This window comes from Carcharhinus amblyrhynchos, chromosome 16 (genome assembly GCF_965287045.1).
Source record: "Carcharhinus amblyrhynchos chromosome 16, sCarAmb.v2.hapA, whole genome shotgun sequence".
NCBI lineage: Eukaryota > Metazoa > Chordata > Chondrichthyes > Carcharhiniformes > Carcharhinidae > Carcharhinus > Carcharhinus amblyrhynchos.
The window spans coordinates 43,141,405-43,429,762 of record NC_137339.1 but is presented as its reverse complement, the minus strand read 5'-3'; the positions used below and the strand labels follow the sequence as shown (position 1 = coordinate 43,429,762).

Below are 288,358 nucleotides of genomic sequence, written 5' to 3'. Positions count from 1 at the left end.
ATTTTGTTCTGAAAGTACAGCCTTCTTTGATTGCATCTCTTTCTGCTCCCTTCACTCTGCCCCCTCTTTCTGCCCCTGGCTCCTGGCCCCCCTCTCTCTGCTCCTCTTTCTGCCCCCTTCTCTCTGTCCCCTTCTCTCTGCCCCCCCTCTCTCTGCCCCCCCTCTCTCTTGGCCCCCTTCTCTCTGCCCCCCTATCTCTGCCACGCCTTCTCTCTGCCCTCTCTGCCCCTTCTCCCTGCTTTCCTCTCTCTCTCCCTCTCTCTCTTTGCCCCCTTTCTCTCTACACCCTCCCTCTGCTCCCTTCTCTTGCTCCCCTCTCTGTCCATCTCTCTTTGTCCTCTCTCTTTCTCTCTGCACCCTCTCTCTGCCCCCTCTCTGCTCCTCTCCCTCTGCCCCCTCTCTCTGCCGCCTCTCTCTCTGCCCCTCTCCCTCTTTCTACCCCCTCTCTTTCCCCCCCTCCCTGCCCCTCTCTCTGCCCCCTCTGTCTGCCTGACTGTCTGCTTCCCTCTCTGCCCCCCATCTGACCCCTCTCTCTGCCCCCCTCTTTCTGCTCCCCTCTCAGTGCTCCCCCTCTCTCTGCCTCCCTCTCTCTACGCCCTCTCTCAGCCCCCCTCTCTCTGTTCCCTCTCTCTGCTCCCCTCTCTCCTCCACCCCCAACCCCCTTCTCCCTGCTGCTCCACCTTTACAGCTTCTTTCTTTACAGGACTCCTCCCAAATGTTCTCCAGTCTGCAATTCCTCGTAGCTTCTTTCTTTGCTGCTCCTCTCTTTCCTGCTTCCCTCTCTAATGCTCCCTAGCAGTCTTCACTTTATAGCTCATCTCTCTGCTCCATCCCTTTCTTGAGATTCTCTCTCTCTGCTGCTGTTCTCTCTACTGTCTTGTTATAGATCCCTTAACTGGAGGTTGATTCTGGTGCTGGTCATTGCTATGATTGGGAAAGTGTGGCCTCTTTCAGGGGGCGATCCTTTGAGGGCTGTGTGTTTGGGCCAGACCCAATGGAGAGGTCGTGCTGGAGGTTGAACCAATCGGGAACAATGGCGTGCATCCTGGGATGGGGAGGAACCTCAGCTGGAGCCAGGAAAGAGAAGAGAGCAGAATTGTACAGCAGTTCTTTCAAATCTTTATCGTGTGTGTGTGTGTGTGTGTGTGTGTGAATATATAATGTATATATGTGTGCGTATATATATTTTGTTGTTGATTAATCAATTGCTACTTGAAGCCCCAATGAATCACCTTCAAACTTGATACACTAGTGATGAGATGTTGTCAGGAGATCGCAGTGCACAGTTAACAGAGGGGCGGGGGACAATATGTCAAAAACTTGCATTATTTCTTTGTAACTAATGGGATGACAGCAGAGGAAAAATAAAAGATGATATTATTCACAGGCTGTGACCCACAAACTTACAGCCTCGTGAGGTGTCTGACATTGTCTGATTTTTCCAGACAGAAGTCTTTTGACAAGATAGTTAAAATGGTCAAAGATCATTTTAATTCCTTCAATCATCAATTTGAGGTGTTAATTTCATTCTGCAGTCCAGGAAGCAGGAGGGACTATCTCTGGGTTTTGTGGCCAGATAGAAAATGTTAGTGGAGCACTACGAATTCAGCACAGCTTTAGAGAAAATGTTAAGAAACCGTTTGGTCTGTGGGATCAACAGCCTCACAAGACAGAAGAGGCTGCTGGTTGAGACTAAATTCTCCTTAGCAAAAGCTGTGGAGATGGCCCAGATGACTGAATGCACTGGGCACGGTGTAAGTGAACCACAAGGCATAGCCAATGAGGTGAATTGTCAGTGAAGGGTAACAGATGCCTTGAAGAACAACCCAAGAAGGGTAGAGCTTAGGAAGAATAGTACAGCACTGGGGCTGGAAGCTTGTTTTTGATGTAAGGGAGGGCACTCCCAAGAAATTTGCCAGTGCAACAGAAACCAAATAGCACAATTACCTGTTCTAGTAAAGGTTACAGACCTTGTCTCATGGGTCAAGAATGGTTGAAGCAGATAAAATTAGACTGGTTGGGGATATTAAATATTCTGGTTGGAAGTTTTCAAGAGCTACTGTGATTTTTACTGAGATTTTTCCGAAAGGAACCAGGGAGAATAAAAGGAGTTAAAGCCAAAACCTATTTGAATACCATGGCAACAGTTGAATTTTTTTCCAGCCTACTCCATAATGTATAATGTGCGCTCCATAATGTAGAAATAGAGTTCAGAAAGTTGGAAGACTTAGGTATTACAAAACCTGTACAGTTTACTCAATAGTTCCTATTCTAAAACCAGACCACTTTATAAGACAATGTGGGGATTATAAATTAACTATAAATCATGGAGCTCAAAGAGATAGCTGCCCCATTCTGAGACATCCATGCCAAATTAGCAGACTGTGGGGCTAGTGGGAAGGGTTGGGGATGCTGGGGGTGGTTGGGGGGAATTGTGGATACAGTGCGCCTCCAGTATTCAGACAGGGACAAGGATGACATCCAACTCACCCTGCAGTACCATACCTTTTGTCTGTCATCAGGAAGCTGACCCCACCATTTGCAGGAACGTGGAGCCAACTTTAAAATCCCTTTTGGCCTCCTTTAATTGATCTAAGTGGCCTTTAAGGAGCCATGTTGGTGCCCACCCCATGCAGATGGATTACCCTGATGCACCTCCTCCTCAATCCATAATAGGGACCTAATAGTGGGATGGAGTTGGGGAACAGGCCCATCAAGTAATGGGGTTGATTGTATCTATTATCTGTCGCCATTTCCAGCCTCCGAAACCTACTATATTGACCTTAATAGATATATCTACTGGTTAAACTTTCTGTCCAGGTCCAGTGTGATTTAATTATAAGTTCACTGTGGGGAGTTAACAGCTCGTTGTTCAATTACTTTTGGTGCTATTGGTGCACAGATTCTTTCTATATCCAATTCCTAGTTCAACAAATCATAGTTCCTTTCCCTCACGTTTTATGGTTTTAGTTCTTACTTAGGCATTAATGGATGCATTATCTGGCAGCATACTTTAAGGCCTGAATTTTTGGCTGCAGGATGCCCACACGTGGCAGACCCAGAAAAGAGCATTCTTTTTTTTAAATTCATTCATGTGACATGGGTGTCGCTAACGGACCAGCAGTTATCGTCTATCCCTCATTGCCCTTGGAGGGCTGTTGAGAGTCAATTGCATTAAGAACATAAGAACATAAGAAATAGGAGCAGGAGTAGGCCATCTAGCCCTTCGAGCCTGCCCTGCCATTCAATAAGATCATGGCTGATCTGTCGCTGCTCAGTTCCACTTTCCCGCCCTCTCCCCATAACCCTTAATCCCCTCTCTTATCAAGAACCCATCAACCCGCTTCTTAAAAATATTTAGCGAGGCAGCCTCCACCACTTCAACGGGCAGAGAATTCCAGAGATTCACCACCCTTTGAGTGAAGAAGTTCCTCCTCAACTCCGTTCTAAACTGCCCCCCCTTTATCTTGAGGCTGTGCCCCCTAGTCCTACTGTCTTTTTTGAGCGGGAAGAGTCTCTCCACCTCTATCCTATCCATCCCATTCATCATCTTATACGTCTCAATGAGATCTCCCCTCATTCTTCTAAACTCTAACGAGTACAAGCCTAGTTTATTCAGCCTCTCCTCATAGCTCAATCCCCTCAACTCCGGTATCAGCCTAGTAAACCTCCTCTGCACTCCCTCCAGGGCCAAAATATCCTTGCGCAGGTGCGGCGCCCAAAACTGCACACAGTACTCCAGCTGCGGCCTCACCAATGCCCTATACAGCTGCAGCAAGACCTCCCTACTTTTATATTCAATCCCCCTCGCTATGAAGGCCAGCATCCCATTTGCCTTCCTGACCACCTGCTGCACCTGCAAGCTGCATTGCTGCATTGCTGAGACTCTGAAGTCACACGTAGGCCAGACTGGGTAAGGACGGCGGATTTCCTTCCCTGAAGGACATTAGTGAACCAGATGGGTTTTTCTGACAATCGACAATGATTTCATGGTCATCAGCACGTTCTTAATTCCAGATCTTTTTTTTTATTGAATTCAAATTCCACCATCTGCCACAGCGTGATTCGAACCTATGCCCCTAGAACATTAGCTGAGTTTCTGGGTTAATAGTCGAGCAATAATATCACTAGGCCACCAACTCCCCTGAAACGCCTTCCTGGCTGTCGGTTAGCCCCTGCGCACAGTTTCACACTGGCTGGTCAATTATCAGCCATTCAGCATGAAGTACTCTGTGAAAGACTGAGCGATGTCAGGGAGGGTGGGTGCTGAGAAAAGGGAGAGAGCGGGTCGCTGCTTCCATTGTGCCAACTCATGAGTAAAGCCTCAGGGACCTGCTGCCCAGTGAAAAATAAATAATGATGGAAAAACTTTGCAAAGAGTCTCTGAGCAGCATATTCAAACATAAATCTCAGTCCCAGACACGTTTTGTAATTCTATTTCAGCCTGGAAGTTCATTCCACCCTGAAGCAATGTTGAAGCTAAAATATAAAGGCAGCCTAGCCATCTGACAACCTCAAACGGGCCACAGAAAATTGTATTCCATTGGTCCCTTAATGGGCTAAATTGCCTGCTTGATTGTCAGCAACATACTCCCAACTTCAGTGCATACCCATCAACTAAAATGTTGCTTGAATGCACGACGACGTCAAGACACACGTCCAACATCTTCTCACATAATTTTATGGGTTTCCAGGTCAGGTGCGCACACACCTGAGCAACATAAAATTCTGGCCCAAGTGTCTACTTTGTAATGACCAGATGTCAAGGGTTGAAATGTCTCCCCTCTATTCAGCCTAGTCACAACAAAGGATTAAGTTTCTTTTTCATGCAAATATATGCCTTTTCCAAATCAGAATGTATTCAACGATTTATGTAATGAACAATAAGGAGCCAATCAAACAAGGTTTTCTTGAGTCAAAGAAAGACCAAATTTATTAACCACTAAATCGTAGGGAAACATAATGAGAACATGATGTCATACATTGAGGTATCAAAAGCAAAGGAAGTTAGAGTCCAATAAAAAAAGCTACAAGAACATACAATTAAGTGAACTTCGATTGTCCTTGAGACATAGATTTTTTAAAAGTGCCAGTATTTTTGGGTTAATTGATCTTTTGAATGCAATCAGATGTAAATGTAGAAATTATTGAAAGATTTTGGTTTGTTGGTAGATCCAGCAACATTAGCTTCCAAACCAGGTAATCTACCTAACCAACACATCCTTGGACACTAAGGGGCATATTAGCATGGCTAATCCGCCTAACCTACAAATCTTTGGACTGTGGGAGGAAACCCAAACAGACACAAGAAGTGTGCATATACCACATAGTGACCCAAGCCAGAATTGAACCCAGGTCCCTGGCGCTCTGAGGCAGCACTGTTAACCATTGTGCCACTGTGCTGCTCTTGTTCTAAAAGAGAAGGAAAGAGCCCAACCATCAGTGCCCTCTGCTGAAAACTGTCTTGTAATCTCTCTGCAGTGGCTGCAGTCTAGCAGGCTAGCCTGTTATATTTCACCCATTGTATACGTTTTAGAGATTTTAGGTGGGTCTGTCTGCAGCAGCCACTGTTTCAACATCCAACATTTTGCATTTTAATGTCTCCTCCTCAGATGATGATGAGTTTCGATGGATCTCTGATCTTCCCCCTGAGGGTGACTTGCTTTTTTCAGCTTCACCTTGAAAGGTGCCCTTGCATTTTAAAGTAGTTTGTTCTGCCTTATTTCAAATTGCAAAATTTCCAGTCAGCCAAAAATTGCAAAATCATATTTTGAAAAACAAAGGGGCTTAGCTCGCAACAGTCTGTAAGTAGTCTCTCTAAGCAGGCATTTTTATAAATATCAAGCATGCCTCTGAGAGGATCTGGAAAATTTAGGTCCTCTCTTTAGTAAGAACAATAACTGAGTGCTACAGATTTACATAAAAGAGGCTTGTGCAATGTGAAAGTTGACAGAATGATATCTATGAAAGTAGAGCCACAGCCAGCAAACCTATGTTCGCTCTTAAATTAGAATTTTTTATAGCTTATGTTAATTTTCTTGCTCCCTGCAGGGGATATGAGGATTAGTCCAGCATCCATTTCCCAGTGTGCGGCACAAGGAACATATGTTTTGATGAAGAAAACAAGTTAACATCTGTTTTTCAAGGACCCCACAGCATCAACATGAAATTAAACATGATTTTTTTTGCTGGATAGAAGACTTTCCATATGTCTGTAAGGCAATCAGTTGTATGTATGCAGTTCACAACATGCACAAGATGTGGGTCAAATGGCTTTTTGTTCATTAATTATGCAGTGAATAGGTTGCATTATTGACTGCATAATTATCATTATGATCTGAACTTCTAATGGTGATAGCACATTTCTGAATTTTAACCAGCTTCACTTTAGAATGCAGGTTTACCACAGATGTGATAGTTGGATAGATTTACAACAATTACAATCGTGGCACAGTAGCACAGTAATGGTTAGCACTGCTGAATCACAGCACCAGGGACCTGGGTTCAATTCCCAGCTTGGGTCTGTGTGGAATCTGCATGTTCTCCCCATGGGTTTCCTGTGGGTGCTCTGGTTTCCTCCTACATTCTGAAAGACGTGCCGGTTAGGTGCATTGACCCAAACAGGTGCCGGACAGTGGTGACTAGGGGAATTTAACAGTAACTTCATTGCAGTGTTAATGTAAGCTTATTTGTGACTAATAAATAAAACATTTTAACTTGTGTTGACATAATACCTTTAATGTAGTAAAATTTTACTTCTCAGGTGCGCAAATAAATTGAATTTAACCCCTGGGGCTAAATTTTACGAGGAGGCAATGACCAACAGAAAAGTCAAAGTGAGTCCACGATGCTGGCTTGAAAAGCCACAATATCATTTTATGTAGTTCAAGCAGTTAATTGCCTGATGCTGTGGCTTATGTAAACCCTCCGTCCCAGCTATCGTACCTGATTTTATAACAAACCTCACCTGGCCTGACAGCCTGCTTTTAAAGGGAGAAGCATAAAATCCCAGCCAAAGTCACATCGTGGGGTTGAGTTTACAATCCAAACAGTCATAATCTTATAGAATGGTGGAGCAAGCTCGAGAGACCGAGTGGCCTACTCCTGCTACTAATGTGTATGTTCCTATATAAGGCAACAGCATGTTATGCATTTTCATTAAAACACTATTCCGTCAGATTAGGTGGTACCTTATCAATTAACTCTTCAGCAAACGAGTATCATATGCTATCAAGGGCACAATTATTAGGCACTCTTGACAAACCATCAACTTCACGCACCAGCAATGATGCCATGTGATTTTGTTTGTTAATTTATCAGGGGCCTTGCAACATGGATATATCAGCAAACACACAAACATAATATAAGGTTCCTTCAGTAACAAACAAAATCTGAGCAGACTGCTTTTGCAATTCAGGACTTTTCTCCAGAATGGATCTATGAAAGAAATTTACAAAATCATTCCCTAGCGTGCAATGGAAAAGTCACAGTGAATATTGATTGAATTAAGCTCTTATATTTTACTTGAAACTAAGTGGAATATGCTTATAGATTCAGTTTTTGAAGCCCTTTTATATTTGTGTTAGAGCTATTAACTCTCATCGTGCAGATCCTCTAGGCCAGTGGCTGCAGAGGACTGCAAAAGCAGTTTAAACAAAGCAACTGCCATCCTCCTAAATAAAACCCAACTACTGCCGGCTGCGGGAAAATTGGTCTATTTCCCGGGGCAGCACCATGGCACAGTGATTAGCACTGCTGTCTCACGGCACCAGAGACCTGGGTTCAATTCCAGCCTTGGGTAACTCTCTGGGTGGACTTTGCATGTTCTCCCCCATCTGTCTGTGTAGGTTTTTGTTGAGTGCTCTGGTGTCCTTCCAAACACATGCAGGTTAGGCAGATTGGCCACATTACATCGTCCCATTGAGAAAGAGAGAGAGTGTGTGTGTGTGTGTGTGTGTGTGAGAGAGAACGAGAGGTCTGGCTAGCTTAAACTTGAGTGAGAATACTTACCAGAGAAATACTTCCAATCAGGAATAGCCCCTTGTGGAGTTAAGATTATAAGCCACTTCAGCAGCACATATATCAGAGAATAAATGTAACCAGATGCTGAAGATGAAAGTTATAATTTGGCAAGGATCTTCCTGTCATCATTTGGTGAAGTGATTGCTGAATCCTAAAGCAGAAAAAATAGGATGCACAATTGAAAAAGGGGTCAAAGCATGGGTGGTTTCTCTCCATAGTCCTGCAAGGTATTCATTCACACAGCCAGACTGATACTGCCGGATTGTAGAGAAGGAGTGCCCATTCAGATGCCCTTTAAATATGACACCCAGATCTTTGACCTCATTAGGTAATACTGGAGTTGATTACTTCCTATCTGGTCCCACTGCATAATTGACTGCATGATTCCACGTGGCGTTCTGTCCTGCCCATGAGTGGAGGTCCCATACATTTCCACTCTCACTGACAGGACACTTGACGCTACATCAAGATTCCAGCCATAGTAGTCTCTTTCCTATTTTCTTTTGAAGAGACCATTGGGCAGATCTCTGACTTTGATGACAATGGAAATAAAGATTTGGAGAGATGTCTAACTTGTGTTCCAATGCCATAAAGAGTCTAGATACACTTCAATGAGTGGAGATCAATTGCACACAAGGCCCAATTTCCAATTCTCGCTCTTGCAAAGAAGAGTTAAAATACTATCCTGGGTGAATTGTCATGAAAATATCTGTATTTTTTGAAATGCACCCTTGATGCATACCAGCATATAGAAGTCCCCTACAACATAGCCTTGAGAAAATATATGATATGAGTAACCTGTTGGAGTTTGAAAAATTAAGCTACTCCTCTATGAGATATAAAACAAATTTCTGTCCAGCCACTTATTCAAACAGCTCAGAGGGAACACTGATTTGCACTAAATATATTTGTTCAATCTTTTGGTTTTCAGCCTCTATCGCATGTTTACCTAAAATATTTTTTTCTTGCATTTTCATTGATCATGGATTTGCACTGCTGCCTCAGAGTGCCAGGGACCCAGGTTTCATTCCTGCCTTGTGTAACTGCCTGCATGGGGTTGGCACATTCTCCCAAGTTCCTTTCAAGTGCTCTGGTTTCCTCCTACAGTCAAAAAATGTGCAAGCTAGGTGAATTGGCCATGCTAAATAGTCCCTTAGGATGAATTTTACTGGCACGTCCGCCTGAGGTTCATACAATCCCGCCCGAGGCCAATGAAGAATGTTCTTCTCCGAGCCTCGCCCGCCCCCAGAATCCGGGTGAGCGTGCTGGTAAAATTCCAGCCTTAATATCCCAAGGTTTGTAGTTTGGGAATTAGACCCTATTATTGGTCACCCTATTATAGAAACCTTATTATTAAACTAGAAAGAGTGCAGAAAAGATTTACTAAGATGCTACCAGGACCTGATGGATTGAGTTATAAGGAGAGGCTGAATATTTGGGACCTTTTTCTCTGGAGCATAGGAGGCTGAGGGGTGACCTTACAGAAGTCAATAAAATAATGAGGGGCATAGACAAGGTAGATAGTCGATATCTTTTACCAAAGGTAGTCTAAAACTTGAGGGCATAAGTTTAAGATGAGAGAGAAGAGATGCTAAAGTGTCCAGAGGGGCATTTTTTGTCACAGAGGGGGTGGTGAGTGTCTGGAACAAGCTGCCAGAGGTAGTAATAGAGGCAGGTACAATTTTATCTTTTAAAAAGCATTTAGATAGTTACATGGGTGCAATGGGTATAGAGGGCTATGGGCCAAATACAGGCAATTGGGATTAGCTTAGGGGTTTTTAAAAAAAAGGGCAGTTTGGACAAGTTGGGCCGAAGGGCCTGCTTCCATGCAGTAAACCGCTATGACTCTATGAGAGGGGTAAATACATGGGGTTGCATGGATAGGTCCTGGATGGGATGCTCTATCAGATCCTTTATTTGGCCCATCAAGTCTGTACCGGCTACAATCCCACCCAAGCCCTATTCCCATAACCTCACCCATTTATCCTGCTAATCCCCCTGACACTAGGGTCAATTTAGCATGCCCAATCAACCCAGCCCACACATCTTTGCCTTGCTGTCAAACATTTACAAACCTTTGATCATATCGATGACTTTTAAAGAAAGCTCAATAAATGTATCTTTACCTTCTTAGTATTCACGCATTAACGAGTATGATTGTCCACCTAAGGAACTCTGTGTCACTGGTCATGGGTTCCATGGGTCCCTGCATGACTGATGACCTCAATCCTAGAGTCATATCTCTCCGCACACTTGGCAGATTTTTTCGGGAGATGGATTGGTCCTTGATATCTAGATCACTGGAATGCTTTTCTCAGGTTCCTTTCCAGGCCTCCTTTTGCAATTGTGTTTGCTTAAAAAAAGTGTCCCTTCAATCAGAAGGCTCCTCCAGGTAGGACTCTTCAGAGCTAAGGTCTCCCAAGTGTTGCATTTCTTAAAGTAAGCCTTCAGGGTGTCTTTGAAGCACTTCCTTGTTCAGGGGCTTTCATAGAATCATGGAATCCTACAATCCCTACAGTACAGAAGGGGGCCATTCAGCCCATTGAGTCTGCACAGGCCACAATTCCACCCAAGCCCTATTCTCATAATCCTACATATTTACCATGCTAATCCCCCTGATTAGGGTCAATTTAGCATGGTCAATTAACCTAATCAGTACATCTTTGGACTGTGGAAGGAATCCAGAGCACCCAGAGGAACTCCATGCATACACAGTAAGAATATACAAACTCCACAGAGACAGTGACCCGAGGCCAGAATTGAACCCAGGTTCCTGGCGCTGTGAGGCAGCAATGCTAACCACCATGCCACTGTACCGCTTCTTGAGATGGGCAAAGAAGATTTGCTTTTGCAGTCAGGAATGTGACATCTTAAGCACGTGGCCAGCCCAGCAGAGTTGGTTTGGGATGATCATGGCATTGATGTTGGTGCTCTTGGTTCCTTCAAGGGTGCTAATGTTAGTACACCTGTGATCCCAGTTGATGTGGAGAATCTATCTCAGATAATGTTGATGGCAGCTCTCCAGGGCTTGATATGTGCCTGTACGTAGTCCAGGTTTTGAGTCAGAAATAAGAGTTGGGAGGATGACTGCCTTGTATATAAGGGTCTTGGTATCAGCATAGATTGGCATGGTCATCGAAGACTCTCATACTTAGGTGTTCAAAGGTAGCACTTGAAGATTGGGTATGATTTTGGATCCCCATGTCGGTCTTAGGCGAGAGGTGGCACCCCAGGTAGGGAAATACTCTATATGTGAGAAGGTTTCTCCCTTCATCATGATGGAGGGACAGACCAGATCCTGCCCTGGAGCAAGTTCATAAGGGACTTGAGTCTTCATGAGATTGAGGCTGAGACCAAATCTTGAGTATGCTTCCGCGAAGATCTCAAGCAGGTCTTTGAGATTCTCTTCTGAGATCATAGAGATAGTGAGATCACCCGCATACTGAAGTTCTATGAGCGATGTCAGAGTTGTTTTCTTCTTGAATTTCAAGCAGTTGAGGTGGAAAGATTTTCTACCCAGCTTGTAGACGATTCCATTCCATTGGGAAGCTTGTTTCTGACAAGGTAAAGGATGATGGCGATGAAGATGGAGAAAAGGATGGGGTCAATGCCTCATCCCTGCGTGACTCCAGTCTTGATCTCAACAGTTTCTGTCTTATTTTCATTGGTGAAAACTGTCACCTACGTCTTGTTATAGAGGAGTCAGAGGATGATGATAAATTTCTCTGGACAACTGACCTTTGACAGGTTCTTCAATAGCACTTCCCTTTTGATTGAGACAAAAGCCTTAGTTAGAACGATAAAAAGCCATGTAGGGAGGTTGATGTATTTCCTGGCATTTCTCTTCATGTTTTCAAACAGTGAACATCATGTCCATTGCTCCACAGTTTAATCAGATGCCACATTGGCTTTCCAGAAGGATTTCTTCAGAGACTGGGAGAAAGGGAAGATTCAAGTGATAATCTTCATAGCGATGGAGAGTAGGGAGATTCCTTGGTAGTTCCCTCTGTCCACTTTGTCTCCTTTCTTGAAGATAAAAGCAATGACGGCATCCCTGAGGAATTTATTCTCTGTCCCAGATTCTCAGGAACATCTAATGATGGGTTATCAGTTTTCCTTCAAGTTTAAAAATCTCCACTGGAATCCCAACCATTCCTGCGATTTTTCCATTCTTCACATTTAATGGCAGCTTCAAATTTCTCCACGCTTGGTGGGGGCCCAAGGTAATGTTTGATGGGGAGTTGGGGGAAATTCCTCGAACACATCCTCATCTACAAATGTATCATGATTTAGGAGTTCTTCTCTCCATTGAATGCTGACGTTTTCTCTGTCTTGAGAGAGTTCCATCATTAATCTGCATCAATTTGATGCCTAGCATGTTGGGTACATGTATTGCCTTGGTGGCACTAAAGATGCCTCAATGTCATCCTTATCTTTGGCTTTCTCAGTCCACCATTGGTTCTTGATTTCCCTAGTTCTTCTCTGCAGCTCCACCTTTGTTGATTGATGAGTTCTCTTCTTTGCTTCTGTGGTTATGTTTCTTTGCAAAGTACACAGAACTTTCGTCTTCTAGTTGATGAGGTCTTGGATGATTGTGGTCATTCTCATCAAATTCTCATCAGTCTTAGTGTTTCCTGGTCTTGAGGCTAATGGTTGAGATGATGAATGTTTTCAGCTCTTTCCAGTTTTACTTCACTCCATTAGCAAGAACTCTTTGGAGATTTTGAAGAAGACAAGAATGGAAGTTCACTAGCATGTTTGGCTTTTGAAGCCTTTCAATGTTGACTTTTTCTCTGAGCTGTTTCTTCATCTTCCTCTGCTTCTGGTGGAGATTGATGGATATAGAGGAGCAGTGGCCTGTCCAGCAGTCATCTGTACTGGTACTCGCTTTGGAGATGAGGGTATCCTTTCGATCTCAGGATCGAATGATGACAAAGTGAATCATGTGCCAAATCGTGGCACATGATTTGATCATGGATGTCACCAGGAAGTCTTGAAGTTGTCTTTTTGGTGGAACAGTGCATTAGCAATGACAAACTGGTGTTCTGTGCGTTTAGTGAGCAGGAGTACCCTGTTGGAGTTGCAATTCCCAACTCCTTCCTCTCTGATGGTTCCTTTCCAGAGTTGGGAGTCCTTTCTGACTGTGGTATTGAAGTCCCCAAGGAAGATAATCTTATTTTCTTTAGGAACATGAGAGAATGTGCAGAGTTGAATAGAAGCTTTCTTTTGCTCATCATTAGTACCAAGGGTTGGGGCATAGGCACTCATAACCATTGTATGCTGGTTCTTGGCAAGTTGTAGACTTAGGGTTATGAGGCATTTATTGATGTGGAAAATGAGCTCCAATAGTCGGTTGATGAGTTCCAGCCAGGGGACAGACGGAACAGACTATTTTTAGGGCACCTTTTCTAATCCCTTCTCCCAATGGAGTGAGCAGACTAGAGCCTGAAGTGGGCTGCTCAGTCATGAAGAAAGCTGCCAAAATGCTCTCTGGTTCCTATTCCAAGAGCGAAATCAAACTCCACTGCTTGCAGGCTGGTCTGAAGCTAGGGACTTCCAGATCTCACGGTCCTGTCAAGGTCACTTCTAACATGGGTATGCTGATGCACATCAGCAGACACATGGTCCTTGACAGAGGGTGGGTCTAGTTCCAGTGGCAAGGCTCAAGCCTTAGCACCATGATAAGGTGGCAATCCAGGGAAAGGACAGGAAATAGAGAGTGAGAAATGAATAGAAGAATATGCTGATAGGATTAGATGAAGTGGAGTGAGGGCAATCTGTAGACCATAAAGAGCAGCATAGACCTGAGGGTCAAATTTTATGTAATTCTGTGTAAAACAGGACTTAGATAACTAGAGTGATAAGTCACCGAAGCTGCATTGAGTTTAAACAGATGAGCCTGGAGGAGCTAATTTATCTGAAGAAACCTGTATTGAATGAGGCAAAGATGAATGTTGGATTAGACTTGAAGATTGCCCCAAAGGCATACCTGAAAACAACATCCCTTTGTTTTTAGCCACTACCATTGTCAGAATGTAACCGTTGTAAACAGGATTCCCTCCTTGCAATAGGAAAATATTTATGTAAATAGTGCTGCTTTATTAAAAATAATGCAACATTGAAATGAGTTAATAAAAAACCATTCTGGAGTTTAAATGAAAAGCCTTTTGAGCGCAAGTTTATTTGCACCATCACATCTGACCTCCTTGTGGAGGAGAAAGAACCAACCTCATTCTAAACACTGCAGCCATGGATTTATTTGTCAATAACACTGATTTATTCTTGCTGACAGTGAGTGCAGATTTAAACTTGCACTCAATGACAATAGCTCAGATCTATAAGGCTCTGTGTGGTGTTTCAGTCTGAATGTTTCCTTCAACTGTGATCAGCCAGCTGTGACTCTTGGGATATGCCTAACCATGACATTTCTGATCACTTAAAAGGATATCTCAAAAATCTATGTTCAACTGAGTGATTTTGTTTATATTCATTAAGATAAGAGAAGCAGATAAGAGAAGAAATACTGAAAATGCACAAATAATCAGCTGCAGACAGAAGAAATGGATGGGATCAGTTTCTGGAGTTATATCATGGGGTGACTCTGCTCAGGAAGGAGGGCAATTCAGGGCAGTCAAGGATCTATACTTTCATCGTGGGGACTTAAGAAGCATTTTCTTCTCCTCCAGGCCCCACAAAGGAAAGAACATCTGTAATGATGCACTTTCAGAGGCTTCATTACTGAACAACAAGGGATTTATTTACAAGGACCTACAAGAGCAACAGTATGTCTGCTGCTAATTCTGGAATGCCTCCTGCCAAAGAGAACTCTTCCCTATTCTGAGTCCCAATTGGTCACCTAGGCCAGTTGACACTCTGCTGTGTTGCCCTTAATGGGACAATCACCACAATGATGCTTAACGTTTATGGCATCTATTCAGCCTGATCGTGCTGTATCCCAGGTTTGCCTGGCAAAGAAGTTGCATAGGCCAGGATTTTACAGTCTCGCTCTTCCCAAAACCATAAAATCCCGCCGAGGATAATGGACCTTTCCATGGTCCACCCCTCACCTGCTCTGATTCCCATGGTGAGCGGGATGGTAAAATTCTGGCCAATGTTTTTCCCACTCAGCTCTCAGAGTTGAAATTGCAGACAATTGCAGCATGTAAGTGCAAGGAAAGATCCTTGTACTTTGGTCGGGTGCCCTTGCTATCTATCCAAACGATTAGATTAAAATCATGGACCATGGGATCCTTGTAGGCAATTAAGTAGCTCAGTTCATTTTCCCTGCTGACCAATTGGGTTCCCATCAGGCAGGTAGGGCTAAGATCACCCTCTCTAAGTAAGTCATAGCTTGACTTAGATACAGAGTCAAATCTTTCACCAAATTACAAGTGTAAGCCAGTGAAGCGACATAATATTGGCTCAGATCTTCCACGAAACAATGATCATCATTGGATTGCCACTCTGTTCAAATATTTCCATGTCTAGACATGGATCCTCATTTCTTGCCATGTCTTCTAAGCTCAGAATCTCCAGAAATGTGGAATGCAGTGTCCATCAAAGGACTCCATCGCAATGCTGTAGCATTGGGGAAGACAGGACAACCCCTTTCTCATGGCTGCCATATGGTAAGTTTAAAGGTCCTGTGTGAACATTAGTAAATAGGTAAATGACTGAGTTAATGGGTAGGATGAAAGGGTGAGTAAATTGGTGAGGATGTGAGTAGGTAGGTTGGCAGGTGTGTAAGGTGGAAGTGGGCCAGGTAGCAGGTGGGTGAGGTGTTAGGTTGGAAGGGTCAGTTTAGAGGGATAGTCAGGTGGTGCAGGTGGAGGAGGGGGCAGGTAGTCAGGTATGATTGGAGAAGGTACTGGGGTCAGGTTGACTATGGAGATAGTCAAGAGAATAGTTGAAGGGTAGTTGGGAGTGGGGGGAGTGGGGGGGTGACAGTCAGTGAGAGTGATTGGGGTGAGGGGTTGGGTTCTGCATCTCCAGGAATTTGAATGGAAGCATTCTGTCTAACATTTAAATGGGTAACTATCCAGGTAAGAGCTATCCAGGTAAGTTCCACAGAACTGTTCAAAGTTTCCGTCTCCAGCTCAGGGTCACAAAGAGTCCCAAAGAGTAAAAGAATTTCTTGTCAGAAATTGAAATTTCCCAGGCAATTCCAACTGTGGTCAAGAATTAGGGATACCTGCGGGGGGGGGGGGGGGGGGGGGGGGGTGGTGTGTGTGTGTGTGTGTGTGTGTGTGTGTGTGTGTGTGTGTGTGTGTGTGTTTGTGTGGGGGCGGGGGGGAGGCGGTGAGTTGTGTAATTGGTCTCTGAAAATTTGGGGACAAGAAGATCTGGACCAAAGGTTCCATCCCTTTCAATGGCCATCCTTAAAGTCTGCACAAGTGAGATTAGCGACTTGGTGCTGAACTTGAACAGTTTGGTGCTTTGGAATCGCACATACCAGGCACTTCATTAAGACTGCCCAAACTCATTTCAATGAGATCCCTATGCTATTAGTCACAGCTGACATCTGACTCAATCAAAAAATCTGCAGAACAGTTTGGATTTGGGGGTTTAATGAGGATGAATTGGTAAAAGCAAACAGCCAAACTAGAAGTCAACAGGTAAGGAAAAGAGTTGTCACAAATTAAGTTGTTGGGAATGTAATATCAAGCTGAATACAGAGCAGGCAACAAAAGAATATGGCCAAAATAAGTCTCCAAAAACTAATGAAGCATAATATTTAAGGATGGCAATTTGTGTTCTTTGGCAGCCCCTCCCAAACACATAACCTCCACCAGCTAAAAGGACAAGAGCAGCAGGTCCCTTGGGAATACTAGCCCCTCAAAGGTTCCCCTCCAAGTCACACATTTCCTTGACTTGGAAATATATCACTGTTCTTTCCATGCCGCTGGGTCAAAACTATGGAGATGCCTAGGTAACACCATTATGGTACTACCATCACCATCAGCACTATCTTTAATAGAAATGCACAGCAAATCATAGAATCATAAAATCCTACAGTGCAGAAGGAGGCCATTCGACTGATGATCTTAAATGTTGATCTCACAAGTTATGTCCATATACTCAGATTGAGTAAATATACTAAACAAGCTCATGGCAAATTTCCTTCTGCTATTTTAACAAAGATAGTAACTCATTTCAACAAAGATAGTAACTAATTTTAAAAAGACTGATTATCACTTCCATCAAAATAGCGGAGCAAGAAATTTGATATGGGCATATGGTAGCACCACCAAAATAAATTTTTACACTTCCATGTTCTGATGAGCAATTAAGAATTGATATAAGTAGTGTTTTTTGCAGTTGAAAAACATATTAGACATGTAAATGAACTGCAGAAATGTTGTGGAAATATTCATTACAGGAAACAACGTTCTACAGAATGGAAATATTTACTAATAGTGAAAATCAAACAAGGACTTCCAAAACAAATCAATCAAAGAAAACAGTCAAAAGTATGTGAGAAAACCAGTCTATGGAGAATTTTTTAAAAAGTTTCTGTGAGGGGAAGCCAATAATAAAGATTATTGCTCCTTTAATTAATGAATTAACTCAGCTTAAATTGTGTCTGCTATATTGATTTTTGTTAAGTTATATGTATGTATGTTGACTGTTTTGTGCAATTATATAGAGAATTTTTAGTCCATTTAGCCCATCCTCCAACAGTTTTCTTGGTGCATTTCCAAAAACCTGAATCTTTCTCTTTGACAAGGATCTATCTCGTTCCATCTTCAAGCTCAACAACCTTTGCACTCCACCTCCAGTGTTGATTATCCAGTTTACCTATCTACCATCTTTTTAGGGTAAAGATTTCTCATGTATTCCTTATTTTCTTGTACTGTCTTGAATTTTAAAAATATCACCCTCATGCTTAAATTTTGCACACAGCAGAAAAGCACGCTTGGATCTAATTTGTCCAAAACTTTGAGAATTTTCTTTCATATCTCTTCCTTAGACCCCTTTCTTCAAAATGTGAAAACCCAGATTATTCCATCTTAGTTCATGTTAAGAAACCCAAAGCTAGATTTAAGGGATTTATGGGTAAAACATGAAGGTTTAGTTTTAGGAGGTTTAATTTAATATTTTTGTGCCTGGAGGGGAGTTGTGGATAGATTTCATGTTGAAAAATGCCTTTGGCTATTTAGAGGGTTAACTTCATTCGCTGCTGAAATCCGAAGTGATCTGCCCCCAGCAACAAGTTTAGGAATCAGAGAGAAAGGGCTGAAGTTTCCCATCCCACCCGCCACGGGTATTGTAGCCAGCAGGGGCAAACCATGCAAAGGTCTGTTGAGCTCAGGCAGGAATTTCCACATCTGGGGTAAGTGCGGCCAGAAAATCTTCCCCAAAGCATGGAGCTGGAGCACTCTGTGTTCTTAAACACAGAAAAGGTGTGGCAGCTGTATGCTGAGGACTGTGAGGGAACTGGGGCTGAGGTCTCTTAGCTCTGCTCAAGGTTAAGAAAGGCCGTCATAATGCAGTAAACACAAGCCAGCTCAACAGGCCCAGACAGAGAAACAAAATATACTTCAGAATATAAAAACTAAATGAGTATAGAATAAGATATGTTCCAGAAGAAATCAAGGAAAAGAGAAACAAGAGCCTCGAGTTAAAGAAGCCATTCTATTTAACTAGATTTATAGTTCAGAGGCAACTGGAAGTTTTGAAATAATTCTATTAAGAAGTTAGGATTTGAAAGTTAAAGCAATTGACAGTGAGAGGAAACTGAGCTCGTCAAGCTAGAGGAATCTGAAAGGGGTTGGTTCAAAATCCTGCCAGGAATTACTGTTGAAAGTGAAGTGAAAACTCACCTCCGAGAATTATCTGGGGAAATTCTGAAGAAGAATTCACAAAGCACAAACTTGTGTGCTAATGAGGCCATTGTAACTTCAAATGTACTTTGCCATCCGTGTTCATTTTAAAACCTGTGTATATTTGTTAAACTATGAAGAGAGTAAAGGAGTATTGTATTATAGTCTATTTGCAGCTGGAGTACTGTGTGCAGTTTTGGGCACCGCACCTGCGCAAAGATATTTTGGCCTTGGAGGGAGTGCAGAGGAGGTTTACTAGGCTGATACCGGAGTTGAGGGGGTTGAGCTATGAGGAGAGGCTGAATAAACTGGGCTTGTACTCGTTAGAGTTCAGAAGAATGAGGGGAGATCTCATTGAGACGTATAAGATGATGAATGGGATGGACAGGATAGAGGTGGAGAGACTCTTCCCGCTCAAAAAAGACAGTAGGACTAGGGGGCACAGCCTCAAGATAAAAGGGGGGCGGTTTAGAACGGAGTTGAGGAGGAACTTCTTCACTCAAAGGGTGGTGAATCTCTGGAATTCTCTGCCCGTTGAAGTGGTGGAGGCTGCCTCGCCAAATATTTTTAAGACGCGGGTTGATGGGTTTTTGATAAGAGAGGGGATTAAGGGTTATGGGGAGAAAGCGGGAAAGTGGAACTGAGCAGCGACAGATCAGCCATGATCTTATTGAATGGCGGGGCAGGCTCGAAGGGCTAGATGGCCTACTCCTGCTCCTATTTCTTATGTTCTTATGTTCTTACATGTTTAATAAATGTTTTCTTTTGTTGGTAATAGCAAATCAGTGATTGTGCGATTCCTTTTCTTCCATGTTTGATTTTAAAAAAACTAAATAAACATTATGGTCTTTGAGCCAGGATTCTATTCTGGGATCTTGCCATCCACTTATGACACCAACTGGGATTATAACATTCATCCATTATCCCCTCAAGTTCTAGGATAGCTGTTTAGACCTTTTGTACTTCCCCCCTCCCATAACTGAATATCCTCTTTGAAAGAGAGTGACGCAAGGTACATACAATCTCCTAGATATGGTTATCAACAAGTTCTAATATCACATTTTGTATCATCTCTTGAATATATGTCATAGATTTTGCAATGCATTCCAACATTCCCTTTGCTCTTTCAACCACCTAAGAGCATTGTGCTGATGACTTTACTGACCTGTCCACTTAGAACCCAATAATTATCTCTTTCTCTGAAAACTGAATTCCATTCCTATGCAGCGCATAATTCACACAAAGCTTCCTTCTGCCCTATCCTTTGATATACATAGGGATGGGTAATAAATGCTGGTTGAGCAACATCCACATCCCCTGAACGAATGTACTAAAAAAATCCAGGATGATTTTTTTGATGATTAGTGCAAACACTGGAGAAGCACGTAGACAGGTGATTTTTTTTAAAATTTATTCGCAGGATGTCAGCATTGCTTGCGAGGCCAGCGTTTATTGTCCATCCTTAATTTTGCTTAACTGAGCGACTTGCTGGACTGTTTCATATGTTTGTTAAGAGTCAAAACATTACTGTGGATTTGGAGTCATATATAGGCTAAACCAATTAAGGACAGCAGATTTCCTTCCTAAATGGAATTAGTGAACCAGATGGGTTTTCAACAACATTCCAGCAGTTCCATGGTCACTGTTAGCTTTTCCTTTAACTTATGCCATTTCTTTGCGGCTTCCACTAAGTGGGTAATCAATGTGAGCTATATTGAAATTGCACCCTCATGTTTGCTGCGCAGGTTATTCTGTTAAACTTCATGAGATTCAAGTCAGTGGACAATCTGTGCCAGACAAAAAAAAACTAAAATTAATTAATGATTTCATTGCCCCACTACTTGTTCTTATGGTTCAGTCATATAAATAGGCTGTAAATGTGTAATGTAAATGTTGTGTGGAACTGTTGATCTCACGGATTTGTATACTAATAAAGCAGGTGTATGTCACATCCAGTGCAGTACTTTTCCAAGTAGAATTGCTAACAACATAACAAATGTTTGTATGAAAAAAAAACTTAACCACAAAACAAATTGCTGGAGAGGCTGTTGAATGCTAGTTGACTGTTGGAAATGTGCCAACTGAGAATATTGTACCTGCATTTCCCTGTCCATTCCCACCCAGAAGCCGACATCCATTTTTCATGATTGTGTACTGTACAGGGACTGATGTGATATCCTCATTGTTATCCCTGTTACGGCACTTAACCCAGAGTCGGGTTGATGGTGTATTCCTAACCAATATACTATAAATTGTTCAAAATAATCTTTTGCCTAATGAGGAGGAATACAATCCATAGGAAGAATGCAATTATTTTATATATCTTGCAAAATGAATAGAAACATGAAGGCATTTTTGTGCTTCTGTTGTCTAAATAACTCTCTAAGCTTTCCCTGGCACAACAAATGTGTGATAAATGAGTACAACACTAAAATGACAGATATTTATTACAGGGAAGAGATTATTTCACAACTTCACCTTTTTGTTCCACCCAGGGATCCAACCTCTTTTAGTTGACATCCAGTGACAGACATTAGTATCTCTGCTCCCAGTAAAGCAAAGGTCAGCATGTGCTATCATCAGATATCTATATCACCAGCCCCGCATTCCAAGCTCAGAGTGATGTTCTACACAAGAAAATTATCAGATTCTTCAAAATTGCCAAGTGTAATCTAAGATGATGACATTTGTTTGTCAATTAGAGACCCGTCCAATGACACCATTTCATTCTGAGCACAATATCTCTCAAAGTAAAGCATAAAGACAAAGCTTTTGGGGCAATTTTGACTTTGGAGACTCATGTTAAACAGGGAGACAGTGAATCCAATTTTTAAGTCAATGAGAGATGTTTATACTCTCATAGCTCAAGGTCAAAATGATCCTTTGTCTTTTCTTGGTTTCATCCTTCAACCTACATCTTCACAACAATTTTACAGATTACTTTGGCACAATAGTCACCCAATATCTCATTACCTTCTAATCTTCCGAACTGTCTACTAACATTGACTCCCAGAGAAAAAAGCTAATTTACCAAAATATATCTATTGGTGTTACCAGAATAAATGCAAGGGTTATAGAATGTCCATATGGAATGGTTGTTCACCTCAAAGGTGTTAGCATATTTAGTCTGGCTGTTTCATGTATTTCAGCTTAATATCTTTACCATAGTTGATTTTTTTTTAATCTTCAAATTAAAACAGTAAATTGTTCCACTGAATTGCTACATTATACTAAATACATAAATAAGAACATTGCGATACTCATTGGCCTCTCTTACTTCACTTGGTTTTGCTAGTTAAACATGGGTCTAGGAGCAGAAATTATGGGGGATTCTCCCAAAAGTGCTGAATTGGTGGGAAAATTGTTCTAAATCCCGACTATTTTGCCAGTTCAACTTTACACTCGAATCTCATTCTGTGCACGGCAGAGGGCCCAGTCGTGAATCTTATTAAAAACCGAGGGGAACAGGGCCTATTTGCACCAGAGTCTGACAGTTCCAGAACTCTGCGCATGACCAGCTCGATTGCTGGCCAGCCTGGGATCTCCACAGTGCTACTCCTCTAACCCCCCCACTGCCCGATTGCAGCCCCTACAGCAATCCTGGACCAATCCTGACACCCATGCACCAGAATGGTCCGATGTCCAGCCCCCTGCATCCAGCAGCAGCGATTCCTCCCACCTCAGCAGTTCCCCCCGCCCACCCCACCACTTAGCAGACCAATCCCTCCCATCCCCTCCAGCCCACCCTGATTGCTGGCCTCCCTCCAACCCAGACAGATCCCCAAACTAAGTGGCAGCAGGAACCCCCACCCCCACCACTTGTCCCTAGGCCCTGCCCCCTTGGCACTGCCTGATGCCCTGGGCATGGGTACTTTGCCTCTTGGACAGTGCCAGGGCATAGGCTGGCACTGCCAAGGTGACCATGGCCAAGGGGCACCACCTCCCTGCAGCCTGACCCCCCCCCCCCCCCCCCCCCCCCCGGGGGCCCTGATTGCCCCCTTCATTCTGGTGGGAACAAAGAACTAAGAACAACACAGCATGGGAAACAGGCCCTTCAGCCCAACAAGCCCGCACCGCCATTTTAACATAATGAGTGCCCTCCTCTACCCATGACCTTTGCCTAAGCCTATTGGGGAAGATTGAGGGAAGACTAATTTAGGGATTTCCCACTAGTTCCCTGAATATGGGGAGCTACTCTAAACCATGCTGGAATAAAGTAATCCTGGCAGAGTGGGAGATTCAATCGAGACTGGCAAGATCCTGATAATGACATTAAAAACATATTTAATCTGCATTAAAAAAAAATTCACATGACTTATCTGTCTTCCCGCTGGTTTCCACCATGGTCTGGTCTCAGGCTCTGGGAGATGTGCGTGCATTCCTGGTGTAGGCACAAATCCCAGAACAAGATCAATGACGCACATCTCCCAGCCCAACCCACCTGAAAAGTTGTGGGTCACAATGGGAGAATCATCCCCTATGTTTCCCTTTCTGAAACATCACAAAGTTCCTTCTAATGGCATCCTGGCCAGGAATTTCTACTACAGCTTAACCAATTTGTATTGCCCAACCCTAGTTGCCCTTCCAAAGGTGGTAGTGAGCTGTCTTCTTGAAGCCCTGCTGTCCAACTACTGTGGGTTGACCCACAATGTCGTTATGGAGGGAATTCCAGGATTTTGATTCAGTGACTGCGAAGGAATGGTGATATATTTTCAAGTCATGATGGTGAGTGGCTTGGAGGGGAACCTGCAGGTGCTAGTGTTCCCAGGTATCTGCTGTCCTTGATCTTTCTAGATGGAAGTGGTCTTGGGTTTGGAAAGTGCTGTCTAAGAATCTTTGCTGAATTTCTGCAGTGCATCTTGTAGATAGTACACACTGCTGCTACTGAGAGTTATTGGTAGACGGAGTGGATGTTTGTGGATGTGGTGCCAATCAAGCGGGATGATGTCAAGCTGCTTGAGCGTTGCTGCAGCTGCACCCATCCAGGCAAGTGGGGAGTACTCCTTCACACTCTTGACATGTGCCTTGTAGATAGCAGACAGACTTGGGGAGGGGGTGGTGTTGAAGATGGGTTACTTGGCGCAGTATTCCTAGCCCCTAGCCTCTGATCTGCTTTTGTATCCATTGTGTTTATGTGGCAAGTCCAGTTGCATTTCTGATCAATGGTAACCCCAAGGATGTTGACAGTCGGGACTCAGTAATGGTAACATGATTGAATGTCAAGGGACAGCGGATAGATTGTTATGGTGATGATCGTTGCCTGGCACTGAGGCTTTTTTTTGGGAAAATTGTGCCCAGCTTCTTCAAACTGACATGTTTCAGGAATGTAGTTAACTTCACATCGGTGACATTCCTCTTTAGTTTTACTTTCTGACTGTCTCTGCTGTAGCTTTCGACTCTGTTAGAGGCTGCAAGTGTTTCCTACTTTGCGGCTGCTTCAGTGGTTTTGGCACTATGGCTGACTGCAGGTTCCCACCCAAACTGGTGGACGGTGCCATTTTTGTGTGCTCTGCAACTCCTGTGCACATTTTTCAGCACTTTCCATGGCCAGCATCATCTCCATTGCTCATTTAAAATTTATGTTGACTCTGCAAGCAATCTGCATTAAATTGTGCTTCTGTTCAAGCCACAGATTAAACTATCCCGTAACATGTCATTTAGATCAAGCGTGTTTTCAGAAGGGGGGGAGGTCACAAAAGATATGTCAGGTGGCTAACCCACTGCTTTCTCACCCAATCCAATCCTTTACTCATAATACTAATAACTCACACACCTTAAGCCTATTGAGGCCCTTAGTTGCTAATTGTTGCCCACTTAATAACTTCACTGCAGCTCCATTGCCATAACACAACATGCAATGGAAGGCAAGCAAAAGTGGGAAGGTCATTTTCTCACCCAAGGTGGTGTAAAGGCAGGAAGAAAGGGGAGTGTGCATTCTTTGGCCAGATGGTGTCCTGTGAGCATATGGGACACTTTGTGCCTTATACCTGGCCTCCAAAACCTGCTCCCAACACCCTTCCCTCTAGGTCTCTTGGTCCCTCCCATCCAAAAGAGCCCAGGAATAATCTGTCTCCAGGGTCCATTACTTTTTCTGGGGTGCCTTGTAGTCCCAACAGCGCCCAATACTGAGGTCTGGCACTGCTGGCTAGCAGCTTTTGAGGGTGAGGCTTCCTTCTACAAAGAAGTGGAAGTTCAACCCTCAGTTTGTTAAGGCCACCCACAGTGCATTATTGCTACAGGGCAACCTTGTTTACAGTCTGTTAGGTTCAGGTATTTGAGACATCTGGCCACGAAAGGCATTAAACTAACAAAGGTCTTTTTTTCCTGTTTTGCAGCCAGCCAGTTCCCCGGCCTGCGAGTCTTCTGATTTAGCATGCTACGAGTTCATCCACTTTACTAAGTAACCTGTTATGTGACCCCTTGTCCAGTGTCGTTTGGAAATCTAGAAATGAATACAATTACTTATTCACTGTCCCTACTATTTTCTCATTCACCAATGCTTGATTTAGTCACTCTCCCTTTTATAAATTTGTAAAATCTCTCCCAACCTGTTTTTACATTACTAATTTGTTTGCTTCGATTTCTAATTTTCTCTATTTTATCAACTTTTTGGTTGTCCTTTGCTGGTTTCTAAAACACTTCCAATCCTCAGGTTTACTATTATTCTTTACCACATTATAAACCTCTTCTTCTAACTTAATATTTTCTTCAGATTCTGCATAAGGCACAAACGGATCCTTCTTGCTCAGTTTTTGGTTTGTAATGGAATGTATTTTTGTTGAACATCTTGAATTGTTTCTTTAAATGTTATCCACTGTTTATTAACCACCGTGAAATGTCTTAGAATTATAGTCTCCCTGATATAGCCATCTGAGGGGAGTTACCTCAGCTATAGAAAAATAAGACTTTAAATTCTTTACTGTGTGTTACAGAGCAAAATAAGAGCAGACATGGAGGGTGAATGAGGATCTAAATTTTCAAACTAACCCCAGGGGAATTTAATTTTTTTTCTGGCAAGAATTGTAGATTTTGTTATTAGGCTCAGCCTGGTTTCATTAATCATTCATCTATCTGCCATTAGTTATAACCATTACAATCCATCTCTCATGCCATGGTGGCTGCACTGTAGTCTGCCCTTATTCTCTCCTGATTGCAGAAGGGGCAGCATTTGCTGGAAGAAGTGTCACTCTCTTTCTATTAAGTAATTCCATGAAAAAGGTCCTGCTTTATTGCTGGTGTCACCTTGTCTTTGGTTTGTACACATGAAGGTTGACTTAAAAAGGCAATGTGCTGTGACTGCCGCAAGATTTTAGTTTTATTCTGCTACCCTTGAATTATTAACATTAAAAGGTCCTTTACAAATTTTTCTGTACAAGATGCATTTCACACTTCAACAACTGCATATTATTTATCATTAAGTTAGTTGCAAATGTTGATTAAAATTCAGCAGTAGGCTTCACCAGATACATAACTGTAGTTTAAAGTGTCATTGTTGTAGCAGCCTCAAGGCAAAGAACTTTACTGAGCAATTACAGAACAACAGCCAAGTAGATAAACCAGGTACAGCATTTTAGGGAAATGCAGGAGTCATGCACAACAACAGGTAAAAGGGATAAAATCAAGTCTCTCTTTAAGTCATGAGGAGGCAGGAGGCATTCAGACAATTGAGACTCAGCAGAGCCAATGTATTATGGTCAAGAGCTATCTTGGTTCATCTTAAGGAAATAATATACTATATACGTGCATAACTGATGTGCTTCATTTATACTTTTTTACACTTTTTTTTATTCAACAGTGCTCCACACCACCACTCCCACAAAGACTATAAGCTTTCCAGTCGGACAAAACTATCCAGGTGATTAGCACCTTGCCTAAATGTTTATTCCTGTGTGAGTTTTGTGGACTCAGGTTCAGCTATTGTGATACACATTGCAACTCGCCTGTTTCTACTCTCACCTGATCACCGCACAAATGCTTCTATCTGAAAACCCTGGGTGATTTTTTTTCCCTTCCTAATGTGGTTGATTGTAGAATCCCTACTGCTCTCACAGCTGAGTTCAACCAGCTCAATTCAGAGCAAACATAGAATATAGGACCCCCTTGGTTTGTCTGGCTCAGGGATAAAAGAGAATCATGCATCACACTCTGTATTATTGATTTGTGGAACTGTGCATGTAAATTCTGGATAGTATCAGGGAATTATGCCTAGAAATAAGAACATAGGAATTAGGAGTGGAAGTAGGCAAATTCAGCGCTTTGAAACTGCTCCACCATTCAATCAGATCATGGCTGAGCTCTTCCTGGTCTCAAATCTACCTCCCCACCCGCTCCACTTATCCCCTTATCCCTTTTTTTTATTACACATATAGATATCTCCTTCTTAAAACCATTCAATGATTCAGACTCCACCACGCTATGGGACAACAAGTTCCATAGGTTCACCACCCTCTGCGGGAAGTAGTTCCTTCTCATATCAGTTTTAAATGTACCATGTTGCAACCTATACTTGTGACCTCTTGTTTTAGATTGCCCCAAAAGAGGAAATATTTGGTCTACATTTACTTTATCAATCCCTTTTAAAATTTTATATACCTCGATCAGATGCCCTCTTATCCTTCTAAACTCCAATAAGTGTAAGTTCAATCTGTTTAATGTCTCCTCAAAAGCCAACCCTTTCATCCCCAGAATCAATCCGGTGAACCTCCTCTGAACTGTCTCCAATGCTACCACATCCTTCCTCAAATAAGGAGACCAAAACCGGACACAAAACTAAGAAGGATGGCGGGAACATTTCCCACATGACTTGAGTATAACACTGGAATTAAAAAGAGAAAAATAGGTTCAATTTTCCAGCACTGGCATTTTTCAATTTGAGGAGGTTGATGTTCACAGGAACACAGAACTTAGGATTACACCATTCGGCCTTTAGTGCCAATCTGCTGTTCATTAAGATAATGGCTAGTTTGCCCCCATAATCTCACACTGCCTTGTCTATCAAAAATATGTCTAACTCAGCCTTGAATGAGTTCAATGATGCAGCCAGCCTCTGCTGCTTTCTGGAAAAGTGATTTCAACATCCTTTCTCATAGTCATTCACGGCAGGTGTTGGTGGGCAAGACCAGTATTTGTTGCCCATTCCTAATCTTATTTGACTAATAAGGGGATCAGGCATCATGGGGATGAGAAAAATATTAGCCACGATTGAATGGCAGAGCATGGGCCAAGTGACAGTGAAGAAAGTTATCTTCAATTGCAACGGGATCTTGATCAATTGGGCCAATGGGATGACAAATGGCAGATGGAATTTAATTTAGATAAATGCGAGGTGATGCATTTTGGTAGACTGAACCAGGGCAGGACTTACTCAGGTTAGAGTAGAGCACTGGGGAGAGTTATAGAACAAAGAGATCCAGGGGTGCAGCTTCATTATTCCTTGAAAATGAAGTCACAGGTGGACAGAGTGGTGAAGAAGGCATTCGGCATGCTTGGTTTCATCAGTCAGAACATTGAATACAGGAGTTGGGACACCTTGTTGAAGTTGCACAAGACAGTGGTAAGGCCACACTTGGAAAACTGTGTGCAATCCTGGTCACCCTATTATAGAAAGGATATTATTAAACTAGAAAGAGTGCAGAAAAGATTTACTAGGTTGCTACCGGGACTTGATGGATTGAGTTATAAGGAAAGGCTGAATAGACTCGTACTTTTTTCTCTGGTGCATAGGAGGCTGAGGGGTCACCTTATAGACGTCTATAAAATAATGAGGGGAATAGACATGGTAGATTGTCAATATCTTTTCCCAAGAGCAGGTGAATCTAAAACTGGAGGGCATAGGTTTAAGGTGAGAGGGGAGAGATACAAACACGTCCAGAGGGACTATTTTTTTCACACAGAGGCGGTGAGTGTCTGGAACAAGCTGCCAGAGGTAGTAGTAGAGGCGGGTACAATTTTATCTTTTAAAAAGCATTTAGGTAGTTACATGGGTACAATGGGTATGAGGTATATGGGTCAAATGCAGGCAACTAGGATTAGCTTAGGGGTTTAAAAAAAAGGTGTCATGGATAAGTTGGGCCAAAGGGCCTGTTTCCATGCTGTAGACCTCTATGACTATGACTCTAATTCTGCTCCTATGTATTTTGGTCTTGTGGTCTAATTACTCTTGAGAAGGTGGTCCTGCCTTTGTGAACCATTGCAGTCCTTGTAGTGTTGGATCACCCACAATGCTATTAGGAAAGGAGCACCAGGGTTTGAACTAATGACAGTGAAGGAGTGGCATTATACTTCCAAGTCAGGATTGTGTAAGATTTGGAGGGGAACTTGCAAGTGATGATTTTCCGATGCATCTGTTGCTATGTCCTACTAGGTAGTAAAATTTGTGGGTTTAGAAGCTGCTGTCAAAGAAGTCTTGATGAGTTGTCTCAATGCATCTTGTAGATAGTACATATTGCTGCCGCTGCTGCATAAATAATGGAGGGAGTTAATATTTATTATGGTGGATTTGGTACCAATTATGCAGGCTGCTTTGTCTTGGATGGAGTGAGCAACTTGAGTGCTGTTGGAGCTGCACCTAGCCAAGCAAGTGAAGAGTACTCCATCAGACTCCTGACTTATGTCTTGTAGATGGTGGACAGGCTTTAGAGAGTCAAGAAGTGAGTTACACTCCACAGAATTCTCAGACTCTTATAAGCACAGCATTTAAACCGCCATAGCATTTTTACTGTCCCATCAGTCTAATCTTGATTGTCAGTTAAGTGGTGGAAAGTGACATTTGCAGTACTAGCAAGCAACACATACTCAGCAATAACCTTCTCACCACTGCTCAATCTGAGTTCCTCCAGGGACCTCAGCTCCTGGTTTCATTATAGCCTTGGTCACTCCTACTAATACGATCATGGATAGAAATATCCTCAACAGGCAGATTGGCGAGGACAAGGTCAAGCAGGTTTTTTCCACTTTTGATTGTTCCCTAGCCACCAGCTAAAGACCCACTCTAGAAATTATGTCCTTCAGGACCCAGCCTTCTGAGAGACAAAAATTCTCTTCACCTCAATTCTAAAAGGAAGCCCACTTATTCTTAAAATGCATTCTCTAGTTCTGGTCTCCCACACAAGAAGAAACATTCTCCTGTATTCCACCCTTTTTAGAGAGCCATATATGATGCTGGCTTTATATGGGAGATTACTCTTTATTAATACAGCTCAGCAAATAAAAGAACTCAAGGAGACAGTAAATTCTGGTTGAAGATGTACTTTATTGACCCAGGTCTGGTTCCACCACATGAGGAACAGCAATTTAAGACAATGACTCGAATGAACTTATCAAGATATTCTGTAATTATACTTCTTCAGAAATCATCTGCCCATCTACTCTGTCCATCTTAATAGGTTGGACCAATCATGTTAATATGGATTATTTATCTTGGCCAATTACATCCTACTCTGTGGCAGCATGAGAATTCATTGGTCCACCAAATCTGGACATTCCATTTGCCTTCCTAATCACTTGCTCTATTTGCAAAGTAACTATTTTGGGATTCATGTACTAGGACGCCCAGATCCCTCTGCACACAAAGTTTTGAAATCTCTCTCCTTTTAAATAGTATACTGTTTTTCAATTTTATACAGAATGGCTGCAGATTTTCCAAACATTGACTTGCATCTGTTAGGAATTCTTTTAATATCCATCTAACCAAACCATCAAAATCTGCAAACATCTATTATGGTTATCAGCTGGGGGAGATGGTGGCATAGTGGCTTGATGTTGGATTAGTAATCCAGAGGCCCAATTTAATGCTCTGGGGATATGGGTTCAAATCCCATTATAGTAACTGGTGGAATTTACAATTTATTTAGTAAATCATGAATTAAAAAAGCTTGTGTTGGTAATGGTGATGGAACCATCATTGATTGATGTAAAATCCCACGGGTTCACTAATGTCCTTTAAGGAAGAAAGATTGGCCTACACCTGACTCCAGACCCACAGCAATGTGGTTGACTCTTAACTGCCCTCTGAAACGGCCCCTCTGTTGAGGGTCAATTAGGGACGGGTAATCAATTCTGGCCTTGCCAGTGATGCTCAAATCCCATGAAATATTGTTTTAAATTCAAGGAACATTGCGTTTTGCGTTCTTTTTTCAGGCATGGTTGAAAAGTTTCATTGTTCTTTTTGGAGCCATACTGAAACTGTATGAACATTTGAACTTAATTTTGAATGGATGTAATAGCTTATCCCTCAGTACGCCTTTGAAATTGAGGCAAAGAAACAACTTTAAAAAAAGGCAGGAAATTAGTTTCAAATTTGTGATTCATGTACCAGGACATCCAGATCCCTCTGCACACAAAGTTTTGAAATCTCTCTCCATTTAAATAGTATGCTGTTTTCTATTTCATACTGAATTGCTGCAGATTTTCCAAACCTTGCAGTTTCTGATACTTGCCATTGATTTACAAGAACACAATCAAGTAGCTATGACATTTACATGTCTCCGCAACAATTTTCTTCAAGTGGAAAAATAGTCAATTCTCTCATAGTCCTTGAAGAAACAAGAACAGTAAATAGTTGAATTTCCAAGATGATTTGAAACAATAGTACAAACCACTTGAACACATGCAGGAACTTGTGTTGAGAGTATGCATTCAGGAAAGGTCACACGTCAATCGCTTTGACAACTTGGGCACTAATTGAGCAATCTGGTTTTTACAGATCACAAGAAATTTTGCTAGTGAGAAATGGAAAATATCACAATAATTAGGGTTGTTTTGAGGGAACATTGTTCTCATCTGGGCCAAATTGCACCAAATTAACTGAATCTAATCAGTAACAGAGCTTTTGTATATATTGTGTATCAGGCAGCCAGTGGATAACGCAGGCTCCTTATGCTTCTCTGACAACTACAGACAGATTGTTGTGAGTCTACTACCCTCATTTTGAAGGGTAAGGATATCTACATCTCCCCCCACTTGGTCACCCTCCAGCTACAGATCTGTTCCTTTTCACCTCTTATTTCTCCTCCTTGTCCTTTTGCCAGAGTGGAATTATCAGAAAGATGGTTCCACAAATCTATGTTATCTCTTAAGAATTTTATCCATTCTCCAGTCACTACTGATACTTTAAAATCATCTGAGGAACTAGAATCACAGAATCCCTCCATGCAGAAGGAGGCCATTTGGCCCATCGAGTCTGCACTGACCACAATTTCAACCAGGCCCTATCCCCATAACCCCACATATTTATCCTGCTAACCCCTCTGACAATAAGTTCAATTTAGCATGGCCAATCCACCTAATCTGTACATCATTGGATTGTGGGAGGAAACCAGAGCACCCAGAGGAAACACATGCAGATGTGGTGAGAATGTGCAAACTCCACATAGTGACCCAAGGCTGGATTTGAACCCACGTCTCTTGCGCTGTGAGTCAGCAGTGTTAATCACTACATCACCGTGTCATCCAGCTAAATCCACTGTTTAATCCAAGCAACTATCTCCTAAACATTCAAAGCATGTATTATGTGTAAACCTTTGAATATCACTGAAAATGTTCATTTCCTAACTGGTACTGATTAAATAACATTTGTGTCATTTGAAACTCCCATAAACACCTTAACAAGGCTTTCACCTATTTCTGCAAGGTGTCCCATAAAATCCACTCAGAAATTGGAACTAGTGAATCTCCAGTGGTTAGTTGCCAATTTATTTTATTCTGCAATTTTGGTCTCATTAATTCCCTATTTTTAGATTCAGACAGGATGGTAGGGAGAAATGAATCAACTCAAATGGTCCAATGTTATTAGGAAGGCACCTTCCAATCATGGGCGTCAAATTTCATGAAGGAACTTGGGAGTAGGTTATTATTGCCAATTACAATTGAATTGCACCAATTAATCTTGATTTCAGCCTTCACATCTCCAAGATTTTCATTTTACGTATTAGTTCATGGAAAGTAAGCATGGCTCTCTAGGAAAGCATTTATTTCCCATTCTTAATTGCCCTTGAAAGATGGTAAGCTTCTTTCTTGAATCACTGCAATCCACAGTACGATTTTGACCCAGCCACAGTGAAGGAACAATGATTTAGTCCCAAGTCAAGCCTTTATTCAAGGTGCTTCAATTATAAATGACAGACATTATTAGGCTAACTCAAATTAAGAGATGTGGCTTAAGAGAGGTCATTGTTTTAAGATTAAGACAATGGTGGAATTTTCTCAAAAAAATTTGAAGTGTTAAACAGGTGAGACAAATGTAGGTTTTTTTAGCGAGGTAAGTAATGGGAATTTATGACATCTATGTAATGTAGAAGCCAAAATGTCAATGTCACCGGTAGTGTGGGGGAGGGGTGGGGGTGGAGCCTCAGCTTGCCTGAGAAGCTGGCAGCTGAGCTTTAGGGGCACCATTGCACAGGTGTCCTGATCTCAGAGTAAACTGTGGACACAGGCTCTACCCCTATCAGGCCCAATCCCCTCAGGCCCCACCCTCAGGCCTCGTCTCCTCAGGCCCCATCCCCATAGACACTGCACAGCCCTGTCTCTGACCACATGGGTGTTTCAGCGGCCTCCGGCTCCATTGACAAGGCCATCATGTCTGTTCCCCGTTGGTAGAGACCATCTGTAACCTCGCCAGTGAGAACCATGACCAGTGAGGGGACTAAGGTAAGTGAGCCCAGACAATTGTGTCTGGGGGTCTGTAATGACATGAAAAACACGTAATTAATATTAAAATTAGCCTTGCTCCCTTCCTGAACGTGAGGCTGGTTTTGCTGGCAAAATGGGGCCGGCAAGAACATGAGAGACGAGAAACTGGGTGCAAACCCAATTTTTTGCCTCTTGCCCTCTGTTACTGGCTTGCTATGTTGGTCAATCAGCATGGCAAGCCAGTACATTTGCGTCTAATGTGCGTATTTAGCTAAAACCAATGGGCTATCCATTATTTCATTATTGACAAATCATAGACTAATTGGCTATTTTCCAATAATTGACTTAGGTGGGCTTTCAACATAATTAAAGTATAAGCATCTTGAGAAGTCATCTTGGATTGACATGGTATCCAATTTTTTGAAGCCTCCACTTTATGTCTTGGCCTGAAAAGGGAGGTAAGAAGTCTGTTCAATTGTTGTCAATTACTGTTAATTACTATTAATTTACACTTTGCTTTTTATCTTACTGACTATTACCTTTTTAATGGTTGATAAACTTTTTGAATTCTCCATTTAAAATGATCTTTCTCTCAGCCTGATTAACATTGTACAGCCTAGTGTGATTTACAATTGGGGATTTATTGCATTCAAATGAACCCCATAAATCACAGTTCAACATAACTCACTAACGCTTATATGACAGCACCTTTCATCACCTAGAAGTTCCCTTCAAAGCACACACCATCCTGACTTGGAAATATATCTCTCACTGTTCCTTCACCAATACTGGATCAAAATCCCGGAACTCCCACCCTAATAACACTGTAGCAATACCTATACCACCTTACTGGGGAGGTAAATGCCTGGTGATATTATCGCTAGACTATTAATCCAGAAACTCAACTAATGTTCCTGGGTTCGAATCCCACCATGACAGATGGTGGAATTTGAATTCAATAAAAAATACCTGGAATTAAGAATCTACTGATGGCCATGAAATCATTGTCAATTGTCTGAAAAACCCATCGGGTTCACTAATATCCTTTAGGGAAGGAAATCTGCCGCCCTTACCTGGTCTGGCCTACATATGACTCCAGAGCCACGGCAATGTGGTTGATTCTCAATTACCCGCCAAGGATAACTAGGGATAGGCAATAAATGTTGGCAAGCCAGTGACGCCCATGTCCCATAAATGAATAAAATACCACATGAATTGCAGTGGTTGAAGAAGGCACTAACCTGCACTTTTAAAATTCATTCATTGGATGTGGGCATCATTGGCTCACCTGAGGAGAGTTGAGAGACAACCACATTTCTGTGGTTCTGGAGTCACATGTGGGCCAGACCAGGTAAGGACAGCAGATTTCCTTCCCTAAAAGACATTACTGAACTCGACAGGTTTTTACAACAATAGTTTCACAGTCATCAGTAGACTTCTTAATTCCAAATTATTACTGAATTCAGATATCACCATCTACCCTGGTGGGATTTGAACCCAAGTCTTCAGAGCTTTACCCTGGGTCTTTGGATTACTAGTTCAGTGACAATATCACTACACTACCACCTCCTTTAAAGAAAGTCCACCAATGCCTCTGCATTCTCAGGAGGCTGAGGAAATCTGGCATTTCCACTATGAATCTCACCAATTCTTATAGATGCACCACGGAAAGCTTTCTTTCTGGTTGTATCACAGCTCGGTATGGCTCCTGCTCTGTCCAAGACCGCAAGAAACTACAAAAGGTCGTGAGCGAAACCCAGTCCATCAAGCAAACCAGCCACCCATCCAGTGACTCTGTCTACACTTCCTGTTGCCTCACAAAAGCATAATCAGGGACTCCATGCACTCCAGACATTCTCTCTTTCACCTTCTTCCATCAGGAAAAATATACAAAAATCTGAGATCACATACCAACCAACTCAAGAACAGCTTCTTCTCTGCTGTCATCAGACTTTTGGATGCACCTACCTCATGTTAAGTTGACTTTTCTCAACATCCTAGCTATGACTGTGACACTACATTCTGCTCTCTCTCCTTTCCTTCTCTATGAACGGTAAGTTTTGTCTGTGTAGCACTCAAGGAACAATACTTTTCACTGTATATTAATTCATGTGACAATAATAAATCAAATCAAAAGAATCAGGAATATGAGCTCGCCATTTGACCTCTCGAGCCTGCTCTACCATTTTACATAAAATGGCTCATCTTCTACCTCAGCTCCACCTCTCTACACTATCCCCATACTTGTGTGTTATACTGTGTGAGAAAAAGAAGTGAGGGTGCCCACCCACGCATAAACAAAGAACAGTCTCGGTGGACTTGATATTGCATCTCTTGGTACTTGCCAAATGAGCACACAGAAAAATATATCTGGCCTTTAGTAGCACATTGGAGTTTTTCTCCGGATTAGAACCCTGAAACAAACTGATAAGGTCAGCAAGGTGACAACAATTTGGAGTCTCAATTCAAGTTTGAAATGGTAGTGTGCTGTGAGAAATGGACTTGAGGAAAATCCTTCAGATTGATTTGAGTCAGTGCTGTGGTGCATTGCCTTGATAAATTCTGACCAGTGGTGCAAGAAAAAAGAATTGTTCGGCCAAGATTGTAAAATAGTCAAAGAAGAGAAAGCTAAGAAGCTGAAGAAAGGCACAATCCACTTTCAATAGAGAATTGATTGCGTATGTGCTAACATTTTTTAAAAATCCGCTAAAGCTGACCACAAGTTTTATAAATGGTGACACAGCTCTAGAAAAGTTGACAGTCCAAAAACAGCCATAAATATTTGTGTCACTACAAGTTTTGATAGTGTAAACATGGAGAAATTGTTTGCAAAGGGAGGAAGGCCAATAATTAGAGGGCACAGATAGCATAATAAATCTTTGGTGGAAGAAGTCTCTTCACCTAAATCCCTTTATTTACAATTCCAACAGCAGTACACAGAGTGCAATCAATTCAGGAGTGCTAGGGGAACTGACATTCCTGGTTAAATACAAGGAAAAGACCTGATTGGCCCATCAATTGACTCCTTAATCAGGGAGTTCATATTCCAATAGGCCAACTTGAATGGCCTGATTGAAGTCATTACAGATTGATAAAGCCAAAAGAACCAAAGGGTTTATGAGGAGTTTTTTTTTAATGCAGCAAGTTGTTACAATCCAGAATCCAACCCCTGAAAATGTGCTTGAAGCAAATTCAGTAGCAATTTTCAACATACAGTTGGATCAATACATGAAGAGGAGAGATTTATTGGGCTATGTGGAAAGAGCGGGGGAGTGGAACTAACTGACATGTGCAAGATGGGCTGACTGGCCTCACTGCTGTGTAATTCTATATTCACAATGATGCTGAGCGCCGGAGTGTGGCCAGCTAATTCTTTCATTGGGAGGTTTGAAACAATTTGAGGGCAGGGTCTCATTACTACGTCGCAAATGAGCTTTAGGCACAAACGAGACATCCTGTTGCTATTCAATAACAGCCTATTTGGAGATTGCCCAGCCATCGAGAAGATTCATCCAGGGAGGCAGGAGCTACGTTCATGACATCAGTGGCTCATGTTATTCTTGTTTCTCTGTTCCTCTTTGCCCGTAATTTTAAGACGTAGAGCCCAATTTTTACCATTGCGTCGCATCCATTTTCAGGTGCAAAAACTAGGTAAAGTAGGGCATGAGGTGATTAGCGTGAGCCACGCCCACATTCACGCAGATGCTCACTTTACCAAGGCCCAAAAATGGCCACGATCTGAATCGCGCCTGAAACGAGCGCAACAGCAATTTAATGCATTTAAATTGAATTAATAGGCTGCCCACCCAACTTTACCTGCATTTCCCCTTGACCATCGTGTTCCTGTGTCCAGAATGGGTATGGAACAGACAAAGGTCCAGCTTCTGAAGAGGTGAGTTCAGAGCTTCCAGTAGCTCTAATAGGTGGTTGGGGGTGGAGAGAGAGAGGCGGTCCAGATCATTCTCTGGGCAGAGAGGGGGGGTGTAGGGAGGAGGAAGGCCAGATGGTTCTCTGGTTGGGAGGGGGGGGAGGGGGGGGAGGAGGGAGGAGGGAGGTGGGTCAGATGTATCTCTGCTGGGGAGGAGGCCGGATAGCTCTCTGGTGGGGGAGAAGGGGCAAGGGGGAATGCTGCCACTTTGAGGGCGATCGGTGTGGGGGGGGAAGGGAAGGGGGGGGGGGGCCGCTGCCATTCTGAGGATGATCGTGGGGGGGAAGGGGGGACCGCTGCCATTCTGCGATGATCGGTGGGGGGAAGGGGGGCAGAGGGTCGCGATCGGTCTGGGTAGCAGGAGGACTAGGTGGGTAAGGGGGATGGTTAAGTTGTGGGGTGGGTCAATGTCTATGGGGAAGGGGCAATGTCTGTGGGGGCCATCGTTCCTGCTTTTTGCTCCCAGGCCACTTTGTCCGTTTTTTGCAGCCAGGGAGCAATGTGACAGGGGCGTGTTTTTTCAATTATTTTTCTCACTGTGCATGCACAGTTCAAAGCTCCGATCGGACCTGCAGCATTTCGGGCATGATAAGTCCCATCCAAATGCAATTCTGACCCATGATTTCTATTGGGGGTGGGGGGGGGGGGTTGCCTGAGAACAGTTTTCCAAGTTAGATCTGAATTGCGCCCAGATTCAGCACTTAGAATCAAAATGGTAAAGTCAGGCCCATAGTTTTAACACATTTCTTCTTGGCCTTCTCATGCTTTATTGAGGCTTACTAAGAGAAGTCTTCATTTCAGAAGATACCAGTTTGTGCAAACCCAATCAAGACAATGACGTCTAACGCTGAAAGGGAAGTAGTATTGCTACAACTCCTGGCCCCACGTTTGAGTAAATTAGTGTAAAACAACAATAAGGAATTGAGGGAAGCACACAATTGGTCAGTAAGTATCCAAAAGAGAAAAATAGATTCACGTTTCGGAAGTTTAATATATTCTGTAGTTTCTGAATTTAATTGTGAATTAATTAATGGCCGGCTTCATTCACCCTTTCGTTCAGTTGAGCTTTTCAAGTGTATACAATGGCAGCAAGTAATTTGAAATCCCATATTGCAGTCATGTGCATCGTGGCTGTAATGGACAGGAGAGAACAAAGTGATGTGTTTCAGTCTTGTGGAATGCAGTGTCTCAACCTTCTCAGTAACATAGAACTGTCACCGTACTACCTAAATCTTCCTGGCTGTCATTCAATGTGCAGTAGAAAGAGCAGAACTAGACAGTGGGCTTGAATAAGAATGCAATAAGATCAATATTGCATACATCATGCATTTTTTACATCTCTTACCAAATAAATTGAGATTGTGGCAATATATTCATGAGCTGTCAACATATATTCAAATTGAAGGCACTTTCCCGTCTCTTTGGTGTATGGTGGCATGCATTTTTAAGTATTTTATTGCATATAAGATGAATGTACCATGAAAATATAAACCTGCTGGTAAATTTACTTTGCAATCTAAATGAAACTAGTTACATTGCAAGAAATTCACTTCCTTTGAAATCACAAGTTATACAACATATAGGAGAAAAAAATCCCACAGCATTAAGAAAGTTATCGCCCATAAATTCCATTATGCTGAAGGGAAAATATATTTTGCATGAAAATTTTAACATCTAGTAGATATTTAATGTAACATCATAGGCTGTGGGATAGGCTTCTGGAAGCTGCTTAAAACACAGTGGGATAAAAATTTGTCTTGGGCAGAAGCATTTTCCACTCTGCCCAATATTCTTCACTGTGAGAACTATGGTATAGTGTAAATCACTGTCTATTCACTCTTGCTTTTTTTATGCTACCGTAAAATTAATTTATAAATCTGCACATCCTAGAATTCTGCTTCTAATGTAGCAAGATTGTTTGCTGAAAGTCTCCCCTCTTAACGTTCAATCTGGCTCTTAGCAAGGAAAATTGTCGATCATTCATCATGGATTAGCAATAAATTTCCAATTGCATGAGAGACAAAGGGAGATGCATGCTAGAGAAAGTTAATGATGCAGGAAGGCTTGTTCTCAGAATGGGTCTAAAACACACTGCAAGAGCAAAGGGAGGTTTTCTTTGCATTAGGCTTGAGGCAATCTAATAAGGGGGTTTTGTGATTCAGTGCAGAAAATGTAAAGTGCTCCATTTGACAGAACTAACATCCCTCATCTTAATAAGCAAGATATTCATCAAAATAAAACATTAAAAATGTTAAGGCTGAAATTTTCAAACTTCCTCACTGTGGGTTTTCCGGCAGTGGACGTGGTTCACCACTGTGGGATTATTCTGGTTCCATCAAAGTCACTGGCAATTTCCATACCTCACCCACAGGCAACTTCAGCAGGGCTGGAAGATCTCATCGACAGGATGGGCTGGAAAATCATGTGCTATCTACATTTAATACAGTGTGATGAAAGTGTGTAAGTAACTGGCATTTATATGTTTTATGTTTCATCTTTTATGTTTCAAAAGAATATTTTGAAGTTCAGTTTTTTTCTACAGGTAGTAGCATGTCTGGTAGAAATACAGCTCAGATGATGGAAGAGCAGAATAATTGCTTACTTCAATCTTGCAAGTGGTTATGTTAAATAGAGTTAATGGACTTTTATTTATTTAAGTTCCCCTGGGATTTCTGAGTAGAATGATTGACACAGTGATTTTGTGGTTTATGTGCAGTCCTGAATCTACAACAGAAAGAAATAAGCTTGTGCAGAAAGGAATGGGAGTTTGGCTGTTCTGGTTGAAGTTACAGAGTTTTGCAGGCTTCTGAAAACTTCAAGGCTGTCTACACTTATTATAGCAAGTTTATTTGTGATTGCTAACTAAAAGTAAAATTTTAAGTCTGTGAGAAGAATGTTGCTTATTTGGAACTAAAATAGTGAAAAGTTGGAAATTAGAGCTATTTCTTTTCACATTTAAAGATTGTTCAACTGTTAAGAGTAAAGCTGCTTCATTTTGTTAGAATTATACTTACTATGTTATGAATAAAGCTTGTTTTGAGAATCATACCTAACACAAAGGAAGATTGTTGTGGTTGTTGGAGGTCAATCATCTCAATTCTAAGACAGGAGTGCCTGCAGGATAGTGTCCTGGTCCAAACCATCTGAAGTTGCTTCATCAATAACTTTCTTCCAATGTGAGATCAGAAGTGGCTGTGTTTGCTAATGATTATGCAATGTTTAACACCATTTGTGAGTCCTCAAATATTGAAGCGGTCCCTGTGCAAATACAGCAAGACCTGGACAATAGCCAAGCTTGGGCTGACAAGTTGCAAATAATATTCATGCTATACAAGGCTCTCCAACAGAAAATCAAACCATTAATATCACTGAATCCCTCACTATCAACATCCCTGAGGATACCATTGACCAGAAACTGAACTGGACTAACCATGTAAATACTCTGGCTACAAGAGCAAGTTAGGAGCTAGGAATCATGCGGTGATTAACACAACTCCTGACTCCCAAAGCCTGTCCACCATCTATGAGGCATGCATTTGAAGTTTGATGGAACACTCTCCAATTCCCTGGATGAGTGCAGCTCCAACAACATTCAAGAAACTGGACACCATCCAAGACAAAGCAGTTCGCTTGATTGACACTCTATTCACAAGCATTCACTACCTCCGTCACTGACACAGTGGCAGCAGTGTGTACTACTTACAAGATGCATTGCAAGAACGCACCAAGATTCCTGAGATAGCAACTTTGCATAGTGGCGTGGTAGCACTGCGGCCTCATAGCACCAGGAATCTGGGTTCAATTCCCAGTTTGGAGCACTGTCTGTGTGGAGTCTGCACATTCTCCCTGTGTCTGACTGAGTTTCCACTGGATGCTCCAGTTTTCTCCCACAGTCCGAAAGATGTGCTAGTTAGATGCATTGGCCATGCTAAATTCTCCCTCAGCATACACAAACAGGCACTGGAGTGTGGCGACTAGGGGATTTTCACAGTAACTTCATTGCAGCATTAATGTAAACCTACTCGTGACACTAATAAATTAACTTTTCAAACCCATGACCAATACCATATAGAAGGACAGATAGGTAGCAGATACCTGGGAACATCACCACCTGGAAGTTCCCCTCAAAGCCACTTACCATCCTGATTTGAAAATATATCACCATTCCTTCACTGTCGCTGGGTTAAAATCCTGCAGCTCCCTCCCTAACAGCACTGTGGATGGACCAACATGATATAACCTGCAGCAGTTCAAGAAGGCAGCTCACCCCCGCCTTCTCAAGGGCAACTAGCAATGGCAATAAATGATGGCCTAGCTAACAATGCCCACAAGTGAATTTTTAAAAATGCACCATGTTGAGTTTTAATCCTTTTTGCATGATGAGCAATCATTCATGTGTTTTATTTCCCACAGGTCCTTCAAAGAAGGCAGGGAAGCAGTCACAGAAAAAGGAATTGTTAAAGGTGAATGAGCATGCTGAGAATGCAACATCACATAACACATGCATAATTTTCACCAATGTAGACACACATACCTCAATTATGTGCTGCAATAGAATTAGCTAGTCTGACAAATGATGAGGTGCATATCACAAGTGAGTAGGAGCAACTTCTCCTGGTGTGTACTGAAGGGTGCCACACATTGTCACATTGTCCAGGCACCTGAATCACATTGTTAGAAACCCAATGATTTGCTCAATAATTGTCCTGCAGTCATGTAGGTCTCGTCGTACCTTTTTTCTAGATCAGTGCTCAGGCTCCTTACAGGAGTCCTCAGCCAAGTTTTAGGAAGGTAGCCCTTGTCCCTAAGGAGCTATCCCTTCATTCTGTGTAGAGATGCAAAATGAGACCGAATGAGCTGTGAAATGGGACTGCTGAAGAATGAAGGAATAATGACAGCTTATATTTTGCACAGATATTCTTGATAACCTTTTTGTAGTAATGTAGCTGAACGTTGATGGAATGGAATTGTTTCCAATTAATAAATACACCAGGCTGATCTGAGCCACATGTACACTCCTGTACCTGTGGAAATCCAGCCACTGCAACAAATGCGAGAGCCCTCTGTGTATGACTGACCTCCCCGGTGTCAAAATGGATATAAGTAGCAGTGCTGGTAAACATAGTATCGGTCACCTGGGGGATACAGTTGTGGACAACAGTTTGTGAAATCCTGCAAATGCCATCAGCAGATCCCTGGGATGAGCCAGATATGAGGAAATTGAACACTTTGGTGATCTTGTTGGTCATGAGTACTGCCTGCTAACCTGGTCCTCTTAAATGGATGTCTTCTCAAGGAGGTTGCAGATGTCAGCAATATCTGGAATTGAAATCTCAGCCTCCTGAGATGCTATTGCACTGTTATGACAAAGCTGATCGTCTGTTTATTATACCTTGTGCTAAGTGTTTTGCCTCTTTTGAGCTGGAGGTTTGTGTCCCTTTCTCTATCCTTTGCAGTGCTGAGTAGCTGCAGAGAAGGCAGCTGATGTTGTTGTTCTTGCTGTCAGTGTGGTTCCTGCTGCTGTTGGTGTAGCTGCTCCTCTTGTTCCTCCAGAGCAGTCCTTGCTATAACTGTGTCACTTCTCCCATGCTGCAGTGAAGTGAAACCCAATCATTCCTAAAATATTGAAAATTATCTGTGAAGCAGTGAAAAAAAGTCTCAGAATAAATGCCTTTCTCATAGGCAGGTCAATAGCAATTCAGTTTCACTGCTTAAAGACTTTCCAGCCTCTCTATTCCAATGACCAAAGATTTGCCGCTGTGCCCTTGCCTTGTTGAACCTGGTGAGTTCCACACAGCTTTGGAAGCCCATAGACTGGCTGCTAAAGCCAGAACTGTCTATAAAAGCCACAATTAATTCCTTGCTTGTACTTTCAAATTATGCTCATGACAACTCCGTTGCAGAGGAGGGAGGCTCATTGAACATCCTCCAGTAAACCAGGATTTGGGTGGGATCATGCTGAGTTTCCAATTCACCAACAGTTTTCAAGGATTTAATCCTGTGCCTGCATCAAAACCCATACCTCAAAACTCTTGGCAGTTAAAATGCAGTCCTTGAATGATGAACATGTCACCTCATTTAGATTCTAGACTGCATCCAGAATGCAATCAAGTGCAGTGCAACAGTACTATTGACAAGGTACAATCTCTACACTGACAGAAAAGCTAATTTATCAAATGGAATACAATATTTGAATGATAATCACGCCCTCTTGAATAAGCTACATTTATATGATAAATGATTTCACCACCACTGAAGAGTACAGTTTATCAGAAAGAATGCATATTAGTAGTTATCTTCATGATGACTGTCACAGCAGTGTTCGATTCACAGAAGGAGTTAATTAGAATAAGAAAAACTCTCAGGCCTGACTCATATCTACAGTTTTAAATGGTTTATCAGCTTCTGTTTACATCTATTATGTGGCCAGTTTTTATTAGGGCCCTGGTCCCTTGATTCATTCAGATACAAACAACAAAAGAATGAATTGAGAACATTAAAATAATTTTTCATGCAAATTGAGAATATCATAGAAAAGGGTAACTTTTCATTTTGTTAACAAGGTCAAAACTTTGCTCATGTTTATCAAATGAAAAACTGCAGTAATGAATCTCCTATATCCAAGTTGCTGAAAAAAGAGACATGCAATGCCAAAATCACTATTTCCAAGCTCATTGATTTTGTTTGATTTTGTCAAGTCGCCTGCTTAATGTGGTATTTCTTTCAGGTGGTGTTCACTGAGCTCCAGATTCAAGAACAGTTAAATTAGGGAGCTTAAGAGAAGTATACCTGAAGTAAACAACTAAAACCATTTATATATGTACGCTGTTTTCAAATGATCTAGGAACAGATACATTATAAGGACTTAATTACAAATTGCACATCTATGTAGACAAAATATTGTGTATAAAGAAGCATGGTTTTCAACAGCTCTTTGAGGTGCTAATATGAATATATAAAAGAAGAGCAGAAGTAGGCCATTCTGCCCCTTGAGTCTATTGCATTCAGTAAGTTCATAGCTGATCAGTCTGTGTTCCAAATTCTACCCCAATAACCTTTTGACTTCCTTGCCTGACAAGAATCTATTTAGCTCCATCTTAAAAATATTCAATGACCATGCCTTCTGAGGCAGTGAGCTTGAAAGTCACACAACCCTCTGAGAGAAAAAGAATATCTTAATCTCTGTCCTAATTTTAAAGCAGTGCCCGCTAGTACTGGACTCACCCAAAAGAGGAAATATCCTTTCCATGTCCACCTCATCAAGACCATTCAGGGTCTTATAAATTTCAATCAAGTCACCCCTCATTCTTTTAAGCTCCTGTGGAAAAAACCTGCTTTGTGCAACTGTTTCTTAACCGACAACCCATTCGTTCCAGGCATTAATCCAGCAAACCTCCTCTGACCTGCCTCCAATGCACTCACATCTTTTCTTAAATAAAGAGAACTACGTGTTGAAGATGTGGCTCACCAATGGCCTGTATAACTGAAGCTAAACATCCCTAATTTTTTTTCACTCCTTTCATTATAATGCATTGCATTCCATTAGCCATTTTTAATTATTTGCCATATTTGCATACTAACTTTATTGTGACTCATGTATTAGAACACCAAGATCCCTCTGCACCTTGGAATTCTGCAGTCGTTCTCCCTTTAAGTGCTACTCTGCCTTTGTTTCTGCTGCTAAAGTGAAAAACTTCTCATGTTCTGTAATTATACTATTCTATTATTTTTGCCCACTCACTCAACTCAAATATATTCAGCTGCAACCTCCTTATGCACTCTTCACAACATATTTTTGTACCTATCTTTGTGTCATCTGAAAATTTAGCTATCAAGCCTTTACTCCCCAAATCTAAGCCATTGATATAAATCATAACAAGTTGACACCCCAGAACAGACTATGCAGGATTCCACTCAGCACATCCTGCCAATCAGAAAAAGATTATTTACGCATACACTCTGTTTTCTGCTAGACAGCTAATCTTCTATCAATGTTAACATGTTACCTCGTAGAATATGAGTTTTTATTTTTCACGATAAACTTTGATGTGCCACTTTATCAAATGCGTTCTGGAAATCCAAGTTCAATACGTCTACAGGTTCCCCTCTAACCACAGCACATGTTATTACTTTAAAGAACTCCAATAAAATACTTAAATATGATTTCCTTTTCCAAAACCTGACTCCTCCCTATTACCTTGATTTTTTTTCTAAGTGCCAAGCTATAACCTCCATAAAGATTGATTCTAACAGTTCCCCAACTGGCCCAAAGTTTTCTGTTTTCTGCTTCCCTCGCTTATTGAATAGAATGTACTTTTTTACAGTTTGATGTTCTTGCATCCACAGGGATGAATCCTCTGTCTGTGATCTGCCTCCCACAGAGATGCCCGTACCCCAACCATACCCACAGAGACTCAGAGTGTCAATATGCATGAGCAAGAGGCCCTTCAACCCTCATGGTAGACTACCAGGCCTAACCATCTTCAGCTGCTTCATCAATGACCTTCCCTCCATCATAAGGTCAGAAGTGGGGCTATTCACTGATGATTGCACAGTGTTCAGCCCTAATTGTGAGTCCTCAGATACTGAAGCAGTCCATGTTCAGATGCAACAAGGCTTGGGCTGACAAGGGGCAGTAAAATTTGTGCCACACAAATGCCAGGCAATGACCAAAACCAATAAGAAACAATCTAACCACCACTCTTGATGTTCAATGGTATTACCATCACTGAATCCCCACAGTGAACATCCTTGGGGTTACCAGAAATTCAACTGGACTCGCCATATAAGCACAAGAATAGGTCACTAGTTAGGAGTGCTACAGTGAGGAACTCCTGACTTCCCAAAGCCTTTCCATCATCTACAAGACACCGCTCAGCAGTGTGACGGAATTCTCCTCTCTTGCCTGGATGGTTTCATCTGCAACAACATTCAAGAAGCTTGACAACATTCAGGACAAAGTAGCCTGCTTAATTGGCACCACATCCACAAACATCCACTCCCTCCATCACCGACAGTCAGTAGCAGCAGTGTATACTATCTACAAGATGCACTGCAAAAATTCACTAAAAAGCCTCAGGCAGCATGGCCCAAATACAAGACCACTAGAAAGACAAGGGCAGCAGATACATGGGAACATCACCTGCTGCAAACTGCCCTCCAAGCCACTCATCATGCTGACTTAGAAATATATTGCCATTCCTTCACAGTTACTGGGTCAAAATCCTGGAATTCCCTCCCAAATGGCATTGTGGGTCAATCCACAGTATATGCTCTGTAGCGGTTCAAGCAGCTCACCACCAGCTTCTCAAGGGCAACAAAGGATGGACAATAAATGCTGGCCAGCCAGTGATGCCCATGTCCCACAAATGACTAAAAGAAAAATCTGTCATTCCCAGTTCACAGCACCTGTGTCAGACCACTGACTGGTGAGCTATCCAAGTGCTTATCTAAAAATGCCATTCGGGCCACAAGTCACTGCCCCCCACTGTAGACAGGGGTCTGACCAGCATGAGCTCCTCGGTTCCAGTTCCTACCTGCACTGGCGCCCCCAACAGCTGAGCAGTTCCAGCAGTGGGAGCACTGTAAGGCCACAGTGACAGCCTTGGGATGGCATCCTCCACACCAGCAGATCCTATGACCAGACCCCATACACCATCCAGGGGCATTGAGCCACACACTGGTACCCCAGGCCACAGGACCTGTCCAGCAGACAGACAGCAAGGCAACCAGAGCAACAGTCGTGGGGTTGGTAGTTGACCTCATGTGAAACCCCTGGGGGGTTGGTCTGCAGCCAAGGGGAATGCACGAGCCCCAGACCAGCACGAGCCTCCTCAATGCTAAGCATGCATGCAGGTTATTCAGTGGTACTCACCTCCTCGCTCTCCTTTGCTACTACTGTGCCGGGCTCAGACTTTTATAGACCATCTATGTTTTGCGTCAGTGTGACGTCACGCTGGAGAGGTGGTAAAGGTACGGGGGGGGGGGGGGGGGGGACCGGCTGTGCTGATCTCACTAATGATTTTGAAATTCATTCAAATGCATGCAAATTGAAGTTTCACCCATTTTGGGCACAAAGCTGTTCGTGCCAGCAAAAAGGAGCTGGGAAGATACCAAACTGCTTGATGGGAGCGTATCTGATTTTTTTGGCTCTTGCCCTATTTTCCAGCCTCGCCATGCTAATCGACCAACTCAGCAGGGAGGAAGGATCACATCCACTGGCTCCTTTATTTTAACAAGTTATAGCCTTTCTAATTTAGCAATTGAATTATTAATATGACTACACCCCAAAACACATTGCAGTTATGAATTTTAGAAGTGATCCAGAAATTGATTTTCTTTTGTATAATATACAAATTTCCACTAATGTCCTCTATAAGTATTAACTGCAATGGTTAGAATTTAGGCAACTCCATCCCACGGTTTTGAACTGATGAGTTACTAATATGGTCAGGCACATGTTGTGATTGGTGTCACTTTATGTTTTCAAACTTTTCAAATAGAAAGCTTCAATTGAATTTAAAACAAAACATCAATATTTCAACAGTTTTCTTTATTTGCACAGGTTTCTGTAATAATTTATTTTATTGATTTAAAGACAATATCATGGTAGTGTTTATTTATAGCATGTAACAGTTCGAACAAATTTCTGATTGGTCCCCGTTGAGCACAAGACGCACCTTATAATTCTGGAATGATAATTTGGTTAGTCTGCTCTGGACCATATGAAGGGCTGGGATTTTCCAGAACAGCCCACCAGCCAGAAACTTAGGGACAAACACTCCTTGGTTGCTTGTTCAGGACCCGGATCCAATTTTACATGCAGCAGCAATTAACTTCCCACAGTCAGGGTTCCTATCCCTTTCAGGATGAGATCTTCCAGGAAACCCCTGACAGGAAATCGAAGGATTGATAGTCCTTCAGACCCAGCACTGCCACCTGCTGCAGTTCTTCCACAAACCCCAAGAGGCCAACAGCGAACACAATGAGACAGCCAATGAACCGGAACAGCCGACAGAGAGATCCGCAGTGCAGCAACCAAAGAGGAAAGAGTTGAATTGGACTCCTCCGGAAGGCCGCTGCCCTCGATTTGATATGTATGCTCAAGCCATCAGGAGGTGCGTCAACACCAGATTCATCAGCCGCAATCACAAGACAGCCCCGAACATCACCCAAGCACAACGCAATGCCATCCACGCTGTCAAGACCAACTGCAACATTGCCATCAAACCAGCATTCAAAGGAGGGGCCATCATCATAATTGAACAGAATGGATTACTGCAAAGAAGTGTCCCGACAACTGAACAACGGGGAACACTACAGGCAGATCCAACCAAAGAACACACCCATCAACTCAACAGACTGATCAAGGTCTTTGGTCCCACATACTCCCTGTTGGAGATCTCTACTTCCTCCCAAAGAAACACAAGGCAAACACACCCGGCCATCCCATCGTATCGGGCAATGGGACCCTGTGTGAGAACCTCTCCGGCTATGTCGAGGGCATCCTGAAACCCATGGTAAAAGGAACCCCCAGCTTTTGTCGCGATACTACAGACTTCCTACAGAAACTCAGCGCACATGGAGCAGTTGAACCAGGAGTACTCCTCGTCACAAGGGACGTCTCGGCACTCTACATTAGCATCCCCCATGATGATGGCATTGCTGCAACTGCCTCAGTACTCAACGCCGACAGCTGCCAGTTTCCAGATGTAATTTTACAACTCATCCGCTTCATTCTGAACCACAATGTCTTCACCTTCAACAACCATTTTCAACCAGACACAGAACAGCCATGAGGACCAAATTCACATCTCAATATGCCAACATCTTTATGCATAGGTTTGAACAAGACTTCTTCAACCGTTGCTATACACTTCCTTTGGACTCATGGTGAACAATCACTGAAACAACTATATGATGACATTAACAAGTTCCATCCCACCATCAGACTCACCATGAACTACTCTCCAGAATCGGTTGCACTGTACCGCAAGCCCACAGATAACGTCACAATGCTCCACTTCTCCAGCTTCCACCCTAAACACATTAAAGAAGCCATCCCCCACGGACAAGCCCTCCGTATACACAGGATCTGCTCAGATGAGGAGGATCGCAACAGACACCTCCAGACACTGAAAGATGCCCTCATAAGAACAGGATGTGGCGCTCGACTCATCAATCGACAGTTCCAACGTGCCACAGTGAAAAACTTAACTGACCTCCTCAGAAGATAAACACGGGACACGGTGAACAGAGTATCCTTCATCGTCCAGTACTTCCCCGGAGCGGAGAAGCTATGACATCTCCTCCGGAGCCTTCAACATGTCATTGATGAATATGAACATCTCTCCAAGGCCATCCCCACACCCCCACTTCTTGCCTTCAAACAACCACCGCACAACCTCAAACAAACCAATGTCCACAGCAAACTACCCAGCCTTCAGGAGAACAGTGACCACGACACTACACAACCCTGCCACAGCAACCTTGGCAAGACATGCCGGACCATCGATACAGATTCCATCATTTCACATGAGAGCATCATCCACCAGGTACATGGTATATATTCTTGCAACTCGGCCAATGTTGGCTACGCGGCAGGAAAGGATGTTCTGAGACATGGTACATTGGGGAGACCATGTCGACGCTATGTAGCAGATGAATGAACACTGCTCGACAATCGCCAGGCAAGAATCTTCTCTTCCTGTTGGCAAACACTTCAACGGTCACGGGCATTCAGCCTCTGATCTTCGGTAAGCATTCACCGAGGCAGCCTTCACAACACACGACAACACAGAGCCGCTGAGCAGAGACCGATAGCCAAGTTCCACACACGTGAGGACAGCGTCAACCAGGATCTTGGGTTCATGTCACACTATCTGTAACCCCCACGATTTGCCTGGGCTTGCAAAGTGTCACTAACAGTCCTGTCTGGAGAAAATACATATCTCTTTAACCTGTGCTTAATGCTCTCTCCACTCACATTGTCTGTACTTTTTAAGACTTGATTGCCCGTAAAGACTCACATTCCAACCATTAGTTTGTAAATTGAGTTTGTGTCTTTATATGTCCTGTTGTGAATAGAACTCCCACTCACTGACGAAGGGACAGCGCTCCAAAAGCTAGTGTCTTTTGCTACCAAATAAACCTGTTGGACTTTAACCTGGTGTTGTGAGACTTCTTATTGTACCTACTGCAGTGGCCACTGCTGGGATTGCAACGAGTCAGCAGCAGCTTTGACCTGGGGTTCCAGTAAGTGGTGTCGAGCTCGCCAAGGCAATTTAGTTAGGTCCTGGCAAGGCTATAGGAGGTTGTTCAGTGGGGACGGGATAGAGCCTCTAGAGGATGGTTTTTACTGTCAGGAATCTTGTGTGCACCTCAGCATACCCAATCAGGAAAGACAACCCTTGTGTCCAGAGGGAGGCTGCCAGGGCACCTAAGGGACTTAATTGGCCTAAGGGCACCTTGCTACTGGTAAAATGTCATCAATGGTGGAATAGTGATGGACATGCCTTGCCCACCATCCCACCCAATTTTCCACTTCACCTTTCAACATTCCCCCTGGAGTCCTGTAAATTTCCTGTCAATTGCATAATTTGATCTAATGTCAGGCAGGCAGCCAATTGAGTTTAGACTGACACTGTGACTCCACCGTATGGCTGAGGAAGGCACAAATTATATAGGAACTGTGATATGGTGGAACGTAGTTAGCTTTGTGAAGGTCTTCTTATCTACTGTTCTGCAATTATAATTGGAGCTGTCCTTGGCCGGTGAAAGAAAAGATTCTATAAATAGTGAGTAAGCTGCTTCTTTGTAGCTTTTTTTCCTGCTGGAAGAGATTCATTTGTTCAGAATGAAGAGGCCAAGTTCAATGTTACAACTTTAAGACATAAATCTTAATTCAAATTCAACAACCTGTTGCAGCATTGACACAGCCAAGGAGGAAAATAGCCCTTGTAGTATGGCGGATGCAGCAAATCTTACACAGCAAATTTTCAGAAAGCCTGGCAAGCCTGGCACCTGGTGAAGCGAGAGTGACAGCTCTTGACATCAAGGCAGCATTCAACCAAGTGTGGCGTCAGGAGTCCCAGCAAAACTGGAATCAATGGGTATCAGGCAGCAAACTCTCCGCTGGTTGGAGTCATACCTGGTACATAGGAAGACAATTGTGGTTGTGGATAGTCAGGACATCACTGAAGGTATTCCTTGGGGTAGAGTCCTGGACCCAACCATCTTCAGCTGCATCATCAATGACCTTCCCTCTGTCATAAGGTTAGAAACGGGGATGTTCATTGATGATTGCACAACATTCAGTACTATTTGCGTGACTCCTCAAACACTGAAGCAGTCCATGTTCAAATGCCACAAGATCTGAACAATAGCCAAGCTTCAGCTGACAAGTGGCAAATAACATTTGCACCACTCAAATGCCAGTGGCCATCACCAATAAGGATCACTCTAACCATCGCCCCTTGACATTCACTGGTCTTACCATCACTGAATCCCCCATTGTCAACATCTGTGGGGTTACCATTGACCAGAAATGCAACTGGACTTGTTATATAAGCACAGTGGCCATAAGAGCATGCATTCCCTCCACCACTGGCGCTCAGTAGCAGTAATGTGTACTATCTACAAGATGCACTGCAGCAATTCACCAAAGATCTTTAGACAGCACCTTCTAAACCCACGACCACTTCCATTTCGAAGAACAAGAGCAGCAGATACATGGGAACACCACCACCTGAAAGTTCCCCTCCAATCCACTCACTGTCCTGACTTGGAAATATATTGCCACTTCTTTGCAGTTGCTGGGTCAAAATCCTGGTTTCCCTCCCTAACGGCATTGTAGGTCAACCTACAGCACATGGATTGCAACGATCCAAGAAGGCAGCTCACCACCATCTTCTCAAGGGCAGCAAGGGATGGGCAATAAATGCTAGCCAGCTAGTGATGCCCATGTCCCACAAATGAATTTTAAAAAAGCATTCTGCAAAAACATAGCAAATGTTTCCCACTTATTAGGAACATTCTTTTCTTGAAGGGATGGTTAATAGTCTCTGGTCAACAACTAGGAATACACCTCTGCTGCCTACCTGCTAAAATCCACTGAAAAAATACCATTTTGCATTGGAGGTATTTTCTCTATCAGACTTGCCCTTTACGTACACTTACAACAGCAATTAAACAGATAAATTTTCTATACATTGCAATTCTGTACTCTTCTTAACAGACAAAAAATAAAAACATATTCAATTCTCCCAACTTCAAATAATTTCACCCAGCGGCAACCTGTTTGTTATCATGAGTGGATAACAAAAGCTCCTAACAACCTCTCTTCACAGCAATCAATGGCATACCCACCAACCAATTTGAAACTTGTTTTTAGTGTATCAGTGGAGTGATAAAAATTAATCAGTGATCCTATTAGATACTGGAAGAGTTTTATGTTTAAATAAAAATTGTATTATGCTCAGAATTTCTCTTTAATATATTCCTTTATTTTAGTCTGATCTGACATGGCAAACATCACATCACTGGATTACATGTCAAGGGTCACAGCTGCTTGCTTTCCATTAAAACAGAGCCAAGGCCAAATACTCAGATATTTTTTGATAGGATTGAGTTGTCATGCAAGGACTAATCATTTGGGTAATTAAATAAATTGCTGCTGCAATCAATTCTTCTTCTTCCGCCGTCTTTCTCTTTCCCTTCCTTCTTTGGTTTCATGAATGTTCTTAATTTCCTATTTCTTTCTTGTGTGCAATTTTGTTACGTCTATGGCACAAAAGAAATATTTTCCTTGTGATCTCAGTATTGAAGAATGGTACATTTTTATACTCTTCACCTTTGTTGAGACTACCCTAGTAACTCAGGATGCTTACATTTTTCAAGGCCTCAGTTTGATAATCCCAAAACACTCGATAATCAATGAAGGGCTTGTGAAAATGTAATCATTCTTGCAATGCAAGGAAATACATCATCCAGTTCATGAACAGTAGGATTCCAGAAGCAACAATGAAGCAAATGAGTAGCTAATAACTCACATAATCTCTACAGTGTTGGAGGAGGCCATTCTGCACATCGAATCTGCACCGAATCTCCAACAGAACATCTCACCCATGACCATCCCCAATGCTATTGCTGTAACCCCACATATTTACCCTGCTAATTCCCTTATCTACACATCTTTGAACTATGGGAGGAAACCAGCACACCCAGAGGAAACTCATGCAAACATGGGGAGGACATGGAAACGTCACACAGACTGTCATCCAAGGCTAGAATTGAACCAGATCTCCCTGGTGTTGTGAAAAAGCTCTGTGATACCGTGCCCCCCGCCCCCACCCACAATTATTGATTGAGGGAAAAATATTGGCCACTTCACTAAGAGAGCTCCCCAGGTCTTTATGCCATCATAGAATTAAAGAATATTATGGCACCGAAGGAGGCCATTCAGCCCATCATGCATGGATTAATTCTTTGAAAGAGCTAATCAATTGATCTTAGTCCTCTACAAATTTCTTTTGTTCAATTATTTATTCAATTTCTTTTTGGAAAGTACTATCGAATCTGCTTTCACCACACTTTCAGGAACATCATATTTACGCATTGCCTAAAATAATTTCCCCGCATCTTCCCTTAACTCCTCTACTCTAAGGAGAACCAACTCATCTCCTCTAAACTTTCTCTGCTCTAAGAACTAACGCAGCTTCTCTAGCTTCTCTGCAAAACTGAAGTCTCTCAAGCTTGGTACTATTATAGTAAATAATCTCTCCAAATGTGTAGTGTCCAGAATTTTTTACAAGCGTTTATCTTTTCCAAATCCAAATATCTTTAAGTATTTAAGCTGTGGGTAAGAAGGAGCCAATCAAACAAGGTTTTCTTGATTTAAACAAAAGGAAAACGAATTAATCACTAAATCCGATACACTCCACTCCAAACACACATATCCCCATTCACACACACATATCAGAGATAAGGGGAATTAAAGTTCAATAAAAAACAGATAAAAGATTTCCTTTAATTGTTCTTTAATTAAAGTGTCCTTTAATTGTCTTTGTGATGTAGATTTTTAAACACTGTAGCCAATTTTGAATTAGCTGGTTTTGTGGATGTGGTCAGATACAGAAAATGCTGCAATTATTATGCAATCTCAATATGCTGATTGACTTCTTGTGTTGGCTTCCAAACCTGGAAGAAGAAGCTGCAGAAGAGAGAGGCCCCAGTTCTCAGCCTGTTTCTGTGTTGAAAATGTTCTTGCAATAACTGTTCCTACAGTGCACGGCAGTGTGAAATACTTTATCCACAGTGTGATTCCAAGGGATTCTGGGTGAGCCTGTCTGCGGCAGCCATTGTTTCAATGTCTAGCACTTTGCATTTTAATGCTTCTCCCTTTGACAGTGATGTGTTTTGATCGGTCTCTAAATGATTGGAAATGCCTCTCTTTTCACATTCCTCTGAGGGTGATTTGTTTGTTTTTCACTTTCATCTTGGAAGGTGCCTTAAATTTCTAAGTAATTTTTTTCTTTCTCATTTCAATTTGCAAAATTTCCAGTCAGTTGAAATATCTTATTTTTCTAAATAAAGTGATGAGTCTTGTGGCAAATTGAAGCAAGACAAATTTACTCTCATACTTAAATCCTCTTGCAATGAAGGTCAGCATCCCACTGCCTTCCTAAATTCATCCTGCACCTGCATTTGGCTTTCAGTGACTTATGAACAAGGACACCCAGATCCCTTTGGACATCAATTCTTCCCAATCTTTCAGCATTTAAAAAAAGCTCTGTACTTTTATTCCTCCCACAACAATGGATAACCTCACACTTACCCACATTACATTTCACCAGCCATGTTCTTAGCCACTCACTAAGCTTGTTTAAATCCTCTTGAAGCTTCTTTACATCACCTTCACAGTGCACATTCCCACCTAGTTTTGTGCACTCAGAAAACTTGAAAATATTACATTTGGTCCCCACATCCAAATCATTTAATGAGGTTGTGGACAGCTGGGACTCATGTACTGACCCTTGCATTGCTCCACTAGTCACGCCTGCCAATGCAAGAATGAACCACTTATTCTTATACTCTGTTTTCCGTCCATTAACCAATCCTCAACCCATATCAGGATATTACCCCAAACTATGTGTTCTAATATATAATCAAAAAAGGTCAGCACTGTGTACTTCCCTCCAGCCTGAAAAGAAACAATTTGCCATTACTCATTATATGCTGCCCTTTTCCAATTTTGTATCTAAGTTGCAACTACCTCTTTAATCCCATGAATCTTTTGGTAACAAGCCTGTGGTACTTTACCAAATAATTTTGAAAGTCCTTATTCATAACACAACCACACTATTAATAGTATGATAGTTTAACAGATGGAATATGCTAATACATGATGTAGATGATGGTATATGACAATTTGTCTCACTTCCTGCTATCTAAAGATTTAGCAGGGCAAACAACCATTTCATTTGGGTGGAAGCTCTATGCTAGAGAGCTGCTGGTCAAACTGATTGGCTAGCAGCTCTCCAGTCTATGCAGCAACAATGCTGCTGTGGACAGAATATATGCAGGAGGGCTTTGGAACCTAACTATGTTCAGGTATGGAGACCCAGATAGCTTGAAGGAGTCCCAAGACAGGAAGAGTAGATTAGTCCTCAGATAGAGGGGTATCTGAAGGGGAAAGAGGACATGGGGGGCAGGGCAAAGGGGGATGGGAAATTGTCCACAGGCTACTGGACCCCAAAAGAAGTTCAATCCTCCTACCAGCCTAGAAATTGAGGGAAGTGGCCCTGAAATGGCACATATTTGGCCCCTACTGGGGTAAAGGTGCACTTCCTATCCAAAATCTTGCCTGCCCAGAAGGGTCTATTCCCTCTCAGGTGGGAATAGGCCCCATCCCTTATTTTCCAGAGTGAATCCCGCTGAGGCATAATTCAGTGCCCAGAGTATTGGAGATTTGCTCTGGTAACTACACTAAAAAAAAACTGGCAAGAATGATTCCCATTTTCCCACACGTTGGGAACTTCAAATATTTATGGGAGAATCCCAACCCTGCTTACCCAAATGTTCTTCTGATTCTTATCTGCTCTGAGGCTGCAAAATGATCAGCTTTCTCAATAATCTGACTTCAGACTTCGACTATGATCCAAACATCTATGTTTTAATACTGGCTAAAATGATTCCACACTGATCCTTTCTCAGAAATGTAGTAAGCATTCTTCTTCCTCTTTCAATTACATATGCCAACTGAGGTTAGGCAGACAAGCCCAGATTAGATACCAGGCCTAGCTAAGGAATTAGATTGGAACCACCTGGTTTAAGAACTCCCAAATCTGAGTCCTGACCCTCAACCTCAAAAGTCTTGTAAGGGCTGAGGCTTTTTAGCTGAGTCTACAAGGCCATTCGAATGCATCAGGATAATTCTAGAAGACTTATGGTGCAAGTTTATCAGGCTAACCATGGATTTTTGAAACCTTAGCCTTAAGAACACAAATCTATATTCTAATGTGTGCCTCAGCAGGATAGTATGTTGTGAGATTTCTGTATCATTTTGGGATTACATATCCCAGAAAAGGATTTTTATTTTTATTCATATTCAACTTTAAAGATTATGTACAGCTTATAAAGTGTTAACTTCTGGGTGTTTGCAAACCATTTAGAATGTTGATTAGGATGGTTCCCATGTGGTGATGCCAGATTGCCATCATAGATTGTTTATTTTTGCATATTGCATTTGCTTTTAGATAATGAGTTTTATTAAGGTCTGTTCTCCAGTATTTCTTGCCATTCTGAGCTTTACATTACATCTGACAGGCGGAATTTGATAATTGAACAAGGCATAATAGAGAATGCCCCCAAATAGAGGAGGGTAGAAGCATTTTGTGTTAGTATTAACTTTGACTTGGTGGTCAGCAAACCATGGCAGTTGAGGGACATTACAGTCTTTAAGTAATTTTGTCCTTCCCTCATCAAGACATTCTGAACACTAACATCCACATTTTCCTCCTTGCAGAAGAGAACACACACAATTTAGCAAAAAGCCAAGACCCTGTGTGGGGGCAGGTCTTCCAGTGATGTTACCATGCACATCCGCCTGTTCCACTTAGAAGGAGAGCTTGTTCCAGGAGGCTGCAGGTGTCAGCAGCGATCTCTCACGAGAGTCTGAATCTCCTGAGGCACAGATACTCAGCTTGTTGCAAGGCCTGATCCTCAGACTGGCTGGCTGATAGAAAGCAGAGGATCAGAATAAACTAATCTTTCTCTGGATTGCAGCTGTAGCTAGCAGGGTGTTGCAGGATTTATTTCTCGGACCTTGGTTATTTACATTCTATATACAAAGAACAAAGAGCAATACAGCACAGGAACAGGCCCTTCGGCCCTCCAAGCCTGCGCCGATCATGTGTTCCTAACTAGACCATCCATTTGTATCCCTCTATTCCCAGCCTGTTCATATGACTATCTAGATAAGTCTTAAATGATCCTCAGCCACCTTGCTTGGTAGTGGATTTCAGGCCTCCACCATCCTCTGTGTAAAATACGACCCCCGCATATCTGTATTGAACCTTGCCCCTTACCTTGAACTTGCGACCCCTTGTGTTTGTCATTTCTGACCTGGGAAAAAGCTTCCAATTGTTCACTCTATCTATGCCCTTCATAATTTTATTAACTTCTATTAGGTCACCCCTCAGTCTCCATCTTTCCAGGGAGAACAACCCTGGTTTACTCAATCTCAGCTCATAGCTAAAACCCTCCATACCAGGCAACATCCTGGTAAATCTTTCCTGCACTCTCTTCAAAACCTCCACATCCTTCTGGTAGTGTGGCAACCAGAACGGGATGCAGTATTCCAAATGTGGCCTAACCAACTTTCTATATAACTGCAATGTCATATGTCAACTTTTATACTCTATGCCCCATCCAATAAAGGCAAGCACACCATATGCCTTCTTCACCACCTTTTCCACATGTGTTGCCACCTTTAAGCATCTGTGGATTTGCACTCCCAGATCCCTCTGTGTGTCTGTACTCCAGATGGTTCTGCCATTTATTGTATAGTTCCCCTCTGCATTAGATCTACCAAAATGCATCACTTTGCATTAATCTGGATTAAATTCCATCTGCCATTTCTCTGCCCAATTTTCCAGCCTATCTATCCCCTGCTGTATTCTTTGACAACGTTCATCATTATCTGCAAGCCCAACAATCTTCGTGTCGTCCGCAAACTTACTAATCGGACCAGCTACATTTTCTTCCGAATCATTTATATATATCACAAACAGAAGAGGTCCCAGTACAGAGCCCTGCAGAACACCACGAGTCACAGACTTCCAATCAGAAAAAGACTCTGCCACTGCTACCCTCTGTCTTCTATGGCCAAGCCAGTTCTGAATCCATCTAGCTAGTTCATCCTTGATCCTGTGTGATTTAACCTTTTGCACCAGCCTGCCATGAGGGACTTTATCAAATGCTTTGATAAAATCCATGTAGACGACATCCACGGCCTTTCCCTCATCAATCATTTTTGTCACCTCCTCAAAAAACTCAACCAAATTTGTGAGGCATGAACTCCCTCATACAAAACCATGTTGTCTATCACTAATGAGACTATTCTATTCTAAACGCATATAGATCCTATCTCTAAGAATCTTCTCCAACAATTTCGCTACCATGGACGTCAAGCTCACTGGTCTATAATTACCTGGGTTATCCTTGCTACCCTTCTTAAATAACGGGACCACATTTGCTCTCCTCCAATCATCTGGGACCTCCCCTATATCAAATGAAGAAGCAAAGATTTCTGTTCGAGGCCCAGAAATTTCATCTCTTGTCTCCCTCAGTAATCTAGGGCAGAAGCCATCTGGCCCTAGGGATTTGTCTACCTTAATGCTTCCTGAAACACCTTACACTGTCTCCCTTGTGATTGTGATTTGTTCCAACCGGTCTACACATCCCTCTGAGGCACTACCAATCAATGTGTCCCTCTCCTTTGTGAATTTGGGCGGCACGGTAGCACAGTGGTTAGCACTGCTGCTTCACAGCTTTAGGGACCTGGGTTCAATTCCTGGCTTGGGTCACTGTCTGTGTGGAGTTTGCACATTCTCCTCGTGTCTGCGTGGGTTTCCTCTGGGTCCTCTGGTTTCTTCCCACAGTAGTCATGATGTGGATGTGCCGGCGTTGGACTGGGGTAAACACAGTAAAAAGTCTGACAACACCAGGTTTTAGTCCAACCGATTTATTTGATAGTAAACGCACAAGCTTTCGAGGTTTCCCCCTTCGTCAGGTGAATGGAGAGTTCTGGCCTCAGACAGAGCATATAAAGCACAGACAGTTTAGAGATTACTGATTAGAATGCGAATCTTTACACCTAACCTGCTGTTCAAGTCCTAAAGTGGCTGACAATGTGTGTGGAAGGAGCACTGATCACAGGTTAAAGAGATGTGTATTGTCTCCAGACAGCACAGTGAGTGAGGTTTTGCAAACCCAGGCGAGTCACGACATCTTCTCTGGAGTCTTCAACATATCATTGATAAAGACGAACATCTCGCCAGGGCCATCCCCACACCCCCACTTCTTGCCTTCAGACAACCACACAACCTCAAACAGACCATTGTTCGCAGCAAACTACCCAGCCTTCAGGAGAACAGTGACCACAACACCACACAACCTTGCCACAGCAACCTCTGCAAGACATGCCGGATCATCGACATGGATACCATCATCACACGTGAGAATACCATCCACCAGGTACACGGTAAATACTCTTGCAACTCGGCCAACATTGTCTACCTGATATGTTGCAAGAAAGGATGTCCCGAAGCATGGTACATTGGGGAGAACATGCAGACGCTACGACAACGGATGAATGAACATCGCTCAACAATCACCAGGCAAGACTGTTCCCTTCCTGTTGGCGAACACTTCAGTGGTCACGGGCATTCAGCCTCTGACCTTCGGGTAAGCATTCTCCAAGGCGGCCTTCACGACACACGACAGCGCAGAGTTGCTGAGCAGAGACTGATAGCCAAGTTCCACACACATGAGGATGGTCTCAACAGGGATCTTGGGTTCATGCCACACTATCTGTCACCCCCGTGACTTGCCTGGGTTTGCAAAACCTCACTTACTGTGCTGTCTGGAGACAATACACATCTCTTTAACCTGTGATCAGTGCTCCTTCCACACACATTGTCAGCCACTTTAGGACTCGAACAGCAGGTTAGGTGTAAAGATTCGCATGCTAATCAGTAATCTCTAAACTGTCTGTGCTTTATATGCTCTGTCCGAGGCCAGAACTCTCCATTCACCTGACGAAGAGGGAAACCTCAAAAGCTTGTGCATTTACTATCAAATAAATCGGTTGGACTAAAACCTGGTGTTGTCAGACTTTTTACTGTGTTCCTCCCACAGTCCAAAGATGTGCAGATTAGTTTCATTGGCCATGCTAAAAATTGGTTTTTAGAGTCCTGAGATGCGTAAATTAGAGGGATTAGCAGGTAAATATGTAGGAATATGGGGGTAGGACCTGGGTGGGGTTGTGGTCAGTGCAGACTCGATGGGCTGAATGGCCTCCATCTGCACTGTAGGATTTCTATGATTCCCTGAATACTGATGTAAAGTATTCATTTTGGATCTTACCTACTTCCTTGGGTTCTAAGCATAATTCCCCTTCTTTGTTCATGAGAGGTCCAACCCTTTCTCTGACAACCCTCTTTTTCCTAACATATGTATAAAATGCCTTGGGATTCTTCTTAATCCTACCTGCCAAGGACATTTCATAACCACTTTTTGCCCTCTAACTCCCTTTTGAGTTCTTTTCTACTTTCTCTGTATTCCTTCAGTGTTTCCTCTGTTTTTAGCTGCCTGGACCTTATGTATGCCTCTTCTTTCTTTTTGATTAGACCCACAATTTCTCTGGTTATCCACGGCTCTCAAATCTTACCTTTCCTGTCCTTCCTTTTTTAAAGGCACATGCCTGTCCTGCACTCCTATCAACTGCTCCTTAAAAGACTCCCACATGCCAGATGTGGATTTACCCTTGAACAGCCTCTCCTAATCAACAGCCACCAAATCCTGCCTAATCCGGCTGTAGTTTACCTTCCCCCAATTCAGCACTTTAATATACATGATCTGCAAGCAGAGGCAGAGTGTAATGTAGCAAATTTTACCGATGATACTAAAATAGGTGGGAAAGCAGGCTGTGGTGAGGAGATAAAGTGTTTTTAGATATCAATAGGGTGGGAGAATGGGCCAGAATCTCGCATATGGAGTTTAATGTCGATAAGAGCATTGTTATCCATTTTGGTTGGAAAAACAAAAGGGCAAATTATTATTTAAATAGAAAGCAGATTTAAAATGCATCAGTGCAGAGAAATCTGGGTGTCCTTGTGCACGAATCGCAGAAAGTGGTTACACAGATTCAGCATATAATAAGAAAAGCAAATGGAACCTTGCCGTTTATTGCAAAAAAACTATATTTTAAAAATGTAGCGTTGTTACAATTGTTTAAGGTGTTGCTGAAACCACACCTGGAGTATTGTGTCCAGTTTTGGTCTCCCTACTTGAGGAAGGATGTCGTGGCACTGGAGGTAGTTCAAAGGAGATTCATCAGATTGGTTCCAGGGAGGAGCAGTTGAATAGCTTGGGTTTGTATTCACCGGAGTTCAGAAGAATGAGGAGGGATCTGATTGTGGTATATAAAATGCTAAAGGGGATCTATAAGGTGGACGTTGAGCAGATGTTCCCCCCTTGTGGGACAGTCTAGAACAAGAGCTCATGGATGTAAAATGAGAGGAGGTAGGTTCAAAACTGAGATGAGGAAAAACCACCTCTCTCAGAGTGTTGTAAATCTGTGGAACTCACTGCCCAAAGTGCAGTGGAGGCAGAATCAGTCAACAAATTCAAAAAAGAGATCAATATGTTTATGATGAAAAGCGTGGATAAAGGGCTATGGGGAGGAGGCAGGGAAGTGGAGTTGAGACCAGGATAAGATCCACCCTGATCATGTAAAATGGTGGAGCAAGCTCGAAGGGCTGAACTGGCTACTCCTGCTTCTAATTCCTATGTCTATAGACTCTGTGTTCAAGGATTCCCTGCTTTCCAGTTGGATCTCCCCACTGCTCAATGGATGGGCATTTGACTGAGGAGAAAGCAACTGGTGCTGTTGCTGCTGTTGTTGGTGCTGGTGTGTTCTTTGCTCCTGACCCTCAGCAGAAGTGGAGGGTGGAGCTACAGAAGCTGCTCCCATGCCCTGGTAAAGACTAACAGCAGGAAAATGCAATTGAGGGTGGATGAAGTGAGGGACTGGTGAAATGCCTTCCAATAAGTTGAGAATCAGTTGTCAAGAAGTAAAAGCACACTCTGAGAGAGGAAGTGCTTTGAACAACAGCCTCTCAATGACCATGGGATGGCTCTTCAGTTGCACTGAACAAAGCTTTCCCAGCTTGGCAGCTTCATTGAACAAACTCTTCCTGCCGTGCATTCAGTTTGATGACTCTGGCAATTTGCAGATACATTGTGGAAAATGTGCACTGTTGGGGGTAAAGGATTCTATGGCTTTAAAGGCCTTTAATTGCTTCCCTATCAGACCAATGGGGATTCACTGAAAGGCTTGGAAGCTGCTCAAGGAAAAGCCGTAAAAGAATGAATAGACCTTGGATTTGTGACCAGACATCAATTTTGAGGCTTTTTCCACCATGCATGGTTGTCCATCTGATTGGGAAAACTTTGCTCAAAGTGTGAAAATGGTGCAAGAGTTGTGTACTAAGGGCTGGAACTAACTTCTTGAAAAGAGCAGTGGTAGACACTGACAATTGGTAGGAATGATTAGTGGAAAAGGAGAACCAGCGATTAAATAAAAACATTGTAAACTGACTTAAAGGTATCATCTTGGGAGACATAATTTATAAAATGGAAGATCTGTTTGATTCAGGGACTTAAAGGTAAACATAGTAAACATGTAAACGTAGTGTACATGGACTTCAGCAAGGCGTTTGATAAGGTCCCCCATGCAAGACTTCTTGAGAAGGTGAGAGGGCATGGGATCCAAGGGCCTTTGGCCTTGTGGATCCAGAACTGGCTTGCCTGCAGAAGGCAGAGAGTGGTTGTGGATGGGGCTTTTTCTGAATGGAGGTCAGTCACCAGCGGAGTGCCTCAAGGATCTGTTCTGGGACCCTTGTTGTTTGTCATTTTCATAAATGACCTGGATGAGGAAGTGGAGGGATGGGTAAGTAAGTTCGCTGATGACACGAAGGTCGGTGGTGTTGTGGATGATCTGGAAGGATGGCAAAAGTTGCAGCAGGACATAGATAGGATGCAGGACTGGGCAGAGAAGTGGCAGATGGACTTCAACGCGGATAAATGTGTAGTCGTCCATTTTGACAGAACCAACGGGATGAACGAGTACACTATCAAGGGCAGAAGTCTGAGTAGTGTTGAGGAGCAGAAGGATCTTGGGGTCCGGGTCCACAGGACTCTTAAATCGGCCTCGCAGGTGGAGGAGGTGGTCAAGAAGGCGTATGGTGTACTGGCCTTCATTAATCGAGGGATTGAGTTTAGGAGTCGGGAGGTAATGCTGGAACTTTATAAGACCCTTGTCAGGCCTCATTTGGAGTATTGTGCGCAGTTCTGGTCGCCTCACTATAGGAAAGATGTAGAAGCTATTGAAAGGGTGCAGAGGAGATTTACAAGGATGTTGCCTGGACTGGGAGGCATGCCTTATGAAGTTAGGTTGAGGGAGCTGGGACTCTTTTCCCTGGAGAGACGAAGGTTGAGAGGCGACCTGATAGAAGTTTACAAAATGTTGAGAGGAATAGATAGGGTGGACTCTCAGAGGCTATTTCCCCGGTTTGAAATGGTCGCTACGAGAGGACACAGATTTAAGGTGCGGGGAGGGAGGTTCAGAAGTGATGTTAGGGGTAAGTTTTTCACTCAGAGGGTGGTGAGTGAATGGAATCGGCTGCCGTCAGTGGTGGTGGAGGCGAACTCGCTGGGGTCTTTTAAAAGACTTCTGGATGAGTATATGGGGTTTAATGAGATTGAGGGTTATAGATAGGTCTGTAGGTTGGTAGGTGATGTGATCGGCGCAACTTGTGGGCCGAAGGGCCTGTTTGTGCTGTAGTGTTCTATGTTCTATGTTCTATGTTCTATAATGATAAGTGAACGTAGCAATGTATAACAAAGTTCCAGCAGGTGTACCGCAAGATACAAGCATGAAAAGCAGGATGTTTTTATTTCTTGTGCAATGTGAGTATGATGGATGTTGCGAAGTTGAGTTTATAAAGATGTAAAGAATGTAAAGAGAATGCTAGAAGGACAAAATATTGTGTGGTCCTTTTAAAAGCTGGTTTTGTTTCAGTATTTAAAGGTTTGAAATGCAAAGTACACACAAAATCCCAGGCTGAAATGTTTGTATCCAGAGAAAGGCAGCAGGACTGCCTTGGTAGCAGGCTTTAGGTATTTGAATGTTTGAATTTTGCCCAATCAATTTAAATCAAGCACTCAGCTACTAAGAACCTATAAGATTTGAATTTGACGTTGTTGACAACAGCAGACCAATAATATTGGAGGAAAATTGATAGGTCAACACAGGTACAAAACAGAGTGAAAGGGGAGAGGGGAGCAACAGTTGGTTAGTAACTGCCACCTCTCAAGTTGAGAGGGAGAGAGCAGATCTCCACCCTACCAGTTATATATATCTCTTAAAGGAATACTCCATCTAACCAGGGAAAGGTACCAAATCAAGAAGAACTCACCAACAGAGGGAATCCATTGAAGAACTCCAAAAGTTTCTGAAAGCCACAAAACCTGGTTGTATTTTCTGAGAGTGATGGAATTCTAGTATATTTTTGGTTAATGAATGAGTGTTGTATTTTTTTGAACAGCGTTCCAATAGAATCCTATTTTATTTGGTATGTTACTTGTTTTGTTAAAATTCCTGTTAATTAAATAAATAAGTTGTTAAATATTCATTTAAAAACAAGTGTTAGGTATATGATTGTTAACCACTAAACATTACTTAAGGATAGTTCACTTCCTAAAAACTTTTAACTGATTACAAGGTGAGGTATTCCTCTTTGGGGGATTTGGCATTACATCTTAAAGGGGAACAACCTTTGCATTGTAACAGCAGGAAAGCTCATTCAATTCTGCGATTCCCAGTATTTGGTGGATCTTCTTTCTGAAATGTGTAGTGAGTAGCTTGCTGGGCTACACAGTCAAGGCATGAATGGTAAGTCCCATCCTTTCCCTGGAAGACATTAGTAAATCAATGCATTTTTATGATGTGTAAACAAAGAGGGGTAAATAAACTCAACAGATCTGGCAGTATCTTTGGAGTGAGAAACAGTTACCTGCTGGGTTTTCTTGCCCTGTCCTTGGTGGGACCAGAAATTTCTGGCGAAAGTTAATGGACATCTGCTGGGTTGCCAAGTTTTGTTCTCCTAACCATGATGGGTCACCTTGGGAGCAGGATCAGAAATTCCCAGCCAAGTTTCAGTCCAATATGATTCTTCTACAGAACTGAAGGCAGATAAGAATGTGATGAGTTTCATGCTGTTGAAAAAGAGAGGTGGGGTAGGTGGAGCAAAACAGGAATAGGTTAGAGAGAGGAGATATAAAATGAGAAAGATATCATGGAGTATAGGCAAAGGCAGTGGTAATGATATTAAAGACACAAAACTTGGGCAAGCATAGGTGCTGATAGCATAATAAAGATGAGCACTGTATGAAATGAAAATAGCAGAATGTGTGGTGTAACTGGGCTAAGACCTCTCCCTCTGTATTTTCATCAAATATATAGATAACACCAAGGTTAATGTCTAAAATTTTCAAAATGGACAAAGACTGTAAAATGACTGAAACCATGACTGGCTATGATTTTCAGATGAAAGGAACTTTCTCAGAGAAGCTGGCACCTCATTTTCTCTGAAGATACGCTAATGGCCAGTGGGCTGCAGAAACCAAATTCAAAGGGAATTTATACAAAAGCCATTGAAATTTCATAAGCCAGTCTTGGCCATTAGAGCATGTCATCTGCCAGAACAAAGGGTAATCCTCCTGCCAAATTCTGAATGGTTGGAATCCAGATAAAGGAATACACACCCTTTGTTAAAGCCAAAGTGGAGGGATAAGGGTTCTGTGATTTGACACCACCCTCTTCCCTGGGAGAGTAATTGAGGTTGATGAAAGGGTCTGTTGTGCAAGGGAGGACTCCTGTCAAAAGAAGTGAGCGTGGATGTGGAGGCAAGAGAAAAAGAATCCAACATCATGCCAAGCTCCATGCTCAGAGGTTATAATGAATATATGCCAGGAACTAGGATTTGAAGAAAATTTTGGAATCAAAGGGAAGGGAAAAGGAGGAAGGATCCATAGAAGTGTCAGTACCAACTAGTTGTTAAAGCTTGTGTTCAGTCACAGTTTGAAATAAATAATTTATTGTTAAAGCATTGGATCAGACGGAGAATGAAATGGCGCTGTGAATAAAGACAGCTTTCAGATGTCAGTCAGTGCTGCTGGCAAGAGAGGTCAAGGACATACATATGACAATGCACGTCATCGAGTGTGAATCTCAGAATGTGACAAGAAAAGCAATTTGAGGAACATTGTATGTCTGGGAGGTGCTTGTAATCCTGGGTAGATTCAAAACATGAAGGAAGGAACTTCAGCTGGATTCCAGGTGGGGTAAGTTGGTGTTGGTGACAGTGACTGAGGAAGGAAATACGGCTATGAAAGTGAGTTTTGGGAAACAACATTAACATATTTGACTATTTTGCTTTCAGACAGTGCTCACCTTTTTTTTTCATTCAAGGGATGTGGGCTTCGCTGGCTGGGCCAGCAATTGTTGCCCATCTCTAACTGCTTGATTTTGATAAAGACAAAGAAGGGTAGGACAAGAAGGGGGCGGAGAATTTAAATTTTCATGCAAAGAAGTGTGATAAAAAAAAGTGAAAGGCTCTTTATTTGAAGCACAAAGCATTTGTAGTAAGATAGATGAACTAGTGACACAAATAGAGATAAATGAGTTTGATCTAATCACAATTACAGAGACATGAATGTAAGGCGACCAAAGGTTGGGAAATAAATATTCCAGAGTGCTTATTGCTTTAAAAAGATAGACAGAATGGAAGGAGAAGAATCTTAGTGATAAATAGTAGCAGAAGAGCAGTCGTGAGAATGAATCTCAGTTGAGAGGATCAGGAAGTAGAATTAATATGGTGATTAATAACAATGAATCAACAAACGCTGCTGGGAGTCATTTATGGCAGCCTTCCTCCCTATAAGAGTTGGTATGTGTTCGTACTTTGTAGTCAAGGATGAGAATGATATCAGTAGAATTCATTGAGTTAATTTTCAGGTGTAATATGTTCAAAAATGACTGATGAGTTCAACCTGAGCAAAAAATGATCTGTTGTTGGACACAAATGCATTGTTGGTGCAGAAGATGCGCTTGTGGCTTTGGACTTGCAAAGTTCATCTTTCCTAGTTGCCAGTGCAACTCTGTTCTGTTCGAAGGAGGTGGAGACTTTGCTGATGAGACTGCACCACAGAGTGATCCTGTGCAAAGTGGTGTTGAAACTCCTCATGAGACCTTCAGGATATCCTTCACGTGCTTTTTCTGTCTCCATGTGAACACCTTCCTTCATTTAGACATTCTGGCAACATTCTGGGTGTGTACTCGATGAGGGAGGATCTCATTGAAACTTACAGAATGAAAGGCCTGGATAGAGTGGGTGTGGGAAAGATGTTTCCATTAGTAGGTGAGAACAGGATCCGAGGGCACAGCCTCAGAATACAACCCTTTAGAACCAAGATGAAGAGGAATTTCTTCAGTCAGGGGGTAGGTGACCCAATGGAATTAATTGCCACAGAAGACTGTGGAAGCCAGATCATCCAGTATATTTAAAATAAAGATAGATAGGTTCTTGCTTGGTAAGGTAATCAAAATTTACAGAAAAAAGTCAGGAGAATGAGAAACTTATCAGCCATGATTGAATGGTGGAGCAGGCTAGCTGGGGCAAAAGGCCTAATTCTGCTCCTGTATGTTATGGTCTTATGTCCTGCCCATTCTATCTGAGCTAATTTTCAGCAGAATGTGAATGCTATATATGTCAGTCAGGAAGAGGAAATCTTGTTTTGTCATCTAATCAGTCTTCACAAAAAGGGTTGGATTTTTAAGTGCCCTTATTAGGCATTTTTTGGAGGGTAGGAGTAGGGAAAATAGGGCAGGTGGGTGACCACCATCCACCCCGCCCCCCTAACATGGCAGGTAGGGTAGTATCAAAATCAGCAGCCCAATCATTACATTTAAATAAATAATCAGGGATCAACTGAGCTTGATAAAAAGCCAATTGACCCCAGTATCCATGGTATAATACAGTTGGTGTGGGCAGTGAGTTGCAGTGGGTTGGCTGTCTTTTTTTGGTGTGGGAAGGAAGTGGGGTACTTTCTTTGTGGCTTGCCTTTGAGCATTGGGGGGATACCCCCTGAGATACTGCCCTGTCTTTCTTCTCAACCAACTGCTCTCTAAAATCAACTAACCCATCCTTCACCCCCTTTCCACCAAATCCTTCCCACCAATACCCTAGACTTACCTTGCTCCAGGATTTTTGGGCCTTCTTCTTGAGACTGGGCGGCACAGTGGTTAGCACTGCTGCCTCACAGCTCCAGGGACCTGGGTTTGATTCCCAGCTTGGGTCACTATCTGTGTGAAGTTTACACGTTCTCCCCATGTCTGCGTGGGTTTCCTCCAGGTGCTCCAGTTTCCTCCCACAGTCCAAAGGTGTGCGGGTTAGGTTGATTGGCCATGCTAAATTAACCTTTAGTATCCCAGGATGTGTAGGTTAGATGGGTTTGCAGGGTAAATATGTGGGATTACGGGGATAGGGCCTGTGTGGGATTGTTGTCGGTGCAGACTCAATGGGCCAAATGTCCTCCTTCTTCACTGTAGGGATTCAATGATTCTATGACTTGTTTCAGCTGCAGCAGCGCTCACTATTGCACTCTTGCTGTTGCTGGAGGTGCCAGCCAGTCCAATTGGCCAACAGCTCCTAAGGGTGGAGCTTCCTTCCCAGTGAGGAATGGAAGTCCCACAAGCCTGCCCATGGAGCAAGTTGACTCCACACCAACATGAGGCAACTCTGACATTTAGGGAAGAAGGTGGAATTTCTGCATACATTTTATCCAGAATATAGTCACACCCCAGTGGAAGCGCACATGAAACTTTATAAGACCCTTGTCAGGCCTCATTTGGAGTGCTGTGCGCAGTTCTGGTCGCCTCACTATAGGAAAGACGTAGAAGCTATTGAAAGGGTACAGAGGAGATTTACAAGGATGTTGCCTGGACTGGGAGGCATGCCTTATGAAGTTAGGTTGAGGGAGCTGGGACTCTTTTCCCTGGAGAGACGAAGGTTGAGAGGTGACCTGATAGGAGTTTATAAAATGTTGAGAGGAATAGATAGGGTGGATTCTCAGAGGCTATTTCCCCGGGTTGAAATGGTCGCTACGAGAGGACACAGATTTAAGGTGCGGGGAGGAAAGTACAGAAGTGATGTTAGGGGTAAGTTTTTCACTCAGAGGGTGGTGAGTGAATGGAATCGGCTGCCGTCAGTGGTGGTGGAGGCGAACTCGCTGGGGTCTTTTAAAAGACTTCTGGATGAGTATATGGGGTTTAATGGGATTGGGGGTTATAGATAGGTCTATAGATTGGTAGGTGTTGATGTGATCGGCGCAACTCGTGGGTCGAAGGGCCTGTTTGTGCTGTAGTGTTCTATGTTCTACGTTCTATGAAAGGAAGTATGTGAATGAGAGGGAGTTGGGTAGTGGAGATTTAGGAGAGATTGAAATAGTAACCCCGGATAAGCAGGACTGTCCAAAAGATACTTGCTACCGGTGAGGACAAAGATAAAGACTGCGGGCAAGATAGCTACTTTGGCTGTCTGGGGGCAAAGGGTGAGCAGAACAGAAATGTAATAGGTAATAATAGGGGACATTACAATGAGGGGATAGATAGTATCCACTGCAGACATAAATAAGAATATTGAAGGATGTGTTGTCTACCCAGTGCTGGAGTAATGGACATCCCATAATAGCTGGAGAGAAACTTTGAAAAAGAATGAATAAATTCAGTTCTGGTGGTCTATGTTGGAAGATATGACATAGGTAGGAACAAAGAGGTCATGTGCTGAAAGAGTATCAAGAGGCTCTTAGGACAACCCCAAGAGTAATAATTTCCACTTTATTGCACGAGTCACATGGAAATTGGAGTAGGAGCAGACAGATCAGAAAAATAACATGTGGTTAAAAGACTGGTGTAGAGAAGAAAGGTTCCTTTTCATGGAACGCTGGCACCAGTTCTGGGCGTTGAAGGAAACCAATCAGATGGGTTTCAAGGGTAGAGAGCGAGTTTGCAGAAGCTTTAAATTAGTAGTTGGGGAAGAGATCTACAAGAAATATATGCAGCCTAAATGTAAACAAGCAGGGCAGAGTGCATGGCAAACAGCAAGGCAATGGAAGGCATTGATGGCAAGGGAATAAAAATGGGTACAGGAGTCTAGAATAGACCAGGCTCTACTAGAGGTAGAGTAGTTGTATTTATTCAGGATATTATAATGCCAGTAGAAAGAAGGGGCACAGCTATCAGCAAGACAAAAGTAGAATCCACATGGATAGAGTTTAAAGATTATAAAGGGTCAGTCACATGAATTGTTGGGAGTCTATAGATTGAGAAGGGAGATGGAGGACAAAAGATACAGATAAATTAACAAACTGAATAAAACAAGCACAAGAATAATAATCAAGGGGGATTTCAGTTGCCGTGATATTAATTTTGCAGGGAATAATCTAACAATATTTAAGGACCACTTTCGAGCCTAATATGTAAAGTACCCAACAAGGAAAGATTTGCATCTAATAACGGGGAATGAACCACAGCAGATAAGAGACGTAGAAGTAAGGGAACATCTAGGCAAGAGTGACCATAATATAATATGCTTTGAAAGAATAGACAGATGACAAATGCTCAGGTTAATAGATTGGAGAATAGACAACTTAGCAAGGCTGAGAATAGAACTTGGGAAAGTTAAATGGAGAACCACGTTGGCAAACAACCCTATAAAACAATAATGGGAAACATTTAAATGTGTTCAACAGAACACAGAAAATATATTCCACTAAAAGGAAAAAAATTAAACTAAAAAATTGTGGGTCTTTTTGGATGAATAAGGGAACAACTGGAAGTCAGGAAAGAAACATACATAAGGTACATAGACAGCAGAAGAGTGTGAAATAAGAGCGAATATGGACAGATTAAACGAGAAGTTAAAAAACAATTAGGAATGCAAAAAGGAACTATGAAATTAAATTATCAAGGGACATAAAAGAAAATAGTAAAATATTTTACAGGCAGATCAATAAAAATGGAAGGCTATGAAGGGAATATAAGACTATTAAGGGATAGATAGGAAAATTTCACTGGTAAAAACGATAAGAGATGGCAGATATATTAAATAATTATTTTGTTTGGGAATTTGCCAGAGAGATAAACATAAACGACGAGGCAAGCAAAGAGATATGTGCATGTAGAAACAAAACAGGAGATGTATTGAATAAAGTAATCAAACTCAAAGAAGAAAAAGCACCTGAGGCGCTTGCATCCAAACATTTTGAAATAATCTAGGGAAATATAACAGCAGCATTACTCCATATATTTCATAATTTGCTGGGGGACTGACTGATAGACCATAAAATCTGTGGATTTTAGAATGGGGATAGAACATGTCCGGGGAATTATAGACTGGTAAGCTAGCATCAATGGTAGGTATGGAATTCCTACCAAAGAAGAGGGTAGAGGGACATAGAGCAATGAGAAATTGAATCTTTCTTGTGCAAGTTTATTGAATTTTTTGAGGAGGTAACAAGGAGAGTAGTGGACAATGGTAATGCTCCATAATAGAATGTGGGGTGAGGGGACAAGTAATTAGGGGACAAGTGACAGAATAGATTGCTAGCTGGCTTTAAGATGAAAAGGAAAATGTGTAAAGTGTAATTATTTAGACTGGTGGAAAGTGGGAAATATTGTTCAACAAATATTTGTGCTGGAACAATTTGAACTAACAACTTGGACTTGAGTAAAGAATGCAATTTGCAGGTGACACTAAATTATAGAGGAAAGTTAACATTGAAGAATTTCCAACCAATTACAGGAGGATTCTGACAGAATGGGCAAATAATTCAAGGATGAGTGTAAACAATGTTATTTAATATATAAAGATTAATAATATCATTTTTATATGGTTGTTCCACTATATTAATTGAAATGACAAGCAATTAACACAATGGCTGTGATCTTACCATTTCACCCCACCCATCGACCAGCTGGTGAGCCAGTAAGATCACGCAAGAGCCTGATTTCTTGTCTCTTGCGATCTTATTGGCATTGGGTATCCAGCAAGATCAGCGAGGCTGATTGTAATATTCAATGTTATGTTAATATGGATTTAAATATTACAAGTGAGCCCAGGATGGAAATTCTGGGCTCATGTGTCTATGCTGTCTTGCTGGTGAAGGTCCTCACTGCTGAGGATCACATGTGATTCCCATCAATGTGTACCTGTTGCAATGGCCTCACCAGTCAGACTGGAGACTATTGAGGTCCCCCAGCTGGTCAGGGCTGAAGGTTCCCCTTGGGCAGTGCCAGCCTGTACTCCCTGCCACCACTCACCAGGCATCCTGGCAGTGCCAGCCTGTTCTCCCTGCCACTGGGCACCAGGCAGTGCAAAAGGGGCACAGCCAGAAGGGTATGGGGCCAACGGGGAGGGACATGGCCTGAAAAAGGTGGACAGATCTGGGCGGGGGGAGGGCAGACACATGCTGCATGCTCTGCAATAGCAATTGGGTGGGAGATCCTGCACACGATCCTACAGTCCACGCACGAGAGTTTCACCCATTGTGACCCGTGATGGCAGGTGGAGGTGGGGGGGTGGTTGGGAGGGGGAGCAATCAGCTCGTGTGAAGGTGGGCAGATTGGATGGCCCATGCAGGGGCACAATCGGTCCGTGAGAGGCAGGGTCAGAGGGGGAATCGGCAGCAGAAGCTGCAGTAACTGAGGGGAAGAATTGGCCGCAGAGGTCATGTATGGATGAGGAAGGCAGTAAACGAATGAGCACACACAATGGCATCCTCTGCTGCCATCTGCCTGCTTTTGGTGAGCTTAGACCCTCTCCCTTGCTGGCTTCATTTCTAACAGTTTGAGGTAAGATTCCATTTTGGTGTGGCCATATCCATAATACTGTGTGCAGTTTTGGTCTCCTTTTCTGAAGAAGGATGTTCTTGTTCAATTGGGCCAGTGAGCTGATGAATGGCAGATGGAATTCAATTTAGACAAATGCGAAGTAATGTATTTTGGTAGATTGAACCAGGACAGGACTTATTCAGTTAATAGTAGGGCGTTGGGGAGAGTTACAGAACAAAGAGTTCTCAGGGTACAGGTTCATAGCTCCTCGAACTATGAGTCACAGGGGGACGGAGTGGTGAAGAAAGCTTTCGGCATGCTTGGTTTCATCGGTCAGAACATTGAACGTAGGAGTTGGGACGTCTTGTTGAAGTCGTACAAGGCATTGGTAAGGCCACACTTGGAAAACTGTGTGCAATTTTGGTCACCCTTTTATAGAAAGCATATTACTCAACTAGAAAGAGTACAGAAAAGATTTAGTAGCATGTTACCAGGACTTGATGGATTGAGTTATAAGGAGAGGCTGAATAGACTGAAATTTTTTTCTCTGGAGCATAGGAGGCTAAGAGGTGACCTTATAGAAGTCTATAAAATAATGAGGGACATAAACAAGGTAGATAGTCAACATCTTTTCCCAAAGTAAGGGGAGTCTAAAACTAGAGGGCACCGGTTTATGGTGAGAGGGGAGAGATACAAAGTGTCCAGAGGGGCAATTTGTTTACACAGAGGGTGATGAGTGTCTGGAACAAGCTGCCAGAGGTAACAGTGGAGGCGGGTACAATTTTAATTTTCAAAAAGCATTTAGATAGCTACATGAGTATGATGGGTAGAGAGGAATATGGGCCAAATGCAGGCAATTGGGATTAGCTTAGGGGTTTTAAAAAAAAGAACCAGATGGACAAGTTGGGGCGAAGGGCCTGTTTCCATGCTGTAAACCTCCAAGACTCTATGCCTAGACAGGGTAGATGCAGGGAGCATTTTCCCAAGGTGGGAGAGTCATAGTCTGAGGATTCAGGATAGAGCATTTAGAACAGAGATGAGGAAACATTTCTTCACCCAAAGAGTGTGAGTCTGTAGATTTCATCACCCAGTAGTTGATGCCAAAATATTAAATATATTCAGGATGTGGCTCGATATAGCACTTGGCGCAAATGGGATCAAAGGTTATGGGCAGAAAGCAGGATTAAGCTATTGAATTGGACAATTAGCCATGATCATGATGAATGGTGGAGCATTCTCAAAACGGCAAATCACCTTCTCCTGCTCCTATCTTCTATGTTTCTATATTTTAACTCACCCAAACAAATAGTTTTTTCCACCAGCAGAGGAAGGGGCCTAAGCTTGCCAAAATCTAGCAGATAGCAGCAGAGGATGCCATTGCGCATGCTCATTAGGCACTTAGATTTCTTTTGGCAAAAGATCACCTCTAATCTCTCCACAAATTCCCGTTGAAGCTTTTCAGATGTGATTTCTTCCACGCATTATCTTTACAACAAATGGCCTTCCAATGCTCCGATTTTTTGAGGTAAGTCGCATTTCCACACTATTCAATGACCTTGGCTGCACACACATAAAACAGCAAGAATAATGATGATTTTTTATCAGAACACTCCTTGCAGAGGAAATGGATTGTATTAATTGCTTGCCCTTTAAAATCACACCATTGAACAAGTGTATAAAAATACTGTTCTGTGAAACATCATCAACTTGAAAAATTGGACTGAATTTTACAGCTTACTGGATACGTTTGTGGTGGAAGGAAGGGCACATATGTCAAATATGACAGTTGACACCGACTACTTGTCCTCCACTCCACATTCTATTATGGAGCATTAACACTGTCCACTACTCCCCTTGCCATCTCCTCAAAAAATTCAAGAAATTTGTTCAAGAGAGATGCAATTTCTCATTGCTCTATGTCACTCTATCCTCTTCTTTGGTAGCCCACCCACACCCTGCCTGCCCCTCCTGGATCCATTTACCATAAAAACAATAAGCAGGTGGGCATCAAAATCAGCAGTCCGTTCTCCATTTTTTAAAAAATGCAATTAACACACAATTTAGTTTGTTAACAAACCAGTTGAATTGAATGTTATGCTATTACACAGCTGGTGTGGGCAGGCAGGTGGCAGGTCTCACTTTTTTAGCCAAATCTGAAAGGTAAGAAGAGGGTTCCCTTCTTGCAGGGTTTGCGAGGGAGAGAAGAGGTTAGGGTTGCACATCAAGGCACCATTCCCCAAGATGTTACTCCATCTTTGTCATTTTCATAGAATCATAGAACCCCCACTGTGTAGAAGGAGGCCATTCGGCCCATCGAGTCTGCACCGACTGTCTGAGGGAGCATCTTACCCAGGCCCTATGCCCACAAGCCAACATCTTTACCCTGATAATCCCCCTAGCCTACACACCTTTGGACACTAAGGGACAATTTAGCATGGCCATTCCACCTAACCTGCACATCTTTGGACTGTGAGAGGAAACCGGAGTACCCAGAGGAAATTCACAGACACAGGGAGAACGTGCAAACTCCACACAGATAGTTACCCAAGGCCAGAATTGAGTCTCAGTCCCTGGTGTTGTGAGGCAAACCACTGTACCACCCTTTCTGCCTGGCCACCAAGTCCCTCGCCACTCTTCTTCAGCTTCCTGATGTTTCCCCTTCCAATATCCCCAACTCACCTTTCTTGGATCCATGTTATCTTAAGTGACCATTACCAATCTGTTTGGTGGCTCTCAAGGGTGAAGGAAAGAAGTCCTGGTCTCAGGTACTTTAAGGCTGTTTGGAGCACACTATCAATGCATGGCGACCTTGTTCAACATCAGTTGGCTTGGGACTGATTTTTTTCCAGGAGTTCAGGCAGTAAAATTCAACACATTTAACTTTATTTCTCTCTCCACAGATGTGCATGGCTTGCTGAGTATTTCAGCATTTGCTTTTATTATTTTCAACAGGAGACCTGCAAAAATATAGTGCAATTAGTATGTTTACTACAACACTAATTGCTTCAATCTCCATTTTTCTTACACCAATCATCTCATCCTATATCTACTCTATTTCTTTCATTTCTCTCATATCATCCCATCCCATGCCTTCCAATGCCTTTTCCAACCCATTCCTTTCAAGCCAATCCCAATTCAATTAATCTTATGTCCCCCACCCAATACTGCTCCCCCACTCCATGCTGACCCCCCCACTCTTTTGTCCCCTCATCCTTGTGGAGGGCTTTATGTTTAGCGAGATCTGTCTGTAACCTAAGGGAAGCATTGGTTAACTAGATACTTTAAAACTGAAGATCCTATCACTGCTATTGTGAAGGATCCTGCTCAGGACACAAGGAAGCAGCATTCTGTCTTATATTTGTTCACAGCATATCCTTATTAACAACGTTTAACTATATACGTATTTACTGTAGAGAGTAAACGTATGGAAAGGCCTCTCTGGATTGACCCTAGCTGTGGGTCATGTGCCTTCGCACATCACTTTATGGGTGGTATTGTACTTGGTTCCCTGTTGACCCTTTAGGTATCAGACCCTACTACTGCAAACACCTTTTTGCAACATTCAGTGCTGAATGAACCCAGGCACTGTCCACCAAATAAACTTACCAATAGACACAACCCTTAAGCTGACTAATCAGCCTGGACAAATTAAAAACTATATTATTATACATTCCAACATTTTACAAGGCAAAATGGGTTGACAATGAACCATGCTAGGGTCCACTTTATCTTCACCTCCCACCCACCATCACCAACATTCCGTGATCCTCCTCTGCTATCTCCAATGTGACGCCACCACTAAATACACCTTCTCCCTTTCAGTGTTTTGAAAGGACTTTCCCTCATTCTGGTGCACTCCTCCATCTCACCCAACAGGACTTTTCCATTCAAGGGTATGAAATGCCACCCATTTTATTTCTGCCTTCTCACAATAAAGGACCAAAAAATGTCTTCCAACTGAAACAATACTTGTACTTTTTATCGATTTTATATACTGGCCAGAATTTTCCCCCATGCCCACAAGGAAATTGGAGTGGACGAGGAGAGGATAATGGGAAGGTCCATTGACCTTGGGCAGGATTTTACAGTTTCAGGACCTGCGAGACCGTAAAATCCCACCAACTGTGTGATGCGGCCTTTCTCTACTTTGCAAAAACCAATGTCGATTGGTTGATCAATTTGCTGAACACCACCAATCCCCCTCTAGCCATGACTCCTCTGCCATTAGCCTGCTGCACCGCTCCAAAATAAAATCAAAGAACAAAGAACATTACATCATAGGAACAGGCCCTTCAACCATGCACTGACCATGCTGCCCAACTGAACTAAATCAGCCTACCCTTCTGGAGACCATGTCCCTCTATTCCCATCCTGTTCATGTATTTGTCAAGACGGTCTTTAAAAGTCACTATCGTATCTGTTTTCACTACCATCCCCGGAAATGAGTTCAAGGCACCCGCCACCCTCTGAGTAAAAACTTGCCTTGTAATCTCCTTTAAACCTTGTCCCTTCACCTTAAAGCTATATATCCTGGTAATTGACTCTTCCACCCTGTTAAAAAGCTCCTGACTATCCAACATTGTCCATGCCCCTCATAATTTTGTAGACTTTTATTGGGTCGCCCCTCAACCTCTGTTGTTCCAGTGAGTACAAACCAAGTTTCTCCAACCTCTCCTTATAGCTAATGCCCTCCATACCAGGCAACACCCTGGTAAATCTTTTCTGTACCCTCTCCAAAGCCTCCACATTCTTCTGGTACTGTGACGATGAGATTTGAACACAGTACTCCAAGTGCGGCGTAACTAAGGTTCTATAAAGCTGCCACATGACTTGAGGATTTTTAAACTCAATGCCTGGGCCGATGAAGGCAAGCATGCCATATGTCTTCTTGACTACCTATCTTCTCCACCAACGCTGCCACTTTCAGTGACCTGTGTACATACACACCCAGATCCCTCTGCCTATCAATACTGGGAGTATTGCCATTTACTGTATATTTACCATTAGGTCTTCCAAAATCATTACCTCACATTTGTCTGGATTAAATTCCATCTGCTATCTTTCCTCCCAAGTCTCCAACCGATCTATATCCTGCTGTCTCCTCTGATGGTCCTCATGGCCATCCGCAATTCCACCAACCTTTGTGTCATCTGCAAACTTACTAATCAAACCAGTGACATTTTCCTCCAAATTATTTATATATACATATAACAAAGGTCCCAGCACTGATCCCTAAGAGCTGCTACTATCACAGCCTTCCATTCAGGAACGCATCCTTCCACTGTTACCCTGTCTTCTATGGACCAAGTCAGCTCACCTCTGATCCCATGCAACTTCACCTTCTGTACTAGTCTGCCATGAGAGACCTTGTCAAAGGCCTCGAAGAACAGCCCTCAACTTTCCAATAGTCACTTTATATCTTTTCAACAGCATAGGCTTCTCCTAAATAAACTTTTATTCTGCTGTTCCTTTATACATCCCTTTTAGGCCCTTTTGTTTCTAGGACAGCACGGTTGTACAGTGGTTAGCACTACCAGGGACCCGTTTTTGATTCCCAGCTTGGGTCACTGCCTACGTGAAGTCTGCACATTCTCTCCGTGTCTACAGGGTTTCCTCCGGGGGCTCTGGTTTCCTCCCACAGTCCAAAAATGTGCAAGTTTGGCAGAGTTGGCCGTGCTAAATTCTCCCTCAGTGTACCCGAACAGGTGCTGGAGTGTGATGGCTTGAGGATTTTCACAGTAACTTCACTGTAGTTTTAATATAAGCCAACTTGTGATACTAATAAATGAACATTAACAGTTTTTGTTTGTCTCCACAGTTAGTGTCTGACTTACTGAGCAGTTATTCCAAAGGTTTTCTATTTTGTTTTTCATTATGGACTGTTATTTGTCTGAAGAGACCTGCCTTTCCAATGTCATCACAGTAAGAAGTCTCACAACACCAACCAGGTGAAAGTCCAACAGGTTTATTTGTAGCAAACGCTGAAAACACTGGTGGAATTGCAGGTAGCCAAATCTGAGTATTATTCCAGAGACGGCGTTTGCTACAAATAAACCTGTTGGACTTTAACCTGGTGTTGTGAGACTTCTTACTGCGCTTAACTCAGTCCAACGCCGACATTTCCACATCATTTCCAAGGTGATATCAATGGACTTTCATCATTGAAGAAGCTCCCCTTTCTCACTGATGATGACCCCACTGCACTTCAGGCTTGTGCGACCTCTGGGGGAGGTCAGCCTTTACGGCAGTTCCGCACATACGGCAGTGTGGCTGGGACTGTCCCTGCTTTACGGCAGTGTGGACGCCATCTCGGACCGAGCTGAGAGCTGCTGCTTCTCTTGGTAAAGGCGGTGATATGGATGTGGGAGAGTTACTCAGTTATCAGGTGAGGCGCCGGCGGCTCCTCCTCTGGGTTTCCGTCTCGGGTGGCCTGCTTTCTCCTCGGTCCCTGAGTTGGGGTGGGGGAGACGGTAGTCTGAGCTAGGCCGCAGAGCCTGGGCCTCGAGTGGAAGCTGCGTTGCTAACAGAACAAGAGGCGGACCCTCCTTCGGGTTCACGACTGAATATTATTCCAGAGATGGTCACTCTGAATAAACCGGCTCCCACAACAATATCCTATCCGTCAGTCGCAGTTTAGGACTTTCCATAACTAAAGTGTTTTAAACTCTGCAGGTGCTTTTAATCTCATTTGAGAATGTGAACTCCTCTGAAACAACTCGCTCTCCACAACGTGTCAAGGTGCTTTTCACGACCGGACAGGGATTAGACGAGTAGAGGAAGGCGACGGGGAAATGTTAGAGACTTTTTGAAGTAGGGGTGAGATGGGATGAAGCAAAGTGGGAGTTTAAGAGAATTTCAGAAAGCCGGCAGTTGGCAGTCACCAAAAGATTTGACGCTGTTGGTTGAACGGAGGGAGGAGAGAACGCATCCTGACGTGAGCAGGATGTAGGCTGGAGGAAAATCATGGAGGGGTTTGTAAGAAGAACACAGAAGGATTGCTGCGACAGAAGAGGAATGGACATGGCTTAAAATGGGTTGGCTTGTGGGCAGTTTTGGACAAGTTAGCTTTTTTTGTAGGTTGGCAAACTTGCAAGGAGGGTATTTGAGACGTTAAGTGTAGAGGATTTAGGTATTGATGAGGATTTTTAGAAGGATGAGTTAGGAACCCAGGTGGCTGATGATTTGGAAGGAGAGTAAGGTGTGATCTTGTTAAACTCTGTGTGGGTTTGAACCTCTGCTCAGAGTTGTGGAAGATATTGAATTTGCACACTGGGCTCATCTTACGGAAGCAAGAATAGGCTGGGATTAATCAGTGTGTGCAACACCATGGTGAGAACTGACTGGAACGGCTTTTAAACTTAGTGTTGTGAGGGAGCTGTAGCTCAACTTTGACTTGATGATGCGCAGAGGGTAAGAGAGCATTGTAACTGTCCAGTCCTGGGCACCACATTTTGGGAAGGGTGTGGAAGTTTTGGATTGAACACACAAAATGACCACCTAATGGTTCCAGAGATGCGTGACAACAAGTATGTGGTCAGAGTGCTGAAGTTGAGCTTGTTTTCCTTGGAGTGGAGGCAGTTAAGAGAAGATTTGATAGACACTTAAAATTGTGAAAGGTTCTGAAGAAAGTTGTTAGGGAATGATCACAGATTTAAGGTGATTAGTTTTAAAAACTTGCAAAAGATGTGTATGTCACTGGTTCAACCACCATCTGTTGTCCGTTCCTAAATGCCTTTCAGAATGCCAGAAGAGCCATAGATGGCATAAGGAGCAATGATTTTTCACAATGAGTGTTTAGGATTTGCGTTGTATTGTTGAATAGTTCTCTATGGATGCCTAGTTTTAGTTGCCCAATTGATGGCTTTACTGTCAGATGCCTTCGTCTCTGGAATTTTTCAAAACCTCTCTGTCTGCCCTCGCTGTCCTCCTTTTAGCTGCTCCTTAAAACATTTTTCTGACTACGTTTTGAATATCTGGCAAAACTTTTGAATATCTGGCAAATCTTATAAAAGATTGCATGTTCTCCCCACATCTGTGGGGTTTTCTCTGGGTACTCCGGTTTCTTCCCATAGTCCAAAGATGGGCAGGTTAGGTTCATAGAATCTCTACAGTGCAGAAGGAGACCATTCGGCCCATTGAGTCTTCACTGGCACCAATCCTTCCCAGACTCTATCCCTTAGTTACCCCGCTATTCCCTCTAACCTATCATGTCCTGAGACACTAAGGATTGATTTAATATGTCCATTCAACCTAACCCACACATCTTTAGCATGTGGGAGGAAACCGGAGCACCCGGAGGAAACCCAGGCAGATTCGGGGGAGAATGTGCAGACAGTGACCCAAGCCGGGTTCCTGGTGTTGAGGCAGCAGTGCTAACCACTGTGCCACAAGTAGGCTTACTAAATGGTATATGCTGCTGCACTGTGCTTTAGTGGTAGAGGCAATGGATGTTTGTGGATAAGGTGCTAACCAAGCAGGAATGCTTTTTCCTGGATGGTGTTGAGCTTTTTGAGTATTGATGAAGCTGCACTCACCCAGGCAAGTGAAAAGTATGCCAACACACTCCCGACTTGTGCATTGTTATAGAATCATCCAGTGCAGAACGAGGCCATTTTGCCCATCGAGTCTGCACCGATTACATTCTCACCGAGACCCATTCCTCATAACCTCATGTATTTACCCTAGCTGCTACTCCTGATACTACGGGCAATTTTAGCATGGCCAATCAACCTAACTCTCACGTCTTTAGCATGTGGGAAGAACCGGAGCATCTGGAGGAAACCCAAGTAGCACAGTGGTTAGCACTGCTGCTTCACAGCTTCAGGGTCCTGGGTTCGATTCTCGGCTTGGGTCACTCTGTGTGGAGTTTGCACATTCTCCTCGTGTCTGCGTGGGTTTTCTCCGGGTGCTCTGGTTTCCTCCCACAGTCTAAAGATGTGTGGGTTAGGTTGATTGGCCATGCTAAAATTGCTCCTTAGTGTTCTGGGTTGTGTTGGTTAGAGGGATTAGTGGTTAAATGTATGGGGATAGGGCCTGGGTGGGATTGTGGTCAGTGAAGACTTGATGGGCCGAAGGGCCTGTTTCTGCACTGTAGTGTTCTATGTTCAAGCAGACATGGGAAGAATGTGCAAACTTCACACAGACAGTGACTTGAGGCTGAAATTGAACCTGGGTCCTGGCGCTGTGAGGCAACAGTACTAACCACTGTGCCACCCATTGGTTGATTGGCCATACTAAATTGCACCTCAGTGTGAGGGGGATCAGCAAAGTAAATATGTCAGGTTACAGGGATAGAGCCTTGGTGGGGTTGCTGTCAGTGCAGGCTCATTGGGCCGAATAGCCACCTGCTGCACTGTAGGGATTCTGTAAATGCAAAAGTCAAGACTCGAGCATTTGCACTCATCCTTATCGAGAAGCACCAAGTGGATAACCCATCTTGGCCTTCTCTTGTGGTCGTCAGCATTACAGGTGCCAGTCTTCAGCCAAATCAATACACACCACGTGTTATCAAGAAAAGGCTGATGCTATTGAACTTATGAGCTGTGACAATACACAGCTGTAGTGCTACAGACTTGTGCTCCAGAACTAGCTGCCCCCGAGCCAAGCTATTAATGTATAGCCACAACACTGGCACCTACCCGACAATATAAAAATTGCCCAGGTATGTACTGTTTACAAAAAGCAGGACAAATTCAACCTAACCAATTAGCACTGCATTGGTTCACTCTCAATATCGGCAAAATAACGAAAGGTGTTGTCGACAATGTGAACAAAGGGCACTTGCTCAGAAACAGCCTGCTCACTGATGCTCGGTTTGGGTACTGCCTGGCCAATCAGCTCCTGACCTCATTACAACCTTCATCCAAAGATGGACAGAGAGGTGAATTGGGAGAGTTATGCTTGATATCAAGGCAGCATTCAACTGAGTGAGGCTGCTTGATGCAACAGCGAAACTGTAGTTCATAGGTATCGGTGGAAGAGTGGGGGAGGAGAAACTCTCCACCGCTTAGTCATACCTAGCACAAAGGAAGATTATTGTTGGCAGTCAATGATCACAGTCCTAAGACACTGCTGCAGGAATTCCTCAGGGCAGTGTCCTGGGCCCAACAATCTTCAGCTGCTTCATCGATGACCTTCCATTCATCATAAGGTGAGAAGTGGAGATCTTTGCAGATAACTGCAGAATGTTCACTACTTGCGACTCTTCAGATACTGAAACAGTCCACATTTTTGTATAGCAAAACCTGAACAGTATTTGGGCTTGGGTTGATAAGTGGCAAATAACATTTATATTACACAAATGCTAGGCGTTGACCATCTACAACAAGTAAAAAATCTAACCGCCTCGACATGTCATTCAGTGGCACTACTGTTGTTGAATCCCCCACTAAGAATATCCTGATAATTGTCATTATCCAGAAACTGTACTGGACCAGCCAAATACTGTAGCTACAAGAGCAGACCAGAGGCCGAGTAACTTACCTCTGGACTCCCCGAAGTTTTTCTACCAACTATAAGGTACAAATCAGAAATGTGATTGGTTTCCTCTTCACTAGCCTAATTAAATGCAATTCCAAAAACACTCAAGAAGCTCAACACCGTCTAGCACAAAGCAACCTGCTTTATTGACACCATATTCACCATCTTAAACATTTACTCTCTCCACTACTGATGCACAGTGGCAGTGTGTGTACCTTATGCAAGATCCAATGCAGCAGTTCGCCAAGGCTCCCTTGACAGAGCCTTCCAAACTCACAACCCCAACCGCTAAGAAGGAAAAAGGTAGCAGATGGCATGAGAGCACCTGGATGCTCCCCTCCAAGCCATGCACTATCTTATAATGATATTGTCATTCCTTCACTTGCTGGGTCAAAATCCTGCAGTTCTCTTCCTAAATGTGCTCTGTCACCAATAGGACTGCACTGATACAAGAAAGCAGTTCACTGCCACCTCGTTAAGAGTAATGAGGGATGGGCAATAAATGCAGAGCTTGCCAGTGACACCCACATCTTGTGAAAGAATATTAGAAAATGAGTAACACAGAGAAAAATAAATGTGTATGATATCACATTGATGAGACAACAAAGCTGTCACGTGAATATTCAAGAATATTTGATGTTTTAGATGGGCAGGAGCAAAAAAAATGGTGGGATAGCACTCTCAATAAAGGTAGCAGTCACTACTGTCATGAAAAATGATATTGGTTCAGGTAATCAAAATATAGGGTTAAGATAAGAAATGACAAAAGAAAGAAATCACTGTGAGCTCTGACAGTGGCTACACTGTAGGATATAGTGTAAAGCAAGAATTTATGGATGTTTATAATAACTGGGCAATTTTATTCTTCATATAAATTGGACAAATCCATTTGGTAAAGGTAGCCTGGAGAATGCGGTCAGTGTGTGTTTGGTGTTTCGTAGAAGAATACATTCTAGAGTCAGCTAGGAAATTGGCTATTTTAGACCTAGTAATGTGTAATTAGACTAGAGTAATTAATTATCTCAATGAAGGATCTTCTAAGTAAGAGTAATCAGGACATAATATAATTTCACACTGATTTTGAGAATGAGAAATGAGCATTGTATGCTTAAAAACAATTACAAGGGTGTACAGACAGTTGGCTAAAATCAAATGAGAAAATTAAAAGGTAAAACAATAGAGAAGCAGTGGTAGACATTTAAGGAGCTATTTCATAACTTTTATCAAAGATATTCCATTGAGAAAGAGACTTGACAAGAATGATGCATCATCAGTGGCTAACTAAATCAGTTAGGTTATCAAATGAAATGAAACAGTGTACAATTCTTCAAAGATTAATGTTAACCACAAGGTTGGGAAAATTTTTAGATATCTGCAGAGGTTGACTGAAAATTAAGAGGGAGAAATTAGACCATGAGACAAAACTAGAAACTGGAAAGAAATGCAAAAACAGTAAAACACCTACGTGTATAGAAAGAGTAGCTAAAGTCAATGTTTGTCTCCTAATAGATGAGACCGGGGAATAAATAATGGGAAACAAGGAAATGATGGAGACTGAACAATTGTTCTGTATCTGTCTTCACAGTAGAAGACACTCAAAGCTTCCCAAGAATTGTAGAACAGCAAAGGAAGGGAGGAGCTTAAAACAAATCGTAATGGCATATAAAAAAAACTAGGGAAACTAATGGGACGAAAGGCTAACAAGTTTTTGGACCCATTGGCTTGCATCCTATGGTCCTAAAGGAAGTGGCTGCTCGGATAGTGGATTCGTGGTTTACAGTTTTCCAAAATTCTCTAAATTGTAAAAAAATCCCAATCATTTGGAAAACAATATGTAATACCTTTATTCAGAAAGAAGAGAGAAAGAAAACAGGAAATTGTTAATCTAACATCTGTCATTGGGAAAATGCTAGAATCCATTATTAAGGAGGTAGAGCAGGTTATTTAGAAAATACAGTCACAATACTGGCAAAATCAGAATGGTTTATTGAAAGGAAAATCATGTTTGACTAATTTATTTGAGTTCTTTGAGGATGTAACAAGCAAGATGTGTAAAGGATTGATAACTAACAGGGAATGGAGTCAGAATAAGTTAATAGTTACAAGATTGGCAGACTAACACACACTGCCACAGGGATCAATGCTGGCGCATCAACTATTAACATCAATATTTAATTGCTTGGATGAAGAAACTGACTTGTAGCTAAACCTGCTGCTGATACAAAGATAGAAAAGCAAATGTGAGGAGGATTTGAAGAGTATACAAAATGATGTAGATGGGTTAAGTGATTGGGCAAAAATGTGGCAGCTGATATATAATATGGTAGGTAAGGCTGTCCACTTCAGGAAGAATAGGAAAGCTATGCTGCTGTTCAGGTGGATCTGGGTTTCCCTGTGCATGAATCACAAAATATAAATATACTGGTAGGAAAACAGGAATTGGAGCAGGTGCAGGCCATTCGGCTTCTTAAATCAGCTCTACCATTTAACTGGATCATGGCTGATCATGGGTTGTGGGGTTGGTAGAAAAGTGGAGTTGAGGCACTTTCCAATCAACCATTAATTATTGAATGGCCGAACAGGGTTGATGGACTGAATGGTCCACTCCTTCCCCTTTTTCTTTTGATCTTAAGTCCTAACCGTTGTTGCGTAAAAGAATTTTTTTTCTCATATTGCCTTTCATTCTTTCTGCTAACCCATCTTACATTTTACTGTCTGATATTGAGCCTTCAGTATCAGGAGATGCTGCACTTGAATGTGATTGAGCGCCCAAGGCGTTGAATACTGACAGGAAAATATCATCTTTGGAGTACATTTCATGCACTAACCAGTGGAAATGATGATTACTTGAACCATCAAATCTGGTTCTGTATTTGTTACATTTATGTTACAACATGAGTACATCCAAAACGAGGTTTGATTTGTTTAAAATCTACAGTGGGAACAAGACAGCAATAATATTATATCTTACAAGATTATGTAAGTAATTATAAACTGACTACCAGCTACTCAATTCTAAGTGCCCTGATTTTGTTGGAGTCAACATTGTCTAGTTAAATTTGGGTTGAACTTGTTGAAACAGTTTCACCAAATAAAAGTAAGAATTTAATTCAGTTAAAATTGAGGTGCCACGCAGATGGCGGGAGGCCATTCAGCCCATCACGTCTTTGCGTGTTGCTGTTAATGCTAGTTAGATATAGGGATGAGCAAAGATAATCACAAAGTCACAAGCAGTTTGACCTTGCCCTTGAGTGTTATCTAAAATGTGGAAACTGAAAAATGTAGAATGGGGAAAGTGGAAAAGATCCAAAAACATAAAAGGAGGGGTTCCAGATGGGAGAGATGGTTTTATTGGGGTTGGGGCAGCAACAGGCTGTCTTGATTTTGGAGATGTTGAAATCTGTAAGGTCCTCCACCCTGGCATTCAATGAAAATGGAAGTAAAACCAGATAGCTTGAGAAACAAGTCTGAGATTGCCCAGTCCTGTGTTTACTCTGTGGCTATGGACTTTTGAAGATGATCTCGTGCATTTTAATTTTTTTCTCCAGCAGTGGTAGAAAAACTTCCCAACTAGATTAAAGGTTCCAGCTAAATGAAGATTCTTCTTTTTGCCTGGTTGAATTATGGTGAATAGGAGGGATAAGGCTTTTTGATTTGTTCTTTCGATTCATCAACAGATGAGTTTCTGAAAAGATTTGGTGTTAAACTGTCGTTCAAGCACATTGTCAAGAAATATCATAATAAAATCAATGTAACAAATCACCAAGTTCAATGAAGTGAGCAATAGCAGCAGTGGAAAAGATTTTGTTAGTATATACCAAAGCCCAACTCTCCGCGTTATGGTGATGTACTATAATTGAAGCAAAATTCTTGAATTAAGGGTTTATAACATTCAGTGAATATATGTTTCTGTTCAAGATCTGCCATATTACCTGATAAATGAGGAATGTGCTATATTTGATTTGGTAATTGTTTGTGGGTAATGGAGAAAATGAAACACCCCTGTTATTCAAGTGAAGAAACAAAATGATATGTGGACTTGAATAACTTGTGCCAGAATGCTATCTGCACGATTGAAGTCTGACACTATAGTGTGTCGGACAAGTAGGATTCAGGTTTAAGATATTGGAATACTTTATGAAATACTAACTGTCAATAGGCATTTCTGTCGCTATCATCAATGTAAAAACCATGACTCAAAAATTGTAAGAACAGGGAATAAATGGCAGGTGTGAGATTAATTTTAAATATAGTTAAATACTGTGGATATGTTTCACATGATCTTTACTGAGAAGGAAGGGGCTTAAATCAAGTCATTGGGGTTTATAGCTTTGAAAGAGGCCCTTTGGCCTAACTTTTCCTACCGCCCAGTTTTTATCAACTAAGCTAATCCCAATTGCCCACATTTGGCCCATACCCTTCTATATCTATCTTACCCATATAACTGTCAAAATGCTTTTTAAAAGACAAAATTGTACCTGCCCCAATACTGCCTCTGGCAGCTCATTCCAGACACTCAACATCCTCTGAGTGAAAGAATTGCCATTCTGGACCCTTTTGTATCTCTCCCCTCTCACCTTAAACCCACATCCTCTATCTATTTTAAGACTCCCCTACCTTTGGAAAAGATGTTGACTTATCTATCTATGCCTCTCATTATTTTGTAGACTTCTATAAGATTACCCTTAAGCCTCCTACGCTCCAGGGGAAAAAAAAAATCCCCAGTTATCCAGCCTCTCCTTATAACTCAAACTACCAAGTCCCAGGAGCATCCTAGTAAATCTTTTCTGCCCTCTTTCTAGTTTAATAATATCTTAATAATAGGGTGACCAGAACTGTACATAGTATTTCAAGTGTGGCCTTACTAATGTTTTGTACAACGTCCCAACTATTGAAATAGAAACTTTCCTGCTTCTTGACTACGATGGTAAGACTCAACAAAAGTAATTCCGACAAAATAACTAGTCTTTATTTACGAAGGACTGCATGAAGTAACTTGAGTTTGGAGAGCAGTCGTTATGACTTGCTAATTCCTTCTCAAGTCCACGCTTACATAAAGAATCAATTCACTATTTGTACATAATCATTATCAGTTTGCGTGATCAGAGCTTATTCAGGAATTCGATCAGCAATAGCTTCATAAGCAATGTCATAAATCATACGACAACCTGCTGACCTCCTAGAACCTTTATCTTATCATTCATACCTTTATCTTATCCTTTGATAGAACAGAAGAAGGTTGGTGACTCCTTCATCCCTGACCTTAATTTGTCTAAAACATACAGCCCTAGGCTATGCGGAGTCAGCCTTATCAGGTTTTGACCTTCTCTGGTCTTATTCATGTCTTAGGTTAAGCGGAGTCAGCTTTCCTTATTTTGTACCAAATAGTTGACCAGTTTTCCCATCATGCTATTACTTCATTCAAACAACTTCACGCAACTCCTGTATTCAGTGTTCTGATGTGGATGTGCCGGCGTTGCGTTCAATGTTCTGACCAATGAAACCAAGCACGCCAAATGCCTTCTTCGCTACTTGTTTTGTTGGCAAGATTTTTAATTTGTCCTGAGGCATCTAAGAGATAAATAATTACAAATGGAACCAGAAACAAGAGCATAGTAAAGGGAGCATTTTTAAATAGGATTTGGAAATCAGGCAGAGAAGACGGATGCTGAGAACCTAAATATTTGAAATATTCAGGAACCATAACATGGTTGGTGATTTTGCCCTTCAAGTTTGTTAGTGCTTTTATCCATATGCATCAAATAATCTAATTTAATGCTCCTTGCTTGCCATTCTCTTTTATGATTTTTTTGCAGCCTACTATAAAATTCCCTTTTCCAAAGAATAAACAAACTCTGCTTCAATGTCACCATGTTTATGAAATTTCACGTTCTACCTACTCTCTTTGTAACAACAATTTTCTAACATGTTTATTTTATATAATTTTTGTGATTGCTTCCAACTCTGTATCGTCATCTGCTTACCTCAGACCCTTTGCGGCTGAATCTGATGCTTTCCTGGCTGAACTTCCATCCTCACCCCTCTAGAAACTGCCAACTTGTCCAAAATTCTACATTGCACCAATTTCCACTTACCATTGTCTGCACTTACACTGGCTTCTATTTCACCAACCGATTAATTTCAAAATCCTTGCTCAAATCATTCTAACCATAACACTTCCCTGTCCTGTAGTTGGAGTTCCCTCCAGCGCAATATCTTCTCCAAAGGCTCCATCTCCTCACCTTTATCTTTTGTGCATTCCTCACCTTGAACAACCAAGGGTATCAGAGCCTTCACCTATTGAAGTCCTAATCTTTTGAACTCCCATCCCAAACCTCACTGCTTTAGAAGAACTTTTTCAAACTCATCTTAATAATGTTTCTGGGGCTGTCTCCTAATTCTTTTCTTCCTGGTTTGGTGTGCATTTTTTTTGTGTTTATTTGTGAAGTGCCCTGAGACATTTCTTTAAATCCACATTGTTGAAGCAGTTCTGGAGCACAATGTGATTGATTCTCAATCAAGTGAAAGAAGTGTTTATAACATTTTTGAAGTGTTTGATGCTGTGTAAATTATATGGTGAATAGAAAGTATGCAATTACATTAATCAGACATGCAAGAATGTTGTCACTAGACATATTTGGCATAATGGCACAGACATAATGAGGGAAGTAGGACTTGAGCGAAATACACCCCACAGCTTTGCTCTTTGGTATCTTGTCAATATGTTAGGGAAGAAGCATGACTTAAGCTAATGTGTTTAATAATTGTGCAGTATACAGCACTACTTTAATATTCTACAATATATATCAAATTTCTTCTAATACTACCCACCAGCCTTATGCATGTCAATAACCATAACCACAGATTTAGAAAAAAAATTAATTTTAACTTCTAGTCATAAATTATCAACATTTCACACCCACCATTATGCTTTACAATAACCCCACTGACAGTAATTTGTGAGAAACTTGTTATGCTTTTAATTAAGCACTCCAAATTGCTCCTCCTTCCACAAATAACTTGTTAATGACCGCCAATCCTTTTGCCATATGTTATGCTTTTTCTGCACGCAGTTGGCTTAAAATGACAAAATATAAAATTGCATTGGTTGCTTAACACAGTTCACATGGACATGAGATGAAACTATTGCGTTTTACCGAAATCCTAATGAGAGAATTTATCAGACAGTGTTTTGAAGCTAAAATGCCAGTAGATTCAAACAGGTCTGCCATTTTTTCAGTCTTAAAGTCTTAATATGGAGCAAGTAGCATTTTTCTGGCAAAGTTGTACTAGCTGCAGCATTTACAGTGAGACCCATTGTTCAGACAGTGATATACATAATCTCTAAGTGCAACCTTACTGTGGCAGGATCAGTAAGTAGTGGTGTGGTGCTGAATATTCAACTCCTTAAGCTCCATTTTCTCTGCAGTGTGTGGTTATTTTATATTTATTTGCCTATTCGGTCCCCCGTCCCTCCCACCCCTCCTCCACCCCCGCCACCAATAACATGCTGCTGCTCCTGCTAAATCTGAATATGATGATTACATTTTCTTGTGCAAATAACTGCATTTTAGGTGGTAAACATGGAATAACAAAAGCTCCAATCTTTTGCTGGGTTCATAATTTTAAAGTAAAGCTCCGCTGGTTACCCTTGAATCTGTAAATTGATAGTACAGGAAGCATGCTCATTCTTCCTAAAGAAAACATGTTGTGAGTACTGCCATGGCCATCAAAACAATGCAGGTTTGAATCTTACCATGGCCTTTACAACCAGGTTATCATTTAACACTGCAAGCACCAGCATGCATCCATTCTTAGTTTGATCTATTTCTAATTTGGTAGTCTCCCTGAATGCCATTTTGTTTGGCCTATGTTCAAAATAGACCTTTTTGCCAAAAAGTGAAAATATCAGTGATATTTTCAGTGATCAGTGACAAAGGATGAGGGGTGACCTGGTAGAGGTGTATAAGATGATGAGAGGTATTGATTGAGTGGATTCTCAGAGGCTTTTTCCCAGGGCTGAAATGATTGCCACAAGAAGACACAGGTTTAGGGTGCTGGGGAGTAGGTACAGAGGAGATGTCAAGGGTAAGTTTTTCACTGAGAGGGTGGTGGGTGCATGGAATCGGCTGCCAGCGGTGGTGGTGGAAACGGATTCGATAGGGTCTTTTAACAGACTTTTGGATAAGTACATGAAACTTAGTAAGATGGAGGGTTATAGGTATACCTAGTAGGTAGGAACGTGTTCGGTGCAACTTGTGGGCTGAGGAGCCTGTTTGTGCTGTAGTTTTTCTGTGTTTCTATATCTGGGTTACTAATTTTTGAGTGTCCTTACAACAGTGATTGTTGCAGATTTTTCATCATTTTAGTTGTCGTAGGACCATTTTGAGGTAATGAATTAAGAATATTGGACATGATGCATATTTGGTAAATATATATTGGCCAAAGTGTGATCTTTTTGCTTGTGTGTCAATAAGTTTATCCACTGACTAGATGAGCTGTACAAACTAGGAACGTTTGCTGTGATAAATGATTTGATTAGGATTAATAGTACAGATGTTGCAAGTGGGGGAAAATTGGCCAAGATTATTGTTAGCCAGTGATTCTTTGTCAGGAGTGCAGATATAGACTTAGTTTATCTGTACCAATGACTAGGCAATCAGCAGATGCACCATCTGTGATGAGATGCACTTGGATAGAGCACTGGAAAATGTATAATTTGCATGCATTTATGCCCAGGAAAAAGTTGATGTCTTTGAGAGAAGATGGAGTAAGAAGACAGTGAAACTGCTATGCCCTATGATGAAAGGAAGTATTGGTAATATTGCAAAATTTATATACATAAAAAATGAGACAGTTGTGTCAGAAGAAATTGGCCTGTTTTGGGCAAAACTTGAGCAAAATATTGCTGAATTCAAATGCTTAAATGTTGGATTCTTAGAGAGCAAAATACAATAGAGTTCATTTAAATATAGCTATTTGTATATATAGTACCATGATTGACTTTCAAAAGTTGAATGTTCCATTCTGTAAAGTACAATCTTCAATCCACCACTGCTATTAAAATTAGCAAAGAATGTGCATTTTTGATCCAATTCTGAAAGTTTTTTTTACTTTAAATAGATTATATATCAGGTTATTGATGTGGCAATAAAAATAATATGAATAAAATGACGCATTGAATGCCACGCTTGGTGTGAGAGTGAGCTTGGAAAGTTATTGAATAAAAATTGAGTTCTTAATTTAAAATGTTCATCATGATGCTTAACTAAAATTGTGTCTGATATACTTAAGATCATAGAATCCCTACAGTTAGAAGGAGGCCATTTGGCCCATTGAGTCTGCGCTGACCAAATCTCACCCAGGCCCTTTCCGCATAACCCCACATATTTACCCTGCTTATCCCCTAACACTAGGCTCAATTTAGCATGCTCAATCGACCTAACCCGCACATCTTTGGATTGTGGGATGAAACTGCAGCACATGGAGGAAACACGCGCACACACAGAGAATGTGCAAATTCCACACAGACAGTGATCTGAGGCTGGAATTGAATCTGGGTCCCTGGCACCATGAGGCAGCAGTGCTAACCACTCTCCCCTGCACTTAACCAAGCCAGTCTTAGTGTAAAGCACATTTTGAAGGTGTAATTACAGAACTTTAGGAAATATATTATTTTCTACTGTCATTTTTCTGGTTCTGTCCAGTTTAATGTGAGAAGCTCATGAAACATATGGTATGAACTAACTGGATACTGTTGCTATTAAGGTAGGATATATTGTAGGAAGAGTTCTACCTACATGAGATAAGTTCACAAGCTAGATTGTGGCAAGTAGCAAAAGAGATTTAAAAGGGCTAGTGAAAAACTTTGTAAGTGATACGATTTGTTCTAATCATGGGAGTTTAAAAAAAATTCAAAGAAAGTGGGCATCATTGGCGAGGCCAACATTTATTGACCATCCAGGGAAAAGACGATGAGCCAATTTCTTGAACTGCTGCAGTGCACGTGGTGAATGTTCTCATTAAAATCATGTTAGGGTAGGAGTGCTAGGATTTTGACCCAATGATGATGAAGAAATGACAGTGTATTTTCAAGTCAGGTTTGTGATTCACTTGGAGAGATACATGAAAGTTGTGCTGTTTCTATGTCCCTACAATCTATCTACTTAGTGATAGAAGTCGCCTGTTCTGGAGATGTTGAAGGCTAGGTGTGTTTGCTGAGTGCATCTTTTAGATGGTGCAGACTGCAACCACTATGCACTGGTTGTGGAAAGTGAATACTTAAGACAGTGAAGATAGGGTGCCACTCAAATGGAATGCTTTTGGAGGGCTCCTTGAGTGTTTTTGGAGCTAAACACATCAAGACAAGTGGGGATATTTCCACACAACCCTTGTAAATGTTGGAAGGAATTTGGGGAATCAGAAGTGAGTCACCTGCTGCAACAAAGAACAAAGAAAATTACAGCACAGGATCAGGCCCTTCGACCCTCCAGGTCTGCACTGACCATGCTGCCCAACTGAATTAAAACCTCTTACCCTTTATGGGACCACATCCCTCCATTCCCATCCTACTCATTTATTTGTCAAGATGCTCCTTAAAAGTCACTATCGTATCTGCTTCCACTATCTCTTCTGGTAGCGAGTTCCAGGCACCTACCACCCTCTGTGTAAAAAAAAGAACTTGCCTCGTATATCTCCTTTAAACCTTGCCCCTTGCATCTGAAACCTATGCCCCCTTGTAATTGATTCTTCCACCCTGGGAAAAAGCTTCTGACTATCCAATGTGTCCATGCTCCTCATAATCTTGAATGGATAGCGTATCCAGTCACTGAGTTCTACTTCAGCCATGATGTTTGTGGCTACTGGTTCAGTTAAGCGTCTGGTGAATGCTGACTCTTTGGGGTTGATGGTGGAGGCTCAATCTGGTTATCTTTCATTTGTTGAAATCTTCATGGATGTGCCTTTGTCAAGTCCAAAATTGCTGCACGGTTGTGTTATGATTCATCTGATTTTATTCTTGTACTTTTTCATAGCTTTGAGTGCCTTTCTGGACCATTTTTGTGAACAGTTAATGTGGGTCTGGAGTCACATATAGGTCAGACCAAGACAGTCATTTGAGCAACAGGTTCAGTTGTTGTGCTTATGGAACTAAGCTGGTAATCGAGACCTAGTCTAATAATTTGGAGAGGACAAGTTGAAATTGCTCCAAGGCAATTTGACAATTTGAATTCAGTTTAGTATCAGTAAAAATGACTAGTGTTTGGTCATTTGCAAGAACCCATCTGGTTCGGAAAGGAAACATGGAGCCCTTACCTATATCTGACTCTTAACTGCTCTCTATCTACTTATATCAACCTAAATGAGATAACGAAATTGAAAGAAACTTAGATAACAAAAAATAACCATATGGACTGCTGCACCTCAAGAGGTGTGGGGGGGAGTTGTAGGCATCACCTTCTCGGGGCAACTAGAGTCAAAGAATCCTTACAGTGCAGAGGGAGGCCATTTGGCCCATCAAGCCTGCACCAACCACAATCCCACTCAGGCCCTTTCCCATAACCCGCATATTTACCCTGCTAGTCTACACTAAGGGACAATTTAGTATGATCAGTTAACCTAACCTGCATATCTTTGGACTGTGGGAGGAAACAGGAACACCCAGAGAAAGCCTACACAGAAATGGGGAGAATGTGTGAACTCAACACAGTCACCCAAGGCCAGATTTGAACTCAAATCCCTGGCACTGTGAGGCAGCAGTATTAACTGCTATGCCACGATGGGCAATGAATGCTTACCTTGCCAGTGACACCCATACCCCAAGAAATATTTAATTCGAAAGTAGTACATTTTCAGTTTGTTATTGTTGTGATTAAAACTTATTGTAGAATTATAGCAATATTGTCATGTTGTAGCTCGTGAACCCAGAAACCTTGATATCTGATAGCAAAATTACAAAGATGGCTAAAGTCTCAATAAGGAGGATCTTCATTTTTTTGTTCAAATATAGTTGATAAGTGGCCCATGTGCTTTGATGAAACTTCCTGCCCTGTAGTTTTCGTCTTTAATCATCAGGGATGGTGTCTCTTGCCGTGTATGTTCTTGACAAATCTGAGTTATTGCCTAATTGAGTGAATGAGACTTTAATGCATGGGCTCTTGTTTGTGTTTTTCTTGTAATTGCTGTGTTTTCTATTACAGTGCTTTGGCAGACTAAACCTGTGTGACGTTTTAAAGGTCAAGCCTTCAATATCATAAATAATAGCAAAAGCTGTAGCCGTCTTTGGAGCAGGGTAACAAGGTCTGTTTGTAATTATATGTATTTTAAAGCCTGACAGAGGTGCTAAACGGCCCCGTGGTGTGGATGAAGATGAAGAAGATTTGAAGGTTTCGCACAAGTATGGTTCAGCCAGAAGAAATTACTATGAAGAGAGTGGAATCATGGTTAATGAAGAAGAAGAAGAAGTGGGCAAGAAGAAAATCCTTGAGTTAATGGAAAATGATGAGGTAATGTGTCTAAAAACACTTTTACCTGTTTCTTTCCCTCAAAAGTAATAACTTGTATTTTGTAATTCAGTTTAGTAAAGTCCCAAATTCTGACTATTCTTCATTACTGCAACATGTGGTGTACAAATTATTGTTTTTTCATTTTCTGCAAGTTGCAAATGTGGGGCAACAGTTTACACTCAGGTCTTTTGTAACCTGGAATAATAGTTTCACCTAGTTTTCGTGTTACTAGGTTGGTGTTTCAAATAAAATCTTATGTATGCACTGCAAGAGCTGTTTCTTCTTTCAATGTAAAGATTCTAATCACTAATTGTCAGCATTTGAGCTGCTTCCTACTGAGATAATATTCTTATCATTTTTTGGTTCTCAGTTTTTTCATCAACTGAGCCTCTTGTCAGTCCTATCCCATTTTTATTTGCCACTGCAAAAAACACTCATCAAAATTAGTAGGAATGCATGGAAACGAAAGGTGTACTGCTTTTTTGCTACTAGATGTAGTAAGTATGTTCCTTTTTAACATAATTATCATAAATTATTAATTTGTGCCAGAAACAGAAGTGTAGATATTTTCATATTATAAACATTAATACTACAGGAGAACACATTTATTTGAAATGTTTTGTGATATGTGTTTTGCAATCAACTTTTGAGAAATTAATGCTGCATATACAATAATCAAACAAAATCAGTTGTAATATAGTGTATCAGTTTGGTAAAACTATATGATTGTCACTTGCAGCTACAATTTGTACTGTACGTTTGGAACCGGTCTGGTTGTGTGATGTCATGTCATGTGAATGGTGGGGATGAGGCTTCTAGCCTGTTGTTTTGTATGACCTCAGCTGTAGCATTGTGGGTCAGTGATTTCCATTTCCAAGCAGTGCACTGACCATCTTGAGGACCCTCGTCACTCATCAGAGGTTCAGAGACCACAGTTGGAGAATTATTGTTGTTAATAAATGGATGTAAGGAAAAAGATTTATGAGGATGATACCAGAACTGAAGGTTTGATTGATAAGAAGAGGCTGGAAAGGCTGGGACTTTCCTTCTTGGAGCATAGGAGGATGAGGGGTAATCTTATAGAAGTTTATAAAGTCATGAGAGACATTGATAAGGTGAATAGCCACGCTCTTTATGGAGGGGAGTGTAAAACTAGAGGGCATAGGTTTAAGGTGAGAGGGAAAAGATTTAAAAGGGACCAGAGGGGCAGCATTTTCACACAGCGGGTGGTGCATGTGTGGAATGAACCGCCAGGGGAGATGATAGAGGTGGGTATAATTGCAACATTTAAAATACATTTGGACAGGTACATGGATAGGAACTGTTAAGAGGGATATGGGCCAAATGCAAGCAAATGGGATTAGTTCAGTTGAGGAAATGTGATCAGAATGGATGAGTTGGGCTGAAGGGTCTGTTTCTGTATTGTATGTCTCTGTGAATCTAATATACATTGTCTCTGTTTTAATATGCTATTTTGTTTCATATCTGTTCTAAGTTTCTTAGTTTGATTTTTTTCTTATTTTCCATTTGTCAAGTTTCATTTAACCTTCTTTCAATCTCATTTTCTAGTTAGTTTGTCTTTTAATTTAGACCAAGCCTAAACCAAAAACTAATAAGAATAGACTTCTTGTTAGTACAATAATATTTATTTACACACAATTATTAATCACCCATCCAATCAACAATAAGTTATCAGGATACTAACGTTCAAGTTCAATACTAAACCTTGACTTAACTTTTGCATGACTTGCAAGAAGCTAGGCAGATATTGACCTTTATTCTCATGTTGGTCTCCCATGGTCCTCTGCTTAATCTGGTCCTTTGGTCTGGTCTGATACTCTGGTTCTGGTCTTCCTTCCTTGTGTGTGGTGGCTCTCTTTGTGCTGGTCATTGTTGGTTATGATCACTGTTGTGTCCCAAGATGTGCATGAGAGGTGGATTGACCATGCTAAATTGCCTCTTAGTGTCCCAAGATTTTTACAAGACCTGAATTGGCCATGCTAAATTCCCATTCGTGTCCCAAGACATGTATGAGAGGTGGACTGGCCATGCTAAATTGCCCCTCAGTGCCCCAAGATGTGTACGAGATGTGGACGGCCATGCTAAATTACCCCTTAGTGTTCGAAGATGTATACCTTGGGTGGATTGCCCCTTAATGTTCCAAGACGTGTAGATTTGGGCGTGCTAAATTGCCCTTTAGTGTCCCAAGATATGTACGAGAGGTGGATTGGCCGTGCTGAATTCCCCTTAGTGTCCCAAGATGTCCACGAGAGGTGGCTTAGCCATACTAAATTGTCGCTTTGTGTCCCAGCGTGTGTGCGAGATGTAGATTGACCAGGCCAAATTTCCTTTAGCGCCCCAAGGTGTAGATGTTATTTGTTGGGAGAGAGAAAGAGAGAGATTCTTCCATTGTGCAGCATCCTTTATACCTTGTTGGTTTTCGTGCCCTTTTTGAGCATTGTCAGTTGATCGATCAGGACGTGATCACCCTAATCGATAAGGCCAATCAGGTGTTGCTACACCGACCTCTGGGTGTGTTCCCAATGGCCATGCCTGTAGATGCTGGAGGCACATAAGTCACATACCTCCCTCCCGAGTAAGGGATTAAGATGCCCCTATGTCTGGTAAACATCCCAGTTTGACCAGAAAGTGTCCTTTGACTTGGAGATGGCCTATATTCTGTGTATTCCAGCTCCTGCAGCTGCAGCCTGTTTATCTCTGTCCAATTTCTTTTGAGGCTGTAGTCTGTCTGTTTCAATCTTGTCCAATTATTCCAGCATGCTCTATCAAACCACTACCTTAGGTGGCCCGTTTGGCCACAATATATACCCCGGTATAAGAGTATTGGTTTAATATTTCATCCAAAAGGTGGCATCCAAAAAAATGTGTAGAACTCAGTGCTGTATTGCTATGTCGATATTTGTGTTTGAGTCTTTGGGCTGGACTTGAAGCCATAACCTTCAGACTTTGAGGTGGAAGTGCTACGAACTGAGGTTAGTAGATCTTATCTCATTCCTTGTTCTCTACTCCTCAGGATACCAATCTTACCAAATACACTTCTCATCTAAATTCTTGCTCCTCTGAAGTTTTTGTGCTATAGAACATTTGAGCAGGTGTTCAATAATTGATTCTGTTATAGAGTGTCTTCTGTTCTTGGCTCAAATGTATTATTTGCAAAATTTTCTGTTCCTCATCAGGAAAAGGAAATGCCTTCCATAATTTATTTTATTTCATCAACGAACTTCATCAAGATTTCTTGAAATTAAGTGAATAGAAAATCAAACAATTTTTCTCATCCCCTTATAGCTGATTTGGAACACATAGGGGCAAGTTCTAGAAGTGCATTACTGGCCTGTCCCCTTTTGCTAGGGGATAATATTTTTTAGAGAACTAAGGGTGGAGAGGACAGTAGCAAGAATCTATCTTCTGCAATCTTTGCATGTGATTAAAATGAACTCTCTATAACAATGTGTGACATTCTCCCATTCTGTCTGCAAGGCAAGATCAGGAGGAGACACCCAGAAAATGGAGGCGACTTGCCAGACTTTGCCTCTCATGTACATAGGAGATTCTATGCTGGATATGTCTGCACTTGTCCTGAGCTCTGGTACACTACATGTACCACATTCTTCGGGAAGACTTGACACCATGTCGGGCTGGAGACCATGCTCTGCCAATGCATTTAAAGGTGACAGCAGCACTCAATTTCTTTGTCTCTGGGCCTTTCCAGGGATCAAAGGGGGACCTGTGCAGTATCTCCCTGATCAATGCATGATGCCCTCTGCAGGAAGGCTCATCATTATATCAGGAATATAGACAAGCTGCAAGATTCACTGGCTTTGCTGCCACCTCAGCTTCCCAAGACTGAAGGGTGCAATCAGCTGCACCCATGTAGACTCCATGGCACAGTCCCCTCATGCCTGTAAACCTCAAAGGCTGCCATTACAAGAATATACAATTGGTGTGTGGTCATTGAAAGCTTGGACTGCATGTTTGTGCACGGTATTCTGAGAGTTGCCTTGACTCATACATCTTGATTCACTCGCAAGTGAAATTTTTGAGGGTGCACTATGTCTGTAAGGATGGCTGATGAGTCTAGTGTCATTACCCTCAGTTGTTCTGAGGAGAGGTACAATACTGCATGTAGCTTCACATGCTCCCTTATAGAACGGATCATTGGACTTCTGAAGATGCACTTCAGATACTTGGACTGTTCATGTGATTCACTACCACACATACCCAATAGAGTTTCTTGCATCATCACAGTGTGTTGAACCCTCTACAGTGTGCCAATGCAAAGAGGTAATCCTTTGCCAGAGGGTGAACTGGAAGAGGATGATAGCTCATCAGGGGATGAAGATCTAGACACGCAAGAATCTTTGGAGGCTACTAAGGGTCAGTGTGATGAAGCCACGGAAAAAGGAAGATGTAGCTGAGGAGGAGAGGAATAGCTCATGTGGGAAATTAGAGTTTTAGAATCAAAGAGAAGCATATGGATTGGCAAGAAAAAAAAATAGACCTGAGAAAATTCAGCAAAGGTGGACTATGGGATTGATTAAGAAGGGAAAATACATGAAAGTAAGATGGTGGAGAACATAAACTGACTGAAAGTTTCTATAGGTATGTATAGAGAAAAACACAGAACAGGAATGAGATAAAGAATCTGGTGAACTGGTGTGGCAACAGTAATCTCTCTCTTGGTGTCAACAAAATGAAGAAGATTGTTATCAATTTCAGAAAGCATAAAGAAGAACATGCCCTGTCTACGTCAATGGGAATGAAGTAGAAAGAGTCGAGAGCTTCAAGTTTTTAGGTGTCCAGGTCACCAACAACCTGTCCTGGTCCCCCCTGGCGACATTATAGTTAAGAAAGCCCACCAATTTTCTCAAGACTAAGGAAATTTGGCATGTCAGCTATGCCTTTCTCTCCAACTTTTACAGATGCACCTTAAAAAGCATTCTTTCTGGTTGTATCACTGCTTGATATGGCTCCTGCTCTGCCCAAGACTGCAAGGAACTACAAAAGGTCGTGAACGTAGCCCAATCCATCATGCAAACCAGCCTCCCATCCATTGACTTTGTCTACAATCCCCACTGCCTCAGCAAAGCAGTCAGCATAATTAAGAAACTCACGCACCCCGGACATTCTCTCTTCCATCATCTTTCGTCAGGAAAAAGATACAAAAGTCTGAGGTCATGTTCCAACTGATTCAAGAACAGCTTCTTCCCTGCTGCAGTCAGACCTTTGAATGGACTTACCTTGCATTAAGTTGATCTTTCTCTGAACTCTAGCTATGACTATAACACTACATTCTCTCTCGTTTCCTTCTCTACGGGTGGTATGTTTTATCTGTACACTGCACAAGAAACAATACTTGTAATGCATGTGACAGAGATAAATCAAATCAATCAGTCTTGGCCAGCTCACTCATCAAAGCAATGTAATTTTTGTATGTTTGTTTCTTTTTGGAGACAGAGGTTTGTCACTTTCAAACTTATGGAATTCAATTGTATTATGATCACTTCTTCTTTGAGGAATTTTTCACTGAGAACATAAATTAAACATAGAAATACACACAAAAAATTGAAGCAGGAGTAGACAGATGAGTGAGTGCTGTGCCTCATTGCACAATACTAATGCCAAAATAGTTTTTATCCCCAATTGGTGCATTGACTTTGTCACAACTCCAATAATTGCTTGCTAAATGTTTTATCTAGTATTACTAGGGGATCTATAAACTATTCTTCCACCCAAATTTTCTGACCGTTATTCCTAATTTTAACCGGTACTAGTTCTACTTCCTGATCTTCTGAACCAAGAGCCTTTCTCACTACTGCCCAGATGGCATCCTTTGCTATCAAGGCAAAGGCTGCTTCTTCCTCCTTTTGCATCGTGCCTGTCATTTTAAAATGTATTCTGAAATATTTGTTTTCCAAGGTCAGTCAGCTGGTAAACATGTCTCTGTAATATGTGATTAGATCTAAATTTATCTCTTGTTTGTGATACTAGTTCATCTATTGTATTGAGAATACTTTGAGCTTTTGAATGTAAAGATTTTCGTTTCTTTACATGGACCTTGTTCACTGATGCATATTTTCGTTGCACTCTCTTCCTTGTTCCACTCTGCTTGTCTTTACCCAAATTGCTACACTACTGTCTCGACTTTTCCCTTTAGGTTTTAAAACTCCCTTCACATGAACACTTCTCTTGGTTTAAAGCACTTTCCATAATCCTATTTACATGACTCACCAGGACACTGATCCCATCATTAAATAGGGCAGTGTGATGGAGAGACCATGAGGATGATGAGGTTTGAACATGTGTCTCATCTAGGAGACAGGAAGGAAATATTTACATCAGCTTGGCTATTATATATTTTATTTCACTTATAAGGCTGTGTTGGTAAAATGGCCACTGCTGACCACAGGGTCATAATTCTGGAAGTTGCTGAGCAGCTTAAGCAGTCAGAAGATTACACATCAAACCCCTAGAATGTAACACTCCTTGTATTGTATAAACATTCCAGCCCAATTAGCTGAATAGCTCGACCAGAAACCATTCTATCATATGACCAAGATTTGAACTGTTTGAATTCTTTGAATTATACAGCTTTTGAATTCGATAGTTAGTTGTGGTTTAAAATCTGAAGAGATGAGGATCCCAGACTAGCATCCAGCCTTTTTGGTGGTCCTCCCTCCCTCTGGAAAGAATCTGGCATTTCGCCTACAGAGTGAATTAATTGTCAAGATACAAGATTACTTTCGTGCATCTTCAATGAACCCAACCCGCAACCAAGACGAGGAATTCTGCCTGAAAAAAAGCTACCTGCAAGAACCTTCATTGGACGCTGACATCCTTGACTCTGGATTCGCATGAAACCATAATTCTTATTTTTATCATGGTCTTTGCCGTAAATTCCTTTATTTCCTTAAGGGGCAAAAAGGGCAGACGTTGCAAAACCCCTTCCAGTGTTTTATCTGTGTGTAAAATAAACCAACTCTCTAATGTTGCCTTATCTTGAGTGTGTGGTGGCGTTATTAATGGAGGATTGGATCAAAACAAAATTGAAGGGTTAAGGAAAAGGGTCATTTCCAGTGGAGGAAATTAAATTCAATACATCTTTCTGTTTATGGATAGATGGTGAGAGAAAAAAGTCAGGCTGTTTAAATTAATCCCTATCCTGTCCATAACACATCTTTTTTTTAAGCATTTGTTTTTGCATTAGAAGGGCTACCTTTTATCCCTGTGAAAACATCACACGATTCCTAATAAAATTGAGGTCGTTCTTAGGAGAATAGGAAGGTTATAAAGCCATGGTCATATGAAATGGGTGAACAGGCTCAATAGGCTGAATGGCCTACTCCTGTTCCCATGTCTTGTTAGCATAATCTTATCCCACAAAACTGTATCACCCATTGGAAATATTCCAAGGCAATAATTTCTTACCTCCCCCACCACTCCCCAACTCCTCTGCCCACCCCTGCATCCCCAAAATTAAGTTTCTTTTCAGTGTCCTGAAAGAAACATAAGAGGGATGAAGGACAAAGAAAGGCCGTTTGAGTCAGTAATTAATTCTTTCAGTATTAAGATTCCAAAGGGTTTTGACAGACTGGGTGTGGAGATGATGTTTCCTTTTACATAAGAACATAAGAAATAGGAGCAAGAGTAGGTCATCTAGCCCTTCGAGCCTGCCCCACCATTCAATAAGATCATGGCTGATCTGTCGTGGCTCAGTCCCACATTCCCGCCCTCTCCCCATAACCCTTAATCCCCTCGCTTATCAAAAACCCATCAACCCGCGTCTTAAAAATATTTAGCGAGGCAGCCTCCACCACTTCAACGGGCAGAGAATTCCAGAGATTCACCACCCTTTGAGTGAAGAAGTTCCTCCTCAACCCCGTTCTAAACCGCCCCCGCTTTACCTTGAGGCTGTGCCTCTAGTCCTACTGTCCTTTCTGAGCGGGAAGAGTCTCTCCACCTCTATCCTATCCATCCCATTCATCATCTTATATGTCTCAATGAGATCTCCCCTCATGAGTACTGTGTGCAGTTTTGGGCGCCGCACCTGCGCAAGGATATTTTGGCCTTGGAGGGAGTGCAGAGGAGGTTTACTAGGCTGATACCGGAGTTGAGGGGGTTGAGCTATGAGGAGAGGCTGAATAAACTAGGCTTGTACTCGTTAGAGTTTAGAAGAATGAGGGGAGATCTCATTGAGACGTATAAGATGATGAATGGGATGGATAGGATAGAGGTGGAGAGACTCTTCCCGCTCAGAAAGGACAGTAGGACTAGAGGCACAGCCTCAAGGTAAAGCGGGGGCGGTTTAGAACGGGGTTGAGGAGGAACTTCTTCACTCAAAGGGTGGTGAATCTCTGGAATTCTCTGCCCGTTGAAGTGGTGGAGGCTGCCTCGCTAAATATTTTTAAGAAGCGGGTTGATGGGTTTTTGATAAGAGAGGGGATTAAGGGTTATGGGGAGAGGGCGGGAAAGTGGAACTGAGCCACGACAGATCAGCCATGATCTTATTGAATGGCGGGGCAGGCTCGAAGGGCCAGATGGCCTACTCCTGCTCCTATTTCTTATGTTCTTATGTTCTTCTAAACTCAAACGAGTACAAGCCTAGTTTATTCAGCCTCTCCTCATAGCTCAACCCCCTCAACTCCGGTATCAGCCTAGTGAACCTCCTCTGCACTCCCTCCAAGGCCAAAATATCCTTGTACGGCGCCCAAAACTGCACACAGTACTCCAGCTGCGGCCTCACCAATGCCCTATACAGCTGCAGTAAGACCTCCCTACTTTTATATTCAATCCCCCTCGCTATGAAGGCCAGCATCCCATTCGCTTTCCTGACCACCTGCTGCACCTGCAAGCTGGGTTTTTGCGACTCATGCACAAGGACCCTGAGGTCCCTCTGCACCGTCGCCTGCTGCAGTTTTTCGCCACGTAAGTAATAGTCCTTCCTACCATTATTCCTACCAAAGTGGACTACCTCGCACTGGCCAACATTAAATTCCATTTGCCATTTCCTGGCCCATTTGCCCAGCCTATCTGGATCCTTCTGCAGGCTCTCCACACCCTCTGCGCAATTTGCCGTTCCACCAATCTTGGTGTCATCAGCAAATTTTGACACCATACACTCGGTTCCCTCCTCCAGATCATCTATATAAATGGTAAATAGCTGAGGCCCCAGCACCGACCCCTGGGGCACTTCACTAGTCACCAACCGCCAATCCGAATAGCACCCATTAACCCCCACTCTCTGCTTCCTATTTGACAACCAATCCTCTATCCACGCTAACACCCTACCCCCAACTCCATGTCCCCTTACCTTCTGCAATAACCTCTTGAGGTACCTTGTCAAACGCCTTCTGAAAATAAAGAAAGACCACATCCACCGGCTCTCCTCTATCCACCGCCCTAGACACATTCTCATAGAACTCCAATAAATTTGTCAGACATGACTTCCCCTTAACGAAACCGTGCTGCGTCTGCTCTATCAAGCAATTCCGCTCAAGATGTCAGAAAGAGAATCTAAAACTAAGGCTCACTGTTTAAAAATAAGTGATTGCTCATTTAAGACAGCGATATGGAGACATATTTCTTATAGGGTTATGTGTCTCTTGGAATACTCTTTCTCAAAGGCAGTGGAAGTAGAGACATTGAATATTTTTAGGGTAGAGCTGAGCAGATTCTTGATTAACAAGGGGTTGAAAGTTACTGTGGATAGACAGGAGTGAGTGGGAATGGTTGCAGTTGCAGTCAGATCAGCTGTGATTTTCATGAGTGGCAGAGCAGGCTTGAGGGGCCGAATGGCCTAGTTCGTATGTTGGTATTCCAACTCTTGCAGCCGAATGCCTAACTGTATTTTGAGTGTTTTAAATTCTATGCCTTAAGTCGCTGACTTTGCATTAATCAAGACCTTCTAACATTTTTTCTTTGAAGAAAATATGCAAATGTGCTTCATAATATCTGTCCAGAATTAAATTTTTGCTGGTTTGTATTTATGAAGTATGGGCCTATTATCTCACCTTAATTTATTAATGTTCCTTATTTCAGCCACTTAATATTTTATGTACTTCAGCATAGTGCCTTTTTAACTATCTTCTTTCTAGGCTGTCAAGAGGTTTTTAAAGAAATCAATCTACAAAAATATTCGTTGGCTAGATCTCAGCCAAGGTGTGGTGAGCAACTCTGGGCACCACGTTTCATGAAAGATGTAAAGGCTTTGGGATACAAAGGACATTTACCAAGATTTTGAGGAACAAGTTGACTTCAGTATGAGGAGCTATTGGAAAAAAGCTGTTGTCCTTGGAATAGAGGGGACGATCAAATATAGATTTTCAAGACAGTGAGGGTTCCAGGTAGAGTAGGTAAAGGAAGAAAGTATTCCCTCTGACTGGGCCAATAAACGGGACCATGGATTTAAAATCGTTGGCAATAGATCTAGGTGATTTTTGTTTTCAAGTGTTATTGTGATCTGGAATGCTCCAGCTGAAATGATAGTGGAAGATGAATCATAAATTTTAAAGTTGAATTGGAAAATAAGGAGCAGACTGGTTTATGGGCAAACAACAGGGATGGTGGACTAAATATAACTCCTTCTCTCAAAGAGCAAGCACAGTTTTAATAGGTTGAATGACAATTTCTTATGCTGTAAGTTTCTATGATTTTAATGCCCAATTGTGAAAGACGCATTACTAGCACCATATCTTTTCCTATCTTGTACTGCATCTTGTATCTCAATGGTTTTCAAGTTAATTAGAAGTCTTCTGTATGGGAATTCAGTGAAATTGTGAAGAGTCCAAGTAAACTGTCATAAAGAATTGTAGTCAATTTCTAATATCTTAAATGAGAAGTTTGTCAGACAAACTGTTCCCATGCAAATAATTCAATTCAAGCTGACTGTTTCTCCTAAAGTTTTTGTACAGGTACTTCTGCAACTTGCTCTCTCAGCTGTTGACTGATGGAATGTCAGTTGGGTTTATCAACTTTTTCTTCCTTTTTAAATAGAATTCTCCTGAAGTACAGTATGTGTGTAGTCGACACAATTTGTCTAATAATTTTATTACTTCATTGATGTCTGTCTCTTGTTATCTGTGAATAATTACTGAAAGCAGACCCTGGAGATTCATGAATCTTCATTCCCTAAGTAAAGCACAATAACTATACAATAAATTTCCAAACTGATGTGGAAAAGAAGGTGGAAGGTCTCTGGGAGACCTCGTCACTACAAATTACTAAAAGTGAACAAATTTGGCAGGAGCTGTTTCCAGTATATTTTTGCCATCACTCAGTGTGAGGTTACTGGAGGCTGGGCTCCGAGCTTTCAACTGTCTCAATTTTGCAGGTGAATTTTGAGAAAGATTTTAGATCAATGCCCTGAATGTTTAAAATATTTACCCTGTAAGCCTCAGTCTAAATTTGTTGCTGCCGAAACTTTATTTTGGAGTTGCAGGAGATATGGGTTTAATTTGCAAGCAAGTTTAATTTGATCCAAGCAAAATAGTTTGTCACTTCTCATTTGGAACAATTTTGATGCTTGGATCCTTGCAACGTTGCATATACTTTATTGTGTGAAACTTCAGATCTAATTGTTGTAATTTGAAAAGCTTTAAAAGTCAACTATATTTATTTTGTATGTTGCTTAACTGAGTATCTGAAGAGCAAAAACTTATCTTCAAATTAAAATCTAGGAATTAGCATCCCCCTGTAGGATTTTGTTTGCTCAATTATATGGGTAAGATGGGTATAGAGGGCAGTTGGAACTAGTTTGGTGGTAAAAGCTGGGTGACATGAACAAGTTGGGCCGAAGTGCCTGTCTTCATGCTGTAAACCTCTGACTCTAATTTGGAGCAGTGCTATCTAAAGCTAGCTGAGATTAGTCCCAGTCTGTTAGCAGTGCCCCTCAAGATTCATCTCTGAGCCAAACTGACTGACTGGTCAACAGAGCTGTTCTGGAAACTGGAGTTGCCTGGTTCAATTATAGAATGAGCAAGTTCCATTCCTCTATCATCCCTGTACTCACTAATCTACATTGGCTCCCTGCCAAGCATTGTCTTGAATTAAAAGTCTTACCCTGTTTGTAAATCCCTCCGTGGCCTTGCCCCTTCCTAAATCTGTAATTGCCTTCAACTCCACAACCTTCCCAAGATATGTGTTCCTTTAATTTTGACCTCTTGTGCATTTCCGTTCATTATTGCTCCACCATTGGTGCCCATGCCTTTAGTTGCTAAGGCCCCAACTCTGGAGTTTCTTCCCTACACCTCACTGCCTACTTTATTCTAAAAGACATTTTTAAAGCCTACCTCTTTGACCAAACATTTTGATCATTTGACCTAATATTATTTTATGTGACTCTCAGACTTTTTTTAAATAAATGTTCCTGTGGGGTCTTTTGGGTATAGAATTATGTTCAAGGTGTCATAGAAATATAAGAATATAAAAATTTGTTGTAGAATGACCTGTCATGGAGGGTAACCTAGATTTGAAATCCTTTTACAATGCACGTGATATCGTTCAAGAATGTCTGTTGAAGAATTTGGATATAAATCTGTCTAGAGCAGGCTATTAATTTTGAAGGGATCTGCTCTTTTTGATAATGATTCACACTAATTATTCTTAATGATCAAGTGGACGCATTTGGTTACTTGTCTGTGGAGTGTGAATCTGGTAGTTCTTCTAAATCTATCTCTGTTTCAAAGAAAAACTAGACACTTGTTAGGACCCTGGACCAGAATCCCACATTACATTAGGAAGCCAGACTAGACCCCAAAGATTTTTTGATTTTGGCATAGGATGTTTCACTCCAGCAATAATTCCACTGACAAATTAGGGATCTTTTATAGTAAAACAAACATTATTTAGTAACACAGTTTAAGTATAACGTTAGCAAAATGAAGCAGCTTAACTCTTAACAGTTGAACAATAGTTAAAAAATGAAAGGAAACCCCAGTCAGAACTGAAAGTTGTTTTCTCTGCTACATACCTAGCTCCTTCTTTTAACCATATTATCACATGACCCTGCATATCTAAACCCACGTTCCATTCCTTTACTCTAAAACCCTAGTGGACAGTTTCTTTTTGTAAATAATAGTCCATTATCTATCTCTCTCTTTCTCTTCAGTAATCACTATATGGTTAAAATGAATAATTATGCTGCTCTCCCAGCATCTGAGGTGTATTTTTACTAGACACATTGATTGTGTGGAGAAGAGTCCCCTTAAATATAGCAACTACTATCATCACATTGCATACTACCTAGATGGTAATATTAATTAATAATGTGTTTGTATGGTTGTGAGAGAGAACCTCCATGATATTTGTGTGAGTACTTGTTTGTCATAACAATTGCTGCTGCTTTCCTGAATCTTCTCTTTACCTGCCACGGTGGTTGCCTATTTCTATATTTGGATTGTGTGAGGGCCTTTATTGACCTTAAGGACCCTCAGTTCATTTGCAATCACGGTTGAAAGATTCTGAATTCTTCACACTTCAAAAACAAAATAATTTTTTAAGTGAAACAGGGCTGTCTATGCTTTAATTTGCTTCTGCATAACAGTTATTCATGGCAACTTGTTTTTAGCCTGAACGGCTTATTGTTGGTTTTTTTTCAGTATTTAGGAATGGGCATGTAAATAGGTTGTGCAAGTAACATGCAAATTTTATCTAAAAAATCACAATACAATAGTAATAATTGGTCCTATGATACACCATGACTTGCATATATTGCACAAAATTTCAATTCTTAATTCATAGGTGATGTAGGTTATGCTTATGAAAAGTGACTTTTCATTTTTTAATGGATAGCTAGAAATGGAAACGAACTCCAATTGTAACAGTGACAGACTATGCTGGAAATACTACAGGTCTGGCAACATCTGTGGAAAGAGAAACAGAGGTTGGTGTTTAGTTGAATGTGAAAAGTGAACTTTGTTTCTCCACAGATGTTGCTAGTCTTACTGCTGTACTCGGGACACTTGTTTTTTTTTCAGATTCCCAGCATCTTCAGTACTTTGCTTGTATGTTATTATAATAGTGCCAGTTTTTAAGAAAAGAAACATTGTGCCTTGTGGGCCACATGACTGCTTGGGAGGAGAGGCGTCCTTTGCTTCTCATCGTGAAGCTGTTATCACTATTCAACTTTATAAAATGGTCATGTCTTAAACTGCTTTTTAAGGTTAGGCAAAATGCTTTGTAATGGGAGATGGTGTGAAGTTTTACTGTATTTTGCTCAGCAATAAGCCCTTGTGTCCTGGTTACTATGGGGACATGGAGCCCTGGTCAGAACTTATTTAAAGCTGGATGGGAGCTTTAACACCTGGCCACAAAGAAGGAAGGCAGCTGGTCTTGCTGTTGCAGACTGAGTGAGTGAAACCAAAGGTTTGGAGAACACATTGACCAACAGCAGAGTTTGAGTTAATCACTAGGGTTTGGGTTGGCGATGACAGAGCCCATGTTTGTGGAAATCAGGTTTGTGGAAAGATGGAGAACATTGCAATGGGGAGTCCATTTGTTCTCGCTCAAAGGGCTGAGTGAAGAGGACTTTGCTTAAAAGGGCATTAGAAGATTCATTTTAATGAAGCAAGGAAAAGAAATCCTGCTAAAGCCAGGAAGAATTGGACTTTAAACTTAAGACTGCATGCCATTCTAGTATATTGTAAGGATGTGCCATTGGGTTTTCTGTTGTTAAGAACTTGAAGAGGATACCTGTTCTGTAGTTTAGTGTATTAATTGCCTGCTAAGTAATGTTTAACTGATTTTGGTTTTAGCTTGTTTGTTGCAGTAACAATCTTATAATGTACTGCAAAATCCAAATATTTTTGAAAAAGTTATTGAGTGCCATGAGGATTGTAACAGAGCCAAATTATGCCATGTTTCCAGTACTGTTTGGGCCTCATAACAGAAGTCTGGTATGCTGAAAATTTACCTGAATTTATGTGAATCTTTTTGCTGTCTTTAATACTAAAAGTTATTCGCAAGTTTACACAAAGGTAATGTTAACAGACATACAAAAATACAGCAGGATACAGAACAGAAATGTCAAAAAATTATAAAAACAAGGCATATGTTTCTTTTGTTTACAATACCATTGGGCTATGCTGCCGTAGTTTGCTGTTGAATTTTCTGAGCTGCTCAACATGAACATGCCACTGGTAAAAATAAAATCCAAAAGTATTTCTGCTGAAAACTGAGTGGGTGAAATCATGAACACAGTTAGCCTGCAGGAACTTTGTATCTTTGGAAATGTTGGTGTTTTCTTAATACCGATTTGGGTTAACATCACAAAAATACACCTTGGAAATAGATATCATGGAATTCCTTGAAACTTTCTATTTGTTTTGAATTGCCTTACCAACTGAGGTGGCACAGTAGTTAGCACTGCTGTCTCATAGTGCCAGGAACCAGGTTCAATTCCTGCCTAGGGCAACTGAATAGAGTTTACATGTTCTCCCTGTGTTTGTGGGGGTTTCCTCACACAATCCAAAGAGGCACAGATTAGATTGATTGACAATGTTGAATTGTTCCTTAGTGTCCAGAGATGTGTATGTTAGGTGAGCGGTTTAAGAGGGGAAGACCTAGGTTGGATGCGGGGAGCTGGTGGATCCACAAGAGATGGATGAGATCCTAAATGAATATTTCTCCAGTATTTATTGTTGAGAAAGGCCTGGATGTTGAGGAACTTGGGGAAATAAATAGTGATGTCTTGAGGAGTGTACATATAACAGAGGTGGTGGTGCTGGAAGTCTTAAAGCACATCAAGGTAGACCTGATGAAGTGTATCCCAGCACGATGTGGGAGGAAATTGTGGGCCCCTTGGCAGAGATATTTGAGTCATTGACAGCCAGAGGTAAGGTGCCTGAAAATTGGAGGATGGAAAATGTCATGCCTTTGTTTAAGAAGGGCTGCAGGGAAAAGCCTAGGAACTACAGGCTCGTGAGCCTTACATCTGTAATGGGTAAGTTGTTGGAAGTATTATGAGAGACTGGATCTACAGGCATTTGGAGAAACAAGGACTGATTAGGGACAGTCAGCATGGCTTTATGAGTGGAAAATCATGTTTCACAAATTTGATTGAGCTTTTTGAAGGGGTAACCAAGAAGGTAGACGAGAGCAGTGCAGTTGATGATGTCTACATGGATTTTAGCAAGGCCCTTGGCAAGGTACTGCATGGTAGTTGTTGCATAAGTGTAAATCTCATGGCATTCAGGTGAGGTAGCCAAATGGATACAAGATTGCTTGATGACAGAAGCTGGTGGTTGTAGAGGGTTGTTTTTCAACTGGAGGCCTGTAACCAGCAGTATGCCTCAGGGATTGGTGTTGGGTCCACTGATATTTGTCATTTATATTAATGTTTTGGATGAAAATTTAGGAGGCATGGTTAGTAAGTTTGCAGATGACACCAAGAATGGTGGCCTAGTGGACAGTGAAGAAGGTTATCTCAAATTGCAACAAGATCTTGATCTATTGGGCCAGTAGTCTGACGAATGACAGATGGGGCTTAATTTAGATAAACGAGAGGTGATGCATTTTGGTAGCTCGAACCAGGGGAGGACTTACTCAGCTAATGGTCAGGCATTGAGAAGAGGTATAGAACAATGAGATCTCAGGGTACATGTTCATAACTCCTTGAAAGTGGAGTCACAGGTGGACAGAGTGGTGAAGAACGCATTCAGGATGCTTGGTTTCATTGGTCAGAACATAGAATACCGGAGATGGGACGTCTTGTTGAAGTTGTACAAGACATTGGTAAGGCCACACCTGGAATACTGTGTCCACAGTTCTGGTCACCCTCTTATAGAAAGGATATTATTAAACTAGAGAGAGTGCAGAAAAGATTTACTAGGATGCTACCAGGTGTTGATGGTTTGAGTTGTAAGGAGAGGCTGGATAGATTGGGACTTTTTTTCTTTGAAGCAGAGAAGGCTTAAGGGTGATCTTACAGATGTCTATAAAATGATGAGGGGCATAGATCAGTTAGATAGTCAATATCTTTTCCCAAAGGTAGGAAAGTTTAAAACTAGAGCTTAAGGAGAGAGGGGAGGGATACAAAAAGGATCCAGAGGGACAATTTTTTCACACACATGGTGGCGAGTGTCTGGAACAAGCTGTCAGAGGTAGTAGAGGTAGGTACAATTTTGTCTTTTAAAAAATATTTTTATAGTTACATAAGTAAGATAGCTATTGAGGGATGTAGGCCAAATGCAGGTAGTTGGGACTAGCTTAGTCGTTTAAAAAAAAAAGGGCAGCATGGATAAGTTGGGCCAAAGCTGTAAACCTCTATGACTTTCTCTGGTGCAGACTCAGTGGGCAGAATGGCCTGTCTCTGCACTGTTGAGATTCTATGATTCAATGATTCTGTCAAGATTGTTACAAAGCAGTGCAGTTGCCAAATTTTATGCCTCCATGAATGCAAAAGTGAAACTTATTGTGAAACAAAGAATTACAGATAAGAAACACACATGCTAAAACTTATTCTTTCACTGCTGTACTCTGGTTAGTTAGCAAGTAAGCTAGTGTCTAAAACACTTTGAGCCATCATAGTTCTTCTCCTTTGCTGGTTATAGGTAGCTGTTTGATGAATCTTGATGGTTTCTTTAAAAGCAACATAGAATGTTATAGCACTGAAAAAAGGATATTATTCTATCAAGTCAGTAATAGAAAAAATCTTTGCATTATCATTCTACAATCAGTTCCAGTGAACGAAAGCTTAGTTTTTCAAGTATTTCTTCAAAACTAGCTTCTTGTTCCTGGTAATATTCTTGTAAATCTACATTGCACTTTTGCATTGCTTTTAAAGCGTTCCCTGCAGTGGGTTGCGTACAGACAAAGCAAACAAAAAAGGCAGGTAGTGCAGGAATCTCCTGCGGCCATTCTCCTGCAAAACAGATGTACCACTTTGGATATGTTGAGGAGAATGACCTCTCTGGGGAAAGGAGCAGCAGCCAAAGTTGTTGCATCACGGTTAGTTCTGCTGCAGAAGGGAGAGGTAAAAAATGTGTAATGGTTATAGGGGATTCAATTGTAAGGGGAATGGACAGATGTTTCTGTGGCTGCAAATGAGACTCCAGGATGGTACGTTGCCTCCCTGGTGCTAGGGTTAAGGATGTCTCAGAGCAGGAACAGGACATTCTGGAGGGAGAGAGTGAATAGCCAGTGATCGTGGTACACATCAGTACAAATGACATAGATTAAAAAAATGGGGTGAGATCCTAAAAGTAGAATACAGGGAGCTAGGAAGAAAGTTAAGAAATCAGACCTCAAAGATAGTTATCCCAGCATTACTACGAGCTCCACACGCTGCTGTGGCGTAGAGTAGAAATATATCAGATAACCACGACAGATCAGCCATGATCTTATTGAATGGCAGGGCAGGCTCGAGGTGTTAGATGGCCTACTCCTGCTCCTATTTCTTATGTTAAATACATGGCTAAAGAGATGTGTTAGGGGAAGGGCATTGGGACCGGTTCTGGGGGAGGTGGGACCTGTACAAATTGGACAGGTTACACCTGGGCACGACTGGGACTGATATCCTAGGGGCACTGTTTGCTATGGTGATTGGGGAGGGTTTAAACTAATATGCCAGGGGGATGGGAGTCAGAGAAGGAGGGAGCAAGGACAAAAACATAATGTAGAAAAGAGAGTAAGAAAAGTGATAGCCTGAGAAACCAAGGACAAAGTTCAAACAGGGCTATAGAGCAAAATATTGGGAGTGAGGCAAACAATGTTAAAAAGACGAGCTTAAATGGGCGGAGCATTTGCTATAAAGTAGATGAACTAATTGCACAGATGGATGTAAACAGATACGATATGATTGGGATTATGGAGACATGGCTGCAGGGTGATCTGGCACTGGGAATTGCTGGAAATTCTCAGACCTGCTGAGATTTTCCAGCATTTTCTCTTTTGGTTTCAGATACCAGCATCCGTAGCAATTTGCTTATTTTAGGGGTGAGAATTGAATGTCCCAGGGTATTCAATATTTAGGAAGGACAGGCATAAAGGAAAAGGTGATGGAGTGGTACTGCTGGTTAAAAAGGAAATTAACGTAACAGTGAGAAAGGATATAAGAACATAAGAAATAGGAGCAGGAGTAGGCCAACCAGCCCTTTGAGCCTGCCCTGCCATTCAATAAGATCATGGCTGATCTGCCGTGGTTCAGTTCCACATTCCCGCCCTCTCCCCATAACCCTTAATCCCCTCTCTTATCAAATACCCATCAACCCGCGTCTTAAAAATATTTAGCGAGGTAGCCTCCACCACTTCAACGGGCAGAGAATTCCAGAGATTCACCACCCTTTGAGTGAAGAAGTTCCTCCTCAACTCCGTTCTAAACCGACCCCCCTTTACCTTGAGGCTGTGCCCCCTAGTCCTACTATCCTTTCTGAGCGGGAAGAGTCTCTCCACCTCTATCCTATCCATCCCATTCATCATCTTATACGTCTCAATGAGATCTCCCCTCATTCTTCTAAACTCTAACGAGTACAAGCCTAATTTATTCAGCCTCTCCTCATAGCTCAACCCTCTCAACACCGTCATCAGCCTAGTGAACCTCCTCTGCACTCCCTCCAAGGCCAAAATATCCTTGCGTAAGTACGGCGCCCAAAACTGCACACAGTACTCCAGCTGCGGCCTCACCAATGCCCTATACAGCCGCAGCAAGACCTCCCTACTTTTATATTCAGCCCCCCTCGCGATGAAGGCCAGCATCCCATTCGCCTTCCTGACCACCTGCTGCACCTGCAAGCTGGGTTTTTGCGACTCATGCACAAGGACCCCGAGGTCCCTCTGCACCGTCGCATGCTGCAGTTTTTCTCCACGTAAGTAATAATCCTTCCTACCATTATTCCTACCAAAGTGGACCATCTCGCACTTGCCAACATTAAATTCCATTTGCCATTTCCTGGCCCATTCGCCCAGCCTATCTAGATCCTTCTGTAGACTCTCCCCACCCTCTGCACAATTTGCCTTTCCACCAATTTTGGTGTCATCAGCAAATTTCGACACCCTACACTCGGTTCCCTCCTCCAGATCATCTATATAAATGGTAAATAGCTGAGGCCCCAGCACCGATCCCTGGGGCACTCCACTAGTCACCATCCGCCAATCCGAATAGCACCCATTGACCCCCACTCTCTGCCTCCTATTTGACAACCAATCCTCTATCCACGCTAACACCCTACCCCCAACTCCATGCCCCTTGACCATTAGCTCTGACAACGTGGAGTCTGTAAGGATAGAGTTGAGAAATACCAAGAAGCAAAAAAAATTAGTGGGTGTCATATATAGACCCCCAAATTGCAGTGGTGATGTTGGGAATGGCATTAAACACAAATTAGAGATGCATGTGATAAGGGAATATCGGTGATCACTGGTGAATTTAATCTGCACATAGATTGGGCAAATCAAATTAGCCATTATGCTGTGGAGGAGGAATTCCTGGAGTGTGTACAGGATGGTTTTCTTGACCAATATGAGGAGGAATCAACTAGAGAGCAGGCCATCTTAAATTGGATATTGTGTAATGAGAAGGAAATCATCGCCAGTCCAGCTGTATGAGATGCCTTGGGGATGAGCAACCATAATATAGAATTTTTTATCAAGTTGGAGAGTAAAGTATTTGATTTGGAGATTTGAATGCTGAATCTTAAACTGAGGATATGAGGCGTGAGTTGGCCTTGATAGATTGGGGAGAGTTAATTAAAGGGGTGACAGTAGATAGGCAATAGCAAACATTCAAGAAACACGTAGGGGAACTGCAGCAACTGTTTATTTCTTCCTAGCACAAAAGCAAAATGGGTTAGAGGGCCAATCCATGGCTTGCAAAGGAAATTAGAGAGAGTATCTGATTTAAGGAAGAAGGCTACAGATTGGCCAAGAAAAGTAATAGGTCTGAAGCTTGGGAGCAGTTTAGAATTTAGCAAAGAAGGACCAAGGTATTGATTAAGAAGGGGAAGTTACAGTACAAAAGTAAGCTTGCAGGGAACATAAAGGCTGACATTAAGAGTTTCTATAGATACTTGATGAGGAAGATGGTGAAGTCAAATGTAAGTCCTCTACAGACAAACGGGAATGTATAATAGGGGACAAAGAAATGGCCAAGCAACTGAATACATACTTTGGTTCTGTCTTCACAAAAGAGGACATAAATTAAGTGCCAGAAATGTTAGGGAATGTAAGGTTTAGTGAGATGGAAGAACTGAGGGAGATCAATATTAGTAGAGAAATGGTGCTGGAAAAATTGATAGCATTGAAGACGGATAAATCTCCAGGGCTTGATGGTATACATCCCAGAGTATTTAAGAAAATGGCTCTAAAAATAGTGGATACATTGATGGTCATTTTCCAGGATTCTATAGGCACTGGAACAGTTCCTGCAGATTGGAGGGTAGCTAATGTCGCTCCAATATTTGTAAAGGGCGGTAGAGGGAAAACAGAATTATAGACCAGTAAGCATAACATTGGTAGTGGAGAAAATTCTCGAATCCATTATCAAGGTCTTTATAGCAGAGCGCTTAGAAAGCAGTGGCAGGATCAGCCAGAATCAGCATGGATTTATGAAGGGAAATCATGCTTGACAAACATTTTCAAATAATTCCAATAGGTAACTAGTAGAGTTGACCAGGGGGAGGGGCTAGTCGATATGGTATATTTGGACTTTAAGAAAGCATTCGACAAAGCCCCACATAAGAGATTATCATGCAAGATTAAATCACATGAGATTGGAGGAAGTGTATTGAGATAGATAGAAAACTTGTTGGCAGAGAGGAAACAGTAGAAATTAATGAGTGCTTTTCAAATTGGCAGGCAGTAGCTAGTAGGGTGCCACAAGGATTGGTGCTGGGACCCCAGCTATTCACAATATATATTAATGATTTAGATGAGGGAACAAAAAGTAACATCTCATAGTTTGCAGATGATACCAAGTTGGGTGGGAGGGTGAACTGTGACAAAGATGCAGAGATCATTCAGCCTGATCTGGACAGGGTTGGGTGAGTGGGCAAATCAGTGGTAGGAGCAGTATAATTTGGATAAATGTGAAATTATTCACTTTGGAAACAAAAACAAGAAGGCAGATTACTCCCTGAATGGCTGTAAATTGGGAGAACGGAGTGTGCAGCGGGATCTGGGTGTCCTTGTGCACCACTCACTGAAGGTAAACATGCAGGTACAGCAGACGGTAAAGGCAAATGGCCTTCATTGCGAGACATTTCGAGTACAGGAGCAGGGATGTGTTGTTGTAATTATACAAGCCTTGGTGCGACCACACCTAGAGTATTGTGTGCAGTTTTGGTCTCCCTTTCTGAGGAAGGATGTTCCTGCTCTCAAAAGAATGCAGCAAAAGTTTACCAGGCTGATTTTGGGCGTGGCGGGACTGATGTAGGAGGAGAGATTGACTAGGTTAGGATTGTTTTCATTGGAGTTCAGATGAATGAGGGGGGGGGAGGAATCTCGTAGAGACTTATAAAATTCTAATAGGATTAGACAAGGTAGATGCAGGGAGGATGTTCCCAATGGTGGGGGAGTCCAGGACCAGCAGTCACAGTCTGAGGATTCAGGGTAGACCATTTAGAATGGAGAAGAGACATTTCTTCATCCAAAGAGTGGTAAGCCTGCGGGATTCATTACCACAGGATGTAGTTGATGCCAAAACATTGATCGTATTGAAGAGGCAATTGGGGTCTAGCATTTGGGGTGAATGAGATCGAAGGTTATGGGGAAAAAGCAGGATTAGGCTATTGAGTTGGACAATCGGCCAGGATCGTAATGAATGGCAGAGCAGGCTTGAAGGGCTGAATGGCCTCTTCCTGCTCCTAATCATCTATGTTTCTATGTTAACTGTGTACACCAGTTCAATTTCAGCCTAAATAAAATCTTAGACAGATTATGACGCTTTGGTTCTAAGTCAAGAGGCGTAAATCACTAAAACAAAAGTTGTATGCCATTTTATGGCATTCTTGATTTGCACTGATCTTTTTAAATTACCTGTGCGTTTGCATGTGAAGTCCCTCGCTCTATTTGTTTAAGCTGAATTTTCTCTCTACCCATATGAATTTAATGTTATGCCTTGATTCTGAGTCAATTTCAAGACATATGTAAAACAGGGTGAATGATGAGGACTTTTACCCCATCTTTCACTTTTGCCTCTATCATCTCTCTGTCGATGTATCCACAATGATCTTAATTCCATGTACAATTTTCTTAATCACTACCTTAAGGGTCTCGAGATAATCAAATGCAATGTGTTTTGACAATATATATAAACTATATCCTCCATATTTGCTTTACCTGTCATTTCTTATTTAATGATTTCTGTGAGGTTGTTTGAATATTGCATGACTTTCAGAATTCCATGCTGATTTGTTCTTATGGATCTGTTTCTCCAAATGTTTAAAATTTTTTATGGTTTAATTTAATAGGTTCTCATAGTTGCCAACAAGTGTTGTAAGCTTAACTGTTTTATGACCTTTCTGATATTCCTACCTCATTTTCTTTCAAGAGAGAATCTGAGTTGCTGACCTCTCTTATGCCAATGTGTTAGTTATCACAGAATTTTGTAAAGTTACAATCAGTATCTTCAGTATTTTTTCCTTTGATTTCCTTCAGAATCTTCAAATGTAAGAGCATAATTAGTTTTTTAAAAATTTGAAATTTAGGAACACAAAAATCAAAGTGTGTGTGTATGTACTATAAATGTATCTTTGTAACAACATATTTTTATTCATTTATTATGAATACATGTTCCATACGCTGTTTCCAAGATGAAAAATTGAATACTTGGCAGAAGGTAACTTGATGGCGATCAGTCTCACATCTGCGGACCCTTTTAAAATTTAATTGCAAGCAATTAGCACTCTCTTGCATCCTTTTGTTGTGTTCTGTCAAGTTGAAGTTTCTTCCCCCTCAGTGCTTCTGTTTAAAATGAGTGCTGAAGCACATATCAGGATGCTGATTTCCAACAGTCCAACTTTGCAACAAGGGGACTATAAACAAATTTATGTTGCTGCACCAAGCTAACCATCAAATAATGAATGATACCCAGACTTGGACGCAGACCCTGAACCCTCCCTTTAACTGGTGATTCTACAAATTTTTTCTATTTCTCATCTCTGCAAAATGACATCCTACAAACGCATCTGGACAGTCACCACACAAAGGTGAAAGATTTGCCAAGAGCCCTGAACCCCTCAGACTGCAGTCGAGTCCAGGTTGGCATGAGGTTGTGTGGTAGCTTCCCTGGGCCTGGTTTCCAGCATCATTATTGTGGTTTCTTCAGCTTTCAACCCCATTTCAGATTTGCAATGGTGCAGCCAATAGCCTCCTGCGTAGAGGTAGTGGGACCAGCTAGAATAACTCCTCTAGTGCCTCCAATCACAGGTTCTTTTTCTCCCTGTCACCCCTGGCTTTTCTTCCGATCATAAATCTCATTTCTGGAGGAACAGGAGGGATGCAGCTCCTGACAGATTTTGTCTCCTAAGCTCACTACTCATCCAGTCAGAATTGTGAATCATTTGCCTGCTCCCGTGGCAAGGATTCCTTCGTTGACTATTGCTGAAGAAAAAACATTTTGCCAAAGCTTTTTATCTTGCACTTATCAGGGCAGTCACAATGCCACTTAAATCTTTTTGTTAACCAGTCGCAAATAATTGTTGTTTCCCCTACCACTGGTATTGTTATGATGTCCTGAATTGTAAAATGAAAAATGTTGTTTCTCAGCAATACTTGAATTCTGTACTACCAAATGATTAATTGAATTTCTGCCTTGTTAAAGTAGCAGCATCCTGTGAAGAAAATGACCCTGAACAAGTTGGAGAGTACTGACTGGTTAGCAAGAGGACTTGAGTAGTGAGCTTGGAAGAGACTGTTTGTGTCATTCAGTCTGCATTGTGTGATAGTGACTTGCACCATCAAATCATTTGCATGGATAATGACAGCATTGATTTTGTAGTCATAGGAGAAAAATTGGCTTGAAATAGAAAATATCTTATTTTCAGAACAGCAGAGAGAAGGCAAAACAATCACAGAGGCCATCTCATCCAGAGAAAGGAAGAGCCCAGTCTAAAAGAAGCATTCACAAGCAGAGGAACCACAACTACCAATTTGTGCACAGCAAGATCCCATAGCAGAAATCTGAAAATGACCAAATAATCTGTTCTGATGATGTTGATTGTGGGATAATTATTTGCCAGAACAACAACAAAAACTCTTCTGCTTTGCCATGGGATATTTTACATCTACTTGAGGAAGAGCAGCAGTTGGTGCAATGACGAGGTGTGATTCAAGATTGGTAATATTATTGAACTTATAAAAAAAAACCCATGTGAGGTGGTTGGGCTGTCTCTTTTGGGTGATGGTCATTGTCTAGTACTTGGGTGACAAGAAGGCTATCTATCATTATCAGCGCAACCTAGATGTTATTCATGCCTTGTTGCCAATCATAGAATCGCTACAGTGCAGAAGGAAGGCATTCGGTCCATTGGGTCTACATTGACTTTCTGACAGGACAAGGACCCCTTCATTATGTGAGGAATTGTGAGCAGGGCTACACACTGCAATTCTCAATGAACAACTCCCCATCTGACCGTACATTAGAGGGAAGTCACTGAGGTAACTGAAAATTGTTGCTACCTTGAAGAATGGGATTGTTGGGGAACCTACAGATGAGATGAGGTATGTTTCTTGTCAATATCATCTGACACTGATAAACACTTGGTAGCCTGAAAAAGCTATCAGGAGTGATCGTTTGAGTTTGAGGTGAGTTTTTTTGGGCATAACTTGTATACATCTGACCTTGCCCCTGACTGGTGATAGGGCCAGGAGGCCTCTTAGACCACTGGGCTTTTTCTCCTCACTGCCAACAATGAAATGGACATCATGAGGAGCTCTGCATGAGAAAAATATGTATCACAATGTGAGGCCAATATTCAGAGTCTAAGCCATGTGGGTCATTGAGAATGCCATTATTGAGCTAAATGTGACTTTCAATCCAACATATTGTCTGAACCAATGTTCTGGAAATAAATAAATTGTTCGACATTTTGACAATCTAAATGCAGCTTCAACAGTGCCATTAATTTAAACTAAACAGGAGTCATTGGTCATTGCCAAATTGGGATGGTGGATTCAGAATGACAAGATTTTGGAGAATGAAATCAGCTGCAAAAGCACTTTAGGGTGAAGGTTGTTACTCGAACACAGTTTTAGAACCCTGGAGGATAGATTATCTCTTGTCAAGTCAAGATGACCCACTGAAGTGGGAGAGCCGAAATGCTTTTTGCGTTGTATTACTGATAAAGTCAAACTCATGTACGAAATGAATCAAGCGATAAATGTTGTTTTGTCCATTCACCTTACTGTGAAATAAACAAATTAAATCTCTCCACTTGGTGCAAGCTTTGGCTGTCTTCTGAATGAGTGAAGCTGTATACTTGTGCATGATGCAAAAAATTGGTCCAAATCATACGGGTCAATGTTTTTTTTTGAAGGTATGTTCAAACTAGCAGAACAACTGGTCCAAAGGGGCCTTGAAAGTTCTATGTCAAATTTGTAATTGGAGCCAATGTTTTTCATTTAGTAAATTTAGATAATTGGTAGTTTCATGTAAACATGGGCACTGGTGATAAGATGTAAAGCTTTTGATGTTTTCAGTATGATTGTTTTGGCTAGCTGCAATTAAAATTGTTTTTTGTTTGAAATCAATATGAGCTGATATGCACTCAGCATATAGAATGTAATTAAAAATTATATTTCTGAACTTTGTTTTTTTCCTGGAAATCAATTTAGAATACTGCTTAAGATCTCATCTGCATCTAATCTGCATAATAATGATATCACTAATTTGAAAATTCTGTGGTGGCTCATTGCAACTTCAGTGCTAACCCTTTGAGCTCAGTTTTTTAACATGGGCATCTTTCTTGAGTATAAACCTGCCCCCTCCCCACTCCTCACAAAATATTTTTATTGTGCTGCGAATTCTGAAGTTTACTTTTTTTGAGTATTCTCTGAGAACACATTTGGTTCATAAATTGCTATCACGATTCTCTAATTTTCAAAACATTATTAGGTATACAATTTTTAGAAGGCTTTCTTTTTATCTCAGGTCTGGTTTTTAATTTATCACAGACTGGCCAAAGTATCTTCCCAAACTCTATAGCAGTCCTGTTCTTAGTGGATGCGTGTGCTGAACTACTTCAGATTTGATGTAGCTAATGTCTGCACCTCAGTGTTGAGCTTTGGTTGTAACAATGCATTATCGGAAATTGATAGGCACATTGGTCAGATCTTCTGATTGGGCCAGAACCTCATTTCTAATTCTGATTAGACAGGACAGTGCCCATTTTGTCCAAATTTTCTGGCTGGTCTTTGAATGGAGGACCCTGTGGAATTGTCAGTTCAGGAAACCTTGGAGGCGTCAGCAAAATGAATCCCACTGAAGCCTCATTCCCATTTTGTGGTACCAGCTATCTTAATCTGCTTTGTATTCACTCATTGAAAAGCTTTGAAATATTAAAACAGTTTTTCAGTATGTTCATGAATTTGCATTGTAGGGTGGGTTAGATCAGTGTGTAAGGGGGCATGGCAGCACAGTGGTTAGCACTGTTGCCTCAATGCCAGGAACCCTGCTTCAATTCTAGCCTTAGTTGACTGCAGTTTGCACATTCTGTGCATAGCTGCATGGGGTTCCTCCAAGTTCTCTGGTTTCCTCCTACAGTCCAAAGGTGTGCAGGTTAGGTGGATTAGAAGGATAAATGTGTGGAGTTATGGGAATAGGGCAGGAATGGGGCCTGTGTAAGATGCTGTGTCGGAGATTCAGTGCATTCTTGATGGGCTGAATGGTCTCCTCCAGCGCTGTAGGGATTCTATGGGATAGGATGGATGAGTTAAGGGTGATGACTTGGGAGGGTCAGTGGGGAAAGGTGGGTATGGTGGGGCTAGCCAGGTGATGTGGGCTAGTTAGGTTGGGATCAAAGGGGTAGTGAGAGTTGGGAGAGTGGGATGCAGATCAGTTCTGGAGTTTTACAAGAGTTAGACAAGGATTTTACTGTCTAACATTTCCTAGGTAACGTCAGGAAAAAATGTCAGAACTATCCAAAGTCTGAGTCTCTGACTTGGAATTGGAGGCTCTTTTGGAGGATCCTGGGGTGCAAGAGAATTGCTCACTGAGTCAATGCTTTCAGACTTCTGAGAAGTTTGGCGGCGGGCGGGGGGGCAGTCTATCTGATCTTTGACAATCTGGAAACCAGAAGATCTGGCCTTTTGACACTTTGTGACTGTACCACTAATTTAGAATTGGCCTAGGAAATTTATGAAAACAATTGAGTTAGCTTTCTGAATGTTTAGAATGATTGATCCATTGGAATAAATCTCCCCATTTGTTGAATAGCAAGGATGATGCAAGTATTTTGTTTGTATTATTCTTTTTCTATGTAGAGCAAGAGAGCTACCGTACAGACACTTGTTTGAAGTATTCTTTTGAAGTTGAGTGTGGAAGAATACTGAAAGAATCAACTTGATTGTGATAGACCTCACTTTGGTAGCAGATGCCGAGAAGAAATGTTTCCTTAATGATTAAATGTATTTCTTTTGTTTTAGGCAGAACCTTTGGATGAAAGCTCAGTGAAGAAGATGATCCTAACATTTGAAAAGAGGGCCTATAAAAACCAGGAACTGCGCATCAAATTCCCAGAGAATCCAGAGAAGTAAGCACTTGCGTTTATCAATTCTCACAATAACTCACACCTGTTTTATTAAAATGTATATTTTAAGGCATTCAAAATGTATTCTTTGCGTCCCTAAAAAACAAAAAAAAGTATTCTTTGCTTTTCCTTCCTATTATAGGAATTGTGGCAGCAATAGTAGTACAAATGAATAATTTCTTGTTTGTCAGTATTGATCATTGTTCAAGTGATTATTCATGGCTTGAGTTTCATATCACCTGTGTGATACAACTGTTTTAATTGCTTTATTAGCCTTTGATGGAACATCAGCAAAATAAATTCATTGTATGTGATTTTCCTGTTGGTGATAATGGAATTAACCAAGGCAGCTAACTATTTTTCATCTAATAGTACCAGCATAATTGGACTGCTGGCAGATTTCTTTTAAAGAGAGTTAAGGGAAATGCCACCTCCTTGATCTCTTTATTTTGAGTCACCTGGGTAGAAGTGAGAGCTGCTGCTTTTGGCTTTACTATTTTGGTTCTTGTTCTGAGTTCTAGCTCTCAATGGGCAGCTATGCACTGCAGATCTTTTTATGTTTAAGATTTTTACAAGCAGTTGTGTACATTAAGGCAAGTAGGAGAAGGTGTAGGCTACTCAGTCTCTTGAACCTGCACCACCATTCAATAAGATCTAATTGTCGCCTCCTGCTTACCCCCGATAACCTTATATCCTCTTGTTTATCAAGAACTATCTACCTCTACCTTAAAAATATTCAGAGACTTTGCTTCCACTGTTCTTTGAGGAAGCAATTTCCAAAGACACTCTACCTTCTGAGAGAAAACTTTTCTCTTCATCCCTGTCTTAAATGGGCAACGCTTTATTTTTAAGCAGTGGTCCCCAGTTCTAGATTCTCTGACAAGAGGAAACATCCACTCCAAATCCACCCTGTCAAGCCTCCTGAGGATCTTAAAGGTTTCAATCAAGTCTTTTAAATTCCAGCCGATAAAAGCATAGTTTGTCCAATTTTTTCTCACCTGCTCAATCCTTGTATTAGTCTAGTAAACCTTCTTTGAACTGCTTCTGTTGTACGTTCTTCTACCTGAATAATGTAGCCTCGCCAATTGTCCTGACAGCTGAAGCATAACCTCCCTATTTTGTATTCAACTCCCTTTGCAGTAAACAGAAACATTTTATTAACTTTCCTAATTAAATGCTGTACCTGCGAAGAGACACCCAGATCCCTCTGCAATACAACAGATGCCTCCAAAAATAGAGACACCCACAAGTTTCTTGCATTATAGTAGATACAAACTGAACTTTGAAACTAGGAAAACTTACAAAGTACAAAGAAAGAGAGAGTAGGAGTTCAAGGAAAGAGTAGGTGCTAGCAATTTGGAGGTTGGAGCTCAATTGCAGAGACAGGAGTAACATCAAAGAGATGCAGCGGAAGGTGAGGTGAGCAGGTAATAAAGTGGCATAATCAAGGGGCAAAGAACAAGAACTAAGAGTTGAGAAATTGAGGCTCAAATGAATAGGGAGAGGAGTGGGGGGACCTCATTCTTTGCAGCTCCAGGAAATGAACTTGCAGTGGCACAGTGAAAGGATCAGCCAGTGAAGCGGAAGAACCAAGGATGGAACAAGATTTTTAAGCTGAGGGCTCCTTCACCACATGTGCCTGTTTTGAGAAAGATTTTTATTTGATATGAAAAGGAAGGGGATAAATATCTGATGGAGAGGCATCAAAGGCTCTGAGAGTTCCAAGTGTGAGTGCGAATGCCAGAGAGGCTGAAAACAGTCCTCTCGTGCTATTATTTTCTGATCATCTTCCTTCGCTTTCTTATTGATGGCTTTCTTGTTCTTGGTACTTTTCATCCCAGAATTGGAATATCCTTCACTCAATGAAAAGGGACCCCAGTATGGTGATGAGCTGGGAAATGCAACAAACAGAAAAGAGAACTGAAATCTGTTTTTGTCACCATCTCTAGCCTTCCAATCTGTTGAAAACTTGGATTTCTCCAAACTTTGCCCCTTGTGCAACCCCCATCCTCTTTTGTTCTATCATAGATAAGTTTTGGCTTCAACCATCTTGACCCTAAGTTGTGGAATTCCTACAATTTCTGATATCGCAATGAAAAATACTCTCCACATAAAATCTAAATGGATTTCCACAAATAATTTTTGTTTCATATTTGTGCCATAGTTGTCCAATTTTATTTCAATAGATATCAACATTTTATGTATGCTCCCTCTCTTGGATGTAGAATAGAATGAAGATTGAAAGTGTTTCTTTATAGTGAAGTACAAGGTAGAAGTATGATTAAAAGATTATCTTAAAAATTGAGCAATTTATACAGATACTGTGAGCCTTGCGAATACCACTGTCTACAATAGTTCCTTGTAGCTACATATTTTTAAATATGTCTTTGTGTATTTGTTTTGCCTTTCAGTAAAGCAGATATGCGACCTGTGTCCTTATCTATCTTTACCCTTGAACTTTATAATAGAAATGTCTTTTTTGTAAAATTGCAAGTCAATAAAATATATTTAGCCTGCCATTTATTCCGTAATGTTATCCAAACATTTAATTCTGCCCTGTTCTGCTTGATTTGCAGATTCATGGAGTCAGAGCTGGATTTAAACGATATTATACAGGAAATGCATGTGATTGCAACCATGCCTGATCTCTATCATTTGCTAGTAGAACTCAATGCCGTGCAGTCCCTGATTGGTCTGCTCGGTCATGAAAATACTGATATCCTTTTGATGTTGGGTAGCTGTGAAGTAAAATCTCTAGACAACCCACAGTATGCAACAGTTATCCAAAATATTTAGAATGCTGAATGTCTTTATCACATAGTGATGCAACATTGGCTTAATTCGGCCAGTCCAGAACACAACTTTCAGGACATTGTTTGCAAATAGCTATTCCATCTGAGCATCAGTATTTTTTAGTGTGTCCTGTAATAGACCTATGAACGTCACAAGCACATCAATGATGTGGGCAAGTTTTGTGATCCTTTTCCACGTAGAAAACCCCTTGTATGACCTACCTCAGGAGTTTTTGTTTTGGTCCATGTCCATTATTCATGCCTAATTCTAACTGAGCAACTCTTAACATGGTTAAAGGATTTTTATGAAGAGACCAATGAGGGTTATATATTAATTATGTTAATCTATATTTAAGCAGGTTGTATGTTATTTTTTAAAAAGTTATCTCCGTTCAATAGCCTTATTTGCATGCAGATTTTAAAAATGTGTTATGTGATCTTTGACGAACTGCTACATGTATCCATTGCGGTTGTGGACCTGCTGCAGGAGCTGACTGATATAGATACCCTTCATGAGAGTGAAGAAGGGGCGGAGGTCCTCATAGATGCTTTAGTGAGTACAATGTTTTTGCTCTTTAGGGATGACTTGACTGTAGCCTGATGATTGCACAGGATTTTGGCTGCTGTTCTTTTTTTCTTATTAAATACTTTAGCCTATTCGCGCTCTATCTAATAGCATTACAAAAATTTTGCAGCTATTCCATAGTTCCCCGTGGTATTGTGATTCCCATTACTGTTGAAATGACATCTGTGTTCTCTGTTATGAACTGCAGGAAGGTTTGAGGGGATTAATTTTTGACTAGTTTACAAAGCTCACATCTGAACATTTGGCTTTAACGTGAAATGGTTGGGAGTATGACTTTTCAAGGTAGACACATGCAAGAAAGGACGGATACTATTTATCCATTCAGTTTGGACCAGCGTGAGTGGAATTAAATGTTGTTTCTCGGGGTTTATGTTTGTGATCATGCTAAGTTTATTTCTTGTCCTGATAATAATGAATTGTCAGCCACGCAATTGTACTTCTCTGCAGGAAATTACAAAAGAATTGCACTGTGTAAGTATTTTTAGACTTCTTTTAAAGTGGTTGCCCTGATTTATAATTTATGGCAACCAAAGTGAGATTTGATAGCTCATGCTCAAAATAAGCATAAATTTTGAACTGTTTCCCGCATTTGTAAACCTAGATCGGCGTGTACAATTACATTTTGATAGTTCATAATGTGAAAGATTCTGAAAGAACCTACCTAATGTCTGAATTCAATCTTTGTTATGATAAGATAAATGTATCGATCAGTTACTTTAAACACAGGAATCAGATTCTGAAGCGAATATTTAAAAATTGAAAGGGTTTTATGAAGTTACAATGTAAGAATTGTGAATAATAATTATTTCTAAGTGAAACAACAGTTTGTGGCTAGCACTGCTGCCTCAGCGCCCGAGACCTGGGCTCGATTCCCAGTTTGGGTCACTGTGCAGAGTCAGCATGTTCTCCCTGTGTCTGTGTGGGTTTTCTCTGAATTCTCCGGTTTATTCCCACAGTCCAAAAGGCATGCTGGTTAGGTGCATTGACCATGCTAAATTCGCCCTCAGTGTACCCAAACAGGCACCGGAGTGTGGCGACTAGGGGATTTTCACAGTAACTTAATTGCAGTGCTAATGTAAGCCACTTGTGACACTAATAAATAAACTTTAACTTAGTTTCTGTGCAGTGTTTGATCGCTCAAAATTTCTCCTTTAATAAATCAGAGACTATCAACCAACCTTTCAGATGTTCACTTGAGATTTTATTAATAAACTGAAACAAATGCAGTTCATATCTCTAATATCAACAGAAATGATAATACCCATACTGACTCAATACTGTACCATGCATATATATTGTAGACAGAGATGATCTATTATTTGAATTATTTATATAAGCATATTATCCAGAAATACAAAATTAATTTTGGAACTTTTTGAACTAATTTGTATGAAGTTCAATACCAACTAGATCATATTCCAGAAATGCCGAGAGCTTATTTTCTTATTCAGCCAAACAGAAAGATAAAGAACAATGATTTTTCTGCACTAAATCCTTTCTCTAATAAGAACTGTAGAAATGTGTGGAGGCTAAAGTTCATTTTCTTAGTAACAGCAAGAGCGCATTATAATTTTGCTTCTAGTAACCAGAACATGATCTGAGTATCTTGAATTCATCCAGCAATTTTGGAATGAACTCTTCTCCACCTCATGAAGTTGCTTGCAGATATGGGAAAGTTTAAGATACCATTTATGGCATTTCTCTACACTGATAATCAGATGAACAAGGTGAAGCTTCCCAATGTCCTTAGCATGCAGTTTCCTAGTTTTCTTTACAGAAATCCATTAGGTGAGTTGTTTTATGTCTGGTCCTCTGAGTTTTGTTTCTCTTCATTTGTGGCACTGGTGAATTTACATTAGGATGGATTTTCAGACATTAGATCACTTCTGTGTGAAATCAGCAATTGCAGGAATACCTGAAGGCACAAAATCTTCTTATACTTTCTAATGAATCTCTTTAAGGTGCTAGCCCTCGTAGCTTGGTAGGGGGAAGGAGGGAGTAAGTGTAGAGTTAGTAATAAAAAGGTGAAGCATTTTCTGATACACTTATCTTTGTGAAAATGCACTTGAGTTGAGCAGCGGAGAAGAGAGTGCTTTTGGGACTGCAAAAAATGTGAAGGGAGACCTTCACATGAAGAAGAATGTAGAGTTTGGAGTTTGTGTATATGCAGTTTTACTCTTGGCAATATTATAATCCAGTTCAGAAACTTCAAGGTGTTTTATGAAGTCAGCCTAGATCGTAAGTTTTGCACTTTGAATTTTGGCATTGGTAAGCGTAAGATGTTTCACTCCAGGTATGATTCAAATGACCCACCAGGGAGCTTTAATTAAACAAAGTTTATTCAAGAATACAGTTAAAGTATAATAGGACAATTATCAATAGCTTCTACCAATTACAAACAAGGAATAAAACAATCCTGATATTGTGTATACCTTAACAGCTCAATGTGTTTTTCCAAGCAAACAAACACTCTTAAAAACATACACTCATCCCAGATTCAGCTAAGAAAGGAAGAATGTTCACATGATTGTGCAGTTCTGAAACATCTGCTGTGAATTAGTCCTTTGGATAGAGAATTCCCAGCCCTGGAGCTTCCAGCCAACTCGAGATAGATCCACTGCTTGCCTCTAGCTAGCAAACTATCAACAGCAAAGGTTTCACTCTAGATAGGCAAAAAAAGTTGCTTCCAACTAGCCAGCAGAATTTCTAATACCAGGGAGAGAGACAAACGCACTCCATCCAGCCTGGAATCCAAACACCTTCTTGTGAGAGGGAAAAAAAATTATCCCACTTGACCTATCAATCATTCCTCCCTCCACTAACAATTCAAAAGGGTTGTAAAACTTATAAACGGGCATTGGACCCAAATTAAAAATAAACAAAAAGCTATTATATGTCTCTAACAACAGTAAAAGCACATCAACTCAGACAGGTCGACAACAAACACAAAAGGCCTTCCTCTTAAAGGAACTGCAGAGAAACATGATTAACATACGTTTCTTAACGGCACAGTAGTGTCACAGCAGGGCCCTACAAACATCAGTGCTTTTAGTTGAGCGATGTGATTCAGAACATCAGGAGAACTTATTTTTCAATAAGTACCATGAGATTGATGGGACATCAGTATTATAAGTCATTTTAAAGGACAGCATCTCTGATGTGCAGCATTGTCTCATGATTGTCAAAACAAGGTTTTATGCTCAAGACCTGCAGCTTGACAGGACTGTTAGGAGTGGATTGGCTTTCAGGTCCATGAAATAATAGGTCACAAAGGGGAAAGAGGAGAGGGAAGCCTCCATTTTTGGAATCTGGTCACCCGTTATGAGAATATGGAAGCAGTTGGGGAGGGGCTGGAAACCTGGCATTGTGTGCGAGGTGAGACTTTGGGATTCTTGAAGGCAAGAGGACTTGGGGTGAAGGGCAGTTTTGGAAACTAGAAGAACATGAAGGGAGGAAGAAAAAAGCTATTTGGGAATTGGGAGAGAGGTGGTGTGACATGTCATTGATTTGCCTTTAAGTTTTCTAATAAGCAATACCAGTCCATAATGATTGAAGATTACTGTTTTGAAGCCTGGATTTTGTCAAAATGGAATGGAACATGTGTTGGGAATCAGTGAATTATCTGCCAGCCAGTTCACTGAGTTGGCCTGGCGGCTGGATTGTGAACAAGTTCAATTCTTGTTCTGGCTGAGGTTACTCATGAAAGTCCCACCTTCTCAAACTTGCCCTTCACGTGAGGTGTGATCCTTGAGTAAATCACCACCAGTCAGCTCTCCCCCTCAAAGGGCTGCCTATGGTCATCTGGGACTATGGTGACTACGTTTTTACTAGCGAAACTCTTTTAAATAAAAGTGTTTGGGTCCTGGTAGTATTTGGTGGCTTTACAGTGAAGTCAGACACATCATAGAATCCCTGCAGTGCAGAAGAGGCCACTCAACCCATCAAGTCTGCACTGACTCTGTGACAAAGTATTTCAAAAGGCTGTCTCTCCTGCCATATCCCTGTACCCCACACGTTTACCATGGCAAAGACGCAATTTAGTATGGCCAGATCACCTAACCTGCACATCTTTGGCTTGTGGGAGGAAACCGGAGGAAAAACACATGGGGAGAATGTGAAAATTCCACACAGATAGTCACCCGAGGCTGGAATTGAATCTGAGTCACTGGAGCTGAAAGGCAGCAGTGCTAACTACTGTGCCGCCGGGCTGCCAGTTGGAAAATGTAACAATCCAGCATTTAATTAACTGCTTCACTAGATCAGGCTGTGAAGATTGAGAGGTGGGTAAATTTAAGAGCAAATTCAAAAATGCAGGGTCAAGTTGAATCAAGTTACAATTGCTCAGTCGAAAAGTACATCAGGGTCCATAGAAAGTCAAAGACCTGCATATGGTGCAGAAGGGAATGAAAAAATGGTATTTTTTTCTTCCCCAGTGTGATTGTTGTTTCAAATCTCACAGCTAAAAAGATATTATCGTTCTTTGTGACACAACTAACATCCAAGGTTCTGTAAACAGGAACAGAGTTGAAAATATTAAATATGAAGGTTGATGTTTGTGATTAAAAATGCCTACAATTAGTGTTACATTTCACCTATTATTAAATTTATCTTAATTTCTGAGCATAAAATCTCAAACTCCAGATATTTAACACTGTTAAAATATTTCATTTTATATAATTTGTTTCAAGAATTAACCTTTCAATCTTAAAACAATGTTACTAATTCTGATATTCAAACATGGATTTGGCTCAGTTTTGGAACTTGGTACCGCTTATTTGGCAGCAGATCTTAAACTAGTGTCTAAGTGGCCATCCCCACTTGCTACTTAAAATCATTAATGCGCTAGCCTTCACAATAAAAAATGTGTTGACTGTTGTTTTCAAAATAAAATTGGAATTTTGGATGAAATGCTATTTTCAATTTTATTTTGATGGAGTATTTCTGTTGACTAGAGCTAATTGTATGGTGGGCATGAGAGTCAGATGTAATATTATATAAAGAATGTGATGTTCTAAACATCGAGTCATTTGAGCCAGGACTTCATTGGTATGATAGTATTTATGAAATGATTGCTAACAGGTTTTCAAATTTCCTTTGAGGTTTGGTAATAAACTTGTGCTTTAATAATTTTAACACATTTTACACTTCTGTTTTTTAAACTTAACTTTATACCTAGTAGGACAAATTAATTTTAACGTAGAAGTCTATCAACAGTAAATTGAGTTTTTGCATGTGTCTTGTTGGAGAAATACAAAATAAGAGTAAAGTCCATTATTGATGTTTGAAGAAACAGTGAAACTTCATTATGGCAATCAGCTAATGGCTTTGTTTTGAACTGTTTTATTGGTCTGTCAGCAGATTCTCTGCTTCATAATCATGTGCTAAATAATCATGTGTTTGCTCAGTATATCAGCACAGAACCTAAATTCTTTATAATAGCAAACAGTAATTTGCAGATGGTTGACTGTTTATTATTTAGATTTATTGGGAAGTGGGGAGGAGCAAAATTAATTATGAGTTTAAATACTGACCCAGCTAAGTTTTCTGAATAGAGAAGCATGGATTGATTCATTAAAGCATTGTCCCTCTTCAAAGTGAATTACTAGTGTTTGCTTTGTTAATTTAAAGTATAACTGTACTTAATTGGAGGAACAAGAACAGAAAATGCTGGAAAAGTAATCAGATGTGGTAGCTTCTGTGGAAAGAGAAACGGGTAATATATCCAGTCAGATAACTTTTCATTAGATTTAGAGATATATTGGATATTAAGCAAGAACTGAGGCACAATGGGTGGGAGGGGGAGTGATAACTAGTGAAATAGGCAAAATGCAGTGCAGATGAAATTCAGCAAAGAAGTATGAAGTGGTACATTTTAGAAGAAGAATGAGGAGCAGCGATATGAACTAAATGGACAGTTTTAAACGTGAAGTCGGCACAGAGGGACCCAGAAGATGCCTGTACAGGGAACTTTGACAGTGGCAGAACAAGTCGTTCATACATTCTCCTGTTGCTTTGACTGATGAGTGTTCAGCATGATGACCAATTGTTCAACTTCTTGGTTGGTTTCATCTTATACGACGTTAAGCCAAATCTTGATTCACGTATTTGATTACAAATCTTGCATACAAAGTCATTGTTGGAGGGGTGGATGCAGGCACTGGCCTTATGGGGTCCTCATGTTCTCTCTATAGACCTGATTCTGTTCTCCTCAAATGTTGATATCGTCTGATAGAAGAGACTTCTCCATTTAGATCTGACCAGAGTTGTGGGCTGCAACCTGCAGGCTCTGAGATTGGCTTTCCAGAACGTCCTTGTAGTTAAGTTTGTGACATCCTAAGATGCCTGTTCCCAAGCTCAACTGGCTGTAGAATATAATCTTTGGCACATGGGAATCCTCTTTTCGGACCCCATGGCTTACCTGGTGAAGTTGAGCTTCAACAGGCACATTTTTCATTCCAGGTGTGCAGACCTTGTGAAAAATGTGGTGTTAGAAACTTTGTCCTGACACTTGAACTTGCAGATGGATCTTAAGCAGCAAAGGTGGAATCCATCAAGTTGTTTTCTGTGATACTGGAAAGTTACCTGTGCTTCATAGCCACTGAGAAGTCATATGAGAACCATTGCTTAGTAGATTTTGACCTTTATTTTGAGACAAACTCCATACTTTCTCCAAAGCATGTGCATTAGTCTTTTGAATGCTGAGCTTGTTTTTGTGAAGTGGTGGGCTTTTTAATCATCCAACATGATGTTGCAGAGGATGCTGCCAAGATAGCACAACTGCTGAACTGTGTTGAGTGTTTTGTTGGTTGTTTCTGTGTGATCTTGGAGTTTCTGGCTAGGAAGGGGTAGGTTGGTACAAAATCTGTCTTTGGGCTGCATCAGGATGGCCTGGATCATCTTTTTAAGGCAGCAGTATTTGTACTGGATCTCCTACGGGACTTCACAGTTTACTATGCTGAAGGCTTTGGTAAGGTCAGTGAACACTATGTTAAGGTCCTTTGTTCTGTTTGTAGCACTTTACTTGCATTTGAATTTGATGCACCACAATGATAATGTTGAGTGTTCCTCATCCAGTGCAAAAACCACAATGTATGTCTGAATACAGAGTCTATAAAATGTGTGATAATTCTGTTGAGAATATTCTTTTAAGAATTTTTTTTGCTGTGGAGCGAAGTGAAATACCACAGTAATTGTCACAGATGGACGACCTTAGTTTCTGTTTGTGCAGATGAATTATGGAAGCATTATTTAATCTTGGGACACAATTCCCTGATTCTCCTAGCCATGTTACCTTCTCTGTAGTTGAATGCTTAAGGTGGAATGTCAGTGCTTGGAGATTTAGCACAGACAGTTGTTTTATGGCTTTTGTGACGCAGACCTGAGATGGATCAAGGGCAAGCTTGCCCAGAATCTGATGCTATGCGAGTGATTCAGTGGTGTTGTCATACTGTGGATCCTTGTTTCAGGGATTGGTAAAGTGCTCTGCTCAATAAGCAAGAATCTGTGGCCTGTATTTTAGGAGCTGATTGCCATCTGCTGTGAGGATGAATATTGTAGTACTCGTTTTGGGGCCACAGACAAATTAAAGACCTTCAGTCATGCTTATCAATAGCATCCTGAAGCTCTTCAGCTTTGTTCTTCCACTAATGGCTCTTTATCTCTTAGATTGGCCTACAGCATTTGTTTTGCTCAGTGGTATCTTGGCTTTTCTTGCTGGTGATTTTTTTTGTCAGATAAATTCAGATATAACAAACCTTTGAAGATGGTAGGAAAAGTTAAGGCTTCTTTAAAAGCAAATTGGATGTTTTGCTTTATTAATTGAGAGTTAGGAGTTAGACTGAGTCTTTATAAAACTCTGGTTAGCCCTCAGGTGAAATAGTGGATGGAATTTTCCCAGGCTAGGGGTTGGAACAATGAATTGGGAAAACTACAGAAATGTCAGTGGGCCAGTATCCTGACATGTTCCTGTCTCTTTCAAACTTTGTAGGAACACCACATTAAAGTCCAGCAGGTTTATTTAGTAGCAAAAGCCGCTAGCTTTCGGAGCGCTGCTCCTTGTCAGGTTAGTGGGAGTTCTGTTCACAAACAGGGCATATAAAGACACAAACTCAATTTACAAAATATTGGTTGGAATGCGAATCTTTACAAGTAATCAAGTTTTAAAAGTACGGACAATGTGAGTGGAGAGAGCGTTAAGCACAGGTTAAAAAGGTGTGTATCGTCTCCAGCCAGAACAGTTAGTGAGATTTTGCAAGCCGAGACAAGTCGTGGGGGTTACATATAGTGTGACATGAGCCCAAGATCCTGGTTGAGGCTGTCCTCATGTGCGGAACTTGGCTATCGGTCTCTGCTCAGCGTTGCCGTGTGTCATGAAGGCCACCTTGGAGAACCCTTATCCGAAGATCAGAGGCTGAACGCCCATGACCGCTGAAGTGTTCCCCAACAGGAAGAGAACACTCTTGCCTGATGATTGTCGAGCGGTGTTCGTTCATCGTTGTCATAGCGTCTGCATGGTCTCCCCAGTGTACCATGTCTTGGGACATCCTTTCCTGTCGCATATCAGGTAGACAATGTTGGCCAACTTGCAAGAGTATGTACCATGCATCTGGTGGATGGTGTTCTCACGTGAGATGATGACATCTGTGTCGATGATCCGACATGTCTCGCAGAGGTTGCTTTGGCCGGGTTGTGTGGTGTCATGGTCACTGTTCTGCTGAAGGCTGCGTAGTTTGCTGCGGACAATGGTCTGTTTGAAGGTAAGAAGTGTGGGGATGGCCGTAGCGAGATGTTCGTCTTCGTTAATGACATATTGAAGGCTCTGGAGAAGAGGTTGTAGCTTCTCTGCTCCGGGGAAGCACTGGATTATAAAGGGTACTCTGTGTGCCCTGTACCATGTTTGTCTTCTGAGAGAGTTGGTGCGGTTTTTCGCTGTGGCACGTCGGAACTGTCAATCGATGAGTTGAGTGCCATATCCTGCTCTTATGAGGGCATCTTTCAGCGTCTGGAGGTGTCGGTTGCGATCTTCCTCACCTGAGCAAATCCTGTGTATACGGAGGGGATGGCTCCTTTAATGTGTTTAGGGTGGAAGCTGGAGAAGTGGAGCATCATGAGGTTATCCGTTGGGCTTGTGGTATATTGAGGTGCGAATTTGGTCCCCTTGGCTGTCCCGTGTGTCTGGATGAAGAACTGGTTGTTGAAGGTGAAAATATTGTGGTCCAGGATGAAGCGGATGAGTTGTAAAATTGCATCTGGAAACTGGCAGTTGTCGGCGTTGAGTACTGAAGCAGTTGCAGCAATGCCATCGTCGTAGGGGATGCTGACATAGAGTGCTGAGACATCCGTTGTGACGAGGAGTGCTCCTAGTTCAACTGCTCCATGTGTGCTGAGTTTCTGTAGGAAATCCGTAGTTTTGCGACAAAAGCTGGGGGTTCTTTGTACAATGGGTTTCAGGATGCCCTCAGTGTAGCCAGAGAAGTTCTTGCACAGGGTCCCATTGCCCAATATAATGAGATGGCCTTGTGTATCTTCAGAAGGCAGTAGAGATCTTTCAGACTTTGCCACGGGTGGGTTGTCAGTAAAATGGAAACCCCAGTGGTTGAGGAAGGTAGCCAATTGAGCAAACTGAAATGCTATTTTACACTTGCAGTACTTTTATCCCGCTGGCACAAAGCTTAACACCACATGTTGACAAATGGGCAAATTCAAGAAGGCAGGTGCATGGAGGGGAGTCATTGAGGTCTCAAACTGGTCAGAAATGATGCATAATTAAGGAAAATAGCAAGCAATAAGCCAGCCATAGTAAATAGCTAGTGCTGATAGAAGCAACCCCTTGAGGCAAATATATTAGCTATCAATTACAGCATGGTGATGGGAATCATGAAGTGTGTTTATTGCATTTTCTAACTTGAGGTAATGGCAAGTTATACCAGAGTTTGCCTTTTCAAGGAGACAGTGCAGAATGTAGTGTTCCAGTCATAGGTAGGGTTTAGAGAAAGTTCAACTTAGTGCGAGATAAGTCCATTCAAAAGCCTGATGGCAGCAGGGAAGAAACTGTTCCTGACCCTCAGACTTTTGTATCTTTTTTTCCTGGTGAAGGTGAATATGCCTGGGGTGCGTGGGATCCTTAATTATGCTGGCTGCTTTTCCAAGGCAGCAGGATGTATAGATTGAGTCAATAGATGTGAGGCTGGTTTGCATGATGGGCTGGGCTTCATTCGTGACCCTTTGTAGTTTCTTGTGGTTGTGGGCAGAGCAGGAGCCATACCAAACTGTGATACAACCAGAACGAATGTTGTTCTTTAACAAAACTTTTGTTTTGCAGAAGTTGTGCACAGCAGGGCAGTGCTAATTCATCTTTCTCAAGTGCTGAACTATCTACTTCACTGTATTTAAATGTATCTTTGTGAAAATAAATTTATATTTAATATGCATAACAAAAATGAAGGCCAGAATATTTTTGGCTCTGCCGTGGTGGGGACAGAGTTGATGAATGCCATAAGGCAGCCAAATGTCCATTGGCTTCAGCGGGACTGAAAGATCCCACTGGCGGGTAGGGTCAGAAAATTCAGCCCAAAGTGTTCCTGACTACTCTTTGAATCGGTATTGATTTACTTAATTCAGTTATGTTAAGGAGGCAGCTGCACTCTGAGAAGACCTGTCCCAACTAAATTCATTTTTTTAAGGACCATTTCCCTTAGCTTTGCATGGGACAGTAACCAAGCCCCACATTTCTTTGAAGATGCTATGGGATTAGTTCAAGTATGTGATGGCAAGTACTTTTTTGAATTTTAGAAATAGTTATGCCAATTTTGTAACACTTCTAATTGTTTCAGTAGTTCTTTTTTATTAGCTTGGAATTTTGAGAATTATTGAGTTTGACCTGAAACCTCTGGAGAGATTGCTGGAATGGAAAGATCAAAAGTAGCTTACCAAACACTTCTCTGTTTTGTGAGAAGAAAGAATTGTTGCACATATAAAACTTAAATTCTGTTAGCAATTAAATGTTTTACAAAATACAGCGCATAAAACAAGGTTCACTGTTGTTCTGTCATTTCTCGAAGAAATGAGAAGGATCCCGAGTGGACACAAGATTGCACTGTTATCTAAATCAAGCCCAAGGATTGTTTTTGTTTTATTTGTTCGCCTGAGCACACAATGAATAGTGATTACATACATTGGCCAAGTGTGAATATTCTTGCAGCTATAGTGAACAAGAACTCACAGTATAATGAACACAAAAATATGTACTTCAAATAAAAAGAGTAATAGAACTCAAAAACTTAACTATATTTTTAGGGTTCTGGACCAGAATCCTAACTTATATTAGGAAGCCAGGTTAGACCCCAACTACTTTTAAAATTTTGGCATAAATTTGAGGATAGGATGCTTCACTCCAACAGTAATTCCACTGACGAATTAGGGATCTTGTATAGTAAAACAAACATTATTTACGACCACAGTTTAAGTAAAACTTCAACAAAATGAAACAGCTTAACTCTTAACAGTGGAGCATCAGTTACAAAATAAAAGAAAACAACTTTAATTTCTAAATTATCTGTTTATTCCAAATAAGCAACATTCTCACAGACTTAAAATTTCACTTAAATCCGGTCAGCAACACTAAATATACTTGCAAGAAGAAGTGTAGACAGCTGTCAGAGAGTTTCAGAGCAGTGTGTAGACCTCTGTCTTCAAACAAATTCTAGGCAGAACTGAAAGCTGTTTTTCACAGCTACATACCTTGCACCTCCCATTAACCACTATCACATGACCTATCAAACAACCTAATCAAAACCCTAAGAGAAATCTTCATCTAGAAACAAAAATCCATAAACTATCTCCTAAGTAAACACTACATGGCTAAAATGAGTAATTAATTTGCTCTCCCAGCACCTGAGCTGCATTTTCCCCAGGCGTACCAAATGCCTGTGGAAAAAAGCTGAATTTTAAAACATTCCTTTTAAACATAAAATATATCAATAACACACTGCCATCACAGTATACTATATAAATCTGAATATATTATAAGCCTGGAATGTTAAATTTATGGATGTTTAGAATGGCATTTTTCTACATGCAATGGCTGCTGCAAAGGTACAAGTTAAGGTTTAACATTGAATACTTCAAACTAGTATAATGCTTTTATTTTTATTTGCCAAACTTTCAAGGAAAGTATTTGTTCTCTGGAGGCTTCCAAACATTGCAATGGGACAACCACATGCCTGCATCTTGATGATATTATTGTGTCTGTGGTGTTATTTTAGTACTTTAGCTGAAATTGTTTGATTTGCATAATAATTGCGACAACATACTCTATAGAGGTCACTTACTACTTTACTGCTCCACTTCCTCTTCACCAAAACTGTCGTGTATCAGCTGCAAAATGCATTTGACCTCGAGGGCAATTACAAATGGGCAATAAATGCTGACGTAGCCAACAAGGCCCAAATCCCATATATAACCATCTCAAAGGCAATAATCTTAGGGAGTAAATGCTGGCTTAGCCAGCGAAACAATCCATGAAGTAATAAATAACAAGAAAACTTTGATCAGATTGCATTTAGCTTTTTGTAGTTCGGAAAAATTACATTGTCACTACTTCGCCAGGACTATAATTTTTCTTTTGTGCGTGCTCATCATTAAAACCAAGAGGAATATGAAGGAACTGTTTCAGACACAAAATGCATGTCTATCTTATAAAAGATTGAGAGATTCCTCACTTCCTCTATTATCTTGCTGCTTAAAAATATGATAAAGTTAGGTAACTCAATCAGTATAGAAAAGCATCTAAAGACAGAAGTGGATGCCATGTTAAAGGAGGGGATATGAGCTGGGTGAAAGAGGTGAGCTTTAGGGAGGGTGTTGATGAATGGGATTTACTGAGGTAATTCTAGACAATGGGGCCTGAACTGCTTAAGGTATGGATTCAACTGGTAGAGATGAAAGAAGTAGATGAATGCATAAGAAACCAATTTGAGGAATAATCCTTGGAGATCTGCCACACAAGAGGAAATTACAAAGATCAACAGTTGGACGATAAGAGTAATCTCAAAGCGATCAAGTACTACTGGTGCAGAGTGAAAAACCAATCCCAGAGGAAGCCAAAAGAACTGTAAAAACAGAACTGTTGCAAACACTGATTAATTTAAATTTTTTTAAATGTGTCAAGCAGTTGCTTTTTGAAGATGGTGGGAAACAATGGTGATAGTGCTGCTTATCTTCTGACCATGTTTACTGGACTACTAGAGACATCAGAAGGATAATGGATTGAGTAATTGATAAATTTGTAACATTTTACTGCGTGAAAGGTATTTTTTAAATGCAAATCACACCAAATTATTCAAACTTGATACATTCTTCCGAGATTTTGGGTATATTGCAGATATTTTATGATGACAGAGAAAATGATATTGCTATCTTGCTTGTAAAGTGTCTAGTGGACAGGCACTCAAGAAATAAGACTTCATTGTGGGTGATTTCTGATCAAAGGATGACAATTTTTAAAAAAGGCCCATAAACACATTCCTCCAGAAAACTAATTTACTTTTTCAAGGTGCTGCATTTAGTTGTCACTTCCACAAGTCAGGTGTCTGGCTTTAGTCACCTAGTTATGGCATCTCATTCCAGCTGTTCATCCAACAAGTCTAGTCAAAGCATAGAGTAGGTCTTACCATATTTTGACTGAGAGTCTATTGTGCATCTCTTGCTATTTTTTCAGAACTTTAGTAGTCCTGTTACCAACTGATTAATTCAACTAAAGCTCTTCTATCTTGATGGTATTCCTAATGGTGGTTGAGGTATATTAGTATATGCTTGCACCTTGTTTAGTAACCTCAGTTTAACTAATAAACTGTAAGTCAATTATCCATTAGTGTTGCAACCATCTAAGTTGCGACTGGTACTATAGTTGCGACGTTTGGTTTAATAACAAGATTGATGAGTTTTTTTTGAGGGTAAGGAGATGCAGCTGGAGGTAGACTGTTCTTGGTTACTGAAATCACAAATTTAGTAAACTTAACCTGAGAAGTTTTGGTTCATTACCTGTGAATGTGCTCAGAGATTTCTTGTGACATGGTTTCTGCCGCAGGCATCTAACAGTCTGGCAAGAAGAGTAATCCATGAATGTAATAGCTGTAATTCATGAAAATTGATTATTGTGGTTTGATTTTTTTAAGGGCACAACCTTAAAATAAATATTTTTTAAAGCAGAAGTTTTGTTTTTGGAATAGTTTTTTTCTTGCAAATTGTATTTAGGCAGTGGCAAAGAACCCTGCATTTCTCTATTATGCATCAAAGCTTTTGATGTGAAGGCTGCCAAACTTGAAAGCTTTGGCTGAAGGCAGATTGAAAATGGGGATTTCTGGTTTGGTTGGCAGGGAAAATGGAAAGCAGTGGCTGATGATTGAGTTTCAATGATGACCTTTTGTACCTTGAATATAAACAGAAGTTTCATTGCTCCAGGAATAGTTCTAACAAATCAGCAAAATGAATGAATAGATATGAAATATGGGAGTTTAATTCATAGATGTTTTAATAGCTTAGTGGATTATTACGTGGATAGCTTTGCTAAGACCATATTTAAATTGGCACCTCTGGACATCACAAAGCCCATCACTGCTAATAAATTACTTTAAGTATTATTGCTGTTTCTTTGGTAATCAATTTGTCCGTAAAAAGTTTCTACAACAGCAGTGAGCCAATTGATCAGTTCAACATGAACATTAAATGTCATCCAAGACAGGTGAGAAATTCTTTCTTATTGCTTCAAACAAGAATTTTTATGTCCTTTTGAACAATCGGGCAGGAACTCAGTTTAGCACCTCAGAGAAATGGAGCCACTGGCAGTATAGCATTCTCTCTTTAAAGCAGTATGTTCCAATGCACTTGACATTCATCAAGTGTGATGAATCAACCATTAGGATGTAGCAAATTGATAATTTTTAGAGCCATGTAATAACTGAGTTGTGGTAAAGTTTCAGAGGTGGGTATGTTTGTCCGTGTCACTTGCAAGACTACTATTTGTTGTCCATTCCTAATTGAGCAAAGATGCAACCATACTGCTATTGGACAGAAACGCATCAGTCAGACCATGACTATGTTTATCATGGTATGGTTCAGCTGTCAAATCTCTAGTGCCCTGGAAGCTGAAGTGCTCCTTGTTCAATGAAACAAGAAAAATAATCCACTGTTTGTTATTTTCATTTTCCCTGTTATCTCTGAATGCCTCTAAAGAGCTGTACATTTAGAACTCCAAGACTGAAGTGTTTTGAAAAGAGCACTGGCTTCAGAAGGATTGCAATCCGATTATTCTAAATTTTCTTGTGGAATCTAGTGACACAGATAGTATGAACCGAAGAACTTGGGTTTTGTTTCGCTGGTAGTTGGTAATTTTCATATTTGAGGTGGTTGAGCAGTCAAATGAAGATTGAAATGTGCAATTCTGACAAGCCAGGATGGTGCAGCAGTGTCACCATGTGTTCAGCATTCATCTTAATAGAAACTATTGAAACTAGTGATTGAAATTAATTGGATGTTTTTGACATAAAATGAGAGGTTACAGGAGGTTGACCATGAGGCAAAAGTCCATTAAATGTCCCCTTGCTTTGTTTGAAATGACCGATGAAGCATTAAAAAGGCAACAGTCAGCAGGTTTCTATACATAGAGATTTATGAATTGTTTTCTCCTAATACATAAGTTCTGATCAAAAAGAGGCAGTTTACGCTTGAAGAAAATCATATAATAGGTAAATTATGATAACATAGTTATTTTGCTCTGGAAGAAATCTTTTTCAAAGTAAATTGGAGCACACTGTCACAAATGGAAGACGTCAGTTAACAAATTGTCACCACCTTTTGAGATTGCATTCAATAAGCTTGTTTTATGGAATAGTTGAATTGTAAAACCCTTCTGAACTGTTCTCCTGACACTGGCATTGAGTGTATCTTGATCACAGTTGAAATTCTCAAGACCTTTTTTCAACAATTTGACCATTTTGTTTTATTAGTATTGCCTAAAGTTTGTAATGTGGTGAATATAGTAACTTGATTGCCATAGATTCCAAATCAAAATCCTGTTGCACTAAGGCACTGAGGTGCTAGCCTAGATGTTCTTGGAGTTTGGTTTAGACTTGCAACTATCTAGCACTATTATAATAAAAGTGTTTATTTCAGTGTTGCAAAACATGAGCTGCAAAATTAAGGAATTACCTAGCACACAGCTGTGGCCTTTTTCTGGATCTGTTTGCAGTCAACAAGCATAAGACAATGCTTGAGGATTATCTTTGAAATTGTGAATAGTTGGTGTAAACTTTCTAAAATAAATCAATAATATTTCATAGGTGAAAACGTTCTCTGTTGGGAAAGAAGAGATTGACGATTTGATTCGGAATGGTATTGGAATTATAAGGATAAGTACACAAATGGTTACTGACCCATAGACTGCAAAAATATAAATAATGTTGCCTTATGAAATAAGGTGTTCATTTGACAGTGAAAGTGGTTGTGTGGGAGGCTGTTGTAGTTATGAGGCAGAGTCATTGAGCTGATTCTAAGATGCTGGCGTTTGCATTCGTAATATTAGAAAAGCTATTAATGTTTGCTGTTACTATGTAAAACTGACAGCAACTTACAGAATCCGCATATACATTGTTGAACATGGAAGTCTGGAAATTGGTTGTGCTGTTGTGGCTTTGTGTTGATTGGATCTGCAAATCAGTGATTTAATTTGAACTCAACTCTTTATGCATACAAGTCACTGTATAAATCAATGAATTTGAGCCTGTGCAATCGATAGTAATCAAGTTTTTAACAGCATTCTAAGTTATAATTTCTCCAGCCCTGAAAAGGAACTGATTTTACAAGTGTGCAATCTCATCTCCCCAGAAGAGCATTTACAAATTGCATGAGTTTTATATTAAAACTTTTTTATTTTAAGTTTTTGATATTTCAGATTCTCTCTCAATCCCAATCTTTGTTTTGCTTTCAGTATTAAATTGCTTTTTATTTCCTGCTTTTCAGTCTATAAGAATTCTTCATTAGATTGAGTAACTGGTGTGTGTATTGTGCTGGATACCACATATCCACTATCGATGATGCCAAATTCAAAGCCAAGTTGCGATAGTGAAAGTCCATGTTCTAAAGCCTGCTAAATTTTTCTGGGCAACTTTTATTCATGGTCAATTACAAGTTTTGATTTTAGTTTTTGACAGATGTGTGCATTGCTGGCTTGGCCAACATTTATTGCCCATCCATAATTGCATTTGAGAAGATGGTGGTGAGCTGCCACTTTGAACCACTGCATCCAAGTGGTATAGGTACACTGTCAAGAAGGAACTTTGCTCCAATAACAGTGAATGAATGCTGCTAAAGTTCTAAGTCAAGATGGTGTGTGGCTTGGGGGGATCTTGCAGGTGATTGTGTTCCCATGTGTCAGCTTTCTGGGTAGTAGAGTCATGAGTTTGGAATGTGCTGTCTAGGAGTCTTGGTGAATTTCTGCATGAATCATTCAGTGCCTTGTGTATTAGTAGTGAAAGGATTGAATGTTTAAGATGGTGGATGGTGTGCCAATCAGACCATGTTGTTGGAGCTGCACTCCAAATAAGTGGAGACTATTTCATCTTAGCCTAACTTGTGTGTTGTAGATAGTGGACAGCCTTTGGGGAGTCAGAAGGTGAGTTGCTTGTTGCTGAATTCTGAGTCTCCGGTCTGCTCTTGTCGCAATAGTATTTACATGACTGGTCCAGTTTGGTTTCTGGTCAATGGTAACCTCATGGTATTATTAGTGGACAATTGGGGATGGTAATACCCTTGATTGTTAAATGGATATGGTTAAATTCTCTCTTTTGGAGAGGTAATTGTCTGATCTTTGTGTGGCACAGATGTAGCTTGCCATTTATCAGCCCCATCCTGAATGTTGTCCGTGTCTTGCTGCATATGGACATGGACTGCTTTAGTATCTGAGGAGTTGTAAATGGCGCTGAATGTTGTGCAATCATCAGCCAACATCTCCACTTCTGACCATATGATAGAGGGAAAGTTAGTGATTAAGCAACTGAAGATGGTTGGGCGAAGGGCAGTACCCTGAAGAGCTCCTGCAGTGATGTCCTGGCAGGAGTTCACTCCTTTCGCTACTGAATGCATAATCCAGGCCATTATGTTTAATAAAAATTAAACTTCGGTAAGCCAAGCAATATCACATTTGCTGCAGCAATGCTAGAAGCCTGCAAACACTTCAGAGTTAATCAGGCGAACTTTAAATTAACTCTTTTTCAATATGTAACACCGATTTCTCAGTGAAAAGTAGATTATAATCTTTGTATTGGATTAATGGAGTTTACTTCGACCACGTGGATCACAACAAGATGAACTGTACTGCTGACATACTAAATATAAAAAGTATATTGCTTTTTATACTTGGTTGCTTGTTATGAGATCAAAATCATTGGCTGAATTGAACAATCAGTCTCTTCAACCTGGCAACTCAAAGGCATGTGGCTGAAACCATAGAGGTGGAAGACAAGCATTCCAGAAAGAACCAAAGGTCTATCATGGACAAGAAACTTAAATAAGTAAACTTAAAGGAATAAATATGGAAAAATTAATAGAAATAGGTGGTCCCAAATCCACTAGAACTGATGAGGTAGTTGCTGCAGCAGCAATGGATACATTAGGTTTGATCTTCCTTAGATTCTAGAACAGGATCGGAAGGTAGCAAACATAACCCTGCTATCTTAGAAAGAAGGAAAAGAGAGAACTATAAGTCAGTTGGCCTCTTGTGAGTAATAGCAAAAATGCTAGAATCTATTATTTGGGATGTGGAACATTGTATTAGAAGTGTCTAACCAGAGACAGCACTGAAAGGGGCAATGTATTTGATTGCTTAAAGTCTTTAGGATATGTTTAGTAGCATAGATGAGGGTGAGTCAGTGAATTCAGCTGATGCTGTGTCTGCCAGATGGAAGTTATGTGAAGCATTGCTTAAAATTTTACTTTTGTTGAATTGGAAAATATGATTTTTTTCGTCTGTGACTTCAATTAAGAATTTGAAACATTACACTGAAAGGAATTTGCACCCCACTGTGTGCTTTATTATAGTCATATAATCATGGGACCAAACTTGATGTTGGTGAACCGGAAGAAAGATATTATCTCTGCAAGAGCGATTGATGGTTGAGTGCCTGTATTTTGGGGTTCTTCTCCACAGGAGAGGCAATAATGCTATTGCTGTACCCACTGTCTGTGTTCTTTGTAACCAGCACACACATCAGTTGTTCCATCCAGCAATCATCCATTGCTCTTGTATGACCTAACAAACAACCCACAAGTCAGTGGAATGCTGGCCAACCAAAAAATCCCTGTATTGGCCTGATTCTTTTTGTTAGTAAATCATGTCTGTGAGCAAAAATGTGTATGACTTGTAATTCATTCAGCATTAAAAAGAATAACAGCTCATGCTGAAGTGGCTTGTTGTAATATTATCTGGTTTTTGCCTTAATTTAGTTGGAAGGACAAGTGGTTGCACTGCTAGTTCAGAACCTGGAACGATTAGATGAGACAGTGAAAGAAGAGGCAGATGGTGTTCACAACACATTAGGTAAGTTGTTTTGTCTGAAACATTTTTTTCTACAAAACCTCTTGTAATGAGATTCATGATTAAGGGACAATGTATAGGGCCTTATTTGTGATTTTGCTGAAGTTAGATCGTTAGTATGTGCTTTACATTGTTTAAATAAAAGAAGCACATCTAGCAGGTAAGTAGAATTGCATCCTACGGAAAACAGCATTCCAGTCCCACGGTTGAAGTATTCAGCGAATGTGAAGCATGTAATTTCATGTGAAAAATGGCCATGCCTTTTACCTTAATGTCTTTAAACTGCAAACAATGTTTAGAAGATTGTAGTAAAATGCTTTCTCAATTATAAGATTACTAAACATCATTTCTAATTTTTTTAATATATTACATCCTACGTTGTGGATCATTGATGATAATAAGCAAGTGTGATAGACCAGGAAGTTGCATTTTGTGTTTTACCCAGCATTTCATTTTCTTCTAACCCCTCATAAACATGTATATGGATCATCTTAAGTCAAGATCCTTAAAGAGCTGTGCCCTAAATGGGGAAATATTCCATTTATTTGTATGAAATGTTTAGCAGGTTGGTTCATTTAACATTGCTAATGACTTTTTATAGAATCATAGAACCCTACAGTGCAGAAAGAGGCCCTTTGGCCCATCAAGTCTGCACCAGCCATTATCCCACCCAGGCCCTACCCTCATATCTCTACATATTATATCGACTAATCCCTCTAACCTAACCATCCCTGGACTCTAAGGGGCAATTTTAGCATGGCCAATCAACCTAACCCGCACATCTCTGGACTGTGGGAGGAAACCGGAGCAAAACCACACAGACATGAGGAGAACGTGCAGACTCCACACAGACAGTGACCCAAGCTGGGAACCAAACCTGGGTTTGGTGTTAACAGAAATCCAAATCCAAATAGGACTTTCCTCTTGATGTCATCTCTCTGCTTCTCTCCCACTCTTAGTTCTTATCATCTAGTCCTTGCCTGTGCGGGACTCCATGGATCTCAAACACTTCACCTCCTCACTTTTTCTGTCCCTAAGTCTATTACACAGTTTTCTGTGCAGCCCCGCAATGTCTTACATTCATTGTTAACTTGCTAATTTTTTTTAAGTTTATGTATTATCGTTTACCCCTCATGTACTGGCAGCAGTTGTGGAGAGTCAATACAAGAGACAGCCATTATATGTAAGATACAATAGAAGGCTGAAACATTTGCAACCACCTTTAGTCAGTGGAAATTGGAGAAAACTCTCCACTGGTTATACTTAGCGTTAAAGAAGATGGTTGTGTTTGCTGGAGGTCACTTTTCTCAGTCCCAGGATATCACTGCATGAGTTCCTCAGCCTATTGGCCTCGGCCCAACCGTCTTCAATTGATGACCTTTCTTCCATCATAAGGTCAGAAGTGCGGCTGTTCACTGTTGATTGTACAGGGTTCACCATTCGTGACTCAGTCATTCACCAAAGTTCCTCTGACAGTAAATTCCAAACCCCTGACCTCTATTGCCAATATGGACAAAGGCATCATATGATGGGGAACACCACCACCTACAAGTTCCCTTCCAAGCCACTCCCTAACCTGACTTGAAATTATCTCGCTGTTCCTTGCGAGGTCAAAATCCTGGACAGTCCTTTCTGACAACACTAAGTGTAACTACACCACACCAATTGCAGTGGTTCATGAGGTGGCTCACCACAACCTTCTCAAGAGCAATTAGGAGTGGGCAATAAAAGCATGTCTAGACAGTGATGCCCACAGCTTATTAAAGAGTAACAAAACTTTGCCAGGAAGGGGCCCTGGGATTGAGAGAGAGGGCTGAACTCCTTATGGGACTGCAAAGTGGGTTGCATTCATGTTACAGCATGACCAGGTTGAGGTTTAAAAGCAATGCCGATGATGTGCAAGAAATCTACATTCTTTAATATCTAATATCTCAACTGATGAAGGAGCAGCACTCCAAAAGCTTGTGATATCAAATAAACCTGTTGAACCTAGTGTTGTGAGACTTCTTACTATTTCCTTATAGGCTGCATATGCACTCCAAATTTCTGTTGTCACAATACATAGCCACATCAACATGTATGTTACAGAAATTGAAAAGCCATCATGTGTGAGTGAGTGAAGGGCTAAGGTTTCTGGTGAGAGGTTAGAACTGGGATTGGGTGAGTTTTGATAACTAAGAAGGTTGATGCTGGGAAATTGAGTTGATTTGGTAGCAGGCACCAAACAGGGAGAATCTATTGTTATGGTGTCTTAAAAGTAGTCTGCAACAGGAGCAGGTGGGAAATGTTCATTTTTTACATTACCTTGCTGGCTCACAAAAACTAATGAGAGTATTTGAGGGCTAGGGAGCATGGCCTGGAGCTTAGCTTACCTCTACAGCTGTGAAAAATTGAATGCGATTACTCTGGACAGATTTAATTGGAAGTGAATTGAGTTCAAGGAGGAAGCAGCAAAGACACTAAGCAGAAGAAATTAAAATACCTATGGTAAGGGAGTTTTATCGTGGGAACCAAAATAAATATATTTTTCCAACAATCTGATCTACCATACTAACACCTGATAGTGCATGTTAAACCGGTGCACTGGAGTAGTCAGCAGTGCTAGACTGCAAGTAGTGCAAATCTAGTTTGGGAGAATACAGAAAAACATTTCTGTGCTTTGCCCTGGAGATGTTCTTTATCGTGGATCAATTCTACAGTACTGAAATTACCGTCAATTAGCTTTTTATATAAAAGTTCCATTAATCATCCTTTTTGTAGCCTGAAGGCAAACTAAGGCTCAACTTTAACTCTGGAATTCCCTCCCTAACTTTCTCTGGTTCTTTATTCTTACTCTCCCTTCAGCATGGTTCTGTGCTCTAATATTTACACAGTTGGCGCTGTCAAATTTTGTTTGCTGCAACCCCTATGAAGCCCAAAGAGCATTTAACTTTGTCAAAGGTGCTGCATAAATGAAAGTTATTGTAAGAATACTTAACAGATGGTCTGACCATGGTGTAACTTAATTCCTAATTCTGGCAATGCTGCAACATTAAAATCCTTCATTACATTAATGATTTTTCAGTTCTCAGGCCAATAATTTAGAAGCTCAGCACTGTCCAAGTAATGATTGGAAATAGTGGACCTTGTGCAGCTGATGATTCTGTAAGATTTTTGACCACGAATCATGATTTTTGACCATAGACTACTCCATTGAGTTGGTGCTCAAGAAGCCTGAGCAAAATCACTGCCAGTGAAAGCATGAACCAATCAGGAGGAACTAGTCAATCTGTGGATTTAATTGGTTTTTCCAAATCCTATTACTTTCAATCGGAAATGTGCTACCCAGGATGTTTACTTGTTTTTTGGTTTACATCGGGAAAGAAGCAGAGCAATGTGGTTGTCAAGCCCAGTTAATCTTTTAGGATGGAAGGCCTAGTATTATAAAATGAACCCACCAGTGGGAATACTAATGGGGATACTACCTGGGGACACTAATTGTCTGTGACAGCAGTTCGGCTGTTTGCACACTTCTATTACTTTTTTAATGTATTTCACTCTCAACACTCTACATCATAATGCTTCACCTTCTTTGGCCTCATTTCAGTGAAGTACTGAGAAACCAACCCTGACTTGCAGCATTTGTAATGAAAGAATTTCAGGCTAAAGAAGCAACCAGCTTATTTGAAATGAAATGTTACAAATTGTAGAAACAAAATGTCTTCTAAAAGCCTTTTTGAACATGTATATTATTTATCATTAGCTGATCTTCTGTGCTTTGTTTGCATGCAAGTTAGAGAATGTTTTCACTCTTGCCTGCGATGTCTTCATATTCCTCCTCCTCCTCCTTTCTCCTCTTTATCATTTGATATGTCCCATTTGTTTCTTTCTCTGTTCCCAACAGTTTCTCTCATGCTGGATAATGGGGTATTTGGAATATAGGGAAATGTTTGCCCTCTTCCAGTTGTGCCCTGTTTGGAGAAATTCTTTTATGCACTGCTGTCTGTTGTGTACTGTGGCTTGCCATAGTCAGGTCACTTCAGGTCATTTGGATAAAACAAAAGGATTTGGGCAGAAACCATTTTTACGCACCACGTGGAACATGGTGTCAGGAGTTTGTTGCTGAATTTGAGTAGATTTAATAGCTGTAAGAGATCCAGCTGCTGTAAGAAACAACAGAGAATAATTAAAATATCAGTCTGCAACTTTGTACAGGATATTGAATGCTTGGTGAGTTAGTATGGGTTTTAATATTCCAGTACCTATTCCGGTGAAGGGAGATTTGAAAATGAATTGGAAATTTTTCCATTCTCCACAGCAGAACTATGAAATTACCATAATGTTAAACAAGAAACCTGAACAACTAACATGGGGAAAGCAGTGCACTAATGGCAGGAAGCTGAACCACTTTGCTCCCAGGTATTTTGCTGGAAAGAAGAAAAGTAAGCATACAAAAATGTTTGTTGGAGAGATGTCAGTCAATGATTCTGACAAATCACTAGACCCTAGAACAGGTTGGCACCATTGGGTCTTGAGGTAAAAATATTTCTTGACTTTTGGGATGATGACTGCAGAAGGAGCGCATCAAGTTAATGTGAAGTATCAGATAGACTCCCACGTAACATCATGAGCTTCACAGATCTGTGTGAAGTTGCTCAAGATGGTGACTTGAAAATAAAGCTGTCGGAAGTAAAGTTGAGGCTATATAATAGAATGATACTTGGAGTAAGAGACAAGCTAAGCTGAAACTTGGTGTATAGGAAGAAAGAAGGTTTGATAGTTATGGATAGTATTCATCAAGAAAATAAACTGCAAGTGAATGTGACTAAAGTCAAACATGTAGGACATTTATTGACAGTAAAATAAGCTTTGCCCTGTTCCTGATAGGCACATATTGCAGCAGTGATGAAGCAACCAACAGGCATGAAGACAGTGCAATGTTTTGTTGGATTTGTGAGCTACTTAGGCAAAGTCTTTGTCCGATTTTTCATCAGAGTGTGAACCTCTATGTAAACTCACTGCAAAGGCTGTTCAGTGGGTACATAATTAGAAGCAGCTTTCATTCACCTCAAACAATTAGAGACATTACCACTGCTGAGGTACTGTGATATGAATGACAAGTCACTCTGCAGTGTGATGCCAGTGAAACAAAACTTGGAGCAACCTTCATACAAGGACATCCAGTTGTGTTCTCATCCATAGTATTAACCCAAAATGAACGATGCTGTGCATAAGTTAAGAAAGAATGCCTGGCAATTGCCTTTGCCTGTGAGCATTTTAATCAGTACCTGTTTGGGAGAGAGGAATTGGTGGTAGAGTCTGATTATTTTGAAGCATCTTTCTCCACCCGCTTGACTGTTCTGAAGTGCCTGCAAAGGATGTTACTTCATTTTCATTTGAAAGTGGAGTACAAGCAAGGAAAGCAGATATACATCGCTGACATGCTGTCAAGAGCCGCAATCCTTCTTGAAAGCAGTTAATGATGTTAAATCTTCCAGATTCACTGAGCAGCAGCAGCAGGATATGCTCTGAAGTCATCAACTCCGCAGAGGCATTGAATCTGACAAACCAACATCTTCCTCAGATTACACAAACAATGCAATGAGATGCAATTCTCTAAGAGCTGCAGGAAGCAGTGATGAAAGGATGACCTGAAACAATCAAGGAACCACCTGTTCCTGTTAGAGTATTGTGTTTCTATTATAGAGGAATAATTGTCCAAGATGGCATCTTGTACAAAGGAGCTGGAGTCGTCATCCCTAAAGAGATGAGAAAATAGGTGCTGAAGAAAGTCATCAAGGAGTTGAGTCACCTAAGAACCACACTGGCATGTGTAGTACCTGTAATGAACATCAAGTTAAAGAACCAGTCATGACATCCCAGCATAGAGTAGATATCTTCATTGTCTTTGGAACTGGCTGTCGTCATCAACTACTATTCAGACTTTTGGTTATACAAGCTAATGTCAGTGATTAGTAGTGAGAATGTAGAATGCCTGAAAGCATGCTTCAGTTGCCATGACATTCCTGATATTGTGATGAGTGACAATGACCCTCAGTTCACAAGACAAGAATTGAGGCACTTTGTGATTGGCTGGGAAACTCAGCATTTTACATCTCCACACTATCCCCAGTCAAGTGGAAAGGCTGAGACGGTAGTGTAAATCGCCAAAGGGAGTATCAGAAAATCAAGCAGATTTTCAAGGCAATCCTAAAGTGAAGAAGTGCACCTACTGGAGGCATGGATTATTGACCAGTCCGGTGGCTAATGTCAATCTGCACCCAAGCTCCTCTTCAAATATCTAAAGTGCTACAGAAGCCACAAGTAATAAGAGAACTGAGGAAATCAAAGTGAAATGATAGCTAAATTTCACTTTGACAAAATTGTCAAATCATTGCTGAGGTGGAAGAGCCAGTCAGAATGCAAATATTCAACGCATTGAAAAAAAGCCAGCCAAATTGGCATCTTCGAAACCTCTATCACACATGGTGAAAGTGAGCAATCAGATGCATTGTCGCAACTGGGAAGGCTGTGCATTCACAACAGACAACTGAGGAGGAAAGTTTAATTTTACCAGCTGAACAAAGAATGGGCTCAACTACTCCAACAAAAGGAACAGTTCAGCAGCAGCACTCACTATGACAGTGACATTCTCCAGAGAAGCAATATCACTCCAGGAGCCACCAGACACCAAACAAACAAGCAACACAACCCCTAATGTACCATTAGAGTATACCTGGACTCTTTAAAGATTGTGTGCGCGCAATAGACTAGAGCAAACCATTTTCTGTTCACGTGATGATTTTATAGATGGTGCACGTGGGTAATTTGCAACTGCAAAGGATAGTGCATGCTGTGTGTATTTCACCAAAGAGGAATATGTTCAGAAATGCCTTTATGTACTGCCACATCTTGTGGACTGTGTCTTGCAGTAGTGGGTGGCACAGTGGTTAGCACTGCTGCCTCACAGCGCAGGGACCCAGGTTCAATTTAATCAAGTCATTAAAGGACAATTGAATGGATTGGTTTAACCATGGTTCTGCAAAATATATAATATTTTTGATTTTTATTCACTAGTTAAAATTTTTATTTAAAGATGACAATTATTAAGAAAAAATATGCAAACAGAAAACAAATTAGAATGCATTTTGGGGGATTTGTGAATCCAGTGAGCAGATTCTTGGATTTAAGCATTAAAAAAGCAGCAATTATGTGTTACACTCTGTGACACAACATTTGAAATGCCCGTCACCACAGATAGTTGTTACAAACACTAGGAGGAGGCAATGGCCTAGTGGTATTATCACTTAACTATTAATGCAGAAACTCAGCTATGTTCTGGGGACCCATTTTTGAAACCCACTACGGCAGATGGTGACATTTGAATTGAGTAAAAATTATCTAGAAGTAAGAATACCCTGATTGTTGGAAAAAGATCTGGTTCACTAATGTCCTTACCTGGTCTGGCTGACATGCGACTCCAAAGCCACAGCAATGTGGTTGACTCTCAGTTGTCCTCTGAAATGGCCTAGCAAGCCACTTAGTTCAGGGGGAATTGGGGATGGTCAATAAATGCTTTGCACAAAAGAATTTTAAAAAATGCAAGGAGGCATTTAAGAACAGTGCATGTTTATTCTTTGTGTGTCTTCGCTGTTCGTTGATTTTTTCAGAGAGCCAAGCTGAGATTCAGGAAGGAAGGGATAGTGAATGATAGTGCCTTGTGTAGTGCAGTGAATAATCCACAACATACAAATTGATCACATATCTTTTCATTCTACTTAATGTTAGTGACGTTTATTCTGCATGGTACTTACTGCTTTTATACCATTTGAGAATTGTCTGATTACTTTTCATGAGAGTGTCATTGGGTAATTTTTTTTCACCTTATAGCTTAATATTGAGAACGTTAAACATTGATAAATATTATGTTTTCCTAGTGAATTGTGTATTCGGTTACTCTCACCTAATGTGTTAACAACAGATTGAAAAGAGTTTATTCATGTTCATTATTTACCAAATGCATATGCCAGTGCTGAACAAATAAATGGTAGGTAGGAATCACAAATCTCTTACTTTGAGAGAAGAATATTGTTTTCTACAGGAAAACCAAGAAAAAATTTGTTTACAGTTCTGCTCCACACAGCTTTGATCTGTATTGGGTTGCACAATTTGTATTAATGGTTGCGATAAAAAGTTGTGGTAGGTCAATACTGTTAATTTTCACAACCTATTTTAAAAAAACAGGATTTTTCCAACTTTGGAAAGCAAAAATATTCTTCTTTGATTTATTTTTGGGAACAGTTGAGAAGAAAGTATAGAATGCATGCAGAATCTGCAGTGCCCCGATTGAGATTGCTTTTAAAAGAAAGTATAACTGCTCTGAGATATTCATAAAGTGGGAAATATTTGATGGCATTCTGCTCATCACCAGTGTTTAAGCTTGATCTCTGTAGTTCAGTGCTGAAATTAATTTCTATCTTTGCACAGCTGGCAGTACTGGATCATTCTTTACATTTTGCCAGATTTCTGTCATAAGTGTATAGCACATTAATGAAAAATCAATAGCCTAAAAATTGCCTAGTTAAAATAATTTCTTGTGTGCCAGTCTGCCCTGTCAGTCTGCACAGATGCAAACCCATCTGTGTACACATTTAGCGCAAGGAATGAAGCGTGGATTCTATATGACACACTGTTTTATAATACATCAGGTTGATCCAGATAGCTTGGCCTGAATGTTTGTGATTTTAAATCTTGAGTTTTTCAAAGCTTCTTATACTGGAATGTGGGGTGTTACTGGTTATCAAGATGAGCAATTAACAACTTGTGTGTTTAAGAAAAAGGGAATGCTAAGGATTTTTATGTGTATGCTGAAAGTAAAAGTGTGGAGAGGGATAAAACTGTTCAGAGATAAAGGGAACAAACTAATTGTGCTAGCTTGATAGTATGGCAGAAATAAAATACTGCAGCAGTTTCTACAGATGGCAGAAATAAGAGCATAGGCTTATTAGAGGAGGTTGAAGAACAATTTTTTCTTGAAGACGTGAATGGGTTAATGGAATGCACTCAGCGTGGGTGAAGTGACCAGTGGGCAACAGTGATCACTGCGTAGAAGAGCCCACAAAAGAGGACCCAGATGTAGTCAGTAGCACCTCGATCTGTCTATCTTTCAGCTTCCTTTATTTGGCTCTAACTTCAGCACAGGGGAAGAAGCTGATTGGAGAGTAATTAGTGAGTTATTCTAAATTGCAATAGGGCAGCTTAGCTGAGTGGAATGAGCACTGTGTGGAATGTGGGAAGTCATGGACACACTATGTGCCCAAGACAAAATAAATTATTTTAAATCTTTACTATGTGTGTTGTTGGATGCCCCAATATAGAAAGGTCATTCTGTATGCTAGTTTTCACAGAATCCAGAATTGTTGCAGCACAAAAAGAGACTATTCAATCTGTCTTGCCTGTGCTAGCATCCAAATGAACAATTCCCCTGATGCCATTTGTCCTATTTACCCCATTAACCTTTTTTAGACAATAATGCAATTCTCCCTGAATACAATTAAACCTGCCTCCTCCACACTCAGGCAGTGCATTCCAGATCTTAACCACCTGCTGCATGAAAGGTTTCACCTTATGTCTTCATTGCCTCTTTTATCAGTTACCTTAAATATGTGTTCTCTCTTTCTTGATCCTTCCATCACTGGGAATAACTTGTCCTGATCTTTTCTTTCCAAACCCTTTGGGATTTTGCACACCTCTAACAGATCTCTCAACTATCTCTTCTCCAAGAAAAACAGTCCCAACCACTCCAATCTATCAAAGTAATTGAATGTCCTTATCTGTGGAATCAAATGCTTGTGAATCTTTTCTGCACACTCTCTAATACCTTCAGAACTGAACAATGTAATCCAATTGAGGGCAACCCAGTGTTTATATCTATGTCTTTAGATCCATATGGGATGAGGACATATAGTTATATGGAAAGATTTTGATCCACCTGAACGAAAAGGCTAACAGGATAATAAATATTTTCTTGAATCATGACAGACATTGATAGATTATTTTGAACTAGACTACTTCCTTTGATTAGTGTTGATTAAGATTTGGAAATTGTTTAGCTCTGAGCAATTAAGATGGATGTTTTGCCACAAGAAGTAGTTGTGGTAGAGTCTGCTGCAACTTGAGGAAAATATAGATCAACATTTGAAACAGAGAAAGATGCATGATAATGGGATTCATTTTGGATTTCTTTAAGCACAGATTCAGAACAAATACACCAAGTTGAATAGACTCCTTTTATGGTCTCTGTTTGTGATTCCAAAGTTGCATCACCGAGCTCTCTCAAATCTTACAATTTACAATGCACAACTTAATCACAATCACTGCAACACCTTGTTTACACATCTGCTGATTGGTGAAATTCAGTATTGTTTAATTTGGGGCAGACAAGAAAGCTATTGACTGAAATCCACTTTTAGTCACAAGATTAAAGTTTGCAGAGTTTTGGATTCCGTTGTATTTAATGTTGTACTTGTGAGTGAACCTTGGTCATGTGATGGCTGTTCATATTGACATGACTGAGGATTTTCCCTTCTCTACGCCCAATCTTGAACTTCAGGGAAATTTGCAGTTACCGCTTCTTGATCCTTTGTCAGTTACAGATAAACTTGACAGCAGACCGTTGACTTGAAACCTCCACTTAATTTTTTTTCCCCTTCAGAATAGAAAAGCTATGCCTCAATATAGAATTTTTGAGCTTCATCAGTCAAGCGCAGAGCATTTAATCCAGATGCAATGTGATTGGGTTGTGTATAATTCTGTCTTTTTGCTACTTTGATCTTATTTCCTTCTTTCCACCAATAAAATAAATTATTGACTTTTACAGCACACTTGAGATGCATATCTGCAATGCAAATTATTCCATGAGCAACTGGCTACATTTACCTTTCTTTGCTAATTCCCTTTATTAATGAAACTCTGGTCTGCCGCCATGGATGTAAGTGTTGGGCAGACTGTGCATATGTTCTAGATTTGTGTTCTCCCAAGGACAAAATTATATTTGTCAAAGGGTTTAAATCTAGAATTAATATTTCATTGGTTCCTAAATGTATTGTATTCAAAGACTACAGCAGCATCATTTCTTCACCCGAGAAAAGATTTTTTTTTGTTTTTTTTTGTTTGCAGTAACTTTGTCAGTATGGCCCAGTCATACGGTATTGCTTTTGGTTATCCAGAACCAGGTGACAAAATACTTTGTATTGTTCGAGCAAATTCTCAACTGAAGAAACCCTCACTGATTGTAGTCAATCAACAAAAGGACAGAGGAAGCTTGCAGCGGTCTCAATTATGTCAGCAATGGGATGGTAGATCATTGCTCGCTGTTTTGGGAGGCTGATGTTTTTCTACTGCATAGGAAACTTGAAAATTCATCTGTCAGAGGAATTTTGATTAATTGAGACTTTAATGAAAGTATACAGTCTCCACTTGTAATTTTGTGCTGTAATGTACTCTTTAGCTTCAATAAAATCTTGGATTTGTGAAGAAATTGCTTCTGATCAACCACACATTTAAGAGGTTTCAGGATTTGCTATGAGAAAATGCAATGTGATCATTCCAATTTTGTAAAATGATGTTTTAAATGAAATATGTATAAAAATAATATGGACTTAAATGGCTAACTTCAAATTAATATGTAAAGGAGAAAATGGAGAGAAGCTTATTTAAATGTTCTGCTTGATAGAAGCAGATACATGCTTTCCCAAGAGCTCAGCTACATGCAGTAGGTCAGCAAAAGGTTTATTGTCTCTTATAATTTGTTTCTGAAATGTGTATTCGCCATGCCTTCTTTTTCACACAGCAATCATAGAGAATTTAGCTGAATTTCGCCCTGAAATGTGCACTGAAGCAGCTCAGCAAGGTCTTCTGCAGTGGATGTTGAAGCGAATAAAGGTAATACTTGATTAGAACCAAGCTTCCCTTCCTGGTTCCTTGTTAACTGATATTGTTAACAGCAATCTCTTAAGGTGCTGTCCCTCTCTCCTTTAAATCTACCAGCATTAACCTCTCCTCAAAACAAAACCCTTGTCCATACTATCCTTGCAAACTATCATCCCATCATGAATCTCCCTTTCCTCTTCAAAATCTTTGAATATGTTGTCACCTCCCAAATCTGTTCTCCTCTTTTCTATAACTCCATCTTTTAATCCCATTAATCAGGTTTTTATAGTACTAAACAGCACACATCAAAGTAGGAAATGACACGTAAATGACTGAGGAAGATGAACTTTCCTTTTTAATCCTTTTCAAACTGTCTGCATTCTTTGATACAGTTGACTAACCATCCTCCTCCAACACATGTTCATAGTCATCCAGGTGCATGGGACTGCTCTCAGCTGATTCTATTCTTATTTATCTAATTGTAGTAAGGGAATCACATATTATAGCTTCTTTTCCTCCTTACGTGGTTAACTCTGATGGCCCCCTGGGTTCTGTCCTTGGTCCCCTCCTATTTCTTATTCACAAGCTGCTTTTCAATGACATTATCCAAAATCAATGTTAGTTTTCACATGTATACCAACAACACCTCACCACCCCTCACTTGACTTTTCCATGGTTGCTAAATTGTCAGACTGCTTTTCCAACATCCAGTTGCGCATGAGCAGAAACTTCCCCTAATTAAGCATTAGGAAGATTTGAGCCTTTGTTTTCAGGTTCCACTCCTAACTCTGTTCCCTAGCTACAGTCAGAGAATAAGCAAATCAGTACAGTGTCACATTTGACCCCAAGAGGAACATCTGACCTCCTGTTCATGAGAACAGTAACTCTGCTGATTTTCAACTCCACAACTTTGCCTGTCTTTACCTCTCTCTCAGCTGACCTGTTGCTAAGGCCATCATGCTTCTGTTATCTCCTGACTTGACCATTCCAGTGCAGTCCTGTCCTCTGTAAACTTGAGAACATTCAAAACTCTGCTACCCATGCCTTAATATGTACCAAGTCCCCTTCCTCTATTAACCCTATGCTTGCTGACCCAAGAGGTCATCCATCTGTGGAATTCTACTCCCAGAGAGCAGTGGACACTGTCACTAATTATGGTCAAGATTGAATTAGGCAATTGATTTGCAAGGAAGCCAGTAGTTAATGGGGGCAGATAGAAAATGAAGTTAAGCCCGCAATCGAATTAGCCAAATTCCTATTGAACAGCAGGCTTGAGGGGCCAAATAGTTTCCTTGTAATCTTGCATAATGAAATGGTCTTAATAAAATTGCTTTTTACACTCAAATTTAGAAAAAATTGATTTAAAAAAAAATTTTAGCCTTCACAAGCCTTGGGATATGTCACGTGTGATATATAGTTGTGATGAAGAACATGCTGATTGAAGTATACCTAAACTTCTCATTATTCAAATACTTAGCCAAGAATTTGCACTGTGCAGGACAATAAAATAAAAGAGTTAACTATTCAGTTGCAATCAAAGCCAAAAGAATTTGGCACAATTATCCTAGCTATTTTCACAAATACATCACAACAGATAATGTTCAGGCTGCTTAAAATGTTGTTTTCTCCATTCTTGCACAATAAACTTGCAGCAGAAAGAAGTTGCAATTTTAACTCAAATGCAATTGGCTTGCACGTAAATTATAGCTTTGTGTAATGGGTTTAATTGCATTAGTTTCAATGTTGATGTCCATATCCCTCTTGCAAAATCTTAAGTTTATTTTCTTTATGCGGTTATCTTCTGCTTCTCATTTGTTTTCATTTATTTTAAACTGCGGAACAGAAGTTGTTTTGATGCTGAGCTACACTTATTTCCTCAGTCTTTAGTTTGTAAAATTATTTAACCTAGAGCAAAAGTTAATCTAGAATGGAATCAGATGCATTGACGCCTGTGAGTAATACATATTGCGTTCTTTAATGAATATTTCCCTGGTGGGACGGAGAACAATTCTGAAAGTATGTCAACTGATGCCGCAGTTCCAAGGACAGCAGTTTGCCCTCCACCTGTCAGGGAATGATAGATAACTGAACTTAAATGAGGCAAAAAAACTTAGAAATTATCGTTATCCTGTTATAACCAGTTTAAAAGCACTTTGAATTGTTTAATAAATTCATAAGTTGCAGCTATTTGTGTGGCCATCTATTTAAGCATTAGGAGAGAAAATGATTTGTATGAAATATCTTACCCAATGGGCACTGTCTTCTAAAGGTAATTATTTTTCAGACAACAGAAATCTCTGTAGCTCGACTCCACAAATACTTAAAATGAGCAAATCCTTTGAAATGGCCATTTTAAATTTAAAGTCTTATCTGATGTAAAATAAATATGTGCACTGTCTACTAATGTGACCATTCTATTTTTCCTACAAATGGACGTTTTCTGTTATGTTTTGATTAATCCCTACAGATAGATCCTAAAGCTATTCCCAATCCCACATGCATTATCAGACGTTTTGCAGATTTCTGCTGAAGGATGATAATGTGGTTTAACATGGACTCCTATTTTTGTTGGAACAAAAAGTGACACAACAAGTTGATCTGTAGAAGGAGTAAAAAATGGGCAAATGTCTGTTCCAAGGAGCAGTGAATATTGCTGTTATACAAGCAAAATATCGTGATGTTGGTGAGCCCTTGGATTTCCCACTTGTCATCTCCACTCTCATCCCAGTTAGAACTTAGTTATTAATTTCATGTATTTGATTTAGGTCTTGCTACTGCACTGATTCTAGAACTTTAATCTGAGGAAATGTTTGGGCACTTGATACCTTTCAAAAAAAAATCACCCTCCCAATTTATTGGGTTAAAATTGATACTTGACAACCAATATCTCTATATACATAATGAAGAGTCGGCTATTTCTAATGGTATATTTCTCAGCTAAATATGATGAATTTTGCAGTACTGCTGAGGTTATAATCAGTTGGATTCTATTTTGAAACAGGCCAAGATACCCTTTGATGCGAACAAGCTTTACTGTAGTGAAATTCTTGCCATTTTGCTCCAGAATAATGATGGTAGGTTTATTTTATGTGAATTTTTGGGAATTGAAGTATATGAAAATAATGTAAATGAACAGATGGTAAATAATTTCCTCAGCCGAACCCTATAATGGTCCTCTGTCCATCTGGTAGCTTTATCTGTGCATCTGTTCATTTATTTGCGACTCTACTGTCAGTGTTTCCCAAACACAGGCTTTCATTTAATGCTGCTTGATAAGTTGGGACATCATTTAACTTTAGGTTTCTTTTAAATAATGCATATTGTCGGAGTCCTAGTATCAATTCAGAGTGACATCTTTGCAGATCTGTGCATGAAGAAATATCCATTAGAAACGCCTTGGGAGTATTGTTAAAGGGAGATCGCTTCTGCTTGAAGGCATACTTATATTCCATTTCTCTTTGTTTAATGGCTTAATAATCGTGGAAGTGCCTTGTTGATGTTTAAATTTAATACCACCATTGGGTCCTTCTGATGAAAATTAGTCAACTGTCTATCCTAACTAAGGAACTGGATTATCACATTGTGCTGCTATCTGACGCTAATGCTATTCCCAGATATATCTATTAACTAGTCATCACCTAAGGATCACCTGCGTGCAGGTTGACAACTACAACTTCTCATATGCTCGTATTTGTCATTTTCCTTGCTTTCCATTGCCGTAGAATTTGTTTGCTTTTGCAGAGGCAAGGAGAATCCAAGACATTGGCAAATGCAATGGATGCTGCTACAGGATGTTTCGCTGTTTTTTGCCTTTTGCTGCAGTGCACACTGTATTATCGTTATGCCAAATCGGCCGAAAGTACCAAAAACAAGTCTCATCTTTGATGCCACAATGTACTTTATTTCACCTTCCAAAGTTTTTCCCCCCCCCACTATGTGAAGGAGCTTAGCAGAGTTTACAACAAGAAGGATGAATACCACTTAAGTGAAAGGCTGTAGGTCCAGAGAGGACTTCAATCAGGCATTAGACTCTTTCACTAATGGGATATTAGCTAGGACCCATCTGGTAAACAGGATAAGAGTTGTTCCACAATCTTTGAATTCTACCATCACTTTTCAGTGAAATTGTGAAAACAAATTTGGATATTGTGAGCAGTGCCCAAATTATTTTCACTCTTCTATGTGGCAGATTGAAAGCAAAAGTGGACAGTAGCCTTTGTGAAAAAAGCAAGTTTCTGGAGTGGCAGATCATGCTGCAAGCAGATGTTTATTCTCAGTAACATCATACAACAGAACCTGTGGTATCAGAAGCCATTTTACTTCATTGATTTTGAAAAGGCTTTTGATAGTGTCCATTGGCAATCACTGTAGCACTTTGCATACATCGCAAAACTGTTCAGCATCTTGGTGTGGTGTATTAACATTTTCTGAATACATACTGTGACTCCAATTGCTGTGTTAAGATCAATAGTCTCTTTCAGCACTATCATCACAGAGCTACTACAAGGCTGTATATTCCCTTCATTCCTTTTCCTCTTGGTTATTGTTATAATTATGAGGAAGTGAGTGGAGATTTTGGCACCCTGTGGCAACACAAGTTGATAGATCTGGAGTTTGCAAATGACATTGCCTTGCTGGCTGAAGATTTGCGCGAGTTTCAAGACGTGACTACCAGTTTTGAGAACAGCAGCAGCTCTGTTGGTCAACACATCAACTGCCAGAGGACCAAGACAATGATGACTGGGTGGCAAAAAGGTCCTTCCATCACCGTCAGGCAAAAAAAAGGATATCAACCACTTCTCTTTCCTAGGCGGTAACATTTCTAGGGACGATGATGTAGAGATCAGTGTCCACAGATGAATTAGCAAAGCAGTGATGGGCTTCCAACAGTTCAACACCGTAGGCAAACAACACTAACAATGTGACCATGAAGTTGCAACTCTGTGTCCATATTAGAAACCATTTTCTATTCCAGGAAGACCAGGAAAAGAACAACAAAGATGTCAGCTAAGATGGGCTCTTTTGTCAGCGCTGCCTACATAAAATCCTGGGTATCACATGGAGAGACAGCATTGCCAAGGACAAACTACTACAGAGAAGCGGTCAGAGAAGCCTGAGAGAAATCATGACAGAAATGACTGAAGCTAACAATACATACATTTTGCATCCTGGACATACTCCAGGTGACAATAGAATGGATACCATCAGATGGAAGATGATGATGGCCCAGAGAAAAGACCTTGCAAAATATATATAAGGAGGACCTTCAAGAGTGTGATACCGCCTGGATTGGGGTTAAAGGGTAGGGTGGGGTTAAGACGTTCTTCCGAAGAATTGGTGCAGACTCAAGGTGTTAAATGGCCTCCTCCTGCACTGTAGGGGTTCTGTGATTCTGTGAAGTAGTTTGTCAGCTTGTATTTTGTCAAACTACTCAAGTGGAAGTGTCTTCTGCTTTGAGATAAACAGTGCTCCGGTTACTTCTGGTCAAGTGAGGAACGAGCTGATATTTTCAGAAGTGATCAGCATGGTATTGCAAGGGAAGACCTCAGATCTGACATCTGACTTGAAGATTGGAGCTGTTAGTACAGTCATTAGGTCATCCTTGGAGGTTCAGAGCGATTATTCTGCCAACGGTGAGAAGACAAGTGTTAGACAAGTTGCATGAGGGCCATTGCAGAACTGTAAGCATGAAGGAAATGGCCAGAAGTTATTTCTGGTGACCTGAATTGGACGCAGAAATTGAAGAGCAATTTAGAACGTGTTCTTCATGTGTGAAGGTAAGAAAACTGCCACTCTTAGCACCACTACATCCATGGGATAGCCAGAAGAGGCTTGGCAATGAGTGCATGTTGACTTTGCTGGACCTTTTGAAGGACGTATGTTTTTAGTAATAGTTGATACTAATTTAAAGTAGCCAGAAGTCACTATAATGAAATATAATGAAAAAAACTATTGAGGCTAGGAGGAGTGTTTAGTAGGTTTGGATTCCCTAACAATTGATAAGCAACAATGAACCTGTTTGTCTTCCAAGAATTCGAAAATTTCTTGCAGATATTTGACATATCTGCACCGTACCTAGCAGGATCACGAAACATATATTGAGAGCATCCAGAGAACAAGATTCACTGGTATACTCTCCAAACTCAAGGTTGCCTCATCTGGAGGAGGCACGTGAACCTACTGTTGGAAGGAAGAACCGATCCACTGGAAATGGAACCTGCTGGGTTCAACTGTGCATTCCTGCAACCCTGCCAGTGATGAACTGTTGAGATACCTCACCAGTAGACCAAACACAGACTCGACCTCTAGTTATAACATCTATCCCAATCAAATTGACCACTGGTGATGTGCATACAGAGATGCTAAAAGGTTCACCAGTCAACCATTCCAAGAGCGATGACCTCCAGACCATCTGACTTAATGATTATTGTTCATATTGCACTTGTTTGAATTGGGGGTGTTCAATTTGCAGGAGGAGGAAATTTGTGTTTTAATATTGATGCTGCACTCAGCACTCAGAATTTATATATTCACTGGAAGTGATGTCACAGGTCATTAGTGGTGGAAACTGCCAGAATGAAAAAACAGCCATGTAACGGAACACCACCCTGTAAATAAAGCCCAGTAATTCTTAACCCTCCTTGTTTCCTGGCGTCAATTCTCCAATGTACAACACCATCAACACGAGATAACCTTTTGTTTCTCTCACTCAACAACAATTTCCACTTTAAAAATATTCAATGACACGGCCTTCATCACTTTCTGAAGCAGAATTACAAATTTGCACAACCCTCCGAGAAGAATAAAATCTCATCTCTCTCTATAAGGGTGATCCCTAATTTAGTTCTGGACTACCATTTTTTCCGAATCCACCTTGTCGAAGTGTCCTGATCTTCCATACTTCAATCAAGTCATCCCCCATCCTTCTAAATTTCAGTTGTGAACAAGCCCAATCTGTCCAGCCTTTGTTCGGAGGACAACCTGCTCATTCCAGCTATCAATCCAGTGAACAGTTTCCTCTCTAAAGTAGAGAGAGAAATTTGTTGAGCCTTATGGTGCAGAAGGAGGCCATTCAACCAGTCGTGGCTGGCTCATTGAAACAGCTATTTGATTAGTTATCTAGTATTTAGTCATTATTCAGTGATACATGTTTTAAATTTGAGACACACTTTCGGTTTTGAGAGAGAGACAGCAAGTGCATGTCTTCAAATTTCAGCAGGTTGCTTGGCTGGTGGGAATTAAACCTGAAAGTTTGTCTATTGTACCATTTATTTCCATTCTGGTGCCTTAACAAACCTTTCCTTGATGAATAAACTAAACAGATAATAAACACAAGAGCTGATCTCCCTTTATTGGGGCTTATTTAGTATTTCTGTCAGTACTTGAGGACTCTTTCATATTGTCCATTGTACCCCATGTTAAATATCTTGGTTTGTCTAGTTATTTGTGCTGCAGCTGTCTTGATAATGGAAAAACAATTTCTATTTGCAAGCAATTCTAATCATTAGAAATGTTATTTAAGTTATGTGCTAAGTATTATTCTGGTGGAATGTTTGCAGCCTTTAGTGCATTTGTCTCTTGTTGATTTTCTAATATATTGTGCACTATTGATTATGCACTGTGTATCCATGTTTAATGCTGTAATATCTGACAAGTGGCTCCACTGTTTTCAGTCAATAGGGAATTACTTGGTGACCAGGAAGGGATCGATGTGTTGCTGCAGCAGCTGTCAGTGAGTATCTGTTATAGCCTCTAGCTCCTGACTAGGTTGATATTCTTAACTCATTGCTATGCTTCAGTGGTCTTCTCTCTATAATTCAGATGTAAATTACACCTGAATGATCAGTAATTCAAGCTGCATTTTTCATATAGAGGTGAAATCAGAATTTTTTAAAAATCAGCAGACATGGATGAATTATAAAAACAATAAAGAACCTGAATATTGTGTCTCATCATATCACCTGGGATGTTCCAAAGTGCTGCAGATTTAAGGAATACCTTTTTTTTAATGAGTTAATGTCAGCACATTTGGGAGCTATTTTGTGCTTGTCTCAGGAGCAGCATTCAGAAGAATGACTAGTGATGGTGGCTTAGGTTGATGGAGAGTTCTTGGAGAACTTCAGATCTTTTAACAGGGTTTCGTATACTCAATAGAGCCATGTATTTTCAGTATTAGGATACTCCTTTGGCACTGCAGTGAGCAGGCTGCCTGTGTGCCGAAGTAATAAAGTGCGCTTGAACCTTCTGTCTCAAGTGAGAGTGCTGCCAATTAAGCCAAGCTGACTTTTTGTATCATCAATGTGACACAAATAGATTGCAATTATTTTTTACATCCAGCTTGAAATGTATTAAGGTGGTTACTTTTAAGGAAACTAAACAATTTGTGGTGCATATTCCACATTCTAAAGTTTAATGCTGGCTGAAGCATCAAATCTCCAGCTGCAAGAAATCATAGTCAAATCTATCTGATCTAGGCTTAATCAAAGCTGTAATCCTGGAAAAACTGATGTCAATTATTTTTCAACAGCAAATGACATCAGTGTTTTAGTACCTAGCTGAATTTTATGTCACAGATCTTTTCAAATATTTATTCCCCTTGTTACTAAGTTGTTAAATTGTAAGTGATTGTCACTTCTGCAAAACTCAGCTACAATGAAACTTTCAAACATTTTACTTCACAATATTAGAAATGGAAGGCTTAAAGTTCCTTTTGACTGTTAAATGAAAAATGCTAGGCTGGCAAAATGACCATTGGCTTGCTCGGTTGTTCTGTTAACGGTATTTTAACATGATCGGTTCTGTTATATCATCTATAACACTACAAATAAGTGATAGCAAAGAATATTTAATATAATCCCATCCCAACAGAGATACAAAGCTTAACCTTCAGGTGCTTCAACGATGACTTTCCCTCCATAAGGTCAGAAATCAGGCACTTCATGGAAGCTGACAGTGTTAGTTCCACTTGCAACTTCTCATATGATGAAAGTAGTTCATAAATACTACCATTTGTGCCATGCAATGGCTATCTTCAACAAGAATAAATCTAATCTATTCAATAGCATTATTATGATGAATCTCTCATCACCCATAAACAGGGGGCTGGGTGGGGGATGATTACTATTGATCAAGCTCTTGAGCAACCACACAAACACTGCAGCTACACAAGCAGCTTACATTCGGTGACACCTAATGGCTGAGATGAGTTGTAGCCCGGTAGAGTTCACAATGTATTACAGCATGAAGCATCCTGAGTTTTTTTCTGCTCAAATGTAGGATTTATCTTTTTTGGTAGCATTCTCTTCCTTATTTGTCTGAAACTCCCAAACACAAAATGGATTTTAAATAAAAGTTTAAGTTTGACATTATATTTGCTGTGTGTTTCTCAAGTGATACAATGATCATTGGCTCTGTTTGTGTGCTATTAGTCTGCTGTTGAACACAGATAAGAATAAAAGTCAGTGGCTCAATTTTTAAGTATTGAATGCCGGCTACACTTTTCAAAAAGGAATCTGTTATCTGTCATAAAACACACGCTGGAATGATTTCTGTGAATTTTTAATTCTGAATGCCGGAAAGTTGGAACTAGCCTTTATTCAATGCTTTACAATGGGCTACAAATTCTAATTTTACTGGGACACCTAAGATCAGTGCAGGCATATGTAGATTGGGTATTGGTTAAGCTCTTTGTTCTTGCTGCATTGTTCTCAGGAGAACTGGCGCATGCGAAATAGGAGTTTAAAATTTGTAATATTTTATTTGAAAAGAGTGAAATAAGCCAACAAAATGTGTTTAATGGAATAATGATAATGGGGTGATTCTCCAAAAAAAAATTCTCACTGTGGAATTTGCGTAAAAACTGGAGTTTCAAAATTTAATCACCGCTCTGTGCACTGCAGAGTGCTTCAGTGTGAATCACACTGAAATTCAGTGGGTGGTGCCTATTCCCGCTGGAGAGGTCAGCGGCTCTGTCAGCATTGAGATTGCTGGCAGTCCCATGACCTCTGCATCACCGACCTTCCCACCCCTCCCCCAAGTCCCAATCGCTGGTCCCCTGAGCATGTCCGGGCCAGCCTTGACCCCGGCCCCCAACCTACCTCCCCACCTCACCCACAGCTCATGTCTCCTAATTTTGCCCCAATCCGTCCTCTCCCCCATCCCCCGATAATCCAGCGAGACCTCTCAACTTCCACCGAGTGCCCCTCCCCTCATTATGTCCCACTCCTTTGGCATTACCCTGTACCTCTTGGGAGGTGCCAAGGTGTCCCCTGGACATTGGCACTTTGCCCCTTGAGCCAAAGGAGCCCTGCCCAGGTTGGCACTACCAGTGACAATGCCAGGGAGCACCCCCGGCACCCGACCCTTTGGAGGGCCTCAGTGAATCCCCTTCAGTCCAGTGGAGATAGGTCCCCAGTTTCCCGCAAGTGGGGGGCTATACTAAACTGCGCTGAAGCAAACTACTCCTGGTTGGGGGGGGATGGCTCACGTGCCTGGAGATTTCAGTCCCAGGCTCAGTATTGTTATTTAAATAGCATTTGAGTGAGAATTTGAACGAATTATTCGGCTCCACGCCAGAAATCCGACTGCCAGTCACTCCTGGAGGCCGTGGCGTCGCGATATGGCCTCTGCTCGAGTCTCCCAGCCCATTACAAAAGGAGCACAGCAGGATGGGAGAATTGCTTCCAATATTTAATGGAGAATAATATTGCCGTGAAGATATTAAACAAATTTCCATGCAGTTAGCCTTGCTTTTACTAATGTGGGTGCAATAACTGCGAAGCAATTATTTGCCATAACAATTTTCAGACAGAATCCTGGCAGTGCTGGTTAAATTGGATTAGTTGCTAAAAAGGAGAATTATCCAATCAACGGTTAGATTCTCTCTTGTTGGAGATGGTCAGTGCCTGGCAATTGTTTGGCATGAATGTTACTTGCCACTTGTGAACCAAAGCCTAAATAATGCCCAGTTCTTGCTGTATTTGGACATAGATTGCTTCAGTATCTGAGGAGTCGCAGATGGTGCTGAATATTGTACAGTCAGCAAGAAACATTCCCGCTTCAGGTTATGAAGCAGCTGAAGGTGGTTTTTTCTAGGACATTACCCTGAAGAACTCCTGCAGTGATGTCCTGAGCCTGATGTGGTTGACCTCCAACCACCAAAACCACCTTCCTTCATCAGACATATCCTTATATGTCTATATATAGGTCAGTTGTATATATTGAAATAGAGGAATCACCCTAATGCCAACCCCCAATACAATATATTTCCCTCAAGTTTGTAAAGTAACTGTTTACCACTTCTCTGCTTTTTGACTCTTTGCCAAATTTGTGTGGTTTCAGTCATAGTTGTTTAATCCCATGGACTTTGATTTTGCTTAAGTCTGTTACTTGATCAAAATCATTTTAGAAGTCCACAGTGTCAATCGCACTACCCACATTGATTCACTTCATTACGTAGCTCATCAAAATCCAACAGATATTTCAGATCTTCTACATGTCTTAAGTTGTGGATTTCATGATTAACAGATTCTATCACTGTACATTTAGAACATATGAATGAACTGTAGTGCCAAATATCAACATCCTCCCTTCAGTGGCTTAACCAGTAGAGCAACATGGTGGTATAGCGCAGCACAGTGGCTAGCACTGCTGGCTTACAGTGACCAGGACCTGGGTTTGATTTCTGGTTTGCGTCACTGTCTCTGCGGAGTCTGCATGTTCTCCCCCTGCCTGCATGGGTTTCCTCCCACAGTCCGAAAGTTGTGCTGGTTAGGTGGACTGGCCATGGTAAATTCTCCCTTCATGCACCCAACCAGGCACCATAGTGTGGTGACCCTTCAACTTGTCTTACCAGCTTTCAAGCTTTAAGTGTGAACTTGTTACATGTTTTACCCCGGTGGTACTCTCTAAGCATGCATCTGGAGGTGAACATGATAAATGTAATTATTTAATTATCCTCTGTGTAGAGGAACAATGTCAAGAAACATAACCGACAGAAAACTGCAATATTGAAACAATTGCAGAATAAGACAGTATGCTGTGAGCAGCTTTACTGAAATCTTGGAAGCTAGTTACCTAAACTTGTGCCTGGAAATGGATTAGAGGAAGTTGTCAATAAAGAAGAAATTATTATATACATTACAGTTAATTTAGCTTATAAGAAATTTTAACAAAATGTATTCAATCACAATTTTATTTGTCACTTTTTTGGTGGAGAGTCTTGGTTTTCATTTTATTGTAGTAGCAATTTGTTTTTCATTGATTAATTGTAAGCAGATGCTCCTCACTAATTTTGAAAATATTTAATCTGCGCAATGATTGGCATTTCAGCAGGGTCTTATTCAGTATAAGGTTTCTTTTGCTATTTGGGGCAGCAGCCCGCAAGTATTACTTATCAGTTCGAGGGTTGGCCTGATGATGAGATTGAAATGATGCAATGTAGATTCTAGTTATCCTGGAACAATGCAGTCTAGTTATAATTTGCACCCAATTCAGTCTGTAGACCTCAACGTGATGAAGCACTGTGCAAGATCAGCCAAAAATTATTCTTCAGGGGAGAATTAAACGGATAATGGGAAAGATGGAAACCTGTCCTAGCGCTATGAAATGCAGGCTGTGAAAATAGAAAAGAATTGTATAAAAATCACGACTCTTATACAAGCTTTGTATGCTCTTCAATATAAAAGTATAGCCACAGTACTTTAAACTGTAAAGTTAGGTATGACAAGCACTCTGGATTCCATGATAGCGCAAATGTATATGCCTAAAGAGTTTGTTTGTTCAACACTACTTCTGATAATCACAATTTTTTTTAATATTCATGCTGCAATTGATGCACCAGATCTGGGCAAGCTGAGCATTTTTTCAAAATCTGCAAATTATCACTATGAACTATTGATGTTGCTGTCCAATTTGAAGATCAGTATTCTTTGGTAACACATTATTCTGACTGCCTTTATGAGAACTGGTAACCCCAGAGACAGCATTTAAAAGAAATAAAGCCGGAATCCTATCTTGAGTTCAATTAGCTGTTATTAAGTATTCAAGCTTCATTTGATGTATGTTACCTTAGTGTCAAAATGCTCTGGATTTCTGGTTTTAGAGCACTCAAATCTTTTCATTGTTCTGTACTTGATATCTCGTCTGCACAGTGAACAAACTAGATAACATAAAGACCATATCTGATGATCGTTGTAATATTCTCAATGCCCTTTCTCATTTTATACATTTTCTTTTGCTTGGGCTGATTGATTGCAAAGCTTGGTTCAATTCAGCCCTTGGTCAAGACAGAAGTGGATTCTCAAATAGTTAAATCTTTGAATTGAAATTGATGAATTTGTGTTGCTAGATAAATGCAAGCTGACAAGCATTGAACATTTCATCACATGGAAGGAAAACTTCTTTTATTCCCCCTTCCACAACTGAAATCAAATCATTACCCCCTGATTAACAATGCCTGGGGCGCAATCCTTCTAAAAAAATTCACACCCACAATGGTTAGGAGATTGTTCATTTTGCTTTAAAATGGCCTCATGTTGGCGTAAGCCTAATTCTTTTCCCTTGTTGGCAGATTGTCTTTTCCTGTACCAGAAAAGGTTTAGTTGTTGTTACTGGCTCACTGACAGAAGTTTATAACCTGCTCTGCTTGTTTGGTTTCTGGGAAGAATTTCTTTAACATTTATTTTGTAGTTTTTTGGCCTATAAATTTCTGTCAGATGCTGACCTGGAATTTACATGTAGTCATGCATCGAGTCACATGCAGTCAGGCTATAAGGCAAATATGAGATCTTAAAAATGTTGATGCAAGCCCAATACACACATCACTTTGATCATTAATGGTAGTCTATCACTTAGGTCCTACGCCTAGCAAATAACTAACATAGGGCCAGGGATTTCATCAAATTTGGAATGTCAATAGTGAGGCAATGGCAGAGGGTTTTCAGTGGCTGATAATGTTTTTTCATATTTCACAGACCAAAGTGGAGAGGTGGGGTGGTGGTGCTGCTGGAGGATGCTGAAAAGCTGCAGTAAGGAATTGGACAGGTTGAGGCAGTCCTTCATTGATTCTCAGAGGATATCAAAGATAGTAATTGAATGCTATTCCATGAATAACTATGCCATGATCGAAGGTATGGATTCTTATTTGCAGCCTGAAGGAGCCAATTTTAAGTTCAAACTGCTACAAATAAACAACAGATTGTTATCGGTGCTCCCAAGTACATAGGACTATACCCTAAGAAATACAGTGTAATGAAACCTGATTTTAATTGTAGCAATGATGTAACGATTGTGTTGTCTGTCTCTTTAAGACAGAGGGTCACTTGGTTTAATGGACCAATGGGAACTGGGAGCAAGTGATCACCCTAGAGGGTGCTGTCCCGTGAATAATCATTTCAAAGTCATGTAGTCAACATGCAGAGACTGGAGCTTTGCTCCAGATAGCCATGAGCTGCAAATCCCCTCTAACTGATTTCTCTTTATCAATAAATACCTTTAATTTCTAACAAAGTCTGAAGTGTCTTGACATTGTCAAGGGGCATCACGCTATTACACATTGTCGATGAGGCAGATAAATTTCGATGGCGCAGCGTAAGTACCTGAGAGTATCTGAATCGATTGGAGTTTGGAAATGAGAAAGGCATGTCTGAATGCATGATTGAGGGCGGAGAGGCTCAGAATTGTGAACGTAGTGCCAGTCCCTCAGAATAGTGAACCTGGTGTGACCAGTAAATCAAGAGATTTGGAAAGACACAGAAAATGAAAATATGGAGATTAGCCTTCAGGATTGTTACAATTCTTTCAGGAGGGAAGAAAACATAAGAAACAGAGCTGTGTTTCAGGGTTAAAAAGAATCAGATGGACAGAAGGCAGAGAATTGATTCAGAAGCTAAAAGGGAAGAAAAGTTGCAGGGTTTGTCCCAGAAGCAATGGAAAGAAGAAGCTGAGGCTTGCAGGTCTCCTGATCAGAACAAAGCCTGCAGGGGATCCAGGTAGCGATCCCTGCATTGAGGGACCACAGGTAGTGAAGATTTGAAGTTGTGGAACTGAAGATGTGTTTTGCCTGCCAGGAACAGAAGAAAATAGTTTGAGAAGTTTTTAAAGGTTCTAATAAAGGAACTCCAGGTGACTATCAAGATAAAGGAAAACCAGTTGTGGGAGATGGAGCTAGAACTGGCTTAGACTGAACTGCAATGGACACTGAGCGTAAAATTACAGGCGGGGGAAAATGCAGGAAACGAAAAGAACCTAGTGAAAAATGAAGCCATCCATTTGTAGATGTTGTGCTGGAGAGATCTGATGTGGGTATGCCGGCGTTGGACTGGCGTAAACACAGTAAAAAGTCTGACAACACCAGGTTTTAGTCCAACCTATTTATTTGATAATATTCTCACAAGCTTTCGAGGGGACAGCCTCTTCGAACTCTCCATTCACCTGACGAAGAGGCTGTCCCCTCGAAAGCTTGTGAGAATATTATCAAATAAATAGGTTGGACTAAAACCTGGTGTTGTCAGACTTTTTACTGGAGAGATCTAGACAGAGCAGCAATTCAGGCAGCAAAAGAAACTGAGATTATATGCCAGAACAAGATTGCTGAAATGGTCACGCCGTAGAAAAACACAAGAACGAATAGGATAAAATGGTCAATGAAATGATGCCGAATAGAAATGCTTGAAAGAGCTTTTTCACATGGCCTAAGTATCAGAAATAGAGTACTGTCACCATTTTCTTCACAAGTCACAGACTGAAACATAGGAACTAGAAGCAGGAGCAGGCCATTCAGCCCTTTGAGCCTGCTCTGCCATTCATTTTGATCTTGGCTGATCATCAAATTCAATATCCTGACCACCGCCCACCCCTCCTTCCTGTATCCATTGATCCCTTTAGCCCCAAGAGATATATCTAATTTCTTCTTGAAATCACACACTATTTTGGCCTCAACTACTTTCTGTGGTAGTGAATTCCACAAATTCAGCTCCTTGTAGGTGAAGAAATTTCACAGATTTAAAAGGCTTACCCCTTATACTCAAACTATGATCCCTAGTTCTGGACTCCCCCAACATTTGGAACATTCTTTTTGATTCTATGCTGTCTAACCTTGTTAGAATTTTATAAGTTTCCCGTGTGATCCCCTCTCACTCTTCTAAACTCTAGTAATATAATCCTTGACTAAGGTTGAGATCAAGCTGGCAAGACACAAGACCATGTTGTATTGTGATTGTAGTACCTGCATGCATTGCAGAGAAAATAATCAACAGAGGATTAGAGAGTTACACTGTCCGCAGAGTAAAGAATGTAGTCCTAGATCAGCGCATTATCTAGGACAGAACTCGGAAAGCAGCAAACATGTGTGGGAGAGTTCCATGCAAGACCATTTTTGGAACTATGCATGTTTGAAGCCTATGAGTAGAAGTGTTACGTTAAATACAAACATTGCTGATCATTATACAATTGTTACTTCAATTTACAAATATCTAACTTCTGTGTTTAATGTGTACTTAGAGTATGAGTTTGAATAAATAGATTTTGCCATTTGTAAAAAAAAACTAAAAGGTGAGAGGAGATGTAGTGATTGTGTTGTCTTTTTAAGACAGCACAGCAGAGAGTCATCTCTTTAAGGGACCAATGGGAACTGAGCAAATAATCACCTAGAGGGTGGAGTCCTCTTTAATACAGAATCACCCAAAGCCTTATATGCAGAGGCTGGAGCTTTGCTCCAAGCAGCCATGGGCTGCAAATCCCCTGTGCCTGTCTTTTCGCATTTTCTCTTAACAGTTTCTCAATTCATATGTCCAACAACTCTGAAACCACTTAAGGCATTAAAGTTTAATGATATGAAAGTTTCTCAGCAGTTTGGATGGAAAATTAAATTTCAACCTATTTTCCCCATTTAACTTTGTGATTTTTAAACTGTAACAGGATATATCTGATGCATCACTTGAATAACCAGCAGGTTTACCTGAATAACAAATAACTTTTAATTGAAAGCGATAAGAACATAAGAAATAGGAGCAGGAGTCGGCCATCCAGCCCTTTGAGCCTGCCCCGCCATTCAATAAGATCATGGCTGATCTGTCGTGTCTCAGTTCCACATTCCCGCCCTCTCCCCATAACCCTTAATCCCCTCGCTTATCAAAAACCCATCAACCCGCGTCTTAAAAATATTTAGCGAGGCAGCCTCCACCACCTCAAAGGGCAGAGAATTCCAGAGATTCACCACCCTTTGAGTGAAGAAGTTCCTCCTCAACTCCGTTCTAAACCACCCCCCCCCCCCATCTTGAGGCTGTGCCCCCTAGTCCTACTGTCCTTTCTGAGCGGGAAGAGCCTCTCCACCTCTATCCTATCCATCCCATTCATCATCTTATATGTCTCAATGAGATCTCCCCTCATTCTTCTAAACTCTAACGAGTACAAGCCTAGTTTATTGAGCCTTTCCTCATAGCTCAACCCCCTCAACTCTGGTATCAGCCTAGTAAACCTCCTCTGCACTCCCTCCAAGGCCAAAATATCCTTGTACGGCGACCAAAACTGCACACGGTACACCAGCTGCGGCCTCACCAATGCCCTATACAGCCGCAGCAAGACCTCCCTACTTTTATATTCAATCCCCCTCGCTATGAAGGCCAGCATCCCATTCGCCTTCCTGACCACCTGCTGCACCTGCAGGCTGGGTTTTTGCGACTCATGCACAAGGACCCCGAGGTCCCTGTGCACCGTTGCCTGCTGCAGTTTTTTGCCCCGTAAGTAATAGTCCTTCCTACCATTATTCCTACCAAAGTGGATCACCTCGCACTTGCCAACATTAAATTCCATTTGCCATTTCCTGGCCCATTCGCCCAGCCTATCTAGATCCTTCTGCAGACTCTCCACACCCTCCGCACAATTTGCCGTTCCACCAATCTTGGTGTCATCAGCAAATTTCGACACCATACACTCGGTTCCCTCCTCTAGATCATCTGTATAAATGGTAAATAGCTGAGGCCCCAGCACCGATCCCTGGGGCACTCCACTAGTCACCAACCGCCAATCTGAATAGCATCCATTAACCCCCACTCTCTGCCTCCTATTTGACAACCAATCCTCTATCCATGCTAACACCCTACCCCCAACTCCATGCCCCCTTACCTTCTGCAATAACCTCTTGTGAGGTACCTTGTCAAACGCCTTCTGAAAATCAAGAAAGACCACATCCACCGGCTCTCCTCTATCCATCGCCCTAGACACATCCTCATAGAACTCCAATGAATTTGTCAGACACGACTTCCCCTTAACGAAACCGTGCTGCGTCTGCTCTATCAAGCAATTCCCCTCAAGATGCCTCGCTATTTCCTCCTTGATGACGGATTCTAACATTTTACCTACAACAGACGTTTGATGTGATGTTTGAAAGTGATGTTTGAACTCTTCCATGAAAATAATGAAGGATTGAGTATTCTAAGGGAATGCATAATTGTTTTGACAGTAGCCTTGGTGAAGGTTTCTTACCCTTATTCACAGTAAGAGCTAACAGTGGCCTTGTGTTACAAATTAATGTGCTATAGGTATCTTCTCGAGTTAAGTGACACCAATGATCAGGTCACGGGCATAATGGTACAGAAGGAGGCCATTCAGCCCGTTAAGCCCTTGTTGGCCCCCAAAGAGCAACTCAGCCTGTCACATCCTCCTACTTTACTATTATAGCCTGATAATTTATTTTCCCTTCAGGAGCTATTCAAACTCCTTATGAAATCATTAATCTTCTTTGCTTCCACCACTCTCTTAGGCAGCAAGTTCTATTCATCGCTACTCAGTGTCAACAGTTTTTCCTCATATCCCCTCTATATCTGTTGTCTGAAACCTTAAATCTGTGTCCCATACTGTTTTATACCCTGAACAATCTTATATGGACATTAATTGCTTTTACATTTACTTAGCATATCTGCGATTGTAACTGTTGTGCCCCTGTGACTTCACCCAGATACTTTTGTTTCAATCTCATTGTAGATGAATAGACCAAACAATACTTGAAACAATGTTTGAAATAAATTTATAAGCTGTTCTATTTCATGTTAAGGTGAACATCACAATTGCAGTTTGCATTAAACTTATTGCTTCAGTTTGGACAACATATTTTCACAATAATACAAAATAAAGAACATACCGTATTTCCCTGCATCAATGGGTCATCTTATTTGTTTTAACCAAAATTACTTCTAACTGTCCTTAAACATTTGTAACCTTAATCTTGGCAAAAGCCATTTCAGCTTTCTGTTTTAGAAACATGACTGCTGGTGCTTTAGCCCCTGCCTTCTAACTTTCTCAGTTCACAGAAAGGATCAAAAACTTTCCATCAGTATCATGAGATAAACTAGTTAAACTAATTAATTTCTTATTGCTTCACATGTTTTGGGAAAATAACATAGGTTAGTATAGCCACTATTTTGCTTAGGTGACTTTTTTAATAACTTGTAAGAATACACTTATTTTAAAAAAAAGATGGGAGTTCGGTACATTTGCCATGCTAAATTCTCCTTCAGTTTACCCGAACAACCGTCGGACTGTGGTGACTAGGGGTGGTTTTCTCAGTAACTTCATTGCATTGTTAATGTAAGCCTACATGTGACACTAATAAATTAGCTGAAAAAACACGTAGATTTAAAAACTGAAAATTGAAGTGACTGGCTTTATATTTGTGGAAAAAAAACATTTTTAAAAATGTGGCAGCCCATATCCAGAGGATAAGCCAATGCATCACAAGTTTGTGTTCTGCATTGAAGATATTCAAACATTGTTTAAAATATATATTTTGCTGTACAACACCCCTTTGCCTCCATGCTTCCAACCATCCCTCAGTTATCTCGGGGTAATTTTATTTTTGCCCTGCTTAAAAATTAGAAGATGGAGAGAATAATGTTATAAGCTTTGCTATTTATATTTGACTCCTAAAATGACCTGTCATTTAGATTAAAGATGCATCAATTTCTGTGATGTAAATGGCTCTCTTTAACCCTTAAGCTGTAGCGATGCTGTTTCAGTGCCTGTCATTATAATTACATACGTAAATCGACAGTTTTTCTAATATCCACTTTTAGTAAATTAAGTAACATTTAATCTAAGGCATGTAAATGGAATTTTGAAAATAAGTATTTGTTTCAGCTATTTGCTCAGGAAATGTAATGATTCTCTTACTATATCAAACTCTAAATGCCTAAAGAAATTGTACCATATTCAATCAACAGGGAAAAAAAACATTGATTTTTCAAGTCCGTAGTAGGTAACCCAAACACATTCATTTCACTATAGCAAAGAAGCTTAAACAGAACACTTCACTTGGTAATATTTCCTTGCGTTTGTAAGTGACCATGTAACAAATTTGAAGATCATGTTTACTAGTAATTTAGCCATACTTTCATTCTGCACTTTGTTAAATAAACCAGAAACTTGTGCATATTTGGATGCATTCTTGTAAAATTTGCAGCTGGATTAGATCAGTGTGTCATTACTGCAATGATTTAAAACCAAGTATTTAGACATCTCTCACAGCGAGTGATAGCAGTAGATATTTCATTCTAGTTAAAATACGAAGAGATGATATGTTACCAATTTCAGGGGACACTGGGACTAAATAAGCACTCAATGTGATATCAGGACAAATCTATATGTTATGATTCTGAGATAGTGGGTACTATTTTACCGTTTTAATTCTAAGTGTTGGGTAGACTTGAAACTGGGAATGTTTCAGATCTGACTTTTAGACCTGCTGTCAGGCACCACCGTATGCACTCTGCCTGAAAAATAGCAGCGATTCTGAATCGCACTACAGAAGGCTGTGGAGAGGGCTTATTGCACTCAATCAGCACCACCAACTGTGCATGTGCAGAAAAAAAAATGGAGAAATGCTCCCCTGCCATATCACTCCTGGGCAGATAATACTGCCCCCACCCCACCCCCTGGATCACATGCAGAGTGGCAGCGGCCTGCCCCCAGATGAGTCAGAGAGCCATCTGATCAGCCTCTCTCCCACCTCACCAGAGAGCCATCTAACCCGCCTCCCTCCTGCACCGCCCCCACCCCCCACACCAGAGAGCCATCTGACCTGTATCCCTCCAACCCCCCACCTTGTGGACCATGTCTGATTCATACCAAATCTGGACAGGTGAACACAGTGGTCAAGGTGGGGGGAGTGCTGCTGAGTTTGGGTGTGCAAGCCATTTTGGGCATGATCTGGACTGCGGCCATTTTTGGATGTTAGTAAAGGGGGAACTGGGTGGGTGCGGATAGCACTACTTGCCTCGCACCCGACTTTGTGCCATTTTTCAGCGCAAAAACTTGGTAATGTGATGGTAAAATCAGGCCCAGTGTGTTAGTCTTACTATCCTACCCTTACTTGGAAGATCATAGGTAATTTACAGAAATTCCTCATTAATAATTTTGCTAATCATGAACTAAATTTCTGTTTTCTGTGCTTTGCCTGCTGCTTGAACACCAATAGTCCAAAGAAGTTGATGAGGGATTCTATTATTTAGAGTGAACAGAAGGAAGGTTGCTACAAAATAAACTGTCAATGCTAGAAACACTCAAGCTTAGCGACAACTGTTGATGAAGAAGCAGGATTGACATTTCTTGTCAATGATTTTTCAGAGAACAAAAAACAATGAAAATTATAACCCAGGAGCTGGTCCTTCGGCCCTCCAAGCCTGCACCAACCATGCTGCCCGACTGAACTAAAGCTCTCTTACTCTTCTGGGGACCATATCCCCCTATTCCCATCCAATTGTCTTCATCAAGCCGCCGCTTAAAAGTCGCTATCATATATGCTTCCGTCACCTTCTTTCCCTCCCCCCGGCAGTGAGTTCCAGGCACCCATCGCCCTCTGTGTAAAAATCTTGCCTCATATATCTCCTTTAAACCTTGCCCCTCGCATCATAAACCTATGCTCCCTCATAGTTGACTCTTCCACCCTGGAAAAAAGCTTCTGACTATCCACTCCATAATCTTGTCGACTTCTATCAACCTCTGTTGTAACAGGGAGAACAAACCAAGTTTCTCCACCCTCTGTTCACAGCTAACGTTCTCCATACCAGGCAACATCCTGGTAAATCTTTTCTCCACCCTCTCCAAAGCCTCCATATCCGTCTGGTAATGTGGTGACCAGAATTGAACACTATAATCCATTTGCGGCCTAACTAAGGTTCGATAAAACTGCAACATGACTTGCCAATTTTTGAACTTAATGTCCCAGCCAAAAAAGGCAAGCATACGGTGCGCCTTCTTGATTACCTTTTCCACCTGTGTTGCCACTTTCAGTGTACCTGTACACCCAGGTCCCTGTGCCTATCAATACTCTTAAGAGTTCGGCCACTTACTGTATATTTCCTATCTGTATTAGACCTCCCAAAATGCATTACCTCACATTTGTCCAGATTAAATTCCATCTGCCATCTTTCCGTCCAAGTCTCCAACCGATCAGTATCCTACTGTACCCGCTGGTCCTCATTGCTATCTGCAATTCCACCAACCTTTGTGTCATCCACAATCTTATGAATCAAACCAGTTACATGTTCCTCCAAATCATTTATTATGTTACAAATGGCAAAGGCCCCATTAGAAATGGGTAAAGTTAGAAGTATTCATCTAGAATTGCATGTCTAACTTTGTGCAGTTCTCGAGGACGGCACTGTGGCACACTGGTTTGTGCTACTGCCTCACAGCGCCATGGACCTGGGTTCAATCCCAGTCTTGGGTGACTATCTGTGAGGAATTTGCACATTCTCCTCCATGTCTGCTTGGGTTTCATCAGGGTGCTCCAGTGTCTCCTCAGTCCAGAGATGTGCAAGTTAGGTGGATTGACCCTTAGATTTGCAGATAAATACATGGGATTATGGGGATAGGGCTGAGGTGGGATTGTTGTTGGTGCAGGCTTAGTGGACCAAATGGCTATCTTCAACACTGTGGGGATTCTATGAAAGGGCATCTCCAGAGTTGCTGTCAGACCTGCTGAATATGTCCAGCATTTAATATTTTTATTTCAGATTAGCAGAATCCGCAATATTTTGCATTTGTAAAAATATTGCAATGTTGTTGAAATGCTTCACTACCCCATTGTCCAGTAAACTAGAATGAATGGAAAATGAAGGAGCAACCCTAATTGATCAATGTTCCTCAAATTCTGAAATATTTGGTATTAATTTCATTATTCCACTATTGCAATTTGCCTCAATTGATTCCTTGTAGAATGATGTTTTCTGATTTTGGGTTTTTTTTAAAGGATTACTTTTACTTAGGTTAACACTGTGACAAGTTTTCAGGTTTCTCTTAACGAATGGTATTTGGGTGAGGTGGTGAATTACTAACGCATACAATTGTATCCATCAGAGCAACTTTTATCAGCATGATAGCTTTAACAGCTTGTTAGCGCGAGTGGGCGAAACGACCACTGTGGACTCAGGGTGAAGTTCAATAACGGCACAGCTTCATTTTCTTTTATGTCGACGGAGAAGCGCAGTCAGGACATACAATCAGACTGTCCCGAAAGCGCTCTGCCCGTCCCTCACAGCAGACTATAGTTATACCTGAACTTCGGTGCAGTGTGCGATTCAAATGCTAATACTTTACAGTATTCGACCTTAGCCATCCTGTCTCGATGTTTCCAAGTGTTGAGGAAATTGTTTTAGATGTGTGTAAATTGTTTTATCTGATTATTTAATAGTCTAGAATCTCCGGGGTTTGAACCATAGGTGTGTCATTGATCTCAAAAGAGGTTTTGAGGGGCCAGGAATGTTTCCTTAACTATGCTAATTTTAGGTGTCTCCATGGATTGTTCAACTGTTTTAAAAGTGCTGATTTTGATGGCGTGGCGATTTAGTTCCTGTAAGTGCCATCCTGTCCAGCTTCCCTTATGTGCTAGCCTTCAATTTGCATTCTAAAAGCATGCTCTTGCCTATTGATCGGTGTTTGTTACTTTGTGATTCTTAGTGGAGAGGCTCTGAGGGTAACTTTAGTCTGCTTCCATTTTGTGTGCCCAATTGCATAAAATTTGTTGTCCGATAACAAGCTAAACAACCAACACACTTTATAGATTATGTTTGCTCAGCGGTGGCTGACACTGAGCCCCCAACCACCAAGTGATGGAGCAAGGGGAGGGAGAATAGAGGAGCAAAACATTTTGGACAAACTATAGGGCTAGATGAGTTTGCAGCAATAGATAGGAAAAAAACCGTCGTGAAATTGCAGGTTAGGACATGGACATTGAATGTACTATATCTTGTGGAGATGATTAAAGATAAAGGTGAAATGAGGCTTGGTTGGACTGAAACACAAGCAGCATAGTGTTATATATGGGTTTTTTTTTTGAAGCTATCAGAGTAAATCATCCAAGGACATTGGATCACTCAAATGTGGAAGTGCCAAAGGCTTATTTAAGGGTTTGAGTGGGATAGGGACACATTGTTCCAGAGATAAAATCAAGCATTATTTGGTGATGGATAATATATCCTGAGCTTACCTCAGGATCTTACAAAATATTAATACCCGCTTGTGGAAATGGTCAGAGAAAATGATCAAATCAATATCAGTGGAGCGATGCTTTTAGGAAAGAAAAATGATAGCTTTGGTTATTCTGATGTTGAGTTAGGTGAAGTTCAGGCTAATTAAAAATTGATGTCAAGCAAGCACTCTGATGGAAAGGAGACATTTGAAGAAACAAGGGAAGTGATAGAGAAGTAGAATTGCAGTCTCCACCACAACCTAGCATTCAAAGATATGGACAGAAGGGAGGCTGGAGAGGGGGCAATAAGCCAGGTTGGCTGGGTTGAGTTTTTCATTAACTGTTTGGAGTAGTTTGGAGGGGAGGGAAATAATGCCTGAAATGTGGAAATCATTGACAAAATAATTGGATGTGTACTTGAAAAAGATTAATTTGCAAGATTATGGGGAAAGAGTTGGGATGCAGGACCAAATTGGAAAGGTCTTTCAAAGAGCCTGCTCTGGCACAATCGGCTGAATTACTTCCTTCTAAACATTACGATTCTGTGATTCTAACTTTGAGTAGCTGTGAAGAACACTTAGCCTTCTGTACGCGCAGACTTTGAGAGAGAGTACAGATGAGGCTGGTACATCCTTCCTCCCCATTCATGTTGAGATTCCTACTGCTTTCAGCAGAAATGTTATGGCACTGTTTCTTTGGTGACTACAAATGTTCATGTAGTGTGTAGTGGGCAGATACCTGACCAAGGTCCACCTGAAAATCTGGTGAACTGTAAGCAAATTTATGCCTTTCAGGTTTGCTTGACTCAGGTATAGTCTCAGAATACAGTTTTTTCCTTGCTGTGCAACTTGTGTAACATGCAACAGATTTGTAGTGTTCACCTTGCCTTGGTAGCAGAACTCAAGTTTGAGTCAGTAGATCATAAGTGAAACTCTATTGCAAGACTACAACATATGGTCTAGGCTGATAACACAATACTGAAGGTGAGAAGCGCCGTCTTTTGGATGAGGCTCTGCCTTCCAACCCAGATGGATGTAAAAGATTCTATAGCACTACTTGAACAGAGGGGGTTGTACCGAAGTCCAATAATTACACACCACTGACTTTTCGTTTAGCTCATAGCTATTTTCTAGGTCCTTACTATTTTACAAATTAACTACAAAATGAGTGCAATTTGGAAGTAATTTGTTGGCTGTATACTCCTTCTGAATTTTCAGAAGATATCGAAGTGGCTAAATAAGTAAAGCTTTTCTTTAACATGTTCAACTGAGGTTTCCAATTTTTCAATTAAGAAACATTTCCTTTGACCTTATTTAAAATCCTGTCTGTTGTAATATAATGTTGGTTTAATTCTGACGGCGAATAAAAGTTTTCTCTCAAATCCTTTGTTTTTAGTTGTTCAAACGTCATAATCCCAGTACAAATGAGGAGCTTGAGATGATGGAGAACCTGTTTGATAGTCTTTGCTCGTGCCTGATGTTGAGCTCAAATAGGGATCGATTTTTGAAGGGGGAGGGTCTGCAACTCATGAACCTAATGCTCAGGTAAAGACTTTTTTTATGTCTCTGAAAGCAAAATCAAGCATTTGGACTGTACAAATTGATCTTTCAGCACCTTTATACTTGCTGAGGTTTGATCTGTGGCACAACAGAAACCATAAAACTGATGCAGGTCGATCTTGGCACAATTTATGCTCTGTTTAATTCAGACAGCTTTGATAACTGATGCTAGAATTATGTATGAAGCAAAATATGGAATGGAATAAAATACCTGTCTATCATAGCTTGTTTTTGTTTGGAATCTGTCTGTTGCTATTTTAGGGGAAAGAAATTTTAGGCTTCTTTTCAACTTTTGTAATTGTAATTATTTGAGGATTGGATTGATATCTCAGGCTGTGAATTGTGAAAATAGGACAAAATTAGAATGCCATAACTTTGACTTAATTGACAAGACTTCTTCATTTTGCTGGAAGTCAGTGACGGACAAGTTAATCAGACTGCTGCAATGGCTGAATTCATTTGAGGTTAAAAGGATAAACATTTCCAAATTCATAATGCACTGATTTTCAAAAGACTAAAGGCTGTCTGAATTAATGAATTTACTATCAGTGAGAGGTGGTCCCACAGAACTGGAAACATCTTGAAGGTAATAAAAGTAAATAATTTTGCAACAAAAAGTAATTTTCACTTGCCATCAATCTCTGAACCTAATCTTTATTTAATATGTACAACTTGTAAAATTCAGAACAAATGTCAATTTTGTTCAACTGAAAATAATCCAGGACAAGAAATTAAGTACTCAACCATTTACACCTACTGATGGATCTCTCTTGTTCAAAGATTTTTAGAGAAAATGGAATGCCTTTCGGTTGTGTTTGATGTAATGGTCTGAGGGTTGCAATGCCACTTCTGCAGGAAACAAATTAACAGGCATTAGTCATCACTGTTTCTGCATTACCCATTGATTCTAGAATACTGGAAGCATTAGTGTGTTAGCAGCTGGAGGATTTTAATATATTACAGATGTGTGACATCATTTAATGATCTAGCAATGTTTTAATGAGTTTTTTTGTAAACATGGATTACCTGTGGAGCCTTTATTTGCAAAGATTATGAAGTCACATACATTGCTGTTTTTTCATGACTCATAATTTAACGAATGAATAGTTTCTGTACCATTTTATTTCAGTAAAATTACAAAGGCTAACAAAGCTTTCAGATCTACTTCATTTTGTGCTATTAGAACAGTCACTTACTTACATTTTCACAGTAACTTGATAAGTGTTTCAAGTTCTACTCCAGGACCAGATCACAAAACCCTAGATTTAACACTTGAGTGCAGTACTGAGGGAGTGCTGCAATGTTTGAGGTGTCAGCTTTCAGATGAGATGCCTTCTTGGATGCATGCGAAAGATCCCATTACGTAGAAGAGCAAGGGAATATTAAAAGCCAATATTAACCTTCAATCAAACATCACAAAAACACGTTATCTGGCTATTATTGCATTACTACTTTTTGGAGCTTGCTGTGTGCAATTTTGCTACATTTCCTACATTAGTTAACCTTATTGGCTAGAAAGTGCTTTAGAAATCTTAACATTCTGAAATGCACTATACAAATGCAAAATCTTTTTATACAATTTATATTGGACTCTTAAGTTTTTAAATAGTGCTGAACATCTGTCCATTAAGATTAATTTATTTACAGAGGCATCTTAAAAACTTGGCTGTTTAATCTTTTGCATGTCAAAGAAGCATAATATTTTTTATGAAGATTTCTACCTTCCTCACCCAGAGATGATGACAAATAATGCAAGTTTTAGAAAATCATGGATTAAATGCAGGGTAAAATTCTATAATAATGTGCATCAACTAAGTCCTTCAAAATGCATCTCTTAGTGTCTGAGTGAGATGATTCCATTTGTCATAAGGGTTTAATCTCATAGTTTTGCTTCCAATTTTGCAAAACATTTATTGCATTGTTTTTTGATGTATTCATGTTCATTAAAATAAGGTTGAGACTTTGCGCATTTGTTTCACTTCGAGCTATGCTATTCTCTGCAACATTCAACCCATCTACCTGGATTATATCCCACCATTAATTGCAGGAATGAAATTACATCTTTCTACCCTCTAGTTTTTCTGGTTTCTTGATGTTAAAAAATACTTCTGTATGTTTTAAATATACCACATTATTCCTTGAGGTTCTTTCAGAATATCCTAAGTTTAGAACCACATCAATAATTTCCTATTTACCTGTGCCTTGTAAATGAAAATAAAAATTGACAATCATACACCTATTTCTTTCCTCATGCTACTCCTTTGTAAAATGGAAAACCAAATTTTCTTGAGGCAGATCTATGTATGAACACTTTTGTTGATGTGGAGGCTTGGAATCATTTTCGTTAAAGTCTATCTTTATCTAAAATTTTTGCATTCCAAATCTCTTAATCTCTCCTCTATTGCAAAACCTTATATCACATTGATTTCTTCGACATTTCTAAGGAAAATTTAAACACCATGGTGTATCATGTCCAAGACTGGGCATGATTCTACTGTTTAATCTCAAAGTTCAAATGGCAGCTTAAGTCAATTACTCAGTCATGTTTTGTTGATAACCGCAAGCCCAGTACACATCTATATATCGAATATATTTATTCTCCCACTCACGCACTGAAGAAAATTTGTTTTAAGAGCATCAATCCACTGTCGGTCTCTTCAGTGGCTTTTCATTCTATTCAATTATTCTACTCCAAATTTGAGGAAGAGGGACTACTTGACAGTCTGGCTTCATTTTATTTACCTTTGGTGTTAACTTACCAAAAGGCATCTTTATTCTGAAACATGGCAGCCATTTACCCTCGTCATGTAAATGAGCTGATGTTCAGAGTACCAAGCGCAATGTGCATTCTTGACAATGGATATTTGCAAATCTGTGTTTGGGGCGGGATTGTCTGATTCAGCAAACGTAGGGAGGTAGTCCAATGTGTTAACACTTTGTGTCTCTATTATACAGCACAGTCTAGCACATTCCTGGCAATGTGAAAACAGGAGACTGTCACTCTGCCAAAAGGAATCTCTTAATCCGATGTTAAAGTTCTTAATTTCTGATTACTGGGATTGTTTAAAAAATAGTCATATTTTTAAATTGTAAACATCTATATAATAAAATCCTGATGATTTTAGGGGATCTGTTAAATGGAGCTTTGTGGTAGCTGATGAGGTCTCATTCCAACATGGATATATCTTTCTGTAAAGCTATATGCCTACAAACAGGTCTATGTAAAAAAAAAAACAAATGACAAATGATGTCACAGTAAAGCTGTGTTTTTTAAAAAAAAGCCTTTATTCAATTTGCTCACATCTTATAATGGCCTGACTTTGTAAAAGGTTGGAATTTTCCATTGAAAAATGTTGGGAATTTCTGCTTAACATGCTGTCTTTGGACATGCATGATACAATCCACCATTTTTTCAGGACGGTCGTATGTGTTTTCATGCCACAGTACGCAACCACGGAGCACTTCACAGGCTTTGTGGCATCAGTTAGGGGGAACAAGCAGGCGACCGGGTGTGCATTTGTTATAAGTTTAGCCATATTTACAGCTTTCACACTACCTTTCACAGGGAAATATTCATGATTTATCTCTTATGTGGTCCACTGTTATAAGTGTTATAAAGCGGAGGTCAATTTCCCTCCCCCTCCTCTGAGAACTAACACCAAAACCCCCAAAGAGGAATATCTCGCCTCATAACCTGTAAAAGGTGTGCATGAAGTGCTGTGACCTGCCCAACTCCTAGTCATTAAATACAAAATAAATCCCTGACGTTCACTCTAAAATCAGCTCATAATAATTCATTTATCTATTTAACAGTGAGCAGCTTTACTAAGCTATTAGCAAACCGAATAAAACAAAATTCTAATAGTATGATGTTCCAATAAGTACAATTCCCACTCATTACCAAAAAAAAGTATTTTGCTCCCCTCTAAATCGCAACCAGTTTTTGTGTTTTCTGGAGTATTCTGAGCTGCCTTCTTTCTTCTTTGGTACCTTTGCTATCTGGATGGGGCTCTTAGTTAAGAGCTATGAGCTGTGGCAGTTGTTGTCTCTTTTGTCCCACTGTCCCCCTTTTATACCTGTGATGACATATCAATATTTCCCACAATAGGATTGGTCCTATGTTGTCAAAATCATCGGATATAAATTTAATAGGTTCGTGGTATCTAAGTACCTAATTCAAATTGATTGGCTGAATTCAAAAAATACAAAACCCTGAAAGCCTGTTGCCTTGGTAACACTGCTGCTGGGCCTTTCAATACAAATGTTTCAGTCTGGGGCTCTTTATATACTTGCATTTTTTTTCTAAGTATGGAAAAAGGCATCACCTTTTAAAGGGACCATGCAATGCTTTCTCCTTAGCATTTTACAATTTTACATACACCAATCTACAGTTGTTCTACCCAACTTCGCAACACAAGCTTGGACAAGATTGGATAATCTGGCATTGCCAGCAGGCGTCATTGTATAGAATTGCTATTCTGCTGGCATGAATGATTGATGACTTTGACTTGATCAGAATTTTGAGTCATCTGAGTTTGCTTCATCGTGATTTCACTGTAGTCCTGCCTTGCAGGAAGAAGAAAGAACATGTATATAACTTTTCCCAATCTCAGCATACCCTGAAGCACTTACAACTAATGAAGTAATTTTGAAGTGTAGCCTCAGTTTAATGTAGAAAATCATAGAATACCTACAGTTCAGAAGGCGGCCATTTGGCTAATCGAGCCTGCACTGACGACAATCCCACTCAGGCCCTAGCCTGTAACCCCATGTATTTATGCTGTTAATCCCCCAACACTAATGGACAATTTAGCATGGCCAATCAACCGAACCTCCTCATCTTTGGATTATGCAGGTAAACATAGCAGCAAGTTTGCTCACAGCAAGGGCACAAAAACTGCAATGACCAGGTAGTCTGTTTTTAGAGCTGTTGGTTCAGAGATAAATATTGGCCAGGGCATCCTCAGTCCTTCTGCGATTGGACCACTGGAAGGATGTAAATATTAAATCTCTTCGTAGCCTAAAATGCTCAAGTGCACATACTTTGTGTCCTACTTTCTCACTAATTATTTTTTGAATTGTTGGGTTATGCTGTACATGACTCCATGAACTCATCAATAATACAATGAAACCTGCCACTGTGAAATTGCTTCCTTTGTGCACCTAATAACCTGTTTACCAGCTGCAGTTTGAGATGCATGTTAACTGCTGAGATTCTTCAAGGTTGGTTTTGCCTTTAGTTTTAGAACTGCTACTTAAAATGTTGAGATGATTCTTCCCATTCAGATTTAATCCAGAAATTAGTTTTATTTTCTCAGGGACTGCAGTAGTAACTGCACAATGATATTTGAATCTTGGAGTTATTTTCAAGAATATAAATGATTAGTAAAGAAATAAGCCTGTATACCCCAAGTCTTAACTAAGATTTGTAGCCAGTTTTAAAGTATTAAAGAAACGCTTAAAGGATTGCATGTAATGAAAAGTGTTCAATAATCAGTGTGTAATTTATGTTTTTATAGAGAAAAGAAAATGTCACGAGCCAGTGCTCTAAAGGTGTTGGATCATGCTGTGATTGGTCCTGAAGGGTCTGATAATTGTCACAAGTTTGTGGACATTCTTGGATTAAGAACAATATTCCCTCTCTTCATGAAAACACCCAAGAAAATGAAGAAAGCTGGAATGACTGAAAAGGAACATGAAGGTGAGCTGAGAGGTCATAATCTCTTAACTTTCCAAAAAGTCTAGTTGATTTTGTTCATTTTCTCTCACGGAATGTCAGCTTCACTGAAGAGCCGAAGTTTGTTGCCCACCTCTAATTGAGATGGTGGTGATGAGCCACCTTCGTGAACCACTGAATAACATCTGGTGCAGGAATACCCACATTGCTATTAGGCAGGGAGTTTCAGGAATTTCACCGAGCAACAGTGAAGGAATGGTGATATGGTTCCAAGTAAGATTGGTGTGTTGTTTGCAGGGAAATATACAGACGGTAGTGTTCCCCTGCATCTGCTGCCCTTTTGTTTTCTAGGTCGTAGAAGTCATTGCTTTGGAAGTTAGTGTAAAACGACCTGATGAAAGGTCATTGATCCAAAATCTTATCTGTTTGGCTGCGCAGATGCTACCTGACCTGCTGAGCATTTCCAGCAATTTTTGTTTTTGAATAACCCAAATCTCCAGCAAGGAAAAATATGTTCCAGGGTCTCAGAACACACCAGCTTCGCCACAGCAACGCATCCTGTGAATGGTGCACACTATTGTCATAGTGCGCTGATGGCAAGGGACTGAATGTTTAAAATAGTTAATGGGCTGCCAATCCATGGACTGCTTTGTCCTTGATGATAATTTTCCTGAGTTGTTTTCGAGCCACTACTATCCTAAACATAAAATTAAACAAGAGGAGAGGATTATCCCAGAATAGTTAATTAATAGCAATTACTGTCATACATGTCAATATAAACACAATTCAGAATATTCCCAGATTAATTGCGTTAAAAAAATGTCCTTGCATTTTCCACTTCATTGTTCTGTTTCCCACTCCATGAAAACTGCCAGCTTTGAGTTATATCTTGGGATATTCATGAAAAATGGTTGAAATTGAACATGGGAAAGTTTGGCTTCAGCCTAACTTTGCGTTAGCTTTCAAGTTTATTATTTTAAGTTAAGCGCGTGCATTCAATGTCCTGGTGTGCTTCTGCTTATTATAATGTGTGTGAGAATCTATATAGTGTGAAGTTCTGGTGTATTCTCCTCAGGCTCTGAATTGCTGTCATGGAAGTAGCAGATAAATCTGTATTCTTAAAGAGCTGTCTTGAAAAGTTGAGACAAATCTAATTAGAATTTGTTAAGCAGAGCTGAAAATCGATCAGACTTTTCCCATAGGATGAAGAAATAGGTGTTTTCTAATAATCCTTTTCTGGTTTTAATGAATATACGCAGCTCTAATCAGAAAAACTTACAAGCAGAATACTCAAGTATACATCCCATTATGTTTATGTTATCATCTTTGAAAAGCCCAACACTTAAAACCCTAACAATAAACAAATCCAGTAGTTTGAGTGCCAGCCATGAATGGTTTAATGTTGTAAGCTGAGTTACCCAATTATGTTGAGAGTTTGCAACATTACAGTTTTTTTACACAATTTTGCATTCTGTAGTGAATGGTGAGCAACAAATATCTTGTTCCTCATTTTGTCCCCCTTCCAGCCTTGAACTTATCAGACTATGCTTATTTTCTATCTTAAATTTATTTCTTCCTTTCAGAAAAGTGAGAAAAACTATGTTAACTCTTCAGTTAAATCAACTCTGTTCAAAGACCAGTTCGTGCTGTAGAAGCAGCAGTTACAAAGATTGAAGTTTGACTGCTAGTCAGATTTCTTGAATTTTTGTGCTGTTTTGAAGTTGATTCCAGGTTTTATGTTAGTAAAATGATGTTTGCACTTAATAAAAGTGAGCATTGAAGATTAGAAGGTAAGGAACCATATGCAGTATAGAAATTGACTGCCCAGAAGGAAGCTACTTAGCTATAGACTAGTTTTTGCTAGAGCAGCTCAAAATTAATCTTACATTTTGCTCCTTACCCATGTAAGAAAGAACAAGCATCCAACTACGTGAATGCCATTCACAACCTCTCTGTTCCAAGCACTACACAGCTAATGAAGTACTTTTGAAGTACAGTCATTTTTATATACGTGAACATGATGAATGATTTAAGAACAGAGAAGTTATATAAAAGAGACAGCTGACCAGGTTGTCTGGTTTAGCATTAGTTGAGGGATAAATATTGGTCAGTGTTAATTGTATATACTAAGGTTAAATTCATGATTTGAACACTTATAAGATGACACTTGTAGTCACTAGGTGTTGATTCAGGTCAGGAACTATACAGTTCTCACATTTCACTTTTTAAATAATTCTGAACACAAATCTGGTAGTCTCTTTCACTGAGTTTAATAGTCAGTACACCAAGAAACCCTTATGTTCTCTTTGAATAGTTCCATCTCATCTAACCAGGTAGAATTTTGGTTTATTATCTTCTAAAGACAGAGCTTTCAAGTGCATAGTGCTCTCTCAGTCTTTCTCTTCATGTATCATGCCTAAGGGGGTATGGTGATCATGACCATATGTTAATCTTACTCCACGGGTGTGGATTCTCTTCTTTGGTGGTACATTCATCCAATTTACGAGGCCGTTTGGAAAGATCATTCTTTGTCTACTTCATTGTCTTTTACCATGATCTTTCCCAGCAGCATCAGACTTTCCACATTCTGATTTCTTATCACATGCTGAAGAAATTCTCTGTCTCTTCCTGATCTTTGTCAACAAAGTGTTTTTTGTTTCACAATATGGTTGTGTGATTCATCCAAGATATCTATTATTCGCCTTAACCAAAATGTACAGCCTTGATTGGCAAGGGTGAACGTTGGACCCTTAGAGGATGAGAGGGGGGACTTAGTGGTAGGGGATGGGGAAATGGCTGAGGTCTTGAATAACTTTTTTGTTTCGGTCTTCACGGAGGAGGACGTGAATAATTTGCCGGGTGTTAGCGATGGAAAGGTGGTAGGACTGGGAGGGTCACAATAACATTATTGTTACTAGAGAGGCGGTGCTCGACAGACTAGAGGGACTGATTGTGGACAAGTCCCCAGGACCGGATGGAATGCATCCGAGGGTTCTGAAAGAAATGGCGGAGGTGATAGTGGATGCCTTGGTGGTTATTTTCTAAACGTCGCTGGATTCCGGGGAAGTGCCAGAAGATTGGAAAACGTCTAATGTTACGCCGTTGTTTAAGAAGGGTGGCAGGCAAAAGGCAGGGAATTATAGGCCGGTTAGTTTAACGTCTGTTGTAGGTAAAATGTTAGAATCCATCATCAAGGAGGAAATAGCGAGGCATCTTGAGGGGAATTGCTTGATAGAGCAGACGCAGCACGGTTTCGTTAAGGGGAAGTCGTGTCTGACAAATTTATTGGAGTTCTATGAGGATGTGTCTAGGGCGGTGGATAGAGGAGAGCCGGTGGATGTGGTCTTTCTTGATTTTCAGAAGGTGTTTGACAAGGTACCTCACAAGAGGTTATTGCAGAAGGTAAGGGCATGGAGTTGGGGGTAGGGTGTTAGCGTGGATAGAGGATTGGTTGTCAAATAGGAGGCAGAGAGTGGGGGTTAATGGGTGCTATTTGGATTGGCGGTTGGTGACTAGTGGAGTGCCCCAGGGGTCAGTGTTGGGGCCTCAGCTATTTACCATTTATATAGATGATCTGGAGGAGGGAACCGAGTGTATGGTGTCGAAATTTGCTGATGACACCAAGATTGGTGGAATGGCAAATTGTGCGGAGGATGTGGAGAGTCTGCAGAAGGATCTAGATAGGCTGGGCGAATGGGCCAGGAACTGGCAAATGGAATTTAATGTTGGCAAGTGCGAGGTGGTCCACTTTGGTAGGAATAACGGTAGGAAGGACTATTACTTACGTGGCGAAAAACTGCAGCAGGCAACGGTGCACGGGGACCTCAGGGTCCTTGTGCATGAGTCGCAAAAACCCAGCCTGCAGGTGCAGCAGGTGGTCAGGAAGGCGAATGGGATGCTGGCCTTCATAGCGAGGGGAATTGAATATAAAAGTAGGGAGGTCTTGCTGCGGCTGTATAGGGCATTGGTGAGGCTGCAGCTGGAGTAGTGTGTGCAGTTTTGGTCGCTGCACTTACGCAAGGATATTTTGGCCTTGGAGGGAGTGCAGAGGAGGTTTACTAGGCTGATGCTGGAGTTGAGGGGGTTGAGCTATGAGGAGAGGCTGAATAAACTAGGCTTGTACTCGTTAGAGTTTAGAAGAATGAGGGGAGATCTCATTGAGACATATAAGATGATAAATGGGATGGATGGGATAGAGGTGGAGAGACTCTTCCCGCTCAGAAAGGACAGTAGAACTAGGGGGCACAGCCTCAAGATAAAGTGGGGGGGGGGGGGGGGGGTTTAGAACGGAGTTGAGGAAGAACTTCTTCACTCAAAGGGTGGTGAATCTCTGGAATTCTCTGCCCGTTGAAGTGGTGGAGGCTGCCTCGCTAAATATTTTTAAAACGTGGGTTGATGGGTTTTTGATAAGCGAGGGGATTAAGGGTTATGTGGAGAGGGCGGGAATGTGGAACTGAGCCACGACAGATCAGCCATGATTTTATTGACTGGCGGGGCAGGCTCGAAGGGCTAGATGGCCTACTCCTGCTCCTATTTCTTATGTTCTTATGATTGTTCTCTGTATTGCTTTACTAATCATCCCAACACTCACTTTTATGTATCAAAATCGGTGTGATGTAGCACTCAGTGATTCTCAGCTTTATTTTCATAGTTAATTTTGAATTGATCATAATCATTTTTATTTTTTGCAATGCAACTTTGGCCATTCCAATCATTTGTCTTATTTCTTGGTCGCACTTTCTGTTCAAATTAACATACTTCCTGGATAAAACACTTACCTACCTGTGTGACGTTTTTAGTTTTCACTGTGATCTTAAATTGTAGTATGGTTTTCTTTTTGAACACTACTAAGCATTTTGTTTTATTACAATTGACGTTCAGCCCTTTTTTCTTGTTTCTTCTCACTGCTCTATCCAAAACCTTTTGCAGTTTCTTTGCAGATGCAGCAATAAGAAGTGTCATCAGCGTATCTTGTATTATTAAACTTGTAACCACCGACTAATAATCCAGGGAGGTCTTCAGTCTCCCTAAGATTACAAATTAAATAAATCTGAGGAGAATGCACACCCCTGTCTGACACTTCTTTTAATCTTGAAACGCTCAAGTTGTTCTCAACTTTTACAAGCTCCCTTGATATTGCACAGAAATATCAGAAAAGGTTTTGTGTTCTGTTCTCATTTATTTTAACTGAGCCTTTGCATGTATTTCAAAGATTTTATTAATCTTGCTTTACTCTCCTCTATGTTCAAATGTAGATTTTTCACATCGCCTTGCCACACCAAATTAAATCCTATACCATTGTTCTGTTTGCTCTCTGCATGCAACATGAAAATCCGCTAGTTTACCATCCTTTTTGTGTCTCCTTTCATAAGTGCAGTTTAGCTTCAATTCCCAGCAACACTAACCTCTCGAGAATCAAACTCCTCATATTCACCTCACATGAGTATTAATTTCAGAAATAAGTAAAGAAAATCCTGCCCATTGGCAATTTAGGACTAAATTACACATTTTTCTGGTTTCTCTCATTTATGCAATTGTTATCTATTGTAGAGATGAGCTGTTGTCTGGAAGCAGCAGAGCTATTACCCCTATTGAGTATTTAATTTTTAATTGCTTCTATTATGACGTGCTGTGGAGTCACAGCACAATTTTATATTGTTTGTCAATTTAATTGTGTACGAGTAGAATTTCTAGGTTAAAGTACCAGTGGGCATAGATGGTTATTGTTTATGAGAACATTCCCAAGATTATTTAAAACTCAAATTACTTTTAAATGCAGCATTCTTAATATATATTAACTATATTAGTGGTATGCCTTTCTACCAACTGAAATCTCTCAACAATAAATTAACAGCATCAGATTACTAGTCCACAAGCATATTCATTAATTATATTAATTTGAGTCATAATTAGATGAAGCATCTTCTTTTACATTAAGGGACAATTCTTTGGCCTCAGCTGCTTTAAATGAACCTTATCCGATCCGCAAAGGTATTGTTTGTCCAGTATATTTGTGAAGTTGTCCACAAATGCCGCTCAAAAATATTCCTTTCTGATTACCCTAAATAACAGGTAATAGACCAGACATCACAAGTTACTGAATTTTCTCTGGCCTTTTTTTCTTTAAAAGGGCAGTCTTCCTATTGATATTAATTGTGCCTATGTTTAAGACAGTCACAATGCAATGTATACTGACTCGAGATTAAACTGTCCAAAGATGTGCAAGTTAAATGAATTAACCAGGTTAAAAGAAAATGCCACTTAATGCCCAAGATGTGTAGGAAAGATGGATTAGTCATGGTGAATGTGTAGCGTTACGACACTAGGGTGGGGAGAGGGCCTGGGAAGACACTCTGTCAAAGTATCTGCAGACATGATAGGTCAAATAATTCTCTTCCTGTGTTCCAGGCATTCTTTGATTCTGTAAACAACATGACAGTGGCAAATTTGCCACTGAAAATAATTACTGTAGATTGCCATGTTAGAAGTCGACCTTTGAAGCTTCTAAAAGCCCTTCAAAAAATGAGTATTAACTTGTACGGCAAGTATAAAGCAAAGTGAATATGGTTCGCCATTTTGGAATATTGAAAAACAGGTCATCCTTATTAAATTAATCTGGCACAGTTTATTGAATTAATCAATTGTACAAAGATAACTTTGACCACAATCAGAATATTTTTAAAACGTTCAAATGAATTTTTGTTGGCATTCAACTCATTGAGTTTGATGAATTAATTCTGAGTGACTTTGTCTATGGCATCCTAAAGTCGTAAAGGTTTACAGCAGGTGTCTCCAAACTACATCTGGCCTGCAGCCAGTGGGGCGGGACAGGATTCCTGCCACTGAAAACATTCCCGTATCTGGAACCCCACCGCTGACTCAGGACCCGGACGCGGGGACGGAAGCCACAGGTCGGACATTTGCTGCCACTCTGCGCGGTGTCTGATGGACCCATGGGAATCCCCGCCCTCTTTACCAGCCTATTGTCCAATCAGAGCTGCTGTCTTGTGACTGACTGTTCATTAAACGAATCACCAATTGAGACATCTGTTATCCAATTGCTGCTGTGCTTGACAGAGTGACAGCTGCTTTATCCAATCTGTAAGCTCCATCTGTCTGAAATGAGCGAGGACAATGATGGCGACAATTCAGACCAATCATAGAGCGATGTGCACAGCGCAACACCCACATTGTGATTGACATCTGCTGCAGCCAATTGCCATGTGCTGCTGTAACGCAGTCACCAGTTGCAATGAATTTAAAATTATTTAGTGCCTTTCTTAGAAAAATAACTATTATAAAAGTAATCCCCCAACTTTAGAACCATTTTGTTTTCTTTGGTCCACAAAAATGTGTAAAATATACGATGTGGCCCTCATATGGTAAAGTTTGGAGACCCCTGGTTTACAGCATGGAAACGGGCTCTTTGGCCCAACTTGTCCATGCCACTCTTTTTTTTAAACCCTGAAGCTAGTCCTAATTGCGCGCATTTGGCACATATCCCTCCATACCCATCTTATCCATGTAACTGTTTAAATGCTTTTTAAAAGACAGAATTGTACCTGCCTCTACTACTACCTCTGGCAGCTTGTTCCAAACACTCACCACCCTCTGTGTGAAAAAAATTGACCCTCTGGACATTTTTGGTGGCGTAGGTTTAAAGTAAATTGACACTATGCCTTCTAGTTTTAGACTTCCCTCCCTTTGGGAAAAGATATTGACCATCTAGCTGATCTATGCTCCTCATTATTTTGTAGACTTCTATAAGGTCACCCCTCAGCCTTCTATGCTCCAGAGGAAAAAGTCTCAGTGTATCCAGCCTCCTCTTATAACTCAAACTATCGAGTCCCGGTACCATCCTAGTAAATCATTTCTGCACTCTTTCTAATTTAATAATATCCTTTCTATATTAGGGTGACCAGAATTGTACACAGTATTCCAAATGTGGCCTTACCATGTACGCCTAGATCTTATTGTTTAATAACTCTCCCCAACAACCTACTAATAGCTGAGTAAGTCCTGCCTTCGTTCAAGCTACCGAAATGTATCACCTCGCATTTATCTAAATTAAACTCCATCGACGGTTCGTCAGCTCATTGGCCCAATTGATCAAGATCCTGTTGCAAGATAACTTCCTGAGATAACTTTCTTCACTTTCCACTATACCACCAGTCTTGTCATCTGCAAACTTACTAACCATGGCTCCTATATTCTCATCCAAAGCATTAATATAAATGACAAATAACAGTGCACCTATCACTGATCCCTGAGACACACTGCTGGTCACAGGCTTCCAGTTTGAAAAACAACCCTCTACAACCACACTCTGGCTTCTGTCAAGGCAATTTTGTATCCATTTAGCTATCTCACCCTGGATCACTAATTTTGGGCCTGGGACCACAATTTCAATCAGTGAGTTGTTCAAGAGCTGTATTTGGAGTATATGATGGGAGTGAGATTGAAACAAATGTTGTTATTTTCTGCAAAGACCAAAGTAAGATGGTGCTGCACTTGGAAGTTGACTTTATTTTGTTGATTTCTTTCTTAATTTCATTCTACACCCAAACTTTAGAACGTTGATTTCTAATTTTTTGACTATGGAAAGTAATCTAATATTTTCACAAAAAATAAGCTTCCCATACCTTAACACTGCCTATAACAGCAATTCATGAATTTACAATTTTAAAAATATTGCCAGACTATCGCAAGCCCAGAACAAAAAACAATCCTTGATTCTTATTTTGTTCCTGAATTGATGCTCTTCTGTATCGTGAGGTCTAATCTGGAATAATTCAACTACAGTGCTCAGTAATTGGGAATAGTAAACAAGAAATTTAATTTGGCTGTAATAAACCTTAAAAAAAAAAATCAGACTATAAACAGCATTGGCAAAAAACCATCAGCAAATTACTTCGGCAACAGTGATTTTTTTTTACACTTGTTTAAAGCCAGTATATTTTATTTTATCATATACAGCAATTTAATGCTATAATGTACAAATGCTTTCAATTACAATGGTACTTTCCTAATGACAGCTATAATTATTTTTAGATATTAGTAGAACAACAAAAATAATAGATACCAACATAAGCAACACCAGTATTATGACCACCCCTTAGATGAGGCTCCCCCAAAGTTGTTGATCTGGGCGAGACCGTCTAGTACCTTGTGGCTGCGTTACCCCAAATTGTTACAAACCCTGGCCCGGAGAAGTTATCTTTATTCAACCCCTTCTGCTGATCGCAATGAGATTTAATTTATATGTTCTGATTGAACTATGTCAATTATATGAACATTTGATGCCCACCTTGCATGTTGATGGAGATCATGGCTTTTATTTGTTTTTCCACCCCAAAAGTTTGAGGCCCAATGATATAAAGGGTATCCCTTTTTGTGGGTACCCTTTTTTTGAAACTTAGTAGTTATGCTTTAAAAAGAGCCAATTTAACCAGGCATTCCTGAGTTAAGATAGAGTGGAGTTTATTAACGACTAAGGCGAGGAGAAAAATGGTGAAACGCATGTATATACATTCATATAGATTAAGTGAGTCCAAAGTAAGTATAAATGAAAACGTATATGTGTCTGCTCCTCCAATTGTGAGGAGCAGACGGTGAACATCCACTTATGATTTGAGATTCCAATAGGGTTGCCTTCAGTAGGGCTTGCTGGGTCTGACTTCCACAGTTAGAGAGAGATTTGGGTTCCAACTGCAAAAATGGCTACATGGCTATATACTTTTGATGTCAAAAACCTGCTGGATTGTGGGAATTCTTCAATGTAATTGGCCTATTAACTTTTCGATTGCATTACTATTACTAGACACTTGGAGATTCACTTAGCTTGGCACTGGATTCAAGTTAACGTCAGGCAAGGTGAAACCCATGCTATTGATATTTATGGACAATTTTCTTTTGACATCAGTGAGCATTGGCACTGTTATGCTGGCTGCAAAATTGCTGCTGTATTATTGCATTATCTATCTTGCAGTAACTTAATATTAGACAAAATAATATGCTGCATTTCAATTCCAGTTTTCATTAGTTTTGAACGTCTGAATCATTTCCTCCACCTCTTTATACTGCATGTCTTGGATCCACAGAAATGTTATTGAATATGAAGAAATATTTATGCAAAAAATTAAAATGGTGGGATTTTCATTGGAGTGGGGGAGGGTACAGAGTGATTTGATAGAGATGCTTTCAAATGATGACAGATAGCTAGAAATAGTGTTTGAAGGGTTCAACTAGAGGGCATAACTAAAAGATTGAATACAAATTTAGAATGGGGAACAAGATAAACTTTTAACATCGAGTTGTTAGGTTATAGAATGTACAGCCAGCATTAAGGATTGAAGCAAATACTTACAAACAGATGCTTGACGGAATGAGGGATTAAGGATTATCTGTTCTCTTTGAAAAGTTTGTGGAAATTGCAGGTGACAAGGAAATAAATTTCTACCCACCAAATTGTCAGCTGTGATTCCAGAACTCCCCCTACTTTTCATCATTTGATCTGAATTGGAGAACATAATTCAAAACTTCTGATTATTGTTTCAGGCAGCAGTTACACCTCTTTTCTCTATCTTCCAAGTGTTCTGATTGGTCTTTGTCAATTATGTGAACATTTAATGTCCACCTTGCATGTTGATGAAGATCATTTGTTTTTCCACCTCAAAAGTTTGAGGCCCAATGATATAAGACAAATATTTTTGAAGAAAGTTAAACTTGCTATACATTTTGACCCTCTGTTTTCTTCAAATTTAGTAATGTACCTCCATTGCTGTCATTATGAGCAGTTAAATGATGCATCCTATGTAACAGATATGATTGGTGCATATGCAATATACTTTTCTCAAGCTGTTTTGCACGACTGGATTGATACAGTCTCTGTTGGAAAGCACAGTGGAGTTATGAAGAATGTAGTTCACTCAGATTTATGCTGTTTAAAATAGATGCATCGGAAGGAAAAAAAACTAGAATGTAGTTCTTTTTAAATGCTACATTGAAGAAAAGCTGGTTTCAGATTTTATCCAATGAAGGAATGATACCCAAAAAAAAGGTGGTCACGTTGGCCATAACACTCCCTACCTGAGTAAGCCAAATCTTCAGATTCTTTCTCGGGGTTCAGACTAAATACTGCTAGAACAATGCAGAAACTGTTTGCTGTCTCTTAGAGCAGGCTGACTACAATACTCATCTGCTTCATTAATTTGCACATTGCGCAGGTAAACCATGGCCACAAAGTGCAACAAAAATAAAAAATGCTGGAATTACTTAGTTTAAGCAACATCTGTAGAAAAAAACAGTTGACATTTCAGGTCAATGACGCTTCATCAGAATAGTTTCATTATTCCAATGAATGAATTTTACAAATAAATTCAACACTCCTTTTAATACCAGCTGTACTATAGGGATGTTCAATGATGGTTGGGATTGAAAAGAAAATCCTATTTTTTGAAATTGGCACCGTTCATTTTTTGGTGCTGCTTTTTGACCTGATGAATTTTCTTGTTTAGTTTCTGGCAATATGCAGCACAAACGCTTTGTCATTTCCCCTTTCTTGGGGAAATGCCATTTGCAAGAAATTCATTTGAAGTGTAGAGATTTTGATCTAACAAAATCAATATATTCAGATTTCAAGCTGAACTTCTGTGCTTAAGTATTGTATGGTTTTATTTACAACGGTTGTTAATGGGAGAAGAGACATTCAAGTTGGAAGCATGGTGACATCTCAAGGCATGAAAAGATGACAGATCAAGGAATATAATGTGATTTGGAAAAACTAGTTTATGAAATTGAGTTTTAGAAACTTAGCAATGATATGGTCCCTTGGCATATCCAGCATCCAACTTTAGATGGCACATTACAGTTCTATTGGATATAATGTTTTTTGGAAAATGTTTTCCTTAGCTGGTTCTTGAGAGCCATCAATTTTGACACCATGTCAAGAACAGACATGTAAGTCTGCTTGAATTTCATCATCCAAGATTCACAAAAAAAAAATTTCCATCTTTGTCCGAAGTGGCTTACCCCTTATTTTAAAAAGGTCCAAATCCCACTGAATCTGCTTTGCATTTTCCTTGTTCCCACTTCATATTATCTGCAGACTTGCAAATATTACTTTTGGTCCCCATCCAAATCATTGATATGTATTGAGAAACTGGAGGCAAGTACTGATCCTTGCATACCCCAATAGTGACAGCCTGCCATGTGAGAATGACGTGTTTGTTCCTACTGTCTTTATTGCCTGTTAAGCAATTCTTAATCCATGCCAGAATATAACCCCCTATCTCATATGGTTTAATTTTGACTTCTACTGAAAGCTTTCTGAAAACCCAGGTATAGTATATCCAACTCCCCTCATCCTCAAAATTATCAACCTCAAAACACTCCCAACATGATTCCCATTCGTAAATCCACGTTGACCAATTGCATTATTATCCAAGTGTCCATTTATCACATCCTTTATAACTGCTTCCAGCATTTTCGCTACTAATACAAGCCAATTCCCTGTTTTTGCTCTCCCTCCCTTAAATAGTGGGGTTATGTTTGCTACCTACCAATCTGCAGGAACCATTCCAGAACCTATAGAATTTTGGAAGGTGATCCACTGTCTCCATAGTTACCTATTTCATGATCTGGTTTCGAACAGAAGTAAAATTGTAACAAAATAAATGATATTAAGTGATTCAAAAAGCCAATTATTTCAGTGATTTCTCCAGGAATATTGGGGTTGATTCTCCAGCCCCGTTGTGTAGGAGAAAATCACGTTCTGGCAAGAGAACTTATTTTGAGATTTCCCCCCCACCCCCAGCTGGCGACACATTCTGGTTCATGCCCAGCAAACCAAATTAGCGTATTTAAATCCTCATTTAAATATGTATTTTCTGTTTTAAGCCAGATTCATCCGCTCCTGTAAATCACCCAATCCCTGGGTGCAATGTTGTGCCAGCAGGAGTCACTACTGGTCTCTATTTCTGGAGACCAAATGTGATGACCATGCCAGGGGGCTCAGAAGCCACTGGAGCCTCCAGGTGTCAGGGTCATGGCTGGGCAGTGCTAACTTGGTAGTTGGCACTGCTAGGTTGGTGTGCCCAGTTTGGCACTGCCAAGGGGGGTCCGATTGATTTTGGGGGTGGGGTGCGGCCTTGTCGGCCCTCAGCAAGGTTTTGCTCACTTTGGGGTGGGGGCATGCTGGTAGCAGCGATTGGGATGTGGGGTGCACCTGCTATCAGTGATTGGGGATGGTCTGTGGGGTTTTCTGGAGATCAAGGCGCCTGTCAAAAGCAGCATCTTTAAGTCCTGCATATCACTGTTTCGGTGGGAATCACCCCAAGCTCCAAAACAATGTTTACGTACAGGTGGATTGGGATCTGGATTGCCCCAATCCACTGGGTGAGAATCACACCACTTTTCTGACCAGGGGCAAGAGTTGGAAATACTTTGGGAGAATTGCGGCCACAATGTTTTACTAGTTGTAAGCTAAGATATGCCTCCATCAATTACAAACGTCTTACAAACCTCGCATTTCAGTTATAACGTGATACGTTACTAACTGTGACTTAAAGGACTTTTCCAGTTTTCAGCTAGCTTGTGAAGATACTTTAGCTTATTTCAGCAGATGAGGGGGTTAAGGAATATTGATCAGCCCCTCAAGGAGCCTATTCCTTTCGGATGCCTCATACCCAAGTCCCTCAACAACTGTAAGAATTACTTGAACTAAAGCCAACTAATGTTGTGACCATAGTGAAAGAACCTGCACATATCAACATTCCAACTGACAGAAAAGAGGTGAGGTATCATGCTCAAAATAAGTCAAATGCTTATCTGTTTTTATTCGCAATTTTGAAGGAGCTGTGGAAAAAAAACTAAAAGCTGCCTCACCTCTGTTGTATAATTTTTATTTCAACAACAACTTGGATATATTTACGCCTTTGACATAATGCAGCAGAATTATAAAATCATAATATGACAGCCTGCAATGCAAGGAGGTATTTCCTCTGATGACCAAAAGCTTTGCCAAAGGGGAAAGTTTAAAGGAATGTCTTGAAAGCAAATGGTGAGGTAGCAGGAGGATATTCAGGAACTTTGGAGTCTAGGCAACTGAACGAGTGGTGGCCACTGGTTAAGTGGTTAAAATCGGGAATGCTCAAGTGACCAGAATTAAAGGAGCATGGATATCTCAGATGGTTGTTGGGCTAACAAAGATTACAGAGCGAGTGGCAAAGTTATGGTGGGATTTGAAAATAAGGATGAAAGTTTTAAAATCAAGACCCATAATCAACGTAGTTCAGCAAGCATAATGATGATAGGCTTGGTGGTTGATAAATAGGGTGAACCGGTAAAATAGTGCGAGAGTCGAGAAATCAAGTTCGCGACCGATTTCTCACCTCTTGTGATTTTACTAGCACGGGATGCCAGGCCTCTGCTGCTTGCTATTCACATGTGCAGCCACAGGGAGGGGAGGGGCTCTGCACATGCGCAGCCACATATTTAATCAGGTTCAAAGCTGTCTCACCTCTGTTGTATAATTTTTATTTCAGCAACAATTTGGATTTATGTAGCTCCTTTAACATAATATAGCAGAATTATAAAATCATAATATGACAGCCTGCCGTGCAAGGAGGTACTTCCTCTGATGACCAAAAGCTTTGTCAAAGGGGAAAGTTTAAAGGAATGTCTTGAAAGCAAATGGTGAGGTAGCAGGAGGATATTTTGGAACTTGGAGTCTAGGCAACTGAATGAGTGGCTGCAAATGGTTAAGTGGTTAAAATTGGGGATGCTCAAGTGACCAGAGTTAAAGGAGCACAGCTATCTCAGATGTTTGTTGGCTAACAAAGATTACAGAGTGAGTGGCAAAGTTATGGAAGGATTTGAAAATAAGGATAAGTGGGCGGGGGGGGTTCCGTCTCTGCTGCTTCAACAGGCTTGCTTGCGATTTAATACCTTTGCCTACAAGTGAGGAATGGTTTTGCCCATTTTTTTCATGCACTAAGTGCATAAAACTCTGGATTTGAACTTGCCCAAAAAACGGATGAGAAATTTGTCCTGGACTTGGAATGTTTTTGATAAGATCGCCCCCTTAGTGTGAATTTCAGAAAATGAATGCTGCAGTTATTCTAAATTGCTTATCAAAGCTGTACCCTAATGCATGGAATAATATATTAAGGGATGGACAGTGTTGAGTGGAGATGATCCATTAGCTAAATAATACTGAGGTGAATACTAGACGTTAAGGAAAATGAACAGCTATTTAATAGACCACTTATTGCTCTCTCAATCCATTTGCCATTAAACTGATCATCTGAATTCCAGTCCTGATCTCTAAGCTAGTTGACATTGTAAATAGTGCTCTTTCCTCATTATCCCCCTCCTTTTGAAAACCACAGTCATCAACCACTTTGTCCTTTCAAAGAAATACCTTATTACAAAGCTGAAATTTCTTGAATGTGTTGTCACCTCCCAAATCTGTGTCCATCTTTCCTGCAGGTCTATATTTGATGTCTGTAAATGGGTTTCTGGCTAAGCCACAGCACTGAAATGACAATAATTAAACTTAAATGACATCCTTTGTGATGACTGAGTATAATCCTCCTTTTTGACTGCAGCCTCATATGGCTAACCACATCATCTTCTCCAATGTTTTCTACTTTGTTCGTTGTTAAGGTATATTGAAATACCCTTGCTAGGTTTTGCTCTTACCATTCCAATCACAGGCAGAGAATCTTCAGCAATGGCATCTCCAAGTAAAGTTAACCTTAGCTCTCTTCCTCAGCTACGTGATAATGCTATATTATCATCGAATAGATATGACTTCAGGTTCCATGTTTACATTCAAGCAAGCACTCTTTGTTTTGTTGGTCTGTCTATTTGATATCCAGTCCTGGCTGCACTGTATTTTTCTTTAGTAAAACTTTGAGAAGACCAATCCCATTGAATGGGCACTCTTGCCACATGGTCTTTAGCCTCGACATTGATTAAATCACTGTTCCTGTCTACTGTCTCAAGTTGAGGTTGACTGTAGCCACGACATGCTATTTAACCTCAAGCTGAGCTTGCAACCCTATATAATCTCCATCACAAATCTCCTAATTTCTACCTCCGTATCATTGCCCAACTCTATCTGCCTTAGTGCATTTGCTACCACAATTTTCATTTAGAATTTTGTCATCTTCATTGTCTGCCCAACCAGCTTCTTATCTTTCCCCTTCATAAACGTGAGCTCAGCCGAAACTCTGCTGCTCATCCTCTTGCCAAATTCCCTTCATGGCTTCACCTGTCTGCATTTCTGTAGCCTCCATTAGTCCGTTAACTCCGAGAACTTGCCAGTCTTTCAGCTGTTGCCCATTGTGAATTCCCTCTTCTTTCATCCTATCATTGGCAATAATGCTCTTATCTTTTGAGGCACCAATTTGTAATGGCCATTCGGCGTAACCCTCTCTTCATCTCTACCGCTCTCCTTCTCTGATACTCCTTAAAAGTTATCTTTTCACACAACATTTAGTGACCCTTCTTAATATCTCTTGTTCTGGGATGGATCAAACTATCTAACAAACTTGCCTGTGTGAGGATGTTATTTTACATATTTTCAAAGCAAAATGAATGAAGTGTTTCAAGCATTTCCCAGTGAAAGCAATCCGCAAATAAATACACAGTCGTTTTTAGGACAATTATGATTTACATCACGAAGCATGGATAATAAGTACTGACTTTTTGGAGTCATAACAGCACAAAAGGCAGCCATTTGGCTTATTGAGCCCATACTGGTTCTGTGTCGAGCAATCAAGTCAATAATGGAAATCATTAATGATCTGCACAATCACCATGCTTGTAAGCAACAAATTAGGAATCATTACCATTCACAAGTTAAAAATTCCATACTGCATTTCTTGCTAAAAATTTTGAAGCTGTGTCGCCTAGCACTCATACCATCATAAAACATGTATTGGCTTCCAGGGTGAAGTACCACACTGACCAGGACAGGGCATTATCCTAAAGGCATTATTAATAACACACTGTAACCGTCTGAGCTAAGCTGATAATGTAGAGGGAAACTCAAGTTATTTTGAATATCTTCACTCAGATTTGCCACACAAGGCATATTCCTACATTGTTTTATTACAGCACTTGTAATCTGCCAAAAGCAACAAGGGAAAGTGTTATCAGTTGTGCTGCAATGATATACATTCCTCAGTTATATTTTGAATTTTCCAGTTGTTTGTAAGCCTAAACATAAGTAATTTTCTGCTTTTGTAAAGCCTTAAGGGAAACTAGCTGCATTTGTTTTGTTCTGCAGAGCATGTTTGTTCAATTCTGTCTTCCATGCTTCGAAACTTGAAGGGTCAGCAGCGAACTCGGCTACTGAACAAGTTCACCGAAAATGACTGTGAAAAGGTAATCCTTTTATTACTTCCTTGTTAATAATAGCAAGGTGGAATTTACACTGACTGTGCCTGATCCAATGTTTAAGCTTGGAATTGTGCATCTGCTTTTGTCCCAACTTGATTAACCTCATTGTAAGCTATAGACTGCAACTGGTTACATTCGCTTTGAGTTACAGTGAATTACACTGAATTGTTATTGTGTACATGTCCACAAACATGCACGGACTCGGCTGAAGAGAATAATTGTATCTAGTTATTGTCTGTGCTGCGAGACATGAAGGGAGAACTGTACAAGCTAATATACTTTATTAGTAAACTTGGAATTGGAAACTAATCTCTGTATTTAGGCCAAGAAACTATCTGGCTCATTCATGTCCTTTTGGGGAGAAAAACTATCATGTGGCCGACGCATGACTTCTGATCCACAGCAATGTTGTTGATTCTTAAAACTGCCCTTCTGAAATGGCATAGCAAGCCATTCAATTCAAGGGCTGTTGGGATGGGCAACTAATGCTGATCTTGCAAGTGATACTCAATGCATGAGAGTCATAAAAGAACACTTGTGTGTTATCCATCGGGCAAAATTGACCCTTCTGGTGCTGAATGTACTGGAGTGTTTATAATCTCAACTGTATCACCATCTCAGAAACTTCAACAAGATTTATCAAGCAAGATTTTCCCTTTCGAAATCCATCTTGACTTTTCAGTATTGTATTTTTATTTTCTAACGTTCATCTAGCTGCTCCTTTGGTAGGGGTTCTATCAATTTTCTGACCACAGATGTTAAACTGCATTCCCCTGAAACATACCAACTACCTATAGCGTAAAATTGAATTTTAAATATTCCCCGAACGCAAAATATTTTTATCCAAATCAATTGAACTAAGATCATCACACTATTTTGATTAATGTTTCTTGATATGATAATTTGTTACATAAATCCTCTTTGCCTCCTTTTTTTTTACTTGTCTCCTTATCGGTCCATCTCTTTATCTTGCATTCATCTCTCTTTATGTACTTAATGTATGCTTCTTTCTTCACCCTCAATTATTCCTTTGTGTCTTCAATCATCTATGGAGTCTCACTGGTATGTTTCGTTAGTTTCCTTTTAATGGAATTTAATATTTTTTCCCTTCATTCTGAAAACTGTTTTAAATGTTTCCCCTTGTTGTTCTACATCATTCTTTGCCAGCATTGTCGCCCATTTTATTTTACCAAGTTCTATTCTCAGCTCCTTAACATCAGTTTTTCTCCAATTTATTAAGCTGATTTTGACATACATAATTTTCTCTATTAATCATCTTAAAGTTTAATATATTATGGTCACTATTGTCATGATGTTTTCTACTTTTGCTTCCCTTATCTGCTTTGGTTCATTCTAAATTGCTAGATCATAAAGTGAAACCCTTGACTGACTTTTTGCATCTTGGATTAGAAAAGAGATGGAGTTTCTACTTGTCTTAAGGAGATGAGTAGAAGCCTTTTTTCTGCCTCTTGCATCCAATTAATATCAATATAGCTGAAATCCCCCATTTTTAATTCAATTTGTTTGCACATTTCTCCCTCCACCTCCCTTTCTGATCTGTAGACTCCACCAAAAATGTGATTGAGCCTTTATTATCTTTAATCTCATATCCATATGGAATAACTTTTTGTTTTGTTCATAGCTGTGTGCTTTTTCCTATTGACAGTATGTTGTCCCGAATCAGTAGTGCTGATTCGCCGCCTTCTTTCTGTTCACTGCTCTAAATATGTTCTACCCTAAAGTGCCCAGCACCCATTCCTGATTTCTCTATAGTCTTGTCTGGGATCCCTACTATGTCTAATCCTCTCCAACACGTCCAGCTCCCCTTTTTATGAGTATGCTGTGTGTATTGTTGTAGTGATGTTTTGATTCATTTTAAATAGGATTTTCTCTCACTTTCTGTTTAACTACCCTTTTAGACTCTCGTTATTTCTTACTAGTCTTACTCCTTTGCCACCTTTGTGCTAGTACACAGGCCCCATCCCTGTTCACGTGGGCCCCATCCACTCAATATTGCTCCTACCTGTCTCAGAACTCGCGCCAGTGTCCATGCAAAGGAGCTTCTCTTCCCAACAAGCCCGTTGGCTATGTTTTAATTGTCCTAATCTTTCTGCTTCTGCGCAGATGCGCATGTGGCTTGGTAATAACTGAAAGATTATTACTCTTGAGGTGCTGCTTGATGCTCCTTTAGCATGGTCTCCTCCTTATTCTGACCCATGTCATTTATTCCAGTATGGGTGACACCAACTAGATTTAAGCCCCATTCTTTCCAAGCTCCTCTTCAACCACCATGCAATATCTTATACTCTGGCGGCAGGTAAAAACACATCTGTTGTGTGTTTTTGGCTGCAGAGAACATTATTTGTCTCCCCAATTATAGAGTTTCCTTTTAAAGTTTATAGCGTCGCAAGTTGGCTTACATTCGCACTGCAATGAAGTTAGTGTTAAAATCCCCTAGTCACCACACTCCGGCATCTGGCTACACTGAAGGACGAGTTAGCATGGCCATTGCACCTAACCAGCTCATAATTTGGACTGCAGGAAAAAAAACAGGAGCACCCAGTGGAAATCCTTGCAGATACGGGGAAAATGTGCAGACTCAGCACAGACAGTGACCCAAGCAGGGAATTGAACCTGTGTCCCTGGCACTATGAGGCAGCAGTGCTAACCACTGTGCCTCTATATTTCTATTCTGCTTCCCCCTGCCTCCCCACATACCCTTGGGGGCAGCCTCTTGAGCCATGGTGCTGTGTTCGCATTGTGACTTATTTAATAATCCTGAAGAACAAAGGAAACTAAGTGGATAGAGACATTGAAATGGACAGAAAAATGGCTAAATTTCATTTATTTGTCGGTAAATGAGGTCGTACATTTTAGGTTGTGAAGCAAGTAATTCATACAGTTTTAATAAAGTAGAGCTGATTGATGTGGATGAACAAAGGAAATTTCAAGTTTGTTCAAAGCAACATCTCAATTGTAAAGGCAATAAAATAAATAAATATTGGCATTTATTGTAAGAGACACAGTGAAAACACTGAAATATTACAGTACATCTGTGGAAAACATTAGTTTGCAATATGCAGATATATGAACATACGAATTAGGAGCAAGAGTAGGTCATCTGGCCCCTTAAGCCTGCTCTGCCATTTGATAAGATCATGGTTGATTTGACTTGTTGCTTCTACTATCCTGTCCACGTGCATGCCCTTTGACTCCTTCTTCAGTCAAAGATCTATCCAATTTAGCTGTATACATACTCACTGCTTCTGCTCTTGCTGCTCTCTGGGGAAGAGAATTCCACAGATTCACGAACTTCTGAGAAAAAATTTCCCCTCATCTCCAGATAAATGGGAGACCTCTTAGTTTACGTCCCCAGGTTCTTGTCTCTCCCACAAGGCAAAACATTCTTTCTGCTTCCATCCTGTTAAGTGTCTCAGGATTTTTATATTTCAGTAAGATCACCTCTCATTCTTCTAAACTCCAGCAGGTACAGGTCTAACTTTTTCTCGTAAGACAACCCTTCATCCCAAGAATCAGTTGAGTCAACCTTCTATATACTGCATTTAGTGCAATATATCCTTGCTTAAATAAGGAATCCATAACTGTACACAAAGATGCGAAATACGTATTAGGAGAAGGCCACTTGACTCCTTAAGTCTGTTCCATCATTCAATTAGATCATGGTGATCTGATTATAACCACAACCTCCTAATCCTGCCTCCGCCGACAACCATTCACCTCTTTATTAAATAAGAATCTGTCGAGTTCTGCCTTAAAAATATTCAAAACCTCTGTTCCTCAAAAGGCAGCAGGATTAGAGTTCCAAAGACTCACGACCCTGCGAGAAAATAACTTGTCCTCATCTCTGTCTTAAATGAGCAATGATATGGAGATGCCGGCGTTGGACTGAGGAAAACACAGTAAGAAGTCTGGCAATGCCAGGTTCAAGTCCAACCGATTTATTTGATAGTAAACTCAAGCTTTTGAGGTTCCCCTCTTCCTCAGGTGAATGGAAAGTTCTGGCCTCAGACAGTACATATAACAGCACAGACCGTTTACAGATTACTGATTGGAATGCGAATCTTTACACGTAACCTGCTATTCAAGTCTTAAAGTGGCTAACAATGTGAATGAAAGGAGCACTGAGCACAGGTTAAAGAAATGTGTATTGTCTCCAGACAGTACAGTAAGTGAGGTTTTGCAAAGCCAGGCAAGTCATGGGGGTTACAGATTGTGTGACATGAATCCAAGATCCCTGTTGAGACCGTCCTCACGTGTGCGGAACTTGGCTATCAGTTTCTGCTCGGCGACTCTGCGCTGTCGTGTGTCATGAAGGCCACCTTGGAGAATGTTTACCCGAAGGTCGGAGGCTGAATGCCCGTGACCACTGAAGTGTTAGCCAACAAGAAGGGAACAGTCTTGCCTGGTGATTGTCGAGCAATGTTCATTCATCCGTTATCGTAGCATCTGCATGGTCTCCCCAATGTACCATGCTTCGGGACATCCTTTCTTGCAACATATTAGGTAGACAACGTTGGCCGAGTTGCAAGAGTATGTACCGTGTACCTGGTGGATGGTATTCTCATGTGTGATGATGTCATCCATGTCGATGATCCGGCATGTCTTGCAGAGGTTGCTGTGGCAGGGTTGTGAGGTATTGTGGTCACTGTTCTCCTGAAGGCTGGGTAGTTTGCTGTGAACAATGGTCTGTTTAAGGTTGTGCAGTTGTCTGAAGGCAAGAAGTGGCGGTGTGGGGATGGCCCTGGCGAGATATTCGTCTTCATCAATGATATGTTGAAGACTCCGGGGAAGATGTCGTAACTTCTCCGCTCTGGGGAAGTACTGGACGACGAAGGGTACTCTGTCCACCGTGTCCCATGTTTGTCTTCTGAGGAGGTCGGTGCGGTTTTTCGCTGTGGCGCACTAGAACTGTTGATCGATGAGTCAAGCACCATATCCTGTTCTTATGAGGGCATCTTTCAGCCTCTGGAGGTGTCTGTCAGGATCCTCCTCCTCTGAGCAAATTCTGTGTATACGGAGGGCTTGTCCATAGGGGATGGCTTCTTTAATGTGTTTAGGGTGGAAGCTAGAGAAGTGGAGTATTGTGAGGTTGTCTGTGGGCTTGTGGTACAGTGAGGTGCTGAGGTGACCGTCCTTGATGGAGATGCGTGTGTCCAAGAATGCAAGCGATTCTGGAGAATAGTCCATGGTGAGTCTGATGGTGGGGTGAAACTTGTTGATATCGTCATATAGTTGTTTCACTGATTGTTCACCATGAGTCCAAAGGAAGAAAATGTCATCGATGTATCTAGTGTATAGCATTGGTTGGAGATACTGTGCAGTGAAGAAGTCTTGTTCGCACCTGTGCATGAAGATGTTAGCGTATTGAGATGCGAATTTGGTCCCCATGGCCGTTCCATGTGTCTGGATGAAGAATGGTTGTTGAAGGTGAAGACATTGTGGTCCAGGATAAAGCGGATGAGCTGTAAAATTGCATCTGGAAACTGGCAGTTGTCGGCATTGAGTACTGAGGCAGTTGCAGTGATGCCATCGTCGTGGGGGATGTTGGTGTAGAGCGCCGAGACATCCATTGTGGCGAGGAGTGTCCCTGGTTCAACTGCTCCGTGTGTGCTGAGTTTCCGTAGGAAGTCTGTAGTGTCGTGACAAAAGCTGGGGGTTCTTTGTTCAATGGGTTTCAGGATGCCCTCGACATAGCCGGAGAGGTTCTCATACAGGGTCCCATTGCCCGATACGATGGGACAGCCGGGTGTGTTTGCCTCGTGTATCTTTGGGAGGCAGTAGAGATCTCCAACGCGGGGAGTACATGGAACGAGAGCATGGAGGGTGCTCTGAAGGTCCTGTTCAAAGGTCTTGATCAGAGTGTTGAGTTGACGAGTGTGTTCTTTGGTCGGATCTGCTGGTAACTGTCTGTAGTGTTCCTCGTTGTTCAGTTGTTGGTACGCTTCTTTACAGTAATCCGTTCTGTTCAGTATGACGATGGCCCCTCCTTTGCTGGTTTGATGACAATGTTGCGGTTGATCTTGAGAGCGTGGATGGCGTTGCGTTGTGCCTGGGTGATGTTTGGGGCTGTCTTGTGAGTGCGGTTGATGAATCTGGTGTTAACGCACCTCCTGATGTTTTGGGCATACATGTCCAGTCGAGGGCAGCGGCCATCTGGAGGAGTCCAATTGGATTCCTTTAAATGAGCAACCCTTTGTTTTTAAACAGCGACCCCCCCCCCCACCCCACCCCAGTTCTAAATTCTCCCACAAGAGAAAACATCTTCTCTACGTCCACACTGTCAAGTCTCCTCAGGATCTTAAAGGTTTTTATCACGTCTTGCACTGTATTCCAGATCTGGTCTCACCAACGCTCTGTACAAGTATAGCAAAATTTCCCCACTTTTATGTTGAATTCCCCTTGCAGTAAATGACAATATTCCATTTGCCTTCCTTATCACTTGTTGTACTGACATACTCACATTTTGTGATTAATGTGCCAAGGCCCCAGTTCCATTTGTACCATGGAGTTCTGCAATCTCTCTATATTTAAATAGTATACAGCTCTTCTATTCTTCCTGCCAAATTGGACAAGTTCACATTTTGTCACATTATGTGCCATCTGTCATATTTGTGTCCATTCATTTAGCCTATCTGTATGTCTTGGCAAATTCCTTATGTTCTTTTCACGACTTACTTTCCTATCTATCTTTGTATTGATATATATATATTGTAAATAGTTGAGGCCCAGTACTGATCACTGTGGCGCTATACTGGTTACATCATGCCAACTCAAAAATGACCCAGTTATCCATACGATGTTCTCTGTTAACTAACCAATCCTCTATCCATGCTAAAATGTTACCTGTCTTCAGCATGAGCTCTCGTCATATTTGATGTGACACTGAGTCAAATGACTTTTGGAAATCCAAGTACTCATCCCCAGGTTCTACTTGTTACTTCCTCAAAGATCTCTAATAAATTAGTCAAACGCAGTTTTTCTTTCACAAAGCGTGTTGACTCTGCCTGATTGCATTAAGATTTTCAAAGTGCCCTACTGTATATAACCCCCTTAATGATAGATTCTAGCATTTTCTCTGTGACAGAAGTGAGAGTAATTGTCCTGTAGATTCTTGCTTTCTGACTTCCTCCTTTCTTGAATAGAGGAGTTATATTAATTATTTTCCAATCTGATGGGATCTTTCCAGAGTTAAAAATGAAGAAAAGCTTGAAATATTTGGGCTGTTCTTATTAGAACAAAGCAGATTACTGTATAATTTGATAGAAGTGATTAAAATTAGGGAAGATTCAGATAATGTAGTTAGAAACAGATTATAAGTAATCTAAAATGGGGGTGTGGGAAGGGGGCACAGATTTAGAATGGAGCAGGAGGAACTCTGTTAGGAAGGGTTATGATTGATGTGGAGACGAGGTCATCATTTAAGAAAAATAGAATAGCGTTGAAAGAAAAAACTTGAGGCACTGGGACATAAGATTAGGTCCACTGCTCATGTGATGCCACTGGCTAAACAATGATTCCTCAAACACCAGAATCTCATAATAGTGACATTTTATAACAAAACATGTATTCTGTCCAGGCAATTACATTTTCAATATCTAGGACTACTCCAACAATATGGTGCTTCTGCCATATGGAATATATTCTCCTAATTGTGTTTTGTAGTTGAATCTGTAAAAATAAGTTTGTTCTTCTACAGTGTTATTTCTGCTTGTACTTAACTAGGTCATAGTCTGTCAACTGCAATTTAGGTAATGGAGTATGAACAATTTGTGCTATTTGTATGAGATTGACAACTACTTGCTGGCTTAAAAATAGGTCACCTTAATAAAATCAAATGGAAAAGGGCATCTTAAAGGTACGTTCTGTGTTGAGTGAATAAAGATCAATATTAGGGAGAGAAAAGAGACATTTGGCTCATCTCCACAGAAAATGTTCAGTAGCGTGAAAATTGACTTCATTCACCTTTCAGATATTAAAAAGTTTATTTATTAATCACAAGTAAGGTTTACATGAACAGTACAATTGAGGTAGTGAAAATCTCATAGTCGCCACAGTCCGGCATCTGTTCGGGTCAATGCACCTAACCAGCACGTCTTTCAAAATGTGGGAGGAAACCGGAGCACCCACCCGAAGGAAACCCACGCAGATGCGGGGAGAACATGCCGTGAATTGTGTAGAAGATAAAAGGGGAAAATACCTTGAATTGCCTTTGCTAGGTTTATATGCAAGGCAGTTGCACTGCACTTTTGAAATATTTTGAAAGTATTGTTTATGCTGCTATAGCAGTGCAACAGTAGTTTGTTGTGACAGTTCTTCTGGAAATACAGTTGCAAAGATCTGATAAAATTTATATCATAAAATCTTTTCTACAACACCCTAGTATTTAATTGATTCAGTGCCCACTATTGATGCAACATTATTATCTAATGTTTTCAAAAAGCATTTAATTTCAGTAATCTCTGCAATTTTTATGCTGCTAGTTTTTTTTTAAATGTGCAATGTTCTTGCCAGAGAAACATTCATTTCTAGATTTATGTCTAAGTTTTGCATTATCTCTGTGCAGCACAATACTGTATAGAGAGTCATAGAAATGTGATTTATACGACCAATGCGGATTCATATCACCAATTAAATATTCATGGGTTGTTTCAAATAAATGCAGATTGGTATTGAATTGATCATAAAGATGAAACAAACTGTCATCCTCCAAGAAACTCATTGACTCTGTAGTCAAAAGCCACTGCCACATCCTCCGGTGCTTCTGTAATCTCCACCCTCCCATCCCAACCACTCATTAAAGGGCTGCTGGTGAAACCATTGAGAAACCCTCACCAACCAATTGACAGTCCTGATTTTTTAGTGATCTTTTCAGTAACTGATGACATGCCGTGACTACAAAGCATCCTAGGTGATTGTAAAAGCTTTATAAGACCTCAGCAGATTCCTGATTAACTTTATCATCACCACTTGCTGTTGCATTATAATGTGGCTCTGTTTAGTGAGTAAAACTAAAAATGGCTTGTGATTTGAGCACTGCTATATAGTATTCCTGCTCTTGAGCAGTACTACCACTGACTGCACTGCAGCAATAAATTCCAGGCTGCAGGATGTGATAAATTTCTAAAATATAGACTTTGTTAAGTCGTGCCTGCTCAGAACAAACTAGTTGATGGATTTCTTGCAAATTGCAGCTTTTTGTGATCCTCAGTTGATGGCTATTTGTGTTTCTCATAGGTTGACCGACTGATGGAGCTGCATTTTAAATACCTGGAAGCTGTGCAGGTGGCTGACAAGAAGATTGAAGGAGAAAAACATGTATGCATCACTTAGTCAGTCGATAATCTTAGTTTTGTCTTTTGCAAGCTCTCATGTTAATATTTGAGATAGTGACTTGCTGATTGAATTTGATTTATTTCAATGAACGTATAACCCTATGGAATTCGATTTACATTTTGGGGAAGATTTTGATTTGATTTATTATTGTTACATGTATTGGTATTCAGTGAAAAATGTTGTTTCTTGTGTGTTATACAGACAAAGCATACCATTCATAGAGTACATAGGAAAGGAGGAGAGGGTGCAGAATGTAGTCTTACAGTCATAGCTAGAGTGTAAAGAAAGATCAACTTAATATAAGGCAGGTTCATTCAAAGGTCTGATGGCAGCAGGGAAGAAGCTGTTCTTGAATTGGTTAGTAGGTGATCTCAGACTTTTGTATCTTTTCCCAATGGAAGACAAAAGAAAAGAGTATGTCCAGAGTGCGTGGGGTCTTTGATTATGCTGGCTGCTTTTCCAAGGCATTTGGAGTTGGGGATTGAAGATGACATTTTACTTCAGTTAATAACAAACTTTTCAGGTGATTTGCTGTGCAATATTTTCATAATTGCATGCACAGAACATGAGAAGGAGCTGTATAAAAATATATTATTCATGACTAATATTCAGGATACTATTCAATCCTGACTTTTATGTCACTGTGGAGGGAATTAAATATTCATTGTGTGTGACAGGAGCTCTGCTTCGTGCCTTCTTAATGAAAGTAAGCATGAAATCAAATGGACTAAGGTGAGAAGGAAAGTCTCTGGAAAACACAACTAGTGTGAAGTACTCTCAAACATATGTCCTTTGGACTATCCAATCTATAAATTACTGAGGTTTAGAACTACATTGGCCTCCATTTGCTAATATTGAGTTCAATAATTTGAACTAACCTGATTAGAAGCATAGAAAATAGAAGCAGCAGTAAGTTATTCGGTTCTGTTGAGCTTGCTCTGCCATTCAACATGATCATGCTGATCCTCTATCTGAGTACCATTCTCCAGCACTCTCCCCATATCTCTTAATACTTTGGTGTCTGTTTCCTTCTTAAATATATTCTGTGATTTAGTCTCCATGGTTGCTAACCTGTAGGCACCAAATTAAGGAATGTAAGCGCTGTCAATAATACCAAAAACCCACTGGCAGTTTCTTTCAAGGTATCTCAGGTTTAAAGTCCAGGCTGCTATGGATAATAACTTCCAAACCACATTAGAAGAGAAACTCAGAGTGTAACTAAAGATCCAAGGCAGAAGATTTGCATGGGAAATAAAATTAAATTAAAGATTTAAGTGTTGGGTTGGGGGGTTTGTGGTTGGTGGTGATATTGTATGTGAGAGAGAACACCCCTCTTATCTGTGCTTTCTGCAAAGAAAGGACTGCAAATATACTTTTGCACTAGTTTCTAAGAGAAAAATAGTTTATTTAAATACAATACCTGCCAGTGGAATTAGCCAGGAAACTCCCAAATGTGAAACTTGGAGTAAATTGTAAATCAGATTTGTCATAAACATGGGGCGGCATGGTGACACATTGGTTAGCACTGCTGCCTCACAGCTCCAGGGACCTGGGTTTAATTCTGGCCTTGGATGACTGTCTGTGTGGAGTTTACACATTCATTCTGCATGGCTATCCTCAGGTGCTCCAGGTTTCCTCCCACAGTCCAAAGATTTGCAGGTTAGGTAGATTGGCCATGTTAAATTTCTCCTTAGTGTACCATGATGTGTAGGTTAGGGGGATTAGCAGGGTAAATACACATGGCCACATGGATAGGGCCTGGTAAAATACTCTGTCAGAGAGTCGGTACAGACTTAGTGGGCAAAATAGTCTCCTGCATAGCAAGGATTCTATGATAAACAGTTTTGAGCTCCTTCCACTAGAGAAATTTCAAATACAAAGATAAAATAATAAATAACATAGAACAAGTTACATACTCAAGAATTTATCAGTGGTCGGAAATTCTAAACTGTATTACCATAACTCAGCTAATTGGTCAAGGTTTGAAGCTGGAATCTTTCCTGCATGATTTGTCAATGGATCATGCAACGGTGTCAGATGTGTCAGAGCTCTTTTGGATGCAGGAATCTGCAGATTGCTTTCATAGAATTTCTTACAAGACAATTCAATTGATTATTCTGTCACCTAAAGATAAGACTGTAAACTTGAACTCAATATATTAGAATTACAGCATCAGTTAACAGTCTTGAGCAAACTTCAGTCACAAGGCTTGTGCTTCTGAGAGCTAGTGGCTGGAATTTTATCATCCCACCCACCATGGGAATTGAAACAGATGAGGGCAGACAATGGAAGGTCCATTGACCTCAGATGGGATCTTACGGTTTCAGGACGAGCGAGGCTGTAAAGTCCTGCCCACTGCCTTTTTCAAATGGTCCTGCTACTATGTTAATCTCTCTTGGGTAGTATGGTTTGGAATGCACGTGTCAATCTCGGTTCCTGTGGTTTCAACCATTAGTAATTCAGCTAAGAGCACAGTGGATCTGTTTCAAAAATTATACCCAAAAGAATCTGGGAGTTTATTATTAAGTTATAAACATTTTCTGTTACACGGTGAATGATTAAATTGTTTTAATCCATTTGAAACTGCCCACCAGGTTTACGATCTTGGGATCTGTACTAGATGCAGCACCACAGACTATTCTACTAAGTTGAAAGGAATCTACTAATCACAATTAACCAGTTTTCTTGCAGGGAAGAATATGCAAATGCATTGTGATATAATACAATTTACTTCATGTGAACGCAGATAAAAACTTACATTTCAAATGTTTTGACAACTGTTTCCCAATTAAATTGTAAGGCGCTTCTACTGTATCAATTTTCAAAGCATAGGATAAATGCTTAAATTAATAACATACCTAAATTAATAGTATAGGCATAAAGATTACATGCATGTCTGTTAAAGTTACCAATTCAGAATAACTTTACTTTTCACTTAAAAAGTGTGCAATTTGTCTAAATTCTTGAATGCCTTATTAGTTATAAAATCGTCAAATGTGAAGAAGTTATTGCATTTAATTAGTGCGTTGTAAAATTCTGTCAAAATCCTAGTGTTCTGCAACCAATAATTACTTTTGAAGTGCATTAATTATTACTGTGGAATCAACCTAAGATCATGCAATTGATCTATTCTGAATAACAGATATAATTCATAAAATGCAAAGAACGCATTCTTCATATCTTAAATTTGGATACAATGAGAATACTCAGCTAATTCAATTGTTTTGCAGTACACTGCGTATTATTGAACAGAGCTTGCACAGAGAATTGATGCTTTTTTATTGAACCTTGAAATAGCCTACATGCCATAAATCGTTCATTTTGACTTTTTTCTGCCTGCTTTTTCACCATTTTAAGCTGTGAATAGCGCATTAATGTTTGATGCAATGGGAAATATTTAACAGTATTTATCCTAAAACTTTGTAACGCTGCTTCTTTTCAGGATATGGTCCGTCAAGGTGAAATAATTGATGATGATATGGAAGATGAATTTTATCTGAGACGTTTGGATGCTGGCCTCTTTGTCCTTCAGCTGGTTTGCTACATTATGGTGGAGAGCTGTAATGCTAATATCCCTCAGGTGATTTAAGAATGCAATCTTCTTAGTCATAGAGGTTAACAGCATGGAAACAGGTCCTTCGGCCCAACTTCTCCATACCGTCCTTTTTTTAAAACTCCTAAGCTAATCCCAGTTGCCTGCATTTGCCCCATATCTCTCTATACTCATTGTACCCATGTAACTATCTGAATGCTTTTTAAAAGGGAAAATAGTACCCACCTCTATTACTACCTCTGGCAGCTTGTACCAGACACTGTGTGAAAAAAATTGCCCCACTGGACACTTTTGTATCTCTCCCCTCTTGCCTTAAACCTATGCCCTCTAGTTTTAGACTTCCTTTGGAAAATGTGTTGACTATCTAGCTGATCTGTGCCCCTCATTATTTTATAAACCTCTATAAAATCACCCCTCAGCGTCCTACGCTCCAGAGAAAAAAATCCCAGCCTATCCAGCCTCTCCTTGTAACTCAATCCATCAAGTCCCAGTAACATCCTAGTAAATCTTTTCTGCACTCTTTCTAGTTTAATAATACCCTTTCTATACTACGTTGACCGGAATTGGACACAGTATTCCAAGTGTGGTCTTATCAAAGTCTTGTACAACTTCAACAAGACATTCCAACTTCTATATTCAATGTTCTGATCAATGAAACCAAGCATACCGAATGCCTTCTTCACCACTCTGTTTACCTGTGACTCCACGTTCAAGGAGTTATGAGCAATTTACCCTTAGATCGCTTTGTTCTGTAACTTTCCCCAACACCCTACCATTAACTGAGTCCTGCCCTGGTTCAATCTACCAAAATGCATCACCTCACTTTTGTCTAAATGAAACTCCATCTACTATTCGTCAGCCCACTGGCCCAATTGATCAAGATCCCGTCGCAATTGGAGCTAACTTTTGTCACTGTCCACTATGCCACCAATGTTGGTGTCATCTGCAAACTTACTAACCATGCCTCCTATATTCTCATCCAAATCATTTATATAAATGACAAGTAACAGTGGACCCAGCACTGATTCCTGAGGCACACTGCTGGTTATAGGCCTCCAGTTTGAAAAACAATTCTCTACAACCACCGATAGAAGCCAATTTTGTATCCATTTAGATATCTCACCCTGAATCCCATGAGATTTAACCTTATGCAACAACTTCCTATGCGGTACTTCTTCAAAGCCCTTGCTAAAGTCCACGTAAACAACATCAACTGCACTGCCCACATCTACTTCTTGGTTACCCCTTCAAAAAACTCAGTCAAATTTGAGAGGCATGATTTTCCACTCTCAAAGCCAGTTCAAATACATCTATTTATGTTATATGTGCACTCTTCACTACTATCAGTCTGACAGAAAATTGATGCTGATATTTAAAAATAATCAATTGTGATCATTGTTAATAAGTGAGCAGGGGCAGGGCAAAGCTATTTGCCACTCTGGGTGAGCCTTCAGCCTAGCAGTCCAATTTAGACCCCTCCTCCCGCCTCACCCCAAATATTCTGGCAGAAGTCTCATTACAGAAAGCCAGCAGCAAAGCATGAGGGGGTTCTAAGAAGATACGTGTCTCAGAAACCCAAGGGTGGGCTTAGGGATTGGGTTAACATAGGTATTCACCGTTTCTACATTGGGAACTCAAACTCCCAAATGTGTGAATGTAACCAAACAACGAGCAGGTTGTGGGTTTGACCTTTGCTGTTTAACTTCCAGTCACTGTCATTACTAAAAATAATAGCAGTACTAGAGCTTAAAAACAGACAACTGACCCAATTGGAGCCTCCGCTTGCATCTATTACAATCCAACTAATGCTTTTGCTACTTGCTTCCAGTCCCATTGCAGCCGTGGAAATTCCAACCAATTAGAATGTTTGTGAATGTTTTTGGTTTAAGGAGGTCTCATTTGACTGGGCAACGCTGCGTGGGATGTGATGTTGTTGTGCGGCATTGCATTATCATGGTGGGAATTGGAATTTCTTTCTCCTCGAGTTGCTAATGAGAATTATGGTACTGATCTGTTTAAAATGTCAGCTTTCAGTTACATTTTTAAACCTGCATGCAGCCTAGGCAAGTATCTAGTTTGCGTGATGATGGTGCCAGCCATGCTAGTGAGTGATATTCAGTAAAAATGAAAATGCTATCAAATGAATTTCATGGGTACATAGAAAACAAATATATTTAGTATATGGACTTTATTTTCTGTTCTTCAAGCTGTGAAATTAATTATCCTAAAATAGTTTGTTATGTGGCTAATAATTGTAATTTGCATATTATAATAACTTTGTCTGTTTGAAGACTGAGCTATTAAAGGATAAATGTGTCCATTCATTTCCTTCTCCAATGATAAGTGAGATTTATAAGTTTTGCAACTTCATAAGCACCGACACCACTTCAACCGCATTCTTCTCTCCAGTTTCTATTTTTCTCCTACCAGCAAAGGTCAAAATGCAGAACTATAAATGTTATGCCTTCAGAGTTTGAAGCAACTGTTTAAAAAAATAAACAACTCCTCCATTAATTCAGTTGCTACAAGCTCTGGAACCAGAACATGTCAATTATATTAAATAAGGGCAAGACATGATGACGTATTCTATTGCTAAGTGAATGAATATGGTGCATGCTAAACCACTATTCATACACAAGCTGCTGCTTCAACGTTGTGTTAAATACCTAACCATCAGCTGGTTGAAAATAGGGATGGAGCCATGGTTAAGGCATAGAGTCAAGCCAAAGGGAACAGAACTACTGGTTAGTTGAGTACAGCAGTTGCTTGAAGTTGGAGGTAGTGCTAGAGGACAAGAACTTGTGACTTTGAGATGCTTTCGGAAAGAGTTAGGGAATAGATTTTTTTTCACCAGGTGTTTGAAACAGGTAGACATATGGTGAAATGTGCACATGAGTAGAGTAACCCTTATGACCCAAATTTTATAACGAACAGAATGTTCAGGCATTAAATTGGGATGACATTGGCTTATTTATAATGGAGTGGACACTTTGAAGAGGCACACAAGCCTCTTGGGAAAAGTGGAGGGCTTTATTGTCAGGTAGAATTGCAAATTTTTTAGATATCACAACTCTTTGAGGGCTTCGGCATCCTTTAGGCTGAGATAGAAGAATAAAGGAAAGTGAATTGCTGTTTTTGAAGATTCAGTGACAGGAGTTAGTGTGGGTACAGTGGATAGTATCTAGAGTACGATGTATGAAGCTCAGGGCCAGTTCCAGAACAGACTTGCCTTGGAGCAGTATATGGAGGAATAATTGAAGGAGTAGATGCAAGCACACTGGAGCCTGAGGCAGTAGAGTAAATGAATGGAAGAATATTATAACAGAAAATGAGAAAGTACTAAGGAAGGTACTAACAGGAAGGAAACATCTTAAAGCTAGATGAAAGCCAGATGGCAGTGTCTGTCACTGAGTTTATGGTGGGTTTGAGCAAGGTATGTTATGATCACAGAGGAGGTCAATATTTTTAATTTTAAAACCCAGGTATTTACTAAAAGAACGAAGCCATATGATTCACGGTTTAAAAGATTTTACTACGTAAAGATCAAACAACAAAACATAAAATAGCTACACTATCTTAACACTCAGTTACTTAAAGACAATGAAATTATAATGAATACCATTTCTTATTGTAGACAGGGTTTTTTTAAGGGGCTAATTATTGAGCTTAATTTTAGCTCATACAAAGACTTGCAACATAGCAGTATCCTGATGAAAGACATTCTTTATTGACTAACATACATTGGGAGGAAGACATCAAGCAGTCTGATGCTTCTCTGAAGTTGCATTACATTCCCAACATAATTATACATCTCCAAGATCACTTTTCTCACTTCTTAGTTCACCTCTACCAGGAATGAACCAATTATCATTGGTACAGGTCAATCATTATTAATAAATGTCATACACTTTAGCCAACAGCATCCTGCCCGCTGACAACATGGGTGTTCATTGGTCCATCAAATCTGGAGGTTCTTATCCTCTTGTCCCCTTGCAACTTCTATAACATTAATCATAGAGTTTAAAGGTAACTTCCACTCCCCCCGAACCTGTCTCTTAGCAACTTGTATTGTGCAAATCATAGAGTCAAAAGTTCTTGTTCTCATACCTTTATAAGAAAAAATGAATAATGTTCATTTTAGAGTCTGGGAATCTGTACTTTCTCTGACCTATACTGATGAAAATTGTACTCTGTCACTGCATTGTTCTGAAAGAATTTGGTTCCCCTTAGCTAGCTCCCATCCCATATGCCTCAAGGCAACTTGCATTTTGGGCAAAATGTACAGAAAATAGATCTGAAATACCTTTGTAAATTCAAAATACATGTTTACATCTTTTAGCTGGTTATATGTGTTTCTATGCAGACAGTACCTTCTGTAATATATTTAAGGCAGTCTGTGATTCTTATCCAAAGTTAATCCACTCAGTTTTTAGTAGTCTTATTAGTGTTTTAAATCCCGGACTATTTTGAAATTCTCTAATACTTATACTCCGATCAAACATCTTAACTCCACTTTCCTTCCATTTTAAATAGATTTGCTTTCAGTCAGATACATATTAAAACTTGGAAGATTAACTGCTTGCACTGTGTCAGCAATTCATATACAGGGTGCAACTTCTTGGGTTTCCATTTACTTCCAGCAAGGTTTTTTTCTTCAAATTTCCCCTCATGTCCTTAAGTTGCTAACTCCCCATTCAGAATAGGCATATTTGGTGTCTTAAGCATAGTCATTTCTGGTCAGAATTCTGGTCCTAATATTCTTTAACAGCGGAGTTTTGTATCTAAACCTCTCCCTCTCTCAGCATGACCGTATCAGGAATTTAAGTTACTGTTGCTAATGAGTCAAGTTCAGATAGTAAGGGTTTTAATTTTTTTTAGCCCACATCCAGAAGTTCAATCGAATTCTGCTGTCACACATGCTTCCTTCACTCTAGCTTGTTCTAAACTCAAACTAGGCTGCTTGAACAGAAATCACTCCCAAGAACCTACTCACCCTTACAATGAACTGTTGACCCTCTTTTGCCTATTGTTCACTTCCTGCGCAACCTGATCACAATCTGTTTTTTTTAAACCAGAGATCAAATTCTTAAAGGGACTATCTTAAAGATGTAGGTTTCTTATCCTGAAAAGCACATGGGTCATCACAATTAGATTTTTGAATTTTAACAATCCCAAGCCCACATCCTGTCAGCATTTGGAAGAGAATATTAAAATGTCAATTCATTGCCTCTTCAATTCATTTCACTTCCTTAACATTCAGAAAGAACGAATGCAAGTAGGCAGGAAAAAAAGCAACAAAACAGAGTGGTTTCAGTTGCTCAGGAATAAGGTATTTTATGTATTGCTTATTATCGAAAGTTTTTGCGAAGATTGTTACAACAGCATAAACAGATTATCTTTAAGTGGAAAAGAACATCGTAGTTATCAGAAGTGTCCCACATTGCTACCAGCCACTAAAGTAAGGACTATTCCATACATATCATAACTACCTTGCCAACAATTATCTCAATCTTTTAAACTAGTTGTATCTTTTCCAAGATGTTGTCCTTAGTTTTATTCAAACAGTGCTTTAAGTTGTACGCTCTCTTTCCCTCCCTATCCACATCCTCTGCTCTCTATACCTTCTTCCCACCCCAAGTACTCTCTTCCCCCCTTACCCTCAAATTCTTGCTCTGTTTTCTTTCAATCTGCCCTCCACCACTCTCCTCCTGCCAGTCCTTCTCCTCCACTTGCTTCACGCTTCATTATTTACTTGCGTGCTCGTATCTCTAACATACTTTGGTAAGCAAAAACGAAAAAGCCATGATAGAAAAATGCTTCAAACATATCAAGGTAAATTCTGACTTTGTTTTGGTTTGATATGGATGTAGCTTTGAGACTGTATTTGTATTCATTTTCAGATAAGACAGCGTGTGCACCAGATCCTGAATATGCGAGGTGGTTCAACCAAGGTGGTTAGACATATCATGAGAGGTATGAATGTTTTGAGCAATGGAGAAGTCCATTAATTCCAAATATGCCCCTTTGCTTTTGTCACTTGCACTTAATTATCTTTTCAAGAAATATTCTTTCAGATTATCCCTTGAATTCACTTGCCTATCAATTTTGGTTGTATTCTCTGAAAATGTTCATGCATCTATTACTACACATTGGATGAAAACATTTTATTTGACTTTCTTCTGAACTTAATTAACTCCTTAGGTTTGAATGTTTCACCCATGTTGTTTGCATTAGCTTTGTCAGTTCACTTTGGAACATTGCGTTTCCAATATTATCTGAATAGCAGTGCAGATGCTAGGTTAGTTGATGACTGTTGACTGCAAATTATTCACTGGCAGCGAACATTACATGTATTTTGTCAGTGTGCATTGTTGTTGATGTATATATCTTAATCTGGATGCTCTGATTTTATGCCTGTTCTTTGCCATCGTATATTAGTCCTATAGAACTCTGCAGTGATGCAAACATAATTCAGTTACAAAAACAATGAATTCCCAGCATGTGGCTTATTAGATCACACGTAGGTGCCAGTACTAATATTAAACAGTCAGAGCATATTGATTAATTCCATAGGAACCAAAATATGTTTTCTATTTGAGAGAAGCATCTGTTTTGATTAAAGATTAGAGATCGGGAGGGATTTGGAAACAAGGATTAGAGATTTAAAATCTGGACATTGCTTGATCCAGAACCAATGTAGGTAATGACTAGAGAGGATGACAATTGAAAGGAATTTGCTGTAATTTTAATCTCAAAATACAGAGAAAGCAGAGTTTTGGATGACCTCAAATTTACAGAAGATAGAATGTGAGAGAGCAGTCAGGAATGTGTTGGAACAGTCAGGTCTTGAGGTATGGAAGGCGTAGTTGAGGGTTCCAGCAACAGTTTGATTGACTAGAGATGGAAATAAGTGATCTTAGTGATGGCACATACATGAAGTCCAAAGCTCATCTTGGGTTCAAGTGTGACACGAAGCTTGTGAACAGATTAACTTAATCTCAAACTGTTGCCAGGCAGAGAGATGGAATTTGGAATAGGGACTGAAAGCAATTTGCTTCAGTCTTCCCAACATTTAATTGGAGGAAATTTCTGCCCATCCAGTACTGGATGTTGGAAAAGTAGTCTACTAATTTAGCAACATTTTTAATATACTCACTTTCTCCACCATGCAGACTGATGCAAATTTGTTAATATTGAATGATATTTTGATACTGGCAAGTGGCACATCAAGTTTAAGTAAAATTTGTAAGTGTGGAATTTATGTTTGGCATCATGTGACAATGAACACATTGAGTTGACTAGAATACAAATTACCTTTTACATGCAACAGGATCAGCAGTCTGATAGATGTGCTGGATGCTGATTTGACCATGCTAATATTAGTAATATCTCCTCAGTGTGCATTAGAGAGGATTTTATTTTTCTCTTGAAAGCTGTTCCTGTATCTTTAACCAATCACTGTCTCTAAAATGTAACCTCTTAATTGAGCTGCACAGCCATGGTGAAATATATCTATGTTTGAAAAGGTGTTTCTAGAAAAAAAGACAGTTTAATATAGATTAATTTATTCAAGGGATTTGCTGGCTAGGCCTGCATTTATTGCCCATTCCTAACTGTCCTCTAGAAGGTGCTGGGGATGGTGCTTTTTGAACAGCTGCAGTGAGACTGAAAATTCTATGACTGCAATGACATGGAGGGACAGTAGTTAATTGTTCAATGAATGTGCGTTCTATACTATTTATCCTCCATTTGAGCAATTGAAAAAGGTCCTAATATTGGATCATTAAAGCAGAAATGACTTCTTCCCCTTGCATAATATTGTCTTTCAGAGAAGGCCACCGTTGCTTTGTCAAACACAGCAAAACCCATGCATAAACAATCCACAGTGGGACAGTATACCATTCTGTAACTTATTTACTGGAATATTTGTACTATTATTGCATGCAAATAGATACTTGTGGCTTTATATTACACACATTTGGGCTAATTTGCCTGTGACTGTGACAGTCGTTGAGCCCAGAGGGAGTACATAATGCTTGAGATGCGGCTGAAGAATAATAGATTGTGGGTTCATTAACTGCACATTCACAGCCTAATAAGTTTGTGTTTGTTTTATTACGTCCCCCCAGCTATGTGTGAAGTGCACTCCCATGACAAATGTGTTGAAATCAGCTGTAAAGCAGACCCAATTCAGCTCTTAGAGTAAAGAAGTGGTTCATTTTTAGTAGGAGCTCTGCTCTCCAAGGAGCAAGTGCACATCAGTGCACCATATTTATAGGAAGCCAAGGATTTCTGAATGTCAACTCTGAGAATTGCTTCTTAATAGTGGCTTTTTGAAGGCCAGCATAGGCTATATGCCAAATCTTTTGCAAAAGCTCTTTGTCTGTGTACTAGCTTTTAAAGATTTTTCAGTGGATTAATGGAAGAGTAATGAATATCAAAGATTTATAAAGCTTCTGAAATTTATATGACCTGCTGCTGTCAAAGCAATAGAATTTTTTTATCCTATCATGGGATATGGATGTCGCTGACAATGTCAGAATCTGTCACCCATCCCTAATTTCGTTTGACTTGAGTGTCTTGCTGGGTCATTGCAAAGATCAGTTAAGAGTTAACCAGGTTGTATGGGCCTGAAGCCACATGCAGATGAGACCAGATAGAGATGACAGATTTGACTCCCTAAAAGCATGATTGGTTTTTATCTTGGTCATGGCCACCATTACTGAGGCTAGTTTCCAATTCCAGATGTATTAATTGAATTCAAATTCCACCAGCTGCTGCAGGAGGATATGGGCCCATGTCCCAGGGCATTAGGCAGAGCTTACTAACAAAGAACAACGAAAATTACAGCACAGGCCCTCTAAGCCTGCACCGACCATGCTGCTCAATTTAACTAAAACCCACTACCCTTCTGGGAACCAATCCCTCTATTCCCATCCTATTCATGTTTTTGTCAAATCACTACCGTAAAAGAACAAAGAAAGTTACTAGTCCAGTGACATTACCACTATGCCATATTTTCCCCACTTGTCCTCTTAAGTAGGATTCTTGAATTTAACCACAAAGTTTACTTTGATCTATTGCTTTAGTTTAGACACAAGAATTGACTGTACCTATGCTCATTTTGAGGCAAAGCGGAGGAAAGTTTCTTATTGCCAGTTTATATAGCGGTCTTAAAATGTCACTGTTATGAGATCATCCATATGATGCTGCATATTATAAACTGACATTTAAGAAATTTCTGGATGAACATTATTTCCCTTTGCCTAATGTAAACTGGGCACATCACTGGGCTCTGCTCACTTGTGTTTTATCAGTCCAATTGAAGATAACTTATCCTTCATGAAATAACCCTCCTGCAAGTCAGTCATAATGAACCATGGGTACTGTGGAAGGAAAAGAAATGTTCCGCTACCAATGAGTTACTTTTCTAAGTGTAGTCACTGTGGTTATGTAAGCAAATACAACTGATATCAGATTCCCCACTTCAGCAATAAGATAAATTATTATTGTAGCACAAGATAACATGAAAAGGAAGCCTTAAATCATAACTATACACAGACTTGCTCAGTACAGATACAAGTCTGACTCCTGGGCGCACTTTGCAGATTGCACCTGCTCAAACCTGCGCCCAAATACCCAATAGGCTGACGTTCACACACTCCGTTTTGATAGGCCCTGGGAGGGTCATGTGACCTGCAAATGATTACTCCTTAAAGGGGCCATTCTATCACAATTAGTTAATTTGTTTTTAGTACATGTTGGTGAAGGCTAATTGTGTTGTTAAGAACAGGTGGAGAACTCCTTGCTTCCTGACAAATCATGCAAATGACTCCTTTATATCCACTTGACAGGGCATCCCTTCTTTTAACATTTTATCTAGAAAGTAGCACTTCTGTAACACTGTCCCAGTCATGCAGTGAAGTGTCAGTCAAAATTTGTCATTGCACCTAATACCACTGCTGACTCTCATTTGGAGGAGATATATTTGGCAATTAGTCTAAGGAGTGTAAGAAAATATGACAAAGCAAGAGGATAATTGTCAGGTGGTTGTCAGTTCCATTGCAGCCTAAATTTGATATTGATCCTGGCTGAGTTTATTGGCAAGCTTTTGCCATTTCTTAGCTGAATTGATAACTAAAGTATGTCTTGGTAATTAAGTTAGCTCTTCTGAGGAACAGCGATCAGTCTATTGCCAACATAAGCTGACTAAGCAAATTACTAACAGTCATAAGAAGTATATATTGTAGCTGGCTCACCATATCAACTGAATTTTAAAAAATATTTCAGAGAATGTCAGTGGCTGTGCCAGCATTTATTGCCCATCCCTAATTGCCCTTCAACTGAGTTGCTTGCTGGGCCATTTCAGAGGGTATTTTTAAGAGTCAACCACGTTGCTGTGGATGCAGACCAGGTAAGGATGTGAATGAACCAGATTACAGCAATTGACACTGCTTCCGTGGTCATCTTTAGACTTTTAATCCCAAATTTTTATTTATTGAATTCAAATTTCACCATCTGCCATGATGGGGTTCAATCCTGCATCCTCAGGTCATCACTCTTGAGTCTCCAATAAGAATATCACCAAATCATTGTCTCTGTTTGAATTAGATGCATGGAGAAAGGAAGGAACGGTATTACACTGAAGTAACTGAAAAAAAAGAGCAGCAAACAAACTCCAGATCTGTGATATTGATGCAAATAGCAATGAGAATTGAAAAAACTGCTTAATTCAAAATGGAATATAGATGAAGAGATCCAAAAGGTCTGTTTTCTGAAATGAGAGAAAATGGCCCCAATTTATTTCCTGTTACAATATTGCAATTTTGTTTATGTTCTTGAAGCCTCCGCCAGTTACTTCCATGAAAACAACATAGGAAAAAAAAGCATAGAAAAACTACAGCACAAGCAGGCCCTTCGGCCCACAAGAGTGGAACATATCCCACTCAAGAAAGAATTTTTAAATTCTGTCTTAATTATTTCCTTCAATATTCAGAGAAGATTCACTCGACCAATTGCTGGGATGAAGGGAAAGGTTATGAGGAAAGGTTGGACAGGTTGACCCTATATCGATTGGAGTTTAAATAATTGAGAGATGACCCTATTGGAACATATAAGATCCTGAGGGAACTTGATAGTGTGGATGTTGGGAGGATGTTTCCTCTTATGAGTCTAGAACTTGGGGACATGGTTAAGATGGATATGAGGAGAATTGTTATCTCTTAAAGGTTGTTGATCTGGAATTTGCTTTCCCAGGTGACAATGGAGGCAGAATCATTAAATATTTTTAAGGCTGAGTTAGATATGATTCTTGAATGGAAAGGGAGTCGAAAGGTACCAGGGGAAGACAGGAATGTAGGGTGGAGGGCGCAATCAAATTAGCCATGATCGTATCAAATGGCAGAGCAGATTTGAGGGCAGAAAGGCCTCCTCTTAATTTAAATGTTCATAAAAGCAAAGACTGGTGTGTTTCCCTAAAGCCTGCTTCAAGAATATCCTGTCTTTGGACAGTCCTGTAAGCCTGCTAAAGGTTGTTGCATCTAAATTTTGGGCCTTTCTTTGCACAATATTAAGCAAACAAACATTACTTCTGGTGACCACAAACCCAGGTTTTAATTTTCTCTCAGTGTAGTAATGAGGAAAACACAGAGCGCACTTGTGATTTTGCAGTTGCCTAAGGGTAGTCAAGAAAAAAAACCCAAATCGATTCTTCCTGCCTCAGGCATGGTTGGAAAAATAAGGATGTAAATCAGGTTAAAGCTCCTTTTACGACAAATCTTTATCTAAAATTGCCATCATTGTTTTGTGCATTTCTTTGAATTGGTCAAATTTAACACTGCATAGCTCAGCTTACAAGAATTTAATTAAATTTATTGAACTATTGTCTAAATTTTAGTAAATTGGAAATTCTCTGAATATAAGAAGTAACTTTAATTATGCCTACATACCCTGAAAATATATTTACTTTTAATTGTTCATAATAAAATTAGCCAGGCAAAAATAATTTCAGCTGCATATTTAAGTTCCTCGTCCACCCTATAAAACAAAATTATCTGCAACGTCTACTTTCAGAAATCAGATCTAATACATTTCAGCACACAAAATCAATATTGGTAGATAGCAGTCAACAAGTGTCCAGAATATCTTTTTGAGAGGCCACACACACTTTCAGAAAAGGAAATCTAACTTTGAAATACCAGGGAAAGTCTTAAATGGAAAGTTTCCAGATAGATCAAAAGACTGTTTCTATACAAATGGAACTGATTTCTCCATAAGAGGGTATGTAAGGAGACTGAGAAAGAATCAGAATTGGCTTTCATTATAGTGTGCATCATTCAAAACACCTTGCCAACACTGACTGTTGACCATAGAATCCCTACACTGCAGAAAGAGACCATCCGACTCATTGGGTCTGCACCAACTCTCCTAGAGAGTATCCCATCCCCCCGCTCTATCCCCGTGGCTAATCCAATCTTTGGACACTAAAAAGAGTAATGCAGCATGGCCAACCCACCTAATCTGCACAACTTTGATTGTGGGATACTGGGAGAATATGCAAATTCTACGTAGTCACCCGAAGCCAGAATCGAACCCAGGTCCCTGGCGCTGTGAGACTGCAATGCTAAATGCTCTGCCTTCGTGCCGCTCTCTTGAAGGCTTATAAGAGAAGAAAAGCTATTGGCCAAGGTTCTGGAGGACTCCTATGATCCAACAGACATGTTCTTTGAAGTGTTGGTGTTTCTGAGAGGATGTGAGGAGAGATGAATAAATTATGGAGGGGAGAAAAGAAAGAATGACTACTATTTATCATTTCATGCAGAATAAACGGTATCAACACAAGACTTCTATAATTATACAAACTGTGAATACCGAGGCTTTAGTTCCTAAATTTTATTCATATGTACGTTTGTACAACAGTGACTCCAATGTAGAATTTTGCAAATATCTCAATTCACATTTTGGGCATAAGCTAATGGAGCATTATAGAAACCTGAGTGGTTATACCTTTTTCTAGTAAATTCAATGTACTTGCAAATACTACATGTACACAGAAGTATGCAGTAGCTAAATTGCAAGTAGTTTTCATGAGTTAGAATGTGTTTATCTTTCCTGAGAGTGAAATGCAAAGTTTGTAAGTTTGTCTCCAAAATAGCAAATATAAAATATGAACTGCAAATTCCCTTCATGCAAAGCAAAATAATTTCAGTTTAGGTTTTGTCATTTATTTTGAAATAACTGATTGAACTGCATTTCTGGGTCGTTCTTTGGTTGTGTCATGTCAGTGGTATATTGTCACACCAGTGCCTGACACCACACTAATAGAGGGGTTCTGTCTCTCCTATTCAAATGTGACATGACCTTAGCCTCATCGTATTGATCAGATTTGATGAGATTTTGAATGGAGACAAAGAACACGTTCTTAAGAACATAAGAACATAAGAAATAGGAGCAGGAGTAGGCCATCTGGCCGCTCGAGCCTGCCCTGCCATTCAATAAGATCATGGCTGATCTGTCGTGGCTCAGTTCCACATTCCCGCCCTCTCTCCATAACCCTTAATCCCCTTGCCTATCAAAAACCCATCAACCCGCCTGTTAAAAATATTTAGCAAGGTAGCCTCCACCACTTCAGGCAGAGAATTCCAGAGATTTACCACCCTTTGAGTGAAGAAATTCTTCCTCAACTCCATTCTAAACCGCCCCCCCTTTATCTTGAGGCTGTGCCCCCTAGTCCTACTGTCCTTTCTGAGCGGGAAGAGTCTCTCCACCTCCATCCTATCCATCCCATTCATCATCTTATACGTCTCAATGAGATCTCCCCTCATTCTTCTAAACTCTATTGAGTACAAGCCTAGTTTATTCAGCCTCTCCTCATAGCTCAACCCCCTCAACTCCGGCATCAGCCTAGTAAACCTCCTCTGCACTCCCTCCAAGGCCAAAATATCCTTGCGTAAGTACGGCGCCCAAAACTGCACACAGTACTCCAGCTGCGGCCTCACCAATGCCCTATACAGCCGCAGCAAGACCTCCCTACTTTTATATTCAATCCCCCTCGCTATGAAGGCCAGCATCCCATTCGCCTTCCTGACCACCTGCTGCACCTGCAAGCTGGGTTTTTGCAACTCATGCACAAGGACCCCGAGGTCCCTCTGCACCGTCGCCTGCTGCAGTTTTTCTCCACGTAAGTAATCCTTCCTACCATTATTCCTACCAAAGTGGACCACCTCGCACTTGCCAACATTAAATTCCATTTGCCAGTTCCTGGCCCATTCGCCCAGCCTATCTAGATCCTTCTGCAGACTCTCCACACCCTCCGCACAATTTGCCTTTCCACCAATCTTGGTGTCATCAGCAAATTTCGACACCATACGCTCGGTTCCCTCCTCCAGATCATCTATATAAATGGTAAATAGCTGAGGCCCCAGCACCGACCCCTGAGGCACTCCACTTGTCACCAACCTCCAATCCGAATAGCACCCATTGACCCCCACTCTCTGCCTCCTATTTGACAACCAGTCCTCTATCCACGCTAACACCCTACCCCCAACTCCATGTCCCCTGACCTTCTGCAATAACCTCTTGTGAGGTACCTTGTCACACGCCTTCTGAAAATCCAGAATGACCACATCCACCGGCTCTCCTCTATCCACCGCCCTAGACACATCCTCATAGAACTCCAGTAAATTCGTCAGACACGACTTCCCCTTAACGAAACCGTGCTGCGTCTGCTCTATCAAGCAATTCCCCTCAAGATGCCTCGCTATTTCCTCCTTGATGACGGATTCTAACATTTTACCTACAACAGACGTTAAACTAACCGGCCTATAATTCCCCGCCTTTTGCCTGGCACCCTTCTTAAGCAACGGCGTAACATTAGCCGCTTTCCAATCTTCCAGCACTTCCCCGGAATCCAGCGATGTCTGGAAAATAACCACCAAGGCATCCACTATCACCTCCACCATTTTTTTTCAGAACCCTCGGATGCATTCCATCCGGTCCTAATTAAGGGAGGAAGGAGTGTAGATTTCAACTCTTGCGCATTTTTTCAGCTGACTAATGTTTTAATATCACAACTGGGCCCAGGGTGCTTTGAATTGAAGAGAGCTAGAAACCATGCTGTTGCAAACTAGTGAATGTTTATTGACTTCAGGACTCCCTCAGATTCTAGTTACATGTGATCCAACATTATTGGTAATGCGCTCCAACAGTTATTAACCCTTATAGTACACCTTCCCAACCCCACCCACCAGGTTTTCATTCTATACAAAACTATTTTTATCCTAGACCTACCCCCACTATACCACCACCACCACCAACAACCAACACCACCCGCTCCCCTACCCCCTGTCCATCCGTCCAGATATCAGGCCCTCCAAACCAAAGGGAAAGAATTAACCTGTCTAACTTTGAAGGAGAGGTAGGATTACAGGCATCCTGTGGAGGAGGATGTGAACAGTCCACTAAAGTTTCGTCTGGGAAGTCAATTCAAGCTTAGATGAGCCAGGAGTTTCAAAACTCAGCCAGGTCAGTTCTGGTCCTGAACCAGACAGACTCCCCAGGTCAGCGTCCTGGCAGTTCCTGCACCTCATGGTGAAGATTAAAACCTGGTTTCCATAATTGTGATCCTCCTCTTGTCAGACCTTATCCAAATTGATCTCTGTGATACCTGTATGTAAGAGACTTGGGAGCCAAATATATAACCTATTAGGAGCTCTGAAGGAGTCACGCCATTGAATAAAGGTGAAAACCAGTAACTAAGCCAGGCTAGGTTGATGTCCTCAGGGCCTTGACCATTTGATCTCACCATTGGCCTAAGGGGATCGAGGTCAGTTGGTGATGTGTACAAAACTGCATGGTTCAGTGAAGTATTTGAATCAAATCATTAGCAAACTGCATTATCCAAAATGATCATGTCCAGGATGCTCTGTGTGGCAAAAACCTTCTTAAGTTTTAGCGATAGCTACTGTTGAGTTGGGGTCGTGTAGTTGCTTGACCTTTATCCGTTGGAAATAATAGCAACAATGAGAAAAATTTTGTCCTTAAAGGTGAACAGATCCAAGTTGAGGCACTTCCATGGGTGAGATGGGAAGGATCAGGTCATCAAGGATTCCTAAGATCACCGGCATTGCCTATCGACAACACACGAGCCTTGATAAACCAAACTACCAAATGGAGTTTCGGACTCGTACCTATCACTTGATAATGTCCAGCAATCCCTGCCTGAACATTGGAGAATGTTCAGCCTGGGAATAGTAGACTAGCATAGAGTAAAATTGACAGTGTTGTTTGAAATATTGCTTTAAAGTGCAGTTAGTGAGAAAGTATGCAGGACAATCAGTGATGCAATACTCCCAAATTTACACATGTTCAGCTTTGGCTTTCTGAACTGTACAAATCTCTTCCAATTGTTGAGCAGCTGCTGGGAGTAACTTGTCAACAATGAAGCGTAGGATTTTGTATTGCAATAAATGAGACATCATTACGTGCAGGGTTGCCAGCATAAACAAAAATCTAACAATGGCTGCAACTACATTCTGTTTCTTGCCACTCTGCTCATTGGTGAGCATTCTGGGTGCCCCCTCATATCCCTTGTGAACTGACAGCTGATGATAATCATTTTGAAAAGAATCGATATTTGCTGCAAATCTTTGGGTGACTCGGTCAATCTTTTCCTGGTCTGTACCAGTATATCAAACTGAAGTAGAAGTCGAAGCTGCTAAGGACTTTTGCTTATCCAGTGGTTTTTCCACTGATCCATAGCCATATTAAAATGTCTTCACCTATCCTGCCAGTTGTGTATAATAGCACTGTGCGGCAGCATGATGGCACAGTGGTTAGCACTACTGCCTCACAATGCCAGGGACCTGGTTCAATCCCAGCCTTGGATGACTGCCTGTGTGGAGTTTGCCACATTCTCCCCATGTCTGCATGGGTATTTTATGAATGTTCCAGTTGCTGCTGCAGACATTTCACCAGTCAGCTTGGCAGAGCAAACAGCTTTTCCCCTTTCCCACCTTTCTTGGTGTCAGCAGGCTTTCTAAAAGTTGGTTTGCAGACTGCTGCCACCATCTCTTAATATCATGACAAAGTTCAGTGCACCTTGAATAAAGACAGGTGAACATTTATGACTATATACAACATCGGACTTTAGCAGGACTCCATTAGAACCTTCTCCCCTTAGGTTTTAGTTACGCATGAGCTGATATCACTGATGATGCACTCTAACAATTAGCACAACTATTAACCTTTATACTATAGCTAATGTTGCAGTTACACAACCAGTTCTGTCTATTTGAAAATGTGCATTGCCACATGAAAGTGGCACATGCGTGTAACTCTAAAGCGAGATAGTATTGTCATTTGCAGTCGAACAAAGTACAATTCCAGTCTAGTATGAAGCCTAATTTTAAAATTGCTTATGAGAACTTCTCTGGAATCTTACAACTTTTGGCTCCTCAGTCTTATGGGGTATGACTCTCTTGTATAATCAGTCATATCATTAAAATTTAAGTGTGCTTCATTGTCATGGAGCTCACAGTGAGGGGCATTTAGTGGTAAAATCTGATTGCATATCATGCTATAAAACCACCAGTACTTACAAAGCAGCTCTGAATGCCTTTGATAACTGCGTATAAAAAATGCAACTCATCCTGGGAACACCTCAGCAAGATTTAGAAAGCAACATGGTCTCAGTGCTGCAAAAACCAGAGGGATTTCACACACCGTTTAAGATGCATCTGAGCCAATAATGAACAACTACATCTCATTCTGAGTATTGTGAGATTCTATGACTGGCTAGCTGATTTGATTAAGTGAAATTTGCCTTGCATCTACTGTGATATCTGTACATATGATATGCACAGCTTTAGTGACAGTGGAACTTGTAAAATGTCCGTTAGGGAGATCCTTCAACAAGGAATTGTTGGCTTTCAGAGAAAAAAAAATATGGTTTTGAATTAAAACTTTAAAATAGACTGGATGTAATTTTTATGTGTTAGCTATTCTTTTGTGGTATTGCTCACATGATTAAAGTTATGCTGCTCAATGTCATATAGCATGATATTTAATCAGAATGGATGAATAAATTGAGTTTTGTATTTATTGCGCAATATTTTGGGAATTAGAAGTGTTTTTATGTTTGAATGTGATTATGTTCTTATTGTTTAAATTGTAAAATAGATTATGTTTCTTGGCTATGTGCTTTATATGTTACATTTTCTACAGCCTAGTATGTGCAGAAAGCAATCCTGGTTACAGGCAATAGGAGGTATATAACAGTATTGAGGAATGAGAGGAATGTCACTAGTTTGGTAGTGTTAATCATATGATCCACATCTCAGAAGCATTGGGTGAGGTGTGGAAGGAGCAGAGTATGCCCTTGCATGTGGGAGTACTGTGTTGAAAGTCTGGAAATGTTAAAGGATGATGTGGAGATGCCGGCGTTGGACTGGGGTAAACACAGTCCAACCCATGAGACTTTAACCTGATGTTGAGAGAATTCTTACAGTGTTAAAGGATGCCAGTGGGTACCTACCTAGAAATATGAAAGGATGTCATGAAATCTGGGGAAAATTGGAAATGATAAATGCTACTGGGGAGCAGTGCACTGGGTGTTGTCATATGGAGTCATTGACAAGTGGCCCTGAAAGTGTTAAGGGTGATAGTTTCCAGATACAGGAGTAGTGAAGCGAAGATCCGAGGGATCTGGAGGTTAGGAAGCATTGGGGGGGGATCGTCTGGATTTTGGCACGATATGGAGGGAAGGGTCCATGTCAATGGAAGCTATAATGTTTCTTTAATGCAGCAGTTTCCTTGCATTGAACTTCAAATCTGAGCTGTAGGAGTGCTTGTATTTGTTGACCATATGAGTAATTATTTAAACAATTAAAGAGCCCCATGCCCAAATTAAAGTCAAGAATTCTTTTTGTGGCATAGTTTTTCTGGTACTGTGAACACAATCTTGCCAATTTCTTGGCAATGAATTTTAGAATCATAGCTGAATCATCAAATTCCTACAGAAGGAGCCATCAAGTTTATACCGATTACAATTCACCCAGGTCCTATTCCCATAACCCTATGCATTCACCGTGCTAATCCCTCTGACACTAGGTCAATTTATCACGGTCAAACAACATGACCGCACATCTTTGGACTGTGGGAGGAAACCGAAGCATCTGGAGGAAACCCACGCAGACACGGGGAGAAAGTGCAAACTCCACACAGATAGTGATCAAGGCCGGAATTGAACCTGGGTCCCTGGCAGTCTGAGACAGCAGTGCTAGCTACTGTGCTGATCCAGGGACTTGAAGTTCTTGTGATGTGATGTTGGTCTTAGTTCAGTTGTAACACTGTTTTCTCAATCTAACTCCAACCAGAGACATGATTGTATAACCCAGCTGGCACCTCGGCACTACTGAGGAAATGCTGCATTGTGGAAACATTTAGGTGAGATGTGAAAGCAAAATCTATCTGCCTCTTCAGGAGGATGAACAAGATCTTTTGGTAATATTCAAAGCATATAGATGTTATCCCAGTGTGCTGGACAAATTCTATCCCTCAGACTACATTACTTAAAACAAATTAATATGCATTTAACTCTGTCATTTGTGAGACCATTTTGTAACATTTACTTACGTTAAATCAATGACTATGGCTGGAATTTTATGGTGCAATATCAGAAGCTGGGGTGGGGGGAGGAGGGGAGATAGGCAGCCTCACCTCAGTGGGCAGTGGGAACTGGGCTACATTTGCAATGGCAGCAAAACAAAGGCCTACTGCAGGGGCTGCCATTCTAATAAGGATGGCGGACCACCCTCGGGAGAGTTGGCCAATCAGAGGACTGGCAGCTTTAGCAGTGTAATTGCTAGCCGAAGTCATTAATGAGACTGTAGCTGGAAGATGAGTGTGCATCAATGGCTACATGCCATCAAAGACAAAGCTAACAGTGGGAGTTGCCTTTCCATGAAGCCCACTTTGAAGCTACCAAGTTTCAGCTGGCAGTCTCGTTACATAGCAATAAGTACTCCCAAAACAGGCAAAATGGCTACAAATGTGGGAAGTGACTACTAATTGGCTGCCCCCCCTCCCCGCCAGTCTACCAATTCTCCGTCAGCTGGCAAAGTGGCATGCTGTCTGCAAACCTTCCATGCCATTTTGCCATCCTTCTCGCCTTTCTGCCCATCACCCTGGAAAATTCTGGCCTGTACTTCATGGGATGTCCCAAAGTTTGTGAAAGGTGCTAGACACATGCAAGTTCTTTATCTTGCTCTAAAGTGCGCATGCATTTTACTATCTTATTAAACTACAGTAAGATATTTAAAGAACTTTGAACTGATTGCAGTTAGGAATGGGACAAGGACACATCAACAAAGACATGAAATTGATTTTTGGGAAGGCAGAAGTAGTTATTTTAATCTTTCATGGGATGTGGGCATCACTGACAAGGCCAGCACTTGTTGCTCAATCGTAATTGCTCATGACTGAATGACTTGCTGGACCATTTCAGAGATCAGTCAACTACGTGCTTTGGATCTGGAGCCACAGGTAGTTAGCCGATTTCTTTCCCTAAGGGAAGGTTCACATTACTGAACCAGTTGGGTTTTTATAGCAATCAGTAATGGTTTCATGATCACCATTACTGAGACTAGCTTTATATTCCAGATTTATTAATTGAATTTAAATTCCACCAGCTGTCATGGAGGGATTTGAACCCATATACCCACAGCATTTGCCTGGACCTCTGGATTAATAATCCAATGACATTACCACTATGCCACCATCCATCCTATTACTTTTGAGTTGGACCAGCAACCTGATCTTCACAGGCCTATGGGTAGGGCAAGCTGTTTAGAACTGTCATCCATGGTTCCAAGGAACACATCAGAATCTTGGAGATCAGAGTGAATCCCAAGGGAACACTTGAGACACCAGGCAACTATAAGAAGATGGGGAAGTGTAAATATGAAGGAAATAACGTGGCAGGAAAGTGTTACAGGAAGCTTAGCCTCAATAAAGGGCTTGTTGTATAAGTCTGATTGTGGATAGGACTTTAAAATAAAAGGTGGATGAGGAAAAGTCAAATGAAGTGTGGTGTAAAGAGAGCAATAGTGTATTGGGATCCGGGTAAAGGCAAGCAGAGTGGGACAGTGAGTTTAGCGGATATAATGCATCTGTGGATAAGGTCCATGCAAAGAATAGCAGTGAAAAGAGTAATTAAATGTGCAGAGCATTTATGATAAGATAAATGAACACATGGCAAAGCATTCGTAATAAGATAAATGAACATGTGGCACAAAGAGATAAAAGGTTTAGATCAAATCACCTTTACTCACCTGATGAAGGAGCAGCGGTCCGAAAGCTTATGATTCCAAATAAACCTGGTGCTGTGAGACTGCTTACTGTGCCCACCCCAGTCTAGCGCTGATATTTCTACATCGTGGTCACCTTTTACAGAGACATGGTTATAGGCTGAACAAGTTTGGGAAACAAATATTCCAAAGTACACAACATTTCTAAAGACAGCCAGAATGGAAAACGGGGAGAAGTAGCACGGATAGTCAAGGGTGACATAAAACAGTATTGAGAAAGGCTCTTAGCTCAAAAGATCAAGTAGAATCAGTATGGATGGAGGTCAGGAATAACATGGGTCAGAAATGGCTGGTGGAGTAGTTGATGTACCATGTAATAGATTGGGCAGAGTATTAAGCAAGAAATAATTTAAGCTTGTAACAAAGGCAATGTAATAATGTAGAGAGCTTTAATCATGTACACTGAACAGATCAGATTGGCAAAGGTGGTCTGGGCATGAATTTGTAGAATGCTTTAATGTTGGCTTTCTAGAACAATACAAGACCAAATAAGACTAAAACTATTTTAGTTGCAATATTGTTCAATGAAGCAGTTTAATCTAATAAAGGATCCTCTGGGGAAAAGTAGTGATCATATTACAATAGAATTTCATGTTAAGCTTGAAAATAACATATTCCACTCCAAAAATGAATCTTAAATTTAAATAAATTAGTTGGTTAGAAGGAGAGCTAAGACTGATTAGGTAAATAGACTAAAAGGTATGGCCAGTAAATAAACACTGGGAAACATTTAAAGAAATAATGCAAAATGTTCAACAGAAATGTTTAGTTTATTTTATTATCGGTGTCGCAAGTAGGCTTACATTAACACCAATGAAGTTACTGTGAAAATCCCCTAGTTGCCAGGCACCTGTTCAAGTACATTGAGGGAGAATTTAGCGTGGCCAATGCACCTGACCAGCACACCTTTCAGACTTTTGGGGGGAAATCTACACAGACACAAGGAGGATATGTAGACTCTGTACAGACAGTGAACCAAGCCGGAATCAAACCCAGGTCGCTGGCACTGTGAGGCTGCGGTGTTAACCACTGTGCTACCATGCAGCTCATTAACAATAAGTGAGTTTCAAAATCCATCCGTCACTTGTTTAGGGAGGTTAAGAATAATATTGGATTAAATGAAAAAGAACTTTCTTTCAAATCTAGAATACACTGCCTGAAGTGAGGTGGAGGCAAGTTCAATCAAAGCATTCAAGAGGGCACTGGATGATGACTTGAATAGAAACACTTTACAGGGGGAAAAGTCACGATGTTTGTTTGGAGAGCCAATGCTAGAAAATGAACCAGTGGCCCCCTTCTGTGCTGTAACAATTCTGTGAATTTATAATGTTGCAAAGAATTGTAGTAAGTCTGAGGATTGCAGTTGTTTTAGAAACCAGCTAAGGACAACCAAAAAGTTAATTTTTAAAAAAGGGAAATAATAGAACATAAATTCACCAGGAACCATAATAGATTTTAAGAACTTTGACACGTCTATTAAAAGGAAGGCAGCTAATTAAACATTGATCACTGACAGACAGGAGAAATTACCATGGGGAACAAGGAAATGGCAGAGATGTTTAACAAATATTTTGTGACCGTTTTCACAAGACCATTTGTACATCCTTTATATGTACAAATTACATATCAGAAATAGAGTAATCAAGGGGCTAAAATAGTGAGGGATTTGTATTAGAAGAGAGAAAGTATTGAGGAAAATAGCAACAAAAGCCAACAGATACCAACTTGTGATGGCCTACTTCCAAAATAGACAGCAGCTGATTATGATTTTTTTTTTAATTCCCTGAATTTTCCAACATGATAAGGTTACCTATAAGGAGAGGCTAGTAAATTGAGTCTTTACTCTTGGAGTTTAGTAGAATCAGTGTAATTATATCCCATTAAAACATTCATTGTTCTGAAAGAACTTGATAGGGTAGACGCTGAATGGTTGTTTCTCCCGGCTGGAGAATCTAAAACAGAGGCATAGTCTCAGGATAAGAGTTCAATTATTTATGATTGATGTGAGGAAAAATGTCTTCAATCAGAGAACTGTGAATCTTTGGAATTGCCTACCTGAGATGATTGCGGATGCTCTATTATTGAGTATATTTAAGGCTGAGGAAGACAGATTTTTGTTCTCAGGCAATTAAGATATGGGAGTGGGTGGAAAAGTGGAATTGAGACAGAAGGTCAGCCACGATCATATTAATTGGTGAAGCAGGCTCGAGGGACCATATGGTCTACTAATATTTCTTGTGTTCTTATGTATCTTTCTTATAAAATTTTGTTGCGCTTACTCAACTTAGCCTATTGCATCTGAAGGAATTTTATAGTAGGGTTTTTATACAAGGCATCATCAGACGCCATCAAAGAAATCTTATAAGATTAAAATTTCACTATGAAACTAATCATAATGGTGTTAAATTAATGAAAGCTTTTGCCGTATACATGGTTTCAGAAAAAATTTCCATAAAAAGAGACTGTCTGGCTGTTCAAATGAGTAAGCATACTAACTAATTCCTTGATACCATCTGTTCAGTTTCTAAAATGTTTCCTTTCCTCTTCAGTCAGTGCACACTCCAGCTCATTTTGATGTTGTATTAAAATTTAGAAACAGAACTCCCTGGAGTGTGTACCACTTGATACACTTACACCCCACATGTCCTTTTAAATTGCAGTTGAAAATTAATGCTTCTGTCCGTTCTTATTAGCCACTTTTGAGCTGGAGAGGGTGGAAATACACAATGATAGCAGAGCTAAGAATAATTCCAGTTCACGTTCGGAAACATTTTTTGGCACATTTGATCCCCATGAGCAAAGCTTTAGTTCATATGATGTTACTTGATGCAACACTTAAATAATTTAGATATGAAAAACCACAGCATACTTTTAATAAGGCATGCCAGAGAATATGAACCTGTAAAAACCCAAAATGGCACCCATTGTGTTTTCAATGGACAATAACAATCTTGTTTCTTTTTCCAAATTCATGAACTATGTTATGAATCTTTGTTTTATTTGTTCAGGGGATGTGAGTGTTGCTGCAAGCATTTATTGCCCATCCCTAATTGCTCCTGAACTGAGTGCTCAGCCATTTTGGAGGGCATTTAAGAGTCAACCCCATTGCTGTCAGTCTGGAATCACATGAAGGCCAGACCAGATAAGGATGGTAGATTTCTTTTGATTTGCTTTTTTGATTTGATTTATTGTTGTCGCATATTAATATACAATGAAAAGTATTGTTTCTTGCACACTGTACAGACAAAGCCTACCGTACTTAGAGAGTGCAAAATATGTGTTATAGACATAGCTAGGGTGTAGAGAAAGATCAACTTAATATGCAGTAGGTCCATTTAAAAGTCTGATGGCAACAGGGAAGAAGCTGTTCTTGAGTTTATTACATATCCTCAGACTTTTGTATCCTTTTTCTGACGGAAGAAGTGGAAGAGAGTATTTCCAGGGTGCGTGGGGTCCTTGATTAGGCTGGCTGCTTTTGAGGCAGGAAGTGTAGACAGTCAGTGAATGGGAGGCTGATTTGCATGATGTACTGAGTTTCGTTGACAACCCTTTGTAGTTTTTTGTCGTCTTGGACAGAGCAGGAGCTATACCAAGTTGTGATACAACCGGAAAGAATGCTTTTTATGGTGCATCTGTAAAAGGTGGTGAGCATCGTAGCAGACATGCCAAATTTTCTTAGCCTCCTGAGAAAGTAGAGGCATTGTTTGGTGTGCTTTCTTAACTATAGTGTCTGCATGGAGGGACCAAGACAGATTGTTGGTGATTTAGACACCTAAAAACTTGAAATTCTCGACCATTTCCAAAAGGGCATTAGTGGTGAACTAGATGGATTTTTTTTGACAATGAACAGTAGTTTCGTGGTCATCCTTAGACTTTATTAGTTCCAGATTTTACTTAAATTTCACCATCTGCCGTAGTGGGATTCGAACCTTAGTCCCCAGAGCATTATCCTGAGTTTCTGGATTGCTAGTTCAGTGACAATACCACTACCCCCAAGTTAGTAAATGTTATGTTAGTAGGTTCCAGGAATTTTACTTAAACTTTGTAATATTAAAACTACTGCTCTGTATCGTGGATTGCAGAAGGCAAAATAAAATATGAAACAGGATTACTGCAGACTATTAAATTTGTTGTACCCATTTTCTCTAGAACCATACTTTCAGTTGAATGACTCCCTGGCCTCTCATTTCAGTCGCAGCCTAGAAATGTACTTGTTAGCAGCTTTAGAATACCAAAGCTCAATATGCTTTATAACTTTCTGGTACTGTTTTTACAGAACAGTTAACTCAGTTTAAGTTAAACCAAGTTAAATAGTAATTTGTAGGATATAATGTGAGGTAATTTACCATTTTGAATCAATAATTCCTTCCATCACTTCGGAAAATTGTTATGTTGAATTATTAATAAAGTTAGGGGCCATCAGATCAATCACTGCTTTAGGTTTTTTTCCCTTTTCTGCTGCCTGCCGAATCAAAATTGCTGTTTACAGGTCTTCCTTTCAAAATAGCATCTCCAATAGCACCTGAGACCTTAAAAATCAGGTATAAGAAAAAAGCTATGATGTTAGACAGTCATGAATCAAGGGTTGAGGATGTTTCGAAATGTATGTCCTTGAAATTATTCCAGCTGCTATTCTCAACAGGTATATGCAGGTGTGGGATGTGACTTTATTCTATTTCTTCCTGGCAGCACTGGGCACCACGTGGGCAGTGATGGATGGCCAGTTTCAGTAATTGAATCACATGGTTTGTACTGAGGTTCTGCTGCATCAGTGACTTGAATTGCAGTGATACCTGGTTTATTTCTTCTAGATTGATACCATAGAATAACCACTATCAAATATTGAGGCTTCTGGTTTAATGGTTCACTCTTAATGACACTTTAAATATTTTAATCTTGCCCTGTTTATGTGATCTGTTATAAAGTTTTTCACGCTATTATTGTGGCTGATTTCCTGTACAAGTTCCTAAAACCTATGGTTTTTTTCCTAAATTGGATTTATTCTTTAACGGTAATATTTTTTTTGCTTGACCCACAGTGATATTTATCCCAACACTTTTGTATTGACTTCACCAATGACCTCTTTTGTTCCATTGTAGCACTCAATAGTACAAATTAAAATTGTCAATTTAATTCTTTACTGTATGGATCATTTGCAGTTGTGAATTATTAAAAATGAATACCAGTACAGTATATTTTTCTTTAAATGTTCAACATTGTATAGATGTGTGCATGTACCAACAGTTTTTTTTGGTGTTGTCTCCCTTGTGTAAAAACCATCATAACTTATTTATGTCTTCAGTATTCCACACATTATGGATCTTTCACACTTTTGTAGGTACAGCAGTAACTCAAGTCACCAGTGTCAGTCTTTCAGCCATTTTAAGAGAACTCCTATTATTAATGAAGTCAGTTTGATCTCCTTGGAGTCCGTCTGCCCTGTTTGTTTTTAATGAAGTTTTGTGTTCATTCCGATAAAGGCTGCCAAACCTGCGGAAGTAAATAGTTTATATTCCTTCAAGTTTCAAGAAGAATGTGGTAGATTTGTAGATTTCACTTTTTTCCCATGAGTTCATTTCTGCGTTAGAAATGAATTCTAAAACACATGAGGCAGTGTCTTAGTTAACGCTCTCCGTCTGTGTGTTTTTCCACTGTTCAAAACAATCTTAATCAGCAAAATAAAGGCAACCTCCCAGTTTAAATTGGTTTCCTTTCAGACTAAATCATGTTGAAAGGTTGCTGAACTGAATCTCAATCCATAGTTTCAGTTCTGTGCAGCTTTCCTGTCAATCATTCACCACTCTGTCACTGATCATGCATTCAGAATTTGTTCTGCACTGAAGCTGAAAAAAAAGTTAACGTTTGTGAATTTCCCTGTGGAAAATAGTGGCTGACTAACTAGGGAAATCTGCGGCAAAGGAAACTAAACCAGCTCTGTTGGATTTATTTGTCATAATTCCCCATTGCCCTTATGTGGAGATATTGTAGGATATTGTCATATGCCCTTTACCTCTACCTAATGTAAGTTTAATGAATATGAAAAATTGCAACATCTGTTTAATATTTTCATGAAATCAACTTAGTGAGATAATAAAACACCATTCCTTTGCATACATCGCAAATGAGATGTTGCACTGTTATACACATCAAGTCCAACTATCCATGATTACTTCGAGTTTCAATGAATTGTTCAGTAGCACCACTTTTTGCTGCTGCATGTATAATGTGTTTTTGAGAAATGTGGGTGCAATACAACAGAGATTTGAGACTGAAGAAAAGGATTGAATTGAAAGCCAAAATTAATGGTTGCTTGTTGGACTTCTGTCAGGGATGTACTGTTTTTTTGATTTGCTGTAATATTGTGAGGCTAACTGGCATCAATATCTTAATCCAAATTCTTGTCATTTCTGGTTGATATGGATCACCAAATTGGACATATGAGGAGTACTTTTATCCATCAAGGAATAGGACATATGTCAGGCAGATAAATTTAAATTCTGAATCTTGAGCTCAATCAAACTGAGGGTAGCTAATCCTCAAATAGACAGGTCATTTCAATGCCTTTTTATTTTTATTATATGAAGATCAGCTTTCCTGGGCTTTGGAACTGCCAGCTGGTGAGAAGGATCAAATCCATGTCTGCCACCCAGTGCCCAGCCTCCCAATCTGTCTAACTTTTGGTTGAGAACATATTTTAAATGTTATACAGTTAATGTCTGAAAGACTTGTAGGAAATCCTACTTACTCTCGTGTGAAAAAATCTTGTCTTATCACCAACATCTATTGACCCATATCCTCAAGACTTTGCTTCTCCATCCTTGTGATGAAATAAACTTCACTGCTTTCTTCCTGCTCTCCAGAGGTGAATCTAATATTCTCTGACCCTGTGAGTTTTAACAAAAAGAAAATAAGTGGTTTGCATACTCGGATTCAAACTAAAAACAACAGATTTATTATATGACCTTTTGCCTTTTACAGAGTACAGACTGAAACTAAAGAATCAGTCTCTGCAAACCCTAATGAAATCACCATCAAATCAAGTGATCAGCTCTTGAAGCAATCTGGTACCATTTAAATGTATAACAATTTCACTTACTTCATTGTCTATAAAGCAGTTTCAGAAGCTCTGAAAGGAGCTGTGGGAATCCAAGCTTGTTCTTTCATTTGATTAGATTTCTTCCATTTGCCCGCAGTTCAAGGTTGCATATTTCCCCCACTCCTCATTTCAGCCTAGTTCACGCAGGGACTCCAATCCCGTACCCTCCCTTCAGGGTGGCATTTCTTGTCCTCTAGCTGTTTAAAATTGGAAATAAACCAAAAGATGTGCATATTTTTGATTTCAATCCAATCACTATTACAGAGACATGATTATATGGTGACTAAGGTTGCGAAATAAATATTCTGAAAGTGATGGCATCTATGGCATCAGGGCATTAGTGAGGAAGAACCTTGGCTCAATAGATTATGAAGTAAAATCAGGTGATGGGTGAAGATTAGGGATAGGAAAAAAAAATAAAATGGCTGGTCAGTGTTTTTAGGCCCCCAAAACAGTAGTTATATCATTGTTTAAAGCATTAAACAAATTATTGAAGTCTATAATAATTGTTGATCTTCATATAAACTGGACTAATCAAACTTGCAAAGATGGTCGTGTTTTTGTGACAGCTTCCTGAAACAGGTAAAAGTATTTTATATCTAGTACTGTGGAACAAGGTAGGTAACGAAAGACTTGATGAAAAGGGGAAATGTAGAATGAGACCGTACTAGCCAGGGATGTAAAATAGATTGTAAGATCTTTTAAAAATATATAAAAAGGCAGAGAGTAGCTGAAGAAATTGTTGATCCCTTAGTAGCAGAGACAGGAAAAAATGGCATGGAGTCATTGAACAAATATTTTGTGTCTGTCTTCACAACAACAAACACAAGTTGCATGCCTGAAATAGAGGGTAACCTAGATGCTAAAAATGGTAAGGAAAATATCAGCAGAGAAAAATTATTAGAGAAACCCAAAGGATTAAAACCTGACAAATCCCCAGCACTTGATGACTTGCATCCTAGGGTTCCAAAAGCGAGAGCTGCAGAGAAAATAGTTGCACTGGCTATGACTTTTCAAAATTTCTTTGCATTTGGAAACATCCAGTAGAGTAGAAGTTGGCAAGTGAGGCAATGCTAATCAAGAGATGAAAGGAAAGATAAGGGCTCATGGAGTTGGATGTAATATATTAGCATGGATAGAGGACTGATTTACAGAAAGAAAAGTAAGCAGAAATGGAGCATTTTCAATTTGGCAGGTTCTTGAATCTCAAAATATGTCTAATGTAAACAAAATGTTATTAATCTTTAAGTGGATAGTAACAGCTTGGGGGTCTGGCCAAGGATCGTAACACTTCCCAAATTCTTGCTGTACCTACATACTAATTTTCTGAGTTCTATTTTTGAACACACCTAATTGTCTCTGAACATCAACATTTACAACTTCATACCCTTTAAAATATACTTTGCTATTCTTACAATGTTACACTTTCCACATTAAACTGCCAGCTTGTTGCCCACTTACTTAACATGACAATGTCTTTCTCTCCAACCTCTGTGTCCTCACAACTTACATCTCCACCTAGCTTTGTCAGCAAACTTAAATATATAAGGATCTAAGTGGTTGCATGATTACTTTGAGTTAGTCACATGATTTGATGATGATGTCATTTTGTTTCACAGGCTCCTGTTTGTCTACTCTGTATAGGCAACAGCTCCTAATATAAATCTGTTGTTATTTTGAATGTGTGCAAACACATTTTTTTCCATTTTTTGTTTAAAACCCACAGAGGGGGACTAAAACCCATACTAATAATTATGAAGAGAAATAGTACCCATATTAATAATTGTGTCCAATGAAAAGGTTAGCAGAGACAAATCACAAAGCCTACAATGCTTAACTGCAGGATAGTAAGCAGCTAGTTGCAAACACCTGATCTTCAGATAAGGGAGAAAAGATACAATGCTGAGAAAGACCTTTAAACCAGGCAATGAGAAAGGGAGTTCATTCATTCAGTCACAGCTGGGATGTTTAAAGATAGTTGAAAATAGTACCCAATTTATGAAATTAAAATCCTCGTTAGATATTATAATTAAGCAAGTGTAAGATGATTGTGATTGATTGATTTTAAAAACTGTACTTTATAGATGATATCTTAATCAACAAATGTGAGTGGATAGAAAAAACTCCCAGACTTTTATCGGTATATGCTAATTATTTGTTATCAAATTTGAACTATAATTGCTTATATATGTCTGAACTCTCCACTCTGGTCTGAATGAATTCATTCAGAGTCCTATAGCTATAGTCTTTAATAAATTTATATGAAACCACTCCACGACTTTGTCTGGTTACTTGAGGTGAAGGATAGTTTCAAATAAGAGAAAAACCATCTTGACAGCCCCGTAACATCAACAAACCCAAACAAAGTTAGGACATTTCAGATGCATCACTCTCTGATTGTACATGAGTCATTAATATAAATTGGAATTAGCTGCTTACTATCGTGCAGTTAAGCATTGTAGGCTTTGTGATTTGTCTCTGTTAACCCTTTCATTGGACACAATTATTAATATGGCTATTATTTCCCTTCATAATTATTAATATGGGTATTAGTCCCCCTCTGTGGGTTTTAAACAAAAAAGGAAAAAAAATGTGTTTGCACACATTCAAAATAACAACAGATTTACATTAGGAGCAGTTGCCTATACAGAGTAGACAAGAGCCTGTGAAACACCTCAATGACATCATCATCAAATCATGTGACTGACATGCAACCACTTAAATATATAACAGGATCTAAGTTTGCTGACACAAAGCTAGGTGGAGATGTAAGTTGTGAGGAGGACACAGAGGCTGGAGAGAGAGATAGTTACATTAAGTAAGTGGGCAACAAGCTGGCAGTTTAATGTGGAAAGTGTAACGTTGTAAGAATAGCAAAGCAAAGTATATTTTAAAGGATATGAAGCTTGTAAATGTTGATGTTCAGAGACAATTAGGTGTGCTCAAAAATGGAACTCAAAATTAGTATGTAGATACAGCAAGAATTTGGAAAGTGTTATGATCCTTGGCCAGACCCCCAAATTGTTACTATCCATTTAGGGATTAATAACATTTTGTTTACATTAGACATATTTTGAGATTCAAGACATTTGCTCTGACAGCATCAACAACGGTCCACCTCGCAGAGTTTTAATCTCATCTTCTGAGATTATGTTCCCCTCAATTCCCAAATCTGCACCCAAACATCAATTCAAGCACAATTTCAAATCGTTGGCAAAATGCTACTGCTTAACATGGTACACAGAGAGGTTATTTCTGCTGGCTGGTGAATCTAAAACATGGAGGCACAGACACAGGACAGTGGGTTGATCATTTATGACAGTGTATGTACATAAGTGGGTGCTAACCAAGGACAAGATTAAACTCACCTGTGCCACACTGGGTTACTTTGTCTGCCTACATTTACCATTATGGTTCACACATGCTTACGAGGCAATTGATATGTTAAGGCCACCATTACCCATGGATCTGTGTCAACAACAATCAAAGTTCCTAGTTGGAAAGGAAGAAAACTTAAAAACAAATTTAATTGATACTTGCACTTTATTTAATTGAATTTACACTAACAAAGACAAGTAGAGAATTAATGGCACTCACTTTTTCGTTTGCTAATTAAAAATCAGTGTGAAGATCAATAGGTACTGCATCATAGATCACGTTTGTGCTACTGAGTGAACTGAAATATTTCATTATTTTAAAGATAATCCTACAGTAAATGTCTGTTTGAAGTCTTAATAGTGCATTCGTCCAAGCATTATTCTGAAATATTTAATATGAAATGAAGCATTTTGTTTAGAGTAAACATATTAAGCTATGCATGTACAACAGTTGTTAATATTATCAACTGTCCTGATATGTGACAGCTTCAAAACTGATTTACTTATCCTAAATTGCCTGGGCATATAACTATGAATTATCTGCTTATTATATATGATCATTATGGAATTATTCAAATAAAATAGTTATTAAACAGGTCAAACTATAATTACAGTTTTCTTTCACCATTTCTTCAATGAATACAAATGTTATTATATTCCTCTTTTTTCCCTCTTTTTTTCAGTTTGAACTTGAATTTATTACACAGTACTTACAACATAGAACCAAGCCATTCATTCACAGTCTTTGCTCCACACAAGCATCCTTCCACTTCTCTTCTTCTAAACCCATCAATGTATCTTATTCCTTACACCCACGTGCTTATTTAGCTGCCACCTGATACATCTGTGCTACTCACTTCAATTACTCCCTCTGATGGTGAGTGCTGCATTTTAAGCACTCGCTGGGTAAAGCAGTTTGAACTTTCTATCGATTTATTAGTGACCATCTTTTTAAATCTTCCTTATCAAGTTGTTTCATAATCTTGGGAACTTCGATTAGGTAACTGCTCATTCTCTTTTCTAGAGACAAGAGCCTCAGCTGTTCAATAGTTCATGATAGAGGTGTAACTTCTTAGCTCTGACATCGTCCTAGCAAATCCTTTTTTGCACCTTCTCAAATGTCCATATCATTTTTATGATTTGGTTTAATTTTTCTGTTTATGTAGCATTTTTTGTACCTGCAACCCTTCAGTGTCTCTGCCTTTCCAATTTTGGCCTTTTGTACATTGCAGATTTCCATTAGTGCAGCAAATCTATAGGATGAGGAAACAAAGCAGTGATGTTAGTTCCACTCCTTTGTGCTTAAAGATTTCAGTGGGGATTCCATCACCTACTGCTTTAATATTCTTTATTTGTATGATGGTTTTCATCACCTTCATAGGTGTTAAAGGAGCTCCAAGCTCTTCGCTGAATGTTGGGGGCTGGAGGTAGAAATACTCCAGCCATCAGTAATCTATCTCATAAAATAATCTGGCTGAAAACACGGATTGCAATTGAGCATAGTATAGATTAGAACAGAGCATAGAGTTTACTATAGATCATTTGTTTAAAACTATTATGCTGGTTCCTTGAGCAAGAGATTAAAAAAAATGAAAATAGGTGACACATATAGGTGACCTTAATACAAAACAGAATTTTTGAGTTTGTTTTGTTTAATTCTGTTTGATACATTTTTTATGCGTAAAAATAAAATCATGCATTTTTTTTTCAGAAGAAAGAGAAGCTTAAAAAATGGTGTTTTGGTTTAAAGTAAAAATCCTCCTTTCATTCTGAAGGACTTGTTAATGCTACAGGTCTGATATATTGCTTTCTGTTTTGGCACTGCTTTTAAAATATTTAATATTTGTAGAAAAGATAGCCAGTTTGAGCATTTAACATTGGTAGTGCAGTGAAAACTATACAATATACAACAACTTAGTTGTTAAAAAGCATTTTTTTTTAAAGAAACATGGTGCCACAACTGAAAAACGTGACGGCTTGTCACAAAATCAAAATGCTATGTATGGTAGAAATTTAAAATAAAACAGAAGATTCTGGAAATACTCAAGGCAGCTAGTACCTGTGGAGAGAGAAATCCAGTTAATATTTTAATTTGATTTGATTTGATTTATTACTGTCATATGCCATTGGCCTGTGGCCCTGTCAATGGGGTTCTGCCTTCAATGTATCTCTCACCTCCAGGAAACCCACGGTGGGGTTTCGCTATCAGCGGGACCAGAAGATTACGACAAGCTGTTAAGTGGTTTTGATGAAATGTTATTGAGCTAAATAACATTTAGCTCAATTCTCCAACTTGATTTTCAAGTTTGCTGATGACACCACTGTTGTGTGTCGGATCTCAAACAATGATGAGAGACAGTACAGGAAAGAGATAGAGGATCTGGTGAATTGCCTCAGAAGAGCAGCCAGCATAATCAAGGACCTGACCTCACGCATCCCAGACATTCTCTCTCCCACCTTCTTCCACCAGGAAAAAGATACGAAAGTCAGATCAACCGACTCAAGAATAGCTGCTTCCCCGCTGCCATCAAACTTTTGAGTGGACCTACCTTGTATTAAGTTGATCTTTCTCTACGCCCTAGCTATAACTGTAATGTTGCTTTCTGCACTCTCTGCTTTCCTTCTCTATGTACGGTATGCTTTGTATAGCACGCAAGAAACTAATACATGTGACTAATAAATCAAATCAGATACAATTTACGGAGAAAGTGTATTTAATTCTTCGTTCTGTTTTACAGAGTACGCAGAAAATATTGGTGATGGGAAGAACGATGAGTTTAAAGAAAGTGAACAGAAAAGAATCTTGGCCCTGCTTGAAAATTTCTAACAAAGTGAATATCACTTGGGCCTGTTAATGTTAGAGAAGTCTGGTGGATTACAGTGGTAAGCTTACAGTCTGAGATGGTCATTCACATTCCTGTCTGGTTTTTAGTGAACTGGGAACAATGGAGTTGATTTTAACCTAGTACACAACATACTTGCAGAATGTGCCTCCCTATAGCAAGAACTACAATGCTGATGGAGCAGCATAACATTCAATTGACTAAAATACTGTCAATCCTGCAGCAGAGATCTTTACAATTTAAAAATAAAATGAGCCATGATCTGTTTTAATGATTTGTCTCTGGCAAGAGCCAGACTTATTTTCTGCAAGGTCAATGCTGCATAATGCATTACAAGGCAAATAAAATCTGTAAAAACAAGGTAATTGGTATTTTGCACACAAACCTGTGCACTATTTGAAAATAGGTGTCTGACTTTACTCTGGTATAACTCTACTTATTGCAAACTGCCCATCTCTAATACATGTAAAGGTGAACAACATTCTGAAAGCTGGGGTTCCACTCTATGCTTCAGTGAAGTACATATTAATGTGTGAATTTCAATGTTGCTTTGTATCTTCTACCAAATGTACTTTTTATGGCTGCATTTTTCTTCTGCTCCTCCTAACCCCCCAACAAGAAACTCCGAAGTGTGTACTTTTTAACCTCAGATTTGACATGAATGTTTCCCTGAAATCTTGCACTGTTGCAGTAACTAACACCAGAAAAATAAATGGGAAAGATGTAACAGAGCTGTCAGCAACTGAAAAGAGAAAATATCTGGTGCAGGATCTTCACCCAGACCATTACCCTTTTTTCTCTTTCCAGGTGCTGACTAACCCCAGAGATAATTCTACATTTTCTGCTTTTATTTTGAATTTCCACAGCTTATCTTTCAGCCTCTGCCACCAATAACTTTAGTGGCGATCTGTAAAATTTAGTCACTGAATTGCTAACATTACAAACATCACTGGGCACTAACAAAAACAGGTGGAAGTTGACATTTCTCAGCTATTGAACTGAGCGGCAGAAAAAATTGCCTGTGACAAGAAACATAGTAATCATTCAATTTTATGTTCAAAGGGTCTATCTATTTCCACGCTGAACTAGTGCGGGTTTCCACATTGAGCAGTTTTATGTATTGCTTGCAAAAAGTTTGAGTAGGTGTCAACCTTACTGGATCTTCAGAGGGAGCAGTTTTAATTGTGATAAATTCTGAAATACATCGTATTGCAGTTATGATTGCCAGTCAAAGTTACTTTATAGAAATGCAGGTCTGCAGGATTTTGTTTTAAATAAAAATATTTGAAACTCCAGTAGTTTGTTTTTTTTTAAAATGTGTTGAGACAGTTTACAAACGAAAGATCAAAGGTTTTGGATAAAAATTGAATTACAATCTTGTCAAATGGCGATGGAACTGGAACAAGCCATCAGTGTTAGAAATCAAGTAACTGAGAATTAGCAAAGATATCTGGAAACATAAATGAGCAGGAGACATCTTGGAGTCAGTTAGGGTCATTGCCTTGGTTTCTGGCCATGAAGTAGCATGGGCAAAAGTAAATGTAACACCAGACCTCCCATCAGAGTCATTGACATCTAATGATCAACTCTTGACACAACCAGTCTAGCTGAATGACATCTTGGAAAGGATCCACATAATAAAATTAATCAAATGGTTTACGACAAAAATTTTAAATGCACAAGTGAGTTATTAGAATTGAAGGTATAAAACTATTCTCCTCCACCCCTCACTATATCTTTGAAAGAAGGAAAAGCAAATTGATTTAAAGAAAAATGGAAGCATTCTTGAAAGGACTGAAAGTTGGTGAGAAGCCAATTGATGAAGATAGGAAATGACCACAGTGACTCCCTAAAGATGAATATCATAAAAGAAGGCTAATGCTACACAGCAGTCAGCCCTATTGAAATGAAGAATTTATATTTTTCAGAGAAATAATTGATTGCTGAATTTGTCCATATTATATTCAACATGAACTGAAAAAGTTAACCTGGCTACACCACAGTGCAATCTTGGATATTGAATATGAAGAAAATAATGCTGCCACTAACCAAATATTTAGCCAAAAAGGAGACATTATGATACATTTAAGTACCAGGGATTTGATATATTTCTGCACCTTATTCACTATCATAAATTTTTCAAACAATTAGTTCACACATTCTGACTTCATTTAGGATAGTAAGAAGTCTCATAACACCAGGTTAAAGTCCAACAGGTTTATTTGGTAGCACAGCCATAAGCTTTTGGAGCACTGCTCCTTCATCAGGTGAGTGGGAGTTGTGTTCACAAATGGTATATAAAGACACAAACTCGATTACCTGTAAAAACTCATTCCAACCATTATCTTGTAAATTAAGTCTGTGTCTTTATATGCCCTGTTTGTGAACACAGTCTCGCTCACCTGATGAAGAAGTAGCGCTCAAAGCTTGCGGCTCGTGCTACCAAATAAACCTGTTGGACTTTAACCTGGTGTTGTGAGACTTTTTACTGTGCTCACCCCAGTCCAACGCCAGCATCTCCACTTCAATTAGGATGTCAGGCAAATAACTTTGAACTCAATGTTTTACTGCACTCAGGTTGTGCTTGGTTTCAGCTTGTTAATTGTGAGTACAGTTTGGATTGGATCATATCAGATGGTAGCAGTGCAATTGATATAGAGATACATTGGCCCATAACTTGCAATCAGTGGTGGAAAGCTATGTGCCACAAGAAATAAAAGCACTTTCTGCGTTGAAAAGTAGTGTCCAACACCCGATGGGAGCAGCAGAATTCGGCCTTATGAGGAGTCATCTCTGCAGACCACAGCACAATGCAGGAGGGCCCTAACTACACCCTGTCATTGAAGCAGCCAGACTGAGAATGCCCACTGAGATCCAGCTTGGAAATGGCAGTTTTACAATGAAAACAGAAAAGGATTTTCCAGTTATTATAAAAGGTATTTTGAAGACTTTTTAAAAACTTTTTTTGCTATTTTAAATAGTAAATCCTATTGTTATTGGTTCATTAAAGTGTAATTTTTTTGAATGATTGAAGATGTGTTAATGTATAAACGAACATAGTTTCACAGATGTAGTATAAACAACACCTACTATTTAAATCTGCATTATATTGTGTAACTTTGTGTGGTATGCTTATATGTGTTGTATGTTTTAATTAAGAATATGGAAACAAAATGTAATTGGGAAGGTGAGAAGTTGGAACTTCTCAGACTATGATTTGGATACCTTATTGTACGAGGTTGAGCACAGGAGAGTTTGTGTTTTGGGCCATTGGAAAATCTAAATGTGTTTCTCATTAGTATTCTTCTGGCTTGATTCATTTATAATTAATCTCATGTTTAAATGTTCTGTTTCAATAAAGCATTTGTATAATTTCATATTTAAATATTTTGTTTTGTTTCAAATAAAACTTTGGTAAAATTGTATAAAGTTGAATGGAAAATGTTTATTAACAAAAAAGTTATAAATACAAAGTTTGATACCACATCAATATATAACTAAACATTTTACCAGCTGCATGATGACATTTTGTTTAATTGCCACATTGTCAATTTTCTTACGCAAGTATATTTTTTTCTAACACAATGATCAATAAAGTATTTTTATATATGAACACAACAGTTCTGTTGTCTCTAAACAAGGAGCTGAGGAAGGGATGTGAGGGAGGAGAAAGGGGTTTGAACATAGAAATTGTATATTTTACATGTAGCCTGAATCTTGTGTGCCTACACCGAAGCCTCAAAAAGAACCTCAGTTAAGAAGCCAAGTACCAACAGTGGTGGAACATGACTCCTGATTTGCAATGTGCACTACATTCTGCAATGCCCATCAGAAAGATGGTTCACATCAAATTACAGGGGGCTTGCATATGTCACCTTGAGGGATACACTGTCCGAAAGCATTTGAACTTGCCAAGTTGCATACTTCCCACTGTAAATGCGAAAATCAAAATGGACTTCCTTGAGAAGTTGATTGATAGCTCTGCATATTAATCACATCACATGACCCTATGTCTAATGGAAAAACTAGGAAGTTACATTTGGAGGTCTGCAAAAGTCAGACACTACATGCAAGCTGTTCCTGAGAATGCTTTCTCCACAAAATCTCTCTGAAAACTTTAATACTTAACATAATTTTTAGCAAGTATGCCTGGGTTTGCTAATTATTGATTTAGGAGTGGATTTGATTTATTCATGAATGTGGCTTCTTTTGGAACTGGAACAATTATAAGCTAGAAAGTAAAATTGATTCTTTTCATTTGTTAAATATTGTTAAATTGTTAATGATTAAACTGCTTCATTTGTTAGAGCTATATTTAAAATGTATAATGAATTAATATTATTTTGATGTAACTAGTTTGTCAGTGAAATAAATCCTAGAGAGTAATATACTATTCTTACATTTATACCAAAGAGGAAAAAATATTGGATTCGAGACTGGCTTCCTAATGTAACCTGGGGTTCAGGTCTAACATTCTAAACATCTGGCTGTCCAAATTTAAGTTAATTTAGCATTTTAGAAAGCTTGGACATCAATAGTAAATCACAACTACAATATAGGCAAAGGGGAAATTATAATTCCAGACTGATGGATCTAATATTCAATCTTGTAACTTTATTCAAAATTTAGATACAAGGTGCTATCTCTACAACATTGTGCGTTTAGTATATTTAATCAAAAAATCATAAATAGGAACAGTAATATAGGCTGTATTGTATTGCATCTGACAGATTTTTGCCCATTCACTTAACCAATCTATTATTTTACAGATTCTTTATATCATCTTCACATGAACAGGAAGGAAAGTAAGTTACATCTGCAAATGCGGCCAAAGTGCAGTTGGTCCCCTCACCCAAGTCGTTAACAGTGATCATAAATAATGGAGGTCCCAGCACAGATCCCTGTGGCTCTCCACTTGTTACTAATGTGAATTTGTGTTTCCTGTTATTGACCAAATCCTCTAGCCATGCTAATATATCAGCCCCAACACTTGAGTTCTTTGGGAACATTTTTTTTGTTTTTTTTTAAATCATCTTTATCTCCTTGCTGCTTTGTGTTTTCTGAAGGGTTGAGACCATCTATATAAATGTTAAACATTTTACATAATGCAGTGCTTCATATTTACTTCCCCATTGTATTTTTTATCACTATTCATTATTTCACATAATAGTATATTCGCTGATTAATTTATCAAAAATTCTGTTAATTTTGGCTTCAATGGATCTTTAAAAATTGCAAAGTTTTAACACCTGGTGCTAATGACATTTGATCTGTCTTTCTGCATGTGGGGGCCTGTGCTACTTTTTGAACCCCTTGATAATCTACTTTGGGTAAATATGCCATCTTTAATGACTGCATCAAAGTGACTTCACTCACATTTTGAACATCTTGCTGGACATGTGGGGAAGGTGACAATTGATGCCCATCAGTACTGCAATTGTGACAGTCTCTTTCTTTTCAAGTGAGCAAGTAAATGATAGGGGGAGCAGAGATCAAAGCAACCGCACTACATCAAAGATACTTTTCTGTGATGCTATTATTAGGAAAAAACAGTTTCCTTGTTTTTAAATTGCATGTTCTTCTCAATCTTTGAACAATGTCCATAGCCAACTGTGGCTTAGTAGCACCATGACAGATACAGTTACCTGAGTTCTGTACACCACACCTGTCAAGACTTGGCCTGTGCCAAGTGATGAGAAAGCCAACATAAAGGAAAAATCTACTTCATTCTCACCATGACTTCTCCCTGTCGCAGATGCATCTTAATTCTTTCATGTCATTGGCAAGACCAATATTTGTTCTCCATTCCTAATTGCCCTTGAATTGAGTGGCTTCCTGGGCTATTTTAGAGCACAATTAAGAATCAACCATATTGCTCTGGATTTGAACTCACGTAGGCCAGACCAGGTAAGCATGGCAGACTTCCTTCCTTCAAGGCCATTAGTGAACGAGATGGACGTTTATGACAGTCAATGAAGGTTTTATGTCATCATTACTGAGCCGAGCTTTCACTTTCAGATTTTATTAATTGAATTTAAATTCCACCAGTTGCCACTGTGGGATTTGAATACACATCCAAACAGTATTAGCCTGGGTCTCTGGATTACTAGCGCAATGCTATGGTCACTATGTTATTGTCTCCCCATGATGGTTTAATGAGAAATTGCCAAATGATTGCATTGTGATGTGCGACACTACCGTCATACTAAAATGGGGTAGATTTAGAACAAAGCTAAAGACCCAAAACTGGGCGTCTGCAAGATGCTGTCAGTCATCAGCAGCAATATTTTGTGTGGCATCAAGAAGCTCTAATAAAATTGAAGTTAATAGTAATCAACTCTCCACTAATTGGAGTCATACCTGGTACAAAGGAAGATGGTTGTGATTGTTTGATATTGCAGGAATTCCTCAGGATAGTGTCCTGCTTCCCTCAATCATAAGGTCAGATGTGGCAATGTTCACTGATTAATGCAAATTTATTAATTATTATTATTAATGCAAAATTGCAGCTTAGTTGCATTCACACCTTCTTAGTCCATGCTATATACCTGCAAAATGTTCAGCGTTTGCACTTCACAAGTATCCGACGATAAATCTAACCAATGCTCCTCAATGTTCAATGGTATTTCTATCACCAAATCTCCATTATCAACATTCTATTGATTACCATTGACCAGAAATTGAACTGGACCAGCCATATAAATACTGTGGCTACATGAATGGGCCAAAAGCTTAGAATTCTGCAATTAAGCATTGTAGGCTTTGTGATTTGTCTGTTAACCCTTTCGTTGGACACAATCATTAATATGGCTACTATTTCCCTTCATAATTATTAGTATGGGTATTAGTCCCCTTCTGTGGGTTTTAAACAAAAAATGGAAAAAAAATGTGTTTGCACACATTCAAGATAACAACAGATTTATATTAGGAGCTGTTGCCAATACAGAGTAGACAAACAGGAGCCTAACTTCCCAAAGCCTGTTCACCATCTACAAGTCAGAGATGTGATCTTATACTCCTTAGTTACCTGGATGAATCCAGCTCCAAGACAAAGCAGTTCATTAAATTATATCCCATCCACCACTTGAACATTCAACCCTCTGTCACCATCAGCACACAGTTACAGCACTGCAGTAACTTGTTAAGGTTTCTTTGAAAACATGCCTACAACCTCCACCAGCTAGTAAAACAAAGGCAATCGACACGTAGGAATACAATCACCTGTAAATTCCCCTCTAAGCCACTCAATATCCTGACTTAGATTTTTTCTTTCACTGTCTCTGGGTCAAAAATCCTAGAATTCCCTTCCTAATAGCGTTATAGGTGTACATACACCACAGGGACTTCAGCAGTTTGAGAAGGCACCTCACCACGAACTTCTCAAAGGGATTGAATATGGAGAATGATGCCACTGATGCCCATATTTCCATGAAGGAATAAAACAAAATGCTGTTTCAATTTCCATTGTTACAACATTTTTACATGAAACATTCAAAAGATGTTTATGTCCTTTCTGCTTGCACTTGCTTAGTCAGGTGTTATAACGTATTAAGTGTAGAGAATAATTCTCTTCTATGCAACAACTACGAAAGCACATCCTATTGCAATAGTCATCACTGTTCCTGAGACTGGTATTTCAATCCAAATTATTTGCAATTCAATGTAACGAAACTATTCATCAAAGACAAAACTGAGAATACTCAAAGATGTCCCTGTTCAGAGAGCAGTGGTTTAATTTTGAATTCTAGCTACTTGACTTTGAGTTATATTTCCCCCATAGATGCAGACAGTTCTGATTGCAGGCTATGGCCTGATCTTCATGTGGTGATTGGTTATAGTCTGTATTGTAATAGAAACTCAGTGAGCTGCACGAGCCCATGGCAGGTACTGTACTGCTTGAAACATCAGAACACTCATGGTAAATTTGCACTAAAAACTTAAAGTCAACCGACAGGGTATAGTGCTTTACAATAAAAGTTCAGATAGGCTTTCTGTACTTCACGTTGCATGACCACTGATACTTCATGTCTTGGCAGCATTTCCTGAATCAAGCAGGATACATGGATGAAACCAGTCTCATTCTTACAGTCATTAAAAATGAACAAACCTTGCAGTGCTACTGTAAGAACATTTTAGTATGTTCAATTGACCAATAAAGAGATTTGGAAATGAGTGAGTAAATGAGTCTTTAATGTGCACTCTATGTAAGATATTTTCCTCCAACCCTTTTTTTCCCCTTTTTTGTATGTGCAAAATAAACAAATGGATTTGTTGGGATCAGGCCAGTGGGATGGCCTTGTGGATGAATGCATACTATTTATGCCCAGCACAGGTATGAAGATAGTACAAATTTTAAAACTAAATATTTTTAATGGACACAACCATTTTTAAGATGGCTGACAACATATCACATCACTTTGGCATTATTGACTTCAGACAGAACTGAAAGTCAAGCAAATACCCTTTGAAAATATGAACAATCACAGCCTCTTGTGAAACTCAGAAATTCTTCTATTCAGAATGAACCACAAACGGAATAAGGCTACAACATTATAAGCCAACTCATCCTGGTATGTAGAGCCATCAAAATTAATTATCCCATTCATGAAAGGCATTCATAAAAGAGTAATTTTAAGTGAACAGGTCACTAAAGAACCTTGACTGTCTCAAAAACTCTCTCAGTCCTTGTGCTAGTAATTCACAATCCTTCAAGCTGATTGAGAGAAACTAGCTGAACCAGTCAATGTGACAATATCAACTTGCACATTCAACAACATACCATACAAATATTTTTAACAATTAAACAAGAGCAAGTCTAATGAATGTCAGAACCATTAAATGCCCAGCGGCGGCAATATTTTGTGTTTTGTATGCAGTATCTGGCACAGTATCTTCAAAAAAATTATGATTGAAGAGGACTGTGACAGAAGTGATGAAAATAATTCTACAATTAACTCTTAGGTGAAGAAAATAATCATCAAATGCTCCATGGAATGTGACCATTTCTCTACTGTCACAGCTGGCTACTGTCAGATTTGAGATGCAGTTGGTCGAAGTTGATTAACAATGATTTGCATGTGCCAGTAATTACTTTTGCTTCATTATTTGGAGAGTTGGACAGAAATATGAACATTTTGAATTCAGAGCAGGATTAGGCCACTTGGTCCTTCAAGCCTGCTCCGCCATCCTATAAGACCATGGTTGATTTGATTGTAATGTCAACCCCACATTTCTGTCTAAAGCTGATAAGCTTTCAAAAGATTTTTTTTAAATTCAGTTGTTCCTAATTTCACAAATAAACTAAATTGAGTAAATTATATATCAGATTGTGGCCTGTGTTCAAAGGGAAGAAATCAGTGGATCAAATTCTTACCCAATTCTCTACATAAGGGAAGATTACCTTTGCATTCAGTTTGCCGCATTCTCTATGAGCAATGCTATTTTATGGCATGATAATTTGGATATTTGAACAAAAGGAAATGTGTGCATAAAATATTCAGGTTATCAGTATCTGATTATGAGGGGATTTCTAAATGAAAGTGGAATTGTACCATGTATTTCATGAAACCTATCATACTACAGCAGGAGAAAAGGCACTTTGATGCTTCCTAATATTGAACAGTTTGCCCCCCCCGCCCCCCGCAACTATCCACCAACAACTTTCAGGCTGATCGTTTAAAAACACCAGGTCAGAATGCAGAGTTTAGAATTCAAATCTTTGACCACAGGAATCTGGAGGTGCTGTTCTAATTACTCAGCTACCAATCTCTTTCTTTCCCAACACCTTGTATTTACTAATATTTATGCCTCCCACTTCAGACAAAACCATCTATTTCCTCTCAGCACTGCAGGCCAAATTGGAACTGATCCTTAAGTTAAAATGGAGAATGTGCCTCTCCAATTTTCACAATAAATATCCACTTGTGCTTTTCCCCATCAGTCATCCAGCTGAACACATTTATACATTACAATCCATTTCCTTAACTATTAAAAAGTGAAAATTCAGATGTCCCACCCCTGCTAATATTGGCATGGTATTCTGAAATTTTGTTTTCCTACCGGATGCCTTTTTCCCCCTTCCCTGCCTTTGTCTGATATTTATTCTGGCAGCAAATGAATGATTTGACTGATTGTAATTGAATCTGATCAGTCCAGGATGTGTAAAGATGGAGTGAAAGGGTCAGTATCCTGACAATAGTCATTTTCCCATTGCCATTTGCACACCCTTTAAATGAAGTCCAAGTCACAACCTTACTATAGAATCAAACAAAAACTTGATCACAAACACTTTCATAGTTTGAAAGTTTATGATATTGAGATATAGATATTGAAAAAAATTATGAATAATTGCTATTCACAAGCACATCTGAAAGAATTTATTTTCTATAGATATGTATTTGTGTGTGTTTTCTTAGCTTAGTTACTTTATATAAGCAAGATACAAGTTATGAACAATTGAAGCTTGGAGTAAGGTTAAAGTTTATTTATTAGTTGCAAGTAGGTTTATGCAATGAAGTTACTGTGAAAATTCCCTAGTCACCACACTCTGGCACCTGTTCGGGTACACTGACAGAGAATTTAGGATGGCCAATTCACCTAACCAGCACGTCTTTCCGACTGTAGGAGGAAACTGGATACGCACGCAAATACGGAGAGAACGTGCAGACTCTACACACACACTGACCCCAGCTGGGAATCATCCAGGTCCCTGGCACTGTGAAGCAGCAGTGTCAACCACTGTGCTACCCACCAAGGAGAGTTATGAACAGAGCAAGGAATCACATTAACTGAAAGATCAGCTGCCACCCTGTAACTAAAGGTGCTGTTCACTAACCAATAAATGGTTAGATTTATACAAAGCTGTAATTCTACCTAATACACACACATAAAGCTATTAAACAATGCACTGACCATTGTATGAAAATTGGCAGTGGAAAGGTTTGATTAAGAATATTGAACACCAACAAGATAAAAGCTAACTGAAAAGCAAATTTTACTTAAATTTAAGGAACGAGCCTGCCTTCCTAGTTTGCTTATCTCCCCCCTTGGTGATTCGATGCTCATCTTACCTGACTTCTAACATATGGTCCAATTTCTCCTCTGCTAAAGTTGAGTTGCCTCTTGAAGCCACGTTTAATGGTTCCAATGAATAGGAACAAAATATTGAACCCTTGAATTGATTTAAATAATTTCTCAATTGACGAGGTGGTACGAGACAGACATGCAATGTTAATAGCAACACAACAGTTTAAAACCATTCAGGCCATTACTAGGGTTGATTGGTGGAAACTGTCTTTTGAGTGACCTGAGAAAAATTCTTCAGCAAACACAACTGCATCAAAAGGTATAAGATGATTTTTAACTACATTGCTCATCATGTTAAATGATGGGGCAGACTGCCACCTACTGTTGTGAGTGCAGACCCAGTTGAAATTCCAAAAACATTCCAACAGAATTTTGATTCCACAGGGAGTAGACAAATACAGGCTGAGAATCAATGCAAGAAAATAAAAGACCTCCCCAAGCAGCCTCTGCATGGACGTGTTAAATAGAACGGCTGGAGGTTTTTTTTTTATGTACCCACGTCTTCCAGGCACCAATCAGCAGCCACCTTCTTAAATGGACTGGCTGCAGTTGGGATTTAGTAAATTAGCTTTGAGAAAAAAAAGGCTTATTATTATGGTTTTCCATTCTTTATATTTCAGTGAGGCTTTGCCTTTTTCCATTCTCTGCTTGTTCATCCTTCAGATTGCAGCTCACATTAGTCACAATGTACTAACTAGGGCGAAAAGCAACCCACCCCCCCATCCCACTTCCCTCAAGGAATTGCAGATAGATACAGATTTAGAAAAGAGCTGATGGGAGCTGCTTTAATAGTAGCATCATTTTATTTTCTGAAGGCATTTAAATAACTCTGGAAACTGTACAAAAAACAATTCACAAATGGTCATCTAAAGAAAGTGCAAGAAGTATGTATTTCCAGAACAGACTGAGGTCAAATAAGATAGTTTTTCCAACCTATATATTGCTATATAATGTTATTCCATTTCCTGTAGTAATAGTTTCAGATTAGTGACTAACAATACATACTGGCTAAAAACGTTTGTTTTGCTGCAATCTGATTTAAAATTGTTCATTTTAAAGATTAAATATTCCATTTTATACCCAAGTCATACAGCATCTCATTGACACTACTGACTCCTTAGTAAATTTTTAATCCGTCATCAGCTAGCCATATTTCTATAGCCTTCCTGTTCACATCTATACTGCTTACTCGGTTTCCTTACTGTATTTATGAATGCTTAGTTTTGCAGTCGTGAGCATTGAGAATCTATGGTGATATAAAAAAAAACTAACCAATCCCCCATTCCTGATTTTGTGCAGAATAGCTTCAGTACAGAAATTGTACTTGAATCATTATGTTTCCTTTGTTGTATTCAACACTTCCAGAATATCAGCCTGCATACAGATTTTGAAAGTTACCATGGCAATGAGGTATTCAAGTGAAATATCTTTATGCTTTTGTTTTTTTTAAAAAAGGTGTTACCGCTGTGAATTTGACAGAGCTCACTGAAAATATTCACAGGAAATTGAGGACTTCACTCTTTTCGGCCTTACGTAAAAATGACCTATTGAAGTCTGGGTCTATTCTTTGAAAATAAGGCCCAAATCTATAACAGGATGGAGCAGTCCTCAATTACAGTCGATGTCTCACTCTGTTTAGTGCACTCAACTAACGTGGGTTTGATTCCAGAATACCGATGCCTTTCACCTGCCTCATGTAAGGCGCTAGAAATTCACACTAGCCCCAGGCTCTCAATATATTAGTGATGCTGCTACGATTTCAAATGTTTGGTAACCACAATTGGGGGGCGGGGGGAGGAAATGGGTGCCCAGTTCAACACATTTTTAAGAATGTTTTTGCAGCCTTTGAATCTAATATTTGCTATCACAACACAAAAGTGCACATATTGATAGATGGAAGCAATTGAGGTTCAAAATCATTGCTACAAATATGCCAGATTCTTCTTCAAGACTGATAGTCTTATAATATTAGATAGTAAAATACTGATAAATGAGGAAACATTGTGTTTTCAGGCAATAAGCCACAGAATGTGCTTCTGAATGATTCATTTCCTCTAACCCACCGTTCTTTGTATAATCTATATCATTATAGGAATTCATCATTACACTCTGGAATCAGTTCATTTCATAGAGTGGGGATTTCAAACCCAAACTCTAAATTGCAAGCTACGGTATAACTCCTGTTTTTCAGCATGGTTGCACAGAGAGGTACCATTGTACATGATGTGAGGACATTGTGGCTGCTAAAAATCAACACTCCACCCAGGGATACAGCTGTTTAGTTGGTTACCCTTGCACATCACATATCAATAGAATATTCATATCCTGGGAGGTCACAAAAGGACTCAAATCTAACTCTGGTTTTTGACACCACTACATGCTCGAAGATCCTCTGCTTGCAAATGACTTGGTGCATCATTAAGGCACCATTAATCATTTTTCTCCATGAATTTATGTATGTTTTCTTTCTGCTTGTACCTTCTTATGGATTTAAACTTATTAGGATGCATTCAGACTTTAAGGATATAGTTTATGTAAAACTATTCCTTTCTTTGACACCTCTAACCTGACAGTGTAAACCCAAAATCAGGGCCTGATCTCACCTAACTCTAGGGCCTAGGGTAGCAAGAAGCCTCGGATTTGTTACACTCGCACTGCTTTGGTTTGACACCACGTTGGACCTTCAATCTAGTATGACCCCACAACTGGTTCACAAGATGTGAACCAGATGTGAACAAGGCCTACTTGCCCTCAATTTAAATGCTCAAAGAGCTGTAATATTCTCTTATCTACTCTGGAAATATTTACATTTTTGACTGTTTGGAGAAAGCTCTGCAAGTGTGTATTCAGCTTTGCGCAGAGGTCTCTTCTGGCTGAAGATTCAGAGAGTCTGGAGCCAAGCAAAATAAAGGTAATTTAGCCTGGCTATTTTGCTGTAGTTGCAGTATAGGTTACAATTACACTTAAAGTAGTCAAAATATTGAATTTACTAAGACACATCAACTAACTAATTCTCAAGCTTTTAAGTAATCCATTATTATAATTTGCAGTGTTATTCCTCATCCAAAATCCTAAATTGCCATGAGTTCTTTCTCGCCCAATGTTACTACTCAATCTTGTTCTGCTACCTTTCCCTCAGAGATCAAACGAAGCATTAATGTGTCATTGCCTCTAAGCTGTAACACACTTAAATTCTGCCTAAATAAACACTTACGTTTCAATTACCAACAAAACCGTATTTTTATGCAACACTAATTTTAAAATATCTGGTTGGCATTTGTATTTCTGTAACTATATGCCATTTTATATTGTAGGCACTCAATGCTTTAGAATCTGACTTGTTTACATTGTGGGATGCAACTTGGAGCAACAACTGAACAACTCCACATGCACAAGCTTGCAACGAGTATGTGTGTAAAGTTCCTCATTGCAACTTTGAAGTTTCTCGAGATTGGGCTTTCCCTATTTCTGGGAGAAGTCATGCTGTTATTTCTATTGGCAAATGATGTTTGTATAGCACTACATGCCTCACAGCGTCAGAGACCAGGTTCAATTCTGGCCTCGGGTGACTGTGTGGGGTTTGCACATTCTCCCCATGTCTGCGGGAGTCTCCTCTGGGGTCTCCGGTTTCCTCCCACAATTCTAAGGATGTGCAGGTTAGGTGGATTAGCCATGCTAGATTGCCTCAGTGTCAGGGATTAGCAGTGTAAATACATGGGGTTACATGGATGGGATTGTTCTCGGTGCAGGCTCGATGGGCTGAATGGCCTCCTTCTGCACTGTAGGGATTCTATGATTCAGTCTGGCTGTCACACAAGAGATTGCAATTTTTTTTGGTTTTTGCCCCACCACAATATGCCTCAGAATAGGTCCACAAATTGATTATGGTGCCAAATATCACATGGCCCATCATGTTTCCTTCAAACAATGTTAACAGTGTCTCCATGCTAACAGAGTCCACAACTGTTAAATCTACTTTGTGATGTGGAGCTGGCGGCTCCACATCACAAAGTAGTTCTTACTTCTTAAGCATGTAAGAATATTCACAACATCAGATTAAAATCTAACAGGTTTATTTGGCAGCACAAGCTTTCGGAGCACTGCTCCTTCATCAGGTGAATGAGGATTTGTGTTCACAAACAGGGACTATACAAACACAAACTCCATATACAAGATAATGGTTGGAATGTGAGTCTTTACAGGTAATCAAACCTTAAAAAGGTACAGACTTCCCCATGTATGTGACAGCTTGTGAAGCTGCAGTCACATGCTGTGGACACTGAGGGCTCTGTGAGCAGGCTCTGCACTGTCGCCATCTTAGTAAAGGTGAGTTATGCGGCTAATTAATGTTTAATAAACTTACCCCTGCCTTTTTTAAGTCTCAAATTGCCAGCATTCCAATCCTGGCTACAAAGCCATTCACAAAAACTCAAATTTTAATTTAACCATTGAACCAGTGATTCCATTATTCCTTCAACCAAAATTGATAGAGTAAAAACTGTAAAGAGAAGTTCAAACAATTTTTAGCATGAAATGCATGCATAATCTACCCAAAGTCATTTTAAATGTACAACTGAGTACTGAGTCTGCAGTGAAATAAGATCCCAGAACAAATATCTATTTTAGGGTTTAACTCCTCCCCCATCCCACTCCTATTACAGTAAATGTTGTCTCTAGAGGAAACTCTCAACCTCCCTCCAAATCCATTAAAGGAATTCTAAATCCATCATGTGAACAAAGAAAAAAATCTGGATACTGACAGGAATCAAAGTATCTGCCCATACCCTTACTGGAGTAAATATAATGACTAGTGATGTAAAGGGTTACCACCCCTCCTCCACCCACACTTCCATCACATTGCCTCACCCCAGCAAATAGAGGTGCCGACTCTTCCTGACCTTGCAATAATGTTTTGTCCACCTTTAGTCCCTTGTCCCCATCTATCTCACTTCAATACTCTTCTCCATCCCTCCATCTTACTTTCTCCCTCCTCATCTTCCATTCCGCCTCTCTCCTCCTTTTCTGTTTTCCTCTTTTCTTTCTCTTTTCACATTTCCTTACCGCTACACTTTTCAACTTCTATTTGTCCCTCCTCCTTTCTTCACCCTCTCCTGCCCCTTTCTACATTTCCCCATCCATCCCAACTTGACCTTTGCCTTTTCTCTGGCTTCACAATATCCAAGTGGGATAATGGGATTCTGATGAGGAGGAGATGGTGACCACATTTGGTGAGGGACACATGAGGGGGATAGAGGACACAGAGCAGCAAAGCAGAAAGAGGTGAGGGAAGAATGCACAGGGAGCAATAGGTAAATGAGATGATGGTGCCAAGAGATGATGAGCAATGGGGTAAAAATCAGTAAGGAGGACAATTTTTTACTGCCCATTCAATAGGTATAAGAAATTAATGGCATGTTTGTGGTGAAAAAGGAAACAAAAGGAGCAAATGCAGCTTCAGTGAGCCGTCAGTGGTGAAGACGTAGGGAAGGTGATTAGAATGAGCAGGTGGTGAAATGTGGAGGTAATTGGAATTAAAGATGCACAGGACTGAAGGGGAAATAATGATAATGGTGAGAGGAATAGAAAAATTCTGGCCACAACTGATTGTGTTTAGTACTGTTCTTAATTCCTTTGATATTGAAGAGGTCAGTGCCAATGTGGAACAAGACCTAAACAGTAGTCATTCAGGCTTTGGCTGATAAGCGGCAAGTAACATTTCTGCCACACAAGTGCCAGGCAATGAGAACAAGAGGAAATCCAATATTTCCCTTTGACACTGAATGGTATTACCATTTCTGAATCAATCCCCAGTATCAACATCTTGAGGGTTACCATTGAATAGAAATTTAACTAGGCCAGCCAAACTAAGGCAACAAGAGGTCAGAGACTGCGAATTGAGGTGAATAACTCACCTCCTGATTCACCAAGACGATCCACCATCTACAAAACTCAAGTCAGGTGTACAATAAAATATGATTCACTTACTCGACGAGTACAACTCCAACAACACTCAAGAAGCTGGGTAGCATCCCACCTTAAACATTCATTTCCATCGCCACTCATGCACAGTGGTGACAGTGTTTACCATCTACAAGATGCATTGCAGCAACTCACCAAGACTCCTTCAACAGCACCTTCCAAATCTGTGACCTCTACCACCCAGAGGGAGAAGAGCAGCAGATGCATTGGAATACCAGCAGCTTTTCCTTTTCAAGTTCCTTTTCAAGCCACTCACCATTCTGATTTGGAACTACATTGCCACACCTTCACTGTCACTGGATCAAAATCATGGAACTCCCTTCCTAACAGCACTATAGGTGTACATACACCAGGTAGTGGTTCAAGAACTTGGCCCACCACCAGCTTTGATTCGAGATGTACAATAAATACTCTGCCATTGACACTCACATCCTGTGAGCCAATTTAAAAAACCCTCAAATTTCAAGGTGATGGTTTCTATTTTCCCTTAGAACAGCTACTGATTTATGTGGCACTGCTTTTATTGCTAAAAGACATCACACTCCTTGATACTGTTGGTCAATGCTGCATTATATTTCAGAGCCAATATCAAGAGCATCCCAGTCTTCAGTAGCAGTGCTGCAATTTGAATATAAACACGACCAGTGGTACAGAGAACAGCTACAGGGCAGAATAAAAGTAGGTTCTCCATCATACCTCTCATGGTGCATAGCAGTGAATTCCTTTGAAATGCAATTTCTTTCGTTACGTCATCAAATCTTGCATTTTGCAGCAAAATTCCACAACCTGCTTTGAGGTGAATGAAGAATAAACTTCTCTTAGGCTGAGGGAGATCATGGACTAGAAACCCATGAGACAAAGTGAGACATTCAATGCCTATCTGAGCCAGAGGAACATCTAAGCAAGGCTTCAGCTACCATCTCCTCTGGAGGAAAGCACTACTCGGAGAGTTGGCCTATATTGCATCATTACATCCTGAACTCGGTTTGAACCCACAGCCTTCACATTCAGAAGGGAGTGCGTTAGCAACTGAGCAGAAACTGAAATCAAACTTAGAGAATGTTATAAACTTTAAAAAATTAAGTTCTAAGATTGAGGTATACGTTGGCCTGATTGCTGCTAATAAACGTTGTGGTATAAATAGTTTTATCCTTCTCTAATATTATAGAACCATAGAAAACCTATAGCACAGATGAAGGCCATTTGGTCCATCTTGTCCATCCAAGGTGCCCAGGTGCCCTTTCTAATCTCACCTTCTTGCCCCCAGCCCATAGCCCTGTAGTATATAGCACCAAAGGTGCAGATCCAAGTACCTTTTAAAAAACGTTTACTATGATGCTACTGGGACTTGATGGTTTGAGTTATAAGGAGAGGCTGGATAGACTGGGACTTTTTTCTCTGGAGTGTAGGAGGCTGAGGGGTGTTCTTATAGAGGTCTGTAAAATAATGAGGGGCACAGATCAGTGAGATAGTCAATATCTTTTCCCAAAAGTAGGGGAGTCTAAAACCAGAGGGCATAGGTGAGAGGGGAGATATACAAAAGTGTCCAGAGGGGCAATTTTTTCACACAGAAGGTGGTGAGTGTCTGGAACGAGCTGCCAGAGATGGTTGTCGAGGAAGGTACGGTTTTGTCTTTTAAAAAGCATTTAGATAGTTACATGGATAAGATGGGTATAGAGGGATATGGGCCAAATGTAGGCAATTGGGATTAGGGGTTTTTAAAAAAGTGTGGCATGGACAAGTTGGGCCAAAGGGCCTGTTTCCATGCTGTAAACCGCTAAGACTCTATGACTCAAAGAGTTTAGGGTCTTTCCTTCCATCACCAACTCTGGCAGTGAATTCCAGGCACCCACTACCCTCTGCATGAAAAAGTTCTTCCTCATGTCTCCTCTACACCTCCTGCCACTTACTATGTCCCTAATCTATGTCCCTGGTTCTAGAATTCAACAATAAGTAAAACAATTTTGTCCTGTCCACTCTCTCTCTTCCTCTCTTCAGAGCCTACCTAAATTCTGTATGCAGAGAGAGGTTTCTTTAGAGGATATCATTGCATATTTGCTCTAGTTTGGGAGCAAAAAAAATACAGTGTGGTGTAGAATTTTCTTTGCAAAGGATACATTTCTAAAAAGGAGGAGTTTCTATCAACCCAGTTCTGTAAATAATTAGAATGATAAATTTTGGCAGGCAGTTTTGACCCTATGTTGATCATGGAGTTCTCTCCTAGAGTGGGTGACTCAACTTCTAGTCAACAAATATAAAGGGTTTTGGCTTGCTGCAAAAGCTAGTTGGATTAAGAACAGTAGTTGCAATGCCAGTGCACATGTTTGATCCAAGTTGATATTTTTCATTAAGTTTGGCAATAATTTAAATAGATTAGGGTTTTTTTTGTGTATTGTATCAGAAGCATTCCAGTTTCCTAAATGGAAAAAACACCAACATAGAACATGCACATTTTATCCAGCAAAGGTTTGGACCTTTGTTACAGCATCATTTTCAGCATTTATTCATGACGCAGTGAGAAACAACTGGAGAAAAGAATTCTCTAATTGATTAATTTACATGAAATCTTATACTTTTTAACCACTTGAAATGTGCACTGGTGAGTTATAAACGTTCACACCCTTTGTTAGAGTTGCAACGCACTGAATTATGAAGTTCAGCACAATGTTTCAAAGTGCAGTGAAAACCAGTGTACTATTCTCTTCCAACCCGCCCTGGCACCCACCCTCCCCTCTCCAAGGTCAGGCTGAGAATATAACTGATCAGTCCATAAACTCTGGAGCAGGTGGGAAAGCTTTGAAAATAAGCATTGTACAATCTAATTCTGTTGTACTGCCAACAAGGCATGTCACTTACAGTAAACTGGAAACTTTCATCAAGAACAGTTATGGATTTATTTGATTATTTCCAACAAAATCTATACAGCGGTGCAGCATCATGCAAACTGTATTTAGTATCTGCCAATCAACCACTGAATGCAGCAATAAATTATAACAGCGGCTTTTCATTTCTAGGCTCTGCATGTGGCTGATGCTGACAAGGTCACATTTATTATCCATCCTTATTTGTCCTGAGTCAATAAATATACATTTTTATGATTCTATCAAAAGCCAAAATGTGGCAAGCTTGTTATGGACTTGATAGTGGTGATATATTAAGAATTCTGGCATGTTATCTCCATGTCATCCCAGCCTCTTCACCATCCTACCCCCCTCAACTGGAAATGATGAGCTCCCAGCAAGTTGATTGATCCAAGTTTAAGCGGTGTATGATCTAGCCCAGTATCAGGATTAGACTAGAATCAGCTTTATGTACTAGTCCATGAATCTGACAACCCAATGGCTAACAGTGGGAAAAGATGAAGATGAGGCCAGGATTCCTCTCTTTCCGAATTCCATCAATGGAATCAGGTATTTGGATCCAATATGATCCTTGGCATCCTCAGTGCTTTGACTTTTGAGGATTGCCATTGAGGAGCAGGAGGAAGGAGGGTTCTATTCTGTATGGGTTTTCCAAAATCCAAATCACACAGATATTTAAATAATATGTTTCAGATGCTCAATAACATGTGCTGCCAGATTGCAGTCTATCTTTCCTGTTGTGTCCGACTGCTGTTGTATAATTTATCTCTTATCTACAGCCAAAATTGGCTGTTGGACCATTTGTCTGGCAGCCCAGATATAGTGAAATTCAATCATGAGTTTGTTGTCTGACTCGTATGATAAGCAGGATAAAGTAGTTGCCTCTCTTTTTTTATACAAATTTTTCCATGGCGTACTTTGGTAAAATACAGCTGGGTGGTCCTTGTTTCATTAAAGTAAGTCACTGATATAAACATGGTTTAATTATACCCATTAGAGCTTTGCACTTGGGAATTTACTCCAGGATTTTGTATATTTAAAATAAAATCAATGTGCAAATATAAACATTCAGTGCTACGCGACAGCTGCAACAGTCAATATACATTTTTACAGGTTCATTTTTCCTAGTAAATGAAGGATTTGTAGAAGTTGCCAATTTGTGTGCATTTACAAGACACATCTAATCTCCTATTTTGTGTCTATTAAATTGTCTTGCATCTCTGGAAGATGTTTCATTGAAACGCAGAATGTGTTACTAATTCTACTCAACCTATCGTTTTACACAATTGGGGGAAAAAAAAATCAGATCTTTTGTCATATTGTTTTAAATCACCCAACCTTCCGTACATTTCACACACGGTTTCCTAAATTGAAATGCTTTTCAGTGCTCCAGACAATGAAGACAGCGCCTGATTTCTAGTTGTTGCTTGTTTCTCAATTCTTTCAATTGTAGGCCCATAGAACCTATGCAAGTCATCAGTAAATTGGCACAAATATGTGCACAGAGATTTTAAATTCAGCCACATAAAAGACGCAAAAAAAAAGTGATTAACACTATCTAGATGAGGCAATGATGGGCTGAATAGCCTCATTCTATAATTCCATGAGTGGAATTTGTGGAACTAAATGTGGTTGTGGGAAGTTTTGGTGGCGCCCATCCCACTGCAAGGAATGGTGGTAACTTGTACCCAATTTCATGCTTGAAAACTCAATAAATTATGAAGAGGCAGGTGGAGGGTTGTCCACCTGCTATCAACTTGAGGTCGTAGGTCCAGATGCTATATTTAAATTCCAGTCAAACAGATAAATCTCATTTTCTCCAGCCCAGCTATCTTCTGGAGTCCCACAGAGATGTCTTCCATGCACAAGAAGGTGGCCAAAGTCTCAAAAAGGCAGCTGCATCTAACTTCAACCACCAGGCTCTCAAAGCCTTGATCAGAAGAACACAGGGTTGTCCACTAACTGAGGGAGGCTCCAGAAAGGACAGCAGCCTCACTTATTTGGCCTGGAAGGCCATTGAACAGGAGGTCAGCAAGGCTGGCAAACATCTGAAACGTCATCCAGTGCAGGAAGTAGGTAAGTCATCCTTCAATTCCGTCCAATATCAAACTCTCATAATAGCATCATGTCATCAAATGGCTACTCTCTTCAGGAACCTCATATATCCATTAGTAGGGGACACATATGAACACTCATTCTCTCATGGATCCTTCCACATTACCCCCATTCCAAGCATCATGTAGTTCATACTCCATCCTCTGGTCCTTCTGGGGAGACATAGTGGACTTGCATCTCACCTCACCTCTGTTCCATCCTTTCTTATTGCATGCCTTTCTTTCATCTTCATACAAGCTTAACTGGCACAAAAGAGAAGGGAAAGGTCGTAGACAAGGGGAGGGACAGCCAACATCATTTCCCTCACTGAATTAAAGGAGGCTGCAGCTGTGCTGGCTGTGGAGGACAGGGATCTTTCCTGTGAGGAAGAGACTGGTCTCTCCCAATCTCCCAGTATAAATCATAGCTTCATTATTTCATCAGATCCTGACAATCACAGTGAATCATCTGCAGTTTGAATACCTCATACTCTCTGGAAAGATTCAGAGTCAACTGCGGTCACCTTCAAAGCCACTGGCAAGGCATGACCCTCAAACCCATGTTTCCAGACCTTCATGAAGAATGTGGCATAAAAGTACCAGAACTCAGGTTAAGCACAGACATACACAGTATTGTTTCTTATTCATTTGTAAATAGGAGACTCTTCTATATCCTGAGTCTAGTGATTCACTTCTGTTATCTGGGTCTCTTCTCCTAATCCTCCTGTTCATGCTCTGGCTTTTCATGATCATATTCCTCAGGTGGGGTCTCCTGCTGGAGCAGTGCTCAGCATGACATTTCCCTCCTTCCCCTCCTCCATTGCATTATGACCCAGGAAAGGCAGCATTGAGCACTGTGCTTTCACCTTCTCTCTGAAACGAAACATTGAAGACATGAATGACTAAACGGTCAAGAATGTGAAGCCCGGAATATGAAATTTATGGTAACTGTAAGGATCTACCATTTCTCCTGTCCTACTGGCATGGTGCTGAATGCAGCCTTGTTCCTGAGATGTTGTCGCACATGACAAAGTGACCAAGATGGTATCCCAGAAATGTGACACCTGGAGACTTGCATGGGATAAAGTGTAAATGAAATGAGTGACCCAGCCTAGTTCTGTACTCCTACTAATGACTAATCAATTGCTCATGCTTATGAGAAGATACCTTTTGACCCATTATGAATGCCAATTCTGGTGAACATTTGTCTGGCCTTTGTTGATGGAATACTATATATGATGTAGCTGTGCCCTCTTCACTATTGACAACATTCCCAAACTCTACATTCCTGTGTTACTCTTGAATAAGAAGTCTCACAACACCAGATTAAAGTCCAACAGGTGTCAATATGCACAAACTTCTTGGAGATCCTCTCCATTTGGAGCTGGCAGTTTGCAGTGTTGATGGTAATCATTATGTGGAGATGCCGGTGTTGGACTGGGGTAAACACAATAAGAAGTCTCACAACACCACGTTAAAGTTCAACAAGTGACCTGTTAGACTTTAACCTGGTGTTATGAGACTTCTTACTGTGTTTACTCCAGTCCAACGCCGGCATCTCCACATCATTACTCTTGAGTTGCAGTGACTGAGCCATTGTGTTGAGTGGGCCTTTAATAGCATTAATGAAGGAATTGGTTTTCAATGGCTTTCTTCCCAATGAGGTCTTCCTCCTTTCTCTCTTAGCAGATTCTTGTTCACTTTTGCAGCACCAACACGTTAGACACTCACCCAGAAAAGACCCTTAGCCAGGTAGGGTTCTCCTCCCACACTGCCTCACACCCTCCCAATCAGACTCGCTGGTACTTTGGATTTGAGACAGTGCCTTCACTGTGGCACAACAAGGTTCTCCACTACTACTTCAAAATGTAATTTCAACACAGCTCTCTCACTACCCCTATGTTTTATATATAGCTAGAACCTCACAAAGTGAAGGTGAAGCTTTCTCCTGTTGTTCTATAGCCTCTCCCATTAATACAAGCTTCCATAATTTTTATGATTCACTCGATTTCACCAAGTACTGCACTGAAGACAAAAGGACTACAACAGTCTCACCTCCCAAATAGCCCCCACCTCCTTTGAGTCTCTGTGCAATCCATCCCTCTTCTGTCGCACTAACAACCACCTGTAATATCACCTCCCCCCAACTTCCCCCAGTCTCCACCATTTTAATTCCTAGGTTTTTGTGAATCCACTTCCAGTGAAGCATGTAATATCCTTTTGACCCACTTGTGGGTCAGAGTTCATGCACTCTTGTTTCCCACCTTTTCATTTAACCTCTTCCTTCCAGCCTTCCCCATCCTCCTCCATCTCCTTGACCTTCTGCCTTCCCCCCCTTTACCCCATCACATCCCTGGCACAGTAATCCCTTTGCCCCTTTATATTTTTCTTCCCCTCACAGTGGTCAGTGTCTCAAAATGGAGGCCTGTATGAATCAACAGCACTGTGATATCCTTGTGGACAACATTGGCAAATAGCAGAAGCAGACCAGCCCTCCAGCCCAGTGTAATGTTCATTGCAACAAAATTGGCACAGTGCTGTGGCAGGTAGGCTGCGTAAGTTGAACTTACTTCAAAGTCATGAGCAAATTGAGGTCTGATATGTACACGCCACTCCTTTTCATAGAAACATAAGAATGAGGAGCAGGAGTAGACCATCTGGCCCTTCAAGCCTGCTCCACCATTCAAGAAGATCATGGTTGATCTTTTTGTGGACTCAGCTCCACTCTGCTCACCACAACCCTTAATTACTTTGCTGTTCAAAAATTTACCTATCCTTGCCTTAAAAACATTCAATGAGGTGGCCTCAACTGCTTCACTGGGCATTGAATTCCACAGATACACAACCCTTTGTGTGAAGAAGCTCCTCCTCAGCTCAGTCCTAAATCTGCTTCCTCTTATTTTGAGACTATGCCCCCAAGTTCTAGTTTCATCTGCCAGTGGAAACAATTTCTCTTTTTCTTTCTTATCTATTCCCTTCATAATCATATGTTTCTATAAGATCTCCCCCATTCTTCTGAACTCCAATGAGCATAGCCCTAATCTACTCAGTTTTTCCTCATAAGCCAACCTAGTGAATCTCTTCTGCGTCCCCTCCAGTGCCAGTATATCCTTTCTCAAGTAAGGAGGCCAAAACTCTACACACAGTACTCCAGGTGTGGCCTCACCAGCACCTTATACAGCTGCCACATAACCTCACTGTTTTTAAACTCCATCCCTCTAGCAATAAAGGACAAAATTCCATTTGTCTTAATTACCTGCTACACCTGCAAACCAATTCCTTGAGATTCCTACACAAGGACACCCAGATCCCTCTACACAGCAGCATGCTACAATTTTTTACTATCTAAATAATAGTCCATTTTGCTATTATTCCTACCAAAATGGACAACCTCACATTTACCAACATTGTACTCCATTTGTCAGACCCTCACCCACTCACTCAGATTATCTATATCTCTTTGCAGACTTTCAGCACCCTCTGCACACTTTGCTCTGCCACTCATCTTGGTGTCATCTGCAAATTCTGACACACTACACTTGGTCCCCAACTCCAAGTCATCTACATAAATCGAAAACAATTGCAGTCCCAATATTGATCCCTGAGGCACACACTAGTCAGTGATCACCAACCAGAAAAACACCCATTTACCCCCACTCTTTACTTTGCGTTAGTTAAGCAATTCTCTATCCATGCTAATACATTATCTGTAACACTGTTCACCTTTATCTGATGTAGCAGTCTTTGGTGCGGCACCTTGTCAAATGCCTTCTGGAAATCCAGATACAGCACATCCACAGGTTCTCCATTGTCCACTGCACATGTAATGTTCTCAAAGAATTCCACCAAATTAGTCAAACATGACCTTCCCTTCATGAACCCATGTTGCGTCTTACCAATGGGATAACTTGTATCCAGATATCTCGCTATTTCTTCCTTGATAACAGATTCAAGCATTTTCCCTACTGCAGAAGTTAAGCTAACCAGCCTTTAGTTACCTGCCTTTTGTCTACCTCCTTTTTTAAACAGTGGCGTCACGTTTATTATTTTCTACTCTGCAGGAACCACCCCAGAGTCCAGCGAATTTTGGTAAATTACCACTAGTGCATTTGCTATTTCTCCCGCCATCTCTTTTAGTACCTTGGGATGCATTCCATCAGGACCAGGAGACTTGTCAATGTTTCGCCCCCATTAATTTACCCAACACTACCTCTTTCGTGATAATGATAGTTTCTAGGTTCTCACCTGCCATAGCCTTCCTGTCATCAATTTTTGGCTTTTTTTTGTACCTTCCACTGTGAAGACCAACACAAACGTCTTTCAGACTGATGTAATTTTTCACTGACATGATACTTATTGGAAAGCATGAGGAAATTATGGCAGGCAGTTGCTTTAATAAGCATTTATGAGATGTTAATGAATGTAAATAGCATTCATGCCCCTGGGTAACTGACCCAACATTAACTACTTTTATGCTGGCGGGTTTCCAAATTTTTGCCTGCCATTGGCTTGTCTGCTCTTGCACATCACAAAACCCACAGTGGACAGGATAGAGAAATTCGCCCTTTGTTTCTACTTTGGACACAATTGGGGAATTGGGCACAAACTGCACCTGAGATTATGCTGGTTACGGTTCAGGTTTCACCTGAAATGCATTGCATAATCACAAATGTTAAATCTTTATGAACCAGTGCAGTTAGCACCATTGCCAATTTATTTCTTCTGCATTAAAAAACATTCATTAATGTCATTGAGATTATAAACCTGATGCAGTTTTATCAACACAAAGTGGGTTTTATCACATAAAAATAATCTTCAGTAAGGGTGTTTATTCCTCCACCTGTTTATAACCTGCTCTTAAATCAATGAAAATGATTCTAACAAAATATAATGAACTATTTTCCAGTTTCAGTGTGTTCGCTGGTCATATTTTTAATAAATTAAGTATTGATTAATATGTAAATGCCCCTGTGTGTCTAAGAAAACAAACTCACTTTGAAGATTCTACAGGATTGACCACAAACAAGCACAATCAATCAAATTCTGCCGAGCTCATTATTTCAATGGCCATTTTTGTGTGCTGACTTCAGGTACAATTATTTTTAAACCAGAGTTAAAGATTGTGAAACTCAATTTATGTTTGACATAACTGAGGTTTAATATTTTGCGATCTTTTGCTCTAGTTCAGATGATTGCACTGTTAGAACCAACAGGAACTAACGGAAATTCTACTCTCTTTAAGGCATAAATGTAATTATTCACCATTTATCACAATATATGCAGTGTATCAAATGCTCCAATGCTGGAAGGCAAAGAATTGCAATTTTAATATTGTGTCATCAGACTGTTATGCCTGTATAAAAGGGTATAATTTTATTCTCAAACATTATTCATCAGTGGTGTAATTATAGGTGAGGTGTCCAAGCTGCAACATAATCATTAATGTCGTGTAGTCTAACCCACAGAAGCTTTCTTATAAAAAAGCTCCAACCCACATCAGGTAATTGGTGGTGTATTAGTAATACATATGCAATTCTTCATCAGTTTAAAACATTTGTAAATAGCAAAATAGTTGTAAATATTATTTGTTATTTGCCCTTGAAGTTGAAGATTGACTTCTTATAGAACACTTTTTCCTCATCACTTCTCTTTTAGAATTGTTCTCAACTCTTCTCCAACAACTATAGCTGTTATGGTCACCAGGAAGGAATCTGCCTTATTGCGATAGATAGTTTAAATCTGCAGACTATAAAGTACGTTGCTCAAAGATTATAATGCTTTAATGCAAAAGTAGTTATGGGTGTTTATTAACCTGAGAACAAATCTATTTGTCAGTGTTGCTTTGTTTGTTTTAGCCCCTATATCAGAAGGGGAACATTTAGAGACAGTGATCATTGTATCACGGCATTCAGGTTGACTACAGAAAAAGCCAAAGAGTAATCCAGAATAAAATTAATTAATTGAGGGATGGCAGATTTCAATGGGTGATAAAGGATTTATCCCAAAGAAATTGGAATCAGCAATTAGCTAAAAAAAACACACTGTAATGGAATAATTGCTGCATTTACAGAGGAGGTAGTTTGGATACAATTGAGGTAGATTCTCTCAAGGAGGAAAGGTAGGACAAACAAATCCAAAATTCCCTGGGTGAAAAAGAGAATCAGGGCAAGATTAATCTAAATAGACGACTGCCTTTTAAAAAGGTCCGGTTGATAATACAAATGAGGGCTAGATTTGAAATAGAAAATTGAAAAGGAAAATGAAAAAGAAATAAAGCAGCAAATGAAATATATGAGAAAAGACTGGCAGCCAACAAACATAAAAGGGAATCAGGAAATCTTCTATAGGCATATAAATTGTAAAATGAGGAGTAGGGCCAATTAGGAGCCATAAAGAGGATTAATGCATGAAGGCAGAAGGTGTGACTGCAATATTAAATGAGTACTTTGCATCTCTTTTTATCAAGGAAGAAGATGCTACCAAAGTCAAAGCAAAAGAGGATATAGTTGAGACAGTATGTGCTAAGACGAGGTATTAGAAAAGCTGGTTCAACTTAAAAGTTGATAAGTCGCCATCATTGTATTGAATACATCAGTGACAATCTTCTAATCCTCTTTAGATACAGGGGTGGTGCTAGAAGCCTGGAGAACTGCAAATGTTACACTGTTGTTTGAAAATGCTCATATTGTACTCCTTATACACCTCTGGCTTTCTGGTCAAATTTCTTTCCAAATTGTTTTTCAAGTTTGCTGATGACACCACTGTAGTGGGTCAGATCTCAAACAATGGTGAGACAGAGTACAGGAATGAGATCGGGGATCTGGTGAACTGGTGTGACGACAATAATCTCTCCCTTAATGTCAACAAAATGAAGGAGACAGTCATTGACTTCAGCAAGTGTAGTGGACAACATATCCGTCTCTACATCATAGGGATGAAGTAGAAATGGTTGAGAGCTTCAAGTTTTGATGTGTCCAGATCACCAACAACCAGTCCTGGTCCCCCCATGCTGACGTTATAGTTAAGAAAGCCCACAAACGCCTCTACTTGATCAGAAGACTAAGGAAATCTGACTTATCAGCTATGACTCTCTCCAACTTTTATAAATGCACATAGAAAGCATTCTTTCTGTTTGTATCATAGCTTGGTATGGCTCCTACTCTGTCAGAGTGCAAGAAACTATGAAAGGTAGGGAATTTAGCCTAACCCATCACGCAAACCAGCCTCTCATCCATTGACTCTTTCTACACTTCCCACCACATCAGCAAAGCAGCCAGCAAAATTAAGGAGTCCACTTACTCTCTTCCACTTACATCCATCGGGGAAAAAGATACAAAAGTCTGAGATCACATACCAACTGACTCAAGATCAGCTTCTTCCCTGCTGCCACCAGACTTTTGAATGGACCTACCTTGCACTACACCCTAGCTATAACTGTAAACTACATTCTGCACTCTCCCCTTTCCTTTGCTATGAATGGTATGCTTTGTCTGAACAGCATACAAGAAACAATACTTTTCACTGTATACTAATACATGCGACAATAATAAATGAAGTCAAATTAAAAAAAAAGGATAAAAATCAGCAACTATATGCCAGTTATTTTAACTTCAGTGGTGGGGAAACTTTTAGAAATGATCATCCAGTACAAAATCAACAGTCACTTGACAAATGTGGTCTAACCAATGAAAACTAGAACAGACCTGCTGAGGGAATCAAGTTTAACTGATTTGATTGATTTTTTTCAAAGAGGATACAGAGATAGTTGACAAGAGTGTTATGATAACGTTTTGAATTTACTGCCTGGAAACCAATTGAATTTTTAAAAAGATTAAAGCCACATTCGAATGACTTGAAATCCCAATCAAAGATATCTGCACACATGCGTCACCATGCCTTCTACACCCTAAAGCCTTTGAAATGGAGACAAACTGTCTGTAAAGCCTCAGCAGAAAAAAATCCTTGAAGGAAAATAAATGGTAGCCAAACGCCTAAACTATTAGTAAAGCATTCAGGTGATCACTTGGATACTCAATTGGGTGTAGACGAACTATTAGACCTAATTATTCGAACATTGGAACACTGGCTGTGGGAGAAATTTACCTAGACACTGGGAAGCATTTTATGACTTTGCCATCCCGAAACCATAAAATCCTGCTCGAGGTCAACTGACCTTCCCATGCTTTGCTTCTCACTCGCTCTGATTCCCGTGGTGGGCTGGCAGGGAAAAATTCCAGCCATAATCTTAGTCATGCATCTGGACTCCACTAAACCAGAACCATATTTGGGGTGAGTGGACAGTTAGAGAGAGACTGGATTACGCACAATAAAAAGTATCATGTCCTATTTTCTCTTCAAAAAATCCTAGGAAACCTGCCTTACTGTATATTTTATAGTCATGGCATGTAAACAGTTAAATGCTCACTGAACTGGCAAGTTTCTTTGTCTAACATAAACCTGTAGAGAACATCAGATGAGGAGGGATAGGATAGCTTTCTACTTTTTCCATTCCTCAATTGATTGTGACATAGGTAATAGAATTGATATGGTGCACTCATAACTCTAGGTCCATCTGATGCTACATCCTTTATTCTATGTTGCCCCTCCTCACTCTTCCTACTAAAATATATCACTTCACACTTGTGTTAAATTTAATCTGCCACATGTCTGTCCATTCAACCATTTCTGTCCTCTAAAATGCATTTGACAAAATGCCATATAACAGGCTTGTCAGCAACATTAAAGAGTAGTGATGCACAACTGTTTTCAGATTGGAATAAGGTAGAGAGTGGAACTCCCCATGTATCATAATACCGTTTATACTGATAAATTAAATGACTTAGACTTAACTGCACAGAGCACAATTTCAAAATTTACAGATGACTCAAAACTTGGCGGCATTGTGAACTCAGTAGGACAGTGATAGACTTCAAGAGGACATAAATGGAGAGGTCAAATGTGCAGACACGTGGCAGATTAAATTTATCACAGAAGTGTGAAGTGGTACATTTCAGTAGGAAGAATGAGGAGTGGCAATATGAAAAAAAGGATGCAGCAGCAGATGGATCTAGAGTTATTGGTGCACACATCATTGAAGGTGGCAGGCAAGTTGAGATAGTGACTAATAAGGCATGTGAAATCCTTGGTTTTATAAGCAGAGGCAAATTGAGCGATCTTGAATCCGCATTCGCCGTCTGTGCCATCCACAGAGACCAGGCGTGATCACCTCTTTGGCAGGGACTGAGGCCATCGAGGCCCTCCAGGAAGTCGGGGGAAGGGGAGGTGCCCTTTGGACAGTGCCAGCCTGGCAGTGCCAAACAGGGATCCTGGCACTGCCCCCCAGGCAATGCCAAGGCAAGGATGCCTGAGAGGGCAGTGCCTAATAGAAGTGGGGCCTCCTGGCAGCTGATTAATAGTTTGGGGGGGGGGGGGGGAGGAAGAGACCCGCTGCACACT

The 288,358-nt window shown here is 40.3% G+C and overlaps 1 protein-coding gene across 1 annotated transcript; it reads left to right on the top strand.

Annotated features, from left to right (window-relative positions):
- The first annotated feature begins 79,907 nt into the window (after positions 1–79,907).
- Positions 79,908–258,126, top strand: ctnnbl1 (catenin, beta like 1). Its single transcript, XM_080205037.1, has 16 exons — positions 79,908–80,021; positions 96,442–96,618; positions 125,209–125,315; positions 127,889–128,028; positions 128,560–128,657; positions 148,188–148,281; positions 160,109–160,200; positions 163,190–163,262; positions 167,862–167,920; positions 186,047–186,195; positions 191,730–191,911; positions 209,184–209,281; positions 218,552–218,632; positions 222,093–222,230; positions 228,104–228,176; positions 256,780–258,126. The coding sequence occupies exons 1-16, from the start codon at positions 79,992–79,994 to the stop codon at positions 256,866–256,868; spliced, it is 1,680 nt and encodes a 559-aa protein (XP_080061163.1). The 5' UTR covers positions 79,908–79,991; the 3' UTR covers positions 256,869–258,126.
- The last annotated feature ends 30,232 nt before the right edge of the window (positions 258,127–288,358 follow it).

Coding starts and splice junctions, on each gene's coding strand:
- ctnnbl1 (XM_080205037.1), top strand. CDS start 79,992: ATGGATGTGGGAGAGTTACTCAGTTATCAG. Junction 125,316..127,888: donor TTCCCAGAGAATCCAGAGAA/GTAAGCACTTGC, acceptor CTTGATTTGCAG/ATTCATGGAGTCAGAGCTGG. Junction 209,282..218,551: donor CCGAAAATGACTGTGAAAAG/GTAATCCTTTTA, acceptor TGTTTCTCATAG/GTTGACCGACTGATGGAGCT.